This window comes from Cupressus sempervirens, chromosome 9 (genome assembly GCF_028749045.1).
Source record: "Cupressus sempervirens isolate cs-2001-9-10 chromosome 9, ASM2874904v1, whole genome shotgun sequence".
Lineage (NCBI taxonomy): Eukaryota > Viridiplantae > Streptophyta > Pinopsida > Cupressales > Cupressaceae > Cupressus > Cupressus sempervirens.
In genome coordinates this window covers 583,792,082-584,080,439 of record NC_143126.1, presented here as the reverse complement: position 1 = coordinate 584,080,439, position 288,358 = coordinate 583,792,082, and the positions used below count along the sequence as shown (strand labels likewise).

The following is a 288,358-nucleotide window of genomic DNA, read 5'->3' as shown; positions in this document are numbered from 1 at the left end:
TTACCAAATACAATGTTATGGTGTTGTTACTTTCTTGCTTTATGATTCTTGCATGCAATTAGATTATACAACACAACAAAGTGGATTAAGTGATTAAAGTTTAAGTGGTTCTTGATTCACCCCCCTCTCAATCACCTAGATTGCATTACATTTCCAACACATACAACTCAATGCAAACACAACAAGTTAGAGGCAAAGTATGAAGAAGACAAAATCACAAATAGATGAACTCGAAAAATTGGATGAGGGAATTTTATGGGAGTGTAGATTTTCTCATGAATTTGAAACCCGCAAAGTAAAAGCATGGAAATTAGTGTAAAAATGAAGGACAATCCATCCAACACACAAGACATGACAAATAAATCACTAGAGCAATCTGGATGTCACACATAATAATGCAAATAAAAAAAGCCCAAAAATCAAACTTCTTGGAGTTTGGTGAATTTAAAATCCTTTTTGCATTTCATGCTCAAACTCCCAAAAATATAATAAAATATAAATTTTAGGCATGTATTCAGAATCCAACATGATAATAGGGAGAAAACTTCAAACGCAACATGGAAAACATAAAAACACTTATTCATGTCCAAGTGGGGAATGAAATCAAATGAAATTACGGGAATGCTTATTGTCATCCCATGAATCTAATATGATTTTTTTCTCAAAGAGACAAAGTGAAAAAAAAGATCAATAATGCCCTACCTCAAGCATATGAACAAAAGCCTAGAAAATGAAGATCAAAGTAGAGACTACCTCAAATGGAATGAAACCTCCAACAAAGATGAGAAATCATGCCCCAAATCCAATGTGACATTACTCATGGAGATTCAACATATATCTCCAAGAGATATCTGGAGCCAAAATTCTCAAATTTCACATAAGCATAAAAGATAAAGTGAGAATAAATGTCAAATTTTCCCATATAAGCACTTTTAAAAAAGTGGCTTATAAATTAGAACACCACTTAAATAATCTATTTGTCCTTTAACCCAAATAAAATAACTATTTCTAGGCATTTGTAATCCAATTATGAAAGATAAGTTAGAAAACTAAATCATGAATTAAAATCCCCATGTGCATTAATATAAAAATTTCAATTAAAACCTTCCATGACAACTATAAAACTATAAATCTTAGACATGTTCATGGGTCAAATCACATAATACATCATTGTATGTTGGGCATTCGATAAGAAGATGTCATTGTTAATCTCATTGCAAGATATAGTGTCAAAACACTCAGTCATAATGGAAAGATAGTACTAATCAAGTTTTGAGTTTGTAGTGTTAATTGAGTTCACAAATGGATCACGCAAACAAAGTTAACTATGCAGAAAGTAAGTAGTGTCATTGGAGTTACTATGTCAATCAAGTTGACAATTCACACCAAGTTGTAGTGTCAACTGAGTTGATAGTGTCTACCAAGATCTAATGTGAACCAAGTCAACAAAGCCATTTTGTTCCAAGGTGATAATCAAGCTAGCAGTACAGTGTGAACTAGGTCAGAAGTGTCTATCGAGTGATCAACATGAACCGAGCATCTAGTATTAGTCGAGTGCTAGAGTTAGCCAAGGTGACAATGTTGCCCATATATCTTCAACATCGCCCGAGTAAGCCATTGGACCCGAGTTACAACAATGAGCTGACTTGGTAAATGTTTTTGGAATTAGTTATGTTGTAGCTGACTTATGAATGAACTATTTGATGGATATAAGTATGAAGTATTTTGTTTATCCAAATATGAAATGATATTTAAGTATTGTGATTGAAGAACATTAGAGAATATGTAAGAGAGGATTGTTTGAAGACTACAAGCATTCCAAAGAAAGGAAGAGACTCATCTATCATAGTCAAGCGATCAGTTTACTTCAAAGGATCTTCATTAGCAATTAGAGTTGCATTTCAGAGATCAATTTACTGATTCATCATAACAGGTGCATCAATCCCAAATCCTTTAACTGAGTGGACCTAACTGTCCTTTGTAGAAACTCGTACCAGAGTACACACTTAACTATATTGTATAAATCCTTTCACAAGGTGGACCTAACAATCCTTATTTCTCTTAATCGAGTAAGATCACTAGAAGTGATCATTTGTAAGCCTTAGTAAGCCAACTTTATCATTGCAGAAGTGATGCATTGTGGGTGTCATCCCCACCCCAGTTTACCTTCTACTTGGAGGGTTTCTAGGATACCAAATATTGTGTTATGGTGTTGTTACTTTATTGTTTTATGTTTCATACATGCAAGTAAATTAGACAACTTAACAAAGTGGTTTAGTAGTAAGAAGTTTAAGTGGTTCCTCATTCACCCCCCCTCCCCCTCAGTTACCTAGCTTGCATTACATTTCCAACAATTGGTATCAGAGCAAGGTTCTCATAATAGGAATTTTAGCAGCTTGAGAGCAAGGATCAGAGATGATGGAAGTACACAAACTAGAGAAAGCCATTGAGAATGAAAAGTTGGATCTACATGTGGCCATGGAACAAATGAAGAAATTGAAGGCACAACTCTCTTAGTATCTAAAAAAAAAAAAGAATTAGCAGAAAATATGAAAGACAATCTCTACATAGAAGAAAGAATTAAAGATATTTGTAAAGAGAGAAGTTCAGATGAAGCAGATGCAACTATAGAAGATCTACTTGGAAGAAACCTTATTCTACAAGAAGAAGTCATAAAATTGAAAAGAGAACATGAGATTCATTCAGTCAGGGTATGTGAAGTCATGGAACAAAAGAACCAAGCTAAAAATGACAAAAATATGGCAGAAGAAGATTGAAGACTACTCAACACTAGGATAGAAGAAAAGGATAGTTAAATCCACCAGCTTTCACTACATCAGGAAGATATGGAAAATCAATTGAACAATGCAAATCAAGAAGTCATTAATCTAAGGATAGAAAATGAAAGATTTAGGAATGATCTTAGACCAAAAAGAGAAACTAGTGAAAGAATGATGATATCACAAGCAAGCATGGATCAGTTAGATGAGATATCTTAGAATAGGCATAAAGGAAAAGTAGGATTGGGCTATATTGAACAAGGAGAGTCATCACAACAAGTAGCTCAAAATAATAAAAAACCTACATGAAATCATTGTGGAAAAAATTGAATAGTTCAAATAAATGTTGGAGTAATGAAAAGTCAAAATTTAATGGCAAATATTACAGTTGTGACAAATATGGACATAGAGAAAGTGAATTCATAGAGAAAACTAAGTTTGAAGTAAAATGTTTGACATGAAACAAACAAGGCCATAAATCTTCAAAGTGCAGAACCAAGAATTGGAATCCTACTGAACAACTTGCTAAAGCAATCTTTGGCGACTATAACGCTTGGTACAGATGTTATCTATAAGGAGAGTTTGGAGATATTGGAGCTAATTGCATGAAGACTCGCCTTAGAAAGAGAAATCCTACCAAAAGATGTAATGTATGCAAAAAAAACTTGGTCATCTAGCAAAGAACTACATGAATAGAGGTAAAATTGAAGATGAAAAGAAATTAAAAGCATGGCAATATCATGACTCAAATAAAGCAGCAATGGATGAGAAAATATCCATATAATTCAAGTGAAAGAAGTGAAGTTATTGACAACCAAGATAATGGATTGGGTGATTCAATTATCTCTACTTGAAAAGGCAAGGAGACCATTGGATCTGTGACAAAACTCATTTTATACATTAGTTCTAGTCATCCAATCATGAAAGCCCAAATTAGCATATCAGATGCACTTGGATAGAAGTAAAGTCTTAGACCAAACCGAGCTATTAGTTCTAACTAAGTCACTTCTTTGGCCTAACCAAGCTATTAGACCAAATTGAGTCACTCTTTAGACCTAACTAAGCATGGGTAAACTCGATCAATTCACTAACTCAACCAAGCATGGCTAGTTAGTGATAGCTGAGCATTCAAGGGTTGAAGACCAAACCAAGCTTCTACCCAAGTACAAAGCATTTAATGAAAACCTAAAATCAAAAAATTGATAAAAAGAAGAAATTGCAATTTCATTTTCACTACGAGTTTAGAGTTTTTCTACAGAGTACAACATTCCTCTAGCTCCCAAAGTGATTAGGCACAACTTTGTTGAAGGAAATTCTCAGCCAAAGACAATAGCTTCAAATCCTTCATCAACCGAGCATCATGGCGTCATCTTCCAGTTCAAAGGTCAAGAACTATTTAGAAATGTTGGTAAAAAGTTCAAACTATATTTCTCCAAAATTCTAGCATTATCCAACAATTGCTGAGGAGAAGGATACTTAAGGAGCTCACTATCGATCCCTCCAAAGGTGCTTCTCATTCATGACATAAGGTCACTTTATCATTTCTCTATTTAAGAACTAGAAAATTTTGAGCTAAATCAGGCATATGGTGCATTATGTGATAATGATGTGCCAAAGCAAGAGCGCAAACATCTAGAGGTCAAGGGTTTGACCCACATCATCTACATGTTGAAGAACTTTCAAGTTAAATAGATCGGGCTTGTACTAAGATGACTTCATGATATGTCATTCAAGTCAGAAATAGGGTATCTAATGATAGAGAAATTGAATACTACTAAAACCCTAGGTTAGGCAGAATTGAAAAAGCTAACCATGGTTGAATGGGATGGTAGAGGCATGAAGCTGAACAATGTGACAAACATGGAAATCAAGATTGGTATCCATGTCATTACACACAAAATCTACAATTCAATTCATGCAAACAATGTGTCATGTGAGGTAGTAGACATCGCATACAAGGTTGTCAAGAAGAATCTACCCTTTGACCTTATTGAGCTTCGACGCACCCAGCTAAGGAAGAACATGTAGAGAATTCACACTCAAAGAACAACACATGTAAGTTTGGTTCACTCTTAGTTTTTTTGTTCTTTTATGTACATAAATTATTTCCTTCAAAAGGAAATATCATTTGGAAGAAAGACACCACAATTCTGTATCAGATAAATGAATTCATAAATGAGATGGGTGAGAACTTTGAAAGCATCATGGATGCATACTTTGATAATTTCAAAAAATGGATGCAAAGAATGCTTAGGATCCCTAAGCAACTTGTATATGATTATGAGCAGGATACATGCTTCATAGTTAACTATGGAAAAGTTCACATAGAGGCAATCAGACCTAGGATTGCATGGATAAAACCTCTGGCATATGAGGTGAATATTGATGAGACAAGAGACATTGTTGAGGCTATCATTAATGAGCCAACAAACCCCAAGGATACTTATTTTGTAGCATATGGTGAAGCTAAGACAAGAATCTCACTTGAGATTCAGATCCCTAAAATTCAAAAGAGAGGGAAGAAGAGGCTAGAAATCATTGGAAAGAAACTTGCCAAATTAGATTCTCCTCTCAAACTCACTGAAGGCAAGGGTGATGGTGTAGAAGAGGAAGAGCATGAGGAAGAGGAAGAGGAAAGTGAAGAAGAAGAAGAAGAAGAGGTAGAGGAACCACCTAAGAAGAAGGTGAAGACCCCATCCAAGCCTCCACCAAGGAGATCTACAAAATCTACTCTTGTGATTACTACCTCTAAGCCAAGAAAACCAAGGAAGACACTAAAGCTATAGGATGAGGATGAAGATGATGAAGATGAAGATAATACCCTAATTATATCTTTGAAGAAGGCACCCCCTACCTTTGAACAAAAACTATAAAATAGAAGGGAAGGAAGGGGTATGACAGTTTTTAAATACTTCAAGTATGACTCCAAAAGAAAAGAGGAGCAGAAATAGATTGAGGAAGCATCAGTTGTGAAAATGGCAAGATGGAAATATGACCCTTCTGAGCTTAAAGGGCATGCTCCTGAAAATATACTAAAGATTGTTTCATACCATTGGGATAATGTAACAAAAATAGAGAATTATATTAGAGATCGGACCCTAAGGAGTCTCATGCCTAATCTCTTTGATAAAGAAATCGAGGAAATGTTCAATAATGAAACCAAACAAACTCCAAGATTAATTTTTTTTAAAGTTTTGTCAAATAATATAGAAAATGTTGTGTAGTCCATAACAACGACATGGAAGAACATTTTCAACATCAAGGAAGAAGGATCTCTTCCAAAGATTTAGACAATTGAGGATTTTGATGCTAAGAAGATTGTAGCAGAGGTCATGGCATCACTTCCCTCCACTCCACCTAAGACAACATTTGAGCAACAACGCATTGAGTTGAACCAAGATCAACTGAGCTATGAAGTGAAGTTTATTTTACCTTCACTAAGTTCTATCACAAAAGTTACCAAGAAACATGTCCCCACATCTTCAAACAAGCAGTAGGTTCCCATAGACTCACACAGTCTCAACTGAGTGACAACAACAGAAGGACTCGGTTGAAAAAGGCAAAGAAATAATTCCTTCTTTAACTATCAAGAGCATGAACAAAGGCAAAGGGATGATAGTTGATGACATTTATCTTGATGAGGAGATTCTAATCTCGAATTGGGCTCAATCAAATCTATCAGCTAAGGAAATGGACATTTTGGGAGAGTTGTGGAAGAAAAGAGCAAAGCAACGAATGCTAAGAGGTAAAAGAGATAGGAGAAAAGTCTTGGAAGACATAAATATTTGTAGATGCTCTATCTATGGAGTTAAATGAGAAAGTCCCTATCATTGATCAATTAATTAATATTATGCATAAATTTAATGAGGACACTGATGGGCAGGACAAACTCCTTATGAAAGTTGAAAGGAAGTTTGAGAATAATGTGCTAGAAAATGTAGCATAGAAGATAGCAATAGATCAAGTAAAACTATATACTTTAATTTTTGCATTAGAAATTGATCTAAATAATGTTGTATCTTATTTTGTAAAGTTAAGTGATTCCACTAACTTTATCAAGGAAATAAAAGAGAAATTGGCCAAAGTTGACATGGACTTGAAGGAAAGTGCAAATCAGTTGGCACTCAATCCTAGCTCCAATTCCATTCATTTGAAAAAACCAGATTCTTGACAGATCTTCAGTTAGAACTACTAAGGGAAGAGGCCATAAAAGAGCAAAATTGATTGATATCCAAGGTATGATACTTCCCGACATGGACATTATGCATAAGAGAATGGATCATGCAAGGGCATTGGTCAAAGACACAAATCTATCAATTGCAGATCATATGTATGAGTTATCAACAAAACTTTAGATTGATCTACACATCTTGAAGGTGCTACAAGATAACCAAGATAAGCCTTTGTCTATAATTTTAAAGGTACAAAATGATTTTCTTTCTCATTTTTGCATAACCTTGTAAGTATTTTAGCATTTGTAACAAAAACAAGGGGGAAAGAAGATGCAAAAGGGGTAAAGAAGGTGTACAAAGGGGGAAAGTATATAGAGAAAGTATATGTAAATATTTATATACATATAAAGGGAAATATGTACAAAAAGTAAGATATGTAAAAAGCAGAAAAACAAAAACAATTTTGAAAAACCAAAAATAGAGTTTTTAAAGCAAACCGAGTTGCAGAGTCTTCAATGCAAACCAAGCTTCAGAATAAAGCATACTCAAAGGGGGAGTTTGACCTAAGAAGTTTTTAAGATCTTGTGTATGATAAGTTTTGTTGTCACTAATTCCAAAGGGGGAGATTATTAATCTCATTGCAAGATATATTGTCAATTAGTGTCAACACTCTTAGTCATAATGGAAAGACAATAGTAGCCGAGTTTCCAATCTACAAGGTTAACTAAGCTCACAAAAGGACCATGTAAACAAATTCAATTGTGTAGGAAGTAAGCAATGTCATTTGGGTTGATGTGTCAACTAAGTTGACAATTCACACTGAGTTGTAGTATCAACTGAGTTGACAGTGTCTATCGAGCTCTAGTGTGAATTGAGTCAACAAAACAATTTTGTTCCAAGATGATAATCAAGTTGGCAGTATAGTGTGAACTGAGTCAGAAGTGTCTATCGAGTGATCAACATGAACTGAGCATCCAATATCAACCATGTGCCAAAGTTAGTCAAGGTGATAGTGTTGCCCGTGTATCTTCAACATCGCCCAAGTAAGCCATTCGACCCGAGTTACAACAATGAGCCGACTTGGTAATTGTTTTTGGAATTAGTTATGTTGTAGCTGACTTATGAATGAACTATCTGAATAGAGATAAGTATGAAGTATTTTATTTATCCATGAAATGATATTGAAGTATTGTAATTGAAGAACATTAGCGAATATGGAAGAGTAGATTGTTTGAAAGCTACAAGCATTCCAAGGAAAGGAAGAGACTCATCTATGACAATCAGGTGATCAATTTACTTCAAAGGATCTTCATCAACAATCAAAGTTGTATTTCAGAGATCAATCCACTGATTCATCTTAACAGGTGCATTAGTCCCAAATCCTTTAACTGTGTGGACCTAACAATAATTTGCAGAAACTCCTAACAAAGTACATACTTAATTGTATTGTATAAATCCTTTCGCAAGTTGGACCTAATAGTCCTTATTTATTTGAACCAAGTAAGATCACCAGAAGTGGTCATTTGTAAGCCTTGCCAACTTTATTATTGCAGTAGTGAAATATTGTAGGTGTCATCCCCACCTAAGTCTTACCTTCTACTTGGAGGGTTTTTGGGTTACCAAATATTGTGTTATGGTGTTGTTACTTTACTACTTTATGTTACATGCATACAAGTATATTAAATAACTTAGCAAAGTAGTTTAGTAGAAAGAAGTTTAAGTGGTTCTTGATTCACCCCCCCTCTTAGTTACCTAGCTTGCATTATATTTCCAATAGTCACTCAGTCTCCACCAATCCCATGTTACAAAAAAAACCATATTTTCTCCTTCCAGTCTTCCTTCGGTATTGCCCCTCTACCTTTTTCACACCTCAAACGATGAGAACTTAATCTTAAGTTATGCTATGAGAATTTTAGCTCTCCATTTGATATTCTATCCTATGTATTCTTTCTCCTCATGGTCTCTTGTTGGGTTAATTTTTTTGATATAAAAGTCTTTTTTGTGCCCATTTTATTTTGAGCATATGAGACTATGGAGTTTTTCATTCACAATTTTTTGTATTCCACCACTATTATCTGGACATTCATGTATACTAACATTCCATTTGATATTTTACTTCATCTACGTGTTTTTTTCTTATGCCAAGCCTTTCCTCTAAGATCAATTTAGGCGAACATTGATTTTACTTTAGAAAACATAATAACCAAACCGTTGTTAAGGCCTCTAAAGGGAATATGCTTGTTTCTTCCAATAGGATCTCATAGGAAACTGTAGTTTTAATTTTGAGATTGTTGGTGATTAAATGCTTTTGGATTCTCTCTACTTGTATCCATTTATGATATGAGATGTTGCTAACTCAAATCTCACATCCATAAAGGATCACTAGGGTAACCAAAAAATTGGAGAGTCTCTTTTTGGTTTTCCAATCCCATAATTTTGCATTCATATATCTATTTTGTAAAGAATGAAGTGCTTTCTAGCCTCCTTGAATTCTTTTTTCTCTTCATATTTCCCAACTATGTTTGTTGTGGAAGTTGATTCTAAGACACTTGTAATCATTCACAGTCTCTAAAGGGCTACCATAGAATAGGAAAGTGTTTTGTTTCTTCTTATTTATTTACAAAAAGAAAACCATCATTGTCATTTTGCTAGTGTTCACCTGCATCTTGACCATGTGACAAAATAATGCAAGGACTTTCAAGGGTCATAACTTTTGACTCGGATATGAATTTTTGCTCAATTTTTTAAGGTGCTCATTAGGAGGAATTATGTGGTTTTCTAATTTAATTATGTGGTTTTCTATTTAACTCTACTATACTGGTGGCCGAAATTTTTTATTTTTGAGAGAGAAAAAATCCATTTAGACACCTCAAATTAGCTTTTTGTAATTTTTTAATTTTTTCTAGTTTTCATTCTTGTAATAACTTCGAAGGGGTGTTTCCAAATTTGAAAATTAGCGGGCAGTTTTAATTATTATTTTTTAAATAAGAAATAGGTATAAGTCATTGATTCATCATCAGAAATATTACAGCCCAACTCGAGCGACAGTAAGACGATGAAGTTCGGTAGAAGTCCTTCAATATTTCCATCAAACACAAAGAAAGAAACATTCCAAAAGAAGAATCGTAAACCTTTCTCAACTATTCTCCTGTGATTTTGATTGACCTTCTATCAATTTGATTTGAAACAACACAAACACAACCATGAGAAAAAAATTCCTACGTTACTAGTTAGATTGTTAGTGAAGAAAAATAAACTAACTCATTATATGAACACTTATAACCATTATCATTAGCATATTGCATAGGGAAACAAAAGGAAAAATGATATAGAGAAAGTTGACATAATTCAATTTTTTGTTAAAAGGAAAATGAGAATTTTTTTAGAAGATAAAAGTTTGCATAATCATTGAACTTTCATTGTTAAGCACATAACCTATCAACATATTTCAATCTACTGGCATAAATGATGAGGATAGAGGCTCCTCCTATACTTGTCTATCCTTACTTTTAGCTCCAATGGGTTCCAAATATTCCATACTAACTTCAGTGAAATTTTTCCAAGATTCTATTCTATCCTCTGTGACATATCTTTCAATCCAATCTTGGAATCTAGGTCTTTGTACACGCATTAAATTTAGGAGAAAATTAATATTACATTGAATAATGAAGAGCCACTCTATAATCTGAGCCATATCAAAGGAAGATATAATTGGATATAACAAGACTACTTGTCTACCATATTAGGGAATATCATAACAAAAGTGTCTACAGATTAAGAAATTTCATCTCATGTTTGCAAGTACTTTTTCTAGATTTCCTAATAACTCTAGTTTAAACAAGTGCCTACATAATGTATTAATACAACTTTTGTCTATTTCCACCAAACAAGCCATTCAAACATTGATATTATATCACTGCTGACCCAATACCAATCCATGTTTGTGATGAATTCTTTACCTAAGTGGCTGAATATTGAGCAAACCACTAAAAAGTGAGTATTGAGAAGAAACTCTTTGAGATGGGCTCGTCAAAGGCCACTTGTGAAGTTGGTCATTTGCATTTATGATTGTCTTCATGTTGAGAGCCCTACTAATATTATTGTTGTGGCTCCTATTTAAGGATTAGGAAGAAAGTGTCCCTTGTGTGTCTTTCGATGGTACATATTCAATGACCAACAAATGACTCTTCATCTCAATTAACTATTATCAACCTTTCAACTCCTAAATAATTCATATCAACCTTTCAAAACCCATGATATGTTATTTTTAGAAATGAATAGATAAATTTATGATCAGATCTCCTAGCATCTCATCATGTCTAAAAACTTGCATAGACTCATTAAGATTATAAGCTTAGAAGCGAAAGAAAAAGATAAAGCTATTCTAAAGAGACCACAAGTATATTGAATACTAAACATTCCATAATTTTTTTGATCTAATACACTACATAATGAATAATATAAAGAAACTTGTGATAGATAAACATAGAAACTAATACAAAATAGGAAGGCATACAAAATGCTAATAAGGATATCAAAATTGTATTAATAATATATACTTGAGAATATTCCTATATAAGTATCCATCTAGATAGTCCTTATCATCATATACTTTGCTTAAAACATTAAATTTGTCTACAAATACTTTATACTATCCACTAACCCATATACATCACTACAACTATCAAATATATAGAAGTGTTTTACTATATAATTATATAATTGATAATTTTAGAGTTACAAAAATACAATCCTAAAATCCCTACTCCTTAAAACTTAAGAGCAAAAGACACTATGAAACCTATTTGTAAGCAATTACAAGACTCTTTATTTTTGGGTGCATCTTCCTTGATCTCGGGCCTACTCCATTGTTCTTCATTTTATCCTTAGCCCTCAGGCTTCCTAGACTTCATCTTCCTCAATTTCCTCTACTTTTTCATCTAACTCCAAAATAGTAACGTTTAGTTCATTATCTCATCATATCCCTTAATCCCTTCCTCTTTTAAGTACTTCACAAACCAGTTGGGTTCCTCAAGCCACTTGACTTGGAATAGTCCTAAGGGGAAATTCAGAGCCTACATCATTACCTCTACCTTATCTCCAAAGGCATCCTAGTCCTCAACCCATAGTGTAGAGTATTTTGTTACAAGTTTTTTGCCCAATTCTAGTTTGTCATAATTTCTTGCTTTTGAGGTCGTGAGATTATTTTCAATAGTACGTAGAACCGCCTCCATATTAACTAGACAATGAAGAACAAACTTTCACACAAATTCTTGGTTGTCCCTATCCCATTTTAAAAACTATGTCAAACCAATGACCATAGATGTAATATCCAAATACACCCTAGTTCTATCTTCATATTCTAAATATGTTTCTCCTAGAAATCTTATCACAACATCCAACAATAGAGAATATGGGTAATGTACACACCAGAATGTGCACTTTTCTAAATCCTTCTATTTGAGAGATCTCATTAGTTGATAGTCCTAAATGGTGACTTAGAGCTCCGAAATGAAGTATGTATTTTGTTAAGAGATTTTACAAAAGACTGCTAGGTCCACCTTGTTAGAGGATTTATTTGATGCAACTGTCAGGATACAATTAGTAGGATGATCCTTGTTTGCAACTTGATTTGTTGATATAGATCCTTTGAAGATTGTCATCACCTGATTATGATAGATTTGTCTTTGCTCTGCCCTTTATACTACTTGGTAACCTTCTAATTAATCTATTTTATCTTCTTCTTGCATTCTATATTTTCTTGCTCCATATTCTTTTCTTCACTATCTCATATTCTAATTTTCATTCCCATTCTTCTTAGACAAACCAATTTACCTTTCTTATATAGCCATCAAACAATAATTTTATTCCAAGTCGGCTTCAAAATAAGAGGGGCCTTTACAATAATCAAATTAAATCTTCAGGTTAGTTGAATGCTACTGCTTAGGTCACCCTGTGCATTTAGGTGTTATGCTAATGCTTGGGCAGTTCAGTGAACTCGGGTGATACTTTGGCACTCGAGTAACATTGTATGCTCGGGTGATACCATGTACTTGGGTGACATTGTGATGCCTTGCTTGTATTGAGAACTCAGTGACTACTGCTAGCTCGGTTCATATTGATGACTCAGTTTATATTGTGATGCATGTTCCACATGATAGTGCTCAGTTAACATTGGATACTTTCAATCTTCTTAGGCTACACTAACTAAAAGAAAGCTTGGTTGCAGTATAAATTGACCTTCTTGAATGAATTAAGTGTTTTTTCACTAGTTGATAATATGTCTCTCCATAGGGCCAAAATTCTCTCCCTTTGGCATTAGTGACAAAAAAACTTATCGTGTGCAATTTTGTCATCAATCCAAAAACTCTTAATCAAAATTTTTGTCAAATTCTCTCTTTCCATATGCTCGAGTCTACAACTCGATTTGAACTAAAGAACTGTGACTCAATCACAACTAAATGATTTTTGGTTTTTCAAATTTATTTTTGTTCATCTCTACATTTTCTTTTTCATTCCATAGACATATGTTTCCATTTGTACATATTCCTCTACATATACATAGATGTTTCCCTTATGCATTTTCCTCTATAATTTCCCCCTTTTTTTTGTTATAAATGCCATAAACATATCTTTACAAGGTTATACAAAAATGATTGAGGAGATCATGATGCACTTCAACAATTAAAGATATAGTTTTATCTCAAATTTCTTTTAATACCTTCAAGATGTGTAGTTTAGTCTAAAGTTCAGCTGATAACTCCATCATGAGATCTGCAACTGAGAAATTTTTATCATGAACTAGTGTCTTTGAATGTGCAAGATGTTTCTACATTACATCCATGCGGGGAAGCATCATACTTTGAATATCTATTAATGTTTCCCTAATCTTGGCTTCTTCCCTTAGTAGTTCAACCTATAAATCTATAAAAAAAATTGACCTTCACAAAATGATTTGAGCTCATACTTGGGTCAAATGCCAACTGACTAGCACTATTCTTCAAGTCTTCATCTATCTTGGCCAATTTCCAATTTTTTCTTTATTTCCTTGGTGAAATTTGATGTATCACACAATTTTGTAAATAAAGAGACATCATTATTTACAACTCCTTCTAATGTATCAATATGCGTGGATAGTTCCATTTGATCAATGTCAATCTTTTGGGCTACATTTTCCAAAACTTTATTCTCAAATTTTCTTCCTACCCTTTGCAGAATTTTTTTCTAACCATTTAAATATTTATTGAATTTATATACAATGTCAATCGATTGTTTAATGATAGGGGATTTATCATTTACCTCAACTTGTATCGCATCCAAAAATATGTCCTCAATATGTTCAAGAACCTTCCCCCTTTCCATTTCTACCTTGAGTTTCCTATGTTGAGCCCTTTTTCCTCCATAGTTCACTCAATATCTCCATCTATTCAGCAGAGAGATTAGATTGATCCCAATTTGGAATCACAATATCTTTATCAAGGTCAATCTCTTATGTTTCTTTTTCTTTTCCCTTGGCACTTGGAGAAAGTATAATTTCTTTGCCTTTGTTTTCATCCTTCTTCTCTTCTCCACTCAGTTAATTCTTGCTTTCTTCTTTCTTTCCTTTGTTAACTGTGTCCTCATCCTTGTCTAATTTTTTCTTGGTTATGCTTGGCCTAGAGGTAGTTAGAGTTTGTTGCTTAGTTGCTACTTGGGTGGATGAAGGACTTTCTTTATCCTTCTCTTTAATCTTCAACTTCTCTGTATTTGATGGAACAATTACTTGGCTCAAAGAAGTGGGTAGAGAGACTATCACCACAGGTGCCACCATTTCTAAATCTAATTCTTCAATGGTTTTTACATCTGGTGATGCATCATTATCTACCTTATTCTCTTCATCAAAAATAGTTTTCCATAACTTTGTTATGGACTAAACAACCTCTTCTATATTATTTGACAAATTTTGAAAAAAATTGAATCTAGGAGTTTTCCTATTTTCATGCTTGGTCATGGCCTCCTTGATTTCTTCTTTAGTGAAGTGTGGCATGACACTTTTCAGTGTTTGTTCTCTGATGTCTCTCTCTATCTTTACAGAATTTGTCCATCTTTGAGTTATTGCCTTAAGTAAGATTTCTGGAGCTTGGCTCTTCAACTCATTAGGATCATATTTCCATCTTTCCATCTTCTCAACTAAAGCATCTTATATTTTTTGTTGCTCCTTCTTGCTCCTGGATTCATATATGATATATTTGAATCCAACCATGCCACTTCCTTCCTTCAATCTCTTCAATTGTTGCTCAAGGGATAGTGGGGGCTTCTTCTATTGGATGATAGGTTTATTTTCTTCTTCCTCTTCATCATCATCTTCTTGAAGATTCAATATCCTCCTTGACTTTCAGGCAGTTGTGATCAAAGGAGTAGATACTTTCTTTGGTATAGCTTTGTTTGGTGTAGTCTTGATCACTTTTCCCTTCTTCTTTGGAGGTTCTTCTTCTTGATCTTCCTCCTCTTCTACTTCATCATCCCCTTTTCCCTTGGTGAGCATAAGAGGGTCATCCTTCTTGTCAAATTTCTTCTGAATATCTTCCATTATTTTCTCTCCTCTCTTCAAAATTTTAGGAATCTCTATTTATAGAGATACTCTAGTTCTGGCCTCTTCATAGGTGCCAAAATTAGTAACCTTAGGGTCAATTGGCTCATTTAGTAGAGACTCAATGATGTCCTTGGTATCATCAAGGGTTTACTTCATAGCCCAAAGGTTTTACCCATGCCATCCTAGGTATGATTTCTTGAATATGAGTGTTATCATAGTCAACTAGGAAACAAATATCTTGTTCATACTAGTCAACCAACTATTGAGGAATCCTATATTTGTTCTACATCTTTTCCTTAAAATTCTCAAAATATGCATCGATAATTCCATCATAATTTTTTGCTAAATCATTGATGAAATCATTGATCTGGTATATGATAGGTCTATTCTTCTTTGATGCTCGAATGTTCTCCATGTTCTTGCCTAATTGACTCAGCTACAACTCGATTATGTCAAAAGACATATTGTTCTTCACAACCTTGTATGCTAGGTCAACTGCCTCATAGGGTAGAGAACCAAGAAAATATCAAGTAGAGCAAAAAAGAGAAGGAAAACATTACAAGTAATTGAATCAGATGAGTCTTAAGAGGAAGAATCAGAGGACATGCTAGTAGAGAAGGTAGAAACAAAGGTGAAGAAGTCTTCTAGTAAGAAATCTTGGAAGCCAAAGGTTGAGAATTTGAATGTTTAAATTATTGAAAATATTTTTTTTGTTCAATTGGACAAATACTATCTGTTAGGTCTACTCGATTTGTAGATCTTGTGGGCAATTACATGGATCCCAAACTTGAATTTCATGTTTGTGACATTGTTCAGCTTTATTACTCTATCATCCCATTCAACTAGGGTTTGCTTTACAAGCTTGCCTCGAGCTAGGGTTTTGTGGTTTTAGGTCTATCTAGCATAGGGTGACCTGTGACTCAATGGATCATCTTCTTCATGATCTTAAATGGTTTCTCAAGCCACAATGACATATCCTAAACCCTACTAAAAACATATCTGATCCACTTAATTTGAAAATTTTGTTGCATATGTAATGCATGAGTCAAACCTTTGACTTCCAAATGTCTATGTTCAGGTTTCAACACACCATTCTCACACATTGCACCAAATGCTTCATTTAACTTGAAAGAACCCAATTCCTGAACTATGCAATGGTAAAATGATCTTATATTATGAATTAATAGTATCTTCAGAGGGATGATTGAGTGAGCTCCCATGGGGTCCTTATACTAAGAAATTGTAGGATAAAGCTCAAAGGTGCCTTGTAGATTGCATTCTTCACCAACATATCAAAACCGTTCTTTGTCTTTGCACTAGAGTTGGATACCATTTCACTCAGTGAATGAAGAATTATATTGACAGATAACCTTCCCAAAATGTACTTCAACAAATTCTCTCGACAACACAACAGTTCCCTCTTGATCACTTGGGGGTTCGAAAATCACTCTGCTCAAACTGATCTCTGAATTCAAAGTGAAAGAATAAACTTTTAATTTTGTCTTTTATTAAAATTTCAACTTTTAGGGCCAAATAATTGCTTCATACTTGGTAAGTGAGAAGACTCGACAAGGTCTTCAAACTTGAGCTCGACATGAACTGTTCACCGTGAAGCTTGGTTAAAACTAGTTTCTAACTTGACTTGACTCAATGATGCTTGACAACTTGGTTATAACTAAAATCCAACCTGGTTAAACTTAGTTTCCTCCACTTATCCTAGTGCATTTTAGTATGTAGATTTGGACTGATCCTTCTTGCTTATCTAGAATTGATGTAGGATCTTCTTTAGATTCATAGTTCTAGCCATCTCCTTTAATGCTTAGTTAGGTCTGGATGCTTCACCCAACTCATTGGTTTGGATGATAATAACTTCATTATCTTGCCTTGTGTTTTCCTTTGATTTCCTTACCCATTTCTGATTCATCTAAGTTTTGATCTCTTCAACCTTTGTTTTCCCTATGTTTCCTTCTGCAAAATTTTTTGTAGCTCGATTAATACAATTTCTTTCCTAATGACCCATCTTATTGTATACATAACATCTCACATTAATATGTCTTTTCCTAAAGTAAGTTTTTACACAATTTACTCCAATGTGGTCATATTCTCCACATAGATGACATCTTCCCCATGTGTTGTAGTCCCAACCAATAAATGCTCTTTTTTGGTTCTGTAAGAATTTGCCTGAGGGCAAAATTCACCCAAGAACTAAGAACTCAAACACAAGCACACAATAAACCAAAGTAGACAGAGTATGATCAGAACGACAATATTCATTCAATAACTGGTTCTAAGAGTACACTAGGAGTGCCTGTATATAAAGGCCTCTGAGATACATCTAGAATGTCTCGTAATCAGCACCATGATGTGTCATACAAGCAAGCACATGTCCACTAGATATGGGTTATCCTCCATTAAGCACGAAAGTAAGTGTTGTGATGAGAGGATAAGCCTACAAAGGTGTGACACACAAAACAGTGTTGTAGACACCATGTGCTTAAATAGAGTTGCATACTCCTGTGTTGTCTACATGACAACTCAAAAAGGTGCGCAAACTCCTAAGTGTCTTACAAATAAAAATAATAAAATAATGCAAAATAATTAAATAATGTATTAACCTAAGTAAACTTAAGTAAGTGTAATAAGTAAATACTTATTTACACCAACACCCACCCTTAAGTGCAACTTAGGGGAATGCCCTTAAGCTTATGAACTAGGATGAAGATGCATAATTGGTCCCGACTTCTAGGCCATATGAGGTACCCATGTACATAATGAAGATGCAATCTCCCATAAAGCGAGGAAAGAGGGAAAACCTCATGGGAAAAACTCTCCCCCAAAAAGAGAGATAAATAAGGATGCATCGATGGGTGGAGTAATCAAGACGCCCCCATTATGACATACATCCAATATATACATAAGAGAATGAAGGAAGGAAGAGAGACAGAATAGGCTCCCCCCCCAAAAGAAGAATACCAACAAGTGAAAGCTGCTCCGATGAAGAAGCTAGTCCAAGAATGCAAAATGATGTTCCTCCCCTTAGGAAGAAACAGAGGCAAAGGTACACTCCTAAAGATGTATGTTGGCCCTGAAACTTGCTCAAGTATCCCTATGCTGATGCTGAAGTTTGCCCCTTCCAACTGTGCTAAAAAGAATGAATGCAGATCTTGCAAGGATGTCTGTTGAACCTGTTCCACTAAACCATCTATCTCCTCAACTGACAAAGAGACCTCCACTAATTGTTTTTCATAAGGATCCATAATTATGCCAACCTTTGAAGATTTATCATGTAGAGAATGGACATGAGGGTCAAAGTGAGCCCTTGCAACAACTATAGAAGAATCATCATCAATGAGAAGATGTAAGTCCTCAAGTCTATCTCCCAAGTCAACTGAAGCTGGAGCTGGAAGACGAGATGTACCATGCTGTGATGGACCTTTCACTATGGAAATACAAGCACATGGACTAGACTGATGTGACCACTCACTGCAACTGCCGACAGAACCCCACATATCTGAACTTGTTGAAGCACTATCACTAGTGTCACTATCAGTTTCCACTATGTATGATGTGCAGAGAGGAGTAGAGGATAAGTTGGGAGAACTTTCCTCAAAGTGAACATCCTTCTCCACAAAAATCTTGTGTGTCTTTGGATCCAAAAGTTTGTAAGCCTTCACATTGTCTTCATAGCCGATGAAACTACAAGGCCTAGGTGTCGGTGCCTTGCAACTCTTGGAAGAAAGGTTTTCCCATGCTAGACAACCGAAGACTCTAAGGTGACTCATAATCAGTTTTCTATCGCACCATGCCTCAAAAGGAGTCTTGTCATCTAAGGCTAGATGAGGAGACTTAGAAGACTTCCCTTTATCATACTTCTCCTTGAGATTCATATCCATTAAACAAGATGAACATTCTCCCTTAGAAAAGCTGATGTTGGGTAGACCTTTGACCATGTGTTTTGAGCAAAGTTGCTAAAGAGAGCGGAGGTCAAGGTGACCAAACCGCTCATGCCAAAGGTTGATTTGTGAAGTAGAGTGAGTTAACAAGGCTTGAGAAGGACTCTTAGGCACAAAGTGGGAGAAGGAGTATAACCTCTTGTCATCATTGACTTTCCCCACTGCAACCAATGAATCATCTTTTAGACTTCGCACCATCACTGAATCTGGAAGGAACTCAACCTTATGACCATCTCCAAGGTGAGTGATTTGGTAAACTGATAGGAGATTGGAGCTTAGATTTGGAAAGTAGAGAACATCTTTGAATTCCCCATCTTCCATTTCAACATGTCCTTTCCCTTCAACTTCTATTTTAGTCTCATCTCCCACGAAGATGTGAGGCACCTTTGACTACTTCAATGAAGAAAAGTCTTCTCTTGAAGAACCCATATGGTAAGAGGCACCTAAGTCAAGTATCCATTCCAAAGAAGAACTTGAGTTTGCGATAAGTGCTTGACCTTTACCCTTCAAAGAGGTTGGAGTAGAATCCTTGGAAGCACCTGACACTTGAATCTTGTTCTTCTTGAGTAGATTTTCGAACTCATCGATTCTTTTTGTCTTGCAATGATGCTCATCATGATTTGGCTTTTAACAGTATGCACAAAAGAGTTTGTCCTTCTTTTCATTACTTCCCTTCTTGTTTGAAGAAAAATTGCCTTATTGAGAGGAGTCATGTTGTGTCTCAGATTGTGTTTTCTGCTTCCACTACTTCTTGTTGTTGTTGCTTTTTCCCCCTTTACTATATTTGTGATCATCACTAGCCACTAAGGCTTTGGTCTTAGATGACTCGAGAAGTCCAAAATCCACCAAGTGAGATTGTTCAACAATCAACATGTCTACAAATCCATCAAAGGAAGGCTTCTGGTAAGAAGATCCCATGGTTAACCTATGAGTATTAAAACTTGAAACAAAGTTGGCATACTCAAAAGGTAGCTGCTTTAAGATGTGATGAATCAACTTGTCATCCTTCATGGGATTCCCACAATCTTTAAGAAGTGCCCTATACTCATTGACTTTAATGATGTAATCCTAAATTGTGTCATAATTATTAGGATCCAAGAGAAGTAAATCATCCTCAATCTGAAATCCCTTTTCTTCATCCACTTTACCATACAACTGTTCAAGTTTATCCAAAGCTTCTTTAGATTCTGAACAATTTTTAATGTAAAAAAGAAGATCCCCATGTACACAACTCCTAATAACACCTAAATCCTGTCGGTCTTGATTTTACCAAGCAATGAGTTCTTTAGCATCAGTAGGTTTGGCAATTGTACCATCAACATAAAGACTAAATCCTTTTACCATTAATCTACTCCATGCAATATCTTTCCATGTAGAATAGTTGCATGAAGTTAAAGGAGGAAATTTAAAACCCATGATGCAAAAATGAAAAGAGCACAAAATAAAGAGACACAAGAAACACAGTACACCCCCCCCCTTTTTCAGTCAATCAAAAGACCCCCCAAACGAGACGTTGTTGGCACTTTATAAGTAGTGCATTTACAATGGGCCACTTGTCAAAATGAACAAAGTGGATGTTTTGATTTTGCTTTTACAACTGCCTTATGAGGTTGAATTCTGTCACTTAAGCAGTGTAGCTCAGATTTACAACAATTCTGAAAAAGAATGAAAGCTTTACAATGCTGAAAAAGGACTGATTCTAAAAGTGAGAAATTGGTCTAGACAACCCTATAATTTGACTTCAGATCTAGAAAGTAGACGAAAAAATATGCACTTTCAAAAAAAATGAAACCTAAAAAAGTGACCAGATGTGCCTGTACGGAGCTTATGAAGTTGCAAAACGCAGGATTATGCAGGTACAATCACCAAAAGATGCAAATTCTATTAAATTTGTGTACCAAAACCAAAAAAAAACACCACCACTAGAAAACTCAAGAAATTCTACCTAATTTTAAAAAAAATTGCACCTGAATCGGAGTCCGGATGTCCAAGTTATGAGCTCACAAACTCAGGCTGCCAAATTGAAATGCAATTTGGAGAGGGGTCAGACAAAAAAACTGTGAGTATAAATTTGATGGTCAAATGGCTGTCACTGCAGTTGTAAAATGTCTTGAAATGATGGTCAATCGGGCGTCAATTTTAAGATAGTGTTTGATGACATCAGCAAAAATACAGCGCATGGGCTGACGTGGCAGGACTGTACTACTTTCGTATTATATGGACTCACACATGTCGATCCATACGATGACATGTTCAGAATGCCAGATGTCCTATGGATTACATGGCAGTACCGATTGTGTGTCATAGTGGCTAACGTGGCACAGACCTGTGTCCGCGTGTCCAGCGCTGACAGGTCTGCAAAGAGCTGCGTGGCAGCTCATCGTGCTTTCGTGTGGTGAGGAGTTGGAGATCCTGTAGGGTGATAGCTAGTGGGCGGGAAAGTTTTTTTCGAGATTGGGTATAGCAAACCTCCACTAGAATATCTTACGCCATTGCCGAGAAGTCAGCAGTCGCGATGCCGGATCAATGGCATTAGTCCCACATGCAATGGGATTTGAGTCTGCACACTTTTTAAAAGGAAGGAGTTGCGCCATTTAAAACAAAAAGCTCATGACTGTATTGAGCTCTATCACCGGTTGGGGAGAGGTTCGTCCAAGAAGTATTGACGCCAGTTTTTGGAGGTAGGGTCATCGGTTGGAAATTATGTTGTATGATCGTTGCTCTGTGATTGTGGTACCGCCAGTAGGTGGTCTAAAACTCGCAAAGATATATGCGGGTGCAATACTGCCTGATTAATGCAAAATATTATCTACAATTAAAAAAATATTGCCCCTGCTACAAATAAAAAATCTGCAGGGCCGGGAGCTTACAGCCCGGTACTGCACAAATATTTTCCTCTACTACTAGCCCGTAGGGCTAAAAAAAAATTCCAAAAATTTGCAAGAAAAATATGACGAAAATACAGGTAATACAGAGAAAATAAATTCAGATCCAAAAAATTAAATTATAGATCTGAAAATAAGATCATACCCATACTACAAATCGGGACCTCTGGGTTTCGATTTGCAAATTTTTTTTTTCCTCATGGTCAACTTTGGGCCAAGGTAGCCGAGTTTATAGTCGATTTTCATCGGTTCAGCATTTTGAATGCAATGGCGAGGTCAAATCTGACACTGGACACTCCCAATTTCTGCAGTACTCTGGATTTGGGCTGAGGTGATGAAGCAAGTGTGGTCTTGAATGGCTATGTGATGAGAAAATCTCCAACTTGCTCTGATACCATGTAAGAATTTGCCTAAGGGAAAAATTCACCCAGGAACTAAGAACTCAAACACAAGCACACAGTAGACCAAAGTAGACAAAGTATGATCATAATGACAATATTCATTCAATAACTGGTTCTAAGAGTACACTAGGAGTGTCTGTATATAAAGGCCTCTGAGATACATCTAGAATGTCTCATAATTAGCACGATGATGTGTCATACAACCAAGCGCATGTCCACTAGATATGAGTTATCCTCCATTAAGCATGGAAGTAAGTATGGTGATGAGAGGATAAGCCTACAAAGGTGTGACATGCAAAACAATGTTGTAGACACCATGTGCTAAAATTGAGTTGCGTACTCATGTGTTGTCTACATGAAAACTCAAAAAGGTGCACAAACTCCTAAGTGTCTCACAAATAAAAATAATAAAATAATGCAAAATAATTAAATAATGCATTAACCTAAGTAAACTTAAGTAAGTGTAATAAGTAAATACTTATTTACACCAATAGGCTCCATTGTGCTAATTATCTAGATTCTATTGATTTGATCCATATGTAGAAGATTTATGACCATGCTTGTGACATGTGAAACACTTTCCTTCAAACTTTGATCTAGTTATTCATTCATTTTCCTTGTATCCATACTTGTTACAATTATAGCAATAACCTTTGAACTTGGGTTTCATAGTATTACTCCAACAAATGTTTGATGTATGACCTATTTTCCACAATTATTGCATGTAGGCCTTTTGTTCTTCTATGCTCCTTGTTGTGATGATCCTCCTTGATCAGTATACCCTAAGCCAATAGTGCCTTTAGGTCTATTTAAAGTTTGTTCACACAATTGATTCACACTTTCTTGTGATCTCAACCTTCTTTCATTTAGTTCCTTTTCAGCTCTTAGATCATTTTGGAGTCTGTCATTCTCTATTCTTAGATTAGTGATTTCATGATTTGCATTATCTAGTTGATTATTCATGTCTACCTGATGTTGTGATAGCTATTGGATTTTATTAGTCATTTCTTCTAATCTTGTTGCAAGTAATATTTTATCTTCATCTGTCATTTCTTTGTCATTCACTACTTTGTTCTTTTGTTCCAAGACTTCACATAGCCTAATTGATTGACTTTTTTGCTATCTTTTCAATTTCCTTACTTCTTGTAGAATGGTATTCCTTCCTAGTAGATCTTCTATGGCTGCATCTACTTCTTTTGAACTTCTTTCTCTATAGAGGTCTTCTATTCTTTCTTTTATGTATAGATTGTCATTCGTCTACATAGTTATCTCTTTTCTTCTTTTCAGAGAGTGAGTGAGTTACTTCTTGAGTTTCTTGACTTGTTCCATAGCCATAAGTAGATCTAGTTTGGAGTTCTCAATAGCTTTATATAACTTATACACTTCCATTTCCTTAGATCTTTACTCTCAAGTTGTTAGCTTCTGATAGGAGAACCTTTCTCTGATACCAGTTGTTGGAAATGTAATGATAGATAGGTGACTGAGAGGGGGGCGGGGTGTGTGAATCAAGAACCACTTAAACTTTTGACTTAGATTTCTTTAGCCTTACTTTATTAGATTGTTTAATCTATTGTTATGCATGGAACATAAAGTAATAATGAAATCAACACCATAACACTTTGACACAATATTTGGTAACCCAAAAAGCCTCCAAGAATAAGGTAAAAATAGACTAGGGATGACACCCGCAATGCTTCAATACTGGAGTAATAAAGTTGGCCTGTTAGGACTTACAATTGATCACTTATGGTGATCTACTCTATTAGGAGTATGAAGGACTATTAGGTCCACCTTGGGAAAGGATTTTACAATACAATGAAGTATGTACTCTATTAAGAGATTTTACAAAGGATTGCTAGGTCCACATTGTTAGAGGATTTACGTGATGCAACTGTTAGGATGAAATCAATAGGATGATCCTTGTTTGCAACTTGATTTGTTGATATAGATCCTTTGAAGATTATAATCATTTGACTGTGATAGATTTTTCTTTGCTCTACCCTTTATATTGCTTGGTAGCCTACTAATTGATTTGTTATATCTTCTTCTTGTATTACATATTTGCTTGCTCCATATTCTTTTCTTCACTATCTCATATTCTAATTTCTATTCCCATTCTTCTTACACAAATCAATTTACCTTTCTTATATAGCCATCAAACAATATTTTTATTCCAAGTCAGCTTCAAAATAAGAGGTGCCTTTACAATAATCAAATTACATCTTCAAGTCAACTGAATGCTAATGCTCGGGACACACCATGCACTTAGGTGTTATGTTGATGCTCGGGCAGTTTAGTAAACTTAGGTGATACTCTGGCACTCAGGTAACACTGGATGTTCGGTGATACCATGTACTTGGGTGACATTGTTATGCCTTGCTTGTATTGAGAACTCGATGAACACGACTAACTTAGTTCATATTGCTAACTCAGTTTACATTATGATGCATATCCCATATGGTAGTGCTCGGTTAACACTAGAAAATTTCAATGTACTTGGGCTACACTAACTTAAGGAAAGCTCAGTTGTAGTATTAATCGACCTTCCTAAATGACTTCAGTGTTTTGTCACTAATTGACAATATGACTTGCCATAGAGTCAACACTAACTTCTTGTTGTTTCTCTTCAAGTTCATCTTGTAGATTCACTTATGGTATGGGCTAATATTTTATTTCATAAATAATTAAATAGCTCTAACCCCCTTTCCATGTTCCAAACTAGAAATCCTCCAAAAGAAACTAGAAACTAGAACTTTATGATGAAATATCACCCTTTAATAGAAAATAACCTAACTTGGGATATTGGGCTAGGTCAAAAAAAATTGTTGTGGGAGGATCCATGGGATGGATTTCCTTCTCAAGATAGCTTTAATTTACCAACCAATATCAAGAATTTCCTAAACATTATCTAGGGACATCAAGTTAGTGATTATAAAATCAAGGTAAATGATAACTCATATGGAGGATGGAAATGGAAAACCATAGAAGACACACCTCTATCACCAGAGGAAAAAATCATGTTCAGTTAATTTCTAAACAAAAGACAAGTCAATCACAAAGAAAGGGATGATAAATTAATATGGGGAGCTTCAAAAGAAGGAAACTACAAAGTTAAAATAGGCTATGAAGATATTTTAAACTCCCAACAATGGGAAAAGATATATATTCCGCTTAACTTGTGTTGGGATTCAACATGTCTTCCGAACGCAAGAATCTTTCTCTGGGCTTCCATACAAAAAAGAATTCCAATTGTAGATATATTTAAAAAGATGGATTTTAAGGGCCCATCAAGATGCTTTTTATGTGAAAACAATTCTGAAATAGCTGAGCATTTGTTCTATCATTGTCAATATGCTAGGAATAGTTGGCAATGGTTATGTTACAAACTAAATTGGCAAACAACATTTCTTAAAAATCTATCTAATCTTCTTAGGAGTTGGCCTAATTATATGGAAGCCATGGTTTATAATAACCTATGGAAAATATCCCCCTCCATTATCCTATGGGAATTATGGAAAGAAAGGAACAAAATAAAGTTTTTCAAAAAAAAAGATGGATCAAACAACCTCCCTTAATAAGGTGGAGGCTAGTATCATAGAAGCAACTTACAATAATTTCTAGAATATATATAAGGAGGAAGGGACTTCTACTGAATGAGATGTTGAGATGTGTAAGAACTAGTTCAACTTAATCAATCCACCAATAACTTATCCAAAATTACACAAATTAGCAAGGGCATAATGCAAATGGGAACCTTCTCTAATTGGATGGGCAAAGTTAAATTTTGATGAGGCTTCTAGGGGTAACTCAAGTTCCATTGGTTTAGGGTGTATTATCCACTCAAATAAAGGTTATTGTTTAATAAAATGTGCTAAGTCTTTAGGGGTAATGTCTAATAATGTAGCGGAGCTAGAGGCTTTGATCAAAGGTTTAAATATCAACAAAGAATTGGACATTAATAAACTAGTTATAGATGGTGACTCACAAATTATCTCAAATGCATTAAGGAATAAGAAAAATCCTAATTGGATTCTCAACTCTAAACTAGAATATGCATTAATCATGTTTGATAAACTTGAGTAAGTAATCATAAAATATATTTACCGAGAAGGAAATAAAGAAGCAAACAACCTTTAAAACAAAGGTATAGATGGAGAGGACTTTTTGCTTAGATTATCTAGTTGAAACACTGATCTTAGATTTCATATATAGTTTTAATTTATAGTCAATAGCTATTATATTGTAAACCTAGCCAAACTTGATATAACACTAACATTATGAAAATGAATAATATAATTACAACTAGGCTCAATACAAATTAACTGATTAAGATAGTCAAACAATATCAAGATACTAATATTCTTAATTGTATTGACTAGAAAAACTTCATCGTCATAAGGTAGAAAGAAATTATATTAATATTCATGAGAATTTAAAATTAAGAGAATTAATTAGTAATGATAGTATATTCTTATAGTAATGATGGGTTTATTAATTATAGTACAACTTAAACAACCCAATTAAGAGAACAAAGTAAAGATTAAAAACTTATTCATCATGATAGAGGTCATAGGGAGCATCCCCTCATAAGCAATATAAGGTTAATTGATTGCCTTTTATCATCCTAAATATACACATGAATTGTAAAGATAAATAATTTATACTCAATTCAGACAAAATACTCATTGATTATTACTAAAAATGATCTTGGTAAAAAAAGGCGAGTGTGTCTAGGATAAATAAAGTGGGCAAGCTAATCGGAAGTCAAAGCAGCAAAAAGAATGCCTACTAAAAATGAAATCATAGAGATATTTAAATTAAAAATGTTTTAATTGTGTAAATGAGGAAAAAACCTCATAATCTCATTATTTCTATAAATAGAGGAATGCCCCTATATTTTTTTATATCTCTAGTGGATGTAAGTCCCCAAGCAAGACTAGAGGTTTCTTGACTCTATTCTTTTCTACTAGTGTGTAGTGCCTCCCATGTTTGCATTATGTACCTTGTTATATTTTAATTTTGAGAAATACTTTGACACTCATGTCAGATGACATTCGAGATGACCTGATGGTCAGTTACTATATTTTGATTGCCAATATCATAGATGCTAGATGCTATGTTGTTCAATTTGATCATATCTGCATGATGATGCATATTGATGTGACATGATGCCTTATGATGATATCTGGTTATTTGTATTCAGACATATACTTTGTTTATGTTTATATGATGGACTTATTGGATTCTGGATACTTGGATTTAATGCTATGGTTATTTACTTCATTCTTGCCTTGTGATATTTTATACAAAAGTGAGTGATGTAAATGGATTATTTTAGTGCAATTAAATAAATGGTTATTTAATGTGATTTAATGCATTATCACTTTGGTTATATTACTATATGATATTTCACTTGATCATGTTGTTCAATGTGTAGGATTTATATCCCCGGTAGTAGCACATGGAATTAGTGATTCGGTTGTATTTACCTATGTGTTCTTCTTCACAGGAATGCATTTCCATGGGCTTAGACTAGGGTGTCAGTGTTGGTCAATATAGAGTCGTGGGGGGGTTTGACCAAGTTGCAAGGGGATTAGAGAATGTATTCCCATGAGAACAAAAATGCAAGCAAGTTAGGGGATCATTGGATTGCGATCCCTGGTCAGTGGGATAGTGAGAAGAGGGTAAATGTTTGAGGTTAGGGGTTGGGAAAGGGTATGCAACTAATTGGGATGGGTTGGGGGGGGGGGGGGGGGGGGGGGGGGGGGTTTAGAGTTTGGAATATAAGGGTTAGGGGTAGCTAGTTAGGTGATTTTATAGCATAGAAAAATACTAAAATTATTTAATTTGTGGGTGTAGTAATCTATTGACATGCTTATCTCTTGGGAGAGGCGCGCAGTAGTTTTGACAACAGTAGAGTGATTCAAATGTGTGAAGTTGGTCTAGATTCATACTATCAAGGTAGGGTATCTTGCAAGGATGCCCCATAAGTGGACATACATGGCGATGGTGACAACACTTTGTGAGTAGTGGCACTCGGAGATGGCCATATTTCATCTCCTTAAAAGGGAGATGATTGTGTATTTAGAGGATATTTATAGGATCTTTCACCTGCCTGTTTGAGGGGAATAGATTTTAGCTACAAGAGATATGGTAATAGATCAGGTGGTGCAGTTGTCAGTGGATCTTGGTGTTTAATTCAGGATCCGACAAGGCCAATTTGCACTTGACCAACACCTGGATGTAGTGCCTTAAAGGTGGGTGTACTTTTATGTTTGTGGAATGGTGTATGGATACCTTGCCCCAAACATAGGTGGGACAAGTGTTACATTGGACCTGATTCTCACCATAGTATAGATTATGGATTTGGGCATTTTAGTAGCATGGGGTGCCCTTATGTTGTTGATTTATATTGAGATATTCATCATGTCATATATCATGGCCAAGAAGCATAGGGGCAGAGCATTAATTTTGCCACACTCTTGCAAGTTTGGGCCTAGGAGCACATTGTAGTGCTCTGGGAAGTTGGTTGACAAGATAGACAAGTAGATTATCTCATGGTATATAGCTAGGTAGAGCCCTTGACATACCACCATATTGATGACTTGGACCACTGGAGGGTTTCCTTTGATTATATTAGAGCATTGACGTGGAGGCCTTACATGAGACTACATCATTAAGCAATATTGCCTAGATAGGGTTATGAGGTAGCTTGGATGGCCTCAAGATATGCCAGTGGATCATGTTTGGTACTAGAGACTGACATAATAGATGACTATATTATTTGGCCCCAGACTATAGAGGGATGAACTGTTCGTGGAGTGGAATAATATGTAGCCAGTGGTATGGGATTGATTTTGAGGGTTGGTAGATGCGGATGCTACCTAGGGATATATGGATCAGTGGAAAAGATCTTGAGCAGGTTGGAGGTCACATAAACCTTGGCCAATATTCTCATATAGAGAGGCCACACATGTAGCAAGATGGGGTTGATATTTGGCTTGTGTTGTGAGGAAGGAAGAGGCTTTGTTCCTGGAGCAATCGAGGCAGAGGAGGTAGTGAGCTACATGGGATGAGGAGGAGTGGATATGAGAGGATTCTAGCCTACAATAGATGGATGTGGATGGGGGCGAGTATCCACAGACACCACTTGACACACAGGTACCAACGAGGAGATCTAGTGGAGGAGGGTCTTTCGTTGGAGGTGAGGATAGTGGGGCTAAAGCACTAATAGATTTGTTACAATAGATACATGATACAACAAGTTAGCTCCTGTAGATATATAGGCTAGGGTGTTTTCTAGTGGTGAATATTCATAATTTTGTGAATTTTATAAATATTTTGCTAGTAATTTGCCTAATAATTTAAGATTTACTACAACCTAAATCCCCACATTTTTATTAAATTTAGTTATAAAATATTTAAAATCGCTTGATAATTTATTTTATTATTAAACTCAAAGATTCACCACAATATTTGATACATGATTAGATTTGATTCACCTAAATATTATATATTATCGAAGAAATTAAATTAATTCACCACTAATTATCATAATTATTAGTTATTTTAGGGATATATTACCAATATTTAGTTTTCACTATTGATTTAAAATATAATGTAATTATCCTCATAATTTCCATGAGATAAAACGTGTTAAATTTTGATTTGTAATATTCTATGACACTTAGTGAGCTTCCTATTATTACTGAGATTCACCAATATTTTATACTCAAAAAATATGATTCCAAAACAATCACCAATGTAAATAATATTTAAAATTAAAAAATTGAGAGTTTGACTGATAAAAATAATTTGGTTTTTCAAAATAATGAAAGATTCACCAATAATTTATATCTTTTTTTGGATGGGGGGTTTCTTAAAGTTTACCTTGACATAGGCAAACCTAGATCAGTTGAGAGTAGAGAGATACTAGTTTCTAATTGAGCGAGATAATTTATATGGTTAGCAACTGGAGCTAGAGAGGGATGGGCTTTGAATAGAGAGGAAAATACTGTAGGAGAGGTTAGAGGTAGTGCATTCTAAGAGAGACAAGTTTTAGGTAGATAGAGGTAGGATGCTGGTAGAGGTGGATACACTGAGGGCTCAAGCAATGATGGGTGAAGGGAGAGCTTGGGAAGATATTGATGAGATCTGAGACCTACAATGGGAGGTATTGAATTTTTGGGAGAGGGTGGGCTTCTATTGAGGTCAATGTCTTGTATTAGTTCCTATAGAGAAAATAGGACATTATTGACATCTACGTGATCTGATAGAGCCGAGACAACCACAAGGATGGAGGTTGTGAGTAGCAACATTTTTGGGTGAGGGTCTCATAAAGGGTAGGTCAGAGTCAAAGGAGAGGAGGTGGATTAATGCGTAGGAATGAGGCATAGAACTTAGGTATTGGGTATGAGGCTCATAGTTTAGGGGTAAGGGGAGGAGAGGTAGAAGCAACTCAAGGAGAAGAAGAGCAAAGGGGAGCCTTCTAGGTTGGAGAGGCAATTATATGCACAGGGCCATGGGGTCATGCAATTTTGGAGCAAATACAAGTGAGGGTTACAGGGATACAGGTGCGACCACCAACACCACACCCCATACAGGCTGCCCCAAGGATGGACCTAGTTGTAGCACCTGCACCACCTATAGGGCCTGGTCAACTAGCGCCTAGAGAGATAGATGGGAAATGATATACTATATTTTGTGGATTGATGTCTTATATGTATGATGTATACATGATGTATTTTTATAATTTTGAGGGCACGGGCCTTAATGTACTATATGATGGACATTTGATGGGCTTTTATTCTTTCATGGGTGGGATGTATTCTTCGATTCTTTCACAAGAGATTTATTTATAGGAGTAGCATTGATTGGGTGGGATATATGTGTTTATGGATTATGTGCCACTTTACTTTTATGAGATGTGTATGATGTTTTATATGATTTCACCGACGTGTGTGATTGCATGATGTGATGTTTTCTATATGCTTTATGAGATATATTATGTGTTTAATGTGTTCTTACAAGATATAATGTAGTAAGGATCAAGGTGATTTATACAATTGTGTGTGATGTGTAAATTTAGATCTATGCAATTTGATATTTGTGTACCTATCAAGGATATGTTCTACATGATGCATATGTGATGCCTATGATGAGTTATGTTAATGTATGATATTTTATTTCTATATGTATGAGATGCATATGTGCTATGTGTTTATGGTTATATGAGATGCATATAATGATGCAAATGAGATGAAATGATCTACTGTAACTATTGTAATAAATAATGTATTAATGCAAAATGTAATAAGATGAATTATAATGCAATTGAATGATAATACCTAATGTAAGTTAAATGATCACGAACAAATACGATCATGTGATAGTAAAACTAACGTATTTAAATAATAACACAATTAATGATAATGAGACTAATGCACTTAAATGATAATGAAGTGAATGCAATGAAATGATAATGAAAACTAATCCACTTGAAACAATAATGCAACTATTGATGATGAGATTAATGTAATGAAATGAGAATGATAGTAATGCACTTGAAATGACAATGTAACTAATGATAATGTGATTAATGTAATGAAATGATATTGATAATTAATGCACTTGAAATGATAAAGAAAACTAACAAATGACAATTGAAATGATAATGATAACTAGTGTACTTGAAATGATAAAGAAAACTAAAAATGACAATGGAAAGGACAAAAAAATGCACTTGAAATGATAAGGCAACTAATGATAATGAGATTAACATAATGAAATGATAAAGAAAACTAAAAAATTACAAACAAATGCACTCGAAAATGATAAAGAAAACTAAAAAAGACAATGAAAATGACCAACAAATGCAACTAAATGCATATTTAAATGGTAAGTCGTGTAAGTGTAATACATAATGAAAGGGAATAAAAATGAAAAGCATTCTAAAATTAATAATGATTGCAATTTAAATGTATCTAAACGAATGATGAACGAATCTAAGATACAATGTAATTGTGATGAAAGATATTTAAGATGAATAATGCAAAGTGAAAGTGGAATGCAATGAGTGGAAAACTGGGAAAATGAATATATCGCTGATTGACTACACCTCAAGTGTATGGGAGGACTCACTTACACAATTGTAAATATGAACTAAGATATGAGGGATTCACTGGGGCATGGGATTTTAAATTGAACCCTTAAGGTGGTGAGTGTTGGATGAAGGGGAATTGGAAACTTTTGGATTTTTTTGGGATTGGATTTTGTAGGATCACAATTGTAGGGCTGATATTGAGAGGATGATTTGATAGGATGTTCAAATTAATGGAATATTTGGGACTTGTTTGGGAATGACTACTCCTTTTTATGTTTCCTTTTTAATGGGAGATGAGAGAGAATTGTTTGAAGCATAAGCATAGGCTATCCCGATGTTAGTCAATAGATATGTCTTCATGCTAATGTTTTCTAATTAACTCTATTACCTTCCTTTCTTTGAAGCCAACATAAGTTCATAATAGTTGGGCAGGTTCAATAACTACCTTCTCTATGAATTATGTGAGGTACAACTCTCCCATTGGATGTTCAATGAATCCCTAAATTAAAACATACATGCTTGTTTTTTACTAGAAAACATGAAAGACAACACATCTCATTCTTGGATGAAAGGTTAATAATAAATGATTATAGGAAATAGTAACTGAAACAAGAAGATACAAGTTTCTTCAAGTGCTTAGTCATTTGGAATTTTATTAGAAGACAACAATAATATCAAAATTAACTAATTCGTCAATCAACAAAGATCAAGTATTTCAAAGGAAACATTTGCAAAGAAACATTTCTCAATTCAATCTTTAGATAACAAAGATCAACATTAATTCCATAAATCCATTCATGTTGTATTGATTCCCAATTCAATAGCAAAAGATCTATCATATCAAATATCTATTTAGTTCTACTATTACTATAACAGAGATAACATTTCGCATATGCTAACACAAAGCAAAAACCATCATGTTCTTTCTTCCTTAATCTTCTAACCCTGTAAAAGTCTTTCTAATGTACCTTAAATAGTTTCAATGTCAAAGAGGGTTTGCCTGAAAACCCAAACCCTAGATAGTTAACAAAAGTAGTTAAAATAAAATAAAAAGAGTTTAAAAGGACACGTCATACGAGTTCAAAGCAAAAATGTAAACATAAAGAAATTGTTTATCTGGGTAGATTGTGGCTTTCATTTTTGGCTTGATCCTCATTATCATCTGTACCACATGCTAATTTCCATCGGTAGTATGTACCTATGAAATTCTAAAGTGCATTTGAACTCATCTTCCTTAAACTCAATAGCCACATTTTCCACATGTCCCTATCCCACTTCATTATGTTAAGTTCTCATGTGTGTTTTGGCAAGTGTTCTAGGTAAAGAGTCAGCATGGCTTCGATATGTGCTACCTTCAAGAAGTTTGTGGCTGTAGGATTAGATAATTCTTTGGTCACCTCCAAATCTCCTTCAAAGTATTTAAGAAAAGGTTCAATGTCAAAGTTCCCTTCATCAACCTAGACCATACTATTAGGACTTATAATCTACACGTCTTTCAAAAAACTAGTGTACATGTGCTTAATTTCTATTTTTATGCTTTGAGCATTAATAATGATAGACCTATAGATTGAGCATCTCCAACTCATGCTCCTTTTGATTACATACAATACACCAAGATCCACTATTTTGAGAGGATTCTCAATTAAGATTCTCTCTACACCATATTGTTCTACATCTGAGATTCACACTGCAATCACCCAAAAATGGTCATCTAGACTATTAGCCCCCTTTCTAGCATTTTTTCTTAGTTTATTAATTTCTTATCTTTGATCAAATCATCAAAAATCAATTTATTTGATTATAACCTATGGTTTGACCGCTTTATCCTAAGTCTTTTATTTAGTTGAAAGAACATACTCCCTTTTGATTAAATAAAAAACCCCACTTCCCACTTATCCTAAGTGTGCACACATAAAGCATTATTCTTATTTTAAAAATAAAATAAAAGACATTTTTGTCTACACATGAATGTACAATTTTCTACATGAGAGTAATCTTTTATTTTTAAAATAACTTTAATTATCCTCCACATATTTCAAACCCTCTCAAAATTCAACCATTGTTTCTCATTGGTTGAGATGATTGTGCACATGGATCACTCAAGATGCATTCTCCTCCCTTGATTATGCCTCTTTTGCCTCTAAATCTCTACCGACCATTTTTCTTTAAAAGGGAGGGCTCTCCCCTCATTCTAAAATCTTAGTCTTTCATCTAACATTGCACTACAAGATTTTTAGGTGCTTTTGGAGCTTTGAAGACTTGGACCATTTGCATTATCATACTAGTTTCCTCATACTTGAATCTTGGTTCACTTGAATTGTAGCTTCATGGCTTTCTTATTAGCTTAGTTTTCTTTATAGTTTAGCTTAGTTCTTTTTATTAGATCTTGCATTTCATTTAGTTTAGATCCTTCATCTTGCATTGCATTTTATTGTGATTCTTAGATCCTAGCATTCTTGCTACCATATTTGAATTTCTTATTCTATGGTGCAGCTTGCAAGGGTTGCATAGATTGGTTTATTTGAGAGCCACCATCTCATAGCCTTTGCATGTCATAGATAGAGAGCTATAAGCTTCCTCTTGAGATGCCCTTCATCATAGGTATTCTTGAGTATAATGGTTTATAGAAGTGTGACACATTTTTTTACACACACGCATGACTACAGTCAACCACTTGCCTTCCTTTATTTCCCATGCATGCCTTTGTATTTGAACTTCTCTTAGTAAACTGTCAACATCAGTAAAAACCATAGTACATCATTAGAGGAACTCTTTGCCTTTCTTGATCACAATGTCTATCCATTCATCCAAGCTATCACCATAGCTTTAGCATGTTGAATTGGTTCAACGATATTTTATTTTCAGACATTGCAGTGTCAAAAATCTAAGGAGCTTGAACTAGGGATAAAACACCACAACCATCCAGGGAGTCAATATATTCAGCCATCATGTTGACTACTTGATCCAGTTTCCTTTTCTCCTTTGCATGCTTATGTGATTGAACCAACATATGTTTTGCAAATTCACTTAACCTAATGCTCCTTGGTCTCTCTATTCAATACACCTAGGCCCACTTTTGTAATTTCAATGTTTTTGATTTTTAAGCCTACAAAAGTATTTTTGGTTTGTATAAGGAAACTTCTACCGTAACTTCCCTAGTTTTAGCATATGTGACTAAGCAAGCATAATTCTTCATCCTTTTAGGCTTTGAGGATTTGGTACTATATTTTTTGACCATGTCTCTTATAGATACAAAGACTAGTACTAAGCTCCTATTCCTGTTTATTCAACTTGTGAGACAATTTGGTACTGATGGGGAAGGTTTGGTCCTTATTGAGTCTTTTATAGGCATGTTCAATGAATCAAGAACCTGTGAAACACTATCCAAAGTGACCTGAACCTATTGTTCACTTTCTATAGAATATTTGTCCTATTCTTTCTCAACATCAATGCCTATATAGAATCGTTCTTTAGGTGATGTCATGTTGTCATGTTTTTGGAACCTAGTTTTCAACCTTGTCCTTTGTACAACAGGCTGATTTTGGACTGGTTCAACGACCAATGACTTTGAATTCTTTTTATCACCTACACGGCTAGTGGAAAAGATAGTGTTAGTGCTAGAGGAAGAAGGGGTTTGAGTTGTATCTTCATTTTGAGGCCAAGATGTGCCCTTTTCTCTCTTATGTTGAAGCTAAACTTTAGTATGTTCAATAATATCATTTTTCCTTTAAATTATATCATCCATCTCTGGTTCAAACCCATCAATGAGAGACAATGGGATGTCCTATTTTTTGAGGCATTCAAGTTCAATGATCTTTTAACCATCTTCTTCAACTCCCTTGTTGTTCATTTTCAATTGAAAGGCATAGACCTGTGACAATACCATTATGGAATTGTCCTACCTTTGAACTTCTCTTTCACTTAGATAATCCTCCCAGTAGTCTTCCAAATGAAGTATGAGCGAGAAATGATATCCTAGTTCAAGAACTCTCCTAGCAAAATATTTATTGTTAAAGCTTGGTCTGGCATGGTAAGATTTGAAATTAAAGGTACACAGATCACTTCCAATATTCATAGAGTCCTCTAGAATTTGAAATAAAATATTTTTGATCCTTACAAAAAACAAACTATCCCACTTATCTTTAGCAAAATACTTAATGGTTATAACAACAAGTTGATGACAAACTTTCACCAGAATAAAGCAATCCAAAGAAAACTTGGGAAATACTAAGGGTTCTTCATCAAAGCCTCCTATCTTTAGGTACACAAACCTAGGAAATTGGGTGAAGAAACTCCCATATTATTTTATGAACTATAAGGCTTCTAATGAGACCCTTTGATCTGACTTGTCTACTAATTCAAATCATAATCTACCTAGGCAAACATCATGAACCTTTCTATAATCAAACATAATTTGACTCCTTTATAGGGAAGGGCAATAATTATTTATGAAAATATTATTATTCCAAGATTCATGTGGTAGAGAGGTAAGGCCTTGGGTAGAAGCCAAACAATAAATGGGGCAAGAAGGCATGAAGAAATCCTTTTTGATGGTTTGAGTTAACTTCAATTGCTCCCTCATTAAACCTGCTATGATTTCAGCCCAATCTAGATATTGCTTTCCATCTAATATGATGTCAATGAAATAATACATCCAATCCTCAAACATAAATGCTTCTAGTGAACCCTTGACTTTATGTAACATAACCACCAGATTGTGAATATGGGATTTCATGTGATCTTTGTTCAAACTCTTTAGAAGTTGTGAACTACCCTTGTAAATTTTTTTGGTCCAATGACGAGCTATAACAAAATGGTTCTTGTTAAGGTTTTCACCAAACTTAGTGAAATAGAGAATTATATTAGAGAGCAGACCCTAAGGAGTCTCATGCCTAATCTCTTTGATAAAGAAATTGAGGAGGAAATGTCCAATAATGAAACCAAACAAACTCCATGATTTAAAAATTTTCAGGTTTTGTCAAATAATATAGAAGATGTTGTGTAGTTCACAACAAAGACATTGAAGAACATTTTTGACATCAAGGAAGAAGTAGCTCTTCCAAAGATTTAGACAATTGAGGATTTTGATGCTGAGAAGATTGTAGTAGAGGTCATGGCATCACTTCCCTCCACTCCACCTAAAGCAACATTTGAGCAACAACCCATTGAGTTGAACCCAGTTCAATCGAGCTATGAAGTGAAGTCTATTTTACCTTCACCAAGTTCTCTTATAAAGGCTACCAAGAAATAGGCCCCCATAGCTTCAACTGAGTAGTAGGCTCCCATAGTCTCAACCAAGCAACAAGTCCTGACAACTTCAACCAAGCAGTAGGCTCCCATAGTCTTGACCAAGCAATAGGCTCACACAGTCTCAACCAAGCTACAACAACAAAAGGAGTTGGTGTAAAAAGGAAAAGAAATAATTCCTTCTTCAACTATCAAGAGAAAGAGAAAAGGCAAAGGGATGATAGTTGATGGCATTGATCTTGATGAGGAGATTGTAATCCTGAATTGGGACCAATCAAATCTATCAGGTGAGGAAAGGGACATTTTGGGAGAGCTATGGAAGAAAAGAGAAAATCAATGAATGCTAAGAGCTGAAAGAGATAGGAGAAAAGTTTTGGAAGACATCAAAGAAATATTTTTAGATGCTCTATTTATAAAGGTAAATGATAAGGTCCCTATCATTGATCAATTAATCGATATTATGCATAAATTCAATGAGGACACTGTTGGATAGGATTAACTCCTTATGAAAGCTGAAAGGAAGTTTGAGAATAAAGTGCAAGATAATGTAGCACAAAAAAGATAGCAATAGATCAAGTAAAACTATCTACTTTAATTTCTACATTAGAAATTGATGTAAATAATGTTGTATCTTTATTTGTAAAGTTAAGTGATTCCACTAACTTTATCAAGGAAATAAAAGATAAACTGGCTAAAGTTGACATGGACTTGAAGGATAGTGCAAATCAGCTGGCACTCAATCCTAGTTTCGATTCCATTTCATTTTGCAAAAACCAGATTCTTAATAGATCTTCAGGGAGAACTGCTAAGGGAAGAGGCCATAATAAGAGAAACATTGATTGATATACAAGGTATGATACTTCCCCACATGGAAATTATGTAGAAGAGAATGGATCATGCAAGGACATTGGTCAAAGACACGAATCTATCAGTTGCAGATTGTATGTATAAGTTATCAACAAAGCTTCAGATTGGTCTACACATCTTGAAGGTGCTACAAGATAACTAGGATAAGCCTTTGTCTATAATTTTAAAGGTACACAATGAATTTCTTTCTCATTTTGGCATAACCTTGTAAATATTTTGGCATTTGCAACAAAAACAAGGGGGAAAGAAGGTGTCAAATACTATATTTTGATTGCTAGTATTATAGATGTTAGAAGCTATCTTATTCAATTTGATCATATCTGCTTGATGATGTGTATTGATGTGACATGATGCTTTATGATGATATCTTATTATTTGTATTCAGACATATATTCCATTTATGTTTATATGATGGACTTATTGGATTATGGATACTTGGATTTGATGCTATGGTTATTTACTTCATTCTTGCCTTTTGATATTTTATGTAAAAGTGAGTGATGTAAATGGATTATTTTAGTGCAATTAAATAAATCATTATTTGATTTAATGTATTATCGCTTCGACTATATTATTATATGATATTGCACTTGATCATGTTGTTTAGTGTGTAGGATTTATATCCCCTATAGTGGCACATGGAGTTAGTGATTCAACTGCATTTACTTAGCCAATGTTGTCCTTGTATGGTCAACATATCTTATTTAATTGATTAATTAAACCCTCTGGTGATTTAATAAATCCAAACTCTTTTGCATTATGTGATTAGATTCGTGAGTGTGTCTGTGCATTTAGAGGTTCACATTTGTCGCAAAAGTTATTAAGGAATTTTGTGATTTAATAGTTTAAGGAAATTTTGGGCTTTATCTTATTTAATTTAATTCCTAACAACTTTGTCATAGTTGAATCCCAATTGCTTGGAATGATTTATTTTTGTTTGGGTTGATTAGGGGTTTAACTAGGTGGTCTCGTCAATTACCCTAATCCTTTTATTCACTTGAAAAGTGAATATATATCCAAAAAGGAATTGTATTCCTCACTTCTCAATTTTTGAAATAGAAAATAGAGAGCAAATTTCAAATCCTCTTTGAGAGGAAATATGGTTTTTTTCCCTATAGGAGCTATGGGCGTGGGATCCTCGCAAGGTTTGTCTCGTTGAATCTAGCTTGGGGAGACCTTGGATTGTTGTGACTTTTGACAGTTTCTGTGGGGTTTTTATTTTACTATTCAGGTTCCCGTATTTTCCATTTTGGTTATTAGGTAGGGCTCTCCTATTTTATTATTTCAGCTTCATTTCTACTTCTATTTTTGGTAGTCATTTATTAGGAGGTTGAGAACTAGTGTTCCCCTCCATTTTTGAGTGCTAGCTCTACTTAGTTGGGTGGGTATGAGCATTTTCCTATTTTCGGGATGGGGGTTTGGGGTTTTATACCATTATGTTGGTCATTTTTGCATACAAGGTTCAAACTTGATTTTTATTAGATTTTTATGGCTCATTTACCCGAGGGTAGAATGGGTTTTATTTTCGTTGATTTTTGTCAATGTTGGGTTTTCGAGGTTTTCATCTCTATTTGCATGTTGCTTAGTTTTCTCAAGTTTTCTTGGCATCTTCTTGGTTGTGGATTTGGATTATCTAAAGGATTTCAATCCAACCACTAATGCATTCTTATGCATAGGGATGTGTATCACATCTGCACTCTTGATCTTGTATTTGGTTGAGTGTTGTTTTACTTGTGTTCTCATCTGGCCCTTGATTGTATGATCATCGTGTGGTTGGTGTCCCATACACGAGCACATGTGCATGCATTTGTTCTAGTTGTCATCGATGGAGTTATGTTCATTGCGGTTGGGTCATGAATATGCATTGCCTACAGGAACTCATCATGTGATGTGCATGGGTATGTAGGGTAGATAGTGGAGGGGTTTCTCTTGCAACCTTGGTGTCCTTGTCCCAGTGGGTTGGCATGAAGAAGTTTCTAAATAAGTGATAACTAAATAAATTACTGGGTAATAAATCTAAGATAATTAAAATGTGAGTATTCGACGATGATCTGAGGGTACGAGCCTAATGGTATATCTGAGGGAATGTGTCTATACGATGTTTGTTCGAGGGCACGGTATGATGGCCTCCATGGGAATTGTTTCTACATGATATTTAGCTTGGGCTTCATGATGCTAAGTGACTTACTCTCCACTAGAGTCCCTACATAGTAGACCCATAAAGTATCTAACCAGGACCTTTTGTATTGCATTGTCTCATTATATTGGGTTTAGTTCTCTATATTATTTGGCATGAGTGTTAGCCTTCAATGATCATCTTGCATGTGTTTTACATCAGATCACTATCTCCATTAGCACGACAGGAGTAGACCTACGAGTTCCATGTGATTGGGAGGTGTATCTACCTTTACCACTATTGGGGACTGACGTACGAAGTTGGCCTTTCTCCTTGTTCAGTTCTAGAGCTAGATGCTCACTTAGTTCTCTATATCTTTTAGAGTATGTTTCGATGTGATTTATGTTATTACAGTTCATAGAGATAGTTGATTTATACTCATGTATGTTATTGTGATGTTACTTTTCTGCATGGTTACTAGATGCTATGGATTAGGTGATTAGATGTTTGATTCATCCCTTTCAACATGCTTAGTTGTTTTACATTTGTTCAAGTGTTCGAGCCTCAATTATTGTGGATCTAGTACTCCCTAGTGTGGAGTTTCTAACTCTTTTTCCCTTCTTCTTCTTTTTGGGTTGTTTTTTTGCAATCATGGGCGAAATAAGCTTAGCATTGGGTGATACTAGAAAAGTATTGCATGCCTTAAGGAGAAATATCATACGATACTGGAAAGTATCATATGCTAGTTATAAGTTCTATCATGTGACACTAGTAAAGTATCACACAATAGTAGTAAAGTCTATCATGTGGTCCCTAAAAGTGTCACCTGATACTTATAAGAAGTATCACACGATACTGGAAAAGTATCACCTGGTAGTGTTGTGAAATATCGTATGATACTGGAAAAGTATCACCTGATATCTTTGCAAAAACCTACTCGAGAAAATAACAAGTATCTTCGAACTTGTTGGTCAAGAGTCAAAGGGTGTTTTGGGCACCCTCTTGGGATGCGCCCCTTCTTAGGTCTCAATAGGTCAGAGATCTTTGGTTTATTGTTTGCATAAACTTTCATAGTTGGTTTTGGACACGTTAGTAAGTAGTGATGCTTGGAGATACATTGGTTGCCTAGATTGGTTAGTTAAGTCTTCTTTTACGATCTTATGATTGATTGCATGTTGATGTTGTTTAATTCCATGCTTGTTCCAAAAAAAAAGTGCATTGGCTTTTATTTCTCCTTGCTCCAAGGATCTCTAGGCGGGGCATTACACAGTGCCCACTTGAACAGAGGAATCATGTATAAATTTTATTAACTAATAATAAAAAATTGGCCTCTGCCTTTCACCAATAAAAAATATTTAATTTTATCAAAATATTATATTATTATTTTAAGAAAAAAATTAAATCATTTGCTAATTAAAACAAACCACAAAACCCACATGACTACAAAACAAGAAAAAATAGACCAAATCTAAATTTAACAAAATGCATCAAGATAGGCTTATGGATTTGGATGGGTAGTCAGTTGGATACTTGTCCTCCTTCTTAGGACAATAATTAGGTTGGGATTCAAACTTGAAAATTATCTCCCCTCTCTTACCCTTGAGATATTAAAATAGGATATACTCATCCAAACAATTGAAAGAAGTAGATGCTTGGTACCTACAAACTTGCATAAAATATGAGCATATACAAATTATATCTAGGTAAATAGGCAATGGTGGGGAGTTGTACATCATGCAGATCCCAACTTGTAGGTTCTACAATTCCCTCCCTTAACCACATCAAGAAAACTATAAAACACACACACACACACACACACACACACGAAAGTATGGGACTAGTACAACTAATAATCCAAAAATATGAATAACATCATTTCTCAACATGTGAAGTCCATCATCATGAAGATGGTTGTAATCATCAACTATAATCACATAACATAACGTCATCATGAACATAACTCTAATCATTAACCAAGAGCATGTAAAATATCATTATTGTAAGTAAGTAATCATCATTATCTGATATAACCAATTACTCTACATATCAAAGTATTTAATTTTAGAGATCGCTAAGAGCCTAGTATCATTTAGCAAAAAAATCTACAATGATGAAAAAATGTAGGTATTGCATCGCCCTCCCTTAAAATAGGCTTATTCCTAAAGTTGACTACTACGACTATGATATCTAAAAATCAAAATATATTCTCTGCAATGACACACAAAATGGTCATACAAGAAACCAATACAAACAAGTTGACTAAGTTTACACCTTTAGACACTAAGAGAAATATGATTATCATTTAAGCATAAATTTAAAAACATATTAATCTAACATTCATCTCTTTAACAATTCCTTGCCTAGATCAAGATTCATATTCCAAGAACATCCAAATTTTATTTTTACATTAAATAATAAGTTAAAGATTTCATGCAATTCTAGTTGATACAACAACCACACAAATGAATGATGTCTCACAATCCATAAAAAAACATAAGCACATAATGCATAGTCATAAAAGTAAGAGTCTAAAACACAATTAATATGATTCCAACTTTCATCTTCAAAAGTTCTATTGTGTATAGTTTTGTTGTCCAAACTTGTTTTTGATAAAAAAAAGTAGCCAAAAACTAGTTGGTCGGCACTTTACAACAGTGGTGGAATGACCATCAAAAACCTGTTGGCAACCAACACATAACCAAACAATCCCCCTAAGAGTTCATATCAAAACATCATAAACATTATAACAAAAAATAGAGTTACTAGTATTCCTACTTTTAAAACTAGCAGAGTTTAAGTTAACAGACTACATGTAGGTTGTCATTGCATCGTACCACCTACAACCCATAAACAAGTTCAACATAAAAAAACAAAACCATCAAGAGCAGATGGGGATAGACTAGAAGAGTACCAAAAAATAACAAAAATCAGAAGACCATTAACTAGCCTCCTTTTTATTTCCCTTCCCAGCCATGAAAACCTTGGCCTAGTCATAAACAAGGAAGCTATAAAGGAGCTTTTTGTCCTCCTTTCCAAGGTTCTCCTCCTCTGAGTTATTAGCCAACAGCTAAAGAGTGGTAGCCATTACGTGTGTCACTTTGAGAGTGAACTTGGAGAAAAGGTTGAATCCCTCTTCCATCACCATGCACCTATCCATTAGCTCCTTGTGTTTCTTGTGGGTAACAGGTTCATTCTCCTTGGTTTCTAGCTTTAGGGTCCTGCTATTCTCCAGGGGGTTTCGCTTAACCTGCACATCAAAAAATTTAGCATGGCCCTTCAGACTCTCCTGACCCTCTTTACTAACCGAGGAGGAAATAGTGTTGGGGGAGGCATTGGTAATACTTGGGTGCTTCTGGCTGACAGTGGAAGGCAGGGTGATGGTGGCAAAGACATGTGTGGTGTCAAGGGAGGGGTCCTTAGTAGTGTTGTCTGCCTCAAAGTCACATGTACCAGCAAGGGTATCATCCCATATCTCAACATATTTATTTGTCTCCTGTTTCCCCTTATCCATACCATCCCCCAAATTCTTGTCACTCTCCTCAAAGTTGGTATCCTCCTCCTCCTCTTCTCGAGAGTGACTAGTCATTTGTTTGTACTGATCTTGGGTCTTGGAAATTCTTCCCAACCTTTTTCTACCCCCACAAATTTCCTCATTAGAGTCACCAATTTCAACCTCCACCCTCTTGTCCATTTTAATTATTTTACTGGGCTTCGGCTCAAGGGTCAGAATTTTGTTTTTCCTTCCCTTAGCAGGTGTTTGGCTAGGTGAGGGCTAAGGAGTGGGGCCCTAGCTACCACTAGTAAATTCCAAATGTAGGGGGGCCCTAGAGGGAAGGATGTTATCAATAGAAATCACAAGAGGAGGGTAGAGGGCCAGATGAAATTGGAAGAGGTAGAACATGAGCCCTTGGTGGAGAATGCTGAAATTTTCCCCTTTTTTCTTCTTTTTCTCTAATATCAATGATAGTGTCCTCAAGGGCATGCAAAAAAAAGAAATGAATACTAACAAATTCCCTATTATGAAAATGGTTAAGCAGAGGGAAATGATAAAATTAATACACACCGTGCCTACCCTCCAGTGTCAAATACTTCATTATCATCAAACAAATGTCATCCCAGGGCTTTGGAAGTTTGTCTCTCCTAAATTCTTCCCAATACTGGTTAGGCACCTCATTCTCTCTGAAGAAATTGGATGGGCTCACCTCATCCACCACCTTCGTGATTTTCTACCATTTCCTTCCCTTCATCTCTAAACTCATTGCCATAGAAATAGATTCTTCATTCACCTAAAAAGAAATGGCATTAATGGTCACCCACCTATCCTTCTAGGTAGCAACAAACTGTTGCAAACAATTTTCATCGTACCTTGCCATGGCCTGCATGTAGGGGGTAAACCCTCCTTCCTTAAGCATAATCCAAGTGGCCTACCTCTTTGAGAAGTCCTCCAATTTTGTAGGCTCCAACCTATTTAGGTCCCCACCCATGGTAGCTTTCTCCTCAACGAAATCTTCTTCCACAATCTCAATAATTCTCATTTGCACCCAAAAAATCACCAAGGCAGGCCTAAAAATAGAACAACCAGTGGATAAAAGCTTTCATTTTTTGTTCTTCATGAGCCTATGAATGCAATGTACAAGCTAGTTAGTGGTATCATTACGGGGAATGTGGGGATTTCACACGTAATACCATAATGATCTGGCCCTGGTATTAATGTGAACTTTTTCCTTAATCATGCCATAACACCACAAAATAATGGCGTTAATTTTAAAGCCCATATCGTTTGTTAATTCACATTTTTCATGCCTTTTCATGATGTAATTGATATTATTTCCCTTTGCGAGCCATCTTGTCAACATTATGACAACCTTAGCTATCATAATAATAGCAATCCCACCAAAATTGTCCATTTTCCAAAGTTGGAGACTCATCCAACCTGATTTAGCTAGGTCTTTTCCTTGCAAACGAGGGAATGCACATTCTTGGGTAGTGATTTTGTACCCCTCCAGCTTTTAATGTTCACAAAATCAAAACTACACCCAGCCAAGGCATTTGCCATTGCATTGCCTTCCCTATAAGTGTGTTTTAAATCATAATGATCAAGTTTCATAAGATAATGCCATATTCCCATAGGATGTGTTTTGATGTCCATCTAGGCTGAGCTCGACCCTGAATTAAATCAATGATGAGTTTAGAGTCCCCCTCAACGGAAAGTCTTTTGACTATCATTTCCACCACAATTTTTAACCCCCATAGTAATGCGATGGCTTCCACCACATTATTGGTTCCTTGACCCAAACTTCTTGAGTAGGCAACCAACACATCACCTTTTTTGTCCCGCAACACACTGCTCACTGCTGCAAGCCTCTTATGTGCTGCTCCATTGAAATTTAGTTTGACAGTGGGGGTAATGGGGGCGTTCCAACACATATTTCTTCTGGAAAGAATCTTTGAGTTGTCAAAATTATGGAAATTGGGAAGAATATTCCATCTCTCAGCAATTTCCTCCTCTTTCCTGCTTAAGGGTTCCTTTGGCAATCTGACTTTAGCTACCATAACATTCTTAGTTATGAACATTCCCAAAATTTCTCCCACAATCTCCTCACCCCTCTCCTCCTCATGAAAGACCCTATTGTTTCTCTCCTTCCAAATGCCCCAACAAACATGCGGGGGGAGGAGAAACCAAAGGATTCTGAGGCAAGGATGGTAGAATGGGTAGCTCCATTTCTCCACAAATTGCCCCATTCCTCTATTCACAAACCAATAAATCAAAAAAAAAATTCTAGACATAGGACCAAACCTTAAGGGTATAGGGACATTCCAAAAAGAGGTGGGTTATGCATTCCTCTGCCTTCTTCCATAGGTAAAATACATTGGTGATTGCTAAGCCTCACCTTTGAAGGTTATTAGTTGTGAGGATTTCACCATGCATCACTGTCCACCAAAAGAAGTTCACTTTTGGTAGTAACTAACTAATCCAAATCTTTCTCTAGCTTATCGTAGTCTGATCATTTTCAAAGATGAGATGGTAGGCAGACTTGACTGAGAATCGACCATTCGTCTGCTTGTCCCACACCACCTCATCCTTTTAATAATGCATAGGAAGTGCATAGTGGTAGATTAGATCCTCTAGCTCTTTGATCAAGGAGTTCTCACTATTTGGTATATCCAAAGTGGATAGTTCTTTCCATTTCCCACGATCATGAATATTGTCCACCACCCTCATCCCCAACATTCTTTTTAGAGGTTCTTGAAGGCCACTTAATTTGTTGTAATTGAGAGGTTTCCCCCCTACCTAGTTATCCTCCCAGAATTTGATTCTTTTCCCATTCCCAACCAGCCATCTCACACCTTTTCTTAGAAGGGCCCTATTTTTGAGGATCTTATTCCAGATTTTAGACCCACTAGGCAGATCATTATTGAGGAGGTTATATCTAAAGTGAGTGTTAGCAAGGTATTTAGCCTTCGTAATTCTCCCCCAACTGGTTTCATTTTTCACCAGTCTCCACCCACTTTTGTGAGTAGAGCCTTATTCATATCAGTCATTCTTCTTATACCCAACCCCCCTTTATCCTTCAGTTTGCACACAGTCTCCCAATTCACCAGACTCCATTTATTATTCTCCTCCATACCAAACCAAAGGAAGTTCCTTTACACTCTTTCTAGTTTGTTTGCCATGTGCTGGCTGATCTTGAAAATTGAGAGAAAGTAGATGGGAATTCCCTAGAGCACCGCACTTAAGAGTTGCATTTTTCTTGCATTGCTAAGCAACTTTCCTTTCCACTCAGCAAGCTTCTTTTGCATTCTCTCCAAGACATTGTTCCAATAGTTGGTTGAGACCTCTTTCATGGTTAGAGGGAGCCCGAGGTATGTGCCTAGGAGGTTCTCCAAGTGAAAACCAAGGATATGTTTGATCTTCACTTGCAAAACCTTAGGGGTATTAAAAAAATACATCTCGCTTTTAGCTAGATTAATTTTCTCACTTGAGCAATTCCCATAGTTGGAGAGGAGGTTCCTCCATGCTTTAGCTTCTTATATAAAGGACTCACTGAAGAGGAAGGTATCATTCACAAATTTTTGGATAACCTCCAACATTAGTATGGTAGCTGGTTGAATACCTTTCAAGTCACCCGACACGACCAATCTATATATCGCTCTCCCTAACACTTCAGCCACCATGATGAAGAGGTAGGGGGAAAGAGGGTCCCCCTATCTTAAACCTCTATCTACCTCAAAGTTTCCCTAGGGGGTCCCACTGAGTAGAACCTCAAACTGAGTGGTTTCACCATAGTTTTTCTTAGGTTCACAATATCCCTTCTGAACCTAACTTGTTCCAAAACTTCATAAAGGAAGTTCTAATTGACTCTGTCATACACTTTAGATATGTCCAGTTTTAGAGCCATGCCTGACATTTTACTTTTCTCCATGGAGTGGATGATCTCATTGGTCGAAATCACAACATCCAAAATTTGTCGACCTGGAACAAACCCCTTCTGGGGGTTGCCAATAACCTTATCTAGAAAGGGTTTAATCTTGTTGACAACCACCTTCGAAAACACTTTATAAATGGTGTTGCATAGGCTGATTAGCCTAAAACCACTTATAAGTTTTGGGAGATTGAATTTTAGGCACAAGAACTAAGAAGGTTTTATTGATCCTTCTTAGCAATTTCCTAGTTCTAATGATGTCTCTAGTGGCCCAAATTAGCTAATTTTTTATCACTTCCCAAATATGTTGGAAGAAGGCTAGCAAGAATCCATCTGAGCTTGGGGCCTTGAAGGCTTTCATAGATAAAATAATATTCTCACTTCCTCTTCTGATACTTTCTCCATTAACTTATCATTTTCCTCCACCCCCAACACTTTTGAGATGTTATTAAGCATACTTCTCCTTATTATGTTGTTGCACCTTCTATCCTCTTTTTTATAAGCATTCATGAAGAAGTCCATAGCATGCCTACCCATTTCCTCCTGCTCTGACAAAGTCCTTCCACCATCCTCCATCAAGGAGGTGATAGTGTTGCATTTTTTATGCTTCGAAGCTGATCTATGGAAAAGAGAGGTGTTTTTGTTGCCTTCAATCAACCAAGTAATATAGGACCTTTGTTTCCAGAAAATATCCTCCTTTAGATTAGTTTCCTTCCACTTCCTCCTACAGATCTCCTCCTCCAATGTAGTTTCTTCAGTGTCATTCCCTACAACCATTGTAGTTTGCAGCCTTTTGAGCTCCTCCTCAACATCCTGTTTTATTTTAAACACATCCCTAAAGGATCTTTTAGTCCATTCCCTAGCATTCTTTCTTATATTATCTAGTTTTTGCATCAAATGTAACATAGTCGTCCCTTCCACTCTTATAGTCCACCATTCTTGCAGTTTATTTTTCAAGTTGAGGTGAGATTGCCACATAATTTCACACCTAAAGGGTTTAGGTCCACTCACTAGATTATTCACCTAGTTGAACAAGATTAGGGAGTGGTTTGAAATAGTCCCTGAGAGATTCACCAGGGAGGAGGGGATGATGTGGGGCCAGTCTCCTAAGACATAGGCAATCCAGCCTAACCTGAATCAAGTCTTGACCTTTCCTATTGTTAGAACAAGTAAAAGGATTTCCCTATAGGTCTACATCCAAGAGGTCATTAGCATTTATGAACTCCAAGAAGTCCTGCACACTTTCTGAGAAGTCAGTTATCCCCCCTAGCTTTTCCAAGGGGTATAAGGGGGTGCTAAAGTCTCCCATATACATAAAACTCTTGTCCTTCAAGACTCCCACCTCTCTTCCAATCTTGTCCCATAGTTCACTTGTTCCCACCCTAGTATTTGGGGCATAAATGTTAACCAGATTCCACACCATTCTATCATTACTAAACTCAGAAACCATGAAGTTCTTCTCTTTAAGGACTTCCCTACTCATTAGGACACTGGGGTTGCACATGGTGGCAAGGCCCCCCGAGGCCCCGTCAGCTTCTAAATGGAAGAAAGCCACCCCAAGCCAGAGCTTCTTAGCCACCTTAATAAAAAATTTGTCTAACATCTGTGTTTCCTAGATGAGGATACAGTCAATCTTTTCCACCAAAATACATTGTCTAAGAGCATATTATTTTTGGGCATTATTCAACCCCCTAACAATCCATGAGAGGAATTTCATTTTTTTACCTTTCTTGATTGTCTCTAATGTAAGTTGTCTTCCACTGGCCACTTCCCTTGCTGGATGTTTGGTCCTAGTTATTCTATTGTTTGGGCATCCTATGATAGTTGTCACCCCCACATTCGATTTCCTACCCCTCTGGTTTTCCTCTTGGGGTACTTCCATTCCCCTATAACACTCATTTGGGGGGAGGATGGGGCTGAGAGGGCCAAACTTCCCCCATTCTCCTCAAAACTTCTCATGGCCTTAGCCACAACCTCCTCTGGAGACCCAAATTTTTAGCCTCTTTGGGGTAAACATCCCCCATTAGCTCAACTTATCAGTTTTCTCTATTTTAGAATATTCCCCTACCCCCATATATGGTATTGGGTTCTTTACAAGTGTTACCAACACCATGGTTTGTCTCCCAGTGGTTGAGCCTGAGGATACCAGCGATATCATTGCTAAAATCACTTGGCCTCTTGAGTGATCTTTACCAAAAGGTTCACACCTTGGGTGGCCATCTTAAGGGAACCAATTTCACCCTCCTCCAACACCTGGTTAGAATTAAATTCTCTCACTATTGGGGATTTTAAAAAGTCATCAATCTCTCTCCTAAATGAATATTCCTCCATCTCTACTCCTTCCTTAGCTTTTACTATCGTCACCTCAAGCATCTTAACAGTCTCTTCCACCTTACCTTCCCTCTTGTCCTCCTCAAATTTCTTGCTACTAGGATAGTCTTCCATAATTTCTATTTCAACTTTCTCAGGGGAGGATGAAGGTTCCTCGACCAAGACTGAGTCCTCAACAATGACTGGTGAATCCACCTTCTTTTTTTCCTTCATAGAGATAAAGGAGCAAGATGACAACACATGTCTAAAGCAACCATAATTTTGGCAATACAATCTTGCATTCTCATATTCTATTGGCCAGACCCTTTTCCCCCATTTAGTGGACAACGTGATCGTGGTCAGGAGAGTTCGATTAATGGTGACGTTTGCACAGAATCTAGCAAAAAGAAATCTAGATTTAAGTAGAGTTACCTGGTTAGTAGTGACCAAATGTCCAAAAGTGTTTCCAATGTATCTTAGGATCTTTTCATCCCAAAACTCTAGCAGTAGTTTAGGCAGGCGGACCCAAATTGGGGCCAGGCTCTAAAGCTCCTGAGTGACATCAAAGCCAGGGTGCCATTTTGCTTGTGTCAAAAAATGTTTACCATAGTATTAGGGCCCAAATAAGATGACTGCCAAGTCCTCCACTGAAGTGAAACAGAAGTAGAAGAGACCATTGGGCATTGTTGAAACACTAATGCTTCCCTTCATCTTCCATTTCTAAACAACCCATTTCCTTGTCATCTCAATCGAAGGCCTAAAGGAAATAAACCTACCCATAATACAACATTTGAGGGAGGTAGGGGCGTTGTCCACAACATTGTCCGAGAAAGTGATTTCTTGTCTTGTAGCTCCATGGGTGACCTTGGGAGTTTCAAGCTTGGTGTTTCCCTCTTGTTCCCCCATGAGGAAATTCTTCCACCCATCTTTCTTTCTTTTTTTTTTGGGGGGGGGGGGGGGGAATAGACTTTATGGGCCCAAAATCAATATGATTCGAGTCAACTTTAGAACATGACAAGGGGGTTTAGAGGTGCATGCTTGATCCAACACTACAGATAATGCAGGGGAATCTTCTCTGCAAAGGTACAACAACATGTGCAAGTCTAGGCACACTGAGGCATCGAGCATGCCTGGGCCCTCCATGGCCATGGTAGTTCAAAATTCAAATCGAGAGGGGAGCAAGAAAGTTGCAGAGTGATCAATGAGTATCAACACTTTTGCTTTCATTGTCCAAACTTGTTGTCTATGTTTCTTGTTGCTAAATTTGGTTTCTCAAAACTTGTCACAAGTTTGACTACTTGTTAACTAGTAAGTACACAATATTCTCAAATTTCTCAGTATAGAAAATCAAGCTTTTATACCATATGTGACACCCCACTAGGGAACCTAGGAGAAATTGACCTATTATGCTACAATGTCTACTAAGCATTATTTTCTTAAAAGTTTATGCAACATCAGAAGAAAATAAATCACACATAGATATCAAATACACAAACAATAAAATAACTATTTATACTTTTAAGGGTTCCTTAACATTGAACTAAATTTATGAAAGTTTTATTAATTAGATTTAATCGTAAATACAATGCCCACAACTATAATGAAATATCAGATACATGATCCCATAATGAATGCATAAGTACAACTAATACAATGAAGTACATTCAATACACCACATCCACTGCACATGCAACAGGGTATGTAAGGATAAACCAAATATAATACATCATCCCATAAGGACCTCAAGATACAAATACAAAGTATATGAATACATAAATACACCAATTAATTATAGAGAAAGTCTCAAGAGATAAGAACACAAATGGTGCAACTCGAATTATAAAACATCCAATGTTGGTGCCAATCTATGGGGGACCCCAATGGTAAGAGAATCACTACTTCCTAACCTCATGGTGACCTAATCAGGCTGACCCCTAGTGTTTTGGAGTGATGATATACAATCCACACATGGATATCAAATTACAAAAGAAAATCCTAGGTAAGGAATCTTGAAAGTTCTCTTTATCTCAAGGGCACCGCAAACTTCTGATAAAGAAAAGATAACATATGTCAAAATAATAATTGACCAAAACCAAAACCAAAACCACATACCAAATTCAACAACCAAATACCAAATCCAAAACAAGTACAAATACCAATCAAGAATACTTATTGAAAGAATACCAACTTCCAAGTCAAATAATAATGACCAAAAGAATAATAATCATCAAATAAATAACAACCACCAATAAGTACTAATCATCAACAATAAATAACACCCTCTAGAGGAAAATATAAAATCTACGGAGGGGACATAGTTTACATATTGGGGAGTGTCATCACATGGTCAAACTACATGAGTTACTCTGGACTAGTCTTTCACTAGACCTCAAACCATCAAGCATTGAGTTACCCTAGATTGATCACTCTTGCCTCTAGATCCACAACGCGACCCATGAGAAACCAGAATACCCTCTCATAAAGATGAGAAATATTAGCCATACCTCTCACTAGGTATCATCCCATTTCCTTGCTTATCCTATGAAAGCACTCAAAGCATGGGCGAGGCAACATCTCTATTTATCTATTTAATGTTTGTCTAAATATTTTAATTACTATGTTATTACTTGTTGCATAGTTTACAATAAGTTAACCTGACACTGACCACTTTGGGTCATCGACTCCTATTATCAGCCACTCCCATAGGATGTACCTAGATAACCTCCCCTAAGCTCATAAATCATAATAGATCTCAAAAATACAAAATGGGTGATAATCAAATTTAGTTCCATAAAATGATAATTGGAATTCATATTGGTCCTCAAACTAAATCTCATAAATACATATTGGTTCTCAACCCATAACATCATAAACCACACTCTCTTAAGGAGTTCACATAATAACAAACTTAAGAAATCTCGATGGGATAAATAATTGTGACCAAGTCAACATCACAAAAATACTAAATATACACATGTCAAATAGACAACAAAACTCAAAGCCTCTAGTGTACCACTTCTAAAGCCGACATAATTCCCATATGAACAACACCAAATAGAACAAGAAATACATCCAACCAAACAAAATACAAAATAAATCTCAAATGTATAAAACAAATCAAGTGTTTATTAACGTCCAATTTGACTATAGATAAGTTTATATAAAATTTTAGGCTAATATACTTATTTAAATGAAAAGGTATTTAAATCTTAAATCTCCTTGTATATATAAAGTGTCATATAATATTATCATGTTATTAATTTAAATTACCTTAAATCATATATTACTTAATTAATAACATAAATATATATTGTTAGATTAACTATTAATATCAATTTGATTTTTAGAATATTACTTTGACTTTCATTTAAGTCCAATATTAATATTTGCTTTAAAAAAAATTCATAATGCAATTATAAATAACTCAAACTTAAAATTATAATTATAATTAAATTATTTACAACTTCACACATACTATCAAATAATCAACTAAATGATTATATACTAGACTCTACTATAACTTTTGTCAAAATGTGACTAAATCACAAATATATATTTACTAACTTATAACCATACTGATATTAATAATATATAATAAATCATATCCAACTAAGAGTTTACCTAGTTTTATTTATAAAAATAAAAATATTAATATTAAAATCCACTTATAAGAAAAATAAACAATATTTATTTAATTTTTGAAATAAATAATTTTTTTTTAGCTTTTGAAATTAATTGTTAAATAATATTTTTTATAATTTTAGAGATTAAAATATATTTAAAAAATAAAAATAAACATGTAAATATTTTCTTAGTAATAAGTTTGATTTTGTTGAAATAATAAGAACATTACACAAAGTAAGTACATCAAAAAAGACTTGAAAGACCCACAATGGAGTCCATGAGATGAACTATCCATCCAAAACAAACCCTAACCCTTAATCATCCTTACATACTCAACTACAAAGGTATGTTATTCTCATTAGAAAATCTTTACAGAGATTACATAATTACAATTGTTATGACATGAAACAAAGAAAACTGTTCCAATATGCATTAACACTTTGACACAAACAAGAATGAGCCAAGATAGATTTTTCATTTATTTTTTAATGTAACTTAACCAAAATGTTAGCCTTGGATCACCATCATTACTGCCAATCCCTTTTGATAATCAAATCACCATTAAGGATACACAAAAGTTATGCCAGGTTGTCTTAGCCTTTGGCCATTATGTCATGTTATTCACAATTGATCTTCAATCTTTCTTTAACCTATTCTTCAACCAAGTCATTTTAAACACCATCATAAAGCTAATTTTGGCATTGTAAAGATCACCAAGAAAGGTCGTCTTAAAAAAAAGGCCCTCTTACTACTTACTTGCAGAAATATGTACATCCTCAAAAATACTCTTTGAGCTACAATGCTTTCTATCCCCAGTGATAGGAATCATTCAAGGACATGTCCAAGTGATAGACAAGTTGCAATCGACTGGCCTCACATATACCATTGAAAAAATGGAGAATATATTGCCAGAGATCACAAGCCTTGCATTAGAACTTAGGGATCTACCCAAGTCATGTCAAATAAACTTGAATGCGACAAAGATTAAATACCCCAACATACTATGACCCTTTATCATTGATGAAAAAAGGGGGAGAAAATATTGTTAATAAAAGTGGGAGATATAGCATAAAGATAGGGGGGTGATAACATTAATAATAGGGGAAGATACAACAAGAAAGAGGAGATGAAGTTTCAAATAGAAAAAGGAGAAGAAGAATCAATAGAAGGAAAGCAAATGGACATAGACCAAAGGGGGAAGTTATGCACAAGGGGAATCACCAAAGAAAGTGGCAAAGAAAATGGTTAAGTCCATTTACTAGTGAGATTCTACCAATAGTAACCCCAAAAAGTTGAAGCACGAAGGCCATTAAGTCAAGAAGGATCATAAGTTTTTCCATCAATGTCGAAGGGGGAGATTGTTGACCCTACTAGTCTCATTGACATTATGAAGGGTAGTTGGTTTTGTAAATTCTTTACACACCAAAGTGTTGTCATTGATTGGAAATTAGTCAAGAGGAGTATACCATCTTGTAAATTGGTAGAAATCTTCACTGGTGTGCATTGGAGATGAAGACAAGATGAATATTGTTGCAGTCAACATGAAGAGTCATCACTGTGACATGGCATATGAGGACATGAAAAATCTTCAAATGGGATTAACATTTTGATAGAACAACTAAAAGTAGAAAGGACAAAGGACTTAAAGCTAGAGATAGTATAGACTGGAGAGCTACCAATCTAGACCCTATGACGTATATGTTACGGGTCATTCATGAACCACTGAGTGGTAAAATTCACAATTTGAATTCATCAACTTGAGGGGGGTAATTTTCTAGGGTTTTGACACCTAAAAATAAAAAGGACCTCACACATCTAAAACAAAAGTTGTTGAGGAAGAGCAAGAGCTAGTCTTATGAAAATTAGTGTATGTGTGTAGTTGTGTGAATAATTAAGAAGATAAAATAGAAGCTTAAGGCATGTGCTAAACTATTTTGAAGATAAAATAAAATGAAAAATACGAGTTGTTGAACAAAGGATTGAGATGAAAGGCTACATCAACCAAAAATTAGAGTCGTGTATAATAGGCAAGGCAAGCAAATAAAGAGTGGAAGAGTGATACAAAGTATATCATTGAGTTTGCCCAAGCGACAACTGCAAGATCACGTAATCTTCTAAAGGTATTTATTGGAGATCTATCAGAAAAGATGTGCTAAAAATTTTAGATCATATTTGATTACTCTCTAACCATTGTAATAATTTTGTAAGCTCTTAACTGAGCATGCTTTAATAATAAGCAGGTGATAAATCCTTTAATCAAGTGCCTCTCAGAAGGAGTGCTAAAATCCTTTAACAAGGTAGCCTTAATAGGTTGATTATAATCCTAATAGGTTGCATACATTATAACTTGATGTGTTCCCAAAAGGAACAAGTTGTAGCTCCTAATTGAGAAATCTTTTGTTTGCAATAAAAGGCTAGTGGGTATATTATCCCCACTGTGGTTTTCATCCACTTGTCAAGGGTTTCCACATACAAATCTGTGCATTCCTTTATGAACTCTTTTGTGCTTGATTTCATATGCTTTTACTTCACCGCATGTATAATTGCATTGGTATTTAAGTGGTTTTGGTTTAGTGTGTTTGAAACAATAAAGAGAATAATCAATTTTGGAGTCAGTACTGATTTACCCCCCCTCTCGGTACCGGTTGGGACCAACACCACCTTTACTCACAGATTGGATATCTGTGATGAGTTGTTACCTTATTACTTTGAAGGCTCATTTTATATTAACCTAGGAAACATATTCTTGAAATGGGCCATCAAAGTACATGCACTAGAGATTCATTTGTAGTCATACTATATATAGTGAAAATGATATGATAGTGAAATAAAAGTGCATAGAAAGGAAATAAATAGATTACTCAACAACAACTACCATCTAAAATGAGTTCACATGATTACAAAATTTGAAATTCATGACAAAAAAATAGAAATTACTTTGTTTTCTTTAGATAGAAGAACAATCAAATGTCACAATAATAACTAACTATTACATGAAAAAAACTATTGAGTACTAAAGATGGAATTATCGCTAAGGCCTTTGGTGATTCTTCTCAAAATCAACTTTATATTGTGAGCTAGAATAACACATGTATTAATTCAAAATATTGTTGCATACTGGTGGCTAAAAATTGTCTTTCAATAGATTAAAAACTGGAATTACAATAATTGAAGTTCTATCCATCCCCCCTCAAGAAGGAGCATTGAAACCTTATTTATAGAAAGGAAGCTCCTAACAAATCCACTCCCATGCTAATAGGAGGATCCTACTTAAAACAACATGAAATAAGGAGTTGGAGTTATGCTCTGAATGAGAATTAGTCAAAATTATTTCTATTAGAGAAGAAATTGAGCATATAAAATATCCCTAAATCCATTTCACTTGAGATATGATCATTAAAGTTCCATTACGTCTTTTTATGAGTTATAGGTGAATGGTTGCTAACTTCTTCAAGATATATCATGTGGACTTTGTCTACAACCGCTTGGCTATTATAAATTTTCTCATTACAAGTTTTTGATTGTTGCTCTATGTTCTTACACTATTACATTTGAGTGCACAAAAGCATTGAAATATCCGTTTTCAATTCAAAATAAACATTTACTTATTCACATGAAGTTTTAACATAAAGTGCCACACATTAGGTTTCATCATTTAACAAAAAGAAGAACCATAAGGATGAGTTTATAATTATCATGATAGTTTTAGAAGGTCAATCAAGAAGTCAACATAAAACATCATAGACAAGATGTTTTATCCATTATAATGTCTAAAAACTCTCAACAAAACCTCTAAAAATATAAAACACATAACATAACACAACCATTGACTAGGCTCATAAAATTCTACAAGCCTTGATGGTCTAAGCAGCTGATGTTGTAGAATATTTATAGGTCTTTTACAAGTAGGACAAATGTGTCTTAATATTGGAGTCTTAACATTGGGTATTTAATTTTAATTAATCCTTTGGTGTACATAATTTATTTATATCCCAAATTATTAACTTCTAGTTAATTCATCTTTCTCTCTGTGGTGAGGTGGCATCTTAGATGGAAGTTGATGAGATAACATAATTTTAAGGTAGACACTTGAACAAATACATCTTTTGTCTAAAAAATCTTAAATAAGGAATTATCCATCCTTGTCATTTGGTACTTTCATGTAAGTGTTTAATAACAAGTCTTCCCCTTCCCCTTTGTTAACATACCTCTAGTCTTAGGTGTTAGTGCTAGTCTATGGGATAAGTGGAGTCACATGTCTAGTTATCACCCCAACACTAATAAAATATAACATAACGTTAAAGTAAAATTTAAAAATTAAGGTTATTTTTCCCCTATTAATACTAGTTATTTAAAATTGCCCTATTTCTACAAGGAAAAAGAAACAAGCATTGTTTACTATCTATTTAGAATCTTACTCAAATTTTAAAATATTGCGTACTATGTCCAAAGGGTTTAACTTGGTTGAAGCAATGAGTTCTCATTGTGGAGACCCTGGTTCAAATCCCAAGAGGGACACCTTTGTGGAATTCTAAGTTTTGACTCTTGGTCTTCTATTGGTTGTATTTGTTTCATTGTAAAAGGTGGATTCTAAGTTGTGACTCTTGGTCTTCCAATTGTTGTTTCTAGTGTGGTTGCTTGTAAGGAGCTTGAATAAGATTCTAAGTCTCATGTTGTTGCTCGAATAAGCACAAGATTTGCAAATGATTTCAATATAAAATATTGCGTACTATCTATTTAGAATCTTACTTAAAATTTAAGTACTCTTTTAATTGACACTTTTCAAATGCATGCATGAATACATTTGGTTAGATTGTGGGAAGAAGAGATGCAAATGGTTTTTATTATATAACAAGATTCTCTATACTTTTTCCTATTTGTTTAAGTATTATTATTTGTGGTATACAGTTTTTCAAGTAGAATCAATTTAGTCTTCCACTTTGCAATGAATAGTGAGTTGCTTGTAGAACAAGTCATAGTGGAGTTTTTGCATTGATCAACTTCCCTATTCTCATCTTTACTTTTTTTATGAAATCTTTCACACATTCCCATATATTTGACTATGCATCTTTGGTAACTACATAAGTTGCCACATTTTAAACTCATATATTAGTCCCACTCTTACATATCCATTCCAATCTCAAGATATTACTTTTCTTATTCTAAGACCGTTTTTGAGATGTAGGGTTAATATGATAAAAAAACACTTTTGATTTAAATTTAAATTACATTCATTATTTATTGTGGTTTATATTTCATTATTTATAATCATTGAAAAATCGTATACATTGAAGATAAAAACCAATCTAAGAACACCTCATTTAAGACTATTATAAAGAACATCAGTTGCACGAGAGTCATTGACTCTAGAATACTTATTATTGTTTAGCAACACTCAAAAAGGTCATAAATATAATAATAAAAATAAGATTGATAAAAAAATTATGAATCCTTATAATTCAACATTCAACATTAAGTATTTATAGATACCAACTATCATTTATAAAATATCAATGGACAATAGATATTAGAGTGAATTAGATAATAAAATTATATATTTTCATATTATAGATAATTTATTTGACACTAAATTTTATTAAAAAACTCAAAATAAATTTAAATAAAATTCTAAATTTACGATAATTATCACATCAAAACATCTATTTTTCTATACCTAAAAATAATTAAATATTGCTTATTATTAACTTCACTTTTCACCATCAATACACATAAATACACCCTCCTTCTAATTTGATTTCCTAAATTAACATTTCATTTTTCTGAAATTCTAATTTTATAAAAACCCATATATATCATCCTTTAAATTTAATCTCCTAAATTAACTTTTTATTTTTCTGAAATTCTAAATTAAAAAAAACCTAAATAACGCCGTAGTCAAAACGAGGTTTAAGACATTCTCCTTTACAAAAGAGGTTTAAGACTCCGGAAGGGACGAAATTTGTCCAAATTGTTCTCCGCGTCTCAAGTATTTAGACACCTAATTTGCAGTAGTTCCATTCGAGCTCTGAACTTGCATACTTGAAACATTCTCTGTTGAAAGCCTGAACAGAATGGAAGATGGGAGAAACAATGGGGATTCAGCAATGGGGGACACACTGGAATGGAGCGAGGAGGACGTGGAGGAGGAGACGGATGAGGAGGAGGATGAGGTGGTGGATGCGTTGGAGTGGGCGGAATTACGAGAGGCAAGAGGGAACGACGGAGGCTCGTACACTGTTTCAGCCAGGCGCCCTAATGCCCACGGTGGCGTACATGCCAACGTTACCAGTTCATTGCAGCCGCGTACCAATCAGCAGCAGAAGCTCTTTACTCACGTCCATGCTGGACCCCTCGAGGTAACTTGATTGAGCTTTTAGCTTTCGGTCTACTAGAGAAAATAGAGCAAAAAATACCATCAGATTTCTATTTCGGATTTTTTGATATTTTTTTGGTTAATTGTTAGTTTTCAGAATTGGTCCATAACAATTTCTCGAAATTCAGCCTCCAACTGCTATTTGCTGGCATTTATCTCAGGTCTGACATCCCAGCCATTGATATTATGTTGATCCGTATCCCACTTTAGGGGGAGTTTTATTTGGCAGTTGTGGCAAATATTAAAAGAATTGATGTACCAAGCACAGACTCTACAAATTTAAAGAATCTAAAGACCTTTTATTTTCCATTGTTGTGTTTCGTATGCCTCAATAATTGTTATATCAACAAAACATCTTCAATAAAATGCTATATTAAGACACTCTTTATTCACCCAATAATTACATAAACCCTATCTTTATGTTGACAAAATTTACTATATTAATACCTGTAACATCCCTTTCTTTAATTGTTATATATGATTCTGACTTTCTCAACTAATAAGGATTGATCGACAAGAGGATACCATAGTTTTGAGCACCCTCTAAAAACTACAGTATTGTACACTTGAATAGACGAGGCCTTTCTGTTGGCTATCATCAGATACATCAGTTAGTTCTTCTAGGTGTCTTCCTTTGGTTTCTCTATTCTTGCCTTCAAATTTAAAATATTTAACATATTGAAAATACACAAAATTACAAATGTAACATGTCTCGTACTGTATGCCTTTCATATAAACATTTCTTAGTCGTAAAGGAACAATGTTTACCCCAAAATTCTTGTATGAGTGCTTAGGGTGAATATTTTTTAGTTGCTAGTGTCAATCTATTTCCTTTGAGTATTAGGAGAAGCTTTTGTGGTATTTAATCAGGTTTGTCTGCAGGATTAAGTGTTACAAAATGCCATCTTGCATATAGACCTCAAAAAGTTGTACACAATTTTGAAGCTTAGGAAAATGCATATCTAAACATATAACATCAAATATACTTGCACCCAAAATTCAACTGTTTTGGAAAACAGAGCATTTGGAAAACAGAGCATTCCCATACTCAAAGATCAATGACAATAGAATCTTTGTATGTCAGATCACCATATTGGTTATCAGAAACGGTGTTTAGGGACTGTTTTTCTATGTTGATATGTAAGGATCTTATTCCTGTATTTATCATTGTTTGTTACTAGGAAAAAATAGAGGGGTCCATGTGATTTTCCAAGCTATGGTAGGCTATTTTTGTTGAACTTTGACTTAAATAGAATCAATAATGGTGATTATCGACAGTTTTAAAATGTCTTAAATAATCTACAGAGAAATTAATTTAGAATCAGCATTCTGAATTAGCTTCTAAAGCCCTAAACTCTTCTCTCATTGGAGATACCAGGGATTTAGTTTCTTGACCCATCTTTTGTGTTTCAGTTCTTAAATGCATCCAAAAGTTGGAAAGAAAACTTCAACATGTTCATACTGTTAAAAGAGAAAAATTTATAAGAAAAATATCAATTTCAAAATTCTTTCTTTGGTTTAACAAATTCTTTTGAAGATATTTTCAATTTATGTTACATGTTAGATTGCAGATGTTTGAGATTTGGATAGACCATTTAAATACACATTTTGTATACAGCATCATTTTGATATTGCATTTCATGCTGATGTTTTGAGTTCATATAATTGCTAACATCATTACGTGTTTGAAATATTCATCATCTTATGAGCATTCTGGGTAATGATTTCTCTTGGCATTTATTAAGGGGTACATAGTGATATATTCTGATGAATTGAAGTAGTCCTTTTTTTCCTCTATTTACTACATTTGATAACTGTTCTAGATCTTGTATTTTTTGTCACTTAAAAATATTGGTATGTTGGCTGTAGGAATGGGAAGGCAGGACAAATTTTGGTATGTCAAACTCTGTTACAAAGGAAATTCGTGAAAGTGTTCTCAAGCTTTCAGTGGGTCGTGTTCGAAACAATGAGAGAGCAGATAGGGCTACTGTTGAACAGGTTAGTTTCCTATAATGAAATGTAAACCGGATTTTTTAAATTGAGGAGCTTATTTATTTCCCATGGATTAAATTTATAATGCTTCATTGGTTTGAATGTTGACTCAGCTTGCAACATGCCTTTATATTTATCAGTTAGTTAACACTACTAATTTTTTTTGCCATTATTTAATTTAATTTTGAACTGCAAGATATGTAGTCCATAGATTCATTCTTCTTCACATCTCACTTGAGTAGTCATATACTTGAATTGCGTTCCTTTAATTAGGCTAAGTTGGTATAATGAAATCACCACAACAAATTGTTATGTTATAATCTAGATCATTTATTGCCAGTCTTCCAAATTGATTAGAGTGACTACTGGATGGGTCCCTTGTCTTTGTAGTTCAGGTTAGATTCCTCATCTGGGCTGATATTTGCATGCCTCAAAATTTCCGTAGACTGATAGAGTCAATTAGAACATGATTGCATGAACTAGTCCTGGATTAGGGCCTCAAATTTCTGATCTATATAGAGAAGCAGACTTAATGATTTTGTTGAAACGATGCTTTTTATGAAGGAATTTTCTAGATGTGCCTTTCAAATATAACCACTATAATAATAAAGGAAGGGACACAAATTATGAAATAGCAATTGATTTCACCAAGTCTTGGGTTAGTTCTCTATTCCCTCATTGAGCTGAAAGTTTTCAGACAAAAATTCAGACACAGTTGGCTGGGAGCATGAAAACAAAGTTTTATTAAAGGGTCAACAAATAGGTATAGGATAATCTAAAGTGTGATTTTTTCACATATTTCAATTGCTCTTAAAAAGTTATGCAATTTCAAAACAAAAAGTTGCTTCGTTTTTGAATCCATATGCTGGAAGTATGTACTATGACCTCTGGGAAATGCAGCATCATGTATCTGTGACAGGTTCCGCTGTGGCTGAATTCATCTTGTAGACTCAATCACTTTTGAATTTGTATTTGATGGAACTTAACTTTGATGCTACAGTCCAACCACTGTCAAATTTGTGTCATAGATCAATCCTCTATTCCCTCACTGATCTGAAAGTTTTCAGACAAACATTCAGATGCAGTTAGCTGGGAGCATGTAAATGAAGTTTTGTTGAAGGGTCGACAAATACATAAGGGATAATCTGAAGTCTGATTTTTTCACATATTTCAATTGCTCTTAAAAAGTTATGCCATTTTAAAATAAAAAGTTAATCTTGAGTCCATATGCAGGAAGTATGACCTCTGAAAATTGCAGGACCGTGTATCATTGACAGGTTTCACTGGGGCTGAATTTTTATAGGTTCAACCGCTGTTGAATTTGTATTTGATGGAAGTCATCTTTGATTCTACAGTCAAACCGCTATTGAACTTGTGTCATACAAGACAATAAGAAATCCAAAGAGTTGTTGGAGAAGGTAAATGATATTTCTTGCTGTCTCGTCACATGGGATTTTCTTACCTCTTGGTCAATTCATCTATCCTTCCTCTCTTATAAATACATCCCTTAGGGTATGCTTTGGTGGATATGGGTATGCAGGTGGAGATTAAGAGATTTTTGGAGGATGTAACACCTTAGATTAGCTCAATGTTCTTTGTCATGGATTCACAGGATAACTGACTATGTTTAGTCAACATCTTACTAGGTGAATGTAAATTGTATAACAAGAAGAGTTACTAGAGGCCCTAATAAAGGGATCAAGCTTATACAGCTGATTTTGCGAGTGGATTCTTGTTGCAATTTTCTTCCCACATTAAGCTTCTCTAGGGTAATTCACTTGTATTGATCCACTCCAATTTGATATTTTTTTCACTTGTTTATGCTATTTGCTTTTAAGTTTTCCAACAATTCATGGTACAAATAGATAGAAAGGAAGTTGTATTTGAGGACAATAAATTAGAATTTCTTTAACAAACATAGTTCTTATTTCACGTAATACCTGTTTTGGTGGAAGTAACCCCACACAAGCATTCTCTTATTGGCACAAAGGTTTGTCGATTGTTCAGGCAATCACATATGTGTGGCACAATGTTTTCTAGCACGAATTGGAGGATAAATTTGATGTAGGCATGTTAACATTTGCATAATGATTTTTAGATGTTAGAAAGTACCAATATTTGATTTATTTGTATCTTAATTTGAAGCCTTTAATTTTGTTCAAATAAGCATAAAACTTGTGAGCAATAGGGCTTTCCAAAGAAATTTGTGTTCATATGGGGCTTTGAATGAAACATCACAAGGTTTACGATTCATTCATTCTTAAGGAATATTTTTTTAAAAAGTGAAGTATGTAGCTCCCCTTTACAACATTAGGAAATTTAAAGACATATTCATCTAATATTAAAATTGGCTTATGAGACATAATGTAAATTTATAAAAAGGTCAAAATTTAATATTATAAAGTGAGATAAAAAGCGACAAAGGAGGAATAAAATGGAAAGAGAGGATCTCAAAACCGCATGGTCTCCTGGAGGCAGAGGGCCAAACACTGTTGATCGGTGTATTTGGAAAATGAAGAAAGGGACCAACAATCTCTAAATAAGTAGTGAAATCTTCCCTTGATCTCATAGTAGATAGGGCACTGGAAAACAAAATGGAACTCAAATCCCACCTCCCCAAGGGGGTAGAGGCGACAAATCCTATCTTGTCTGTCAATCTGGTGGTCAATTTGGATACATAACTGATGGGATCCCACTATAAACGACCCCAAAGAGATGCAAAGGGCATGAGTCCAATGACGAGTGAGGTATTAAGGGCACACAATGACCTCATTCTAGATATCAAGATAGTGTTTGACATAGAAAGCAATCCTCGAGCAGAGCCCGCTACCCCCCACCCCCACCCCCTCCATAGGGTCACTCCAAGTCGTGGCAATATACCAACGGTAGATGTCAAGCATGATGTGCTCATTTAGCTCCTGTTGAGAGGGAAGGAGGTGAGTTGGGCCTCCAAGATAGAACTAAGAGGGTGAAGACGATCCATTGCAATCCCAACCGAACCAAGAAGAGCAAGGGCTTGAGCTAACCTACCGTGAGCCCTTCTTGTGTGGTTGGAGCTCATCACCACCTTGAAAGAGGAATAGGCTTCGTAGGAGTATCTGGGACAACCCGTAGACGAGTTTGCGAAACTCTGAAGTTGATGTAGTAACCAAACCAAGTCAAAGATGGTCTTGAACTTGAAAGGATGAGCCCTAAACTCAGGCAAGATGATATTGAGGGGAGTGGACTAATGACACATGATAAATCACTAAAGAAGGAGAGTCTAGACTCTCTCCATTGAAGCCCAACTAGAATCCAGGAGGGAGCGACCTTGCACAATAGAGCTGTACAACACGGTCGACTTGGCCAAAGATTCCAAGAGGGACATCTTGGTTGTGGTTTCCTGGAATTAATGTTTGAAGCATTGTCTCTCAAGTATAGCTAGGGAACCGAACCCTTTGTTAACCTAGGGCTACATGGCAGGTCTCTCAAACTTGGTGCCTTGCAAATATAAATGGAGATGTGATGTCTTCAAGCAATTGAAGATCGTAACTTCGGTTTTGTCCAAGTTCACAACAATATGTTGCAAGTCACAGAAGGAGGCCTACCCATCCAAAAGCTGCTGGAGCCCTTTTGGCAAAGAAGTCGAAAGGATCACATCATCAACAAAGAGTAAAATGGAGATCAAAACCTGGTATAAGTAGCAACCATCATCAGGGAGAGTGAAATCACAGAGGAAGCCCTCAAGCCCATCAATATAAATGCTGAAAAGAGTGGGGGAGAGAGGAGAACCCTACTTCACCCCAATGGTGCTCTAAATAGAATCTGAAAGTTCCTATGGAAACCACCCTCACACATAATCTCATAATAACGCTCAAGCGAGTCTTAGAGACCCCAATGTCCCTAAGTCTCTAGAAGAGAGCTGCCCGAGGAACAAAGTCCAAAGCCTTGTACAAGTATACAAAGCAACAATAGACTTTTGCGGAATGATAGGGAGCCTCCTCAATAATAGTTCGCAAAGTTAGAATATGATCTATGTCTAGAAATTAGTTTGTAAATCGGCTTGTCCCCTAGCTTGGCAGAGTCGCCTGTTGAGCTCCTTGGAAAGAATATTGTTCAACACAATGGAGTAAAGTTTGATAAAGGTATGTCCAACCATGATGGTTTTGTAGTTGTTGGGGGTTGAGTTCGATACAGTCTTATGGATCCGATAGATAATATGCTGTGACCAAGAGTTGGGAAAACTAGTGCAAACCACTTTGTTAAAGAGTATAGTGAGAAAGGAGCCCAAAGCTATAGTACCAAGCTTTACGAGTTCTTCTTGGAATCCTTCCTTATCCACTGTCCTGCTATTGTTCATGCATCTATTAGCCTCATAGATGTTGGAAAAGATAAAGAGGTGGCAACAGAGTAGGGGGGGTGAGGTGCAGAGAGGATTGGCAAGGGATATCATAGAGAGTGGAGGTGTGGGAAATGAGGGAGCCATGACCTAGAGCTAGGGGGAGGGTGGCACGGAAAGAGGATGTGCCTAAAGATCTTTGGGGATTGTAGGAGAGAAGCATAAAGGGATCTACATTGCACCAGAAAGAAAATGCACTTCTTATGGTGAAGAAAGTGAGGGCAGGCAAGTTTCAAATGGATGAACGTGGGGGAAAGGGTGGAAAAACCCAAGCTAATTGAGTGGTGAAAGGACTTGTAGTCCTTGTCAAACGAGTGATTCATGGGGCAAATGTTCTTGTGCTTGGGGCTATGAGAGGGGATGGAGAGGTGAAGGGGGATGGAGAGGAGGGCAGGCTCCCACAATGCAGCCTGTTATAACCCCTATTGTTCACTAAAGAATCGTGCTATGTTTCTTTAGATGCTTATGTTCTTGGGCGGGTGTATTCAAGGACCATATCTTGCAAACTATTACTACAAGAAGTTACAATAGACACATAATTCTGTTCTGCCATTTATTGTAGAATATTACTTCAATTGCTACCCAAGAGAGCATGGACAATTTAGAGAGAAAAGAGTTTTTTGATGAATTTAAATATATTTAACAACATAGTTCAGTAACTAGAGACTTGATTATGTACATCAATCTTAAAGACAATCTTATAAATACAACATCTGACCTATACAGTCTACTCGTGCTTGTCCCAGTTTAAGAATTTTTTTTGATCTTATCCCCCAACCGAACTATTGATAACAAATAACACTTAAAGGGAACTGACATCCTATTGGGAAAAAGACCTGATAGCAGTCTCGAGACTCCAATGATTTCACTGATAAAACAAAACGAATTGTAGTTATCACTTAAAAAATTGGAATGGTATACAGTTGGAAATGTGAATGATAACCATACAATCGCTCTTCTCTTGTGATGGTCAACGCTAGCAATGACTGTGCAACACGCTGACTATTCCACAAAACACATTGTAAATACTTCTTTAGAAATCGTGATCAACTTTAACTGCCATCACTGTTTTCTCACAATCTTGTCCCTTAAACAGAGCAATGTAACAATAATAAAAAAAAGATTTGGGAGGCTATTAAAGATACAGGGTGAATGGGGTTTACGTCCTAGCCACAAATGAAGGATTGTTGTCCTTCACAGAGCGATGAAAGAAGGTTTATGTTGACAATGTTGTCTCTTCGTGAATGTGATTTCCAGTAAGCCTTGACTTCAACCTGCCAGGATGTCCATTATAGAGCGAAGGTTGAGGAGTGTTTGGAATTAAATGTGCAAGAGCAACACTAGAAAGTAAGCATGGTGGAGAAGGCATTACATAGGTGGCCTCCCGTCAAAAGGCAGGAGCATTACGAAATCAAAATGCCGCCCAAAAGAAGCAAAGTACTAACCAATGAGGTGGAAAACTAATTGAACCGCAAGCCATGATTAGTAGAATAATAAAAATTGTAATTGCAACATCATTGGGGATGTTCACGATATTTAAACATTAAATCTTAACCTCCCCTCTATTGCCATCCCATTGAAATGCGCTAGCCTATCGAAATGGAGTAATAAACTAGCGATGGCGCGAAGTATCAAGGGAATCGTGGGGACATGATAGTTCTCCCTTCTCGAGATTGTTGGCCCTCCAACAATCTCAGGGTTGGATGCTGAAGAATGTGCTGCCCTTCCTAGGTGGCATCTTCAATGGTTAGCCCCTTCCAGCAAACTAAGTACTCTTTAATGGTCCTGCTTCGCAGATCGTTCTTCCTGGTCTGTAGCACCTCAATAGGTATCAGTTCTAATCTTCCTTCTTCATTGAGTGGGGGAAGCCCCAGTGAGCTCACATTATGTTGTCCAATGGCCTTCTTGAGGCAGGAGACATGGAAGACATAATGTATTCTGCTGTCATGTGGCAATTCCAGCTTGTAGGCAACCTCCCCAATTCTTCTCAGTAGTCTATAGGGTCCATAAAATTTTGGTTGGGGCTTCTCTGTATTGCTTTACTCTATGGAACTTTGTTCATAGGGCTGGAGGTGTAGGAATACTAAGTCCCCAACCTCAAAAGAGCTCTTAGTCCTGTAATGATCAACATATATCCTGTTGCTCTTGTAACCAATCCTTAGCCAAGGGTGCTTTGCTACCCGTCAAGGCTAAATTAGTGAAAGACAACAGTTCATAACTGCAGAGTGCTTTAAAAGGGGACACGACAATAAACATATAATAAGTTGAATTGTAATGGTATTCACCCAAGTAGAGCCATTTGAGCCAAGATCGCCGCTGTCTTGAAATATAATCGCGAAGGTAACTATCTCTGTCTACCATCCATTTGAGGATAGTAACTAGTGTTGGGTGTCAGCTAAGTCCTAGCCAATCTGAATAATTCCAGCCAAAAGGTGCTAAGGAATTTGCTGTCCCTATCACTAATTATGGCTTTAGGAAGACCATGCAGCCTAAAAATCTCTCCAAAGAATAATGCAGCCACTTGAGAGGCTGTCCAATTAGTTGTGACTGCAAAGAAGTGGGCATATTACCTTGCACCTTTGGAAGCCCTGTGATGAAATCCATGGTTATGCTAACCCATTTATGGTCAGGAACTCATAGGGGCTGCAAAAAACCACCTGGAAAAACATGCTGACTTATTTTGTTGATAGGTTATACATTCTTGCATGTGCTGTAAAACATCATCCTTGAGGCCCTTCCACGAGGTATTTCATGAGGTATCCTGGGTGACCTGCTATTGGATTATTATGAATGACCTACATAATTTGTTCCTTAAGTTTGGAGTCAGGGACCAAATAAATCCTACTTTTGTAATAGATAACATCATCAATAACTCTGTACATGTCATTTGGAATCTACCCATCCATGACCTCACAAGCAAAATTGTTCTAGGAATATTCAACCAATAGTTGAGACTTCCAATCAGCTGAAATCTCTGACATAGCACAACAAAAAACACCAGTCGGGTTCTGGATAATGCATCTGCAATTACGTTGTTCTTTCCCTTGATGTACTCAATGTCAAAGTCGTAAGCTTGGATCTTGCTGATCCACTTTTGTTGTCTTTCATTCGGCTCCTTCTGTGCCAAGAAAAAATGCAAGCTGTTATGACCAATCCTTACCACAAAGCGTCCACCCACCAAATACTGTTTGAATTTAGCTAGAGCATGCATGATAGGTAACATCTTCTTATCATAGGTGGAATACAACTTCTCACGATCTTTTCAGTTTCCTGCTCTCATATGCAATTGGATGTCTGTCCTGCATAAGTATTGCTCCAATCCCATCGCTTGAAGCGTCTATTACAAGGTAATTGGTAAATACTTTCTTATTAATAATAGAGACCGAAAGGTCAATTTATACAAAAGGAAGAGACGATGTTTCCTTAGGAAACGATCGTAAAGAATAGAAACATTCTATTCCAGAAAAGCAAAAAACGAAAGCAAACTAAAGCTAAAGATATTTACAAGATAACCATTAACTAATAATAGACGTCTTATCTATTATTGTAATACCCTCCCTTAATGGTTAATCTATCTAACACACCAAGCTGTCCTCTGAATTTGACAAACTTATCAGGACCAAGAGGCTTGGTGAGAATGTCTGCAGTCTGATCTGAGGTAGGAACATACTGCAGATCTATAGTCCCGTCTTCAACCAGCTGTCGTATGTAATGACAATGAACATCCACATGCTTGGTTCGTTCATGGAAGAATGGATTCCGTGCTAACTTGATAACGCCTTCGTTATCAACAAAAAGAATAGTCGGTCCTGCTGGTGACATCTGCATATCCCCAAGCATCCGACGAAGCCAGACAGCTTCACATCCTGCCTTAACAGTCCCTCTGTATTCAGCCTCTGTAGAAGAGAGAGAAACTGCCTGCTGCTTCTTGCTGGTCCATGTGACTGCACCGGATCCCAAACTGAACACATATCCAGATGTTGACTTTTTATCATCAACAGAGCCTGCCCAATCTGAATCTGTGAACCCACTGAGTTTAGGATTAGAACTCCGAGAATACAGAAGTCCATAATCAGAAGTGCCCTTCACATAACGAAGCACACGCTTTGCTGCCATCCAATGATCAGCCTTAGGAGTTGTCATAAAGCGTGAAATATAGCTGACTGCGAAGCTGATATCAGGCCTAATAGCAGATAGGTAGATGAGGCTGCCTACTAGTTGCCTATACGTAGTATCATCAACGGAAGGAGAATCAGACTTGGCTGATAACTTGAGACCTTTCTCCATAGGTGTAGATGCAGGTTTGCAATCCTGCATTCGGAATTTGTCTAACAAGGCTCTGGCATATTTGGACTGAGAGATGAATGTACCAGAAGACTGTTGCCAAACTTCAACACCTAAGCAATAATGCATGAGCTCAAGGTTAGTCATATCAAAAGACTGGCATAAGTGTTGTTTGATTCCCTGAATCAAAGATGCCGAACTGCCAGTGATGATCAGATCATCCACATAGATAACCAGAAGGATAATGTCACTGTCAGTAGTCTTGATGTACAGATTTGAGTCTGAAGAACTCCTCTTGAAGCCTTGATCACTGAGGTACGTATCAATCTTGATGTACCATGCCCGAGGGGCCTGCTTCAAACCATAGAGAGCTTTTACCAATCTGAGAACCTGATGGTCTTTACTAGTAACCTTGAAACCAGGAGGCTGCGTCATGTAGACCTCTTCATGGAGATCACCATTCAGGAAAGCACTCTTTACGTCCATCTGATGGACCTTCCAGCCAAATTGTGCTGCCATGGCTAGGACTAATCTGATGGTGCTCATCTTTGCAGTAGGAGCAAAGGTCTCCTCATAATCAATGCCCTGACGCTGAGAAAAGCCCTTTGCCACTAAACGAGCTTTGTACTTATCTAAAGTACCATCTGATTTGTATTTGATTTTGTAGACCCATTTGCAGCTAATGGGTTTCTTCCCTGGGGGAAGATCAGAAAGGACCCAAGTGTTGTTCTTCAGCAGGCTCTGGTGTTCAGATTGCATGGCCTGTTCCCACTCTGGAATTCCTTTAGCCTCGGAATATGTTTGAGGTTCAAACACACTGTGAATGTTGGCCATAAGAGCAAAGTTAACAGAATCTATAGTTTTTCTCTTTTTTCGAGTAGTTCTCCCATCAATGAGCTCATCATCATGAAGATCAGCAAGTGTCTTAGCCCACCACTTAGGCCAGAGAGGAGAATGACCAACAGTAGTACTAGGAGATGCTTGATCAGCAGGATCCTGATCAGAAGAATCTGGATCAAACTCAGGTGAAGCATCTTCAAAACGAGGTGATCCTGCAGGAGAAGCTGGAGGTGGCTGTACAGGTATCACTGGCAGGACTGGAGCTGTAGGAGCTACTGGAGCCCTCCCATCAGGTGGACCTAATGGAAGTCGAACTCCCAAATCATGAACCTGCATAGGCTGGACCGTTGGATCAGGAACAGGAGAAACAAGCATGAATGGTCCTCGCTGCTCATCAAAGACTACATCGCAGCTGTATATGAGACGAGATGTCTCAACATCAATAAGGCGGTAGGCTTTGTGAAGACTGCTATATCCAGCAAGCATCAGTTTCTGACTCTTGGCATCCAACTTGGTGCGTGAAGCATCAGGGATCCAAACAAAAGCAAGAGAGCCAAAAACCTTCAGGTGGCTGATTCTGGGCTTGTGACCTGAACAGGCCTCTTCCGGAGTTTTACCTTTGACCGCCACTGTGGGTGACCGGTTCAACAGATAAACTGCAGTGTTAACTGCTTCTGCCCAAAAACGCTTCGGAACATGTCTGTGTTCGAGCATGGAACGAGCCATCTCGGTGATTGTCCTGTTCCGACGTTCAACTACACTGTTCTGTTGTGGCATGTGGGGTGTGGTGAACTGGCGTTGGATGCCATGTGTATACAAGAAGCTGGAGAAAACATTAGAACAAAATTCCCCCCCATTGTCTGATCTAAGAGTAATAATAGATTTCCCAGACTCTTTTTCAACTAAGGGTTTAAACTTCTGAAATACAATAAATGCATCGGATTTCTTTTTAAGGAAATACACCCACATTTTTCTACTGAAATCATCTACAAACAACAGAAAATACCTGTATCCAAGAACAGAAGGAGTGGCCATAGGGCCGCAGATATCAGCATGAACAAGCTGAAGTACTTGAGAAGCTCGCCAAGAATCGCCACTGGGGAAAGGTGTGCGATGTTGCTTCCCAGCCTGACATGCGTCACAAACTCCAAGGTGTTGGGTTTGAATCTCTGGCAAACCAAGAACAAGCTCATCCCGAGCAAGTTGTGAGAGATAATGCACATTTAAGTGCCCATATCGCTGATGCCAAAGTGTGCTGATGGAAGATCGCCGAGCAGCCATAGCTAAGTCCTGAGAATCACCAGAATCAGTAAGTTTGAAAAGACCATGATCCTCAAGACCAACTGCAACAGTATACTTAGTCGCCCGATTAGTGATGGTGCACTGATGTGAACTGAAGGTGACTGCCAAGTGTGGAGAATGTCGCAGCAACTGACTGACCGAGAGTAGATTTAGTTCCATCCCTGGAACGTAGTACACATCAAGGAATATGAGCTTCCTCCCAACGGACTGAATTTGAATGTTGCCTTTACCAACAACCGTGTACTCTTCTCCACCACCAAAGATAACAGAATTTGAATAAGGCTGGTAGTCAGTAAACCAGTCTCTGCGGTGAGTGAAATGTCGAGAGGCGCCTGAATCAATGTACCAGGCAGATGATTGTACATGATCTGCGGGTCTTTTAGCCATGAAGGCGTAAAAGGCAGATTCCACCTGCTCAGTGTGCTTTGCACTGTTCGCTTTGGGTTGCGAACCTGATTGCTTAGACTGGACAGCTAAGCGTTTCCGACATGCAACCTTCATGTGACCATACTTGTGGCAATAGTTGCATTGAATGTTCTTCTTTTTGGTACCATCGGATGCTGGAGCAGAAGACTTCTGCTGAGATGGTTGCTGAAACTTGCCCTTATCCTTCTGAAAGGATTTCGCAGCAAAGGCTTGCTCAGTGGAGGTGGAACTGGAGCTGCTACCAAACTGTTGTTTCCACCGATCTTGCTGAAGTAGCAGGGTGCAGAGATCAGTGAACTTTAGATCAACACCAAGAGATGTGATGTTGAGAGTCTCGATAAAATGCTCATAGGAATTTGGTAAACTCCGAAGAGTGATTACCACAATATCCTCTTCCTCCATCTTGCGACCGATGGCAAGTAACTGATCACGGATTTCCTGAATCCGATTCAGGTGTGCTTGGAGCGAGGTGCGCTCATCCATGACAATAGAAAACAGAGTGTTTTCCAGAAAGAAGGCTTTGCTCTTGTCGGAAGTCTCATGAAGACCTTTTAGATGTGTCCAGATTTCGGCCGCTGTCTTGCCGGATGGAATCTGAGAAAGCTGGTCATCAGCTACGGAGAGTTTGAGAAGCATTACTGCCTCTCGATTGTTCAAATCCCATGTATCTTGATCAGGACCCGGAGAAGTCGGACGCTGCTTAACACCCAGAACAAGTTGATCGGTGTTTCGATATTCGAAGATTGCGATGATGCGCTGCTTCCAGGTTCCATAATTGCGACCATTGAATTTGGAATTATGCTCGAGCAGAATATTTGTCAGAGATGCCATGGCAGGTTTTTCAATGAAAAATTGTGAAAATCTGTGAAGGCACATTCTTCGAGGCAAAAATACGGAAGACCCAGAAGAATCAGAGAATGACCCAAAAGAGAGCTCGAAAAACTCAGAAGGAATTTGTTGTCGTTTTTTGAATTCGCTGGCTCGAAAATCGAGGTACAAAAATCGAGGCACCCAAAAAAAACGGATGACAACCCAGTTGAGCTCTCGAAAAACCCACCAAGAATCTGCAAACAAAAAAAATTTTCGACCCCAAAAATTAGGGTTTCGAAAAAAAAAAAAAATGGCCCTAGCTGAAAAAAGCTTGAAAAAACTTCAGATTTCTTGATGAAAAATGGTCGAATCTGCTTCCCAGAGCACGATGACAGACTGAGACGGCTAAGAGCATGAAGATTTGATATAGAAACATGCAGATTTTCACCCCAAAAATGCGAGTCTCCAAAAAATGGCCACGATTTCCATGCAATTTGCAGACCTGTAATTCGAGAATTTCTCCAAGCAGAAAAACCCTAGGTGGGTTTTGGAGAAATTAGCTGAAATAATTTTGGAAAAATTTAAACAAATAATTTCAAGAAGAAATTATAAATTTTTCCGAAAAAATTTAAGTATTTAGCTCTGATACCATATTACAAGGTAATTGGTAAATACTTGCTTATTAATAACAGAGACCGAAAGGTCAATTTATACAAAAGGAAGAGACGATGTTTCCTTAGGAAACGATCGTAAAGAATAGAAACATTCTATTCCAGAAAAGCAAAAAACGAAAGCAAACTAAAGCTAAAGATATTTACAAGATAACCATTAACTAATAATAGACGTCTTATCTATTATTGTAATAGCGTCACACTCCAAGATGAATATCTAGTGAAACCTAGTAATGCTAGCACAAGGTATGTACTCACCACTCTCTCAAATATCACCTCCATATCTGTGGACCACCTGAAAGCACTTGACTTTGTGATATCAGTATGTGGTGTTGCAAGCTGAGAGAACCCCTTCACAAACCTCCTGTAATAGGAACACAATCCAAGGAATCCTCTCAAATCTGAAACATTCTTCGATGGCGGCCAATTTGGAGAGCATGTATCTTTTCTTGATGAACGTTTATCCCATTAGCTCCAATCACATGTCCCAAGTACAAGATCTCTATCAAACCAAACTCGTATTTGAATTTTGTAGTGAATAGTGAGTGTTGCTCCATGATACTTAGAGCTTCATCCAAACATTGCAAATGTTCCTCCCATGTCCTGCTGAAAATCAGAATGTCATCAAAGAATACCAATACAAACTTATGCAACTTTTTATTAAATATAAGGTTCATGCATGACTGAAATGTAGCATTTGTGTTGATGAGTCCAAAGGACATCACCAAAAACTCATAGTGCCCATAATGACATTTGATGCAGTCTTATGTACATCTTTCTCATGGGCCTTAATCTAATTGTACTTGGAACGAAGATCAATCTTCGAAAAGTAGACAATCCCATGTGATTCATCCAACAACTCATCAATATGGGGTATAGGATAACTGAAAATCAGAATGTCATCAAAGAATACCAATACAAACTTAAGCAACTATTTATTAAATATATGGTTCATGCATGACTAAAATGTAATATTTTGTGTTGGTGAGTACAAAGGGCATCACCAAAAACTCATAGTGCTCATAATGACATTTGATGCAAGTCTTATGTACATCTTTCTCATGGACCTTTATCTGATTGTGCTTGGAATGAAGATCTGATGTAGGAGCATCTTGGGTTCGCTTGCAATCCTGCGTATTTGAGAGAGATTTTGGTTAATGGTTATGGAGCTTGGTGAACACTGGGAGCTCGGCATGGTCTATGGAGCTCGGCATGGCTTGGGAGCTCGGCATGGTCTTGGGGGTTGGCATGGTCTTTGGAGCTCGGCATGGTCTATGATTGCTCGGCATGGTCTTGGGACTCGACATGGTCTTTAGTCACTTGGCATGGTCTTTGGTTGCTTGGCATGGTCTGGGAATTTGGTGTCTGTTTCATGCTGTATAACTAATTTTCCACAATGAGTTAGAGGATGAAAATTTCAGGGATTGAAGAGGGCCTAGATTTCTACCTACGGTTCAAAGCATGAATTCTAATTCATTCGGAGCTAGGAGATATCGCGATTTTGCTAAGACATCAATTTTGGGAATTTAATTGTTGTTGTTGGCTGACTTGTGGCATTTAATTTATGTATTTGTATTTAATTTGTGTTCTTGGCCGACTTGTGGCTTAGATTGGTATAAGTAGGGGTTGGGGGGGAAGTCTTTAGTCATTATTCATCCATCGTAGAGAAGAAGAGGAGCTTGGAAGAGCGAATTTTGAGAAGGGCTAGTAGCTGCGGCTTGGAAAACAAGGAGATTGCTTGGTGGGCTTGTGAGCACAAGTTGAGATCTTCCTTGGAGGTTTCTACTAGAGTGTGGATCTGGACTAGCTAGGGTTTGGATTGGATCTTGAGGGATCTTGCAGAACTATTATTGTAATTGCTATTGTATTTGGCTGTAACCGGGAAGGCCTTACAGCCCGGCACATTGCATGTAATCAGTTATATTTTATGAATATATTATTGTGATTTGGTATCAGATCTTGCATTGTTGCTTCTTGTGGTTGTGTTTCCACTGCATGGTTGTATAGTTGGGGGCTAGGAAATCTCCTTTGGGGATACTCTTGCCTTGCACTGTGTCAAGATCAATCTTCGAAAAATAGACAATCCCATGTCATTCATCCAATAACTCATTAATATGGGATATAGGATACCTGTTCTTAATAGTTCTCTTATTCAGGGCTCTATAGTCAATGCACGTTCATAGAGTCCCATCCTTCTTCTTAACCAAAACCACCGATGATGCAAATGGACTTGAGCTTGGTCTGATGTGCCCCATATCATGCAACTCTCGAATGGTCCTCTCTATCTCCTCCTTATAGTGCTTGGGGTGGCGATAAGACATCCTAATAACTGACTTGGCACCCTCTTCCAACTCTATCACATGCTCAAATCCACGGTTTGGTGGTATAGCAAGAGGGATATCACCGAAAACCCCCTTATGCTTGTCTGATACTGATTGAACATCGATATGATGCTGCTGTCTTAAATCTGAAACAGACTTAGTGGAGATAAAACAATGTGCTGCCCACTCTGTATCATCATGTCTCAAAATGGATTCCATCCTATGAGCTGAAATGATCTTCGGACCTCTACCAGTTATAGCTTTGAGAATGATTTGCTGATCCCCTCTCATAAACTCAATCTGTTTCTAATCACGATCAATGGTATACCTGCCAAGAGTCTGGAGCCATTGTAGACCGGAATTAGCATCCATCCCTCCTAACTCAATCACTTGAAAATCTACAGTAATTGTGTAACTACCCAACTTAACCTTGAGTTGGGAAACCATCCTTAAACAATTAAAAGAAGATCTCCACCACCAACCTTAACATCAAAGTATGGAACCAGATCCACCTGTAACTTCCTTCTTGCGGTTATAGAAGTGCTAATGAAGTCATGTGTGACCCTTTTATCCACCAAGCAAACCATTTGCTGCCCTTTAACTTCTCCCTTAAGATGGATAAGACTACCAGTAGGAACTTGTAAGAGGGTGGCAATTGTAGGTGGCTGATCTGAAACCTCTCTCCTTTTCTTCTTGGGCCTGCTCATAAGTACCACCCTCATTGCTGTCATCATCCGAGACCACTTCAATATAGTGAACTTTACCCTTCCTAAGGCATCTATGATCTGGTTGCCAAGGTTCCTTGCATATGAAGCATAAATTTCTCCTCAGTTCATTCCTTGACTCAATCTGCCTTCGGTGGAGTACCCTTATTCTGATTTGAAGATTTCAGATTGGTCTTGGGCCCCTTAAAAGGCTTTTTGGGGAGGCTGAATCGTTGAAGATGAGCTAACCAAATCAAGTGCCATCTTGATTGCATCATAAGGAGTAGTTGGTTTCAACACTTTGACAAATCCCTTGAGTCTCTCACTCAACTGTAGGTGTCCAAAGCACCAATATGCTTGAGCTGAGATAATTCCCTGTGGTAAACTTCTATATCCTTATCAAATCTGCTTATCAGTTTGTTACTAAACTCATAAGAATTAATCACACCATGGTCTTGAGTGACTAAGCCATGGTGTCACCAATCATAAGCTGGCCCATCTAAGTGCATAGTAGCAAACTTAATTGCTTCAGTTTCAGACATGAGTCTTAGTGTAAGAAACATATCTAGCTTATGTATTTATGCTCTAGCTGTAGTTTTTCTGCTGCCCTCAAATGTTAGTAAAGTAAGCTTGTTCATATCCGTTGCAATTCATCAATATAGATGTCCAAAGCACCACTATGCTTGAGCTGAGATAATTCCCTGTGGTAAACTTCTATATCCTTGTCAAATCTGCTTATCAGTTTGTTCCTAAACTCATAAGAATTATTCACACCATGGTCTTGAGTGAGTAAACCATGGTGCCACCAATCATAAGCTGGCCCATCTAAATGCATAGTAGCAAACTTAATTGCTTCAGTTTCAGATATGGGTTTTAGTGTAAGAAACATATCTAGCTTATGCATCCATGCTTGGCTGTAGTTTTTCCGCTGCCATCAAATATTAGTAAGGTAAGCTTGTTCATAGCATGTTTTAAATCCCTGTTTGGGGCCCTTGGCCTACTATCCTATCTTGCCCTCATTAATTCCCTTCACCCTCCCTTATACTGAACAAAGCTTCAGATTGCCTTAACATTGTTCGGAAAAAAATCCCATTCAGCATACGTAGCTAAGACATCATCCAAAATGTCTCTTGCAGTTCCAACATTGACAACTTCGATCTCATCATTATGTTCAACAAATATGGGCATTAAAGGCCTGTCCGTGGTATGATTGGGGGCAACCATGCCTCGAGGTGTTTCTGCAGCACTACCTCCCTCACCATGATGGCTCTGTGGTCTTCTAGGCCTAGTGTTCATTTGCTGTATTGCCTGTGTAAGTTGCTGCAATACATCAACAACATGACATTGCCCTTCTCGAAGAGCTCTCAAGGTTTCCATTGCTTCCCTTGATAGCAATGTCGAGACTACAGTGATTTCACCAGTAAAACAAAATGAATTGTAGTTGTCACCTAAAATTGGACTGCTGTATATAGTAAGGAAATGTGAATGATAGCCATCTGCCAGTCGATTCCTAAATGTCTAGTGGATGTGCATGCTGGAAATGACCACTCTCCTCTTGTGATTGTCAACACTAGCAATGACTGTGCAACTCGTTGACTATTCTGCTCCACATACTGTAAAGACTTCTCTAGAAATTGTGATCACCTTCAATTGCCATCATCGTTTTCTCACATTCTAGTCCCGTAAGCAGAGCAACGTAACAATCAAAAATAAAGATTTGGGCGACGATTAAAGATGCGGGGTGAATGGGGTTTACGTCCTAGCTATAAACGAAGGATTGTCCTCCTTCACAGAGCAATGAAAGAAGGTTTACCTTGACAATGTTTTCTCTTTGTGAATGTGATTTCTAGCAAGCTCCACTCGACTTCAATCTACTAGGCTGTCCATTACAGAGCGAAGGGTGAGGAGTGTTAGGAATTAAATGTGCAGGAGGAGCACCAAAAAGTAAGCATGCTAGAGAAGGTGTTGCATAGGCGGCCTCCTGTCAGAAGGCAGGAGGTTACAAAACTTAAATGCCGCTCAAAAGAAGCAAAGTGCTAACCGAAAAGGAGAAAAACTGACTCTGCAAGCCATGATTAGGAGAATAATAAAAAATTTAACTGCAACAGCATTGGGGAAGTTTATGATAGCTAAATATTAAATTTTAATCTCCCCTCTATTGCCATCCCATTGAAATACACTAGCCTATTGGAATGGAGTAATAAGCTAGCGATGGCGTGAATTGTCAAGGGAATTGGGGGGACATGACACAACCGCAAGCAAGATAAACATGGAGGAGGCATCTCTAAGATCAGAGAAGAATCCTAGAGTTGCCGAAGATGGTGGACAAAGAGGTTGCAGTCACGCCCAGTGAAGCAAAAAGAGGTATAGATTTTGGGGGGGGGGGGGGGGGGGAGGGGGCCACACCAAGAGGGGGTGAGGTGCCCCGGGGGGGGGGGGGGGTGAGATGAAGGAGGAACTCTGGAGGTAAGGTTAAGAGTAAGAAGGGTGAGATTGGCCAAGAGGAGGTGAGAGTTGGTGAAGTGGCTGATGGAGTGAATGAAGGAGGCATTTGAGAGAGCATACTCAACAACGCTCGCGCTGCCACAATAAGTCCAACAAGTGAAAAGACCAAAACCTGGAAAGCAGTAGAGCCCATTCAGAATCACCAAGTTTGAGGACTCACAAAGTTGTAGTAGAAAATGACTGTACCTACTGAAGGGTCCCTAATTGTCCTTAAGAGAAGCATTGTAAGCCTAGAATTTCTGGATCTGACTCGACTGTATGCATTGGATTCAACCCATGGTTGTGGAGGGGAGTCTGAAAGTCTTTGGTTCGTGCATTAAAATCCCTCCTAAATAATGATGTCACCCATGGTTGAAAACCTGAAAATGTGCTCATGAAGGTCCCCAAAGGCCCAAAGGGGCCACCATCCTCCGTGTTGTGAACAACGTAGTACGAGGAAGTCGGCAGGAAATAACAAACCGCGATGAAAATGTCCCTGTAGTGTAAGGTTGTCTGACCAATGCAGATCCTCAAGACTCTAGCTAAATTGTCAGAATGAATCATTGAATTTGTGTTGAAAAGGTAGTCACAGATCAAGTAGGCTACCCTACTTGAGCCTTTGACCCCACCCGAGCACCTGACCTCGTCCTCGAAAGCAAATGACCACTAGTAATCAGATATAGGACAAATGAGGCTCTAATGGGTCTCAGTAACAAGAAGAATGTTTAGAGAACCAAGATATCCTCTGAGAGATCCGACAAGGACCATAAGGTTACTTTTGCTGTTCAGACAATTGACATGTAGGGAACCACTGTGAGGCACTGTTATGTCTAATTGCTGCTGTGACCATCATGTGGCCTTGGCGGCCAACCTCGGTTCACACCAGATGGATGAGAGTCTCTAATGACATTCCTGAGATTCCTAATAACAACCCGCTTCCCTCACCGCCTAGCCTCCACAACGAGACCCCCAAAATGCTTCAATCCTGCCACCTTAGATTTAGAGAGATCTCCATGAAGAAAAATTCTAGTGGGAAGAGGGAAAAGTTTCCTCCTTGCCCTAAGAGCTTGAAGATGGTCAACCAAAGAGAGAAAGTAGAGGAAAAGGGTGCCATTGTGGCCAACCCAAGCTCTATCAAGTGTGATGTCTGTATGGTTTAGTTGGTTGCTGTGAAAGGAGTGACCTGCTGAAATGGGGTCGGTAGAGGAGGGAGGAAGACCCCGAACTCTCAGGTTGAGCTCATGAGCCCACCTAATTCGCTCATCTGACAATTTGGCCTGAACTAACTCGACACTGGAGAGGGGTGCAGAGGAAGTACTACAAACTGAGGCTGAGGATTGCAATTTCTTGTTAGTTTCAGCAATGAGGTTGTCATGATAGGAACGAAGTTTGGATTGTTTAGCTTCTAAATCAGAGATGGTGGATTCTTTGGCCATGGTGAGTGATTTCAGCCGATTTTGAAGCTCTGTGTCCTCAGAAACCTGTTTCGAGACTGAGGTGTTGAGGTCAGCGACGAAATTTTTCAAGGCAACGCTGTCTAGTTCAAGTTGCAGAAGTCAATCAAGCACTTCACATAGAGAGGTATTAGTGAGTTTAGACCGTTGTTAATTAATAAGTGGAGTTGGATAGGCTGCTGCCACCAGTGCAGGGGTTTCAAAGTCATGTTTCGCCATTGCAGCAGAGTACAACTGCAGAAGGTCTCCCAAATGGAATGACAAATAGACAATAGAAAGGAAAACATGCTTCTGTCACTTGGCAGGCTTGACCACCCTGGAAGTTAACACAACAGATACTGTACTGGAACTGACAAATGACAAAAGACCACCCTGGACCAGCATACAGAAGTCCTCAGACATATAGCCCGAGCAAGAGACAATTGCACTTGTTCGAGAAAATGGCAACAGATGGAGAAAACAACAGTTCCATGAAGCGCTTGATCACTTGGAGTGCAAAAATGATAGACAAAACTATTGGAGAGAAGGGCAGAGAAGCCGTGCATGGCAGCTACAGTCGGAACAGAACCCAACACATAACTGCGGGAAGCAAAGGGCACAATCAACAACATCAAAGGAAAGGAAAATGATGCCCCAACTAAGTTCAGAATAGAAGAACAAGCAAGTGCCTGCAACTCATGCCAGAAAAGGCAACTTGAAGGAGGCCCACACCACAGGAGAGAACATTGCGGCCGGCCAAGGAGGAGAGAAAAACGTAGCGATGATGTGAGTATACTCAGGATTCTTTAATCCTCTAATTGATGACTAACATTATTTTGCACTAAGCAAAGTACTTTTCTGCATCAAAATGCCTAGAAACATATAGATAGTGCTGAACTCTTCAAATAGTTTTTTAGATTTTTAATATTAAACCTCATATCACCTGTAGTAAAATCTTGCGAACATTTCTCTACTTATTTATGTGCTTCATATCTTGACACCAACAGGGCAATTTCTTGCATCACACATTTTCTTTTTAGCAGAGCCTCATATGACCATGGTTAAGATTTGTACAGTAATAAAGCACTTAAATAAATTAGCCCCGCCTCCTTTTACCTAATTTTAAGCCTCCTTCACGAAAGTACCAATGCAAGGAATGACAGTAAATTGGTGGTTCTGTTAAAGTTTCATTAATTTTTCTGAAATATTTAAAAAAGTTGCATTTTTTTGGTTGATTATAATACAAAAAATTAATCAAAATTAGTTTTCTCATGGTGTGTGAATTTTCTGAGAGGACAAGCAAGCTTATGAATATGAAACATAGAGTTTGGAGCTGCTGGACAACAAGGTTAAAAATAGACACAGGTTGCTATGGAGGTTAATAATTTGGTGTTGGTAAAATATATAGCTTAATGAATTTATTAAATATTTACTATCAGTAGCTCTTGTGAATATTTTTTTATCAACATAAGATGAGAGTTTATAGTACGAATGATACTGGATATGTAGATTGACAATAAGCTGCACCACACCGAATCACTAAAAATCTTAAGAGGGAATTATAATACAGCTTGATAGGTTAGGTTTATTACAACATTATTTGCTGTAATTTAAGACATAAAATGGCAACACAGTATTGGAAGTGCATGTTTTGTTGGTAATCGAAGAAATCATAAGTGAATTTTTACTTTTTGACAAATAATCAAAGAAAATCTGTATTTGAGCATCCTCTTAGATCTCAATTGGAAGTTCAATTCCTAGCAGCTAATATGTTTTAAGGGAGGGATTTTTTTAATTTAGTAATCCAATTAAATCTGCAATTATTATGAGTGCAGTCTAGCAGAGGGACTGTTAAGCTATATATTCAAAATCTGAATGAGTGCAAGGGCTATTCAATTGTTTTTTAAATTTTAATCAGACAAGTTGTTGGCGATCAATCATCCATCTCCAGTGTAGTGTCAAATGATGCAATTCACGAGGAATATGAGAAGACTGTTGGAGATAAGTTTGAGAGATACAAATTTAGAACTAGGTCTTTGCTTCTCTGTGTAGACTTGGTATCTGGAGATTATAAATTTATATGCTTAGACAGAAGATGCATTACTGGAAAGCTTCTTCCCATTTCAAGGCATCTTGTTGAATTGTTATCATGCATCTGCTATTGGTTGTTGCTGCTGCTTGAAAAAGCTGACAGCTCACGTATTAATTATGACTTGTTCTATGTTGGGTGAAAAGTTGGAATTTGTTGATTGATAATTATTTTTCAGGTGCTGGATCCTAGGACACGTATGGTTCTGTTCAAAATGCTTAATCGAGGTGTCTTTCAGGATATAAATGGCTGCATTTCTACGGGTAAAGAGGTATGCTTCTAAACTTGATTTTCCTGACCTGAACTAGTCTATGAAGAAAATTAAATTTCTGAAACACAATAAGTGATTAGTTCTTCTCATTAAAAAACCCACCTATATAACAATCAAAAAGATAAAAACAGACCTAGATTTTTTCCATTTTCTATTAAAATGGTATTCTTTACAAAGTATTCATGATCTCTTTTTGAAAAAATCATTTGAATGTGAATGTAGTAAACGTCTTTGCAATGTATAAACTTTAAATAACCTCAAAAGTGTTTCTACACAGGTGGCTTCTTCTGACAATTTTTTTGGGAAGTCCTGTAACTATGTGCAACCTTTTTGTGACTTTTAAGTATTTAAAGTTCAAATGAAGATCTTATTAAAATATAATACAAGCATCTCCTGAAAAATTGTTGGAGCTTATAATTGTTTTTTTCCTTCTTTAAATAGGATCACATTAAAATACAACATAGGGAAAGGAAAATGTGTTTCTACCATTAGTAATAGACATTTAACATTTCAGAAATACAAAATTTTTGTTATGATCTGAATATCCAAGTTTGTATTGGTCTCAAATTGCCCAACAGCCTACAGTGTACAGTACCTGGATCTATTGATTAACTAGAAAAATCTTTATTAACGTCAAAGCTGGAAAATATAATATCCATTACAATCCTAGCAATCTAGTAGTTATACAATCAAATATCACAGGAGAAGAGAAGTGGGATTAGAAAGCAAAGGTGTCTTCCAGCATCTGTAAGGATAATGAATATTGGTTATTTTCTTATAAAACAGTTTAATGTAAATATACTTTCATATTAAGGTTTGCAATAAAGTGGATAACATATACATTACATTAATACCAGTCTATCCTTTGTTTAAGTAGTTGCAGATAAATTTTCCCATATTCCGTTTGCCTTGGCTCAAATCACTTACAGCCTATATATCATACATTGTAGACTTAAAGTTTTGCATCATCCCTTGGCATTTGAAACTGATTATCATATCAAGAACTAAAAAAAATGATATGTTAGCCATTTTATGGGGCACATTAGAATTCTGAAGAAGGCAGTTGTACAGATTATTCAAGCTTATTGTGTTCTGGATTCAACATCTGAGAATTCCACCAAATTTCTTTGTAGGATTAAGTGTTTTGGTAGCCTTTAGTTTATTTTTTGCATTCTTTCTGCAAGCTTGTCATTTTTTTCTCATTCTACCTTTCGAGCAATACTTTGTGGTGGGTTAGCTTTGAAGTGAATCCAATCTAGTTTAGGGACCATTGTCCAAAGAAAAGTGTCCTTTTCTGTAAGACTATTTTTGCATGGTGGCTACTCAACATTGAAAAGGTTTGTTTCTTTGTAATTCTTTTCTCATCTAAAAATGGAGGTATACTCGGGGTCATGGAAATCTTTGATTTAATATCTTTGTCAGTTCAATAGGTTGTGAAGGAGGCTTTGTTGAGATTCTAGAAATTTAAAATATGTTTAAAGGTAGTACTCTCTTACAACAGTCAAACTTAAGTTATGGTCTCTTATACATATATCCCCTACAAGATAAAAAAATGGACTTTCTTTGCATGTTTAACTCTCTTGAGTTCCTCCTAAACAAAAAAGTAATATATATTCAAAGGGTTGTAAATACTTTTGAAGACAATGTTTGCATAGCTTTTGACTTTGATGACTTTGGTCCTCTAATAGTGATTGGTAGAATGCTTTGAATGAGTCATGTCATTAATTGGCAAATGAAGTCTCAAAGGTCTACTAGATAAAAGTACCTTGGAATATTATCACCTTAATTCTGACTGTTTGTGAAATGTTTTGGATGAATCATGTCATTAGTTGGGCAAGGGAGAGCTCAAAGACGTCCAATGAACTATTTGATTTTAACTGATTGCTAACTGACATTTGTGTAGGAGGGAGGGCATTAACAATAGTCTAGAAGTTCAAAATATGGTCAAACATAATATTCCCTTCTGATAATCAAAGTTAAGGTCTGATCTTGAGCGATTTTCCAAATTGATATGAAGCGAATCTTTATGAGTCACATTAGTGTTTTGCACCTTGGTAAAATTTCCTTAGCATGTATTGAGGGCACATGTTTGACTTTAGCTTCCCATATACTAGTGTATGCCTCACTAACACTAATGCAGAGTTGACTGATGTAGTTTTGGACAACTCATTAGGTAACACTGAACGATTTGGTGCTGCTGATGCTAGACTTAGGCATTGATAGAGTTGGTAGGGAATTTATCATGTGCCATAATTGGTAGATTGTGGGCTCTCTCCTAAGACCTAATTGAGACTCGAGAGTGTTGATCTAGGAGATGACAAGTGGGGGGTTTGAGGAAATGGGAGAACATACTAGCTTATTTGTCTAGTTATGAAACTATGATGACCTTGATGCCATGGGATGACTGTGGCTTATTTTATGAATGTTCCCAAGATCAAACACAAGTAGAAGAAAGATGAGTTAGAATCAACATCTATTACATTGTTATTCAATTTTGTAACAATTGATAGTTGATGGTTCATCTTCCTTGTGTTAGCACAATTTTCTTAATGTTCGTTTAGGGTGGAAATGATGGTTCAAACTCCAATGTATTGCTGTGTGCATCACATGCACTTGTTTGGTTTGAACGATGTAGCTTGCCCAACCAATGAAGTGTTGAGTTTGTTTATATAGTGTTGGATTGACATTTTGATAGAGTAGGCAATGAGTTTATGATTTGTTTGGAAGAACAAATTGAGAAAGCTTTCATATGTTAGAGTAAAACATAGTAGCATCTTTTATGTTCGTCGAAATGTCTCTTTTCTAGATGAGTGAATGATGAGATGGTGTGCTCATATGAAGTTGATCGATTAGGAATGACATCTACCATAGAAGCATGGATCGGTAGGATGGTTTTGTACAAGTTGCTTAGTCTACAAAGACTACAAGACATTGTGTTCACACATATCCTTGGCAACCCTAATAGTTGCACAAGACTAGGGTACGAGAAATTCTTTTGTTTGCAACCTCATTGTGTTTAGTGTATTTTAGACATGGCCAATTCATAGATTTGTGGATAGGTAGTGGTGTATCCAAGATGTGTTTGCTCAATGGTAGTCTTGGTTGGAGAGAGGCTAGGAGTTTGTTGCTCTTTTTGAAGTTGCACATAAGGTGGAGAGTAGTTGAAATGCTTTTCCACTTCGGTAAGCATTGCCAAAAATTGGTGATCTTTTGTGATAGAGTATTGTTTTATAACATGTTTACCACTTTCAAAAGGGGATTGTCTTTTTTAAATTATGATTTTTTTTGGTTGTCAAAGATTTCGATATTTGTTCATTTAATTTTTGGGCTGAGCAATTACTACACTTTGAGTGATTAATATTATGAATTATTAATCGACAATCAAGGGAGGTAATCATTTGTTTCAATGCATTTGGGTTTTGTGGACAAGATTTCAATGTCGTGAAGTGTAAAAGAAGAGTATGTTGATGATTATGATGTCTTAATGCTGAAAAAAGCATTGATCGAGGAAATGCTAATGAGATAGCACAAACAATGTTGAAATTTGAGATTAATATAGATGACATTGAGTCTAACATGCACTAAATCTTTAGAACTTAGGTTCCTTTGTAGACAAAAAGCACAAACTTGTTAGATAGCCAACTAGAGTGTTTCATTCTAAGGAGAGCTAGTAAGAATAACATTGCTCTATGTGATCAAATAATGTGGTGTTGGTTTGGAGTTAATTAATTGGAGTGGTGTTGGTATTGAGATGACCAATTGGGATGGTAGCGTCGATAGAGATGGTGCCAATTTGTGGAGAATTTATTAAAATATTTTTTCGTATCTTAGGTTCTTGCTATATTTAGCTCGTTATTTTAGAAACTTAGTTTATGGTCATTTAGGCTTTATTATTAATCTTAATTTGGTCTTTTTTAGGCGGTGTCTTTATTTGTACAGCTGACTTTTCAGTTAACACTATCCAAGAGTGCATTGTTAATTAAATTCATATTTCTGTTTTCTAAAATTTATGTTGTTAGAGTGGGAGCTTCTCTGGTATGACTCCCATATGGGAGGGTTTCAATAAAATTTTCCTTATAAATTATTTGTTGAGTTTAAATTAATTTTCCTCAAAAATCATCTGTTTTGTATTCTCTAATCCAGGTTTGTTTGGTTTTGATAAAATTTTCTCCTTGAAAATTGTGTTTTGGTTTTGGTCAATTTTTGGCCTCAAAAGTCACTTTGGTCTTTGTAATTTGCAAAGTTCGCACGGGATTTTCTGTCAGGTGTTCCCATTTAGGGTTGTATTACCCTTTTTTGATACTATGTACTCTTCAAATCATGGTTTTTTGCAGTCTGTTTGGAGCATTTTGTTCATTTGTAATAGTTTGGAGGTTTTAGTAGTTGCTCTTAGTGTGTCTTTGTCTGCAAGGAAGGACAACTCAGTTATCCAACATTAGGTTAAATGTTTTATGTGATGATTCCTGGTCAACAATTTTGTAGATCTTGGGAAGGTCATTGGAAGAGTTTGTGACATGCTCTTCGCTTTTTGCAAACCAGTTTGAAGAAGGGGACCCACCTTTTATATTTTTTTCTAAGCTACCTTGGCCATTAACATACTATAGATCCAAGGAGGGTCTCAACAACAACACAATGTGCTGTTGTATTTGTGACTACAAGACATATATTCTCTTCTACAGGGTAGTTGATAGAATGACCATTGAGCGAGGGCATTAGAATAGTTTTAGTATCTTAGGATCTTGCTATATTTAACTTGTCATTCTAGAGCCTTAGTTAATCGTCATTTATGCTTTATATTAGTTATCTTAAGTTGGTCTATGTTTAGACACCTTTATTTAGACAGCTTGCTTTTGAGTTAACACTATAATTTGCATCTATAAGCTCCATTTAAGAGTGCATTGTTAATATAATTCATAATTCCATTTTTTAAAGTTTTAGAATTGGGTGTCTTGTTAATTGTGTGAGTTCTAATTAGGTGGAGTACCGATTGGAGGTGATCTTTTGAAATGTAGTGCTACTTTATAAAATGCTTGGTGCTTGTTCTTGCTTTGAGTAGGTTCAGTGCTACGAAATTTTTTCATGTCGAAGACTTTTTGCATGCATAGGATGTTGTAACATCTAAATGATAACAAGACTACCACCAAATGGTAGTGATCTTGAGTCACTTATTCTTTGCTTAAATCAAATGTTGTGAACTATAAAGCATGTTTCGACCTCTTCTAGTTGTTGTCATCAAATTGATAAAGGAGGAGTAATCACCTTGAAATCTTCAAGAATGCAATTTGCTCATCAAAAGGTGAATGGTTAGGAGTTAGGCCCAACTTAACAAAAAATGGTCTTAGTCAATGAAAAAATGTGGCGTCTAACCGTTAAGAGGCTTGCTTATTGATACAAATTTACCAAATGTGACTATTTATGGCATCCAAAGGTTTCAAACGAGGATCATTCAATATAGGTGGTTAAGCATAATGACTATATATGGGAGGCATTTTGAAGGATTGATATGGTAAATTGTTTGTTGGCAGCAAAAGGAGGTTGTCATCTGTTCTTGTCTATGCTATCAAGCCGAAGGGCATTTGTGATGGGGCTAGAATTTGTTATTTTGAAAGAATTGGCATTGAGTTTGATATCCACTAGAATCCTTATATTGTGGCTGTCATGGGGAGAATCAAGTGAGAGAACACCAATCCACAAGACAACCAATTGGTATAGTGTTGTTTTTGGGTGAGTCATTTGGAAGTGCTTTTGTGTAGATGATCGGATGTTGTGTTATTGTATAGACATGAATTAGTTGAAGTAGTGCCAATCTGGAGATGCTAAATCAAGACTTGAGTATTGATGGGGAATGCTTGAATTGGTGTCTTATTAACCATGCCTTTATTTGAGTTCCATTCATGTAGAGTACCAATTGAAGGTACTCTTTGTGATGGGACCCTAGTTGTATAATATTGTTTGGCTTTGGTCTTGCATAGGTTTCACACTATCTACAAACTTCCTATGAAGACATTCCACATAAGTAGGATATTGCAACATCAAGAGCATAATAAGACTGCCAATATTTAGTAGTGACCTCGAGTAACCTCTTTTGTGCACCTATCAATTATTGTGTTTAGTTTAGTCTTTATTTATTTTTGGATCAAATTGTTGACAAACAAATGTTTTAATTTTCTTTAATGGAATTTGCTTATTGCAACGTGAATAGTTGGAGTTAGGGAGAAGTCAACAACTTCTGCCATATTGAGTGAAATACAACAACTTGCTATTGAGAGGCCTCAGTGAGAAGACAATTCAGCAACTCAGGCACCAAACATTATGATATAAAGAGCCTGCCCGATGAGAAAAAAATTCTGTGTTGTTATTTTTCAAAATGTCAATTGTCATTTGAAATTATGGTTTTTGACGACCCAAGGTTTTAATGGAGGATCATGTAATTTAAATGATAAAGCATAGTGACTATATTATTTTAGGGAGGCATTAAGAATAATTTATATGATGAGTTAGTCATATGCAGTTGAGGGAGATTGTTGTCTGTTCCATTGAATCTGAGCTTTTGTCAAAAGACTTTAGAGCCAAATTATTATTATACTAAGCTACTAGGTGTGTCACTTTTACTCAGCTGATTTACTAGGTCCAGAATATTTAAATTTGGTAGCTGCAGGAGATATCTGTGTATCTCTGATATCATTGGCATTATATATTATATTTTAGATATTTGCTATGCAATTCTCTTCTGTATTATCTAATCCTTTACCATCTACTGTCTGCGAAGACTCTTCATTTATGAATGATCTTTAATATGAAGAGACACGCCTTTTGAAGATCATGAAGAGTCTTCAGCATTGGCTAATGAAGAGATTGTGTGTGGATATTGAAGAGGCCATTGAAGAATCATGGGAATGAAAGGTCAAGACAATGAAGGGGTCTTCACTTTGTAACAACAAGATGAAGGGTCAAGAAAATTCTATATATTCTTCAGGAGGAATTCATATGGGATTCTTATTGATATCTTGTGTTTTTGAATATTACCTCAGTTTGAGCCTTGTATTTGGGCATATTGCATTTCCAATGTCTTATTCATCAATAAAGAAATTTTATTGTGTGGCTGGGTTTTTCTGCCTCAAGTTGGAGGGTTTTCCTAAGATAAATTGTTGTCTTAGTGTTCATTATTTTGTTTTTTCTGTTTATCTCATTTCTGGTCAAAACATTAATATGGTATTAGAGTGGTTTGGACAACAAGAAGGTTGGTACAGATCAGGTGGAGCATTTTATAATGGGAAGAGTTAATGGTGAATTTGAGAGATAAGTACTCTTGAAGTATATATATTTCCTCTTGATTTAGTTTCCTAATTCACATCTTCTAATCTAAAGTATTACTTTTTAAAATTATGTCTTTTGGAGCTTGTATTATTTGCGCCTAGATTAAATTAGTTGAATATGAGTAACTTATAATAAATATATTCTTCTTCAATAATATGATAAAGCTGGCAATGTTTTCTTGTATTCTGTTGTAGCCATCCCAAGAAGATAAAATATTGGGGCCGACACAAAGAATATAGTTGGTACTTGACATCAAGTTTTTATCGCAGTTCAGTCTCATTTGTCGGTGCTGTCTATGTGATTTGGACGAATACATTAAAGTTTGGGTATAATAAGACTGCGAAGTGTCTCTTATGCTCATAGCCTTTAAGAGTCATGTCTTTTGGTGACGATCATTGAGGATTTAAAGAGCCTTCCATATGAAGATGAATGATTCAAGAATTTTGAAGAGTCACTGCAGGTTATTCGTATGTGTTGGCATTCTAAAGCTTTTTCTTGTTTATTGGCAGTCCATTCAAAGCTTCAGGGCATAAATATGTCTATTGACCACTGTAGGGTACTGGCATCTTGCCATTTGCATTCACTTGACGTTTTAGTAGTTTTCTTGATTGTTTTTTTAGTATCTGTGATATTATGTATTCTTGACAGCTGAACATAGTAACACGGAGACACATCCCCCCTCTTTTTGCCCCATGTCTCGGAAATGGGGATGTGCCAAAGACTTGGGGACTTCGTCCCCCAATCCCTAGTGGTGCCACCGAATTCTGCCACCTCCGCCAAGCATGGGGGGATGTCCCAGTGTTGACTATTTGCTGATTTGATTATTTATGTTCAATATTCTAATTCAATATAATGTTCAAGTATTTACTCTTTGCATCTTAATACCTTATATTGCTATACATCTTTTTATAACTAGCATTTTAAGTACCATATGTATAGTTTATTAAGATAATATCTTATACTTTCTATAATAGTCAACTACTTGTCTATAGTCCGTCTTTCAGTCTAGATAGGAATGTTTCCTATCCTGTCTCTTTTGTCTTCAGTTCAGATAGGAATGTTTCCTATCCTGTCTCTAGTTTTGTTTCTAATTTCGTCTTCGGTCTACGTTGTTTCTAAAAAGAAACAACGTCCTTGTAATTCTTTATAAGGAACACATTTGTTCCTCTGTTAATTAATCAATCATCCGAAAATCCGTTAATCTGCCAATTATTGAATCTTGTAACATGGAATCAGAGCTAACACTTAAATTTTTCTTGGAAAAATTTATAATTTCTTCTTGAAATTATTTGTTTAAATTTGTTCAAAATTTTTTTCAGTTAATTTCTCTGAAACCCGCCTAGGGTTTTCTACCTAGAGAAAATTTGAAAATCTCAAACTAGGGTTTTACGGATTCGTGACTAGTACAAATCGCGATTTTTTGGCTGAACTCCTTTGCAAATCGCGTCCGACCTCGTGCCCACATTCGTTTTGGCTTTCTCTGCTGCAAATCGTGGTCCTTTTTTCAAGTATTTGCAAGGAGCTCGCAGATATTCCTTGGCGTTTGTTTCCTTGAAAAATCACAGACGTTCTTGGCTGCCGTTTTCAGACGGCTCTGCTCTTGCTGAATTTGCATTATTTGAGATTCGGCCTCGACGGCCACCGCCTGAATTTTCGCTCGAAACCCTTACTTTTGGGGTTGGAAAAATATTTTGTTTGTAGATTCTTGGTGGGTTTTTCGAGAGCTCAACTGGGTTGTCGTCCGTTTTTTCTGGGTGCCTCGATTTTCGAGCCAGTGGATCAAGAAAATGACAGAAGATTCCTTTTGGGTTTTTCGAGCTCTCTTCTGGGTCATTCTCTGATTCTTTTGGGTCTTTCGTATTTTTGCCTCGAAGAACGTGCCTTCACAGATTTTCACAGTTTTCATTGAAAAATGTGCCATGGCATCTCTGACAAATATTCTGCTCGAACATAATTCCAAATTCAACGGTCGCAATTATGGAACCTGGAAGCAGTGCATCATCGCAATCTTCGAATATCGAAACATCGATCAACTTGTTCTGGGTGTTACGCAGCGTCCGACTTCTCTAAGTCCTGATCAAGGCGAAGCTGCATTTTTCGCCTTCTGAATTTGTTTATGTTTTTTTATGGGTTTGTTGATTTTCTCCTCAAAAATCATTTCAAGTTGTCTGTAATACGCAAGGTTGCGTGAGATTCTAGGTTTTACCGTTTTTTCCACAAAAACGAAGTTTTGTAATTGCAACTTATTTTGAGTCATAGCACTCTTCTGGCAAAGCTTCTTGGTTTCAGCATTCTGTAGATCCAGGGAGGGTCTCAGTTATCACAGAATGTTCCAACATCCATATGTTGACCATTAAGGGAGGGTATTAAGATAATATCTTATACTTTCTATAATAGTCAACTACTTGTCTATAGTCCGTCTTTCAGTCTAGATAGAAATGTTTCCTATCCTGTCTCTTTTGTCTTCAGTCCAGATAGGAATGTTTCCTATCCTGTCTCTAGTTTTGTTTCTAATTTCGTCTTCAGTTTATGTTGTTTCTAAAAAGAAACAACGTCCTTGTAATTCTTTATAAGGAACACATTTGTTCCTCTGTTAATTAATCAATCATCCGGAAATCCGTTAATCTGCCAATTATTGAATCTTGTAACATAGTATATATAACCCCCCAGTCCCTTGCCATCATACCCCCACCATCCCCAACTTAAGGCCTTTGTGTCCCAGAAACTTGTCACCTCGTTCCGCCGTCACCTCGTCCCCCAGGGCGGTGTAATTATGCAGCTGATTAATCTTGTTTTTTACGGGAGGTTCTGTATGATACTATTGGTGGGTGTATTGCTATCATGAGCATCCATGGTGTTCTTGATTTTTTATTAATTTTTCTTTTCTGAGATCATTGTGAGAATCTGAAGCTGAAGAAAGTATTGTGCTATGGAGGTGATGTCGCTAGACTAATGAGAAGTCTCTTCTTGTCGAGCCTTTGGTATTATTTGGAGTAAGTCATTTAGTCTTTAGACAGGTACTAATGAAGCAGTGCGTGTATCAATAACTATATTGTTGAAGGTGTTCGGAGAAGATGAGCATTTAGTGCATGCTGTGCATGTCTGTTGGAGACCAAACAACACTGCTGAGATAAGCCATGACCTTATGGGAGTTACCACCTTATGCAAGTCAATACGTACCTTCTGCTGGCATTTCCTGGTCCAAACAAAAACTGTGAAGATTTTTATCTCAGGTTCCATGAGTAGACTCCGCATAACCATAGAGGTTCAGGTGTGAGGAGCTTGCGAATGTGAATATCTGAAAATGACTTCTGTAGTTCCTTGAGTAATGCTGGGCATTGCTGCAAAATATAGAGGGGCCTGCAAATGTTAGGGAAGACATATGTTTGATTGTTGTTGGCTGACATAACTATAAACATTTCTAGTATACGAAATTTAATGTTTGTTGGCAAATGACAGTTTTTTGGGAGGGAGAATTTGTTACCATATGGAGTCAGTAGTTTGTCAAATTTTGAGCATGATGAATGAAGTTATGACTGGTTTCTTTTCTGTCAGTGGTTTGATTATTTGTAATTCTTATTTTAGCTGCTGGAAAGGATTCTTCAATTCTATGTCCTGAGCATTGGAATGAGAGGTAACATACTCTAAATGAGCTTAAGGAATTCTTAAACTGAAGTCATTGGAAGGTGCATAGTGGTCCTGTGGGAGGCATTACTTGTGATGCTTCTGGAAGATTGCTTTCTTTTGCTAGTGTTGATAGCAAGGAAAGATATGAAGATTTGTGTTGATGCAAGTGATTGGAGCTTCAGAGGAAGTCACTAAACCATGAAGATTTCTTGTAATGCATTTTTCCCGAGAGGAGGAAATTTGAGGTGAAAGCCTTTGTAATGTATTTATCTCCAAGAGAGAAATTTTGGGTGAATGCCCTTGTAATGCATCTTACTTTGAGAGGGAGAAATTTGACATGAAAGTCCTTGTAATGTGTTTTTCTTTGAGAGGGAGAAATTTGAGGTGAAAGCCTTCCTAATGCATTTTTTTCACTAAGAGGGAGAAATTTGAGGTTAAAGCCCTTTTAATGCATTTTTCTTTGAGACAAAGAAATTTGAGGTGAAATCCCTTGTAATGCATTCATTAGACCAAGAGACTCCATGACAACATCACGTTGATTGACTCCATGATGGGAGCTTTTGTGTATTTCACACATGGAAGTAGTCATGGTGAACATCATGTTGATTGACTCCATGAGACTCTCATGTTGAGAGATTCCATGATAAAGTTTTGGTTCCTTTACAATGGGTGTAGCCATTGTGATTGTCATGTTGAGAGACAACATGACATGAGAAATTGAGAATGATAGCTACTTTGCTATGAGGGAGTGTGTCCTAGCTTGGTAGCTGTAGGAGATATTTGCATACTTGTGATTGCATCAACATTATATTTGAGACATGACTACTCCTAGAGGGTGGAACATGGGTTTTCACCTCAAACTTCTCTCACAGAGAAGAATGAATTAATTAGAGCTTGCACCTTAAACTTCTCTCGTAGAGAAGAATGCATTAACAAGGGCTTGTACCTCAAACTTCCCTTGAAGAGAAGTATGCATTAACAAGGGCTTTCACCTCAAACTTCCCCTAAGGAGAAGAATGCATTAACAAGGGCTTTCACCTCAAATTTCTTAGTCTCAAAGAAAAATACATTGCAAGGAAGTATCATTGATGTTGAAAATGTTTACCACTTTGAGTAACAAGTTTAAGACATACAAAACAAATAGCAAAGGAAGTAATATATTGCAACACAACGAAGTATCAGAGAACTTGCCAAGTTCTTTATTAATCTCAAGAAATGCTAACATTCATATATTCAGACTCAGAATGACAACATCACTTCTTTATTCAAAATCATGATGATGTGGATACAAGTACATAGAATATATAGTGTTGAAGGGTTGCAACTATGAACCATTGTGACCAACCAACTACTTGAACTGCCTACCCCTTCAAACACACTAATCACATGTTAACAACTAGTCTTATTGGCGCCATCATCACCCACAAAAAGAAAGTCGTCTCCAAACAACACAAAAGAAAATTTTGACGCGACCATGTATACAAGAAAGACATCAAAAAGGGCTGAGGACGTGTCCTCGAAGAATGAGACAGCAGTGTGGAAGCTGCTAGCTGCACTCTGAGCTTATACACCTACTTTGTCCTGTATTTCAGATTGCACTTAGCTACAATTTGACGCTCCCTAGCTGACTTCACCATATACGTCGCATCCAGAATCTCCTTGTCCTTATCTACCAACTCCATACCCATGGCGAGACGAGCTTCCAACAATGCTGGTTGGACTCTCCTTCACCAGCCGAGCCTCTCTCTCTGCCAACTTGGCCTCCCTCTCCGCAAGCTAATCTCTACATTGCCCTAACTCATCCTCTACCTCTTGTATCTGTCTAGCTAGCTCCTCCTGAGCTATGATTGTAGCTAGTTGTTGGGCTTCGACCCTTGAGGCTACATGCTGAGTCCACCTCCAGTGGTAGTACCCCTCGCGAAATATCTTCTCAACTCTCTGTAAGAAAGCCTGGGTGTGACTCTCTCCCATAGGCTCATGCAGGCCCCAATCCTCCAACATCTTGAGGGTCTTAATGGTAGGCCACCCTCGAGACTGGAAACCCGTAGTAAACTCCTCTACACAACCTCTTCTAACAAATGCCAGGAGATGCTCCACTTGCTAGTCTATCCCCTTACGAATGTGTAGCCGCATTGAAGCCACCACCCTTTGGGCACCTGTGACCATGTTTGCTAAGTACTGATTCACATTTAGGTTATCAAACTCTCCTTGATCCTCTTGCTGAAAAGATATCTGCGGAAATAGCGTCTTGCCTACATCCACTCCTCTTGCCTCTCTATCCACAACACCAAGAACCCTTTCCAGCTCAAGCTCTCTCATAGGCGAAGATCTAACCTCCAAATCTACACTTTTAGTGGGTGGGATCAACTATCATCATGGTGAATGTATCGTAGGCCTCCCACATCTGATGGGAACAAGCTAGAACAGATTGGGCCAATTATCCATGTTTGCCTTTGATGCAATCCCCACGCTAATCAACAGATCCACCACCTTGTCCCTAGGCATGTCCTTACTCGCACGCTAGGGCATAGAAGCCACCTCCATCTCCACTGCGTCATCATCCTGTGACAACTCACATGCCTCATCACCCATCGACAACTCACCTACTTGCTCACCACCAGTACTTCCAACTCACTATGCACCTCCAACTACTTTTGGCATTGCCTTTGCTACCATGGGTAGTGGCTCAGGTGCTGGTACCAGAGTGTGTTCACCTAACCAAATGCTGGCATAGGCAACATGGTCTCAATCCTGTAGTGGTGGTCGTGGAAGGAGAGAAGTGGGCCTTAGAAAGTAGTGGTGGAGTATAAAGAACCAGGCCACTGCCAAACTCCATTGCCAACCAAGTGGTGTAGATGTGGTTTCCGATCTTGCTACCTCCACCACTGTGGCCTGTCAAGAAGGAGATCTGCGAGATTTCGGGGAAGTTAGATGATAACAAGGGGGTGGAGTTAGAGATAGTGGAGCTGACTATTATATCCGTCCGATTCCTTTTGCTCCATTCCTACATTTGGAAGGCTATTTGACTCCTTCTGCGATAACCACTACTACATGATTCATGACCAAGTTGCCCATGCCAACATTTGGTCAGTTGAGGATGCCAGTGAGCTTGAGCACATCTATACATGTACCAACACTTGAGCCACTATGCGTGGTGATAGAGGCAGTGCTAGAAACAATCGGAGGTCAGAGTCAATTAGAGGTATTAGTGGTGAGAAGGTAGGCGAGTTGCTGCAAGGTGATGAGGCAATAAGGATGGAAGTGACTACTGTGCCAAAGCGTGTAGATAATGACATGCCTACGGACAAGATGGTGGATGTGTTGCTTAGTGTGGAGTTTGCGTTGGAGCCAAACATGGATAATTGGCTCACTTAGTTCTCCCTTGTTCCCATCGAATGTGTGAGGCCTATGGTATGTTCACCACGACGATAGTTAACTCCACCCAGTAACATTGTACAATTGGAGGATGGATTTTTTCCTGTGAGAAAGATTGAGTTAGAGGGAGTTCCTCATGTTGTGGATAGAGATGTTGGAGGTGTGGATGGAGGCTAGACGACCCTCCCACAAATATCTTTTCAAGAAGAGGCTGAGGGAGAGTTTGATGATCTAGATCTAGAACAATGCTTGGCAGACATGGTCGTAGATGCCCAAAGAGTGGTGGCTTCAATGGTTGGTGCTCATGAGGGTATAGCCAGTAGTTGGAGCATCTCTTGGCATTTGTTAGAAGAGGTTGTGTAGAGGAGTTTACTAGGTTTTTCGAGTCTTGGGGGTGGCTTAATGCTAAGACCCTTAAGATGTTGGAGGATTGGGGCCTGCATTAGCCTATGGGTTTTGCGAGGGGCACTACTAGTGGATGCACACTTAAGATATCGCCTCAGGGGTTGAACTCCAACAGTTGGCCGCTGTCACAACTTGAGAGGAGTTAGCTAGACAATTGTAGGAGGTAGAGGATGAGTTGGGGCAATGCAAAGATCAACTTGTAGATAGGGAGACTAGGTTGGCAAAGAGAGGCTTTGTTGACCGAGGAGGGAGCTGAGCGAGCATCATTATAAGCTTGTCTCGCCACGAGTAAGGAGTTGGTAGATAAGAAGGACAAGGAGATTCTAGAGGCGGCCTATATCGTGAAGTCAGGCATAGAGCATCAGATTGTAGCTGAGAGTAATCCGAAATACAAGACAATGGTGTAGCTGGCGACTTCCACACCACCGATTCCTTCTTTAGGTATGCATCCTTAGCCCTTTTAATGTCTTCCTTGTATATATGGTTGTGTCAAAATTTTGTCTTCTGTTGTTCGGAGACGACTTTCTTTTTTGAGGGGATGATGTTGTCGATAAAACTAGTAGTTGGCATGTGATTAGTGTGTCTAAATGAGTAGAAAATTCAATTAGTTGGTTGATCATGACGGTTTGTAGTCCTAACCCTTGAACACTATGTATTCTATGTACTTGTATCCGATCATCATCATGATTGTGAATGAAGTGATGTTGTCATTGTGAGTTTGAATATATGAATGTAAGCATTTCCTGAGAGTAATAAAGAATTTGGTGAGTTCTTTGATAGTGAGTTGTGTTGCATTATATTACTTCCATTTCTATTGATCTTGTATGTGTTAAACTTGTCATCCGAAGTGGTAAACAATAGCTCCCTTTTAGTAGGGATTCCTTCTCAGCGAGGGCAACACTCTCACAACTTGATTGTCACAATTAATTACAGATGATTTCAATGTTTGACCAAACAAGGATCTTTTGCAGTCACACTGCTACATGAGCTTGCTGATCCTCTGCAAAGGACTTGGCATTCTACATCTACCATTCAAGCTCCTTTTGAATCTGATTTCTGCATCTAAATAGTCTCCCTCTGAATGTCATTTCTTTCTTTGAAGAAACTAATTGCAATGACAATCTTTATAGATTATTCCTCTTTAATTAAGTTATGTGTGTTCAATTCAGTCCCATGGCTGCAAGCAGCATCCCCATGCTCGTTTCTATAGTCTGCATGACTTTGCATGTAATCTCTGTTATGATCTTGATGTGTGGCCTTCACTAGTACCTCGGGGTTTTGGTGCAATGGTTTGTACCATGTGGTATCAGAGCCTCCACCCAGATTCGAGTCTCAAAGCGGGTGGCAACGTTGTCATTGCAGTGTTCGTCTGGGGCTCATACGGCCAAGGGAGGGCCCACCATATGGGCGCACATCCAGCGCAGAGTCTGGACCGCGGAGCGTGGTGGGATGTTATGATCCTGGTGGGCAGCCTTCACTAGCACCTCGGGGTTTTGGTGCAGTGGTTCGTACCAATCTCTCATCATCCTGTTGCTTCTCGATCCGTCTTCAAAACGTTTTTTGAGAGATTAGCATCATTTCATAGGAAACAAAACCACCCTGAAGAGAAGCATACATGATTCACTATTCCCAGTAAATTCATGATCATTATTCAAAGATGTAAATAAAAAATACACCTCTTAATTGTATAATCTTCCTCACGATTCACCAATTTTTCTTCCTGATCTTTGCATCTGAATCTTTACATACGCCTCTACACTAATTACATGCAACCCAATACCATGATAGTGATATGACAGTGTGTAAAACATGTAATCCAAGGCTGTTGCCTTTTCTTCACAGTCAGCCCGCCAATATGTCAAGTACAAATGCAATCCATGAATCATTAACTGGATTTCGTGACTATAAAAACAAATCAATGAACATGATTATGAGAAATGCTAGCAGAGCATGAACATTAAGATGACTATCCTCAAATGGACATCACAGAGCAGATGGATTCCTCAAGCAATCTGAAATAACATTGCAGGTTTCTACAGTACTGAAGCTGCTGATTGGCAGCTTGGTATCGATAGCCTACAGAAGATGGATTTTTGAAATCTGATGGATCCCGCTTATGTAGAGATGACAACTCAGTGTCTCTCCAATATGCAATCTGAGATCATAACACTGAATATGACTGGGAACACAATACAATCCTTAATGAACCCCCTTGAATGTACTAAGACACGGTCACTTCTGAAGCACAATGTTCTGCAAATACTGCCGTAGAGGAAACACACAATCACTCTTGAAACAAATTTCATAAACCTTTGAGACCAAAAGACAGAATTGATGATGGACTCTTCAAGGTAAAATCAAATCCTAACTGAAATTTTCAATTGTGATATTGTTATCAGTATTTAACTGTGTAGTTTTTGAGTCAAACTCATTGACCCATATTTCATGAGTACCTCTCATGACAGCGAATTGATTACTTATCACTCATTGGATCTAGGTGATGCTCACAGAGGTGAAGCACTAGGACTTCTGGGGAGGTCACCCATCCCAGTACTACTCCAGCTTGAGCGTGCTTAACTACGGAGTTTTCTTCATGGTTAAATCCACTGTGCTTGCAATCCCATTTTCAAAACCATCACCAAATGTTGTGCCTTATGAACCATTCATTAGAAAGCCCCTTAAGCTCATCAATTGATAAGTGGGAGATATTTTCCTTAACAAGTCAAATTGTGATATTGCTATCATTACTTAACTGTGTAGTTTTTGAGTCGAACTCATTGGCCTATATTTCATGAGTAGTGATTTACACAAACCCATCTCTAATGACAATGAATTGAACAATAAACCCTCATTTACTGTTATCTGACCTGCTCTGATCTATAATAATGTTTTAAGCCAAGAATCAAGATAAGCAATGAACGAAGAACAAATGGACATGGAAAATTTAATCTGGAAAAACCCTTCACCTGAGGGTGAAATACCCAGTCACACCAAGAATAATCTCTTTACTGAATAAAATAGGAGTATGAGTACAGTCTGAATCAAATGAAAAATCCTAATCTTAGATCAAACCCTTAATCCCTTAAAAGTACAGACCATCCTCTCTGCAATAATATAAGACATTAGTAAAAGATTTATCTTGATTGCCGTAACATACACGAACCAGTCGTCTCCGTACAGGATACTCTTCAGCTGTCCACAAGGAAAATTATCTATCTTCCCTTTAAGGGAACACTCTTCATGACTCCAAAAGTGGGTCTCTTCAATTCCCAATTAGATGTCTCTACATATATCCCAGTGAGACTCTCTTAATATAACTACTGACGCTATACCATCAACATTTTGGGTATCTGTTCTTATGCAGGTGACAATGTCAGGGGTCGAGGAAGTTGTTCCATGAATTTTACATTCAAATAGAAAAATCGGGCAGCTCATCATGGTTGCTGTGGCTTCCCCATGCTGGAGCTGGAGAGGATTTTGGATCCAATGTTCTGCTTCCCTCATTTTTTTCGCCGTTTTTAACCTGATTTTTTTCCAGATTGGGGCACATTTTGAAACATAAAATGGTTTGCAAGTCGTGGGTCAATAGTTTCCACAATTTAATGAGGGAAAAAGGTAAAACAAAAAGATTTATGTTTTTTGTGATTACTTTGTGATTGTTTTTGCAATTTCTGTTTTCCGACAGCTTATCAATCTGTAAAACCACAAAACACAAACCGAACCAAGGCTGGACCCTGGTCCAGCCATAAACCTGGGGAGCCCGGTAACATGGGTAAAAAACAAAACTTCAAAAAATCTTTAAAAAGCTGTAAACAGAAATTTGGAGGCCAAACCAGTCTGCATATTGTGCAGGAACGGGTACATTGTTTGCAGAACAAGAAACCATGGAGTATGTGAAAGAGAACATTTTGCAGGTCCTTCAAATGCCAGCTCAAAATGCCGGTGCGACTAAAACAATCTTGGGTTGTCTTAAAGTTCAAATTTTGTTAACGAAAAATTAAATAACTGTAGATGTAAATTTTGGAACTATGTTTGTCTTTGTCATGAAGGGAATCCTTGTGAAGCCCCTGCATTTGCTAAGCAATCAATCAATACAGTAGTTTCCAACAAGCGACTAAACCTTAACTTGTCAAAATGATGATATAAAAACTCGGCTTCTAAAATACTAATAAATCCTCAATCCTTGAATGAATTTTATTGGAGGCCATTAATCGTCACAAGTGAATGCCCCTTACACGACCATATTTTTGAAACTAGATGGCACAACTATGCGAGACCTTCACAGACTGAAAAATATTCTGTTTCGTTATTTGTTTTGCTACTTAAAAAAGAAAGAAGCACCATCAACAAAGTGTCACTAGAAGATTGAAACACCATTCCAGCTCCTGCTACCCATGGCTTACATTTTGAAGCACTATTTAAATTCATTTTCATAAGAATCAGTTTTTGGCAGGGTCTAAATGTAAAGTTTCTAGTTTGAAACTTTATTAGTTACCTCATTATTTGGACAAATTTGGGTTTTGAGTTGATGGCTGATGTTTTTGTGATTGTGCTTGGTTTGAATCTAAAGATTCTCTAATTGGTTGATTATTACCTAAGTTACCGGTTCAGGTTCTGTTCCAAGTTCGAAGTTCGAGAACCGGTTTGCAAGTTCGTCAAAATTTTGGAAAGGGGTTTGGATTCGTTTGGGTTCGTTAGTGCAAAAACATGATATATATATATATATATATATATATATATATATATATATATATATATATATATATATATATATATATATATATATATATATATATATTTATGAAGTATGAGTTAAAATTAGAATGTAGCATAGTAGCCTAAACACATTAAAACAATAAATACACCATAAACTTGTAATTATAGTGATCATACCATCATATAGTTCAACATCAAAGATTCAAAACATTAAAAATAAATCATAGCATCAAGTTCAACTATAATTGTTTCACGTTCATTGTTCAACTATGTAATAAAAATCTATTAATATTCTAAGTTCTTCAATCTTAAACTTCTTTATATTCATATTCTTCATCTTCTTCTTCTACTTCTTTTTCTTCTTCTCTGGCATTAGTTGACTCGGCAATAGTGCTAAGGCCAATGGGATCAGCAACAACACTTTTTAAAGCGTAGCTTCACACTCATCAAAATTTGGCCCTAAATCATGAAGCATCAAACTCAAATGAAATATGGCATAGAAGACTAGGTCACCTTCACTTCTGTGCCTTATCATCTATATGAAAAATAGTAATAGGGTTACCTAGTTTTAAACTTGATCATTTAGGCATTTGCAAAGGATGTGCCGTAGGTAAAAATACTAAAGGATCCTTTCCCAAAAGTGAACACAAATCTAATTCTGTACTTGAACTCATTCATACTGATCTTTGTGGTCCTATGTTTGTACCTTCTCTAAATGGATGTCTCTACTATGTGGTCTTTTATAGATGATTATTCTAAGAGTGTTCAGCCCGTAGTTGAACAGGAAAGAAACATATAATCAATGCAAAATACGATTCATTTATCAAATGCTTTCCATACAAAACAATGATATTTCATACAACAATAATGATGCCAAAATACATAAGTATTCATGACATTTGTAATGTCTGAAACGGTGCCAATGAAATGACACAACCGTGTCTGCACCGATAATTGTCTAACTACCCAATTTGTTGGACAACATCATCCCCCCAAAAAAGAAAAGTTGTCTCCTGGAGACTAAAAAAACTAACAAAATTAGGGGACAACATACAAACATAGAAACAAAATAGGCTAAGGAGGACATTGCATCGTTGAAGTGTTTTGCTGTCGGCGCAACTCATAAACTTGATTAGTGCGGATGTGTAAATCCTTCTGCGTCCATGTGTTAACTTTCATTGCCTCCTTCAGTAGAAGTGCTGTGTCCATGGCCTGGGCCTTAGCTATCTGCAATTCTTGTTCGGCCGCTTGTAATCTTTGTTTAGCCTTCTCCTTATCTTGCAAGAGTGCTACGCGCTCGGCTGCCCATGCTGTCTGCTAGTTAACCAATTCAACAACTAACTTCTCTCTAGTTTACCTCTCAACTATCGTAGACCTTTCAGCTGCAATCCTCTTTGCTGCCCTATCCGCCTCTACATGCCTAGTAAACGCCTTTATATGCCCCCACTATTTCGTGTGCTAGCTTCTCCATAGGCATGTTGCACGGTCCCAACTCAAGCTCTGTAGCCCAATCAGCCAACATCTCCAATGTTTCTATTGTTGCCCATCCTCTAGCCTCAAAGCAGGAGTGAAAACGCTTAGGACAGACCCCTCGAATATAGGCTCGGATCAAATGTAACTCCTTCCTATGAGTTAAAGCCTGATATGCCATGATGCATCCTCTCTTCATCACAATCTTTATAGCTTCGATGTATGCCTTGCATCTATCCTCATCTGACCCATAATCCTCTTTTCCCACATCGCCGATATTCCACTCATATCGGTATCCATCTCTGCCCCTCCTATGGTAGCCACGTCCACATCCGGTGCTGTCTCCTCTCCGGGCGCATCCTTGGATTGTGGTACTCCCACCTCCTGTGGCTCTAATATAGCAGTTGCTCCTGGGGATACCTCTCCATGCCTCGAGGACTAAATGGAGGGATCGACCTCTGTAGGAATGAGTCAGAACTGCAATCGCAAGAATGCACTGGCTATGTCCATCACCTCAACCTTCTCGGGTTGTGCTACCTATGTTGCCTCAATGCTCTCGATTGGTTGTGCTGGTTGGGCTAGTTGGGCCTTGGCTAACAAAGATGAAGATATGGTGACCACAGCGTCAGAAGCCAATCACATCTAGTCGAACTTGAGGTTTGAGCTCTAGCGCGTGCATCTCTCTTATCTCTATTGCTGGTGCTGCTGGTGCAACTGGATTTGGTGAAACATTCTATGAAGTCATAACATCTGTTGTGGCCATCAGTGGAGTCATAATAACTGGCGCATGCCTTGGCCAAACGGAGGAATAAGCGAGGTAGTGGTTGTCAAGTGTGCCGAGGTTGGCAACTGGGGAGGGGTGAAAAATGTGGACCGTCCGACTACCGCATCGCTTCCAACTTCTGCTGAGGTACTCTCTTCCTCAGAGTCGACCCCATTGCTCTTTGTGGTTTCCTCCCTTCCGTTGTTTGTGTCCTTGTATGCCTCCAACCCTTGCAATACCCTCTTTTGGCTAGTCGCGGTTCCACCCGTATCTAAATGCCTCCAGTAGAATATTGGGGGTTCTCTTGGCGCCAATTTCTCCCTTGGTGGAACTTCAAAGTTGTCTACTGGAACTTGATTAAGGGCTGCTTCCAAAAACAAGCTGATGTCATGATGTGGCATAAAAAATGTTTGATGCTATAATGTCATAAACTCCTCCATCTTGTCGGCGAGGACCGTGGCCCAATCATACACGGTACCATTCATGATGCCGTTCATGAATTTAATCTGAGGCAAGGCAATATCTGAGGCCCTACTTGCCCTCATCAACTTGTTTTTAATTACGTCCATAATACATCTCCAATGGCCCTCTTGAATGAAATCTCTCCGTAGTCCTCGACTTTTGGCACATTTCACCACAGACTCCATTTCCTCTAATGTGAGATCACGACCCATCAATTTTACCTAATATTCCTTGCATTCTTGCGGCAACTTGTGATTCTTGGTCACCACTTTGTGACCTCCTTGGCCAGGAATGCCAAAAACCCTACTAAACTCTTGCGGTTTGAAAGAGACTGCGATACGTTGCTTCTTGTACAAAAATGTACTTGTTCTGTTATTCTTGTTGTACATTTCTATCATAGTTCTTAGGATCGGATCGACTCAAACAACCGAATGGAGAATACAGGGAGTTGTATTGCCCAATGGAGTTGCGCCCGTATCAAAATTTGTTTGATTAAATCTGTATCTGCAGTCTCTTGCCACCATCTCCAGCACTCATTTCCATTCAACCCTTCAAACTAAACTATCAGGTGTGATAGATTAGCCTTCACCTTCTATTTCTTGCTGCTGGAAGTTGTTGCCTTGCAACTCGGACTCCAGAAGCCAACACTCTGGCATTCTTTTCCATATTTGCCTTCAACTGATTTTTCTACTATTTTCTTTTCCTTGCGGACTCCATAGTAATAGTCTCTTGTTTTGTCTTTTAATGCAACCAAAAGAAACAGTTAAGGTTTGCTCTATCTTTTTGTCTTCTGTGGCAATGCTTCTTCGACGGCAATGGTTCCCACACTGAATGCCTTTGCTGTCCTTTACTTCCTTGCGGATATTTTTTTGTTTCCCCCGGACTCTATGCTTTGAAATATGTTTTCGCTCCCCCGGAACATGGCTTCTTTCTCCTTCAATGGCAGAATTGTCGGGCAGTGTGGTGGGACTCTAAATTTTGGCAAAATTTAAGACATCCATTTATGAAATAATGCTGGAGACTTGATAAAAACTTGACAGCAATGTTGGTTTGCTGAAGAAAGGAAAATTTAAAGATGCAGTAGTAGTGATGATTCTTACTATGCCATTTGTATCGTTCAATATAAGTCTACAAAACATGGATCAGTGTTTAGTGTGATGTGCAGCATAGAGATATTAATCCACAAAACATCTACTATGCAGCTAGAGAGGATAATCATGGTAGCAGGAACAATCAAAGCACATGAACATCTTTCACCTCAGCAATATTAATGACATCTTTGACACATGGCCAGGATTACAAAGTGTTTTGTCAATTTCATTTGGCCTCCTATTCTGCCATAGAAAATACCCACCTCCAAATAAAATGCCAGACTTGCAGTCACATATTGTATATGCGTTAAGACATCTTGCATATGAAGCTTCTACCTAAATTTTTTTATAATATGCACATATGTCAATGAATTAAAAACTGTATGTATCACACTAACATGAAGATTTTCTCGAATCCATTTATCTGCCCATATAGGTCCAGTCACAAGAAGTGTTATGAAGATTAAATAATTTCAGATAATTTGCATGGAGCTGCTCAGCACTAAATTTGCTTGGTTGAGGATTATGAAAGTGATCACATCTATTATTGAAAACTGTTTTGTCAGAAAGATGGCAGGAGCTAGCCAAACAAAGGCTCACATTTAAAGTATCTATATTCAAGCCTTGTCCTCCACACTACTACATACAGGGAATCTCAGACAGCTGGTTGCAAGCGAATGTCTTTAATATTGTCTTCTCTCAGCAATTGTACATACTCCACATACTAAACTTCTTGAAGCCCCTTGGCAACCATAACTATGAGGAAATATACATCTTCTCACATTTCAATCATTTTGAAGCTCAGGCATTTCATATCATATACCACAAGACTGTCCTTCTCCAAATGGGAGAATGATATCTACAGGATTGATGATGCTTCACCTTTTCAACACTCAACCAGACATTGAGGTTATTGCACCAGTTAAGACTTGACTGTTCGCCCGTGTTGATGTAATATTGTCATCAAAAAAGCAGTCAGAGATTCATTGAACTCACGTCCCAGACCACACGCAGATGATGTCAGGGCTGTTGATGTAGGAAAGAGACTTGCAGGTCAAGAGGACGATACCAGAGGTGAAGGCCCTAAATAATTATCCATTGTGGAGGCTCGAAGAACGCCCAGGCTCAATGCTTAATGCCTCGGAGGAAATTGAGATGAGACCATCGTCTAGTCACTTTACGTCATTGGAAAACAGAGAAGAACAAAGAACAAGCATAGCACCAAATACATTACGCAGTGGTCATAGTTTCATTGCCGCGGGTGTTGGAAAGGACAAAAGAGTTCGTGAACATGATGAGGAACAATCCCTACGCATCGAGACGAGTTACGCAACCAAATGCTATACCGAAACAAGGGTCAAAAATGATGCCGCTGGACATCCTTGGTGCCGCTTGGATGGAAGACAAAAGTCACAGGAGGTGCTTGCAATCTTATTCATCTAGATGCGATAGTTCTAGTTACACGATATTCAGATAATAAAGTTAAAAAGTATTATGTTAAATTAAAAATAGGGATACGATTAGTTTATAACTTTTCATTTGAAAAGTCATGACTTTAGAGCAAGATAAGATATAAATATGAGTTTATTAGGAATTCAAGATGGAGGGAATATATCCGAACATTCAGATTGAGCAGAGGCATTTCATATTTATATTTTATTGTAAGGAGGAATAAGGGTTCAATATGATTTTATAATAAAATTCCATTATTCTATTATTATAAAATTATTTTATTTTAATAATAAAATAAAAATGTTCTTTGTTTATCATTAATGGCATGGAGATTTAAAACTACACGCGAATCGTCCTTCATAATTATATTTTAAAATTTTGTATATGATTTTGTTATCAGATAAGTGGACATGGTCAGTTAGCATTTTAAATTTGATTATCATAGGTGTTGTGAAATATTTAATTGTTTCTGCAACTGTGTCCAATTTGTTTTAGTGGAGTTAAAATTCAATTTGGACTAATTTAAAGATTGCGTTATAATTGGTTTGTCGCATCTGGATTATCAAAATTATTGGTAGTACAAGTGCATTGAACATTATGAAGTTGTATGTAAAAGTTCACCGAAGTAGACTCTATCGCCCGGATGAGCAAAGGCACTGGTCTTTTTATTGAAGTCAGAAAATCTATATATTCCTCCTGCAAGCATCAAATTTATTATTATTATTATTCAATTGTTCAAAACATTTAACCATTATCCAACATTTTAGTTTCATTCTAATCGAGTTCAAGGACCTTGCCAGTTGAGGAACTCGCAAAGTTTAAATTCGCTATAGAAAACCCTTCAATTGAGTAGTCAGTGTTCAAGGTGAAGGTTTACCCGCCTAGGTGTAGCGGAGCCTGAAGTGTAGGGGAATCTAAGTGATTTCCATTCGTTGGCCAAAATTTGATTGAGAGATCCAACCAGAGAAGTGGCAGGCTCTTGGATTTCCAATTTGCGGTTTTGGGAACCAACACAGTGCTCGTGCCTTTACCCACTTTGTTAAATACTCCATAGCCAGCACTATGTATTGGCAACGTCGGGCCCTACTCGCCTTTAGTGGACCCACGAAGTCTAGCCCCCAACGTTCAAACAACACCTAGGCGTGGGACGGGTTTAATGGCATGAAGTCCCTCTTGAGTGGTTTGCCGGCTCTCTAGTATGTATTGCAGCTCAACACCCATTCCCGTGCATTGTTGTAAAGTGTGGGCCACCATAACCCAGCAAGCAGAACCTTCTGTGCTGTTGTGTTAGGTCCCATGTGGCCATTTGCTGGACCTTCATGTGCTTCCTTAGAACACTTTGCATTTCTTCTTCCATTACACATGCCCGTAGTACTTGATCAGGACCCATCTTGTAAAGAAGACTGTTTATTAGTTGAAAAGTCCGGCTCCTTAAAACTAGTTTCTACTGTTCGCTTGGCGGCATCTTTCTCGGAATTTGAGATGTTGATAGATACTCCCCGATAGGCTTGTACCATCCTGGAAGAATGGCATTTTTCAATAAGTGTACATCCGAAAAATCATCATTGAACCCTTATGGCAACTCCTTGGACCTGATTCGAGAGTGCTGGTCTACAATGACATGACTTTTCCTTGGTCACACAATTATGCTGAAGGTGAATTCTTGCAGTAGCAACAACCATTTGCTAATTCTGCCTTGGATGATTGGTTTGTTCACCAGGTAAATCAACGCTTGGTGATCTACGTAAAAGGTAAATGGTGTAGCCAATAGGTAATGTCTGAACTTTTGTACCGAGTACACCATCCCAAGAGTATCCCTTTAAGTGGTGCTATAATTCCTCTCAGCTTTTGATAGTAGTTGACTTGCGAAATACATTGGGTGATCGAGGCCATGGTCACCAGTCTGCTGGGCCAATGTTGTACCTATGGCAAAGTTTGACGCGTCCACATGGATGTGGAACTCCCTGTCCCAGTTTGGATACGCCAATATGGACTGCCCCAACAATCTATTCCTCAGTTCTATGAAGGTGGTCTCTTGCTGGGAAGTTCAGATGTATGGTTCTTTTCATGTCAACTTGTCCAAGGGCAGAACAATTTGGGCGTAGTTCTTTATAAATTGTCTATAGTACCCAATGTGCCCGAGAAAAGTCTTCCAGATACCTCTGTTGGGGCTTCCATTTCCACTATTACCCTTACTTTATTGGGGTTGGTCTTTAATCCTGTCTTGCAAACAATGTGCCCAAGTAGTTTTCCTTGAGGAACCATGAATCGACATTTTTTTTGGATTCAATGCCAGCCTTGCCCGTTGACACCTCTTCATACATTCTTGGAGTGCCTTCAAGTGGTTGTCTTGTCCACTGAAAATGGACCAATCATTAAAAAATGCTCGGAAGTTGCCTACTGACATTTTGTCGAATATGTACAAAATGATCCTCTGAAATGTGGGAGGTGCGTTACACAATCCAAAGGGCATTTGGTTGTATGCATACACTCCATCCTCCACCGCAAAAGTAGTTTTCAATTTGTCTTCTTCAGCAGTGGAGATTTGGTTATAGCCAGAGAATCAATCCATGAAGGAATACATCTCCTATCTCGCCACTTCTTCCTGAATTGTGTAGGTGAACAGAATTGGGAAGGGATCTTTTATTGTGATTGCATTGAGGCACTGGAAGTCCATGCATATCCGGATTTGGATCTCGTCCTTCTTCATCGATATCACAATTAGTGACACCCACTCACTTGTTTGAACTTTGAATATTATGTCGGCTTCTAGCATTCGTTGTATTTCCTCATCTACGCGGGCTGTGTAGTTCTCGTTCATTCTATACGGGCACTTCTGCACAGGTCGGGTACCAACTATATGTGGTGGACATACATTTCCGGTGGGACTCCTTTTAAATCCTTGTAAGTCCACGCAAATACATCTTTGTGCACCAAAAAGGTTTTGAATGCCGTAGCCTTTAGTACTGGGTCCTAGTCGTCTCCCACGAGTATGTTCCTCGAATTCTCTGTGCTGCCAAGATTAGTAGTCTCTATGGACGGCTCTTCGTATTTTATCTCTTCCTTAAAAGAAATGGGCTAGACTCTCATTGATCTCTACGTTTCCTTCTCTGTATTCCACAAACTCTGTTGGGAATACCTCCTCATCTTTTGGCTCCTCGATGTCAAGCATGTACGTATGGAAGAGTTCATAGTCATCCATCTGCCAATGGAAAAGCCTATTCAGTGAACTGGTCTCGTCTCCTGAACACTCCAATTCTAAAACGCCTTCATTGTTCAAATCCATTCTTCCCGCTCTCCGTCTGACTCGGACTCCGACGACAATGCCATTTCTTCACTTACCATTTGAGTTCGGAGATCAATAGCAAACTTCTGACCTCCACTTTCCATTGATAAGATATTCTTCTTCCAGTTTGATTTACTTTCGCGGCCACTAACCATCCTCTTCCAAGAATGGCGTCATATCCCTTTTTCTTCAAGGGAATCACTACGAAATCCAATGCAAATGGCTGCGTCCCGACAATTACTGGTTGAGCCACCAAGGTCCCTAGGGGCTTTATCCCCTGCTGGTTGACATCGAGCAAGTTGAATGTGGGCGACCACAGGGTAGGCTTGCCCAATTTCCTCCACATTTCCTCAAGAAGAACATTCACTCCGGACCTACCATCCATGATGGTGGCCGTCAAGATGGTTCCGAGGATTCCCATCTTGACCATCGTCGGATGACGACCGTTGCTTACTGTTAGCAACATGGGATTTGCCGCCGATCCTCTTGGTATTGTTGGTTGTTCCTTCATCTTTGATGGGGTTTGTGTGGGCATTCAATAATGCCGTCCTTAGTTGCGGTACCATTTGTAATAAGTCTTGAACTTTAACGGGCACCTCCATTTGTAGAATCTGATTGACCAAGTTGTTCTCTCCCTCCGATTGTCCAGGAATAGTATCTTTCATAGCTTTCGTAGCCTTCATTGCCCTTTCTACATCTTCCCGCGCCTCCTGTAGCCTTTGCTTCTCCGTTTGGGGGTTAGGATAGGTGGCCTGCTTAGCCTGGTTGCGAATGACAACCATAACTTTTTCCTCGTCAATGTTAATGAGGTTTACTTGTTTCGGGCAGTTAGCATCTTCGTGATCTCTTGGACCACACCATTGACATAATTCTTGAGTAGTGTCGTTCTTCGAACATTCTCTGGCCAAGTGGCCCCATTGATTACATGCCCGACATTGGATGATGAGCCTTCCCTTGGAATCATATTGTATCCGATTCCTGTTGTCATTCTTGCCTCGTCCTCCTCGGCATTTGTTCCGGTAGCAGCCGGATGTAGCATTATTGTTGCCCTAGGTCTCATTGTTAGTGCCAAAAGTGGATGGTTGTTCCTGTGTGAACAATATCTATTGGTTTCTAGTCTTCATGTTCAACAGGCATTCCTTTGTAGAATGACCTAGGACCTGACAGATATCACACATTGCCTTTTTGGGCACGCTCCCTTTGAATGACCTTTCTCATTGCAATCCGTACACCAAATTTCTCCTTCATCCATGCAACCACTGGTTCCGATCATGGATTTGAATTCCTTTCTCATTCGCTCTAAGTCTTTTGGAGTGCTTTTACTTTCTTGCTGGGCTCCTCCTCGTTGTCTGCATTGCTTCCTTCGTTAGAGGATTCATCACTCTCAGAGGAGGACAAGGATTTGCTTCTCTTCTTTTTCTTTGTTGTTTTGCTCTCACTTTCTAGATTTAGTGCCTGGTCGTAGGCATCTGTGTAGGATGTGGGTGGAACTATCTTCATTTTCCTTCTCAATGCCCCATGGAGGCCTTCTACAAACCAACGTTTCTTTAGTTCATCTGCAGGTTGAGTACCCATCCAGCTAAGAAGATCTTTTTGCCTTCGATTGTAGGCTTGAATAGTATCCTTCCCTTGTTTACAATTGTAGATTTCCGACACAATCTTGTTGTCGTCCCGTAGCAGTCGGAATACTGCTTGGAATTCTTTCTTTAGATCATTCCATGTAGAGATTTTTGCCTTGTCCATGTCAGAGAACCAATCCACCACTACTCCCCGTAGGCTGGTTGGAAACTAGTTCAACCATTCATCTGCATCCGTGACCGAGTTGGCGGTCAATATCGTTTCACATGTACGGCAATGTTATACGAGGTCTTCCTTCCCTTTGCTTGTGAACTTCGGGAGTTTTTGCTTTTGAGACATTGTGCTTCTTGCCCTTTGATTACCACTAGATCGTGTCGCTAAACTCTTAGAAGTTGGTCCTGGCAGGTTACTCTGACCAGTGTGTAGTGTCACTCCAACACTCCCTTGTGGCCCGGTGTCTTCTGTTGGCCTTGCCTCCTCTCCTACTTTTTCACAGGTTCCCTCTCGTAGTGGTGTACAGGATGAATGTAAAAATTGCTCCTTTGTCTCAAGCACTGTTAATCTATGCCGTTTTTCCTCAAGCAACTCTTCGTTGCCTCGTCCTCACCATTCTAGCGAACTGTGGCACCCTTCAATGGTTCCTGTGAACCCCACTACGACCACCACAATAGTTGATTCCTCTGGCTGCCCCTCAGTCCGTTCTCCAACAAGTTGTCTTATTCTCTATCGTCGTTCGGCTTCGCCATGCATAGTTTGTAATTCGTCAATTTCTTCCCTCAAATTCCTATTCTTATTTAAAAGATTGGGCATTTGACATATACCATTATAAAACAAACAAAACAAAACACTGTTTTATTTATTTACTCTATATACATCATGTGTCGACTTATGCAACAATTACAAATTTTTTAGTGCCCTTGACACCACAGCGCAACAACTCATGGTTCAATTTTCTAACGCCGTGCGTCTCTCTTATAGAATTTCTTGAGGGTCTCCTAATGGCATCCCTTGCGTTCTACTTCCTCCCTGCGTCTCTTCTGCGCCACATAGGTTTGTGCGATTAGACGGGGGAGTTGTTCCAAAAATTTGTTCGTGGTTGGGCTTGCGTGCATAGCATCCCACACATCATCTGGCATAACCCTGTTCTCTGTGCCTTCTCTTTGAATGAAAGTTTCAAGGCCTACGCGGTACAGAATGTGAAAGTTCTGTGCTGCCTCGTGCTTTCCTTCAAAAATTTCTATTTCGCCATCGTCATTCGTCTTTTGGTTGTCTTGTATTGTTATTCCCATTTATCTTCATCCTTCCATACTACTAATTCGAACTAGCAACGATGCCAAATGTTTAGCCCGTAGGTGATCAGGAAAGAAACATATAATCAATACAAATACTATTCATTTTTCAAATACTTTCTGTACACAACAATGGTATTTCATACAATGACAATGATGCCAAAATACATAAGTGTTTACGACATTTATAATGTCCGAAATGGTGCCAATGAAACGACACAATTGTGTTTGCATCTGTAACTAACTACCCATTTTGCTGGACAACAAGGAGAACATTGATTTACTTCCTTAAACAAAAGGAATCAATCAAAGTGTTATCCAAATTCAAAGAATTCAAAGCCCTAGTTGAAAGCCGGTCTGGATAAAAAATCAAATCCCTAAAGATCAGATAATGGAGGTCAATATATATCAGAAAATTTTAAAGACTCGCATTTCTGTTGGAATTAAGAGGGAGTTTTCTGTACCATATAATCCTCAATAGAGTGGAGTTACAGAATGGAAAAACATGTCCATTATTGAATCAGCTAGAGCTATGGTGCATGATCAAAATCTTTATACCTCCTTTTAGGTTGAAGCTTGTAATAGTGTAGTTTATATTCAAAATAGATGTACTCGCTCAATATTGGAAAATACAACTCCCAAAGTAGTATTTACAGGTAACAAACCAGACTTAAGTCACCTAAGAATATTTGGGTGTCTTGTTTATATCCCTATTCCTAAAGAAAAGCGAACCAAATTAGAACCATTTGGAAAGAAGAGTATACTCATCTAATACAATGAATCAACCAAAGGCTACAGGATCTATGTCCCTAGACAAAGAACCATTGAAATTAGTAGAGATGTAAAATTTGAAGAAGACATTGCCTTTAATCTTTCTAAGAACATTGATGAATCATACTCCAAACCTACTACTGAACTAGATGAGAATTCTTCAGTAGAGAATGAGAGGGAGAATGATATAGATCATATTACACCTATCTCAAATTCAGAAAATATTGAAAATCCTAAGAATAAAAAGAGACCACTTTGGGTGAGAAAAATGATAGAAGAAAATCATATAGAACCTGATGATGTAGTCAGAGAAAACAAGAGAACAAGGAAACATTCATGCTATGTAGCACTACTCTCTGAACTCATCAAAACAGAGCCTATAAATGTCAAAGAAGCTTTATCAAGCAAATCTTGGAAAGATGCAATGATTGAAGAATATCAATCTATACTAAAAAATGATGTGTGGGATGTTGTACCTAGACCCAAAAATAAATTAGTTGTCTCTTCTAAATGACTATTCAAAATCAAGCATGCACCTAATGGTAGCATTGAAAAATACAAAGCCAGATTTGTAGCTCGCGGATTCTCACAAAAGGAAGGAATAGATTATGAAGAAACATTTGCGCCAGTGGCTCCTTACACTTTTGTCTGAACCATTATAGCTATTGCAGCATCCAAAGGTTGGAAGATACATCAAATGGATGTTAAAACGACATTCCTAAACGGTGAAATTGAAGAAGTATATATTGAGCAACCAGAAGGATTTATCACTCATGAAAAAAATTCTCATGTATGCAAACTCAAGAAAGCACCATATGGTCTTAAACAAGCACCCAGAGCATGGTATGAAAGAATAGACAACTATCTCTCAAAATTAGGGTATTCCAAGAATGAACCTGATCCTAACCTATACTTTAAATTAAATGGAGATGATATCATTATTATTATGCTATATGTTGATGATTTACTAATAACAGGTGAAGAATATCTTATAGCTAAATGCAAAGAAGAACTAATAGTGGAATTCGACATGAAAGAACCAGGACCTCTTCATTACTCCCTAGGTCTAGAAGTCTGGCAAAAGGAGAACTACATCTTCTTAAATCAAGGAAAATATACTATTGATATTTTAAGTAAGTTTGGAATGATGGATTGTAAACTAGTAACTATTCTTATGGAAGCTAATTTACATAAACTGAAAAGTGATGGATTTGAATTTGAACCTACTGATCCTACTTGCTACAGGCAGATCATCGGGTCACTAATGTACTTGGTTAACGCTTGTCCTGATATTTGTTATGTAACTAATACTTTAAGTCAATTCATGTGTGAACCAAAGAAGATACAACTTATGGCAGCTAAGCACATCTTACAATACCTCAGAGGTTCAGTTGGTATAGGACTCAAATATGATCGAGTTGAAATCAATCTTTATGGATATTCAAATTCTGATTGGGTAGGCAACTCTACTGATTGTAAGAGTACCACAGGATGTTTTAATCTTGGGTCAGTGATAATTTCTTGGTTCAGCAAAAAGCAATCTTTAGTTGCCTTAAGCTCCACTAAAGCAGAATAAATAGCCTCGTCCATGGGAGCCAGAGAAGCAGTATGGTTGTGAAAGTTACTAGTTGGGTTGTTCAAGAAACCTTGAAGCCAACTATCATTCACTGCAATAATCAAAGTTGTATCAAACTTTCAGCAAATCCAATTTTCAACAATGAATCTAAGCATATTGAGATAGCTTATCGTTACATTAGGGATATGGTAGATTGAGATGTTATCAAACTAAATTACATAAGTACAAATGAGCAAACAACAGATGCTCTTACCAAACCTCTTGCCAAGCTCAAATTGGAATATTTCAGAGGAAAACTTCGTATGATCAAATTGTAATTATGAATATTGAATTTAAGTTTCAATTTAATGTATGTGTGTTTATGCTTCTAATTCAGTAGTTGATTCAGATATGTAATGAAAGGTGACGATCTTTCATAGACATATATATTCAGAAGGTAATCATTGTAAGATGACGATCTTACAAATGATAGGTCTATTACCATGATAGATTATGTTGTTCCAGATAAGCCGGAAGTCATTGATAACAAATGTATTATGATCAATTTAGTTGTTGATCCAAAATGGTGGAGATCATAATACTTGTTATGATAGAGTTCATAAGATTATGGTTACAGTTATTTGACAAGTCACTATTTCAGAGTTTTAAAGTCAGATAATCTGATAGGTATCATTAAATTGATACTAGTTTGTTTATCTAGAGTACTTGAGAAATTTGATATCTCACTTCTCCCTCCTAAGAGGAAGTGTTAAAGTGTAGCTTCAGTAGAAGTGAAGTACACAATATTTTAAGTGTTTTTAAATCTGTGATTTCATCATACACAATATATATATATATTTAAAATTATTGTTATACTAATTGTCATATACTTACATTGCAATATTGTGTTGCAAACGATTGTGTTGATTATTGGTTTAACAAACCATCAGCACTCATATTGAGTTCACGGGCCCGTAGGGCCATGACTCTCCATGTTTATACATATTACCGATTGCTGGTGGTTGAGTAATATTAATTTACGGCAGTGCATTATTCACCATCAGTGATACAAACACTCTTCGGAATATAATACAGTCCTCACATATACAGTTCAGTTTGGTAGTAGGAAATAATATAAAATACCTGGAATCACAAGAATATATATTCAAGGTCATGTTGTAGAACTGTAATCTAAATCAGATTCAGTAGCATATATATTATACTGATAATTTTATATCAATATATTGCAATTACTAACCAGAAGTTTATTAAAATAACCTTCATGTTTCTTTTTAATGCTCGCTATTGTATCTTATTATATCTCTGTAAATATGAGAATGTTTCTAATATTTAGGTGTAGTCTAGAATAGAATGTTTCTATTCTATTCGACTCTCCTCTTTGTATGTATAGATCAGTTTGATCTCTGATTAATTCATTCAAGTATTCCGCCATTTACATTTGTAACAATTTAAAGGAAGATATACGTATTTCTTTATCAGAGATCCTACATTCTTTTACAACACCAACAGTATTGACATCAAATTCTTCAAAAAATGACATTGACAATGAGAGGCCACTAAAAGTATTTCATAACAACCTTTTAGGGTTGTGGACGCCAGAAACTTATGAAATTTTGCAAAAAAAAAAAACACTCTATTGCTGTCTGCAGGGCCCAGAAGGTACATGGTTTGATTTTTTTGGCTTGGTTCACCAGGGTTCGAACCTGGTTCCAACCAGATCGGACCAGCAAGCAAAAATTGAAACCCTGCCCGAACCGGACTGCAAACCGGACGCAAACTTCGAACCAGTTCGAACTTCTGCAGGTCCGGGGGGTCCAGGGTCAAACCATGGTAACTTAGATTATTACAAAGAGGCTCATCTTCTTGTATGGAGAGAATTACACCACCTGAATGAATAAACATTACATGACTCACTTAAAGCTAGAAACCAAACTAAAAAATTGAAAGAAAATGCTTGCCACCAAGGCAGCTTTATTACAACTATAAGCCTTTTATCTTTTAATAATTTAATATTATTCTAATAGGCCCTTTGAGGCTTACTTCATTAAACATAAAACATAACAAATTAAAAACACCATGAACCCTGAATAAGCCATTTGTTAGAGACTTTTTTTAGAAAACATACCATACACTAGTTATAATTCTATCAAGTTGCTTCAAACCTTTGTAAAGATGTAGCTTTCGAGCCGAATTCCCATGTTCCCAGATTACCACTTCGAACACCCAAATTACAGATTTCCCAAATTATTGGACAACAATTCATGTTGAGCTATTTCTTTGAGCTTCATCAAGCTGTCTCCTAACCCTCGTAAGTAATGATTCCCAAGATCATAAATTCCCATGCTAACCAGGCAACTATCCATCTTTATTTGTCTACATTGGCTTCTTCTATGCCTTTAAAGAACTATAATTCTTTAAAATGCATAAGAAGCAACTTCTCCTTCACCATTGTCAACATTAAGAGGATCTTCAATAATGGCCACATTAGCTCCTTTGAGAATGTTATTTTCTTGAAGTCTACAGTTCCAAGTTCTGCAGCTCATTTTCTTGCAATAATAACATTCTGTCCCTCTTTTGTCCTTATTATATCTTCTACTATGAAGCATAATGCTATCTTAGGTTCAGGATCATTCATTGCATCTCTTTCAACGGTTATCTTTTCTTCAGCTAGGAGAGTTGAAATCATGTCTTCCAAACTTTTAGAAGAAAGTTGACTAAGAGAAAAAATTACATTACATAAATGTGAAGGCAAGCTGTTTAGTTAGATATCTTTAGCATCTTCATAATCTACTACGATATTGAAGAAGAGACCTCAAATTGTTCAGATGGCTTGACATAGTGATTTTGTCATCCATCTTGAACTTGAACAGTTGAAGCTTTAAATAGGATTTTGCATTAACTGACATTGCTTCAAATCATGTATTCAAATTCTCCTGAATTTCCTTAGACGATTTTGCTACTGCTACATGATCTAACTCAAAATATGAGAGGGAAAGAGCAATATTGACTCAGGTTTTGTCATCTCTGTATTTTCATTCCTATACTTTACTAGCATTAGTCGGTAGTGTCTCATTCCTGTTAACTAATCCCCATAGATTCTTTTGTATTAATTGAATTAGTTTGTTACATTCCATGTATGAAATTTGAAATTAGAGTATTTATCCATTAGAACTTTTGTTTTGGAAAAAGAAAAGCGAATATTCTCAAACCGTAGCACAAACGTCCAACAAGTTACCTTGAAATCCATGCCCAATATGAACATTGCCACAAACTCTAGTTGTGACTTATAGAAACAAAAAACACTGATTTAATCTTCTTAAAAATATTTGATAGAATACTTTTCACAAAATGCTGGTATGTTGGAACTTCATGTTTTTGTAACATCATGCTTTGGTTGTCATCTGCCAACTCTTGTTGCAGTTGATAAAATTCTTGTGCCCTAGGCGCAAGTTTTGAAAGCCATAGTTGTGGAAATCTACCTTGGTCACCAATTTTTAATTAAAAAAAATGGTGTTGGCCCCTGCACAGATGCCTCAGCTGCAGGCTTCAAAACATTGCTGTGATTTTCGGACCAGACAAATGGTCTTCAAAAACCCTATATCCAGCTTGCAAACCAAAAAATTTCCGGTGATTTTTAGTAGATTGGGGCATGATTTCATTCAGACATGTGTTATTTAATCTGTGCATGACACGATTTGCAGTAAAATATTGACACAATTTCACATTTTTTGTTCTCGCAATTTTCTACAATAACAGGCACACGATTTTCCCACAGAAAAAAACAAACTTGTAACTCCTCATTCCTGTGCCCTAGCTGCAATTTTTGAAAGCCCTAGTTGTGGCCATCTAAATAACCTTGGTCCCCAGTTCTTATTTAAAAAAAATGGTGTGGGCCCACACAGATGCCCCAGCTGCAAGCTTCAAAACATTGCCATGATTTTCAGACCAGAAAGATGGTCTTCAAAAACCCTGGCAGATTCAGGCATGATTTTCATTCAAACATGTGTTGCTTTAGGCAAAGTCAAATAGCACAACTTCAATCTGCACATGCCATGATTTGCAGAAAAATATTGACACAGTTTTACATTTAATATTTTTTCATTCTTGCAATTTTCTACAATAACAGGTGCATGATTTTTCCACATTTATTTGATGGTACCTTTCATTTATTTGACTTTGATACGAGTTTGTGTCTTTCACAGTACCTTTCTTTTACTTCTATGCGTTGCATCTGATGTTCTTCCATTTACATGTTCATTGCCTTGCTTTACTGCAAGCTTTAACTCTATTCTCTCTAATACCCTGTGATTTTCATCGTTTTCTTATCAACTCCTATGCTGTTCTTTTATTAATAGTAGAGCGGAGGTGGTATGCGATCAGTTTTCAAATTGCCTATGCTGCCACCATGAAAATGTTCACAGCAGAAGCTACCTTTTGTTTTGATTCTTAGCCAGAGTTTACATTTGATCTACATATTATCCAGGACGACCCTTTTAAAAATATTATAAAAAAGCAATATGTGTTTTTTATATTAATTGCAATATTTTGAATTTTTAACTCTGTGATGTTTCAATTGTTTGCTACAGGCAAATGTGTACCATGCAACAAAAGACAATGGAGAGGAGCTGGCTATCAAGGTTTACAAAACTTCTATTCTTGTTTTTAAGTAAGTGTCTCCATGATCAACAGCCAAAAATTTTAATTGATGAGATGTCCCCTTTTTGTATTTTAATGAATTAATTACTCTATTTTTGTATTTCCTGAATTTTGATGACCAAAATGAACTGGAGAATCAGATTGAAATTGAAACCTAATAGCTGGAAATGCATGATCAAACCCTCAAATACTGAGAAACTATTTCGGATGATGAATCTGAATCAAATAGTAACAATTATAATTCCTGGTACATCTGGTATAACCCCCAATTTTCAATATAAACTCATATCTGATTTGTTTCAATGATCAGGAACATCAATATAAACTCAATTCCACCAACCCAGCTTATGGATAATAACTATTAATAAGAAATACAAGTGACTGCAGTAAATATAACAATTTGGAATATTTTCATATTACAGTATTCATGTTTGACATCGTTAACATATTGATAATCAATGTTCTTATTTATATGATAGCAACTGAGGTGACAAACCTCTGATTTCCTATAAAGCATGATTTGAAAAATTACATTTTTTGGTTGTGCTATTAAGAATCACAGCTGATATTTTTGGAATCCAAGACAGAATGTTAGACAATTTCTACAGCAGCTGCTAACCTGTGATCTAAGTGGAACACTGGAAAATGAAGTTGCCACTCCAATGTTTTGTTGATGTCCCCACTTTGGACATGATACAATTCAACAGATCCCAAAATTAATATCCCTGCAACATGGGCATATTGTGGTGCAACCAGCAGGGTATGGATGCTGCAGACGGTATACAAGCTTTTAATTTTCTACTTGAACAGCTGTGTATAACCCAATTATGTGACTGAGATCATGAATGAAGTAGCTCGTTTGACTGGTAAAGTGCCCTAAATGTCTGAATATTACTTCTTCAATTTGGCCCTCAGCAAGGGTAACTCAGATCCAGCACCAAATGATGTCTGAAACCCAACTAAAACCTGAAACTTATTATATAAGCCTTCAGATACGCTTTGGTGATGAAATTATGATAATTGCTTGCAAATACAATTCACCCATATTTGGTTTCTTACTTGAATCCTCCAAAAAACAGCAGCAGTGCAGCAGCATGTAGTGACGTTATCACACATCGCCCCCTTGCAAATGGGGACCCCCAGATTTTAGCTTTTGAGGGTTTTGTTTAGGTATTTGTATTTTTATTTTATGATCAAATGAGTATTTTGAAACCACATAGGTGTTCAGAAGGGCCAAGGATGAAGTTAGACATTGCTTAAGGTCAATTCTGACAACTCCTATATTTTAGGGAAAGTTGCCTTTTCACTTATTGTTTTTTGAATTTTCAGAAGTTCTAGTTTTTGCATTTTGGGGCCAACTCGGGAACCTGCTTTTTTGTTGCTTGTTTTAAAGTTTAGAAAGTTTCTTTCACTTTTTTGAAATTTCTCTTTTAGGAAGGCCAAAAGTTGCATTTGCAACTGAGGAAAGTGAGAAATTACCCAATTATATAATTTCTGTTTTCAATTTCAAGTTCATCTAGAGGATTTCATGAAAAAGCATGAAAAGTGGTGAAAACTTTTGGATTTCAAAGCTAGGAAAAGCATTCAAAATTGTGAAAATTCTTAGAAAATCTGAATTCTTTCATCAAATTTATCTTGGAGAAGTGAGGAAAAGCTATGGAAAAGAACACTGATGGAAGCATGCTGACTACTGAAATTTGGCTGAATCTGAAATTTTTAACATCTTCCAAAATCCAAAATCTCCATTATATCTCCTAGAGATCTGAAACCATTCTCATTCACCCTAACAGTATTTATATAAAATATAACTTATACTTAAATGTTATATTTTTAAATTAAAAAATTTGCCTGCCAAGCTTGAAAGTCCTCGTCAAGATCCCAACTCCACCCAAGAATTCATGGAAATCCCGAAATCATGGCAAAGTCTGACTTCTCTAACATGAGGAATCCCTGACACCATGGAAAATCCTCATGCAGTAAACTCCACTTAAGATGAGAAGGTTTAAAAGTTGTTTAAGGTATGGATATTTTCAAAATCCACATAAGTTTGACTCAAAGGAATTCCATAAACTCACATCAAGTCCAACCCCTTAAAGAAACGAAGAATGCTCAAAACACATGTGCACTCTGCCATGGCAAAGGATTTTTGTGAACTCACATCAAGTCTGACTTTTTTAAGAAGATAAAAAGTTTTCAAATTCTTGCAAAGTCTTCCCAAGAAAGCAAAGGTGAAGAAATCAAATTGGAAGGAACTTCTAGAAGAAATAAAGGGAAAATAGCAAATATTAACTGTAGTTGGAATAAGGTAACTATTATGTTTAGTACTTGTTAAAGCTAGTCGGGCTAGGTAGTTAGGTGGTGAGGAAATGCGTCAGTTGGTTTCCAACTAACCAACCCTTCTATAAGTACTTGGAATATTGTCAATGTACACAGTTTGCTTTTGGGGTATTAATAAAGAAATCATTCCTTTGCCTGCTGGTATTGTGGTATTATTGGTACATTCTATGTTTAACGCATGTGTATATCGATTGTGTTATTTTGTATCTGTGAACTTGAGTGATATTCCCACTCTACATTTTTGGCACTGTTGCCTAAGTCCGAACCTGGAGGTCGGCAGGATGGAGTAATGGGAAGGGCCTTTGCACCAAGTAATAAATAGTGACGAGACAAGGAGGAAATAACTAGGGAAGATTAGTTGACACGTGATCTGGTGTTGGCCTGGGAAATTGTGGTCGATAAGTACGTATGAAGGGAAGCTTGAGAGAACGGTCCCTGAAGGTACGGTACGCGACAAACTTCCAGTGCCACCAGCGGTGTACAATCTCCTGGGAGAGATTCCTCCCCTGTTAGCAAGCAATTTGTTACGAGTAAAAGAGAAACACAATAAAATTGATTCATGCCCCTGATTCCAAATATATATCCCAGGTGGGTACAAGGAGAAGAAATCAAGGAAGAAGTTGCCTTGAGGGTACTACGTCTCCAGTAGCAACAAGAGAGACATTGCAACTTGAAGGGAGGAGAAGGGGATTCCACGAGAATCCAAGAAGGGCTGATCGAGCATACAATTGAAGGTATAGCAAATTTGGTCATCTCAAGAGACACCAGCAAGGAAGTTGGGATATAGAAATCTAGAGACGCTCGTAGGGAAAGATCTCTGGCAGGAGCAAAGTCAAGAAGAAGAGGATACTTTCAGTAGTTCCTCCTTGAGGGCAAACTTCCAGATGGGAGGAAGTGTTCCATGAGGATTTCCCTTTGGAGGAAGTTTTCCAGTGGGAGGAATTGTTCCATCGGGAAGTGTGCCATTGGGAAGTAGTGTTCCATCAGGAAGTGTTCCAATTAGAAGTATTCCATCGGGAGGAAGTATTGGAAGAAGTGTTCCCACAAGAGGGAAAAAACCTCACATAATGGCTATAGAGAAACAAAAATTGCCAAGGTTCATAGGGGACGGCTCAAAGGATCCTACTCGGCATTGTAAAACCTGCATAACAATATGGTAAGCGAATGTAGAAAATGACCTAGTAGAATGGTTAAAAGCCTTTTCGGCCACACTAAGGGGTATTGCCATTGATTGGTATACTAACTTGGACGCGGCAAAGAAAAACACTTGGAATAATATCAGTACAACTTTTGAAGAGGAATTCAAACTGCTGAGAGACGATGATGAAATTGTAACAGAGATTTATAACACAAGACAAGGGAAGAGTGAATTTGTCAAAACTTATACTAGATGATTGAAAGAGCTCATAGGGAAACTGGACAAGAAGCTGGCAGATGGATTGAAGAAACAATGGTTCATTGAAGGACTAACACCGTCCCTTAGAAAAAAAATGAAGATAGTTCCACCATCAACCTTTGGGGATGCATGTACCCACGCCATGGACATAGAAAGTGAGAGTAAAACTTCTAAGGCGAGGAGGCATGGAAGCTTTAGTGAAAGTTCGGAAGAGAGCGAAGAAGAATCCAAAACTATTCAAGCCTTTTGAAAAGATTTGAGATGATTGATGAAGGAAGTGGCAGGGAGTAAGGAAGAAAAGAAAGAAGGGAGAGAACTCTAGTGTACCGACTGTGAAAAGGAAGGCCATACAAAAGGATCTTGCCTGAAGAAAGCATTTTGCGAGATTTTTTTAGGTAATGGGGCACACAATTAAAGATTGTCCTTACAATTTAAAAACACTGAGCGCTCAAGTATTCCTGATCCAAGGGGAACAATCCACACCACCCTCCACTCCTTAGAAGAATACAAATACAGAAGCCTCACTAGGAGGATACAAAAACAACAGGAGAGGAAGTAAAAATAATTGCAAGGACAATAGCAATAACAACACACCCCGGCGTTCACTACAGTATGATTCCAAAGGGAGACCAATGATCCAGTGTAGGAGATGCAATGAATGGGGACACTTTGCACGAGATTGCTAAAGCGGAGGAGGACAAAATGGAGGGATGCTCTATAAATGGTGTTGGCCAAGCAATCATGAAGATGCAAATTGCTCGAGACAGAAGGGAGTAAATATGCTAGACAGTGAAGATGTAGAAGATGAAATTTGTACAGTCACCAGGATGCAAGCTAGAAAATTAACCTACCCAAATGCTAGCAAGGAGACAAAAATATTCCAGGAAGCAAAGAAAGACATTCAAGATAGCATGGGGGAGGGAGAAAAGACAACGTTGAGAAAACCTACTTCCAGTAGGGCTGTAACGAATATTGTGAGGCAAGTATTGGAAACTGCTATCCTAGTAAAATTAGGTGATTTATTAGAAACATTACCCCAATTGCGGGTAGCACTATCATATGGGGCAAACCTGAAAGGGACAACCTCAAAGAAAGAAAAGTAAGGAGAAGTACATACAGAAGACAATACATTGTTCACCATAGGGATGGGGAGAACACCAACGGTAGTAGAGATGGAGATACTAGGGTGCAAACACTCAAATACTATTGTGGATGGAGGCTCCAGTGTAAATGTCTTATTAGAAGAAACATGGAAGGAATTAGGGGAACCTACACTCTGGGCCCTGACATTTCGACTAGTAGGAGCGGACCGACATGGAATCAAGAGTATAGGAATGTTGATGGGACAAAAAATCATCTTTGGTACACAACAACTCTTTATTGATTTTGTGGTTATCCCCTTTAGAAAAGAAAGGGTACGATGCTGTATTAGGCAGGGGATGGTTGGTCACAGACAAAGCTAGCCATAACTGGAAACGGAACACACTATCTATTGAGACTTGTTGCTTGACTTTAAGTCACCCAATTTTTTTGACAATATTGGTCATATCAAGTCAGTCTAGTTAGTCTTGAGTCTAGGTCTAAGTCATTATAGGTAGGCAATCTTTGTCGGGTTCCCCTTCAAATTGCTTTCTTCTTTTCAAGCCAGGTGGGTTAATTGGAAGTCCTGTCATGATGGGTAGGTGATAGATCCCAACCCTGCTAAGATAATATGCTCCTATTGATGATCTTTTTTAGTAGAAGAATGATGATTGTGAATCATGATCTCCAAGCATTTGCAAGGAATCAGAGGAAAGTTTTCAGAATTGAAATGCTACAACTACTTAGTTGAAAAATGGAAGATGAAAGAGTGCATGGGCGTTGCAAAATTCTATTTGCGATTGCAGAACATGGAATGTAGAAGCAAGAAATTTTAGTGCATTGGATTTTGATTTGCAGAGGAATTCATTGGTAAAGCTTCAAGCATTTCATAGGCAAAGTGTCTTAGCATCTCATGTACCAAGACGCTATAATCATGATTCGGAGGAGTGTAGTTTTAACCATGCATGATATAGACAATTTTATAAGGGATTTGAATTCAGGGAGCATAGCGACACAAGGTGCAGGGTTACGCCGTTTGCGAGAAGGGATAGCACATGATGATGAGACGGGAGGAGAAAATGCAATATATTTAGTGGGCAGACTTCTTGAGCTTTTTCGAAGTCCAAACAAGTCTTTGCGATCTATATCGACAATGGTCATTTGTGATCTATGCAATCCGATTCATGATAAAGTCCTCGTAGGAGTGGTTAAAAGAGGAGGAGTCGAAGGTCTACTTAGCGCAATAGATATGGATGTAGAAGTTTTTGTTAAAGAGCAAGTTCTCAATTTGCTGGTCACTCTGGCTAGCTGTGGTGGTACTCCTAGTGAGTGAATCATGGAAGCGAGAGGCTTCAAAACGATTCGGAGATTTGCATTTAGTTCAACGTGTTCGTGCCGCTTAAAGCAGATATGTTGCATTCTAGTATCAAATCTTTGTTGCTCAAGACCTGTAATTGCATTTGAATACGTTGGCGAAGCTTTTTCTGCACTCCTCCACTTCCTTCATGTTGATGATTCGAATATAGTCTCTTCTGCCATAAGAGGTATAATTGCTATGCTCCAGAGTGCAAAATATATTCAAAAATTAATTGACTTGCAGCAGAACTATCAGACAAATGTAATTAAGCGGTTAATGACATTGATTTCCCAAGAATTCATTGATCCTCCTGATATTTTAAGGGCATTGGGTAAGATGCTTGAAGGTGATGATGAACAACGTGAGTGGGTGATGTGAAACGAAGACATCATTCCTTATATCTTAACAAAATTGAATGATGCCAAGGGAGATGCTAGAGTGTTAGAAGGAGCAGTAACACTGATCTTGAACTTAAGCGACAGAGGAAGTCACTTTATTGGCCATCTTATAGATGAAGGAATTGTGGGGGCTCTTATTGCCTTGACAGGCAAAGAGGGCAATAAAAATGCACTTGCCCAAGCTAGTAAATGTATTGCTGAAATTGTCAGCAATAGCTCAAATGAACAGATTGATCGACTCGTACAATTGCGATGTGCAAAATGTCTCTCCCACCATCTGGTAATATCTAATGCAAATGAATATCTAACAGCACTTACCAAAATATTGCTCTCCAAAATGGACTACGTTCCAGACAATGCAACTAATGAGTATATCAAGGAGCTCAAGGAAAATTGCAAAAAGTGGACTGGAGATTAGTGAAAGAAAATCTCATTTAATAAATATGTTATGGACTGTATATCATAATTACTAATTGGAGTGAGTTTTGAAAGCCTTTTAACATACGGTAGCGTTACTATTTTGTTACTTGCAATACTATTGTGTACATTCAAGATTAGACTCCTACAATGCAATACTTAGTAACAGTGGTTGCGAATTTAGATTGAGAGGCAAGCATAGATAGTTTTGAGGGATCTTTTTCAACGAAAGGCAAAAAATTCTTAAGAAACCAGGAAACAGAGTAAGGGGTGCTCATAATCAGTCAAATTAGGCACATGCCAATCCTTGATCTTATCAACGCATGAATTATTGCTTAGTGATTTTAAAAGACGGCAGGAGTTAGAACTTTATTTGCCAATTTAAATGCCAGTGTTTGTTTGAACTAAAAACTATTCGAGAGAATGAAACAGTAATCGGCAGCTTCCTCTGAAGTCATTTGATGGGCTTTCTGGAAAGTGGCTGAAATTTGAAGACTTCAACTTGTCATCCTTATTGAGCATGCTATATTGATATGGCATTTCCTGCAGATAAGAGATATTATAGATGCTGAAGCCTTTCCATACAATTTTCAATCTCCTGTTCCAAAAGATACCAAGATTAGTACATGGAGATATCATCAGATCAACACATTCTTTTATAACTTTGTACCAAATATCCTTGTATTTTGGAGAATGTATAGAGGCAAATTTAAGACTTCAGGTTGGCCCTTTGAACCAAATCAGAAATTGATGGTTTTGACAGTGAGTTTAGTTCATGAACACTATCTTGAAGATGTGGCTTGCCTTGCCTTCTGGAGTTCAGGGTCGGTGGACACAACTCAGTAGTAGCTTTTGCTACATTTAAATCCCTGAAACTGGTTTTAGGATCAGGACCAGTTTTAGGATCAGGATTTTGATTTACATGCCTTTTCTAGCATTTACATTTGGTTGATTTGGGTCCAAAATCGTGGGTATTCTAATCGTGATTCATAGGGTCCCACATATTGGCTTACAAAAGAGTTCAAGAATATTAGTCTAACATTGAAGTTGAGAAAGATTAAATTTAAAAGATTTAGAAAGAGAATCTGAAAAGGCAAAAGAAAGGAAATGGAGAATTAGAAAGAAGCGGTCATGAGATTAAAAGTCATCATGCGAAAACTGAAAGGTCACCGGAGGGAAACCAAACAGTGGTTGAAGGAGATTATTTATTGCAAATCTTTTCCTAAGGAAGGGGTTCTGCTTTTTCTACATTTTAGAGAGCTGGAGTAGGGAGAGGAGCACATTTAATTTCTGTAATTTTCGTTTCTTGCATTTGGGGGGGTTTTCTATTTCATTTTTGTAATAGATTTGATACTGAGTTGTAAGTAATAATGATCAAAGCATCATTATTTGCTATGTTCATAATAAAGAGAGATCTTTTGTTAAATCAGATAGTTTAAAAGGGGTTTTTCTGATTATTCGCAATCAGAGAGTTGTATTAATCAATTTTGGGCATTATCTTACAACTTAGAATTGGATAACAAATGTGTTGTGGATAAGAAGTGTTTGCAGCCATTTCTGTTACAGGAACCAAAATAGATGACCTCTGTTTTAATTTCATTTACATTGAATTTGCATTTGCATTTATTGAATTCATATTGCATCGCCAATGCCGAGGAGTCATAAGATGTGTGAGTTCTCGAAGTTGGCTAGGTTTAGGATCCAAATTTTGCCTGAGTTAATCTTGCCTAGGATTGACTTGGTTTTCCTCTTTTGTTCTCAGGTTAAGAATGCACCCAGTTAGTTTAGGCAATAAAACAGAATTCTTTGAATATCATTCATATAGGGAGCTGTACCTACCAATTCAGAGAAAAGCCGGTAACCATAAAATGACTTTTCAATTGTTGTGAATAGTTATTGTTCATAATTTGCATTTGCATTTGCATTTATTGAATTCATATTGCATCACCAATGCCGAGGAGTCATAAGATGTGTGAGTTCTCGAAGTTGGCTAGGTTTAGGATCTAAATTTTGCCTGAGTTAATCTTGCCTAGGATTGACTTGGTTTTCCTCTTTCGTTCTCAGGTTAAGAACACACCCAGTTAGTTTAGGCAATAAAACAGAATTCTTTGAATATCATTTATATAGGGCGCTGTACCTACCAATTCAGAAAAAGCCGGTAACCATAAAATGGCTTTTCAATTGTTGTGAATAGATATTGTTCATAATCTGGGCATTAAGAGTCATAATTTCACGGAAGATAAAAAGAACAAATTTGTTTACCAACAAGACTGAAGGAAGAAAGTACTTCATAGATCTCAGGAACCAATCAGTAAATCAGGACTTGGCATCAGACTCTAAAGGAGAGAACTATGAAGGGATGGAACCAGATGAGGAAGGGGTACTTAGACTAATTCTCAGACGACGACACAAATTCTCTTAATGGATTATTCCACTGGCAAATGGTAGACTATAAAGTTTTCCACGCAGAATGTAATATGTTACAAATACCAAGGTCACTGGGAGACGAGGAGACTTCAAGGTCTCCGATACTGGTACTGGTACCCATACGACAATTTTTCAAATAGGAGACGGGGGTACTTGGAGACGGCAATTTTTTTATTTTTATTTTTTTAATAGTTTAAAGAGTCTAATACTAAAAGTAAATACAAAATTTGAAAATAGTAATACTGTAAGACTAAAAGACTAAAGTAAATAATAATAGTAATGTCACATTAAAAATTAAAATAGTAGGAGGTATAATAATACTTTCTCACAAACATAAATATCTTGGAAGTTCAATCGGATATTTGTAAACATAATTATCTATAGAAATATCACAACATAAATATCTACATTTTTAATTTAAAATTTTTTGGTTGTTCTTAGTGGTTTTAATTATTTCTCAAATATTTCTAATTATTGTTGGTTCACTTGGAATTTAGAATAAAAAATAATTTTTAAAAAGTGTTTCTAATGTTTTTAAAGTTATTCATTTATTAAATAAAATATTTTAAATGATTTAATCATTTAAATTGTCGAATAAAAATATTTTTTAAAAACTGCTTCTAATGTTTTTAAAGTTATTAATTTATTAAATAAAATATTTTAAATGATTTAATCATTTAAATTGTCGGTGGTCTTAATTTTTGCATTAAAAACATTAAAATGAGGGCTAAAATATATAAAATTATTTAATATTATATTTTACATTTATATTTTATTAGGAGACTTCGAGGAGACTTCACTTTTTGGATTAGGAGACGGGGAGACTTCGTCATGAAGTCTCCGAAAACGCAAAAAGTCTCCGAGACGCGACTTTTAGGGGGGAGACGGGTCTCCCCGTAACCATGACAAATACAAGACTCTCAGCTAGAAGGAAGGTACTCGGAGGAGTACACGGAGTATAAAGAGAATGGGGTAGTAAATTTATCTACTTGGGATAACAAACCTATCAGAGACCTTGTAAATGGGTCTAAGTTAAAAGCGTATGAGAGACGGAAAAAATTGGCAAGTACCTATTTTATAAATATAGAAGACGAAAAAGACAAAAAACAAAATTGAAAGTGACCAAAAAAGAAAAAACACACTAAGTCTTTATAAAGAGACGGATTTAAAAAGCATCCCTATAATTGCCAAAGACGGAGACAAAATTGCTAAAGAAGGACAAGAAGAGGCGACTGAAGTGGCTATACTGACTGCCGTACAACAAGAGAGAAGGAGAGCAGTAGCCGTACGGACATTAGAGGGATAGACAAATTTTTACGGACGACTGTACAACAAGCGGGAAGGGTGGATGGAGCAGAAGCCATACGACCATCAAAAAGGGCAGAAGAAAAACTGTTAAGGCTGAACAAGATAGAGAAGCCCACCGTACGACATACCACTGTACGATAGACCACCGTACGACAACCTTGCGTACAAAAGATCAGAAGGCAACTTCTTGTATGACATCACCATCCTGTATGGCAGCAGCATCCCGTACGACAACTTCTAGTGAGGAAAAATCCCGTATGACAGCCCGTACGACAACACTCTGTATGGAAACATCACTTCCAGCAACAGGCTTCCATACTGTGGCATCATTCCAGGCGAGAGATCGTACGACATAATTTTGTATGACAACAATCTTTAGGAAGGGATTTCGTATGACAACAGTCTTCAAGAGAGGAGTCTATGCGGCATGAGCAGTCTTGGAGCTCCGTACAACATGAGCAATCTGTACAGCATGGGCAGTCATTGATATCCGTACAACAGGCATTTGTACGACAGACAACGGTACGACGGGCAACAATACGAGGGACACAAGGAAGTACGTACAACTTCCGTACGAGAGGCAAAGGAGGAAAGGGCAGTACGACAAGGAGAAGCATCCGTACACATACGACAACAACAACTGGCCGTACAAGAGGCATTGACAAGAAGAACAACTGTACTTATCAGTTCCAAGCCAGGAGGAAGCTCAGGGTCGTACGATGGCTTTCTAGATACACGCCTGGTTCGTACTACATTGCCATACATGGAAGAAGTCTATTACAAGCAGTTACATCACAGGAACGATTGATACATACAAGCAGTTAACGAAAAAGAGATAAGGGAGATGGAAAAGGGCAGCGGAAGCATTGGCAAGTTATGGCTGCCACCTCTCATCAGTGGGAAGCAGAAAAAGTGGCCATGGAGGAAGCCTGGAAGATAGAGAAAGCAGATCTACGCATAGGGATGTCCTCCCACCCCTCTTCTTGAAGTCAAAGTTTGTTTTTGTTGGTTTCATGTTCCACAGTCGTCTTTTTTTTTTTGAGGGGGGATAGATGTAGTTGGAATAAAGTAACTATCTTGTTTAGTACTTGTTAAAGCTAGTCGGGCTGGGTAGTTAGGTGGTGAGGAAATGCGTTGGTTGGTTTCCAACTAACCGACCCTTCTATAAGTACTTGGAATATTGTCAATGTACTCACATTGTTTTTGGGGTATTAATAAAGAAATCATTTCCTTGCCTACTGGTAATGTGGTATTACTAGTACATTCTATGTTTTACGCATGTGTATATCAATTGTGTTATTTTGTATCTTTGAACTTGAGTGACATTCCCACTCTACATTAACTTTTGAAGAAGGAAAAGAAATTGCTAAAATTAGAAAAAGAAAGCAATTCTTTTGATCCAAGCATGAAATCAAAATAGAAAGGAAGGAGAAAAATAGGTTTATATTAAAAAACTTCATGATCCAAGCATGACGTTGGTTGGTTTCCAACTAACTGAGCCTTCTGTAAGTACTTGGAATATTGTCAATGTACTCACATTGTTTTTGGGGTATTAATAAAGAAATCATTTCCTTGCCTACTGGCATTGTGGTATTATTGGTACATTCTATGTTTTACGCATGTGTATATCAATTGTGTTATTTTGTATTTGTGAACTTGAGTGATATTCCCACTCTACATTAACTTTTGAAGAAGGAAAAGAAATTCCTAAAATTAGAAAAAGAAAGCAATTCTTTTGATCCAAGCATGAAATCAAAATAGAAAGGAAGGAGAAAAATAAGTTTATATTGAAATCAAAATAGAAAGGAAGGAAAAGAATAAGTTTATATTAATAAACTTCTCCATGAAGAAATTTGATTCAACGCAAGGCTAAAAATTGATAGAAGTAGAGAACTCATAAAATAGAAAAAGATGAAAAAACGTGCTTATCGATTTCTTATTCACAACTTCTATAAATTTAAGTTTCTTCTTCTGATTTCAGAGCAAGGTTGGGAAGTGGAATGACTTTCAGATTATCAAAGAGGACAATATTATTGTTTTTATTGAGGACAGTTTCTTGACAGATTCAGAGGTTTTTTCTTTTGAAATTCCAAATTTTCTTTCAAGTTTGAAGGTGATATTTTTGAAAGATATCAAGGGTTTTATAATATGGTTGTAGGTTCAAGATGATTTCTTGCAGATTTGAAAGGAGTATTGATTCCAAATTCGTGATTTCATTCTGCAAAATTCCACGGTTGGTGCAAAATTTACGAATTTAGGGCAGATCTTGACATGTTTTGATGCAAGTTAATATGTGCTCTTTTATATTAGTCCTAATTCTTGGTATACAATTCAAGTTTCATGCTTATAAATACAAATTAAAATATTACACTAAGCATGAAATGAAATCTAATGCTAGAAATAAAAAGTTTACTACCTCTTTTCTAACTAGACTATTTTCACGGGAGCTAGATGACAGCTCGAGGATTTTCAAGGAAATGGCAGATGTAGTTTCAAAACAATAGAGCACAGGAAATGGAGAAAGGTTGGAGAAATCAAATGTGGTCATTTGGACCTCTGGGTTTTAGAACAAAGTGTATGGTCTTGACATATTCCTACACATGTAACTCAAAGAACGATGAATGGATTTGTCCAAGGAGCTGGATTTCCACCAGCAGTACAATGTAATGAATTGGTTGTGGAATGTGCCAAAAATTACAGTGTCCTAGAAAGGCAAATCATATCATTACAATGTAATGAATTGGTTGTTGGAGGAGTGGTAATCAAGGAGGCATTTAATATTGCAGAATACAATTCCATATTATACAAGACCAAAGAGGGGGCCATGAAAATCTTTCAAGCACAGCCTGATCTCTGCAGAGAAACAATTTGCAAGGTGTGGTTAGAAAAGCCAAGAGCCCACCATTGCAAAATGCCTAAGAAACTTTTTCAAATAGATTTCAAGAAGTATGGATAACTTGTTTTCTTGCTCAACAAAGTCATGGGCAGCCCTCAAGCCTCCCCATCTGAACCATGGATGTTCTATTTTATCGAGGAAATCAATACTGGAGTTAAAGTGATCAACTATGCCAGGATTATAAGTGATAATCTGGATGAGTGGCTGAGTGGGCTGGAGCACACAGAGGCTTTCAGTACGAGTTTCTATCTCATTTACATGTTAGCAGGATGTTACAAGAATCTGGGATCGGATTGCATAGGCTTTGTTGGAAGTAGAAAAGAACAAATAAAAGGATATGATTATTACTAGCAATTGCATTTAGAGAAGTCCCACTCAAAAGAGTAAATGATGCATTCTTGATGCATATTACTAGGAAATTGCAAGGAGGCTCTCATCAAGTGTTATCGCAGGAATCTAAGCATTCGCTAAGCGGATTTCAGTCTTGGTATATCCAATCCCACAGGTTTACCTATTTGGGGATTCAAGGATTTGCAGGATGTCCTTATAGATTGGAAATCTATCATACGAACAAGATATTAAAGCTTAAAGAAATAAGACAATTAGAAACATTTGATAAAATTCAGAAGGCCAAGAGAAAGGCTAGAATTTCTTTTCCACTTTTTATAGGGAAAATGCTGGAATCACTTTCATCAGTACAAGGAACAGAGAGCAGATATGGAACTACAATTGTTGTTAATGTTATTGTAGCTATGGTTGGATTCCTTCAGGCTGATATAGATAACATAAAGGTTGTGTAATATAACTATTGTGATACGATAATATATTGATAATATAGTAAATATATTGATAATATAATAAATATATTGATAATGTAACTAATAATATAATAATTATATTCTTAATATAATAATTATATTCTTAATATAATAATTATATTAATATTGTGATAATATAATTATATAATTAATTATATGAGATATATAATTAATTATTGGGCCATCTTCGAAGAGTGGTGACCCTTGATGAAGAGGCACCACCAATAGATATAAAGGAAGAGTAAATCTTCCTTTCTTGAAAATGGATCACACAAAAAATTAGAAAAATAACATTGTGTCAGAGCCAGGTTGGATCAAGTATCTGGATCAAGGAAAATAGTAAAATTCAATAAAAGTATTGACAAATCTCTTGAAATCCAGAGATGAGTCATAAATGTAAATATCAATTCATTGGAACAATCAATCTCATAGACTCTACAGTCACCAAGTCCAATTATCACATTCAACGGAGGATGACTGGATGATGCTATGATCATGATTATCAAAATAGATATCAGAATATTGTAGTGCAGACAACTATACTTGCCTATGTTTGCCCAATCTAGTATTGTCAAAGGATCTTCGATGACAGTCTGTTGCCAAGGATCAGATATATGTACACAATCTCCATATGTCACTGTACTCCAAATGGTGAATGATATGCAGTCAGAAGGTATTGCTGTGAGTAATATTGTAGAGTGTGTCTTTGATGATATGCGCGACCAAGTGATATTGATGTTTGAAAGTTGGCGCCAAAGTGAATTAGGATGAAGCTGTTAGATAGTGTCGCAGTAATGCCAAAGATGATTATTTTTATCAGAAATTTTAGATGATGGTATCAGGGAGTACTTTTGATAGCAAGGAATAGATTCTTTAAGATCGCAACAAGTCTAGTCCAAGTCCAAGTCCAAGTGGGATGCAGAGCTGTGAGACATATTTCAATCACAGGAGGTATTAGGAACAATAAAGCAACAAGACAAAGAAAATATCACAATGTTAATATTTAATGGTAGCCTTAGTATTGGTTGTTCCATTGTATACCAACAATAAGGAAACATGAAGGGTTTATTATTTTCGGGCTCATCATCATAAAATTTGGGAGGCTTGAAATTATCATTGCTCCTCATGGGATGGGATTTCCGATTAAGTACATGTTAGTGAATTATTATTCGCATTTTAGTTTGCCCCTATTGATTTAATTGGTAACGGGTTATGTACATGTGGAAGATCCCTCTTGCATTGAGTTGGAGTTTTTGTTCCAACGTGGAGATTACTTCCTCCTTTGCAGAGAGACTTCTCCTATGATGGGAGAAATGGAAGGGGACTGATTTGGGTCTCATCTTTGATATTGTCGTGTGGTGTAGGAGCACCTAGGTAGGCTAAAGGGTAGACCTAGGGCTTCTTTGGTGTTTTTGGCTTCTAGTGATGCTAGCCACATCACTAGAGTAATAATAGGATCAACTTGGTCCTAAGGTGAGGTTAAATAGGTTTGAAGAGTCCCACAATGCAGCATTGCTCCTAAGTGCTCAAAAAGTTCTTATTTGGCTCCATAGAGAATTTTTGGCTTTTGAGGGCGAAATAGGGTAATCAAGTGTTTTAGGGTCCTTATTAGATGTTTTGGATCCATCTTAGGCCTTTTGGAAAGTTTGGTAGCAAGTAGAGCAAGTTTGGGTAGAAAATTTGCAAAATTGCTCACTTCTTGCAAAGTTGTCATTGACAACTTTTGCAACTTTTATGCAAAAAGAGAAACTTCTTCATGGGAGCCTTTCAACCACTCAAAGTAGTTGGAAACGTACATTCCAAGCCTATATAAGGTCGAACTCAACCTTTTCAAGAGGTTGGAAGAAGGAGAAATGATATTGTACAGAATGTAATAAGCATTTTTCATTATTACAGCAGTTTATTGTTTTGAGTGTTTTTTCATGCTTTGTACGGATCAGACTTGGGGTTTTTGAGTTGGAAGTGTTAGTGGAGGTTGTATTTCATTTCTGTTTTTAGTTTGTGTTGTTTCAGAGAGTTTTGTGTGTTCAAATAAATTATCTTGTAAGTTAGCAGGTTGCTGTTCTGAACTGGGCAGCCAGCACAAAGTGGAGTCTTAGGGCCATTTCCCACCATATGAAATGTACGACCTCTTGGGATTTGGAACTAGACTCCTTGTACATTATGTACAGCAAAGGAGAGCCCATGGGAAGCATGGAAAGCATTTTTAGTGTGATGCCCTAGGCAAGCAAACCATGTTTAGTTAGGGATCACAAATCTGAAAAGAGCATTTGGAGTGGATTGAAAGGTCTGATTCTTCAATCCAAGAACGTGGTGAGTAAGTAGATGGTGAGGGCTAACTCCAATCCAGAGGAGGAGTCTTGGTCAGGATTATTAGGAGGTTTAAAACCCGAACAACACCAAAATCCTTGAAACCCTCAAATTAAGCCTAAAATTGTGCTTGGGTTGTACGGACAAGTTGGGGACTTAAGAGTTACAAGATCTTCAAGTACTCTAAAAAGGGTATCCAGAAAGGTGATTTGTTTTGGCTGTTGTTAAGGGATTTTTCAAATATCTCAGTTTTAGTGCGTTTGGAGGGCTAATTCTTGTACCCTTTTTCCAACCAACTGAGTACAAATTGACTTGTAGATTGCAATTCAAATAGGGTTTTGCACTTTTTTTGGGTGTAGTATGTTGATGAGTAACCTAAGGCATGCCTAAGTATTCATTTGTCCAAATGGAAAGGTCTAAGGAGCATTGGGGTTATTTGTGTGTTTGTGGAAGTTTGAGCAATCTTGTACTAACCTGTTGATGTGCACCAGTTGAAGAAGTGAGATCTCTTTGATAGAATCCTTAGAGGCATAGGGTGTGAAAGAAGCCCTATTTGATTAGGTGGAAGACCTAAGAAGACCCTAGAGAGCTTAGGGTTTGTGAGCAAGATTGGTTGTCACATCATCGTGGGGCTGGAAATTGATGAATATTAGTGATAAACACAAAATAGAAAGTCTCCAAGCTGATGGAACTCATATGGGGAGATACGAGAGCTGAAGGTCAAAGCTCCTCGCGATGGTTCCTTAATTGAAAATCCAACTGAGCATCTATGAAAAGAGTGGATGTCTATGTTCTAGTAGACCATATTTGAGTAGTAGAGTAAGATGATGTGAATGGTTGTAGAACGTTAATTATTCTTGGTTCAAGATAACAGATAATAACAACTTTAAACAAAGTCATACATTACACTATATGCTTCATAAGACTAGCTGATCAATATGTTTATTATACATTCCTCATGAAAGATAGATCTCATCCACATGCAAAAGAGATTTATGCGAAGTTGAAGTAATTGACTTTGTTTTTGAAAAGTGTAGGCTATGTATCTGACATAAATTTTTTATTGCATGATGTGTAAAAGGAGCAAAAGGAAACCCTTTTGTAACTTGCTGTTACTTTTTTATTAACACCTCATCATGGGTCTTGCTGGCCACATTAACATTATAATTGAGGTTTCTTGTAATCAATTCGTGGAGAGCTGAGAAACTTGAGAAGAGGATTCAATTTGGGTATGCAAAGAAAGATTGCATTCAAACAATAATTGATATATCTTGTGGCATGAATGACTCTTTTTTTCTTCGGTGTATGTTAATGCTGTAAGATGATTTTTGTCAAAGTCTTTCTTGGAGTCGTTCATACATGTATGGGAAAATGATTTGGGTCTCATTATTGGTGCTTGTGATTCCCTATACCAAGGCCTTTGGAGAAAGTGAGCTTGTTTCTTTGCTCATGCACACAGTTGATGAGCAACATTGTAGTTAATCTCAATCATCTAATGCTAATAAGACAGATCGAGAAGCATAAGAATGATGAGAAATTGCATTCATAGGGAATTGAAATAATAACATCAGCAAGCTCATGAAGCAAGGTGACTTTGAAAGCTTCTTGTTGGTCATTGGAGTAAATTATAACTTATTATAATAATCAAATTTGTGGGAATGTTGTTGAGGCATTTGTGTAAGTGATAATTGTATCTAGGATTATAAAGCAAAGTTGAGACAAGAGGGCTCTCCTAGTGAGAGGGAGTGGACTGCAAGGGGATTTTTGTTTTAATCTCAAGATGGTCTAGGACTCGATCTTAGGATTACCAAGGCCTTTGGAGAAAGTGAGCTCATTTCTTTGCTCATGCACAAAGTTGGTGAGCAACATTGTAGTTAATCAAAACCATCTAATGCTAATAAGACAAATCGAGAAGCATAAGAATGATGAGAGATTGCATTCATAGGGAATTGAAATAATGACATCAGCAAGCTCGTGAAGCAAGGTGACTTCAAAAGCTTCTTGTTGGTTATTAGAGTAAATTGTAACTTATTATAATAATCAAAGTTGTGGGAATGTTGTCGAGGCATTTGTATAGGTGATAGTAGCATCTAGGATTATAAAGAAAAGTTGAGACAAGAGGGCTCTCCTAGTGAGAGGGAGTGGATTGCAAAGGGATTTTTGTTTTAATCTTAGGATGGTCTAGGATTCGATCTTATGATGGTAGGTCCAAGGTGGTCTTGGATCTAGCACTTTCATTCATATATGGATCATGCTAGATGATGAGAGTCTCTTGGAGAAATATATCTTCTATTATTGGGACCATGTGAGCAGGGTATGCTTCCGTGACAAGGGAGCAACTAGAGGATGTTCTTCAGTCGACTTTTGAGGATCATAGTCATATTGATTTAGAGGGAGTAGACCATGTTGAGATGGTTTTCCTAGTGATCAAGAAACTGTCACAATCCGAGGACTATGATGTATGGAATGGAGTTCCATTTGTGAGGTTGGAGGGCCTTTACGCTGACACCTAGATCATGATATTCCTAATAGATGGATACTTGGTGAGCTTTAGGATTCATCAAGAGTGATGCAGGCTTGAACCTTGTGTTTCATGACAAACCAAAAGATGTTGAAATTAAATTTTCACATATTAGAGATATGGTGCAAAGGAGTGCTATTCAGTTGAGGTACATTAGCACTAATGATTAGATGACCGATGTACTCACCAAGCCCCTTGCTAGAGTAAAGTTTGGGCATTGTTGAGGCAAGCTTGGATTTGTGGAGAATGAAGCACTTGCTGAGAGGGAGTCTCAACTTAAATGATTTCTTGAGATGTACTTTAATGCATTCTTCTTCGTGAGGGAGAAGTGAGGTGCAATCCCTTTTTAATGAATTCTTCTCTGTGAGGGAGAAGTTTGAGGTGCAATCCCTTGTATGCATTTTTCTTTGAGATAGAGAAATTTGAGGTATCATCCCTTGAATGCATTTTTCTCTGACATATAAATTTGAGGTATTAGCCCTTGCAATGCATTTTTTCTAAGATGAAGAAATTTGAGGTGAAACCCCTTGTTCCATCCTCTAGGAGTAGCTATGGTGGATATCATGTGAGAGAATACATGACTTAGCACTTGTGTTTATTCACCCTCCTAGGGTACCCATGGTGAACGCCATGATGAAATGATGACATCAAGATGAGTGATTTTGTGAGGGGCACTTGTGCTCATTTACATTTCCATTAATGGGAGTAGCCATGATGGACCCATCTTTTGGGAGTAGCCATGGTGGACATCATGTGAGAGATTCTATGATTCAACACTTATGTTGATTTACGGTAGCTGTAGTGATTGTCATGATGAGATGACGATATCATGTTGAGTAATGTTGTGATGAGCACTTGTGTTTCATTTGTTTTTCCATGCGTTGGAGTAGTGATGATGGACCCACCCTTTGGGAGTTGTCATGATGGATATTACTACAGAACTCGGATATCGAGAAGGATTCCTCCTTAGCTAAGAGGGAGTGTTAATGTTACTGTAGCTGTGGTTGGATTCCATTAGGCCAACATAGATAAGAAAAAGATTGTGATAATATAATAATTGTAATATAATTAATATATTGATAACATAATAATTATATTAATAATATAATAATTATATTTATTGTGATAATATAATTATTTATTGGGCCATCTTGGAAGAGCAGTGACCCTTGTTGAAGGGGCACCGCCAATAGATATATTGGAAGAGTAAATCTTCCTTTCTTGAAAATGAATCACACAAACAATTGTAAAAATAACAAGTGTATCCACTTAAATCATACAAGTCCATGACCAACTTTGAACCCTATCATTATATGGGGATGGTAAATGGAAAGGGTCAACAAAGCAAAGAAAGACATTACTCTTGAGGAGCATGACCATGAACATAACTTTAGACACAGGTCAAACCAACAAAGCACAGGATGTTCAAGACTTGGACGATTTAGTAAGGTTAATCAAGGAATGATTGAGGAAAGAAGAAGAAAAGAAAGATAAAATAGAAAATGTGCAGTTGAGAAAATATATTTAACAGTTGGTAAATACTTCCACCCGACTTCTAGCTCTTCTACAGGTATCGGTTGAAACAAGGAAATGGATTGCAAACAACACTAATAAGGCTATTAGATTTGTAGAAGAATTGTCATCGGTATATGATTAAATTTCCTTATTCTTGAATAGGATTCAAGGCATAACAAAGTTCTGGGAGAATTTTCAAATTGTCCAAAATAAACCAATCCCACGCTTGAAAGCATTAAGGGAATTTGTAAACAAGAATTGGTGAATGGAAAGGGAAAGCTAATAGAGTCTAGAGGTGCATATGATTTCAATAGGTGCTATAGAGCATTAATGGCTAAGGTTAAGGTCTTGGAAAAAGTAAAAGGTGTATGCAATAAGATAGAAGAAGCAATACAAGAAATTCTAGACAAAGCACTTATTGTAGTCAAAGATGTGCTCAAACAATATGAAATTAGGTAAAGTGATATGAGAATGTAAAATATGAAGGTCAGTGAATTTCTTCATTCTCATAGGTCCAATCCTTGGGTAGTGTTTGAGCAAGGTTTCCACCTTCCTATCTATTGAAGATGATTTTCAAAAACAAGGATAAAATTTGATAAATTTGTTTGCCACAGATGCTCACGAGTTGGATGTGATGGAGTACAAGATATACTTCATGCCAAGTGTCACAATGAATAAGCATAATCTTGTAATGTCCAGGTTCATCAAATTTGCTAAGGAAAAGAGATGAGAGACACATTCTTCTAGAAGAAAGCTCCATGTGACACATGTTCATTTTTTCATTGGTATGTTTTGGATAATCAATGTAAACCCTAATTAGGGTATACTTGTTTAAATCTTTGTCGAGAGTCTTAAATTGATCTAGACCCTTCAATTGTTTTAGAACTACAATATAAACTCGACTCTCATTTGTAAGGGAGATTCAATGAAGTTGTTGCATAAAACACTTTTTATTAAATTCATTGTTTAATCGTTGGTGAATTTGATATCTTTTGCAAGTTGCATGGTTTCTTATTTCTCACTTAGAGTAGATTTTATTTCCAAAGTTGTTAAAGTGAATGAAGGATTTGATAGGAATGTTCATTGAGGAACCATTGAGTTTGTACTTTTGATAGTTGGATGATTTTCAACTATTGTGCAAAGCTTGTTTGAATTTGCAATATAATAACTTAACTTCCATGACTGTCGTCATTGTTTAAATGTTGGTGAATATCCATAATGTGAAAATCCTTAGAATACCTTAGAAGATTACACCATCCTTGTGGAGTTTGTTGAATTTGGCAAAACAAGGAAGGGTCTTCGATTCCACTTTTGCAACATTGTCTCCAGATTTCATAGGATTAGTTCTTGGGGTTAGAATTGTCTTCTCAAACCCTCCTTTTTTGCACTCTGTTTAAGAAACCTTCATGAGTGTTAAACCCAGAAAGTCCAATAAAAGAAAAATAAAATAGGAAATGAATGTCATCCAAAAGTTGACTAAGTCTTGAGTATCATCACAAGTTCCCTAGGAGGTTTTCAACAATTCATCCTTCATTATCAGAGTCTATCTTGAACAACAAAAACCACACGCTTTTGGAACCTTGAAGTGGTCTTCGTGATCACATAGTTTGTTTGTTTAGCACATTGAAGATTTTGATCAAGAGAGGGTAAAGTACCTTGGGTAATTAATTTGAGTTGTCTAAGTCATAAAACACACACCAACACAACATTCCAACAAACTTAGAAAATCTTCAAAATCTCAATTAATTAGCACAATTTTGATCCTTGGATGGAATCATCTAATATTGGAAACAAGGGGTTTTGTCCTTAATCCCAAGATTTGAAATCCAAGTCCAAGAGGGTTTGCGCCTTGTAGATCACGAACAAATGAAGGGGTTTTATCCTTGGATGCTTTAGATTGAACAAATTGCCCAACTTCGAAAATTAGATACAAAAAGAATAAATTGAATGATGATCAAATGAAATAGGTACCTCCTTAATATACTTTATCAAATTGGACTGTTGGATCCTTAATTTCTTGCAAGTATTTAAAAATACTTTTTAAAAAATTATATGTATTTTAAAAGATTTTTATTTTGTTCCAGTGTTTTAAACACCTTTTGTTTCAATTATTATAATATTATTAAGTTGCCCTTAAAATTAGAAACCATGGACACAAGTCAAATAACATTATTAAGTATATTTCATCTGACAAGGGGGACATGACAACTAACTACATTCTACATTCTGGCTATAAGACCCTTTTGTAGCTAACTATTAAGTTTGAGTTCTGAACATACACTTTCTTAATTTGAACATGATTTGCTGCATGTTTGTTTTCCTCGATTCACTTCTTTTTATTTATGTGTACTTATGATTGCTCTAAATATTATTTGTTGGATTTTCTTTCCATCCTTAGACTTATGCTTGAAACGTTCCCTTATATCTTGAAGCCTATGTAGGGCGTAATAATAGAATAATGTAATTAAAGATAGTTAGTTTGGGGTTGGATAGTTGTTAGCAAGGGATGTGTCAGTTGGTCTTCCTAACCAACTGACCTCTATTTAAGTACTTTGAATCATTGAATGATGTACATGTGTGTTTTGTTAATCAATAAAATATACTGGTTTCCCTTGCCAACCTTGGCACTTATAACATTGGTGTTAAATGCTTTGTTGATTCTAGTGCATTTGAATGTATACTTTATTATTTTGTTTGATAACCATTCTACATTTTGGCACCATTGCCTGAGTTTGATCCTTGAGGTCATATATGAGACATAATGGAGTAATGGATAGACCACTCCTTCCATGGATACAAGTAATGAATGGTGATGGAGAAGAGGAGGAAATCTCAAGGGAGGATCAAGTGATATGAGATCTGGTTGTAGCCTAGGAAGTCTCTGTCAATCAGTATGTGCAAAGGGAAGCCTGAGAGAGAGCGGTTCTAGAAAGCACGGTATGGGATGAACTTTTGGTGCCACTAATGGTGTTCGACCTTCTTAGACAAATTTGTCAGTTACTAGCAAGAAACTAGGTATTGTGGTGGAAGAAAGAGTTGAAGTACAAAGAGAGCGGAGAAGGCAACAAGTACTCCAAAAATTGATTGAAAGAAGTACACAAAAACTTCAGGAGAGAGAAAATCCAAGGAAGACAAATATACAATAAAATAACACCCCTACTTCCAAAAAAGGACCTAAGGCGAGTACGAAAAGAAGTTGCGGGGGAAACTGCCTTGCGGTGACTCCTTCAAAATAGGGATGTAGAAGAAGGATGTTGCCACTTAAGAGAACTTGTTAATCGATCCCTGGAGCAAAATCAACTCGAAGAGAATTTAATTGAAGATACAATAAAGGGCATTGCCAATTTGGCAATCTCAGAAGGACGAGGAAGGAAAGAGGGGTGGACAAATCTTGAGACCCTGATGCATAGGGACCACCGTTATACTCAAGAACAAAGCTCTAGTCACGGAGAGGAGGAACTAGGGGGAGAAGGAGAAGTCTCTAGAACAAGCACCCAAGAAACCCTCCCGGCAGGAGGGAACACAATCCTGACAGGAGGGAACAATCAAAGGAGGAGCAGGAAAAGATGGCCATAGAAAATCTAAAACTTCCAAGGTTCTCAAGAGACAGGACGAAAGACTCTACAAGGCATTGGAAAACTTGCATAATTGTATTGTAGGCGAATGGAGAAAATGACATGAATGAATGGCTAAAGGCATTTCCTGCCACTTGAAGGGGTGTGGTTATTGATTGGTACACAAACTTGGAGGCTGAGAAGAAGGCCACATGGAGGGATCTATGCACAACCTTTAAGGAAGAATTCCAATTGTTACGAGATGAGGAGATTGTAATAGAGATATATAACACAAGACAAGGTAAAAACGAATCTATAAGAGCATATAGTAGGAGACTGAAGAAGTTGATAGGGAAACTAGATAACAAACCAACAAATGGGCTAAAGAAAAGGTGGTTTATTGAAGGATCAACCTCGTCCCTACGAAGGAAAATGAAAATTGTCCCACCATCATCATTTGCTGAGGCATGTACTTCTAAAATAAGAAGGCACGGAAGTGGAAGCGAGGGTTCCGAAGAAAGTGGGGATGAATCTAAAACTATACAAGTATGGCACAAAGACATGATGAGGATGATGAAGGAAAGAACATGAAGCAAGGTGGAGAAAAGGGAAGGAAAAGAACTATGGTGTACAAATTGTGAAAAGGAGGGACACACGAAGAACACTTGCTCCAGGAAGGCATTTTGCGACATATTTTAGGTAATGGGGCATTCCATCAAGGATTGTTCCTACAACTTGACAGCACACAATGCCCAAGTATTTTTCGCTCAAGGAGAATCATCCACACCTCCCTCTACTCCCTCACGCAACACAAACACAAAAGCATCACCTGGAGGGTACCGAAACAATAGGAGGGGCAGCAACAATAATACTAATAACAACACAACAAGGAGCCAAATTCAGTACGACTCGAGAGATCGACCCATGATACAATGTAGGAGATGTAATGAATGAGGACACTTTTCCTGTGAGTGTCAAAGTGGAGGATAAAGTAGGGGGATGCTTTGTAATTGGTTTAGACCCGGTAGTCATGAGGATGCCAATGGCCCCAAATAGAAGAGTGTGAACATGCTGGAGGTGGCAGAATTAGAAGAGGAAGTCTTAGCTATCACTCAGTAGCAGGCTAGGAAACTCACATATCCGGATGTAAGTATGTAAAATGAGAGGTTCGATGAAGCCAGGAGGGAAATCCAAGAGATATGGATAAGGAAGGGAAGCTAAGTACTCCTAAAGCCTCCATCTAGTTCATCCTGGAAACTAACATCATGAAGCAAGCCTTGGAGACCACGGTACTAGTAAAGATTGGGGATATGTTGGAGACCCTACTATAATTAAGGATGGCAATAGCACATGAAAATAGTACTAAGGAAGAAAAAATGGGTAAAGACAATAGTTTTGTATTTACCATAGGAATGGGATGGACACCAACAGAGGTGGAGATGGAAATAATGGGATGCAAATTGACCAATACTACTGTAGATGGAGGCTCAAGTGTTAATAGGAGCGGATCAACATGGGATTAAGCCCATTGGAACCTTAAAGGGACAAAAAGTAGTGATTGGGGACTCAATAGTTCCTCCTCAATTTTGTAGTGATTGCCCTAGAGAAGAAGGGGTACAATGCATTATAGGGGAGAGGATGGTTAGTCTCAGCAAAGGCAAATCACAATGGGAAGAAAAAGACTCTTTGTATTGAATTTGACAGTTGGAAATACACAATTGACTTAAGGAGCTAGTCTATAAGTTATGAGCTTGCTTCCAATTCAAAAGCCAAGTGAGAGGATGACAATGGAATTGAGCTAGAGGAAGAAGGCATTCTATGGCTAGGAGAATGTTCAGAAGATGAAACAAGCTCCCTTAATGACCTGTTTCACTAGCAAATGGGGGATTGTGAACTAGAGTGTAATATGTTGCAGATTTAGGAGATGGAAACGGAGAACGGTTATCTGGGGCGCTACAAGGAGCACATTGAAGGTATGACCTCAATTGATGATACCCCAACACACACATTCCATAAGGAGAAATGAATAGAGTATGAGGACACTAAGCTGGAGAAGTTGAATTTAGGCAAAGGGACCAACCTAAGGAATTTTTTATAGGAGATGACTGGGATCCTTTTTTGAAAGCAATGACATTCATAATATATCTTGAGTATAAGATGCGTTTGCTTGGATGTATAAGGACTTGAAAGGAGCACTGGCACTTGAATTGTGCATCGATCGGATCCCCTTAATACTGGGAGCAAGACCAGCACGTAGGAGATCTTATTGAATGATTAAAAACTATGCAACTAAGGTTTAGGAGAAGATTACTAAGGTGCTCGAGGCGGGTATAATATTCAAACTACAAACCAACGAGTGGGTGTCGCCAATAGTTATATCCTTGATAAAAGATGGAAATCAAATCCGGATTTGTGTAGAGTTCAGGTACCTAAATGCAGTAACTATAAAAGACCCCTTTTCCAATTCCCTTTACGGATAGTATCTTGGAAGAAGTGAGCGGACAAATGTACTTCTTCATGGACGGGTTTTTGAGGTATAACCAAATCAGCATTGCTGAGGAGGATGAACTGAAAACTACCGCCATAGTGGAAGATGGAGTACGTGCTTACTACAGGATGCCATTTGGGTTGCGTAATGCACCGACCACATTTTTCAAAGAATTATTTTTCACATATTTGATGGGAAGTCAATAGGCAATTTCAAGGGCTTTTTGGATGACTAGTCTATCTACAATAAAAACAAATAGCACCTGAAGGTCATATGAGAATGCATGAAACGATGCAAAAGGGCTAGGCTGACATTAAACCCAAAGAAATGTTGATTCATGGTCCCCCAAAGTAGGCTACTTGAACATGTAGTGTGCAAAGAAGGGTTGAAAATGGATCTTGACAAAGTTAGTCATTGTTAATATGGAGGCTCCCACGGATGTGACTGGTGTCAAGTCATTTTTAGGGCATGTGGGATACTATAGGAGATTTATAAAGGGGTTTGCAAAAGTTTCCCTACCCTTGGAGAAATTAATTAGAAAAGAGGAGAAAATTGTATGAGAAAAGGACCAAGAGAAGGTCTTTCAAGAATTGAAGAGAATGGTGGGACCTCCAATCGTCATATACCCTAACTGGAACAAGGAATTTCACGTCCATGTGGACACATCTAACAATGCAACTGGTGCCACTTTAGCACAAACAGGAAAGGAGGGGCTGGATCACTTGGTATACTTTGCTAGCAGGTTACTTTCAAAAGCGGAACAAAATTACAGTACCACAGAGAGACAAGCACTAGGTATGGTCTGTATAGTTAAAAAGTTTAGACATTACTTATTAGCAACTCCTTTTACATTTATTGTAGATCATCAAGCTCTTATGTTTTTGGTTAGCAAACCTATTATCCAAGGAAGAATAAGTAGGTGGTTAGTCCTTGTCCAAGAGTTTACCTTTAAAATCATAGTCCGGCTAGGGAAAAGTCATGTGATTGCAGATCAGCTATCCAGAATAAAGTCAGGAGACCTTGCAGGGAATGGAGTAAATGAGGACTTTTTAGATGGTACGAAGGTATTGGCCAATACCTATCTACTACTACCTTTTTGAGAGAAATGCTAGTGGCTGAAAGGAGAAAGATTTTATTGAAAAGCAAGATATTCAAACTGATTAATGGGTTATTGTATAAGATGAGGCCAGATGAGGTGTTAAGGAGATGTGTGATGGAGGAAGAGATCCCTGGGGTCCTCAAAGAGTCCCATGAAGGCCTTGCTGGAGGACATATGGGACTGGATGCTATAGCTTGTAAGGTACTCTTGGCAGGGCTTTGGTGGCCTACACTTCATGCAGATGCTCGAGAATGGGTCCTCAACTGTGATACATATCAGAAGGCAGGGAAACCACTCAAAAGAGACTTCATGCCACTATTTCCCTCGCAACCACAGGAGCTATTTGAGCTTGGGGTTTAGACTTTTTGGGCCCTTTGCTTACCAACAACACTCACAAACGCACATATATAGTGGTTGTGACAGAGTATCTTACAAAATGGGTCGAGGCAAGGGCGCTCCCAGACAACACGACGATAAGTACGGCTAAATTCCTCTATGAATAGATAGTGACTTGATTTTACATACCCCTACCGTTAACAAGTGATAGAGGAGTGTACTTTGTCAACTAGGCAATCCAGACAATGACAAGTGAGTACAAATTTTTCCATTATTTTTCCAGCTCGTACTACTCCAAGGCCAACAATCAAGTAGAGGCCTCAAATAAGCTTTTGGTAACCATTTTGTATAAGACACATGGAGTGGAAAAAGGAGATTGGGTGGAAAGGCTTCTAGCAGTCTTATGGGGCGTATAGGACTACATACAAGACTACCACCGAACAAACCCTGTTTCTCTTATTGTATAGACAGGAGGTTCTAATGCTAGTATAATATGCAATACCCAATCTAAGAATAGTAATTGAACACAAATTAGGGGATATGGAGAAAGAAGAATAATGGCTCAATGGGCTTCGGAAGTGGCACAATAGAGACGTAAGACTTGGCATGATAAACATTTGAGGAAGATGAATTTTAATAAAGGGCAACTAGTACTCAAGTATAATGGCATGAATGAAATAAAACCAGGTAAGTTCAAAGTAAGATGGTTGGGACCATATAGGAAAATGAAAGTAAGGGAAAATGGAGCAATAAAGTTGACAACGCTAGACAATAATCCCTTAAAAAACTTATTCAACGAGTCTAAATTAAAACCTTATATGAGAAGAAAGGAGTCCTTTTCTACCTATTGAATAAACAAAAAAGGGGAAAGTGACAACGAGGAATTAAAAGAGAAAAGAATGGAAAAGGAAGGGAAGATAAAGGAAAATATGAGAAGAAGGATAATTAAATCAAACCTCAATATTTGTAAATGAATTGCAATACGTAGTTGGGTTGGAGTATGTGTGGATAAAGAGTGGAGGGTTGGAGTCCCTCTAGTGCAAGAAATAAGCGATGTTAGGCAAGTATGAGAAAATGACATCCAAGGAAGTCGAGTACGAGAAGGCATTGGAGAAGGCAGAAGTCCAATATAGGGTGAAGTACGCAATTGAGCACGAAAGAATAGGATTGGAGAACAAGCACATGTTGCCGTACGAGTTGGCAAAAGTGGAAAACAAGTATGGGTTGGTAGAAGAAGAAACAAATTACAAACCATTGAGGTTGTTGGACGAGTCATAACAAAGTACGATGTATCCTTCGTACGAGCAATTAATTCGTGTGGCAGAATTTATGTACGACCAAGATGAGTATGAACAAGAATACAAATTAGAGGGGTATAAGGCACAAGTGAGGCTTGCGTACGCAGGCAAGAGTTGGTTACAAATACAGAGCAGGTAATCGTGTGTGTGAAGTATGAACAACATATCATTAAAAAGAAGTCGTACGAAGAAGGAATCAAACAAAGCCACATAGAGAGAAAAAACAGTTGTAGCACAAACAAAATTAAAGCCACCTGGAGACTTGCTCAGTGCCATAAAATGGTGAAGACTAGCATTGGCAACCCAAGCAGAGGAACAACCATTGATTCAAGAAAGAAGGCGTTGCAAGTGAGAAAAATAGCTGCAGAGAAGAGTAAGGGGAAGAATGCAGAAGACATCGCAGTTGCCGACATCACATTTGAAAGTGTAGTAGGGTGCGAGTGCCAAACATGGTGGGAGAATGTAGAGGCGAACCATGTATACAAGGAGGCATTACAAAAAGTAGAGTTAGATAAAATAATTTTTATACCCATTTTTTATTTAAAGGAATTTGAGCCTGTGTTGCAAACCATGGTTGTTGGATACAACAAGAAGGGGCATAAGTCTGTAATTCAATACTTTCAGCAAACCCTCACTATCTCACACTCTCCAAAAGTGATAATTTGGGTATTTGGGTTTCCTAACAAGGGCAGGATGCAACAAAAACCCCAAATATGACGATGGAAGAAAAAGAGAAATGGCTCCAACTGATGTGTAGGAATGATCTTTCAAGACAAGAATGGGACAATATTTTGAGTAAGAATAACAACCGCGGGCTGAAGAAAATGTTCATAGTCAATGGTGACTAGAGGTGCATTGTAGACCTAGTAAAGAGCAAGCTCACTGGTGAAAGTTGCACATTTGATATTGCCATTTGGATGCTACCCATAGTAATTGGACTGACTATGGGAAAGGTTTACAATTGGGTGCAAGTTCTTTCAGAAGGGCTGAAATTTTTTTTGCAGTTAAAACATAAAGCATTCTACATGCTCCATTATGCCATAGCATTGTTCTTGGAAGTAGTTCGAACGCAGGTAGCCCCAGAGCATAGGACGTTTGTGCCAAAAAGCAGAGTGGAACCTTATAAACCAGCCATGGCATACTGGTTCCATCTTGATATCTTTTGAATGGGACTTGGAGTGGGAGAGCCAAGGAAAAAGAAACTAAGGCACATGAGGGTTCCTAAGACTTCTATTCAAACACAAGTTTTAGACGGAGAAGATGGGAGTCCAATAGATGAAGGAACAAGTACAGGATCCTCCTATTTAGATGAATCAAATAAGGAGGAATTTTGGCTAAGTCATCTTAAGGGTGCATTGGGAGATGTTATGTTTTCACCCATTGGAGGAGAGGGATCACTGCCAAGAGGAGTACTTGGGTATGTGGAGATATAGGTACATGAAGATGTAGCAAACGTGGGGAAGAGAGAAAGTATCAGTATGGAAGGAGATGATTGTACAGTTGAAATGGAGACACACCAAGAGTTGCTTGGGCCACATGTAGTGACAACAACCCGTACAAAAGTCACGGGAGATATTATATTTTTAGCCACTAGAGGAGAGGGACCACTACCAAGAGGAGTACCTGAGTATGCGGAGATACAAGTACAAGAAGATGTAGCAAAGGTGGGAAAGAGAGAGTATTGGTATAGAAGGAGATGACCAAAAAGTTGAAATGGAGACACATCGGGAGTTGCCTACACCACATGCAGCGACAACAACCCATATGGAAGTCTGTATGCAAGAATCGTAGGAGGCCCGTACGGAAGATGCAATGACAAGTACGGTCTGTACAACAAGCAATAACCGCACCTTGCAAGAAGCAGGGGGAGTAGGCACTAGTATGTTGGAGAAAGAAGGGAAATGCCATAAACAACTTCTTGAATGGGGTGCAAAAAGCCTCTCCATGCCAGCGGTAGCAAGTTTAGTCGCCCCAGAGCAACGACCTCATACTACGGTGACAGATCTTTGACGCCACAAGAAGGCGTCACATAATGTTAGACATGAGACACTGGAGGGTATACAAGTGGCTCAACCAATTTCTTTAATGGTTCAATCTACAGGGAAGAAGAATGTCTAGAAGGAAACACCCATGGAGGTAGTAGGTATTGACAAGGAAGCACCACAACTGATGGAGGTAGCAGGTATTGACAAGAAAGCACCACAAGCTAGGGATAGTATTGGAGTAGGTAGATAGATTGCTTGGTAAGTTTGAAATTATAGCCCCACTTTCATCACCTCCCTTGGAGATGGAAGTTGAAAACATAAGGGAGGCACAAAGCGAGCAAGCATAGAGTGAACCCTTGGAGCCATTAGCTATAGAAATAACACGACTGTCACTGGAGGGCAAAACGAAGATGCTTCTTAGGGAGTTGCAAGGGATGGAGAAAATCACCAAGGTGATTCTGAAAGAAGCCAAGATGTAGAACTTGGATACCATAGTGCGAGGAATGGAGTACCTAGTGGCATTCATGAAGACAGACTGGAGACTGATGTAGAGTGGAGGCAAGCATGAGGAGGTCATTGGCATATGGTAGACATGACATACCATACCTACTACACCAAGGTAGCCCCCACTTATGCGGTCACTTGCTCAGATGGAGGAAGTGTTCAGAGGAACGTTCATGAAGCTTCAATAGGAAAAGGAATTTGACAAGTAGGATTAAAGTAGAATGGGAAGTAGAAAAAGCACTTTGGGAAATAGAGAAAGTAGTTGTGGAAGTGGAAAAAACAACTCAAGGTGAGAAATTGGCATCAACTGAAAAGCATCAGAGGGATGCCTTGCACCTACTGGAGGGCGTTCGAGCTAAGCTGATGGCTGTGGAGCGCAATATACGGCGCCTTTGCACGCAGGCATCTAGTCCACAAATGTCCTCCCACCCTACTTGTTGAAATTTAGTTTTTCTTTGGTTTTGTTGGGTAGTCATCTAGAAGACGACTTCTTTTTTTGGGGGGGACAGGTATAGGGCGTAGTAATACAATGGTGTAATTAAAGATAGTTAGTTTGGGGTTGGGTAGTTGTTAGCGAGGAATTGTGTTGGTTGGTCTTCCTAACCTACCGACCTCTATTTAAGGACTTTGAATCATGAATGTTGTACGTGTGTTTTTTGGTAATCAATAAAATATACTAGTTTGGCACTAATGACATTGGTGTTCAATGCTTTATTGATACTAGTGCATTTGAATGTATACTTTATTATTCTGGTTGATAACTATTCTACAACCTACTTCCATTTTGACATGAGCTATATGCATCCTGATTTCTATACTAGTGAAGTTCACATTAAATATTAGTTACTAGGAAGTGCATTCTTTGTGTTTTTTGAGGTGGCAAGTATTCCTTCCCTTGGTATCAGGATTCCACAATTCAACTTGGGAAAGTTTTACTCAGCTGGATAGCTCACTGGATTGGCCAAAAGACGAGATGCAACAATTTGACACCTGGTGCATTGCAAGTTGTATAGTTGTTGAGGCTTAGGATTGCTAAGAGATCTTCTTCTGCATTTAATGCATATGCTGAAATCCATTTTGGTGAAGCTATGTCATATGCCATCAAAACTCTGTTCATTCTTTTCTAATTTGAGTAGGCGCTGCATTTAGAGGGAAATAAGCTCAGGGACATGGTATCAGGTTCCGTTATCCACCTTCAGCACTCTAGCTTCTGGCTGAAGTTGGTCACATTTTTAGATTTGCCAAAAGATGAGATGCAAATAAATATATATCCCGAGCATTACAAGTGGTAAGGAAATTAATGTGTTTGATTGCTAAGGAATATGCTTGTACTCCATATCATATGCCGAGTCAATGTTTAAGCATTTGGCAGTCAATAATACTAGGAACCTGCATTCCTTTTGAGTTGGAGTAATTATTGTACTTAGAGGGAAAGAACCAGTGGGATTCCATGCTTCACTTTGCTTTGCCAAAATATTTCAATATGAAATGTGACAAATTGACAACCCATGCATTAGTAGTGGCATGGTGGATTAGGTATACAATTGCTAAGTATCTCACAGTAATACCATTTTAAAACTATCTTTCCCAGCCTTGATGATTGTCTTTGCACATTCTTATATTTGCAGTCTGCTTGATTACTCTTATAGTGTTTTATATTCTCAATGTGTAATTTTAAGAACACTCCAGATGCAATCCTTTTGTGTTGGAATAATATTTGTATTTAGAGGGAAAGAATCACCAAGACTTCTTTATAGCATTCCACGTTTCACCTTGCTTTGTCAAAATATGAAATGTGACAAATTGACATCTCATGCATTAGTAGTGTTATGGTGGATGAGTTATACAATTGCTCCATATCTTGCATTAATACCCTAAGTTATCGGTTTGGGTTCGAGGATGGGATTGGGTACAAGACCCTAGTTTTTGGGTTTGTGATTTTTTTTTAATCATAATGGTTTTTTGGGTTCGTGTGTATATATACATATTAAAAAAAAATGCATTATATATACAAAAGAATAAGAGAAATATACATAATTGTATAACTAAATCATTTCGTAGTATAAATCTATGATGCTCGATCGTTGATCAATGCCAAATGTCGAAAACAAATATTAAAAATTCAAATACTTAATCATTGATCTATGTTCACAATTCTAAAGGAAATGATGACATTGAATTACTGAATTACAAAATGAGAGCAAATATGAAAAAAATGTGTGTTTGGGATTGCTTCATAATGGTCTGTTTTAGGGTTCTAACGAAAATAATAATAATGAATAACTGTTTTTTATTTGATTGTGGACCCACTTTTTGGGCTGGACGCCATGGGTTCTCATCGCTCACTAGTCCTTGCTCGGTTTGTTCTGGTCCGAGCAAGGTCCGTGCCCAGCCTTGTGGGTCCTCATGGCTTCATGATGGACCTTGTCTAGACTCGTGAGGACCCACAAGGTTGGGCGTGGATCTTGCTTGGACCATTCTACGAACCCGGTCCCAGTTCAAGGCTCTAGGGTGCGAACCTAGTAACAAATGTAATACCATTTTAAAAATGTCTTTTCCACCCTTGTTGATTGTTTTTGCACATTTTGATATTTGCAATCTGCTTTACTATTCTTACAATTTAAGTTACTATTCAGGTGCGGATGTGGATGCATGCATACATACATACATATATATCATAGTAACATGGAGACTTGTCCGCCCTCTTTTTGCCCCATGTTTCCAAAATAGGGGTGCACCGGGGACTTTGATCCCCAGAGGCACAACCAGATTCCACCACGTCCACCAAGGATGGGGGACTTCCCGGTGTTGACTATTTGCTGATTCGACCATATATGTTCAATGTTCCAATTCAATCCAATGTTCAAGTATTTACTCTTTTACATCTTTATATCTTATTTTGTAATATTGTAATACATCTTTTCATAACTAGCATTTTAAGTACCATATGTATAGTATATACAATGCCCCTTTGTCCCCTGCCACCGTCCCCCCGCCATCCCAAAATTAAGACCCCTCTGCCCCTTTGTCCCAGAAATTTGTCCCCACGTTTCGCTGTCCCCCCGCCCCTCAGGGCGGTGCAACTATAATATATATATCCTCAACGTCCTGCTGCTCATGTTGTTTCATGATCAGTATTGGAAATGGACAGAGAAGTGGTGGAATGTGCGGAACCGCAGCTCTTTTCTTGCCCAGATCTCTAGATAGGGGGTGGGAGACGTAGACTCTGCACGCACCTGGTGTATGCCATAGAATAGTAGGGAACCCCGACCCCAATCCCATACATCTAAATCAATGGCAGATCCACCTACCAATCTGCCTCAAATTTTATATATATATATATATATATGCAAGAAATGTGCAGAATAAAATAAGTTGACGGTATCTTTGCCTTTGCACATTCCCATCCTAGTCACTTAAAGTGAGTACATTTGATGCCAACATAGCTAGTCAAGTTATGGAAATTTCTGCACATTTTTATCTTTCAACGGGCTTTATACATTCTCCTTTATAACTGTAATGTTTGTCTCAGGGATCCAAGTTGCCCATTCTTTATATAAAAACACATTTTCTCTATATAAAAATGCATACAGGGACAAATACCATGCAGCACTGAAGATTCTGTGACATTCCAGATGTATTTGCAAAGATGCTTGATCCGATTGAGAAAAAAAACTATATTGAAATTTGACATTCTTGATGACCTAACTTTTTACTGAGTGATGCCAGATTTAGCTTTTCTTAAGTAATTTTATTGACAGTATGATGGTTGCAATTGTTTCTGTAACATTTGTCATTATGAAATTAGAATTCACTAGTCAAGTTTGATGGATCTATTTTCTTATTAAAAATTGGATGGGTAAATCTGAAATAGTTGCTTGCATGAATTCTAGTGGCAAGGGTTAGGTTTGTTGCATTATTCAGAATAGAGTTTGGAGGTTGTGGGGAATGGGGATGAAGCCAGATACGTCTTAAATGCTGGTATGTGTTTTTGGTATACTCCTCACTTATGCAGCTTTAGGAATGTACCATATTAATTTAAAGATGCAGTGAAGATTGTTTATGCATTGTCTGTGTACAGGTGGCCAAACACTAATTCTTGAATCGACCCTTAGCCTTACAGGATTAGGTTCCAAAAGTGGGATGAATGCTCAATGGAGGCTTACTGTGGACTCAACTAAGATTTCTTTGATTTCAAATTAGAGAGAAGACTGTCATGAGTCATGACAGAGCTTGTGGATATTAATGCACGTCTGCTAACATTTTGGGGAGGGCCTTTTGACATACCAGGTCGCTACAATTGGAGCACTTGCTTTGAAATGATGGCAAAGCAGGGGGTGCTCTAGCTGTTTTTGATTCTTGCATTTTACTTTTCTACCTCTATGTATTCATTTGGAAATCATTGAATATATAGAGCCAAGTGGCAACAGTAAATGCAACAAAGATCTAAACAACATCTGGGGCTGCCTTAAAGTGTATATTTGCCCCTGCTTGAAGTTGGGTGATATGACTTAAGCCTGGTGCTGTCATGAGGTTTTTATTATCTGCAATCAACCAGGCAAGAGATTTTAGTCTCTTTGTAGATGAGAAGTAATAACAGTATCTCATTTTTCTCAACCAATATATAGGCCCTAGTCCAGAGTGAAAATTATAGTTGATGTGGGCTTCCTATCCACCAGAATTACCAACCTAGATAAAATCTATGTATTCTAGTATGTATCATGAATTTCTACTAGTATAACCAAATGAGCTCGTTCCCGCTATATAATTTAGTATATGTTTGCTAGTTTTGTAATAAAGCTCATGAGGTTATTCATTAAATAGAGAAACCATACCAACATCATAACAAATATCAATACGAGTGTGTGTGACATGTATGAGAATCCCCCCAAGTTGTTGATACAAGGTACCGTTGACAAGAGAAGTTGAATAATGAGTCTCCAATTTATCTGACTAACAATCAATCAGGCAAGAATACTTGCAATCTGGAAGTTCTAAGTTGACAGTGTGGACCAAGTTACCATAGACTTGTGGACTCCGTGAGTAATGGTAATATTGAAATCCTATTTGTATCAATATTCAGCGGTCTGATGTTTCTGTACACTTCTCTGTGCTGACCATATTTGTAAAATGATCATTTTGTTTTGTGTTGAGAGAATTTTAATTTTCTGATCACATATTTGTTTTCTCTATTATTCTGGAATAGACTTGTCTTTGAGCACAATTTGCAAGTGCATGCGTGTGAGAAACGGATTGACAATTTAAGGGACTGATTGAGATGAGGTGAAGGCCACACACTGACATTTTTGCCGACACAATCCTCTGATGTGTACCAAAAGGTGATTTTTTAATCGATCTATTAGAGTATGGTCTTTTGATTTGCATGAGCGGCTGGAAGAGCTGCACGTAGTTGGCAGAAGATATGATTTATAATTATAGCCTTTTACTGATGTAGGAATGCTAAAATATGGTTTTCTAGTATTGTTTTGATTTATTTGATCTATTAGGAAAAATGTAGGTAAAATATGTTACATTGTTGACGGATGAAAGGGGGTTGTATTGGTGAATGGTGCAAAGCGGAATTATTTAAAAAGAGTCGTATGGGTTGGTGAAGTTCACACACTGAACTTTTGGTGGACACAATCCTCTGATGTGTACAATAGGTGATTTTTGAATCAATCTATTAGAATATGGTCTTACTGGTGGAGGAATGTTAAAATATGATTTTCTAGTATTGTTTTGATTTATTTGATCTATTAGGAAAAATGTAGGTAAAATATGTTAAATTGTTGACAGATGAAAGGGGTTTGTATTTGTAAGAATTTGGCTTAAGCTAGGATTCACCCAAGAACTAAAGAACTCAACACAAACACACAGTAGACCAAAATAGACAGAGTATGATCAGAATGACGATATTCATTCAATATGACCACTTGAGAGTACACTAGGAGTGCCTGTATATAAAGGCCTCAGGAGAGCTTCTAGAATGCATAGAAGTCAGCATCATGATATGTCATACAACCAGGCACATGTCCACCAGATATGGGTTATCCTCCATTGAGCACGGGATTAAGTGCGATGATGTGAGGATAAGCCTACAATGGTGTAGCACGCAAATCAGTGGTGTAGACAACATGTGCTAAATGAGGAGTGCAGATAACTGTGTTGTCAACATGACAACTTAGTGAATGATGCATACTCCTATGTTGTAGACACCATGTGCATAATTAGAGTTGCGTAACTCAATGAGAGTACACAAACTCCTAAGTGTCTCACCTAAAATAATAATTAAATAATGCAAAATAATTAAATAATGCATTAACTTAAGTAAACTTAAGTAAGTGTAATAAGTAAATACTTATTTACACCAACAGTATTGGTGAATGATGCAAAGGGGAATTATTTAAAAAGAGTAGTATGGGTTGGTAACAATTAAAAGAAAATTGTAAAAAATGCAAGAATTTCTATAAATTGTTGAAGACACATGTTGCTCATGTCATACAGCAATCCTGTGAAACACTTAATAAATGGAAGGGAAAGGCAAATAAGAAGTATTTAGTGAAGAATATACATGTAAAAGTAAAAATTTATCCTGATTTCTATTGAAGAAAAGGCACACATGATTCAGATGGTAGTAGTACTATAATGTAGGAAAAATGTAGATGGTACACAATCAAGATTTGAGAATGATGTAGAGTTGAGAACAAAGAGGTGGGGTAATGAAAATGCAAGTAGGCAGACTCCCACATCACCCATGAATATTGTGCTTCATTCAGGGATTACAATTTGACAATCAATCCCACTTGCTAGGTATAATTTTATGATTATTATTTATTAAACATTGTCACACAAATGCCAGGATGGTTTAGGATAAAAGCAGGAAAAAGCAAAGGCTACATATATATAACCTACAATAATTAGATAGTTATAGGCTATTCGCCTGAATTTTCGCGTTGTGCTTGACACTATCTTTTGGAAATGATTGCTTCTCTAAAGTGCTGCTCATTGCATCAGTGTTGCAGCCTTAGGGAACATCCTGAGCCAGCCCCAGAATGTCTCTCTTGCGGGTATGGTCTTGAGTGTAAAAACCCATCAGTAAAGGCTGTTTCTCATTGCAGATTGGTTGTGGGCTTGAATAACACGAAGCAGGCCCTTTTGTATTTTTTTGCAACACAGGCTCAGGACTATGAATGTTATTGCTAGGTGATGAGCTTGAAATACTATAATGAAATGTATCTTATAGCAGTCTTAATGTTTTACCTCTAAAATCTAGCTAAAATGAGCGATGTATAAATGTTTCTTAATTTGGGACTGTAGGCCAAAACCTTTCAGTAAGAGGTTATCAACAGCAGCAAATTCACTAGAAGTTAGCTTAGCAGATTTGCAGTTCAGAAATAATCTGTATTGTTCACAAACTTAAAAAGCATATTTTGGATGAAGAATAACCCTTATAAGTTTGTTACTTCTAAACTATTTTTATGATTAAATGTTGATTTTTTATGCATCAATTTTATTGAGGGATTTTGTTTTTGTAGTGATTTTCTGGTTAGGGTTATTGGACAGCCAGAAATTAGATGGTGGAAAGAGAGAAATGCATCCTGGTCCAGATGACCTTTTGGGTCACTGTAATTGTGTAGATGCTGGATTTCTTTCAAGTGCCTGATATTTGAACCATAAGTTATAGAGATGGATACTAGAAGTTTGATATAATTTGTAACAGTTGATGCTCTTGTAGTGCTTCTGTTTATTGACATTATAAGATATCTTGAGCACTGAGGTTTCTAGGAAAGGGAGGTTTTCATATGAGGGGAAGTATAGATATGTTAATATTTTCATATCAATATTGAATTTCTAGTCAATGAAATTTGCAGGATTTCTTTACTATGTTAGGTATCATGTCTGGCCTTCAAAAGAAAATATTTTCACTTACCTTGGGAGAGTGTTTGTTCTCATAACATTTGGAATCATACATCACATATTACTGCTAGTTTTAATTTGCAATAGTGATTTGTTAATTAAATGTTTTGGAATGTATCATTTACGAGTGTATACAAGCAATTCAGTTTCCTTTGTGTGGTGGACCACATTTAAGTGAAGGAAAAATAAAAAGTTAATGGTTTGTATGTAAGCTTCTAGAGAAGGATTTGATCAGTCATATTGTAAAGGAATGATATAGTATTTAGAATAGTGCCCGTCCTTTATATGACATATCACTATCTGATTGATCAAATTGTGAATGAAGTTCAAGATTGGAAGGCCTGAGAGTCAGTTATGGGCTGTTTAATTTCACCCTTGTACATCTATGAAACTGCTAATACATTCATTTGGGATATGATACCTTTGCAGGGATTGCACAAGATTTGCATACAATCAGATCACTAGACATTAATCACGATGTTAATGCATTAAAAATTTAAAAAAGATGAATCAAGAAGATGGTATATTGGACATTTATCATCGCAAGACATGATTGTAGATTGAATGGGTTATTGACTTGCTGAGATTATAAAAAAACTGTGCAGTCTTGTTGACTAACCTCAGGCAACCTGTATTCCTTTGACCACTGCTCTTATGCGTGGTTAATTTAATATGGCATCCGTTGGGATGCCACTTATCCCCCCTACTGCCAATGGATGTAGTAATGTCTCAGATGTTGAAGAAAAACCTATTTTTTCTGCCAACATTACTGGTTGTGCTGTGTGAAGTTATTAACTATATTGAAATTTGAAATTATAGAAATGAAGTCATTCTAATGTTATTGATTAGAAATATGTTGTAATTCTTGCTGAGTTATATTTTGGTATTCCAGAGATAGAGAAAGATATGTTCAAGGAGACTTTCGTTTCAGGCATGGGTATTGCAAGCATAATCCAAGGAAAATGGTGAAAACATGGGCAGAAAAAGAAATGAGGAATCTATCGAGGTATTTTAATTTTGTATTCAACAAATGCACCTGTATGGGCTTTTTTATGTTGATTTATGATTTATCTATACCTCAGCACAAGGGAAACACTAATGTGCTGTTCTATTCCCAATTGATCTCTTCTTTTTAACTAGATCAAAAGATTTGGGATAATTGCCTGTTTTGTATGATCTTATTGCCATAGAGTACAATTTTGTTTCCTGCTTACTCGCTTGTTATACATCCCGTTTTGTTTCTGATGTCAACTTGTAAAGAAAGAAGTTCATACTCAAGTGAGAAACATGTTTTCTGATTGCTGTATAGAATAAATGGAAAATAGTCAGAGATGCAGAATATTCAAATATAATATGGCATTGTACTTATAAGCTAGTATCATATTAACTGAATTGCATCAACTGAGGTTGAATTCTGTGAGTTAGGGCAAATGAGTGAAATGTTGGCCTGCCTTAAGTGCAGTGAGCTGCAGTCTGATATTCACAGCTCCCATTTTATGAAAATCTTCGTATAAGTGTTAAGCGGATATTTCGCAACTGACAGTTCAAAGGATCAATAGCAAAACAATGGTTCAAACCACAGTATGTGAGGCATGGTCTCTCCTAATTAAGGTAAGGCTTCCCTATCTTATCGCTACTTGAATCAACAAGTCAATTAACTACTTTTATTTGCACTAAGCTAATATAGAGCATTACATTCATCCTGTTCTCTTATTTCAGAATAGATGTTACCTTCACAACATAATCCTTAATTGACGTAATTTACTTGCAAAGTATCAGTTGGAGCAATAAACCTGATAAACTTAAGATTAGATGAAAGAATAACCTTCAGTATACCGACAATTTTTAGTAACATAAGAGTGGTCCTAATGTCGCTAGATTACTAGTGCTTGAAATCTTCAAATCAGTACATGGGTGAGAACATCTGCAAAAAATAACATTTTGACCTCTGTATTCTAACCCATGACTGAATATTGTTCATGATCCCGCTTATTGATGCGCTACCACCTGCTTGGAATCATTCTTGAAAGCATTCTAGTATTTATGAAACTTGAATTTCATCTTTTTCTCAGGCGTGGTGGTTGACTGTGCTGACATTGGTTGAGCATCCGTAGCCGTGAGATAAGACCAAAACATTTTTAAGGTCAAAATGTTTTGATGTTAGTTCCATGTCGTTCTCCATGAAATTCATACTTTGATTTTGAAACTTGGTAGATCGTGTGTGTAAACAAGGCTGAAGTGAAAAAGTTTCTTTTTGTTGGCTATACATATAATTTGAGGAGTTTGGAGTGCACTGCAGGTGAAGGTGCAAGTGTAGTTCAACTTGGAAAAGTTTATGCAATTGGGAAAAAAAAGTTCCTTGTAATGTCCCTGATTTGGAATTTACACGATTTACCCCAAAATTCCCAATTAGGATTTGGATTGCATTTGGTAATGATAACTTGTAATGTTCCCTCGTAAAAGAATGCCAATTCCAAATGATTAGCAGAAGACGTTATGCATTTAAATCAAATTATATGAAGAACATTATATATATATAAAATTCTGATTTTATTTTTACTATTAGATATATGTAATTTATAACTACTAGTAATTAGAAATATTAGATCTTTTAGAATATTATAGAACATTCGAATGTATATGTCAACTATATACTACAGATTTACAATATATATATATATATATATATATATATATATATAGTTAACTAAATATATTTATACAATTAGAAATTCTGATTAACCACTATTTATATAATTAACTTGTAATTATGTATGAATGTATATAACTTTTCTATGTATAATAAAAATGATTCTTAACAGATGCCCTTATACTTCCCTTTCATATCATGTCTTATTCCAGAATTTTGGATTACAAAAGCTAACTGTACATCCATTTTAATGTTGATTGTGTCCTCTTCTTCTGGTTTTCTTTCAAGATCGATATTGGCTGCTCACGAAAGGTTGACTGGCTGCGTATGAATGGAGGACTGGGAATATACATAATGAGTCATATCCATAGCTGATTAAATATTGTTTATATATATGCTATGCTGGTCCTTTATCTATATCTTGTCTCCTATCTGTTCTCCAACTAAAGCTCACTATCCTATTCAATGTAATTTCTGACTGTATATATCATTATCGCTGAAGTCTGCCTATTATAAACTGTTTGGATGTATAATTGATTGTATTTCTCCCTGTTCAGTCTATTTAATTTTCTGTGTCTGTCATATACTATTCGCTGCACACAATAGAATTTTGGAATTTCCTCTATGCCCTTTTCAATTCGAATGCCCATCCTAAAATATGCATCACGCTATGCCATAAATCGTCGCACCCCTTAGTTTTCTGTATTGATCCAATATAATCTCATCTATATTATTCTTTGTAAAATGAATGTTAATATCTTTTATATGGAGATTATTAGTTGGTTTATCGGTATATGTATAATAGTGACTATCACTATTTTTTTAATAATCCATTTATTTATAATTGTCTTAAAATATTAAGACTAGTAATTGTTTATTAAATTGATCAAATATTGTATTGTTAACATTAGTATTTAATTTGTTTAATTACACACACATATACATATACATATATATAGATATTTGATAGGTAATGGGCTGAAGCCTAGATTATTTATTATTATTTGTTGACATTAATTATTAGTATGTTTTAAGCTTGAGCAGATTTGAACCCAAGACCTCCCACATGAAAGGCTCACAATTTACCATTGTGTTGTTATCTTTGTAATTATTATAATACAAAATTATTATTATATTTCAATTTAATTACTATTAATTGTTTATTTTGCAATTATAATCTTATTAATTAATTACTAAATCTTCATTTAGGTTAGGAAACATCACTGTCTGCCCTCCCTCAAATTGCTTGTCCTCAAGCAATTAGGTCCTTTGACGTAACTTTGATCCTGAAATGACAATTAAACTATAATACATTCATAAATATAAACTCATCAACTTAGAAATATTTTATCATACTATTCAATTTAAGAAAAACTTAAAAAAGAGAACTTTCTTGTAGCATTTTTTGGTTCTTGCTATGCATTGTCTTGACCCCATGACAAATCTTGATCACTAATCCTTATAATATTGGTAGGGATTTTATCTCTTCCCAAATCTTATGGATAGTCTTTTGCATGCATCTATAATTCTTAGGGAAAGCCTTTATCTCACCCAAGGCCTCTATAGATATCCCTTTAGAACTATTCCTCTTTATAATCCTTAGGAGAGACTTTTTTCTTATCCTAGGCCTTTATGGATATCGCTTTAGGATTATCCATCTCTATTTAATCCTTAGGAGAGACTTTATCTCATTCTAAGGACACTGCTATGTAGTAGGGTGCCCTAGTAGTTCTCCCATAACCACAGTGTAGTAGGCTGCCCTACTAGCAGTTCTCCCTTAACTAGCACCGCAATAGGGTGGTCTTGGCAGTTCTATCTCAACTACTTTTGCAATAGGGCGCCCTTAGCATTTCTCCCTCACTTATGTCATAGTAGGGTGCATCCTTACATGGTTCTCCTTTAACTATTGCTATAATGGGACACCCTTCACATTTCTCCCTTAATTGTAGCTTGAATCTCTTCTGCAATAGGGTGCTCTAGCGGTTCTCCCTTGATCACACAGCAATAGGGTGCCCTTGTAGTGGTTCTCCCTAACATGCCATTGTAATAGGGTGCTCTCACCGATTCTCCCTTAATTGCAGCCTAGGTCTCTTCTGCAATAGGGTGCCCTTGTTGCAGTTCTTTGTAATGTACTACTGTAATAGGGTGCACTCGCTATTCTCCCTCAATTGTAGCCTTGGAAAGGTGCTAGCAATAGGGTGCCCTTAGCGGTTCTCCCTTAATTGCCACTCTTTCCCTGTATTAATAATAATCAAAATAAATTTATAAGGTATACACATCTATACATTACCGATTTTCTAGATTGTTGGCGTGGCTATGGTGAACATCTTCAAAGCTCTATTGACTGCCCACTACTATGGTAATATTTGTATGCTTCTTGATCGTAACATGAACTCATCATACACTAGCGTGTCCTTAATAAGGCTAGGCATATTTCTTGACATTTGTAATAGCATACATTGATACTTCAATTTCAAAGGAAGACTTCGCATCTCCTTGTTTTGAAATTTTTGCCATAGGATGACAAGATCATGCTCTGATACCACTGTAATGTCCCTGATTCAGAATTTACATTAGTTACCCTGAAATTCCCAATTAGGATTTGGATTGCACTTGGTAATGATAACTTGTAATTTTCCCTCCTAAAAGAATGCCAATTCCAAATGATTACCATAAGACATTATGCATTAAAATCAAATTATATTAAGAACATTATATATATAAAATTCTGATTTTATTGTTACTAATAGATAGATGTAATTTATAACTACTAGTAATTAGATATGTTAGATCTTTTAGAAATATATTATAAAACATTTGAATGTATATTTCAAATACATACAACAGATTTAAAATATTATTCTTATATATATATATATATATGTTAACAAATATATTTATACAATTAGAAATTCTGATTAACCACTATTCATATATATAAATTGTAATTACATATGAATGTATATAGCTTTTCTATGTATAATAAAAATGATTCTTAACAGATGCCCTTATACTTCCCTTTTATCATGTCTTATTCCAGAATTTTGGATTATGAAAGATAACTGTATATCTTTTTAAATGTTGACTGTGTCCTCTTCTTCTGATTTGGTTTCAAGATCGATACTGACTGCTCACGAAAGGTTGACTGGCTGCGTATGAATGGAGGAATGGGAATATTTATAATGAGTTTATCCATATCTGATTAAATATTGTTTTTATATATGCTATGCTGTTCCTTTATCTATATCTCGTCTCCTATTCAATGTAATTTCTGACTGTATATATCATTATTGCTGAAGTTTTCCTCTTATAAACTGTTTGGATATATAATTGATTGTATTTCTCCCTGTTCGATATATTCAATTTCTCTGTCTACCATATACTATTCGCTGCACATAATAGAGTTGTGGAATTTCCTCTATGCCCTTTTCAATTCCAACGCTCATCCTAAAATATGCGACACACTACACATTAAATCGTTACATCCGTTCGTTGTCTGTATTGATCCAATATAATCTCATGTATATTATTCTTTGTAATATGAATGTTAATATCTTTTTATATGGTGATTATTAGTTGGTTTACAGGTATATGTATAATAGTGACTATCACTATCTTCTTAATAATCCATTTATTTATAATTGTCTAATAATATTAAGGCTAGTAATTGTTTATTAAATTGATCAAATATTGTATTGTTAACGTTAGTATTTAATTTGTTCAATATTATATTGTTGATATCAGTCTTTATTTATATTATTTATCATCATAATTTACTAATATAATATTTTTTGTTATCTTTGTAATTATTATAATAATAAATTATTATTATTATATTTCAATTTAATTACTATTAACTATTCATTTTGTAATTATAATCTTATTAATTAATTACTAAATCTTCATCCAGGATAGGGCAAATCACATTCCTATTACAAAGGAAAAACAAAAGATTTTAAGTGAAATCAGGGTTTGTGAACTAACAACACTTAAGGTTGCATGTGTAGTTCAACTTGTAATCATGACAAAATTCCCTGATTGATCTTGTAATTGCACTTTCGAAGAGTAAACTTGGTTACCATCAAGGTTTTCAAATGCGATTATGCATGGGACTATATGTAACAAAACATGCAGTGGATGTGAAAATTCCCAAAATGCATATTATGGGTATGGAGATTTTAGAGGTACTTGCACAATATTACATGTACCAGTACATATAAAAAAAGTATTAAAAATCCTGATTTGGGGACAAGGTATGTCTGAAACAAATGCAGTCTGGTTTTTATGCAATGATTTCATATTATGGCATGTAATGGTATATGCAATGGGTATAAAACTCGTGAAATGCATAATGTACAAATATACAAATGGGATTTTCAACCATGATTGCACTGCACTTTACATGTAATGGAAGTAGGTAGTTTTTATTTTTGGACAAAAGTTATATTTTTGTTTACAAATATCGTAACAATTGGGAAAAATACTATGGACTGTAAGTATATTTGTATTCCTTTTGCAAATGAAAGTGTATTTGAGGATGTGGTCGGCAAAGAATCAACATTGAGAAGAAATTCGTTTGTGTTTTCACAGAAATTTGGATATCTCATTTGCCATAAACATGACTGCATTGTAAATATGGAAATCTTCAATGCATGAAATATTGATCACATTGAAACTTTGTAAATATTTTGATAATTTTTTTGGAGGATTGGGATAGGCAGAAAGCCCTCAAATATACTTAAAAAACGCACAAACGAAGAAACAAAAACTAATTTAATAAGCTGACACCTAAAATTCTAATGTACAGAAAAAATGAAGTATTATTGAAATGACCAACGAAGCAAAAATGACCATAAATTTACAAAAATGACCACGATTTATTAAAAAACGACCACTAATCTCTAATTCAGAATGATAAGAAACAGATAAAGGAGAAAAACAGTATGCCTGGACTTTGAAACTCGAAAGAAAAAAATGTGGACTCACGGATAAATGAAGGAAAAGAAAGGCCAAACAGAATATTCGAAACCATAAAATTGGCTTTTATAAGTTCGTGACTTTAATGCCCAACATTCTATATTCCAACATTTTCGAGTTTAACTTGACATTTTCAAGCTCAGTGATTTTGAGGTTGAGGATTTCCTTTTTTGTTTCTATTTTACATTACATGCGAAGTAATGTATAATGTTATTTAAAACATTCGATGATTAAATCATCGGGGAGTTGGGAATTGCATACTTTATACAAGTAACAACATATGAATATGCTTCAAAAGGTTTGCTTTTTATATATTTTGGGGCTTTTTCAATGTTTAATACTATAAATCATATATAATGAAACATGTAACAATGCAAAAAGGTCCCACAAGTTGCATTTGGGGGCTTCAACTTCTAATCACAATTATATTTCATACTACTGATATGCATTAACATCTAAAAACTTCAATTTAATGTATTCCAAGGCTTTATAATAGTATATTGCACGATATATTAATTATAAGACATGTAATGACCCTTAAAGCCCCAACTTAAAATTTATAATTGAGCTCAAAAATATTTGATTTCCAAAGGAAATAATAGAAGTTAAATAAAAACCTTTAAAACCTAAAGAAGTGAAAATGGGAAAACACTAATTTAATGTTCAAAAAGTTGTCATTAATTTCTCTAAAACAAAATTAATGGCAGCGAAAACAATAAGTAAATTATCCAAGATGCATTTGTCATGAAGATTATAAAAGGTTGTCTTTGGAAATACTATTGAAAACTTTTTCTTATAATAGTTGAGTTACATGTGCCACTCGGTAACTTCCAATATGCTTTCCAATATGCTTTTATATTAAAGAAAAATCTTATATTTGAAGCCTGAATACATGAATAAAATGTTTATTTAACAAATGAATACTAATGTTAAATATCAAATTGGTTGAAATTCCCAAAAACAAATTAACACTTGCTTATGTGCTTCAGACTCTGTAAAAAGCAAATTCAGAAAAATGGTGTATTTTGGCACGAAAAGTTTCAAAATTCCTTCCAATGTTTGTTCTGCACAACTTTCAATCTTAAGGAAGATAAATTAGGATTCTTAGGCGCGTGTCCTTTCTTTAATGAAGTAATGACTTATTTACAGTTATCACTCAAAATTGTTGTGTTTATCCTTCGGCCAAGATTTCGAAAAATCAAATTTGTCTACATTCCAATAGGATTTGAGTGGTCCAAGTGCCTAATTCCATGTGTTTTGCCTATAGTTTGGCATGCTTATAAATTCCATCTAGCATTCTCATTATTGGTTGTGATTGTGGATTTACAAGCAATGGCTGATCTCCATATCAATATCTGTTTAGAGCCTCTTGTTAAAATAGGCTTTTGCTAATTGCATTTGCCAGAGTTCAAAATGTTGTTTTTGACAACTTATTGTCAAGGGCAAAAGGAAAAAATATTGGAAGTATTGAAGATGAGTAGGAAACTTATCAAGAACATAAAAAATTGCTTAAATTTAATTAGAAGTTCCTTTTTTTTTTGTCGCAAAATTCAATAAGGAGATGCATCTATGAGTCACTAAATGAATAAACAAACCAAACAAGCTGGTCTATATATATACATATATAAAAATGCAAATTGGACACAAAATCACTTTTATTTTTCATCAGCAAGAGGCATAAGCCAAGTTTAATTATTATTATGTGTTGTAATTAATTATGTGATTATTTATTATTATAATTTACTAACTCAAGACCTCCTAGATAAGAGGCTCACAATTTACCGTTGTGTTGTAGGCTCTTGCCTATACGAAATCACATATAATTAATATAATAATAATCAATGTAATAATATATGATTAGTAATTTAGTTTAATATAAAAATAAGAATAAATTAAATATAAAATTAATATAATAATAATTGCCAATCTCATATATATTAAAATATAATTAATATAATAATAATTAATGTAATAATATATAATCTACATAATGAGTACAATATTGAAGTATATATTTACACTAAATATGTGAATAACATAATACAAATGTATATAATTTAAAGCAAAAAAAAAAAATATAACATATAGATAAATATAAAATATCAAATGACAATCTAAATCAATTGCAAATACCATGTAAAAGAGTCTATTAACTCTTGCCGACGTTATCATTAACCCCCAAGGAACAGAGGGCGACCATGTCCTAAAAGAAATTGACACAAACATCAATCAACGGCCAGCAATGAAAATCAACGAATCCCTTGCGACTTCTCAACAATAATATCACAAGTTTGATATTGATAATTCTTTTTATCATGTTAAACAAAGAGAGTAGTAAATGCTATGAGGCATCTTAATGAATTCCAGTTAGTTAGGGACGTATCAAGAAACATAAGAATAATTGTTATGGAAAATGTCGGTTACGGCTAGGCACACGGCTAATTGTATGTGGGTCAAGAGCAATTACGAGAAGGATAAATCAAAAACTTTATGTTTTGCCTGTTTCTAGGCCTTCATTGGAAATAGCAGGCCGTAGGCGATAAGTTTCAAAGTTATTTCAACAGTACAATGATTTATTGCTAATAAGTACCCAAAATATCTACAATATTTTTTGAAGTTCTTTGCGATAAGTTTTGGCACGAAAATGATTTAACTTCTCACCTTGCAAAAGTTATCACGATAAGTTGATGTATTGCAGATATTGTGATAATTTGATCCATGGCATTAATGTTAGCTTGATAAGTTCCAAAAATTGCTTATCTCTAATGTCGTAAATTACAACTCGTGAAATTCTTAGTTACATAATGCCTAATAATTAGCCAAAAAATGAAATTCTACCTAAGCCTCTATCTTATCTTGCTTGCCCTGTAATCTCCCTTGTTTGAATTCCTGACCACATGTGGCCTATTTGGATCAAGATGTGTGTGTGCTATGGAGATGTCTGTGCGACAATACATTTGTCTACCAATCTGCAGATTGAAGGTGGCTATTAGGACATTACAGCTATTTTTGGCAATGTAGTGCCTTCCTAGACCTTCGACTGATGTCAAGAATCATTTAGCCATGTTTAAATTCCATTGTTTGATTCATAGATTAAAATCTCTCTGAGAAGTGGCATATATCTCTACTTCTCGCGAGAACTATTGGTAAACGAGAAAACTTAAGGTTTTTTGGCGAGAAATCCAGATCGAGAAGACCTTAAATTCTTGTCGATAAGTTAGCAACTTCTCTGCGATAAATCATGAACTTATCACAATAACTTAACCACTCTTGGGTGACAACAGTAAAATTGGGACACCTAACGAATTGCCCATTCATTGTTTATTTTGCAATATCAAGTGTTTGGAGAAGAGGAGAAGGGTTTTGGTGGAGAGAAATAGTTTTTGGCAGAGTTGTAGATCGATCACAAGTGGATTTGAAGTAGATTTGAAAAGATTTTTCAAGCAAATCCGATTCATAGGTAATTTTCTAAATCCTTTTTCTTTTTAGTGAGAAGGGGAAGAGGAAGATGTAGATTAGTTTCATATTATACTTGACATTTGTATTTGCTTATTTTTTTACAAAGGCAACTTTCTATTTCTAGTTTTCTTTAGAGTTCATAGTCTCTGAATATGGTTACCAACCATTGACATGCCACATGAGGATGCAATTTTGTTACATATTGCATTTTTATATATCTAGATCAGCTCATTTGGTTTCTTTACTCATTTACAGACTCATTAGATACATATCCTTATTGAATTTTGCAAAAAATGTATTTCTAATTAAATTTAAGTCGATTTTAAAATTCCTGATATTTTCCCGAGAAGTTGCTGATTTATCTCTGATATTTGCCAAGAACTTTATATGTTGGCTCGCCGATAAGTTGCAAACAACGAGATTTTGAACTATGGTTTGATTCATTATTCCTTCTCTTGATACAAACATGGTCATTTGAATTGCTCTCTCATATTCTCTCAGTATTTTAGGTCACTCTCTTGATTTCTTTCTCCACCAGTATTGGATAGTTTTCATAGCTTGTTGCTATTAGAATATTGTAATTTTTCTTTAATGGTAATCTTAGTTACTCTTTAGTTTACAGGTAGTTTCTATTTTTCGTCTTTAACATTGTCTTTGTAAATCTATATAAAAAGCTTTCATCTCCTTTGTTTAATACAACATCGATAGACCATAGCAAGGTGTTTGAGCAGGTCAATGAGATTTCATAAGCGTTGGTGAATTTTTAAAGAAAAAATTGAGCCTCTTTTGATTTGAATTTTTTTTTCCAAAAATTTGTTTTTTCAAATTTCTAAAATAAAAATCGTTGAAGAAATTTAATGAAATATTTGTGGTTCATATTTGAAGGTTTTTACTGAAAATCACAAACCTAGTTGATGGTTTTTATCAAAGTAATGAGAATCAGAATCGTATTGGAATTGACAAGGCCGAATCGAATCGTGAATCGGCAATGAATTTCCCATGAATCGGCGATGAATTGTCAAATTTGAAAAAACCCTTCAAATTTAGAGATTTTAACAATTTAAAACTTATTTCATGCACCCTTTATTGAATATAAGTTAAACACAGTATAACATCATCAAATAGAAGTTAAAACTTAACATACATAAACAAGGAAGTTTGTGTTTACCACATGGGGTAAAGAGTTTTTATAAGACAATTGCCTTAGTTATTATAAGACAGCTTCACGTCCAACACCTACTCCAAGTGCTTCAAAGCGTATCACCCCTCTCAAAAGGCTTGCTCTATTGTTCTCTCCACTATAGACACTCCATGCCTGCAGCAGCTTCAGGTCTTATCAACTGGTCAGACTTCCCACGACTGATAACCGTAGCGACTGGGGGTCTAGGGGCAAGGTCGAGGGGTAGCGCCCTCACCGCCAAGACCAAATTAACACTTTGAAACCCACACAAAACTGCATGGAACACAGTATTTTTGTGATTTTCTTCTGATCCCACACTCTTTCTGGCAACCAGTGATGTTTTACTACCTGATTATGTCTTTCCCTTCCCTTGGTCATCGTCCATTATGCATTTTGAACATTTTTTATTTGTTGTCGTTTTTTTTTTTTACTCCTGCTTCATCAATATCTTTCTGCTCTATAGATACAACATTTCCTTGCTGAATTACTACGTCACCAAGATGATGCAAGTCAACTTCAAGTCAAATTCCTAGCTGCCGCGGCCGATTCACGGTATTGATTCTGGTGATTAATAATTTTCTAGTCAACTTCCTAGCTGCCGCGGTCGATTCATGGCAAAAATTTTGGCGATTTTTACCATGAATCGCCTGAATCGGCGATTCACCCAAAAAAATCGGCTCTAGCGATTCACGATTCAGAAAAAATCGCCAGGCATGAATCTTATCGCGATTTGGGCGATTGTTAGGCAATTCTGGGAACTATGGTTTTGATTGCGTGATTTCCTAGTTTGAGCAAAAGTCTCTGATTTTTTAGGGTTGTATGCTCTTGCATGTGCTTTTTGTAAGTTTCATGTTGTTCACATGTGCTTTTTACTACTTGAAGTCTAGTGTTGCTGCATGATGGTTTCTTTTCTAGGTTTTCAAAATTTTGTCCCTTTTAAAATTTTTGATTAGTTTTCATAACTTATTTCCTTATAATTTTGTTATGGGTTTTCCTTATTTTTTTAGTGTTTTATTTTTTTGATGGGTTTTCATTCTTTTTTCCATTAAAAAAATTCTAATGGGGTTTCATACTTTTTTCGCTTTCAAACAAACTCTAGTAGGTTTTAATAATTTTATAGTTTAAATTTTTTATATTTTGGGTTTATTATTTTTTTCCTAAAAATTGAAGGGTTTTCTCGTAAGTTGTCGGTTCGAGTTTGGGTATGGATTCGGATTTGGGCTCGTAGGTTTAGGCAATTTTTTTCCCATTCAGGTTCGTGAGTGTATCAAAGTAGCGAGACTAATGTGGCTCAGACTCGGTAAGGGTAACTTGACTCGTGACCGGACTCGAATTTGGCAAAGTGACAAAACCCTTGAAATTTAGAGATTTTTTAGGATTTAAAGAACATTCCATGCACCCATTATTGAATGAAGCTTAAAGACACAATAACAACATGAAATTTCAGCTAATTTGATCACATACATAAACATACATTGATTACGTAAGTACAAAGGTAAATTACTAAATAGTAGTTGAAGGAAATAGAAAACATAGATATATAAAATCCATGAGACCAATCAAAATGTATATCAAATCCATGAAATCCATCACATCAATAGTCATCATCAAACGTTCCAATCGTATGTTAAGTTAAACAAAAAGTTAAAACAAGACTATAGCTATGGCTTCTAGTCCTCATCCTCATCCTCGTCCTCGTCCTCATCCTCATCCTCAGTATAATCTAGAATATGGTGCTTAGTAAGGCATCTCAGGTAGGTCTTGGATGATTGATTAGCCATAGCCTCTTCCTGTGAGGTGCCTCTAGGATCAACTCTAGTCTCTGCTAGTGCCTATGAGGTGCCACTAGGATCAACTGTAGCTCTCTGTGTTAGGATTAAACCACGGACAGAAATAACAATTACATGCAAATATAATCAATATCATAAAATAATAGATCTCTCAGAAAGGAACACAAGACACCAAGATTTAACGTGGTTCACCCAATCCCAGGGCTACGTCCACCAAACAAGAAGTCCAATATTATTACGATCCACTGATTACAACCTGATTACAATCTGTAATCCCTTATAGCTCAATACCACAGCAAGAACCAATTTTCGCATCACCACTCTAAAACGATCCCTAACCCTAAGCCCTTTTATACAAGTATTTTTACCGCTTTAGGGTTATAATTAATAATTACATGTTGGCTGAGGAATTATGGAGTATGTACAATACTTCTATGATCAGTCACCACAATCTAACAATCTCCCACTTGGAGACTGATCAAGCTCTACACTAAACAATAATCTCCCACTTGGAGACTGATCTTGTAGCTATGCCGCTAGTCCATGAGGCTCCCACTGGATCAAACCACCTTGGACTCTTGTTCTTTTATTCATGTTCAGTCTAGAAGACCAATCGAAACTAAAGAGGAGTTCAACTTCTCCCTTGTTACCACCTTTGTAAACATATCTACGGGATTGTCATCTGTATGTATCTTGTCCAGCTTTAACTGTCCATCATCCAAAACTGACCGAATGAAATGGTACCACAACTGTATATGTTTGGTCTTTGAATGCAAAGCTGAATTCTTTGCAAGATGAATGACACTCTGATTATCTGTAAACAAATAATTATCTTTTTGAGGGTGTCCCAATTCTTCCAAGAAGAACTGAAGCCATATCATCTCCTTAGTGCATACGAACAACTTTAGCATCCTCCATAGAGAAATGTTGCAACACCTTCTCAATATAATCAGCCTGAGATAGCGTCAATTTCCTATTCTTCCTATCTCTGCAAATCTTCATACCAAGAATTTGTTTTGCTGCCCCCAAATCCTTCATAGCAAATGCATGTGCTAACTGCCATTTCAACCCCTTAATCTGATCTATGTTAGACCCAGCTACAAGCATATCATCAACATATAAACATAAAATAATGTAGCTCTCATCATCCAACCTCTTAAAATAAACACAATGATTTGAATGTCATCTATTGTATCCATGCTCATGCATAAAATTGTCAAATTTCAGATACCATTGCCGAGGTGCTTGCTTCAAGCCATATAAACTTTTCTTGAATTTGCACACTAAGTTCTCCTTATCTTTGACCTCAAATCCTTATGGCTGAGCTATATATATCTCTTCATCCAAATCACCATGAAGGAAGGCTGTTTTAACATCAAGCTGCTCTAAATGCAAATCTTCAGTAGCCACAGTACTTAAAACAGTATGGATAGAAGTCATCTTAACAATAGGAGACAATATCTCATCAAAATCAATGCCCTTTTTTTGTGCAAATCCTTTTACAACTAACCTAACTTTAAATTTTTTCTTACCTCCATCCTCTTCTTTTTGGGTATCATCCAACACTAAATAATCATCTTCTTTCTTCTCATGTTGCTGCAACAGATCTTTGTACAACACTTTCTCATTGAATATGGCATCCCTACTTCTTACAATTTTATGATTTTCAAAATCCCAAAGCCTATAACCAAATTCATTAATGCCATATCCAACAAATACACATTTCTTTGACTTAGCTTCTAGCTTGGTTCTATTTTCAGAATCTATATGAGCAAATGCTTCACAACCGAAGGTTTTGAGAAAAGAATAACTTGCCTTCTAACTAGTTCATGCTTCCTCTGGAATACCACAACCCAAAGGAGTAGAGGGACCTCTATTAATCAAATATACAATAGTATTGACAACCTCCGCCCACATGTGTAAGGACAACCTAGCATGCAACCTCATGCTCCTTGTACGCTCCAAAATAGTCTTGTTAATGCATTCAACCACTCCATTTTCTTGTGGAGTCCTTGGAACAGTTGTCTGTCTACGTATACCATTAGTGGAGCAATAATCTTCAAATTCATGACTGCAATACTCACCACCATTAACAGATCTGAGACATTTTAATTTCTTACTAGTCTCATTTTCAACCAAGCGTTTCCATTGCTTAAAAGTTTGAACTACATCAAATTTCTGTTTAAGGAAATAAACCCATATTTTTCTAGTTGCATCATCAATAAATGTAACATAATAATGAGAGCCACCAAGGGAAGATACCTGAGCCGGTCCCCATACAACAGTATACACAAACTCTAATTTCTCCTTTTTATTTTCCTTCTTAGTCCTCACAAAACTCACTCTCTTTTGTTTTCCATACACACAACTTTCACAAAAATCCATATTAACACATTTCAAACCTCGTAAAACTTTCTTTGAATGAAGTACTTTCATACCTTTCTCACTCGTGCCGAAGTCTGTTGTGCCACAATGCTGTATCATAATCTACAATAGCTATTTGTTCTCCCTGCTCAACTACAACAACTGTTCCTAAACATTCATTTTTCTCTGGAATAATTAAAGTAGAAGGGACAATATGACCTGTACAAAGATACAAGGTGTCTACTTTCACACCTTTTGCTAATACAAGGGAACTTTTTGAAACCTTCCAATTTTTTCATTAAAAGTAACTACACAACTCTCATCACCGAGTTGCCCTGCTGAAATTAAATTCCTACTCAACCTTGGAACATGTCTTACATCATGTAGTAGCCAATGATTCACATTCTACAATTTAATCTTAACTTTTCCCTTTCAAACAATTTGATAGGGTTCATTATCCCCCAAATTAACAAGTCCAAAATCCCCTTGGACATAATCAATGAAATAACCTCTATGAGGTGTAGCATGAAATGAAGCACCAAAATCTAAAACCCATGAATCATCAACACTTTCTAAAAACAGAAGCAAAGCATCCTTTTCGGATTTGTTACTTACCACATTTGCCTCCTTGTCTCCATCTGGTTTATCTCCTTCATTTTTCTTTTGAGTCCAACAATCTTTCTTTTTATGCCTGGGTTTCCCACAGTACCAGCAGTTGTTGGGTCCTCTCGATTGAGACCTCCTCCCCTTTGACTTTCCTCTTGACTTCCCACGATTTTCGAAACTAATTCCTCTCTCAGTTGTGCTATCTCGACTTTGTGTGTTCAAAGCACTTCCTGATGTAGATCCACTTGAGGTTTTCCTACGAGTTTCCTCACTCAAAATAACACCAATCACATCATCATATTTTAGGGTACTAGATCTAGGAATAGAATTACTCACAGCCATTACCAAGCCATTCCAGCTTTCAGGCATAGAACACAAAATCAAGAGAGGCCTAATCTCTTCATCCAAATTGATACCCACAGAAAATAACTGACTAGTAATAGTATTAAACTCATTTAAATGATTTGCAACAGATCCTTTTGTCATTTTCATATTAAATAAATGCTTCATGAGAAATACCTTCTTTGAAGTGGAGGGCTTTTCATATAGTGTCGCTAGGGTTTGCATCAACTCTTCTGCTGTCTTCGCTTTTATAATATTAAATGCCACCGATGGTGCCAGGCATAATCAAATTCTTCCAAGTGACTTTCTGTCCAAAAGATCTCAGTCGTCATTTGAAGTAGATCCCTGATTCTTGGTTTTGCCTTTCAATGGCTTCGATAAATCCTTCTGATAAAGATAGTCCTCCATTTGCCCATTAAACTTGTCAACCCTCAGCTTACCCTCGTTTGCCATCGCTCCCACTCAACGACGAGACTTTCCTGCAGAGGATAACTGAAAAACAACCTCGCTCTGATACCACTTGTTAGGATTAAACCACAGACATAAATAACAATTATATGCAAATATAAACAATTTAAAAAAATAATAGATGTCACAGAAAAGAACACAAGACACCAAGATTTAACATGGTTCACCCAATCCCTGGGCTACATCCACCAAATAGCAAGTCCAATATTATTACAATCCAATGATTACAACTTGATTACAATTTGTAATCCCTTACAGCTCAATACCGCCGCAAGAACCAATTATGAAGTATGTATAGTACTTCGTTGATTAGTCACCACAATCTAACACTCTGCTCCTCTGCTGCCATAGCTACAATCTCAGCCTCTCTGTCTACCTCGTCAACCCACTCTAGATCCTCATCATCAAAGACAAGATCAGTAGCCTCAATGATCCACTTAGACTCTGGATCAACCTTCTCTAGAGTAATCGGAGATGTGTCACTATCCAAAATCTCTCTGCTCCTGATTGCGTAGGTTGTAATGCACAAATACTAGTTTATTAATTTTCACCATAGACAACCTGTTACGCCTCTTTGAGTGGGATGTGCTCAAACATGCTCCAGTTGCGCTCACATCCAGAAGTGCTACATGGTTGGCTCAAATGCGGATTACAATTTGTTGAAGGTTTTTGGTTGTAGGCCCAAACATTTGCCACCATCTAGCTGAATTTTGAATAAAGGAAAAGAAATAAATATTAGTCTCATTTCAACCTTTAAAGCTAGAAAGTTAGAAACTAGATAGTATATATGTGCATCATTGCATATTGTAAAAGGTTTAAGCTGCAATTTTGTATGACCTTTGCAAATTTGACCTGAAAAAATGTGCACTGTTGCATTATTATAGGCATCCATCTCAAGCAATATATCTGTGGAATTAGTGGCCATCTTTGATATCACAGTGTATAAGCCACTAAGAACCTCCTCATTTTCCTTGAAATCATCATGGAAATGGTATGCCGGATTGAGGTAATAGGCTGTTGCATGGATGGGTCTATGCAGCTGATTTTGCCACCTCCTATCAATTGTCCCAAATAGGACTATACTTGTCCTCAACTCCTACATATTTGGCTCTAATAGCCTCCTTGGCCCTATCCATGCCTTCATATATGTAGCCCATAGCGGGCTTCTCCTCGTTAGCAACTCGTGGGAGGGCTACATGGGGCTCAATGATCTACAAAGCAGTTAAACAAAAAAACAATTTAGTGAATGGTGAAACTTTGCAAAGTTGCACAATGAAAATAAAACAAAATATGTATGAGATAAATTAATTTATAAACTTTAAGACTTATTCTTTTAAAATTTAAATTACCTCCACAATCTCCTTACATGGCTCCCAAAAACCTTCTTCATCATAAATGCATTTTGTTGCATCTACTCCTGCAGGGGTGGTGGCAAAGGACGAGAAAGTCCATTGTGGACCAACAAACATGCACCTCAAAGGTAACCTTGAACTCAACAAGGATTTTAGTGTGATTAAATTAGAGGCAAATCTTGTGATATTGGGACAAGCTAACTCCTTTTCCTCCGTGTATTCCCTCATAATGCTGAGGACCAAGGCATGATTATAGATGAACTTGCAAAGATTTTGGCTTTATCAACACATGATTTCACCCATTCAATCTTACCAATATCTTCTAACACAAGGTCGAGGCAATGGGCCGTACATGGAGTCTAAAAGAGTCTTGGGTGTTTCTCCATCAAAAGTTTTCCTACAGCAATTTTAAATTAGTTAGTAAATAATTAAAAGTTTAGATGTGTTCAAAAACTTTTAATTCAAAATTTAATAAAAAACTAAAATAAAGAATTTAGAAACTTAAAAGTTAAAGTTTTACTTGCAACAACAAAATTAGTTGCATTACCAGTCACCACTCGGACAACATTCTCTTCCTCCACCTCCTTTATGACCTCCTCAATAGCCTCACATAAGTATTTTGCATTTTTGACATATGAGAAAGCATCTATATACTTCAAAAACATGGTGGATCCTAAAAGTGAAAATAAAACAAAATAATTATCATTGAACAATCGATAAAACAAAATTTTAGTTATTTAATAATACATTAAATTTTAGACTTTGAGAAGTAGAGGATGATGAATTACCTCTGCTAGAAACAAGAAAATTTAGGAGAGTCCTATTCCTCCTATCTGTCCATCCATCCATCCATCATAATGGTACACCCCCTTTGGCTCCAAATCTTTCTATGGTCTTCAACTCAAGTTTCATTTCCTCAACCATTTCTAGTAAGAGGGGGCCACTCAACTCATTTTCAGTGGGGACTTTAAATCCCACACCATAGATGGAAACCGCATCAATCATCCCCTGCCAATAAGGAGTCTTGTTACATTTATAAAAAACATTTAAATTAACATATTCCAACATCAAGTTAAAATTATAAAATTTTATTTTCAACGTCGAATTTAAAAAATTAAAAGTAAAACTTAAAACTTAAAACTTAAAATGATCAAATATAAATGAAGTTAAACTACTTGGCTGCTATAAATGGAATATTGCAGAAAAACCAAAACTTGCAAATTGCTCTTCTTCCAGCTTCACGGATCTCTCTATTCTAGCCCAAGCTCTCAAGTGAGTGTTGTGCATTAGGAGTGGAATGTGGTACATTTTGACACTAGGACGAAAGGTAATGCTAGTAGTATTATCAGGGGCAATGCCAAGAATAGATGTAGAAGCAGTAGCACTAGCAGAAGCATTAGGACGATAGTGGAGAAGGGAAGAACTTTCTCCAACACAACCTATTGAACCTAGGGGTGTAAAATTAGATACAAAAGCAGTTCCAGATGAGCATGGATGGGAAGTGGAACCAATCTGAGCTAATTCTGTTAATTGTTTTTGTCTTAATTCCTTTTCTTGTTCATATTTTTCTAAGGCAACATAAGCAAAACGTTTAGCCTCAACAGTTACAACTTTACAAGGCTCAATATCATGACCACGTATGCCAACAATATGGTATTTCAATCTATTTATCACTCCACTATTAATGAGCTTACAAAATAAGCATTTTGTTTGAGCTCTACCTCTACCTAGATAGTCTATGGTGTACTTCCAGCACTCATCTTTTTTATTGCCTTAGAGAGTTTGGGCTTTTTAGTTGGAGGAGCCATTATGAGTAAGGAAAAATGTCAAGGTTGGTGCAATAAGATATTTTAGACCAAAAATTACCATTTAAGCATTGTATTTTATGAATATCTAAAGTAAAACAAAACCCATAAACATACAAGAAAAAATTCATTCAAAAAATCCATAAGCATAGAGAAAAAAATCGTCGAAATCCAAAAAATCAACTTTTACGTCTTTGAAATGAGTTGACAAGTGTTGAGAAGAGCTCCTATAAACTCTTTGATGATTTAAATGCAAGCACATAGCTGCTCCAATGTCACAAATGCAAGCTTTCCTCCTCTTCCTTTCAGCTGGTTGCAAAACAATGGCATGCTATTTCCCTTTCTTCCTCTCTCTTTCCTTCTTTTTCTCACAATAGAGTGTTATACAAGCCCTTTTAGGGTTATAACGGTGAGAAAGACAATTTACTTTTTAAAAAAACACTCATTTTAAAATTTTTTTGTTGACCCAAAGTATTTGGCTGCGACCGGGTCACGAGAGTTGTGACCCGCGAGTCACTGACTTGACTTGCGAGTCAAGCGAGTCGCTTGATTTGACCCGCCGAGCCCGAGCCACGAGTCATTTTGACCTGCCGAGCCTTGCTTGACTCGCCGACTCGGGAGACTCACCCGACTCATGGTGAGTCTTGTTACTTTGATATAAATCATAGTTACACTACCCTACAGGACCAGGGGACGACAGAACAGAGGGACAAGTTTCCTGGATAGGGGGACAAAAGGGCCTTAATTTGGGGATGACAAGGGGACAGTGGTGGGGGACACGGGGGTTGTATATGCTATAAATATGGTACTTAAAATGCTACTAATGAAAAGATGTTTTGCAATATAAAATATAAAGTTGTAAAAGAGTAAATACTTGAACATTGCATTCAATTGGAACATCGAATATTGAACATAAATAGTTGAATCAACAAATAGTGAACACTGAGGCATCCTCCCATCCTTAATGAAGGTGGCAGAATGTGGTGTTGCTGCTGAGGTTAGGGTAACAAAGTCCCCCAAGTTATCGATGCATCCTTGCCTCCGAGAGGTTGGGCAAAAAGGGGCGGGTACATCTCCATGTTACTATGATACAAAAAAAAGAGAAACATAATTGCAAAACTAAGTCATTTCATAGCATGAATATATGTTGCTTGAGCATTGATCATTGCCAATTGTCAGAGATAAACATTAAATACTCACTCATTAATCTGTGTTCATGATTGTAAAGAAAATTATATTTTGAATTAGTAAATTGCAAAATGAAATTTCAAAACATAGACTAGTTCATCAAATAATAAAGTTTGAAACATAATGATAAATGAAATTAAAAATCATGATGACAAGTGTTTAATAGTTTAGCAATGATTATAGTATCAATGCCCTTCAAGGGTCCAATGGGTCATCAAAAAATGAGGGATCAATGGCTTCATCCCCGACTGCAACTCTATCTAGATCCTCATCATTGGAACCCAAACTGATTCCACTAGCCCTAGATGTTGCTATATCATCACCATCATCCTCAAAATCTACCAAGGTAACACTAGTTAGATCTTGGATGTCATATCCAAGCCAACCGACTCGGGTAATACATCACAGAACTTCTCTGGCTCACTCATGTATGTTGGATCCTTGCATGACAGGAGGCACAAGTTGTTGTGAATATATACGAAGTCCTCTACTTTCTTGGAACCTAATTGGTTATGCTTCACTGAGTGGATAAAGGAGTATGTACTCCAATTCCACTCAATAGCAGAAGAGGTCACAATCTAGAGAGACAACCAACAAAGTTTAAAAAAATTAGAAATTGTAATACAATAGAAATTTAAGAGTGCTAATTCTACAAGCTATGTGGCCATAAAAAAAAGTGAAAAGAAACTTAGAAACATACTTATGATAGGATCTTGATGGCAAAAGGATGGAGGTACATATAATCTTGCCCATGTAAGTACCGCTATCCAATGCTACCCATTCTACTTTGGTCATCAATCGCATCAAGGTCTGCATTTTTACCTGAGACAAAGTCTGCAAACTCTCTCCTAATATTTGATGCCACCTTAGGATTGCTAAAGAGCCTGCTCAATGCCTTCTTGTACCCACTAAAAACCTCGGGATCTCTATATAGTGGCATTCTACCATGAATAACAAGTATCTCACCACCATAATACCTGGGAGATATTGCACATGCTAAGAGGTGTATAGATGTAATCATCTTTTTCCAATGATGAAGAACAATTGACTCAACCTATTTGTGCAAGGTATCCTTAGGATCATGCTCTCTCTTATGAATGATTTGGGACGTCAAATGATGTTTATGTAAGTTATCTTCTTGTAGTGTTAATTAAAATTAAAAATTAAAATCTCTCAATAAACAAGGATAGAGTTTTGCATAAGAATTTAAACTAACCATTTTTCTCTCTTTAGCATGGAGTCCATGGCATCATAGATGCCCCCCCAAAAAAGGCTCATCAATGTCGGCAAACCGAAGCGTAGACATGATCAACTTAGTGAATTCTAATACATAGTCCACCCAAGCCCACCAATCATCATACAAAATCATTGCCTTTACCTTTTGGGCCCTTGTATTTGATTGCTTCCAAACACCCCATTGGTTGCTAATAATTATCATGAACAATGCATCTTTCACCCTCACAAGTCATCTAATGACGATTGTGTGTGAAGAAAACCGAGTTTCAGCCACCTAATAACAGGCTAATTGTAAGTTAATAACACATTCAAATATGTAAACAACACAACAAATATGTTATTCAATTATGTTAAGTATGGCACAAATTGACAAGTGAAACTAAATAAAGTTTAAACTAAATTTTAAAATTTACCTTCAGTAATTCCAAGTGGGAGAAAGTTTTGAAAATTGCTTTTGACATATGGTGGTTTGTCATAAACATTTGGATCTTCTCATCCTCATGTACTTTTTTCACCCATTCAATTTGGGTGCCAATTGCTTTCATTACCAAATTCATGGAGTGGATGGTGCATGGTGTCCAAAAGACATGATCATAAAGTTTTGAAAATTGCTTGTGACATATGGTGGTTTGTTACAAACATTTGGATATCCTCACCCTCATATACATTTTTCACTCATTAAATTTGGGTGCCAATTGTTTTCATTACCAAATTCAAGGAGTGGATGGTGCATGGTGTCCAAAAGATACGATCATATCGTGCTTCTACCAAAGCACCTGCAACCCTACAAACTTTAGCATTGTACTTTACTACTTGGACAACATTATCAACTCCCACAGATTTTATGGGTTCAGTGAGAATCCAGGCAATGAATTTTGCATCTTTTACCTCCCCTTCACAATTAATCGCCTTCAAAAACATTGTCCACTTGGGGGAGACAACAATCACATTTATTAATGGATGGTTTTTGCAATCTTTCCATCCATCAAAGGCGATAGCCAGCCTTGTTTAGACCCAGGAATCTCGTATTGGTTTGAGGAGGATGTCTACATTTTTTTCTCACTATGCAATAAAGTGGTTCTCATCTTTTCATATCTAGGACCTCGGTAACCACGAGGTGCTTCATTTATTGCTTCCAATATCTCTCTCCAATAAGGTGATCTCACTAGATTGAATGGAAGACCATTCACAAAGAGGCAACTCCCAACCTTTACATCAACAGTTTCTCTCAATTTATTTTGAAATGCCCTATGTAATGGGCCTCTCTTGCGGGTGGTGCTTTGGGGTGTTGTTACATCTTCATCAGTAGAAGGGATGATGTCTAGTGGTTGTTTGAGAGGGTGATGTTGGCAGTTTGTGGTTTGATTTTTCTTGTTCCCCCTTGACAAGAACCTCTTAGCATCTTGTTCTTAAAACATGGCTCTATTTGAGCAGTTGACAACCCCTTTGTCTCTGTATTTGAGCCCTCACACATACTGATCCCTTTACTCCTAGGGCTTATAAAATGATGTTTAACTCGGTAATAGGAGCTTCTCTATTGGGTTTTGCAAAAATTGCGTTTCCATATAATCTCCCCTAGGACATTGTTCAATTTTTGTTGTATGCTTTCACGAAGGAGAACTTATATCAATTTTAAATTTTTGTGATTCCTCCGCACCCACTGAGCTTTGACTACTCATTCTTGCAATGTAATAAACAAATTAAAAAAACATATTTCAAAACTTGATAAAATTTAGAACAATAAGAAAGCTTAAAACAAACTATGAAAGAACCAAAAAGGAAGGATCACATGCATACTTGGAAAACTCAACTATGATTATTAGAAGAATTTGAGACTCCACAAACAATCTCTACAACCTTCTCTTTAAACTTGTAGAATGGGCACACCAAAATGAGAGATTGAATGAATGAAATGTTTTTTATTAGGCTCCTTTAGGGTTACCAAAAAAGTAAAATAGAAAACTAATTGGTTTAAGTTTTTTTTTTGACTTTTTGGACTCCCTTGCTGTGGGTTTGTGCGGGTTCCCCATGGGTCTCTGCTCGGGTCCGCGGCAGGTTCCCATAGGGTTCATGTTTTGGCCTTTGAGTTTGTCTAGGTTCAAGTTGGCACGAATCCTAACAGACCCCCAAGCTGAAGCGTGGACTTGGGCAGACCCAAAGGCCAAAACACAAATCCTGAGGGGACTTGTGAACCCATGGCCAATCTAGACCTAGACCCAGATTTGTTTGGCAGGCTCTGAACTTGGTAACATAGGTTTTCTCTTGTTAGGGAGGGCTCTATGGTTTCTAGAAAGGTTTTGCTATTTCTCTTTAAAAATGATATTTTTTCAAGGTTGCATGGGTACTCGTACCCACACCCCTGGTACTCGTACCCACGTACCCAAGTACCGGGTACACGTATCCCACGTACCGGGTACTTGGTGGAGAGCATCATAGCTAAGGACATTGATTAAGATTCTGATTTTTTTTTTTTTGTTTTTTTTTTTTGTATTAGCTTGTTGTTTATCAAACTTAATTCAATACCAAATCAGTTTGAAACTTTGATACTCATTAACAATAAACTTTATCACTGTTCAAGTCAAAAGTTTATCATTTGCAATATGTCATATGGTTTAGGATCTTCTTGTTCATGTTTAAAGTCTGCCTTCTTTGTTATGCATCTAAGCATTTATCATGTATTATTATTTCAAACATATAGGAAATCTGAAACTGAAAACAGTACGTTACATTTGCAAACTTTATCACTGTTCTTGTTTTAAAAACCCATTGTCATGACTCATAAAATCAGATTTTTTATAAATATAAAAGTGTAATTTTAAAATAAGTTTGACATACCCAAGTACCTCCCTCCCCTATTATGAAAAATACTTTAAACATTCAGCAATAGCATATATATATATATTTGACTTATGGCTTATATTTTCAAATATCTTGTTTTGAATGCTCAATGTCATGACTCATGACAGATATTTTGATTTTTATATTTTCTATAAAATATTAATTATATAGAAAAAATTAGGCATACACACGTACCCCCGTCCCTTATTTTGAAAAATATGCGCTCCCGTACCCGCTCCCGTACCCGTTCCCGTTCCCGTACCCACGTACCCATGCAACCTTGTATTTTTTATGCTGATCCATGTCATCTCGGATTTTTGGCCAGCTATCTATTTGGTTTTTTGATTTTATCCTTAGAAATCAGTTTTGGATCCTATCATTCACAAAGTTTCCTAGGATTCCTTTGAGGGGTTCTACCTTTTTTCCGAAAAAATGATGATTTGTAATTTTGGTTTTGCAATTTTCTCTTAAAAAATCATGATCTTTTACAGTTTGTTCTAGGACATTGTGCTCTTTTGCAAAAGTTTGGAGGGTTTTTCAATGTTTCCTCAAATTGTGACAGATGCTCTCGATGTGTATCTTTGGCTACAGGAAGGGACAACTCTGTTATCCAACATCAGGTTGGAGGTTTTGAGAGGATTTTTGGTCATAAGTTTTGCAAATTCTGGAAGGGTTAGTGGTAGACTCATCTTAGTGACAAAGGTAGTGACAAAAGCCCATCTCTTGTTGTAGAGCATTTTGAAGAAGGGGGCAGCCTTTTCTATTTTTTTGGATGAATTTGGCTACTCTTATCCTTAACATATAACAAATCTAGAGAGGGTCTTAGCAACAAGAAAATGTATTGAAAAAATTATGACCATAAGACATGTACAATCTTATGTAGGGTAGTTAGGCAATGACAATGAAGGGAGGGTCTAAGAATATTGTAATGTTTCTTTAATGGTCATCTTAGTTAGTCTTTAGTTTATGAGGTAGTTTCTATATTCGTCTTTAATTTGCAATTGTTTCATAATAGAAACAACGGCTTTGTAAATCTATAGAAGGAGCTTCCATCTCCCTTGTTTAATACAACATTGATTTACCATAACAATTGCTCACATTGGATTGCTATTTTGACAATCTCTTGCCTTCAATCCGCCAAGTTCCAACTTCTTGGCTTCGATGGGGAGTTCTCTCATGTCCATCTACCTTTATTCGATTTGGCATGTCATAGTTCTTGATCACTTCTATCTTTGTTATCATTTTATCATTTATTGAGTTATCCATTATGATATCTATCTGTTATGGCTGTTTGTGTAGAGGAAACACCAACATAGGGGTCTGACTTTGGCAGGCCTCTAAACCAAACAGCCCAACACTTTTTCTTGTCTTAACATCTTGGGATTCTTCTACCTTCGAGTTGTAAGATCTTTGTTCTCTTCGTCATTTTAGAGTAGTTGTTTCATTTTATAGTTTATCTTTTTTTATATACGTTTACCCTACTTTCAGTTTTGTTAGCTTAGTTATTATTTTTGTACCTTTCTAGTCATAATGTACCTTATGCATACAAGACACATGCACAATGCATTGACATTTGGGACCGTGAGTTAGCGTATTTCAATAGTCAAACTCAATCAATAACTATTTTACTTCTAGTAAAATATTTTTTTTCAGTTCTATTTTACTTTTAATAAAATCTTTTTTTTTTCAGTTAGTATCATAAAGTATTTACTTATCAATACACACATGTATTCCAACTTTTAATTGTTGTGGAAGCATATTGACCTAATCTTGGGCTGAGCCATTTGAAATCCTCTGTAATTGAGAGGTAACAAAAGGTCCAAGTAAAGGTTTTTAGGATTTTATATCTTAACTTATGGACACCAATGTTTTTCAATATTGTATTGTTTCTCATAGAAGGCAAGTTGTATGTTCTACATGTTTTATCGACTAGATGCCAAGTGTCCAAGTAACAACCTCTATAAAATGATCAGTTTTATTTCATATCATGTATTGTTTTAGCATACACTTCTGATACTGATTCGTATAACATCATAGTAATATACATGTCATATTTAAACAGGATAAAGGCAGCTGGGATCCGATGTCCAACACCCATCCTCCTACGACTTCATATTCTTGTCATGGAGTTCATAGGTTCTACTTTGTTTCGTTATGTGATGTTCTATTCAAATAAGCTTCAGCATTCCTTATTTTAATATAAAAGCTACATGTTTTGATTATGGTTTTACACTATACAGGACAAAATGGTTGGGCTGCACCCCGTCTCAAAGATGCTGCCTTGTCAGAGGAAACTTTGCGTGAAGGTTATGTAGAGGTAGGAATTTCCTTATTTTGTTTGCAAAGTTAATGTGTTTTTTCCAGTGTTCTATGGGGACACTCCCCCCCGACCCCCAAATGCTTGGAGTTTTCAAGATGGGGACATTTTGGTGACTTGGGGACAAATTTTGACACTTGTAATTTGAGTACTACTACTGGAGTCTAGTTATTATGTTATACATCTTTATATTCTTATAGTATTTACTAATTTTTCAAGTGCTAATAGTAATATTATACGTATTATTATTATATGAGCATTGCCTCCTAATCACCCCCTTGACGCCGTCTCCCCACTATTCCCAAGCATAGGTCCCAAATACTCCATCCCCAAAACAAGTTTCTTTGTTCCCCCAAGGAATTGTCCCCAAATTCTGTGGAACACTAGTTTTTTCATATTTATTTGGTGAACTATTTGTCCTGATAAGAGGTAATGTTTTGTTCATTAGTTTGGCTAGATATTTTTATGGATATTTTTTCTCTAAATACATTTAAATGAAACTTTATCACTTAGCTCCGCAAGCGTACCTTGCAGTCACTCATACCTTAGTGCCATATCTCAGATCAGCTCATCACCGCCTTTTTCTCCCCCTTGTCTCCACCACGGGGCATGAAAAGGTCATTCAATATCACTCAATCCAGATCGGTGAGACATTGTACCAGTCTTTCCAGGCAACAACACTCTTCCAACGGTTCTCAGCAAGGATCTAGGACTCTGGATCATCCACAATTATACCCTTCTGTGATCGATTTCTTTGTACCAAGGAAGGATCCCTAGTTCTTGCCTTGGCTTTTCTGTTTTTGCTTCTTGTTTTGTTTCTTCTTAGACACCGTTTGGTGCTCCTGCTTTTGTCGGCTCTATTGTTTGTATGCTCAGTCCCATAAACCTTCGTGGTTTTTTGTTGGACATTAATATTATTATCTTATCTTATCAACAGTTTGATGGGATTATTTAATTTCTTCTATTGGTATCCATGTCACATGTGCATATTGAATTAGTATTTTCTGGAAAATCATTTTAAATGCCTTGTTTCAAAATGAAAATGCTTTTTGATAGCTCTATAAACCTCACTATGCAATCTTCAGCAACGGCCCATTTTGTTATTGATATATTATGTCAGCTAGAATCATAGAATGCTATTTGAGGATGCTATTACTTGTTAATTTTTTTCTAGGACATTATTCAACAGATATGTACTGGATTTTATTGCATTTCTAACCAAAGAGAAACTGATTGATGATATTCAAACTTTCCTGCTAGGATAATATGAGATGGATCAGCTGAAAATGATATTTTAACATTTAACAGTGGCATTAAGGTTTCACAGTCAATGAGATTATGAGACACTGTTTGAAAATCTTTGACTTTTAAAATGGTCTTTTAGGTCTTCCTGCTTTATCAGGTTGAAGTAGTTAAGTAATTTATCCAAATGCTTACAAGGTAGGCTTTTATGTATTGTTGTTGTTATTTTGTTTTGAGCTGACTTTTTAATTCTTGCATGACAGATCATTATAATGATGCGTACATTGTATCAGAAATGCAAACTTGTTCATGGAGATCTAAGTGAATACAATATTCTATACCATGAGGTACACAGTATCACGTTTCTTCATTAGATTCAAAATGCAAACCTTAACTTATTTGTTTCTAGTTTCTGTTCTTGTTTAATTGAAAAGCTAGTGAATGCTAATGAATTATTCTAATTTATTTCAATAGTTTTGAAGATGCGCTTAGCTTGGTAGTGTTTACTAAATTTCAGTGTCAATGTTACCTTTGTGCATCAGGGGCATCTTTACTGTATTGATGTTTCGCAGTCTGTAGATCTTGATCATCCACGGGCCTTAGATTTCTTACGAGAGGATTGTCTTCATATCTCGGTAAGCTTGGAGCAATTCATTTTAAAATTTAAAATTGATCTATTGCTTCATGGTTTGGGTATGTTTTGTGAAAAATTAATTAATTTTTTTTAACGATGCAAAAGAGTCTCAAAACGTCACATGCTTAAAGAGTCTCTGTTTAATGTGTCCCTTACTAACACTAATTTATTTTTAAACTAATTTGATATGACATACCTGGAAACCTTATAGTATACAAATAAGAATACCTAGAGGTAAAATAATTTAAGCAGGAAATGAGTATAAGACATATCCAAGGGTAGAAGTTGATTACAAGAATATCAAGTAGGAGCAAAATTTAGCTAAGCTTGAAGTTGTGTCTTTACTTCCTGAATAACTGTCCCCTGGTATTATTTTGATACTTTCTTATCTATTGATTTGCAAAATTTGTTGGATTAGAATCTTGAACTTTTGTGGGAGATTTGAAAGCAATAAAAATATTGTTGTCAGGTTTTATAATTACAAATTGCAAATATACAAGAGGGTTTGTTTATAATATTATATCGAAATTAATGATTCGGGTGCGGATGTGTGTGTGTGTGTGTGTGTGTATATTTAAAAACATATATATGCATATTATATATATGTAAAGAAATGCAAAAAATAGATATAATTTAGTATGATACTTTACCCATACATAATCAAATTGAAATTTAGATAAGTTATAGTTAATTATTGAATATTCAAAAAGATTGTAAGCCATATCATATACATCCATGTTCATGATTCCAGTGCAAATCAGAAAATCATCACAGTTACAAAACCAAAATATAGTTCATGGTTGAATGTTCATCAATCCGAATCAAAAGCATATGGATTTGCGAAAAAATCCTCATTATCTCCAACTCCAACTGCTGAAAGTTCAAGATTATTTGAACCGAAAACGGTTCCACTTGTGCTAAATGCACCATGTTTCAGGATGTTATCAGAATCATTATCCGTGATTGTAGTAAGATCTTGAATTGTTGCATCCAAGTTTGCACACTCAGATTCTACTTCTTCCTCTTCCACTCCTGGTACATTGACTTGCAAGGATGGATCTTTGGGGGATCCAATTGGCTTAGTGGGTAATGGGATTGTTTTCTTTGGGGATGGACGTTGAAAAAAACTTTTGTTTGATCATTTAACCAAATTATCTGCAGCTTCTTGTTCTTTTACATACGGAGCTATTTGTACATTAGACATCCACCTCCCATTTATGCCTTTGCACATTGTCAACAAGGCCCATAAATGAAGTTTGACCCAAAAATATGAGCTATTGAATGGTTTGCCTTTGTTACTTTGACAATAATTACACTTTCACAGATATGAGCCACCTGAAACCTGTGGGATTCATGTGGCATGTCTCCATAAACGAGATCCTACATCAATTTGAAACTATCAGCTCCTTCCCCTCTGATTGAACTTTTACTACAGGTGGCGACCATTCTTGCACAATACAATATAATTTCTTGCTGTAATAAAAAACTAAATAAGTTGAAATTAGCAAAAAACTATGAGCATCAAGCATACAAGTTCAAAAAAATGAATCAGAACTACTAAAATAGATAGTTGAACTTGTTTCTTTATTTCTCTTAGTTGCCGGATTCGTCCCTTGCTGCCTGGATTCGGGTTCGGGTTCATACGGGTCCGGGTTCGTCCCTGGGTTCGGTTCGGGTCCGGGCAGGGTCCTTAGTTTTGACTGTGGATTCGTCTGGGTCCTTGCTGAAGCGAACCTAGATGAACCCACAGCGAACCCAAGGCTAAAACAACATAAAAGAGTGTGTTTTTTTAATTGTTTTCTTATGCAACTCTCAAAGGAATTTAATAAAAAACATTTCACTCATCTAATCCCTTATGTCAAGGAGGAGGACGATGATATAGCAGCATATGGGACTAGCGGAACCAATTTGGGTTCCAATGATGAAGATCTAGATATAGTTGCAGTTGGGGATGAAGCCATTGATCCCTCATTTTGTGATGATCCATTTGAACCTTGAAGGGCATTTGATACTATGATTATTGATAAACTACTAAAAACTTGTCATCTATCATCATGTTTCAATCTTTATTACTTGATGAACTAGTCTTTCTTTTGCAATTTAGTAATTCAATGTATTATTTGATGAACTAGTCTATGTTTTGCAATTTAGTAATTCAATGTATAATTTTCTTTACAATCATGAAGATAGATTAATGAGCGAGTATTTAATGCTTTTAGATTCAGGTAAAAACAGGTTTTGAAGGGACTTGAAACCCTTTGGCATTTGGCATTGATCAATGATCAAGCAACAATTGTTCATATTGTGAAATGACTTTTTTTTGCAACTATGCATGTTTCTCTTGTGTGTGTGTTTATATATATATATATATATATATATATATACACACACACTCACGAACCCACCCACGAACCCAAATGGGAAAATAAAAAATTGCCCGAATCCACGAACCGAACCCCGAACCCGAACCCGTCCCCGAACCCGAATCGGCAACTTAGTTATTTCTTATTTAAAAAAATGAAAAAAAGGTTGAAAAATTCATCAAAATCTAAAATAAATTAGTTAAAAGACTAAAGAATAGGATCAAATGCTTATGATAGGCAAAGGGTAGTTATGTCAATTTGAGGAACTAGTTTTTGTTGATTGGTCTTTCTACTCGAGTTTTAGAACTCTGGAATATCTTAACTGTATTAATTTAGCTACAATGAACATATCTGTTAGACTAGTTATCCTTTAAATCAGTATAACAATCTAAGAATAAATACCAAGAATGCAACAAGTGCAAAACAAAAAATGGCACGGTTTTGATTAAGAGGTTTTAAACTAGAAACAATTAATATCATTTTCAGAAGACTTTTGACTCAACCTGGATGTATTTGGCTGACTTTTTTCTTGGACTTGGATTCAGACTCATCAAATTAAAAAATTAAAAACAATGTAATATAAGGATTTAAAGCTCTTATTTGTTTCTTTCCAGTTTGTATCCAAGGCGCGAGCAAGTTGTTATACGATAATTTGTCTTCTGCACTCAAGTTTTTAATACTCGGGCTGACCTAATCTATAATATTTACTGATGAATGCACCGATGCAGAGTAGACAGTAGATACAATACCAAATGTAGATGTAGTAAATAAAAGTAGGAAAAAATGTCAAAATAGGAGACAATTTTTATATACAATCAAAATAGGGCATTGAATTTGCACTGGTTTACTGTGTCAATAGGGCACAGGAGAAAGGGCATGTGAAAAATGTTCATGTTTGGCATGTCTGCATTGGAAGAACTTATTTCCAGCTATAGGCAAAAGGAATATTATTTTGCAGCCAATGTTTTAGGGTTTTCTTCAGTCATGATTAGAAGGACATCCATTTATGTGTTCAGGTCTCTGAGATTTGGCCATGCCTTTCCCCTTAAGATTCCCTGGGTTTGAGCAAGTTTATGCGAGCCCTTTGACTATAGTCACTATAGTTGCATAAAATACAAAACTCAAGAATATCATAAACATAATATTCAATATATGTAGTTATGATTTCACATTAATAGATATAAAATTCGGAACTTTATCAATAGAATTGCAGAACTGCACAAAAATGAAAATGACATGATGCAGATAAATGATGCCAAAAAACTATGGTCTAGCATGTCTCCTTAAAATTATTAGAAGATTGTAATGTTTCTTTAATGGTCCTCTTAGTTAGTCTTTAGTTTATTATGTTTGTTTTTATTTTCTTATTAGGATAATAGATAGTTTCTATTAACTTTGTTTACTATCTAATGATTATCTATTGTAATCTTTTGTAAATATTAGAATGTTTCTAATATTTAGTTTTCTGTTCTAGAATAGAATGTTTCTATTCTTTACGATTGTTTCTTAAGGAAACATCATTCAGTTTCATGTATAAAATTGATATCTTAATCACTATTAATAACAAACAAATATTTCCAATTACTTCGTCATATGGTATTAGAGCCGATACTCTAAATTTTTTCGAACATAATTATAATTTCTTGGTTGAAATTATTTGCATTTTATTTTCGAAATTATTTACATGCATATTTGCTTCCAACTCTCTCTATAATCCGTCTAGGGTTTTCGTTCTGAGGGATTTGAATCAGCTGACTTCTTGTTCAGTTCTGCAACCCATTTGTGTCCATATCCGTCTGTTATTTCAGCACATAGTCTTTCTAGGCTTTTTGAGCTCCCTTCTGGGTCATCCTTCAAATTTTTTGGGTCTTCCATTTTTTTGCCTCGAAGAACATGCCTTCATAGGTACTCATGGGTTTTTCATTGGAAAACATGCTATAACATCTTTGACTAATAGTTTGCTCGAGGAAAATCAAAAGTTCAATGGTTGCAATTATGGCACATGGAAACAATGGATGCTAACCATCTTCGAATATCGTGACAGCGATAAGGTGGTTGTAGTGCACATCAGTCTTCTAGCAGAGGTCCTCTGCTCTAGCTTCAGAAGGCTCCGAAAAAAAAGAACATTCAATGCAACTATTGCCAGAAGTTAGGGCACATGAAGGTTGAATGTTGGAAGTGCTTAGCTGTCCTATCTAAGCAATTTGGTTCACAACCCACAGTGAACACTGTGGAGCACCTTGAGCAGACAGAATCTGGCTTTTACGCTTTTTGACAGCTTCATGCTCTGGATAGATTAACCATTAACGGAGGGTATTACGATAATAGATAGTTTCTATTATCTTTGTTTAGTATCTAATGTTTATCTATTGTATCCTTACGATTGTTTCTTACGGAAACATTATTCAGTCTCATGTATAAATTGATCTCTTGATCACTGCAAATAACAAGCAAATATTTTCCAATTACTTCGTAATGCTTATTTAGTTCACAATTGTTTCTTTTAGAAACATTGTCTTTGTAAATCTTTATGAAGAGCTTTCATCTCCTCTGTTTAATACAATATTACAACAACACCGATTGACCATAAAATGGTATTAGAGTTGGTTGATGAGATTTCATAAAATTTGGCAAACATTTTAAGAAAATATTAAAGCCTCTTTCAATCTAGATTTTTTTTCCAAAAATGTGTTTTTTAGTTTTTTGACAAAAGAAATCATTAGAGGTACTATTTTATGAAACTAGAAAATTTTGTGGTTTGTCTTTGAAGATTTTTGCTGAAAATTGCAAGCTCGATTAAGGGTTTTGATTGCACAATCTCTTGGTTTGGGCAAAAGTATTTGCTTTTTGAAGGTTGCAACTTGCATGTTCTTGCATGTGCATTTTGTTACTTGCATGTACTTGCATGTGTTGTTTTACCATGCAAAGTCTCGTATTTTGCCACATAAAGGTTTCTCTAATGGGTTTTCATATTTGACAAAACAAATCGTTAGAGGTATTTTATGAAAATTTTGTCGTTTGTCTTCGAAGATTTTTGCTGAAAATTGCGAGCCCAGTAGAGGGTTTTGATTACACAATTTCTTAATTTTGGCAAAAGTCTTTGATTTTCGAAGGTTGCACATATTTGCATGTGAGTTGCATGTTCTCGCATGTGCATTTTGTTACTTGCATGCGCTGTTTTACCATGCAAAAGCTCATCTTTTTCTATATAAAGGTTTCTTTGATGGGTTTTCATAAATTTTCCCTTAATAAATTTTTGATGGGTTTTTATAATTTTGCCCTTAAATTTCTGGTGGGTTTTCATATTTTTTCTCTTAAAAGAACTTCTGATATTTTTTCATAATTATTTCCCTTAAAAATCTCTGATGTGTTTGCATAATTTTTCCATTTAAATGTTTTTGATGGGTTTCATAAAATTTTCCCTTAAAATATTTTTGAAAGGTTTTCATAATTTCTTCCCTTAAAATACTCTATATTGGGTTTATAATTTTTCTTCAAAAATTATTTGGTGGGTTTATAATTTTTTCCTCAAAAATTATCTATTGGGTTTTTCCTAAAAAGTGGATCCATGTCAACTATTCTATTGTTTGGTTTTGATCGGTCTTTCACCTCAAGCTTGTCTAGTTTTTCCAAATTTTCTTGTAAAAATTTGTGCTTTTTTTGTAGTCTATTTTGAGGCGTCATGCTCATCTTCAAAGTTTGGAGGGTTTATCAAATTTTCCAAATTGTTCTAGATGTTCTCAAATTTTGTTGCTGTCTCTAGGAGACAGTAGCCTTATTATCCAAAATTGGGTTGGAGTTTTGTGATAAAATCTAGTCAGATGTGTTGCTGATTTTGGGAGGGTTAGTGGCAAACTCATCTCAGTGGCAAAGTCAGTGACATGCTCTTGTCTCTTTTGCAAAGCTTTTTGAAGAAGGGGGCACCCTTTGTTTCTTTTCTAAGCAAATTTTGGCATCTCGGTCAACATTTTGTAGATATAGGGTGGGTCTCAACAGTATCAAAATGTTTTGAAGAATTTGTGACCAAAATACAATAGTTAGACAATGACCATTAAGGAAGGGTATTAGAAGATTGTAACGTATCTTTAGTGGTCATCTTAGTTAGTCCTAGTTTTCATTTTCTTCTTTAGTTTGCGGTTGTTTCTTTTAGAAACATCATCTTTGTAAATCTTTACAAGGAACTTTCATCTCCTCTTTTTAATACAACATTGCTTTACCATAACAAAGATAGCCTCTTCAAATCAATTGGTGGATGCCTTTTCTTAGAAGAATATCCTCGCATAGACAAAATAGATTAGTTCATGCAAAGGTAATATCTTGTCACAGTTGTTTCCAGACACTTACATTGTAATGTAATGGATTGTTAATTTCTTGTCTATAATTAAGCATTGGATGCTAATTAAATTGATTTCTATGCATGCAGGATTTTTTCAAGAAAAATGGAGTGGCAGTTATGGCTGTTCGGGAGCTTTTTGACTTTGTAGTTGATCCATCCATTGCAGATGAAGATGTTGATGAATACCTGGAAAAGGTTTCTCCTTTCTTTTGTTTGTTGATTTTCATCTATTTTCATGATTGCTTCTCAGGGTTTGACAATTTGATGTTGAATATGATCTTAGATGCAGCAAAAAATTCAAATCAGAGGGACACAATCGACAGAGGATGAAATTGCTGAAGCTGTTTTTGCACAGGTAAAAGCTTTTGTTTTGAGTTTGTAGGAGAAAAGCTTCATGTAATAAGGATTCAATTTCTCATTTAGATTGTTGTTGCTCTCTCTCTCTCTCTCTCTCTCTCTCTCTCTCTCTCTCTCTCTCTCTCTCTCTCTCTCTCTCTCTCTAACGTTGTAATGGTTTTAGAATAATCTGAAAGTAAAGAATACATGTTCTAGCAGTTCTCAATGTTGATTGGTCACCCCAAAAAGCTGTTGTGCAGATACTTCTAGCTACATGCATTAGTTGTCTCGTATTTGTTTTCATATTGATATAATTTGCATAGCATTCTATAAATTGTTTTTAATGTTTCTTTTAGTTAGTAAACCTTTCTGTATACATTGAAATCAAGATTCTTTTGAAAGATGAAAGTAATTTTAAGTGATACTTGTGCATGCCTCACTCTTTGTATGGTTCAATGCATTTTAGTTCAAAGGCATTCTGAAAAATAAAATTGAAGGTCAAAGAGAATGTTGAAACTTCTAGATTGGAGACAGTTAAAAAATTTGCGATTTGCAAAAATCTTAACTTAATTTTTATGTGGACTTGGTCATTTAACACCTAAATATTTAAAACATACTCAAACCCCCTAAAAGTAAAATAATATGAATTTCATGCAAAATACAGCTACACTATAATAATATATATCAAATTAGTCTATAAAATGTAGGAGAGTGTTTTCTATTACATTTGAATACACAAAAGAAGTACAGTATTGCATCAAAATTAAAATCTAATAGCTGGTAAATATGATGTGTCACAATGATTGAAAACCATCATAAAGTACTACATAGTTATGAAAGTTATATAACAATTCAAAATATTCATTTCCTCATATACATCCTAGTGATGTGTTTTATCCCAATCCTCATAGTTGGCTAGAACTTCCACTCAAACTAGAATGCAATGATTACTTGTTTGGCTCAGCATGGTCATTTTCCATGATGTCAACCAATTCAATGTTTGTTTCTTTTGCTGCACCGTCCATTGCTTATCTTTTTGACTTTTTCCATAATCAACAAACTTGTTTTCCATAAGCATAGTTGTTGGGTTCTCATCCAGTTCTGTCTTGTTGCTATATAGATCAATCTCATTCAAGTTAATCTACTTGTAGAAATTTGTGTCAAGTCTTTTTTGTGCAGAGGCAAATATTTTACTGGACAAAGATGAGGTCATTGAGGTACTTTTGTGTCAACTTGTCATGCTTCTTTGTGTGAATGGCCTCAAACAAACAAAGTTTCTCTCAGATCCAAAACTGCTACAAGAATGATACAAAACTTGTAAGGCTAGCTTTTGAAGATTTGCGATTTTGCCCCAATCTTCCCACTCAGCATCTGCAAAGAAGAAACTCGTTAGTTTTATGTAAAGACAGATGTTTTTCATTATCTAGTGTATGGCTGGTTCTCTCTTGAATAGTTAGTGCTAGTGGCAAATATAGAGTGTTCCCTTAACTGGTTCGAATGTATACAACTCAATAATCAGGTACACTGCTTCAATCTCAACGTCATTTTCATGATGAAGCTCTCCGTAACCTCCTCATTAACATCATTGAAGTCCTGTACATAGGAAAATTTGGGGTTGAAGTACTACCTTGTTATATTTATGGGTTGGTGGAGTTTATTGTTGTTAGTGAGTGTAAATTCTTTAGTTATCAGATTCGTGCCCTAGAGGCCGGATCCGGATCTGTGGCTGGATTTGTCCAGATTCTTCCAAAACAAATTTTTTTTTTTTTGAAATTTTTGAATTTTTTTCCCGATTATTTTCTTATAATTATAATGGATTTGATCTATAGATTCATACTATGAAATGATTTAGAATCATAGATTCATACTTTGAAATGCTTTAGTTTTAGAATTATGTATATTTCTCTCATTTTTAAGTATTTATAATGCATACGCGCACACACACACACGAATCATAATTGGTAAATTTTTTTTTACGAATCCACGGATCCGATTCACGTACCCGAATCGGATTCGTTTCACGGATCAGTAACTAAGGTAAATTCTTGACTAAAGGCCTTCACATGTACAAACAATTTAAAGTTGCAGTAAAAATAATAACATGAAAAAGTTGCACAATATTTTGTAGTTAGAAATTACAAACAAGTGAAGTTAATTGATACAATTTAATATTTAAATTGAAATTTGAATTTACCTTGATGATTTTTGTATCTCTCTTCACAAGGAAATCATCAAAAATTGTTATTGCAATTTTCTCTCCATCAACTTCCTTGGAAATGTATGAAGTCTAGTGCAATATTCTAGAACATGTAGATGAAGATATTACACAAGACAAATCATCAATCTTGAGGTGCCTTGGCTGAATAGTGGAGGAATGGAAAGTCTCTCCACGTTAACTATTGTAAATGCTGTTTTTATGGAAACAGCTGTTGATCCTTTAGACAATGGCAATGAAGCTTTAAGAATCCGGTGCTAACGATCAACAAGATGAAGGAAACTTGCTTTGATTGCATCTTTACTTGATTTAATGGAAGCTTGGACTTCTCCTTGTATAGGGTGTGCCTTCAGACCTTGGAGGTTTTTGGTATTTTGAAGTTCACTTTGTCATTGAAGTTACTTTCTCTCTCTGGTGCAACTTTGCTTGTGTTTTTCCTTGCATTATTGTCATCCAATCTCTAGGACGTGCTTGGGTCAATGCATTTTTCATTCTAGATGTTATCAATCACTTTTGACTTTCAAATCTTCTATGGTACACATGAGCATAAGTATACATTTTTTCTGTAAATTATGTTGAGATTTGCTCCAACCCGTGGTGGCACATTTTCTACACATAAAATAATAAAAACACTTTTGCATCTAATTCAACTATACGTTATGAGATTTAGATGACTAAGCGTGCTCTTGGAAGTTGGAATTACTCTTTTTGTATGCTTTTCTAGTGACATCTGGTCACTCCTCCCTCTCCCTCTTGGGATGCCCGAGGGAACTAGGATCAACTTTTTGATATTTTTTGAACTTGTAATGCCACTTAAATGACTTTGTGCATCCCAAGGAGTTGCTATGCACTTTTTCATATTTTCATTTTGAATTTGTAGATTTTAATGTTTTCACTTTGATTCCATATGTTTTTTCAATTGACATCATGTCACTCAAGTGACTTTGGGTGCTCTGAAAGACGTTGATCGCAGTTATGTCTACTTTCACTGTGACTTTATGTCAAGTGAGTTTGGGCAAATTTTGGTCTATTTTGATGTTTAATTTTACCACTAAGTGAGAAGTGTGTTTTTGTGTCATAAGTGATTTCACATTATAATTTGCCATGAACACTGTACTTTTCCCACTTAAGTGGCTTTTTGACTCAACCAAACCAAAGCATGACATTTCCCCTTTGTGGTGTGCACTATTTGCCATTTTAAGTTTTGTTAATTTCAAATATGGCATTCTCTCTCCTTGGCACACTATTTCACCCTTTCCCTATGTGATATCCTCAACCAATACCTCTGTTTTGCTAAGGTTTTATTCCTAAAACCCCTAGTGAGCTTTCCTTTGCTGTAGGATGCCTTTTCCATTTCTTCATTCCTCAGGTTCTCTGCTTACCCTGCTTGATTTGTTGGATATCTTCTTTCAGCAGGTCTTGCAAATGTGTTAGCTAAAGCCTAAAAATGATGACAGTTAAATTGAAACTTATTGCGAACAAGCACTGAAGCTAGACAAATAATAAGATCTTAGCTTGCAACTTGAAATAGAATAATTTTTTTGAGCATGTACAACAGATTGACAAAAGGCCATATCAGCTCTGTATGTGTCATCACTGATTGGAGTGAAGAACTGTTCAAGGTGGAAGTAGGCAAGTACTTCAGCTCACTAGAGGAATGTACAAATTGAAATCCAAAATATTGGCTTGTGCAAAGTTTTGCACCAATTCTTGAAAAATGCGTAGAAAATTCAGCTGATAGAAGGATCGGATTTCTCATTGAGATTCAATGTCTATAACTTATATCCTTTTCCTTAGCAAAATGATACATTTGAAGGATAAATGACACCACCCAATAACATTGATTGGAAGAATTAGATGCTTGAGAAGCAAGAAGATGAAATAGCACACATCTGGTAGAGCTAGGTAGAGCAAGTAGAATGAGATTTTTTCCATTGAAATTGTATAGTCATAAAGTGTTAGAAGAGATTTCATAGACTGGTAAAGCTGAAGTAAGCTGAATTGAATTACTGAACTAGTCTTCTTTCAAAGTCTTTTTGTGAGCACCAAGGTCACAAATTGTTTACTTAATGCAGGAGCATCCTAGGAGTTGAACAATCTTGAATAACTAGGAAGGATTCATTTTCTTTCCATCTTTGTGTTGGGAGTTTTGGTTTGCAGTTTTTTGTTTGTGTTTGAGCTTTGGGAGCTTTAAGAATCTAACATAGATATACGGGGACCAGCAGTGGGAAATTGGCACTGTATAGGCATACAAGCTGAATCAAATTCTTGCCTTTATTCATGGAGTACGAAGGTCATGTTTCTTGGGTGCCACTTGTTGCCCTGCAAGCTTGGTGACTACATCTAGGAGCTAGTCTAGGCTTTGGAGTGTGGATATGATAAGAAGCCATTTGGAGGCCAATGGGTGGCAGACGACATATCTTGTTTGTTATGTCAGATTGTGCAGGCTGACAGTAATGTTTGATGACATACAAAGGTATTCCAAAAATGGCCAAGGAAATTAATAGACACATGAATGGAGGTTGAATCATCATGAAATCTTGAAGCATCAATGATAGGCAAGAGGCATGGAAGAAACCTTTCATTTGGTGCACCTTTGGGATCTCGTATCAGTGTCAACATAAAAGGGATAATTCTCCTTTTAGGAAGGGCTGCTAGTCATTGCTGAAGCTGTACCTAGAGTTGTGGGTGAAGTCAAGGCCGAGAGTCATTGGTATAGCTTGGTTTAAACAAAGGGATATATAATAGATTGTAACACAGACTCTCTCCAAGTGGGCTGATTGATGGTTGAGTAGCATAGGTTGTTGGTTGGGTTCCATATATATATTATATTATATTGTTCTATAGAGGGTTTAATTTTTCTGCGTATAATATAAACACTGTTTTTTGTAGTCCTCATTGTTCTTCCGTGTTCTTGTACATAATTATGTATCCTAGGCTGTCCTTGGTTGTTCATTTGATCCACTACAGGTTTACATAGAGGGCACGTCGGAAAAAATTTACACTGCAGAGAATTATGAATGATGCATTTGGTAATCAGTTTTTGCAATGTTCTTGACAATAATCATGTGCGTTATTCATAGGAGCAGTGTTTATATTCTCAATAGTCACGTTATTCCTCAAAAATATGCTTTATGTCATTTGATTGAACAAGTGCTTACTAAAATTTTAGATGTACTTAATACTTTCTCATAATGGTACAATGAAATACAAAATTGAAGTGGCCTTTGAACTTAATGTCAGTGCATGATGTTTGTTTTGCAGTCTTTTATCCCAAGGACATTGGGTCAGGTAAAAGATTTTGAGAAGGATATAGATCAGATTACCAGTGGCAAAAACACTGAAGGTATATACTATCAAACAATCACTGGCCTGAAAGAGGACTTATCTGGTGTGCGCGTCATTCCTGCCATATTAGAAGACATGAGTGATCAGCTTGCAGAAGGAACTAAGGAATGTCATGCAGATCCAAAATCTGATAGTGAGGAGTTCAGAGGAGCTTCAGGAAAGGTTTCAAAAAGTGTCACAATAGATGGAGAAGGTACTGACAGTCAGCTGAGCTCTGTTGATTCTGAGGATGAAGATTCTGAAACTGAGGGCAATTGGTTATCACGTGACAAGGAAAATGTTGATAGAAGAGCAATTCGCAAGGAGCATAAAAAGGCAGTAAAGGCAGAAAAGAGGGAAGCTCGAAAAACTAAAATTCCCAAGGCTGTGAAGAAAAGAAAAAAGAAGACATCTAAGGAGAAGATGCGACACTGATTTTCTTTCTAAGCACACTCCATTGTTCATTTCTGTGTGGTGCACCATATAGATAAAATCATTTATTGTGATCTATAAGCTTGATTTATAATTTATTCTCTTTGTAGTTTTATTCTTGTGCAGTTCTGTTTCCAGTTGTTCCAATTATCCAAAAGTTTAATTTGTTTCATTTATCTTCAGTGGCATTTGGAAATGGTAGTGAATTTCAGGTTTATATGGATTACTATTTAACATAACCTTTTTTCTTTCAAGGGAATATTGTTGCGAACTTTACATAGTTTACTTATCGATGTTGTGTTGTTTGGTTGCATGAATTTGTGTAATATTGCAAAATTCAAATGGAATGTATAATCATGACATTCCAGGAAATCAGAGTCCAGTGGTTAGGTACATTAGTTTTTGCTGACCGTGAGCCAAAAACATTGCAAAAACCTTGCCAGGAATGTATACATTTATAGCTTATTCAAGAGACAATCATCATCGTAAACATACTGGTGAATCATATAGAAAACTTTGTCAAGCATTCATGGTTGGTATTGTTGTTAGGTTTCACACCATCGGTCCATTGCAAATGGGGACACCTGTGTTGGCAGTAGTAGTGGCCTTAGGGGGTGTCTTAGTTAATAGTAATTTTCAAGTCTCCAAGTCCAAGAGATGAGTTTAATTTTGCCCATTTTATAAAGTGGAGTCTAGTTTTGAGCAAGTCAGGTTTCAAAGTTGAAAATGAGAGGTACCATCAAAAGGTAACTAACACGAAAGTTTTGTTGAAGTACAAACCTGAATGACAATAATGTGAAAAGTAAGACTGAAATCAGATTTGGAGTCACGGTAACGACAAATGGATAAGGGAGATTGTGGATTTTGAAGTTTGAACAAGGCTTGAGAGTTGATGGGTAAAACTAAGTAAGGAAGAGGGAAATTGAAAGTTTCAACATTCAAAGTACAAGGGGGATATCCCAAGATTTCAATATTTTTGCCCCCTTGAAAACCCTGAGATTTGAAAATTTCCACCCGAGTTTGGAGACAACCTAAGGTGAGATTAGAATGCCAAGTTGATGGGGAATGTTAGAATTGAATGTGAAAAGATGAAATTGACTAAAATTTTGAAGGTAAGCAATGAAAGTTAAAGATGCAATTTGGATTGAAAATCATGAAGAGTAAGCCTTGAACACAATTTCATAAGATGAATTGAAACTTGAATTGACAAAAATGAAATATAGTAAAGCCATTAGGAGATTTTCAGAATCTCAAGATTTTCAATCTTGAGAATCTTAATATTTTCCCACCCCTTCATAGTAATAAGTCTTGGCAATATTAAAACCTTGTCCTAGCATAAGGGCTATTCAATGCAAGATTTCAAGTTGATGAAAATGATGAAAAATGAAGTTTGAGGCATAAAATGATGAAGAATGGAGAGGGGAAATCCCAAAATCTAATTATCTCCACCAAAGGGGAGTCTTGAAATCTCAACATTTCCATCCCTTGATAATCTCAACAATTCAAAATCTCTGCCCAAGCCTAGGATGGATTCAAGAAAAAGTTGCAACTCCAAGTTGATCAATAACATTAGAAATGAAGGATAAAGGCAAAGTTGATCAAATTATAAGTGGAAGATGAAAGTATTTTGAGCAAAATAGATTGAGAACAAAATGAAATAAATTTCAATCAAACTCCAAATGCAAGTTGCTACCCAAAGGATTATGGTCATTAATCATGAGATGGATTTTGAGCGAGCAAGATGGCAATTTGAAACTATTGAGAAAATCAAGCCTAAGATGGATTTTGAGCGAGCAAGATGGCAATTTGAAACTATTGAGAAAATCAAGCCTAATTATGACACTAGGTAGAACTTGCACTTTGTCGGAATTTCTAATATCATAATCCCCAAAATTCAGCCAAAGCCATGGGCATATGAAGAGTATTTGTTGAGGTTTAAAAATGTCAATTTTAACCTTGGGTAAAATCCTTTCAAGTTCGAGATTCCTAGTCTTGAAATCTCACGATTTCAACCAGGACTTCCAGTGTGATGGAGTTCTTTTTTAGGCAAAACAAAATCCTAGAGATCCCAAATCTTTACCATTGATATTGAGTTGGTTATAAGTTTGGAATGGTCACCTCTCCCTTTGAACACATCAAATAACATGAAGGTTGACGCAAGGGAGAATGCCAAATCTCCACTATTGGGCAAAATTCCCTAAAACTCGATATATTAATCTCAAAAACTTAAATTTTTTGCCATGGTTTTGGAGTGTGAAAATGATGGCATGGATCGAATGGAGCATGAAAATGTATGAAGCGACAAAGAAAAATCTCTAGTCTTGACATTGAATGAACCTTGCCCATTGTCAAGAATGATAATCTAGACTTTTCAACGATTTCACCCAAGGGATGATATGGTGCGCTTAAAGGTGAAGACAAATAGGAGTTTATAGAAAATCGACGACAGATGCTAAAGGCAAATCTATATAGCTTAAATTGATAATGGACAATAAATTCAAAAGAATCAAACCATAATTGTTGAATTCAAATTAAATTTTGGTAAAGGACAAGTCGACTTCCTTAAAGAATTCAAAAGTTCAATTTAAACAAATTAATTGACAAACAAAAGAGAAGTTGACCTAGACCAAGGGGCATCTCTTTTCAACCTAAGTGCCCATATAAGGGGAGAGGTCCATTTCACTTGCCATCATACCAATAGTAATCAAACTATTAATTAGAAGGTAGCAAACTCATCTTAAATGAGGAGTGATTTTATCTAAGTAAAAGTTGACTTTGAAGAGGATTTCAGAAGGACAAATCTCTAATTTTACACAAAATCGTATTTTGAAAATTCTACAAAAAAGAAATGTACATAAAAAACAAAGAGAAATCAGAATTGAAGATTTCTAAAAATGATAAATTTGGACAGAAACTAACAATCATACCTTGGAAAATTGGAATTCTCGATCAAGTTGGGTTAAATAGGAGAAAAGGTTGATTTAAATCAAATCTAGATGTAAATCATATCATGTAAGCTTTTAGATATCCTTGATATCGTTTATACTTATCATGTTGTCAGCTTTATGAAATTTCCTTTGTTTTGCAAGGTAACTATGACAAAGAGGGTTGAATTGAGATACACTTATTGGAGTAGTTTAGAAAATTAGGACATGAATGGTATGCAAATCCGCAATCGTTCCACCAACAAAAGATGGTGGTTAGGTCAAGCTCTTTAAAGAAAGAATCCACAAATGACTAGTCTTTCATTAGAGAAGAACAAACTTCATCACTTCAAGAAGATAAAGGTTAAGACATTGAAAGAGATATAGAGTTTGTGAGTACAAGCATGACCTAAATCATGACAATGAGGAAATTTTAAAAAGATGGGGAAATGTTGAGAAGATGAAACAATTTGGGATTATGTTCTAAAAAATGAAGGTTTGTTAATATTGAAAATATCAAAAGATATTTTTTCCATCACCAAAAGATACCTATCAAGTCAATGAGGCAAGAATGTTGAGTTAGTGCCCATTAAGAAGGCTCCAATTCTACATGTTTATGTACATTCAATCATATTATGCTAAGTGTACAATGGGAGTCCACATTGTGGCTTTACCTAACATTTTCTCATTGGCTCTCAAAATCATTGGAATCTTTTCATTTGCACATAAGGTGGTGACTTCATATAATTGGATAATAGTACAGGGTTTATTTTGGTGGTGAATATTCACCAATTGGCAAATTTTGCACATTGACGTATGTTAATTTGGCGAATGTTTTCCACATGTGGTAAGGCTGTCGCCCCAACATTACCAAAAATGGGTTGCATCGCTTGTCCCATCACCGCAGGATTTATACCATCGGCTCTCCTTTTCATGTGATATAGCCAATCAAAATTATTTTTTGGACAAGATAAATTAAACACATTCACCTATCATTTCTGAACGAAACTGTTTTCGCCTATGATTTCCGAAGGGAACTTTTTGGTTTTAAAAGGTTTTTTAGGAGAGGGACAACATTTGTCCCACAAATATGTAGACGCCTGTCCCACACTAATTCAATTTCGCCAACTATATTATGCATGGCCATATATTAGATGACCCATAATCGCCCTGCAAATTACACAAAGACATGTTTTTATTACGTGGGCTTCACCAAATATTTTGTATACACTATAATATTCCCACAAAATTTGCTAAAAAGGATTGGTATAGCATGTTATCTTTATTCCAATCGATAGTGAAGTCTCAATTTCTCAAAGTATCGAGAGCATTGGCAAGCGACGACTTCAATTTAGGCAAATATGAGTAACTTGTGCCCATATTTGTCTAGACTTTGCAATTTTAGTTCGTTCTTATTTAGTAGGTACAAGATAGACTATTAGTGGTTAGTTAAAGCTCTTTAAAGCAAGAATTCACAAATGACTAGTCTTTCATAAGAGAAGACCAAACTTCATCACTTTAAGAAGATAAAGGTTAAGACATTGAAAGAGATATAGAGTTTGTGAGCACAAGCATGAACTAAATCATGACAATGAGAAGATTTTAAAAAGATGGTGAAATGTTAAGAAGATGAAACAATTTGGGATTATGTGGTAAAAAAATGAAGGTTTGCTAATGTTGAATATCAAAAGATATTTTTTCCATCACCAAAAGATACGTATCAAGTCTATGAGACAAGCATGTTGAGGTAGTGACCATTAAGAAGGCTCTAATTTTACATGTCCATGTACATTCAATCATATTATAACAAATGTACAATGGGAGTCCACATTGTGCCTTTACCTAACATTTTCTCATTTGCTCTCAAAAGCATTGGAATCTTTTCATTTGCCCATAAGGTGGTGCCTTCATATAATTGGATAATAGTACATGGTTTACTTTAGTGGTGAATATTCACCAATTGGCGAATTATGCACATCGACTTGGCGAAATTTCCCACATATGTGGCAGGGTGTTGCCCCAACTTTACCAAAAATCGGTCGCACCGTTGGTCCCATCACCACAAGATTTATGCCATTGATTCTATTTTTCAAGCAATATAGCCAATCAAAATTATTTTTTGCTCACAACAAATTAGATACATTCACCTATGGTTGCTAAAGGGAACTTTTTGGATGACCTAAATTCACTCATGGTTTTAAAAGGCTTTTTTTTGGGAGAGGGACAACATTCACCCCACAAATATGCGGATGCGTGTCCCACACTAATTCAATTTCGCCAACTACATTATGCATGGCCATATATTGGAGAGACCATAATTGCCTTGCAAATTACATAAAATGTATTTTTTATTATGCAGGCTTCACCAAAAAAGATTGGTATAAATACATTCATAAATCAATAGGTTATCTCCATTCTAATAAATAGTAACGTCTCAATTTCTTAAAGTGTTGAGAGCACTGACAAGCGATGACTGCAATTTAGGCAAAGGTAACTTAGACCCCTATTTGTCTGGACTTTGTAATTTTAGTTCGTTCTTATTTAGTATTTGCAAGATAGATTGTTAGTCGTCAGTTATCATCTAGGACCAATGACTACTAAGTCATCTAGTAACCAGGGAGACCTAGGCCATCTATATTTTAGAGTGTAGGTTATACAACCAATGAATCCTATTTAGATAAATATATGCAATAGTCGATTGTCACTTTTTCAATAAGTTGATTTTTTAGGTAGCGTATATTTCTTTGGAGAATCAGATATGTTGAACGTGAACAAGGTAAGAGTCCTATATGTGGTGGAAGCCAAGAAAGGCCAACCAAACACACTTGCAAAACCTTGTCATCATATTATAGTGGCCAAAATCGGGAAGCTACAACATCACAAACACATTTACAAAATTCCCAACTACTGTGAGTGCCATTGGCACATATTGAAGAAGTTGGCAAACCTAATGTCTCTGATCTTGATGAACTTGAAGAAGATCTTGAAGTAAATACCTAGAGCAGCCAAGATCTTCATGTTAATACCCAATATAATTGACTTGGATGAGAATTCCAAAGATGGTGATGGTGCATGACCAAGAAAGGGAAAAAGGAAATTCAAAGCAAAAAATGATGGGAAATCTTTAAAAAAATGGAATTGGGATCTATTGATCATGAATTTTCAAATAGAACGAGCTTCAAAGTATCCATTCATTTAAGCTGTGTGCAATCCAATTAAAGGCGAGCCTCCAGTAGAATGTAGACGTATCATATGCACAAGGATAAATAAAAAGGAAAAGAGGTTGCAGCTAAAAATTGACACCATAGAAAAGCATATGGGTAAAGTTTATGAGAAGAAAATCTTAGATGGAGTTGAAAAATTTGTGATATGATGGGAAACCAGGGAGGCATGTCAACATGTTAAAAATGTAGAAATCTTTGAATTTCAAGAGAAACTACAAACAAAGCCTATTGAAGTAAAAGGCTCAATTGAATATCTTATTGGAAAAGCAATAGAAATTGAAGTAATGGGCAAAGCTCTTCAATTAAGTGTTGTAATTTATATTTTAAGCAAAGAGCGTGCCATGATAGACTACCCATCATTGAGTGCTTTATTACACTTTCCGAAAGTTTGTTATTATTCTAGGACTCACTAGTCAACAAAAATTGGATGGGAATGGGCAAGTTGCGTTGTTGAGGTTGAAAATGAAAATATTAGGGGAAAAATTAAAGAGTCAATTTTTTTTGTATTATCTTTAGATGAGGTGACAACAATAGACAATACTTCATGGGTATGCATGCATGCCTATGCTATACACAATTCAATCTGTCAATCCAATCTACTAACTATTTTTAAAATGTAGGATAATTCAACTGAAAAGATATTTGAACTAGTAAAGAGTTCTTTAATTCAATATGGAGGTATATATGAAATGGCGATTGCCCAAAAGTTGGTTTGTGTTGGAGCAGATGGAGCTTCAATAATGCAAGAGCACAAGAATGGTGTTGTCATAAAGTTAAATTTTTTTTCTTGCACATTATGTTTGGCATTCACTGCATGGCCCACATAATGAATCTAGCTTTTGCAATTTTCAGCAACTATTCACAAATATACAAAGTTGAAGTTTTAATCAAAGAAATCTATAGACACTTATGTCAAAGTCATAAAAGATTCAAGGAATCTCAACAATTTGTGGAAGGACTAACTAATGGGAGCAAGCTTCTTAATGACGATGATACCAAATGGATCTCTTTGGATGGACCACCTCATTGAGTTTTTTCTAAATATCCATTGTTGTTTGGTACAATGGAGTCAACTCGTAATGAGGGTGGCCAATGAAAATATGGTGAGCTACTTGAAAGGTTAAGTAATACAGAGACACTCTTAATGTTAGTAGCCATTCTCACCATGCTAGAGGAAATGAGGAATATAATAAAGAAGATCTAGCAAAGATTTATGTATATTGTAGAAAATAATACGTTGTGTAAAATGACATGTGTGACCCTTAATAATCTATATAGAATTCTAGATTCATTTTCTGTGGATAAAGCTTTTAGGGTGGATCAAAATCACAGATTTGGATAATCTTGATAATTTTTAAAGATTCATGCAAACATGGAGTTATGTGCCAATATATAGGGTGTTGAGATACCAATGCACTACTATGGAAGGCCTGTGCCCATGAGAAAAGGAAAGAAACCCATGCATCCCAAATTAACTATTACAAAGGAAATGCAAAGGACTTTTCTTATAAGCTTTCCTCCGAAATTAGAGAAAGATTGCCTTGACATGAATTACTTGAAGCAATGTGTATTGTGTTTCCTAATTATTGGAGTTTCAGAAGTTTGAAATATTTTAGAGATAAGGTAATGATTTTGATAGATAACTTTTGCAAAACCAAAGAAATCAATGGGGTAATTGTAGATGGAATTTTAGACGAATGCCATTTGAGAGAGCAATCACATCCTTTTGTAGAGACAATGAAGGAACAATATGATCTTATGCAGAACCCTAGAGAAGGAGGATCGGTAACCAAATTTTGGAGAAATATAACTCAAAGCGAAGTGTTGAGGGATTCAATATCAAAATATTTCAAGCTTGCTGAACTATGTTTGACCATGATATTGGGTTCTGTGGAGGATGAAAGAGTTTTCAATGCTTTTGGGTTCCTAAAGTCAGAAGTAAGAAATAAACTAGACAATAATTTAGAAAATTTCTTGAAGCTGTATCCATCCATAAATGAAGTCAATAATTTTCCTTACGAAAAGGCACTGAAATTGTGGAGGAAGAAATGCCAAAGAAGAGGGTTGAGAAACATTTCAAACAATGAGATTAGTAACTCAAGTAATGATATTGGTATTGTTGATGTTGAAGGCAAAGTTGAGGATCAGGCAAGTAGAGGTATGCAAACTAGAGAAAACGTGGAGCATAATTAAGGGACTATTTCAACTTAATGGTGATGAATTCGAAGATTTGGATGATGAGATGCATTGACAACTCTAACAGTTATGGTATGATGTGGCAACTTTGAATTTATTACTTATTAGTAATTACTATAGTTTAGATTTTGGATTATGGACACTATTCTCTATATCTCATCATCTATCATGCATAAAAAATTATATTATATTCTAAATGTAAAATGTCTAATGTCAAACAAACTACTTTTTTGATTCTCGACACTATTCTATGTATCTAATCATCGATCCTGCATAATAAGTTGTATCATTTTCTAAGTGTCTGCTATCAAACAAACATGTACATTGCATGTTAGATGATACCATCAACCATTCAACTTTTACCATTACTATTGATTTATTTGCATTATTATGCTTATATGATAGATTGTTATGGTACAACTTTTGTTAAATTCATATTGATTCTCATTATTTTATTTACACATGATAATTAATACAATTCAATGAAATAATTTTGTGAAAGTTAAATTACAATACTCAATTTCATAATCACAAGTATTAAGTTTACAACCATTAGATTTAGCAAATGACCCTCAATTCCCTTCTATAGAAATAAGGGAGAAATAAAAACTTCATGTCGATTTGCCTCATGAGAAGAGTAGCATCAAATTCAACATCAAAAATATTTTTTGGATTTGTATTTGACAGGCTTGTTCAAAAATATATCATTGTAGCATCTGGATTCTGCTATGTTTATCATGCTCAAGAAACAAAGTTCAAACTTAAAAGTCATATCAAAGCATTAGAAATAGAAATTAGATAAACACTATAAAGATGATTAAAAGTACTTTCCAAGTATAAATACATACTTTGATTGATGTCTTATGAGATGATTGAAGATTATGTCAATTTTTTTAGGATGTTGAAATCTGCTTCGTTTGGAATTTAACATTTGTTATATTATAGTAGATGACTTGCAATGCCGTTAGACATCCATATTTTGAAGACTTACTTGAAAGCGATGCTACATCCAATAGTACATTCAGATTTGCCAATGGCTTGATGCAATTAACAATGCCTTCAAGAGTTGTATCTTGAAGAAACTTAACTACTTCAGAACTCATTTCAGCCTCCAACTCATTTTGGTAAGCTTCCCTTCCAAGGAATTTTGTTGATGAGTTACTAAGGCAAGCATTAGGAAAACCAAAACTTATCATTAATTTTTCTTTTTCATTCATCTTGACGAGCTTTCTCCCAAATGAGTTCAAATGTTCCTCTCCTTCCCTTATATGCTGACATTTTTGAATGATAACTGATGTCTTTATTGATGTCTAAACGCGGTCATGAATTCCATTGCTTGTGAAATACTTGTCACTGTTTGTATTGATTATGTTTATAATATATCTTGTAGTCTTCTCAAGCTTAAAAAATGTCTTTGTTCTTCTCAACTTTCTCTTTGATACTCCCATAAACAACTCAAACACTTTGATGCGATTCAAACCAATCACATAACCTATCAACATTTATCATAATTCCCCCTGACATTTGTTTCTTTGATTTGCTTGACTAAATTTTCAATTTGGTTATTTGACTCTTTCAAGCTATTTTCGTAGGTCATGATTGTTTTACTTGCCTTATGTACCTCTTACACCATTTGTGACAACCGATTTTCACTTTGTTTCTTTATTTCCTTCCTTTTTCTTCCCATAATTTTTCTTTTCCCCTCTCATTCTCCAATTCCTTATTTAAATTACTGATTGTATGTCCACTAGACTCCAACTTTTTAAAAATTATCTAGTGAAGATGCTCTTTCATTCTCAAGTTGTTTATTGCTTTCTTAAAATTTTTCCCCAAGTTCTTGTGTAGTTGCTTCTTGAGAGGAAGCATTTGTTATCATTTTCTCTATTTCTTTGCACCTTTTATCTGTCACTTTCTCCTTGCCTTTGCATTTTTTAGGCCTTCTTATAACTTTTCAATTGCCTTCTCCAACCCTTTTTTTATCTCTCTCTATCTTGAACAGTGAACTATAGACCATAGAGTTGGTATTTTTTTCCACGTTGAATTTGTCCACATTTTTTTTACTTTTGATAAATCCATGGATAGGGTGCTAATATGAAAATATGGTGGACTTATCTCACTCTCTAGTGGATTATTATCTAGTTGTGGGGGCAAAATAATCATGAACTCCATCATTTATTTATTTGTGTTATATGTTGGAAATGTTCTACTCGATACAAGTTCTTGAAAACAAGCCACGTCAAGTACGTCCTTCTCGAATGCCTTATTATTTTTTGTATACAAAAAAATGAATTCAAAAATTGGGTCCGTTGACACAATATGATGTTTCAAAGGAGAATGAGCACTTGCAATGTTGTACTTGTCTCCACCAATGCTCAAGGTTGTAATAATTGCATTATGAGGATTAACAATGACCTCACCCCTACCTAATCCTACCCCACTTCCACTAACAAGTGGAGTTTGTGGACTATTTAGAGGGTTTTGTACTAAGGGAATTGTACCTAGCATTGTATTAGTATGAGTATTGATAACCTTTTTCTTCTTTGCAATGGTTTGTTGGTTACGTTCAGCTACAATATTTGCATCAAAGTATAGTCGTAATGTCCTTTTTGGACCACTAGTACTACCCATGTCAGTGGCATTTGGAATTGAAGTGGGGATGAACAAAGTTGCAAAGGGTTCACCTTTTTTTGAACTTGATGGGTCATCTCCAATGACTGGACAATGGCCATGTATTGGTGGTTCTGTTATAGGAATTGGATACCAAGGTCCTTGACCTGTTGGGCCAAGCCCACCATCACCTAAATAACCCATTTTTCTATAATCACTACCCCTCTACCATAAGTTTCCCTTGTCTGATGATTGAGTACAACATATGGTGAAGGATCTGGAAATGTACTAGCAGTAGTAGTTTGGGGAGTGGATTTAGTGGAATCTGTGCTGAAGGAAGTGGATGTAGGATCCTTAAAAACCTCATACTGATTATCTTGATCCTCAACATTATGTTATGTAGTTGTTGCATCTAGATGCTCATTATCCCATAATTTGTTAAATGTTTCATTCTTAGGCCAGTTTTCAAAATCTGTAGAGATCTTGGGGTTGCCGAGATTCTTTCTCATTTTCCAATAAATATTAAATTTTCCTCGAGGCCAATGTACAGCTTCACGGTCTTTATTAAGGCATCTAGAGTAGATATTTTACATGGATAATCCACTTTATGGTAGAAATTGTCAGATGGCATAGGTTGCACCTTTTCTTTCTATTTGTACAATTCTTTAATTTGTGTTGACAATTCCTCCATTGAAATATTGTTTTCACTAGCGCATGTCTTCGTCTCTTTTTTGACCACTTCCCAAGAGTCAATGTTTTTTAATTTTTTAGTCAATGGCATGCTTTCATGTTGAGATTTTCTTGCGGAGTTCCCATTCTATACAAGATTTGTACCAATTATGTTTAGTGGATCATACTGCTAGTGCCTGACAACATCAAATTTAAAAATTGTAAAAAAATCATATGCCACTTTGAATGCTTTTCTCTCAAATGTGAACCCTCTGCACGAGAAAGACAAGGAAGGAAATATGGTTTTCTTTTGTTGACTATGAAAGAGTACATCTGTGCTTTCCATCTGCTGTACATATCCCAATGCAAATACTTTATCTGTCACATGTATTGGAAATTTGTAGGGTTCTATTACTAGACCATAAAAACCTCAATACAATGTACTCTACCATAAAGTACTAGTCATCCAATTGAATTTGAGTTCCGAGTTGACTACATTGTTTACAAGACAAATAATCTAAGCATTGAAGTTCTTGTAATTTTATGATATAGAGGTGCCAAGAAGAAGTCTACAAAGTGGTTGTAGTCCGCTTTGTTATCACTCATCATTATCACATACATCCATTCATTTATTGCTTTACCAAAATCAAGTTGAAGCTTATTTGTTTCAAATATTTGAAATGCTTTGTTAACAAAAGGATAACACAAGTAAGTCGTGTATCTAAATGTCTTTTGTGAACCTCTTTTAATCATTGTTAATTGTTCTGGCATGCAATGAACAATGTGCTCAATAAAATCATCTTGCTGGTTGTTTTAGACAATGAATACTAAAAATCATTTCCAGAATGTTGGTAGCCACCTTTTCATTACTTTCCAAACCCAAACACATTAATAGCAGGGATATACTATCCTCAATCCATTGCGAACAAATATCAAATTCATAAGGTAGGTTATGATCACGAGGCAAGTTGAACCCGTTTGCTAATCCTCTGATATACTAATTTTTTTTATCTGGTGGCAAAGTTCTCATATGTTTCTGCTAGTTTTTTCAAGTTAATGTGGGTTGGGTTTTATGTCTCATACCTTAGGGCCAATAAACTAGCAAATTCACTCTGTGTTATTGACAAAATTACCTCCTGTGTATTGTTATTGATAATTGTCTTTCTATTTTCATCATAGTTTTTGGTATAAACCATCACAAATTATGGATAAGGGAATATTGGATGTAATGACAAGTGGCTCATTTCCACAATCAACTTATTTCCAATTGCATACCGAATTGCCTTCATACTCCTTCCATAGATAACACGATCACAAATATCGTAGAATTCATCAATGAAACCCAACATTTTAACTAGTTTGTGCAATTCTAAAATTGGTTTCCTGGTCCCTTGTATTTTATTTTGGGTTACAAATGCACTTTTATTGCTAGTGCCACTCTTCTTGTATGTTTTCATCATCGTTAAAAAATTTAACGAACTATACATAGTCACAAAGTTCAATTTACAAACGCGATTAAAATTAAACCTAAATTTAATTCTATTATTTTACTTCTCAAATTAGTTAGTTGCTAGAATTTAAACAATTTAGGCTTAGAATGCATGATTGATAAACCCTAAATTCTATAGTTGACTCTACAATTATAGTAATTAAATGTGGTAACAAAAATGTGTTCAGGATTTTACCCAAAAAGCTTAAACTCAAATTGATAAGTGTAGTATGTGAGTTGTCTTAGAAGAATGAGATTGTGTTGCAACTTGTAAATAATAACCCCTTTTCGATGAGTGATGCTGCAATGCTTTTACTAAATCTTTGTAGTTTGTGTAGCAATCCAAGATTGAACAATGAAAACAAAACCTTATGGGTCTAGACAAAAGAATTTTTATAAATTTTGAGAACTGCAAAGTCGAGACTGTGTTTGATATTTATTTTTGTTATGTACATTGTACAATTGGTATTATCGTTGTGACACATGTGACGTTACAATATAATTCATGATTAACTTTACTAATTCTTGCTAATTTATAAAGAGTTAGAGACTCAAAGACTTATTTTTTAGGGAAATTTTGAAAAAAAGATAAGTGTTATCAAAATTGGCCCGAAATACATCTCGAGTCGTTGATATTTGATGATCCAATAGTGGTTTGCACATCGATCGTTGCCTCTATAGATATCATGTCACCACACCACGTCATAAAAAAATTATGAATGATGATTTAACACTTGATACACGAACACCACACGTCTTCTTTCCATGGTTATTTGGGAAAACAAATTGATTGTTGCCAAAATTGGCTCAAAATACATCTATAGTTGTTGATTTTTTATGATCTAGTAGTGTTCGACGCATCAACCATCGCCTCTATAGATGTCACATCACTGCACGATGCAATAAAAGATTTATGGATATTGATTTCATACTTGATACATTTATGCCATGTATCTTCTTTCTGTGGGCATTTGGGAAAATAAATTGATTGTTTACGAAATCGGTTTGAAATACATCTATAGCCGTTGATCTTTGTTGATCAAATGGTGTTTGATGAGTCCTCTTTCTGGTATAATGTAAATGCTGTCGACGTCTTATTACTTCCCGTCACTATGATATTTACCATGTTTAAATGAATAGTGATTAGTCATACGTGATACGTGTATTACACGTGCCTTCTTTCTGAGGTTATTTGGGAAAATATATTGAGTGCTGCCCAAAAGGCCCGCAATACTTTCGAGCCATTGATCTTTGTTCATCTAATGGTATTTGGGGCATCCCCTTTATAATATTAACACTTGTGGCATAATAATAATAATGAAATATATTTCATAGAACTATAAATAATTAAAATTTAATTAGATCGTTTCATTGATTAGGAGTTCGATACTAAGTTATTGTTACTAATAATTCGATATATAAATAAACATCGCTTGTTGTACTTGTAGTTAGTAAGTTACAAGTAAAAGCATAATTAGTATTATTCATAAGAGAAAATCATAAATATTATTATAGATAGTTTTTGGTAGATTTAAGATATTTAATTATCATATTTTAAATCAAATTAATTAAAATAAAAAGTAACTCTTATAAATGTAAACATTTAATTTTTTTATAGATTAAGTGACAAGAACATGTTACATCTTCTTAGTTCTATGTTATTTTTAAAAATAACAATATAATATTATTATATTTATATAATAAAATAATAGAATAGTTCATAAATCTATTAGAATATTTCTAATTTTTAAAATAACATAGTTTTTCAATGATACTTTCAACACAAAAAAGAATTTGTAGAACTTTAATTAACATTTCAATGATTCATATTAAGCCCATCTAATGGAGAAAAATATTTGATTGTGCAATGTCATTCACATTTACACACTTGAATTTGTTGCACCAAAAAAATTCTAGGTTTTTACATATATAATTGTCATTAAAGTTTGAATATTATTACTAATAATTATTAATACACATAATAAGAGAGGTAACATAATGGAAAATCATGAATTCATATTTGAAACTTGTATGGTAGTATTTATATATTTTCATTCACTAGTCTTATTTTTGATAGTTCCCAAAAAATACAAATCAAATTTAAATTAATTAAAAATTTAATATATTAATAGATTATAAAAGTAAATATTGCTTTTGTTACACATAGTCTATACTAGTATATTCCCATTACATGGATTATATTGTTCTCTTACTGTCTTAATAAATAGTTCATAGATATATGTACTAACTTATATTGGAAGCACTATGATTTAATGAAGGTTTAGCGACTATTAATGTGAGATCATCAATCTCCCTCTCTTTCATCTCTTCTTCTCATTTCTATCTTTTTTCCTAGGTGGAATCTAGGTAAAACCTAACAGATCCTCTTTAAAGCTCCTATTTTCATGGTGATAAGCTCGAGGTTGTATCTGTTAGGAATAAGGTGTCTCAACCTTGTATAATTCCTATTCTTATTATTTGTTTTGTAAAATGTATTTCTTGCAAATAATGTTGATGTGTCGACATCCTGAATTGTGTGTAAGGAGATCATGGCTAAAACAGTTATGACAGATTCCTATGACATGTAAGAGCTATGTTAAGAAGATTCAATGACAGGTGAAGACATGTGGCAACTAAGATATTTGAGTACTGTACACTCTACCCCTATTTTCTCGGAGAATGGTAAAACCCTAATACGGTTTACCTTTGGGAGTAGCCCTAAAGTGAAGCGCATGTTATAAGCGTTTTTAGGGTTACGAAGGAAATCGATGTGAAAAGGGTGTATTGTCGGTACTGCGAGTAGCTACTGGAGTCTTCTGTTGTTGATGTTGAACTTGCATTGCAAGTGTATTGTAACCTTATGTTGAAGATAATACATTGTGCAAGTTCTGAAGGGGCGGGGTTGTTTTACCGAAAGGTTTTTCCCCACCGGAAAATCCTTGTGTTATGTGTTCCTTTTCTCTGTCTATTTTCTGTATGCATGGTTGGCTGCAATATTATTGTTTACATGATATTGAATCTGTAAGTGTAGAAGTTTTTAATAGGATTTGCATCATACTTTCCTTATGAGATTAGTGTAGGAAGCTATTTCCGCACCTGAGTTTCCTTATAGTATCTAGTTCCCTCAGGTCCTTCCTTTTCATCCACCTTTCCACTTGGAATATGCTCTTGGTACCGAAATAGGGTTTCCTCAGAGTCTCGACATGATTTTTAGATTTTGAGACTAGTTTTGGGGTCTTGAGATTATCCCGGGGGTTTGTGCACCCAACAAACAAGGGTGCAATGCACCAATGATGCTACAGGGAAACCTTGCACCCTTGATGGGCTAATAAGGGGTACAATATGCCCCTAATGTAACCCTATTTTGGCTCATCTCTTCAGGTCCTGTGTTCTAGGATGTCTAGGTGTTAAATTCTAGGTTGGTTAGCATGTGGGAGTTAATTCCAAGCCCTTTATAAACCATTCCATTTGCTTCATTTTACATATCCAAGCATCACAAGAAATTGCATCAATCAAGTTCAAGTTCAAGCACTCACACTCAAGCTCTCAAGTTCTTTTTGAGCATTCAATCCATCTTTCCATTGAAGATCAGTGATTCATGCATTCAAGTTATTAATTGAGTTTATGCAAGATCTATCATTCCAACATTCAATATCTTTCTTCATATGTTCAAGATCCTTTTTTGCATTTTCTCAAGATCTATATTCATCTACATTCATTCCTATGGCATATTTCAAACACATTCATTCATGAAGGTTTTGGTTTCACTTTGATTTCCTTTTTAGGGTTTTGAAGTTGAGTCAAAGTTATTACATACTTGATTACATTCCAATTTCAAGAGCATATTCATAGAGTTACATTGCTTTATGTTAGCTCTATCACTACTACTTGCTAGCATGCTATTTCAACAATTTCAATTCAAGGTTAATTCTTAAACTCGGGTTTCATTGACACAACCCCCTCCCAACAACCAATAAACAAATCCTTTGTTTTGCAGGTTTCAGATCTTAGATTGGTGAATTGGTTACAAATTTGGATACCCTTTTTGACTTTCTTAAAAATTGCAAAACCAAAATCAACATCATATACCTTTTATCAGGGGCTCATTGGAACCTCGATGCCCTATTTTGACCCTGATTGACGAGGTCACCTTTGATTGCTTGCTAAACAATTTTTGGATTTTGTCTAGACCATAAGTTTTCAACCTTTTTGGAGATTGATTAACAACCTATTTTAAGTTTATATCTCACAAGGTATATCACCTTCCTCTTTCATTTCTATATCATTTTGTCATATATGTATATCTCAGCTATGTATTACATATATCCTTGCTTAAACCCTCTTAAGGTGGAGGTGAGAGGTAACTAAATCCAAGTTATTTGTTCCTTTTGCATTGATACTTCCTTATATACCAAGATAACCTAATCCAAGGGGTGGGTCTTGGTCTTCACCATCCTAAATGTGTAGGGTGATTGATCCCATTTTACCCTTGTACAATACAACTGCACAAAAATTGTTGGATATACTTTTATACTATAAAGTCAATTACAATACTAGTTATTAGAGTTGACATGTGACATGTGTCTTCTTTCTGAGTGACATTTATAAAAATGGTTGAGCATTCCCCAAATTTTCCTGAAAGTCATCTTGGGTCCTTGATGTAAGTTGATCAAACAATGCTACTATTAGCATAAACTTAATTACAATGTGAATTAAATGATTTATTATTTAAAATTAAATGTTAAATGTTATCCTTTAATTTGTTAATTTTAATTCAATGTTAAAAGTTATAGTATGTTTCTTACAAATTTACAGAATTTTTTTTAAAATGTCAAAACATTGCAGAAGTTAGTAGAATAATTAAACACAAATTTATATGGAACTCAAAAATTTTCATTGATATTTCTTAAAAATTGTAATCTATAGGGGGAGGCATGTACAATGATTGTAATTTGATAAAAGAAAACATAAACTAGATTAAAAAAATGTTAACAAGGGAAAACCCTTAGTACTATTGTACTAGTATGTGTAAAAAACACAAGACCCAACTAAGTCTGTGAATTCTTCAAGCCATCTATTGTCCTTTGACAATTCATCTAGATTATAACATTTTACAGAGATATATAATCATTAGATTGTAGTCCATAGATGGATTTTATGTGCATGTTGGAGATGTGACATTTTATTTAAAAGATTTCGCAAAAATCCATCACTTCAAACATCAATTGAAGCACATGTGTACTGCGTACTAACTAGTAAAACTTACTAGAAAATTAAATTACGATTCACACAAGTTTGGAAAGTAATAATTAATACATCATTTGATTACTATATAATAAATAGAACTAAAAAGAAAATACCATGCCACTGAAATATCAACAAAAAAGGGGTTTACTTTGCATTATATTCTTTGTATCTACTTTACACACACACACACACACACACACACACACACACACACACACACACACACACACACACACACACACACACACACACACACACACACACACACACACACACACACACATAATACCAAAAATGGTTTTGGGAAGCATAAAGCTTCCAACTGTTATATTTTATAAACTTTTCGATAATATGTTTTACAAAATAAATGCTAACTAAACCGATGATTCTTCATGTAACACTTATTTTATCCATCAAACATCTCAAAAGTGTTGAAGTTACAGTTTTGTTGTTCCACCACATTTTCAATTTGTTCTTCAAAATTAGTAGGGTTGAGACCCATTTCAATGAACATTGCTCGGAGGTTTGCCTTTTCCTGATCCTTTTCCAGCTCTTTGATGATGCCATCGGGATTAGCAGAGAGAACCTATGAAGTTGCAATAAGCCCAGTAATAAGATCAGTTTGCTTCTCATCCTCCTCTAGAGTCAATTTTGGGTTGACAACATGGCTTGCATTTTTGTTCGACAATATCTCTACCACATGGAACCCAATTTTTGGCAATAAAATCCATTTTGATAATGACAAGGACTAAGCAGGATGTCTATAATTTAAAGAATGTTTTTTTCGACCAGATTCCAGTATACCATAAATGCAACAGGACATTCCACATATGTGTCATCCTTTAGATACCTCAGTTTCTTATCAATCTCTGATTTGATATTAATTGTAATCTACTGATAATTAGACAATTGATTTGGTAAACATATGATTGATTTCTAGTTGTTAATTCATTGAGTAATCAAGTCATTTGTAGATGATATGACCTTAGTTTCTGTCTGGAAGTGCACATTTGCCAACACCTTTTTTTTTTCATTAGATGAGAAAAATCACCTAAGCCAATATATATATTTTCTATTAAATAGGAAAAATTGCCTAATCCAATATATATATTTTCCAGTAAATGGGAAAAATCGCCCAATACACTATATATATTTTCAATTAAATGGAAAAATATGCCTAATACACTATATATATTTTCCATTAAATGCGATAAATTACCTCATATAATATATATTTTTTTCTATCACAAGGGACAAAATTGCCTCTTAAAAATATATATATTTTTCTATCACAAGGAAAGAAATTGTCTCAATTTTATGAAATTTTACTATGGTTGAAGAAAAATCGCATCTATAATTAAACTTTTCCTAACATCAAAAGAAGTCACCAATAGAAAATAATTTTTTCCCCTGAGACTAATGTTGGATTTGCCACAAATTTGGATGTTTTTCGAGGAGGGGTTTTCTTAAAGTTATCCCTGTAATAGTATGACATTTATAATTAGTGTTTGTAATGCATTAATTTGATTTATTGATCTTGAATCGATCTTTTCCCTTTGTTTTAATTGAGCAACTATAAAAGTTTAAGGCCTTTTAATTTGTAACTCATTAGAGAGGAGATTATATCTTAAAATAGAGTAGGGGAGGAGACTAATTGAAATTGTTTTCATAAAACTATCCAAGTGATTGCTAATTTATTGTTGATCTTCATGGTGGATTACTTGTGTTGGAGCATTGTATGGTTTCTTCACTTCCTTAGTTTGATTAGATCTCATGCATTTAATGATGTGTAGAAATAGAAGTAGATGGGTACACAATATTGTTGAATGACAATTAATAGTAGAGCTAGTGTCTATACCTTTGGGTACTTGTTAGTTGTAAGCAATAGTGCAAGGTTTCTCTAGGCTTAAATTATAGTTTTTAACTTTTATTGGAACTTTCCATATTGTAGCTTCACAATGTATTTGAATAAAATTTGACGAAGTGAAAACCATTCCTGCATCCATAGAAGATAACATGCTCTTGTCTCTAGTTAACATGAAAAAGAAAGGATTGGTTAGAGGTTCACTTGATTGTTAACATTTTCTTACATTGTAAGAGCTAACTTAGATTTTCTAAACCCTTGTGATTTACAAAATGTTTGGTTGGAAGAAGTTAAGTTGGTATCCATTGAACAAACAAAGTAAACTCCTTTGTGGTAATGAACATGTCACATTATAACTAAGTGAAAGTGCACTATTAAGAAAGAAGAGTGAGGTTGTCTCATTTGATCACACAATCTATGTACATTGTTCAACATATGATCATCTTTATTGGAAAGAGAGTTGGAGATTTGGTGTTCCATCTTGAAATGATAAGTATTCAATTATGGATGTTGTAGTGAAAAAAAGATCACATGCTCAAAGAACTTGAAAAATTTTCATTCATGGAACCCATGATAAGTATGAGCTTTCAAAGTTACGTTTAAGATATGATAAATCTGTTTTAAAGTGAACCCCCCCCCCCCCCCCACACACACACACACACACACAAAATCCAAACAAAAACAAAATATTTTATGTGAAAAAATCTATAAAAATAGAAAAATCTAAAAGTCCAATTAAATAAAAGGTTTCTCACTAGGTGGGCACCAATGCCACAAAAAATGATGTTCTTCCAATTTGATTTGATTTGAACAAGTAGTTACACCCACAAATATTATCTCAACTTGCATTATTAGGACAATGTAGAATACATGACACCACTGAACATGGGAAATTCATTGTTTGGTATTTCATTAGAAGGTGGAACTAGCATTGCAACACAAAATATCTCTTTTAGGTTTGCATAAATGGACAATACTTGCTAGATCAAATCCAAAGTTTTATGAGGTCAAAGAAAAGATCAAGAGGAGACCAATAAATCTATATGAAGGAATTATATGGCACCATGATTGATGTACCACACATAACCTTTCACATATTGAATCTACTTGTTGATCATGCCATGATACCATCAACCTAAAAAAGTTTCAAATGGGTTGGTATGGGAAATCACCAAAGGTAGGAAACATGGTAGTATGCACTCAAATTGGACATCAAAAGAGAAGTATGCTGTACTACCATCTGAGGAAAAAAATCTTACAAGGCAACATGGTTGCGCATAATGAACAAGACAATCAAGAGGAAGATAAACTTACACAAATTAGTCTACAATAGGAAGGTATTATAAAGAAGTTTAAGGAGATAATATAATTCATCCAAGAAAGAGAAAGGATAGAAAGAAAATATAAACTTTTGGAAACACTTCAAGAACTACAAATAGATCATCAAATATTTTAAGATGAGGAAATCCTTGGTAAAATTTCATTCATAATATAGAAGGAAGTTCTTGAGGATGAACTGCAAGAAGATTCCTTGAAGAAGAAGTTAGTCAAGTTGACATATTGAATGAAGAACTTCAAGTTCTCACTAATGAATTCAAATATGAAGAACAATTTGACGAGGCAATACAAATTGTCCTTACGACCACATTATTTTGGGGGGCTTTGAAATATCTCTATGAAGTAATACAAAAGGAATCATTGGAAAAAACAAGTTATTTCAAGTAACATGGTTTATTATCAACTTAGACCACCAAAGCCCTTATCATTTGAAGTTCTATTTAATGATCGACTTGTAAAAATATTTAAAGATCTTGAGGATCATACACATGAATAATTGCAAGATGTCCCTAAAGAGAAATTGATTGGAAATAACTTGCTAGACCAAAAGGCTTAAAGTACCTTCAGACATAATATGTAAGTCCTATTGTTACCACTAGAAGCAATATTCCATGAATATGACTTAGAGATTGATCTTTCTTTGGTTACTCGTGAGTTTGATACTGATGCTAGTCAGATGGTACATCACCAACTTCATCTTACTAAACTTTCCAAGGACAACCAATTTGGACAAGAACTTCCATTTGAAACACATAAGGTTGTTTCTTTCCTTAATTTTACTCTTGAAAGTTAATAAAGTTATTATTTCAATTATGGTAATTTAGGAAAGTTGACTTGCATTTGGATCGACTATGGCCTATACAAATTGCCTCAACTATTAATTTTACATGATAAGTTACCTAAGTTTGAATGCGAGGTGATTTTTTTTTTCGGAGTACAATGATAAAATTCCAAGATTGAGAACCATTACTCAAGCTCTACTACTCTTCATGAACAATTTGAGAAACCGTGTTAGATTATGTGTATATTTTGGCCTTTTGAGTATTATACCTTTGTAGTCTTGTACATAGTTAGGGTAAGTTTGTCTTAAACCATTTGGTCTAGGAGGTTAGGATAGGTTTTCCTTCCAGTCAGTTAGCTTAGTTGTCTTAGAAGCTAGGGGTTAATTTTCCTTGATTTAGTTGTGTTTAGAATCACTTAAGGGATCCATTAGTCTTTGGTTTAGTTTTCTTTAGAGATTCAATTTACAGGTCTTCCTTGAGTTGTTGGACCTAGGTGGCTTAGCTATTTAGTTATTTATTTTTCTTTAGTTTAGGTGTTCTCGGTTTGGTTAGTTTTATTTGGAGGGATCCCAATTCGCAAGAAAGGTGATGTATCATACAACATACTCTAGTTTTCTCCCAATAGATATATTCATATTGTTTCCTAGATATGTCTGTGAGGATCTCTTGAGTTGGAGATTATTCGTAATAACCTCATATGCGAAAATGATTTACCCTAAAATTGGAATGGAGTCACTCATTGTATTTTGAGAGCACGCAAGTCTTTTGTTTGCAAAATTTTAGTTAGTTAAATGCTCCAAGTTATTGGAGTCTTTTAAGAATAGTTAGTGAATTATTTTTATGCTTAATTAAGTGCCAATATGGTTTCTTCAAACCCATTATTAGCTTCACTCCTTGTAGACCAAAATGAAGTAGAAAAAGGAAAAAGGAACATCAAAAGAAATAATAAATCCATGATAGTAAAATGAGTTCATTTGGGCAGTGGGTATGCTCCTCATTGATTCTAAATTCAGCTCCTTGACCTTGTTATTTAAATTTGAGAAAATGAAATAAAGTCCAATGCATTTTATCTTTAGGTGTACACATATCTCTATTGCTACTATTCAATTCAAATTTTCCCAACGTAGAGAAGTGTTCATGGTGAAATTACAATGATAACCTTATTAGGCTAAGGATGCCTAATTGGCAATGCGGCCTTATCCAAGATGCTTTTAAAGTATGGATGTCAAAATAACTAGCTACAATGGAATTAGGATATTTTCAATGATCTTGTCAAACAAATAATTTATACACTTGCACACATGTGGGTAATTTAGGGTGAAGGCACTTAGCTCAATTCATGGTCTCTTCCATTTTGAGTGCATTTCCTAGTTTGTTGATAGGTGAAAAGGGGATTTAACAAAGATCCTAAGTTCTAAGAGAATGTTATCCTTAGGGACATTTCTTTAGGTGGGTGTTAGATGTTGTGAGGTTTACAAACCATCAACCCATTGCAAATGGAATTGCTTTTTTTTAATCTTTGGCACTAAGAATAGTTGTCTTAGTGGGTAGGAATTTTTGAGTCTCCAAGACCGAGAGATGAGTTTGAGAAACTTTACCCATTTAGAAGATTGAGGTGTAGTTTTGAGCTAGTAAGGTTTTAGAGTAAAAAATGAGAGACACCATCAAAGGGCCATGAGCATGAAAGTATTAGTGAAGTATGAACCCAAAGGGAATTATTGTGGAAAGTAAGATTCAATTAAGATTTGGAGTCAAGGTAAGCACAAATGAAAAAAAGGGGGAATATGAAGTTTAAAATTTGAACTAGGGTTGCCAATTGATGGGTAAAGTCAAGTATGGAGAAGGAAATTGAAAGTTTCAAAAATCAAAGTAGAAGGGAGATCTAAATATTTCAATATTTTTGCCACTTGAAAATCCTAAGATTTTAAAATTACTGCCCAAGTTTGGAAACAACCTAAGGTGAGATTCATATGCCAAGTTGATGGGGATATTATAGAATTTAAGGTGAAAAGATGTAATCGATTGAAATCTCAAAGGTAAACAATGAATAATAAAGATGAAAACCAAATTGAAAATCATAAAGAGTGAGCCTTGAAAACAATCTTGGAACATGAATTAAAACTTGAATTGACAAAAATGAAACACAAACAATCTATGGGGGACTCTCACACTATCAAATTATTTAATGGTGACAATATTATTAATTTTCCACCCTTTCATAATGGAAAGTCTTGATAATCCTTAATACCAATCCTAACATAAAGGCTAATCAATGAAAGACTTCAAGTTTGACTTGATCAAAATGAAAAAATATAAAATGTTGAGGGGAAAAAATGATGAAGATTAGAGGGGGAAATCTTGATGTCTCAATATTTTCATTGAATATTACCACACTGGGATAATCTTGACAATTCAAAATTTATGCACAAGCCCAAGAGGAATTCAAGAAAAGGTTTTAATTAAAGTAATTTGTGTCAAACAAATTAAGAACAAAATGAAATAAGCTTCAATCAACTCCAAATGGAGGTCACCACCCAAAGTATTATGTTGATCAATCATAAGATGAATTTTGAGCAAGCAAGATGGTAGTTTGAAACTTCCAAGAAAACAAGCCTACTCCTATTGGGAAGTGTATCACCTAGTTTAGTAGTGCAAAATGAAAACTAACTATTAAATGAAAGTTTTAACCATACTAAATATGGAAAACACTTATGAGTGGACCAAAGAGAACCATATGGAGGAAAGTAGACCAAGAATGGTAAACTCCTCAAGTGCTTCTCATGATGATGAAGCTATGTCCCTAATGAGAGGGGATATATGCTCACTTTGTGCTCAAGCTTCCAATGGATGAGGGTTTTTACCAAGTGTGTGCATGGGCGAGGGTTTCAACAAGGGAGTCTGTAATGACCCTACTCAAATCTGATTGAAAACTTCTGATTGAAGGCTCAAGAAATTTTGTCAAACACTTTGCATACAAGGGTCATATGACTGATATAACTTTTTTAGTTTGCTAAAATGACTTTTTTCTTCAATTTGCATTAATAGGAATGCTCGCAAGAAGACTCTAGCTTGTCTAAACAATGACCTAACATGAATGTGCAACTAATTTTGGCAATATTCAATGCATATATATGATCTAAGCATGAGAAATGAACACCTACAACCAACTTTTATTTTTACAAACAGTTGGTATGCAAACTAACTAGCTAATAATAAATGATATTGAACTACTCAAATGACACCAGGAACTATTATCTCCTTAATTGCAATGAAATTTCTAATACAATGCTCATGAAATATGGCCAAGAATCTTGGCATTTACATGGATTACAAAAATGATAATGTTGGTATAATGCACACCTACAGTTGAAACTTACACCTAAAATGCAATGCTAACAAAGGAACTTGGTTGTAGATGGTTGTAATAATTTTCACCAATGTTGCCTTTCCGCTTTTCTATTTTGGATCTGCTTTTTTGCTTTGCTTTTTCAAATTGCTTTTTTAGACTACTTTTTCAGATTTCTTTTTTGGACTACTTTTTTGGATTGCTTTTTCGGATTGCTTTTTCGAATTGCTTTTTTTGGTCTGCTTTTTTGGATTGCTTTTTTTTTGGATTGCTTTTTGTACTCAAATATTTTTCTCAATGTAGCACAAATAGAAGACTAAAATATCTTCCTCCCAGCTGCAATAATTCAAGTGATATTTCACACCCTCAAAATTGCATACCAATCGAGAGTTTTCGTTCTCAATGGCCAATTGTGACTACTGCAGAAACCCTAGGCTCCACAATGCACATCAACAAACATCAACATCAACAACAACAAATCTGCCTGGTGAGAATGAAGCCTAGGATGCCTATTTATTCTTTTTCCTCCACTTTCTCCAAAAACTTCTAGAACATTAATTTATTTATTAAGTGACTTTATAAAATATTTTATAATTCAAGTCACTTTATTAAATAAATTAAATATAAAGTTACCTTTTAATATTTGTTTATTTGATAAATTTATAAATAATTAACTTAATACCACTTATTTATTTAATTAAAATAATTAATTAGTCATCCTCATAAAATATTCATTATTTTGGTTAACTTAATTAATTAAATTAATTAAATCAAATTACCTCCAAAAAAGGGACATGACAGTCTGCCCCCTGAAATTGCTTGTCCCCAAGCAATGTCAGCAACAAGTACCATTCTCCTCCACCTGGATCCCAAGTGAAAACCTGTGTAATATCCCAATCCTCACCATACTCCTGTGAAGAAATTATCAGCATCAACAGTACAAAAATCAGCAACTGAGAAACTGCACTCAACACCCAAACAACTAACATCACTGACAAAATCATTTGAAGACCAACTGTAGATGCCGATAGAAGAAACCACTCTGCAAAACTCAAGCCAACTGAAACATCGACTCTATCAAAACTCAAATCCTTGTCTAATTGACACTCGCACCCAACTGCACTGTGAATATGACAACAACCATAGGTACTTGAGTCAGTGCCACCAAATCCAATCTTTGATAAACTATCCTAGGTGTGTCAATACTGTAGGCTGTGTAACTTGCAACTACCAATTCTATTTGCAAAAGATGGTGCCAATCCATCCCATAATGGATGGTAAGAAACTAGAGCCAATCTACACCTGTGTGAAATCAAATCTTCTATCTTTAGGTCAAAAGAAAAATGATGAGTGTACCCCACCGTATAATGCCAGTAGGAAACCCCAAACTCTGCTACTGGCTCACCATCACTAAACTGGGAATCAACAGATGGCTCCAATCTCTGACTTCGAGTGGTTGTAGGTTGGATAGGACCCTGTGCAATCCATTCAACAAACCCCACCTCAAAATCCCTGTGAGGTAGCATAGTAGAAAGGATAACTATAATCTCCCCAACCAATCTGCGAATAACACTAGTACCTCGGATGAGAACACCTTTTGACACTTTATGCAAGTCCAGATGAACACGTGCACTATCCAACAAATACTCCATGAATGGTTCAGTGCAGTAATAAATATACGAGGAAGCATCAACATACTCCCCTGCACACCATAATTGATCCCTCTGTAAAGGTGGCACGACTAATTGTACCACACTATCATCTATGTGAGAAGAATCAATCTGGAGACTTGACTCCACTGGTATCCCAAACTCATTAGGACTAGGTACTTCCAAATCCTGAACATGTGTGTCAGCCCCAACAACATGTTCCTCAGTAACAACCGTAGGGGTGTACTCACCACCAACCACCTCAATATACAAATGAACTGGGTCTGGGGCTAGTTTAGACCGCAAATGCTCCAACTCCATAGTCACCTCCTTTAACTAAAATTGCGACTCCTGTAGATCTCGCTGTGTGTCCTCCAAAGCCTTAGTAGTCACTATGACTCCTAGGTAAGCTCACTCACCTCCTCCTCATGATCCAAGAGTGCCTCATAGGCTGTACTCCCACACTAAACTAGGTGATCATGGTCAGCTACCAATTGTAAGTAATCTTGTCTCAAAACCCTGACAGCTTCACACAAGGCATGAATCTCTGCCAAAGAAAAGTAACCACCGCTGGACTCATCTGTCATAAAAGCACCCCAACTAGTAATGACCAACAACTGACAAGCAGTATCAAAATGCTCAAGAGAAGTAGTGAAATCTCTCTCGCCAACTCTCAACTGGCCGGTCACATGGTGACTTTGCACTATAGGCCTCCTATGAACCGTCTCGAATACACTGTCCACACTATGAGAGAAAGTTGAACCAAATGAACTTCCCTCAAGATCACCAATGCTTAGTGTACTTACATCTGAGTACACCTCCACACCCTGAAAGCAAGCATCAGACTCATCCTCATCTAGCTCCGAAGAAGCTGTTGCTGAAACTATCTCATTCATCATAATCTCTAGCTCCCTTGTCCTCTACAACTAACTGAGAGTCCAGATCCTGACAAATATCATCAAGGGTCATTGAAAAAGTAACTCCCTCAATGGAAAAAGTAGCCCTGGTTGAAAAAAACTCTTGCCACTTAGACTCTACCTCATCCTCATTCATCTTTAGCTGGTTCCTCAAACTATGTAAACCATGCAGAGTATCTCTAGCTTCATCCTTGAAGTCCTCCTGAAGTATTGTGTGCCCAACACCTTCCTCCAAGCTAGTCTGATTTTTGTCCTCCCTAGATTCGGCTATATGTTGGTCACCAACTGCTACAAACTCCTTGTAGAGGTTTCTAGATACCTCACTTGTAGAGACCTCTTGTTCCTCCTCCTCTTTGTTCTATGATGTAGTCCTCTTAAACATGGAAGCCATCAATTCATTCATCCTTTTCTGACTTTCATCCAACCTTTTCAAATTTTGTTTAAGCTTCTTCATATCCTTGTCCCACTGCTTTTGGGTACTTGAAGTAAACATGATTAACTAACTGATTCAATGTCCAATCTACCCAATAGGATGGCAGGTCAATAGCTCTGATACCACTGTAATGACCTTGCTCAAATCTGATTGAAAACTTCTGATTGAAGGCTCATGAAATTTTGTCAAACACTTTGCATACAAGGGTCATATGACTGATATAACTTTTCAGTTTGCTAAAATGACTTTTTTCTTCAATTTGCATCAATAAGAATGATCGCAAGAAGACTCCATATTGTCTAAACAATGAACTAACATGAATGTGCAACTAATTTTGGCAATATTCAATGCATATATATATGATCTAAGCATGAGAAATGAACACCTACAACCAACTTTTATTTTTACAAACAGTTGGTATGCAAACTAACTAGCTAATAATAAATGATATTGAATTGCTTAAATGACACCAACAACTATTATCTCCTTAATTGTAATGAAATTTCTAATACAATTCTCATGAAATATGGCCAAGAATCTTGGCATTTACATGGATTAAAAAAATGATAATGTTGGTATAATGCACACCTACAGCTGAAACTTACACCTAAAATGCAGTGCTAACAAAGGAACCTGGTTGTAGATGGCTGTAATAATTTTCACCAATGTTGCCTTTCCGCTTTGCTATTTCGGATCTGCTTTTTTGCTTTGCTTTTTCGGATTGCTTTTTCAGGCTACTTTTTCAAATTGCTTTTTCGAACTGCTTTTTTGGACTACTCTTTCGGACTACTTTTTTCGGTCTTCTTTTTCAGATTGCTTTTTTTTTGGATTGCTTTTTGTACTCAAATATTTTTCTCAATGTAGCACAAATAGAAGACTAAAATATCTTCCTCCCAGCTGCAATAATTCAAGTGATATTTCACACCCTCAAAATTGCATACCAATTGAGAGTTTTTGTTCTCAATGGCCAATTGTGACTACTGTAGAAACCCTAGGCTCCACAATGCACATCAACAAACATCAACATCAACAACAACAAATCTGCCTGGTGAGAATGAAGCCTAAGATGCCTATTTATTCTTTTTCCTCCACTTTCTCCAAAAACTTTTAGAACATTAATTAATTTATTAAGTGACTTTATAAAATATTTTATAATTCAAGTCACTTTATTAAATTAATTAAATATAAAGTTACCTTTTAATATTTGTTTATTTGATAACTTTATAAATAATTAACTTAATACCACTTATTTATTTAATTAAAATAATTAATTAGTCATCCTTGAATAAAATATTCATTATTTTGGACAACTTAATTAATTAAATTAATTAAATCAAATTACCTCCAAAAAAGGGATGGAGGTATTTCAGCATTATAATAATACTTTGGTAGTTTCTAAGCTCTCAAAATAGCATTATAACTTTGCATAAAAAGGTGGATCATTTTGTGAAGGGAGGAGGTTCAATTTATAGGCCAAGGGTTGAAGGAATGGATGGTTAAGATGTCAAGATGATGAGATGGTGAGGGAGGGTCAAGATGCACTCAACAAGGAACACAAGGATTGTGCTAGTTTAGCACCCATGGGGGAGGTGACAAGTGTCACAAGGAGAATTCATGTGAGAGGATAGGAAATGGGTTGGTGAAAGGCTTGATGAGGGTGGTTGAGTATGTAAGAGTCATGTAAGAGTTGTAAATGAGGATGGGAGAGGTGTAAGGGTCATTTATGTTGGAGGGTGAGGGGAGAAAATATTTTTTGACTTTGGCTTGGGTTAGCAAGTCTTAACCCATGTTTATGATTGTGCACATGATTAGAAGAGGATTTAGGATTAGCTTAGAAGGGGGGTTAAGGGTGAGTGATTTAGCTTTGATGGGATGGGTTAGTTAGGTGGTTAAATGAGTTTAGTATGGGTGAATGGGTTGGATTAGGGGTTAGTAGGGTTTAGGGAAGCTTTTAGGATTTTTAGATATTTTATTAAATGATTTATTCAATAAAATGGGAATATAGAATTAAATTGAATAGATTTGATGATTTATTTAATTAAATAGGGGAAGAGGGATTTAATTGATAAATTGATTTTGGGTGATTATTTGATTCTATCAATTGGACTATAGTTAATTAAATAAATAAATAAACTAGGGGATGACAATTAATTAATTAAATAGTAAATATTCAATCAATAATGTCTTAGGAGATGACTAAATACAATTATTTATTGATGTAATTAGATTTAGGTGTCTACATTTTGCCCCTCTTTGACATAGTGTTGAAGCAACATTATTTCAAAGAAGTTCGAATATAAATGATGTGAAGAAGACTTTTTGAAGCAACGCAGTTGCCCCAATCTCAAGTAGAAAGAGAGAATAGATTATATGATGCCCCCTCAAGAAGGCAGCAGGGAAAGACAAAGTGGCACGTGATGTCTTGAAAAAAATTAGGAAGCTAGCAAGGGCTTGAAAGGCACGGAAGAGGGAAAAATAGACAAAAGAAGATGAAAAAAAGGGAAAAAAGCTAGGGGCGGGGAAAAATTAGATTGTTGGATGACCTGGGGGGGGGGGGGGGGAACTGGGGCATCTGGGGGGGGGGGGGGGGGGGGGCTGCTATAAGTGGCTAAAAGGGGGCTAGAAGGGGTCATTTTCATTCATATTGAGGAGGAGATATTGCGGGCCAGGAGCTCTGCATTAGAGATTACGATGGCAGGTATTGGGTGACCAGATCACCGAGCAGACATAGTGTGATGAGTACGAGTACGAGGGACACCCGATCGATCGATAGTGTCTAAAACTTCCTTGTGATCTTTTTGAGTGTGTTTTTTAGTGCATTCCCGTGAAAGCAAAAATGCAATCCTACAGGCACAGGGTTGGCGGGACTGCGAGCAAGATCAACAAGATCATGATCCTACGAAAGTAGCGTCATCCATTTTTTTTGGGGGGTTAAAACAATTTTTTACAAGAGAACGAGCCCATGGTGGGAGTTGATGCAGGAACAGGGTTAAGTCGACGGGATCAAGTGGGAATTGGGGCAAGGTGTGAAAATGTGATCTCGCTAGATCAAGGATCAGTGAGATCGCCAGGTATAGCTACTGTAGGAACGCGCTAGCAAGGTCAAGGTCAAAAGGTTAAGGGGTTTGGCCAAAGTTAAATATCACGATCCCAATAGAAGATATATCCGTGGGAATACGAGATTTGTATGTTGCAGGAATGTTTGATGCAAGATTGCTAATCAGCTGTTAAATAGGCTAAGGTCCAAGCAGTGATCCTGTTGGAATATAATTCTGTGGGAATGCGATTTTGTAGGTTTTGCAGGAACACATTTTCGTGGGAATGAGGGGTTGGCTTTAAAAAGGCAGAAAAAACTAGGAGTTGATGAAAGGGAGGGTGTGAGGATAAAAAATTGAGATAGACAACTAACGTTGGGATTGGTTTTGGTGGTGTGTAATGGTCCTTGGATGTGTTAGTGTCATGGGAGCAATGAGCAGTAGTGTTGCACATTGGAGAGACATTGACGCCTGTTGACTGGGCATGGATCAAGGTGATCAGACTGGGCTACTTGGCAAGGTTGCCCAATACTCGGGCTTACATGGTGATGGTCACAACACTGTGTGAGAGATGGCACAGTGAGACAACGACTTTCCACTTATCGACTAGGGAGATGGCTGTGATGCTGGAGGATGTTTATTGCATATTTAGACTGTCGGTATGGGAGACGCCAGTCATGGTGACCAAAGAGATGATAGCAAAGGCAGTTGTACAAAGATTGATGGGGCCTGGAGTTGAGTACAAGATTCGACGGGGTCAATTTGCGCTAAAGGAGCATCTGGATCACGTGGCGATGAAGAGGCAGATTTATTTCTATGTGCTAGGGTTGGTTTCAGGGTATATTGCCCTAGATACAGGTGGTATAGTGGTTATGTTGGCATTGATTCCAATGGTGATGTAGATTGTGGATGTGGGACACCCAACTGCATGGGGTTCTTTGATGTTGGTTGAGCTGTACTGGGACCTTCATCAAATAGTGTACCTAGGTGGTGGCTGGTAGGGGAGGAGTATTGGGTTTCCTACACTATTACAGGTATGGGCTTGGGAGCATATTGTAGTGCTCAGGCCATTGGGGCACATAGATAAGTAGGCAGAGGAGCTAGTGGCGTACAGCTGGGCCGAGCCATTGACATACCATGACAGGAATTCAATAGACTACTGGAGAGTTTGCATTGATGAGATAGTGACAATGGTGTGGAGGCCATACATGGGCCTGGGACCATGGGTAGAGGAGGGAGAGTAGCTCCCATACACTATTTCCCCATGTTTTGTGTTTGGGAGGTGGGAGTACGTGGCAAAGAAGTACAGACTAGACAGGGTACTGCAACAATTCAGATGGCAGCAGGTGGCATTAGGGGATCCACACTAGTATCAACGGGTTACACGCGAACCAGTGTCGATGTACGGGCTAGCCCTACGCCAAGACGAATTGCTGAGGGCATGGCTAGAGCTGGAGCTGCAACAGTAGGATTGGTTTGGGGGGCTGGCAGATGGAGGCTTCACCAGGGAGTATTGTGACATGTGGGTACGACCAAGGCTGATGGGGAGAGCACAGGGTACGAGGTCAACGGTGGTGGTAGGCGAGCTAGCTCGAGCAACTCGGTAGGGGCGATATGTTGCTAGAGGGTTGTAGCAGCTGGAAATAGCTGTTGCACAAGAGGAGGAGCCTACCTGACAGAGGAGGAGGGATGGGGGGGGAGGAGAGGAGAGCTCGGCTAGAGAGGAGAGCAGAGGAGAGGGGAGTCCATCCAGAGAGAAGAGGAGAGGAGGGGGCAGAGGAGAGGAGAGGAGGCATAGGGGCCGTAGAGGGCAGCAGTGGGAGATGCAGGGGGATCGTTTGCTAGGGGAGGAGATGATAGATTGGTAGCCAGATATGCTTTGCTAGAGTAGGCACATGTAGTGATGAGCTAGCTGCTTCGTGATACACAACAAGAGAGAGATCAGCTCCATGTAGAGTGGGATCAGTTCAGATAGGAGCAAGATATAGCCCAGGGGTAGGAAGAAAGGGCAGGTGTGGAGGTGGGCCAAGTGGAGGGGAGGTTGGATGTCATGACTGTGGAGCGGTAAGTGGTGTAGGCAAGACTAAACACCCTCCAGCAGGAGCGAGATAGGCTGGTGGTGGAGGTGGCGACCTTACAGGTGCAGGTGGCAGTGGGAGGGGGTCTGGATGAGCTATGGAGACTCTGAAAAAAGATGGAGGATTTGCGGGAGAGGGCCAGATTCTACTAGGGGAGGTACCATGCTACAGTCACAACATCACAGATTGAGCACTACAGGCGACTGATTCGGTCAAGGACAATAAGTACCCACACAAGGATGCAAGGAGGAGGGGATAGTGGATGGAGCACTGGGGGGGAGAGTATAGGTAGGTCCTAGTGCAAAGGGCACAGTCAGAGGGCAAGGCTGAGCCAGTGGTGGGGAGGAAGGAGGAGGCAGAGAGCTCTAGAATAGGGGGAGGACTGATGATGCCACCACCTCCACCACTAGCAGCACCAGGGGTCGGTAGAGGGGCAAAGGAGGAGACCGATGATGTGGGGATGATGGATTGACCATCGATGAGCAGGTTATTTTTGGGATACTGAGTATTCTGTACATATCAACTTTTTGAGATACATGGAGATTTTGTGCTGGCTTAGACTTGTTTGTGTGATATGGACATTGTACACCGATGGACTGTTATTCTTTCATTGATATATAGATCTGATGATTCTAGTGAGATATGTGCTATGGACTGTTGATGTTATGAGCATTATTGATGTATGTTTAGACTGATATGTGTGATATGTAGGATGTGATTTACTTATGATGAGAGATATGGTTTTGTTGACAGTTTATGATGCAAGATGTGATACATGATGATAAATATGATGTTGTTGATAGTTTATGATGCAGGATGTGATTTACTTATGATGAGAGATATGGTTTTGCTGACAGTTTATGATGCAGGATGTGATTTACTTATGATGAGAGATATGGTTTTGCTGACAGTCTATGATGTGGATATGATGTGATGTGAGACATTTTGATGTGACCCGTGATGATCTGGTTTCTGGTATGATATGGTTTGATATGCTATTTGTATGATGATGTGAACATTTAAATAATACTCAAATGAACACAACTAGAAGATAAGTGACAAATATAAAATGAAGCACCAACTAATGACTAAACAGGAATTTGATGATGTTTAAAATGAACAGAATGTAAAATATAAACATGAGAGTTATGATATGTGAACACAAATTAAAACAAAATGAAAGATGAATAACAATTTTTCTGAAATGAACCACAAATGAATGATGAATTATAGGTTTAAAATGAATCACAAACTAAAGAATGAACTATCATGAAGCACAAACTAATGATGAACTATCTTACTAAGATGAAAAAGAAAAATTTATGATATGCTTTTTAAATTTTTTTAAAATTTAAAAAAAGAAAAGAAAAAGGAAACAAACTAATAATGAACTATCAAACTAAGATGAAAATGCAAAATTTATGATATGCTTAAAAATGGAAACAAACTAAAAGATATATCTGAGACTTATGATAGGCATGTGAGGGTATAAGAGAGATCTTGAGGTATGATAAAACGGTACAAGCTATGATAAGACAACATGCTGGATTTTAGGAGAAACATGACAAACCATGATGGTGGTATTAGGATAGTGATCTATGATAGGAGATACTGACTCTAAGGAGAAATATGTTGGAGCATGAGTGACCAAAAAACTCGCAGTCAGGAGGATAGTGATGATTAGGGCTAGGATAGTGATTTATGATAGGAATCACACCATGATGAGGATGAACAAGAATTGGTGTTCAAGGATTTGAATCAAATGATTCTGAGGGTGGAAAAAGTGAGAGTTCAAGGGAGAGAGGTGATGAAAAGGAGAAGGATACCAAGGGTTATGAGAATAAATGTGAAGCGTAGGGGAAGCTTGAGCATGAGGTACTTCGTGAGGAAGTACTACTATGTAGTGTGAGCACTTTATTTGATATAGGATTGTTAGGGATCTGCCAAGGTTACTAAGAACATCAAGGCCTTTTCTCCAAAATTCCATAGGACTGACTCAAACAGGCATGCAAGGATTGCCCCAACATCACACATGAGTCTTAGAGAGATTAGTGTTGGAATGGTGCTGGGTGATCCACAAGAAAATGATATTACCCAAGTGCACCATGTTTTATTGAGAAACACAAACATGTTTGAAATATGCAAGGATAATATCAGACTAACTCACAAGCAGAAAAAGACTATGATCAAAGCCATGCCCCTAAGTTGCCCCAGTCAAAACACACCATGATATGAAATGATCATGGCAATCTTGAGGAGGAAACAATGAAAGATACGTGGAAGTGATCAAACAAAATGTACAAAGACACCAAAGATTTTGCAAAGTGAAAAAGTAACCTTTTGCTAAAGAGATCAACTGATGAGCTATTGATGGGTCACAACAAGACCTGGATAGTATGTACAAGTATGACTATATAATGACATGGGAACTTTAGACCAAAAGAAATGGTAGTAGGTATGTACATGATGGGGGAAAGCTTAGGATGAGAAGATAGCATTGTTAGGATACAAGGGTTTGGTGTATAGGTGCGGTTCATGTAAAGTGCGATTTATGCACAAGGGTCAAGATACTCTTATATTTACATAGGTATGGTACATGGGAGACAAGGTTTAGTGTAGGGGTATGAGACACAAATTTGTATGGGCTGTATATGCTACATATGGTAAAGTAAAAGGATGAAAAGCACTTGATAAGGTACATGCGATAGAGTACAATGGTAGAGTACATCAGGTATGATACATGGGATGCTATAATATAGGAGTGAGGTGGGATGTTGCATAGTGCAAAGTGCTAGAGGATGATGCGACGAAGCATGGTAAAAAAGAAAAACTACGAGGAACACCTTGGAAAGATGTGGAGATGAGTGATGTGATACAGAGTGGCGATAATGGGGGGGTTGTCAATGATAGATAATGAAAAAGTTGTAGTACACTTGGTGCATATTTGCTAGGTTTTCACTAGGGACCTATCCAGGGTGCTTGAATTGCCAAGTTTTCACCATTGGACGCTTATTTTTCTTTGCCCATTTTTTATTTGAGAATTTTGTCTTCAGGCGTAGAATTTCTTGAGGTGAATAATGTTGGTAGGATCATTTAGGACTTCACCTTCAAGGGTAGATAGCTGATAGGCTCCTGAGCCAAAAAGATGCTGTGACTACATAAGGACCAAGTCATGTGGGCTCGAACTTGCCTTTCTTTTCTTTGTCAGCTTGAACTTTCATATTCTCTTTAAGGACCATGTCACCTTCCTAAAAACTCCGTGGATGGACTTTCCTGCTGAAACTGCACTTGAGGTGACTTTGATAGACCATGAGGTGGTCGTAGGCCTGTTGCCTTTTTTCATCAAGTAGATCAAGTTGAGTAAGTTGAGCCACTCTATATTCTTCATCAGATATTTGTCCTCATAGAGAAATGTAGAGTGATGGGAGCTAACCTCAATAGGTAGGACTCTTCAGCACCATAGACCAAGGAGCATGGAGTTGTGCCAGTGGTTGTACGATATGAAGTGCGATATTCCCATAGGGTGGGATTAATTTGCAAATGCCAATCACAGTTGGAGTCATTAACAAATTTCTTAAGGATTTCGAGTAGGGTTTTATTAGTTGCCTCCACCTAACCGTTACCTTGTGGGAAATATGGGCTAGAAAAGCGGTGATGGATGCGAAGGGAAGTGCATAATTCCTCCATATTTAGGTTTTCAAAATTTCCTCCGTGGTCTATGAAAATGGGAACTACTTCGACCCACTCAGTGAAATAATCAGAACTGGCGGTGATTATCCACTTGTGCCCTTCTGAAGAAAGTGCCACAATAAGACCAACGAGATCAAATCCCCAGTAGGAAAAAGGCCATGGTGGTGCAATGGGTTGCAAGTCTTGTGCTGGAGCCTAGATTAAATTAGCATGTTGTTGACAAGGTAAACATCATTTCACAAATTCACATGCATCATGTTCTAGAGTAGGCCAATAGTATCCAGCCTGAAGGATCTACTTTTCTAGCACCATCCCGCTCGTGTGAGCACCACAAAGTCCAGCATGTACCTCTTTGAGAGCCATCACAGCCTCATTTTGATCCAAACATCGAAAGAGAGTATCATGATAACCACAACGATATAGGGTTTGGGCGATGATAGTGTAACAGGAAGCTCTATGAATAAGGTTTTGGTATTGGGTTTGTGTGAGATGAGGAAATATGATACCATTTAGTAGGTAAGCGTGAATTTTGTGGTACCATAGAGTTTGGGAACCAACCAAGATACAAACCCATGTTGATTCATCATTCTCATATGCAAGTTCGTGTAGCTGCTCAACCAAGAATTCATATTGCATAGCTTCGCACGATATTTCCAAGAGAGAACCAATAGTAGCCATAGCATCAGTTGCCTTATTCTGGAGTCTAGGTACCTATATGAACTGGATTTGAGTATGATGCTCTTTTAATTGATCAACCAAATCTTTGTAAGGTAGTAGCTTTTCATCCTTGGTCTGATATTCACTCAATGCTTGTTTGATGATAAGCTGAGAATCACCATAGACCTGAAGCTCAATGATATTCCATTCAATGGCAATTTTCAATCTCGCAACAAGGGCCTCATACTCTGCAATGTTATTGGTACACCGAGATTGTAGCTTTAAAGATTTAGGAATATAATTGCCTTGAGGTGTAACCAAGAGTATGCCCATGCCAGAGCCATGACATTTATAGGAGCCATAAAAATATAACTTCCAGACTGATTGTTCTTCTATCAAACAGAGGTGTTCGTCTGGAAATTCCATGATGAGTGGGTGATCTGCAACTAAGGGCACATCGGCCAAGTGATCTACAATAGCTTGGCCTTTGATGGGCTTTATGTTAACATATTGAATGTCAAATTTACTGAGAAGCATAACCCATTTTGCCAGGCATCTGGTGAGTACTATGCAAGAGAACATATATTTGAATGGATCAATATTTGATATCAGTTGTACAGTATGACTCAACATGTAATGACATAGCTTCTAGGTGGCAAACACCACTGCCAAGCATGACTTTTCCATTGGCGTGTAGTTGAGTTCATAGCCCACTAATGTTCGGCTAATGTAATAAATAGCTCATTCCTTTCCTGCATCGTCAAGTTGTGCTAGAAGAGCACCTAATGCTGGGGGAGTAGCTGTGATGTACAATATGAGTGGGTGCCCTACAACTGGAGGAACCAAAATAGGCAGATTAGCCAAGTATTGTTTGATGAGCTCAAAGTTGCGCTGGCAAGCTAGGTCCCATCTAAAATGCTGATCCTTCTTAAGCAGGTGAGTGAAAGGTTGACACTTATCAACAAGTTGAGAAATGAACTACTGGACTGATTGGAGTTTTCCTTGCAAAGAATGAAGGTGTCTGAGTGTCTTAGGAGGAGCCATATCTGTGATGGCTTTGAACTTTTTAGGTTCAATCTCAATACCATGCTGTGACACATTGAAGCCTAGGAGCTTGCCTGAAATAACATTGAAGACACACTTCTTCAGATTCAACATGAGATGATATTCTGCCAGTCGATTGAACACTTCCTCGAGGTGAGGTAAGTGATCCAAAGCATTGAGAGACTTGAATAGAATATCATCCATGCAATCCTCAAGTATCTTATGGATTAGGTCATGGAGAATGACTATCATCATGCGGTGATAGGTTGCCCTAGCGCTCTTTAACCAAAATGGCATCATGGTGTAGCAGAATGTGCCCCAAGGTGTAGTGAATGTTGTTTTATGCTAATCTTCTTCTGCAATATGAATCTAATTATGTTAGGAGAAACCATCCATTAGTGACAAGATTTCATGACCTGCAGTGAGATCCACAATCATGTCGATATTTGGTAGTGGAAAGACATCTTTTGGACATGCTTTATTAAGATCCTTGAAATTGGTGCAAATCCTGATATCACCAAAGGACTTGGTAACAGGTACCATGTTAGAAATCCATTTAGAATAATCTATTGGCCGAATGATTTTGGCCTCTAGCAACTTTTTAAGCTCTGCTTTAACTAATAAAGCCACTTTGGGGTGCATTTTTTGAAGTTTTTGTTTGACGGGCTTGGTCCCCGAATCCACTGCCAGATGATGCACAACTAGTTTGGGGTGCAAACCTGACATGTCTTGATATTGTAGACACCTAAAAATCCTTTAGAAAATAAAGTATTTTTATTTTTTGAAAAAGTCCTGATGACATCATCATTTATTAATTAATTAATTAATTAATTTTTATGCCATTAAATCCCTTTATCTTAATTAAAAATATTTAATTAAGGAATCCCTCCCAAAAATGTTTAAATCTTATTTAAACATTATTTCCTTATTTATTAATTATTTAATTAATAAATTGACCAAAAATCCTTCAGAAAATAAAGTATTTTTATTTTCTGAAAAAGTCCTGATGACATCATCATTAATTAATTAATTAATTAATTTTTATGCCATTAAATCCCTTTATCTTAATTAAGGAATCCCTCCCAAAAATGTTTAAATCTTATTTAAACATTATTTCCTTATTTATTAATTATTTAATTAATAAATTGACCAAAAATCCCAAAATAAATAATTAATTTATTTTTTTCCCAAAAGTTGGCCAATTTCCTTAAGACCAATAACCTCTTCCAAAATCTTCTAATCCTTCTTTAATTTTGATTAAAGGCTAATCTCATCATTTCCTACCCCTAATCCCAACTCAAAATATTTAATCAAGATTAAATATTAATCCTCATGTTTATTAAAAATATTTTAATAAATATCTCCTCAACCCAAACCCTTGAAATAAATAAAACTTTATTTATTTCATAAAATCTTATCCTAGGAAGTTCTAGACTATTCTAGAAAGTCTTTATCCTTATCCAAAGTCTAGACTCTTCTAGAAGATGTCTTTAAACCTAATCCTAATCCCCTCCTAACCTTGTCACATTCTCTAAACATGGGTTAAAACTTACTAACCCAAGCCAAAGTTAACAAATATCTCCTCCTTCACCCACCCTCATTAAATGCCATCCACTTGCCTATCCCTAAGCTAATCCTAAACCATCCTAATCCATTCTCTAATCATTTGCACAAGACTAAACAAGCTTAAAACCTTCCTAATCAAGTCCAAGTCGAAATTTCTCTCATCACCCTCAAAATATCTCAACCATAAAACTTTATGAAGTCCACTAGGCCATAAATGACTCTTCCAAGCCCTTTTATTGCTCTTACAAGCCATTATGAGGGTCTTTATGAAGATTTTATCCCTTGAGCCTCCTTTGTTGACTCATCCTTCCCCTTTCCTCCATCCTCTCACCATGTGACATGTGTCAATCCTTGATTGGTTGTAAGGAAGCACAATCCATGTGCTCTCCTCTCATGCAATCTAAGCCCTCCATGAGCTTTTTCCCATCCTTGCATCTTAGCCCTCAATCCCTCAAGCCTCTTGCCTATAAATTGGATCCTTCCCCTTTGCAAAATAACACAATCCATGAAGTAAAGTTATAATGCTATTTTGAGAGCCAAATCCATACTAAAGCCATCTATCCACACCAAAAATCCACAATCATCCATTGAAGCCTTTGGAAGCATATTGAGCATACATCCTACCCATTTAGATAAAGCCACTCAACAAGAGAGCTTCTCATTGAGAGAGCCCATTAATGGCTCATATTTTCAATTGAGAGCTCATCTTAGTCTATCTTGAAGTTTATGAATTTTGTTTAGTTTGTAGAAGCTTTATTTAAATTTGGTTTCTATTAGCATACTAACATTGCTCATATACAGATATGACCATGCAAAATAACCCACATTCTCGCAAAGAACCTCAATGAGAAGATATGCCTGCTCAGGTGGTGGAGAGGCTGCAATGTATGTAATATGTGGTATCTCTGTCAAACAGATATTTATAGGCCGAGTTTCTTCTGTCAGCACTGAAGACATAGGAGGTCGATGCTCTTGTGGGGGGAGGATGAAATCTCCATCTTCAGGTGCCTTTGAGAGGTTTTCATCGTCGAATACGTCCTTTATTTTTGTTTCATTTTTTGACTCACCCAATGACGCTGCAGAGGAGTTTTCATTGTGAGATATTTTTCTTTTATCTTTTCCCTTTTTTGTTTCTTTTTGAATTTCACTTTTGTGACTAGAGATTTTCTCCTCCCTAAAGTAACCTGTAGGATCCAACTTGTAGACATATACCGATGGTGGTGGCAGCCGTTTATGTGGTGTTTCTGCCCCCATGAATTTAAAGAGCATGTGCTCGGTAGAGAACTCGTCAACATGAATGACACTTGGTTGGTCCCAATCTATGAGTTCGGGGTGAGCGAGGGGGAGGTCTATGAGATTCAAGGATAGTTGGTAGAGCATAGAGGCTCTGAGGATTATTTCATCAAGGAAAATATCATTGTAAGCTTTCTTTTCAACTTCCTCAAGGATATCTTCAACCTCAACGAGAGTGTTTTGGATGTTCATAAAGGTGTGGCCTTCCATTGTAGTGCCCCCAGTTGTGGGCAGTCCATAGCCCAAGCCTCTAGTTTTTTGTCCTTGGCGTGCTTCTATAGGCCGTCTCATACCTAATTCCTGGCAGCCTAAACCACCTCCTTGATAATCCCATTGCTCCGTGGCCAAGCGATGTGACCAAGGATATTTTTGTTTAAAGTGATCAAGAAGTGCTTCACTTTTAGGAGGTGGCTCTTTTTATAGCCATGTGTTAATGTCTGGTGCATTTTCTACTCCATCAAGGATATCTTTGGTGACAAATGTGGTAGGGCCCGGCTGGTGGAATCAAGAGGTGGTTTCCAGTATAGGTTCTTGATGTCTCAGGCATCCTTGAGTAAGTGGATCAAGTGGTAGAGCGCCAACAAAAAAAGCATCTGTGAGACTATACTTGCCACAACCTTGGTAGTAGATCCTAACTGTGGAAAGAGTGGAGGCTAAAATGGTGTCTGGATCATGACAGGTGCCAGAGGAACTAGCCATGGTGGTGCCAATTTCAATCCCAGGATAGTGATTGTTGTATGAAGCTTCAACTGCATTGCAATAAGAAAAGGGTTCAGGATCTGCGTGGATGGTTATCTTAGTGCCATTATGCAAAAATTTGATGCACTGATGATATGTGGATGGAACGGCCTTCATGGCATGAATCCATGGGTGACCGAGGAGGATGTTATATGGAAGGTTAAGATCAACTATGTGACAGAGTGCTTCTTGAGTGGTTGGGCTAACTCTAATATGGAGCAAGATGGTTCCTTTAGTAGTATGCTCCAAATTGTCATATGCCTTGATGGTGATCACCTCATTGATGATATCTGCTTCAGTATATTCTGCCTGTTTGATGAACTTTAGAGTACATAGGTTTAGAGCCGATCCATTATCTATCATGACATGTTTAACTACAAAGTCAGAAACCATGACAGCTATGCAAAGTGGGAGGATGTGACCGAGTTCAACTAATAGGATATCAGTGGTTTTGAAGGATAAGGCACATGAGGCTGAAAGATGGCCAACCAATTTTTGAAACTCAGTAGCGTTTATGTCAGAGGGGATTCATGACTCACGTAGAGTACTGTCAAGGATCTCTTGATAAAATGGGCTTGTCCGTAAGAAATCCAGGATGGAGATCTGGGCCGACGTGTTTCCAATGTGTTCCAAGATGTTATACTGCAGCCCTAGTGAAGGTGATTCTAATGGAGATGCTCAAGATGGAGGTGGTTGTGCAGATGGTGGTCTAATTTGTGTAGATACAGGTGGACCAACTATATTAAGTCACATCCGACACGTAGCAGCTACACACTGAGTGTCTAGGTCTTTGATATTTATGACATTGACAGATGGCTCAACTTGTGATAAGCAACCAATTAAGCTACCATAGTCTAAGTATGTTGAGGTATAATTCTGAGACATATCTCGGTTGTCACCTTATTTACCTGGAGCATTGTTAGGTTTGTTGATAGGAGGGTTTGCAAGTGCCTTTGCTAGGTTTGTGTTGTGAGGAGGGAAAGAATTTTGATACATTATTAATCTTGCATTGGGTGAGGGTTGTTCCCCCATTGTGATCTCCTTCCAGTCAATGAGGCCCTATACATAATCCTTAAGTTGCATTAATTCAAGGGTAGTGTGCCCTTTGACACGATGAAATTTGCAATATTCATTATCTTTGTACCAGGATGCTCTAGACTGATTGGGCTCCAAGGGTTGCATTTGTGGATACCGAACAAGGTTATCCTTGGCTAATTTTTTGAAGATTGCATCAAGATGTTCCCGCAATGGGGTGTATATGTGCGGTTGTCTCTGAACATGGGGTTTACTACCTGCCGATAGTGTGATAGCATTAGTTTGATTATGATGTGTAGGTAATTACTGTTGAGTTTGCACGAGTGGCTAGTGATACACAGAGGGTTGTTGCTGATAAGGTTGTTGTTGGAAAAATGTGGTGGGAACATTGGTAGCTACCCCAACAATATGAACCTGTCGAGCATCAGTGGCACCATCTGTCACCATATTCTTGTTTTTGTTCTAATATTGAGTTTTGTCATTGCTCGGACCTCGGTCCTGGGTGTTTTCTTTGTACACTCTGATGACACCATCCTTAATGAGGCCTTGCTTGAGGCCCATCCCTTTTTCTTTGATGTCCTTGTACGTTTGCAAATAGTTCATAACCATATGATGAGTGAGGCTAGGGTGTGCATTGTTTATGAACATTTTGACAAGATGACACTCAAGGATGGTACAAGAAATCCTCGTTGTGAGGATCTGCCAGTGTTGCAAGTATTCTGCAAGACTTTCTCCTCCTTTTTGTTTAGTGTGGACTAGGTCTACTATAGACAGTTTAGTTTCAATGAGATGGGTATACTGTGCAACAAAGACCTCAGAAAGTTCTACAAAAGTTTTAATAGTACCTTGAGGGATACGAAAAAACCATTCCAAGGCTGGTCCTACTAGGCTCTTGGGAAAGAGCCGCATGAGGAACACATCATTATAAGCTACCTCCTGACAATGCATATAGAATTCCTTAACGTGTGTGATTGGATCACTTTTCCTCCTAAATTTGTCAAACTTGGGGGTCTCAAAATGTTTAGGAAATGGAGTCATCGTGATAGTCCTATCAAAAGGGTATGGGCAATCATTTTCAAACTTGAAAGTTTTGGTGTCTATCCCATCCTTGAGGGCTTTGAGAGCATTTTTCATCTCTTTCCATTCAGAATTTATAGGTGGGGGAGTGGGTGCCCCCGATCCAGGTGCCCCCGGTGTAGGATACATGCCAGAATTTGAAGTGTGATATGGAGAACTCTGATGAAAATATGGCGTCTGCAAAAAATAATTTGCATAACTGGTAGAGTGGATGCTATGGGTTGCTAAAATGTGGGTTGCGCATACTGTTGTATCTGCTAAGGTTGGTGTGGTAGATAACTATGAGGTTGCTACCCTATGAGATAGTTCTGTGTGGGTGCTTGGGCATATTGCTAATGTGAAGACTATGATTGAAATGGTGGTAATGCTAGTAATGCTTGTGCCGTGCTCTGGGAATATATACCCTGGCCAACATATGTGGGTTCTGTACCTGCTTGAGAGTATGACTGATTTTGAATAGGCGCAAGGTAGTTAATCTATGGTGAAGTGTTTACTGTAGGGAACTATAGTGGCAATGGATCTGGGCTATTGCCTAGAGGTGGCATGGAGAAATAGTTGGTAAGGGGTGGGAGTGAATAGCTATGTGAAGTGGTAGATGACAATGCCTGAGGTACGAATATGACTATAGTGCTAGAGTGGATACTGGTGATAGGCCTTTGTGTTGTGGTAACATTCCAAGGTCCCAACGGAAATGCAATTGATTAACTTTGGCTAGTTGCAAATGGGATGATAGAGATATTAGGTGGGATGGAAGATGAAGTAGTGAACCCTAGTGGTATTATGTAAGTGGTAGATGGATTAGATGTGATTTGGGGTGGAAGTGAAAAGGTAGTGTTGCTGGTTGCAAGTGGAGGATTTGGTGGAGCGAAAAAGTGAGTGGTAGCAGCAGATGTAGATGGTATACTCGGTGTTGGTTGGGAAGTATTATGCACTAATGGTTGAGTGAGAGTGGGATGAGTGTTCTGTGGAATGAGAACTAGCACCTGGGTTGAGAGTATATTTGGGTCTGCTGGTTCTACTTGAGGTGGTTGCCATCCAAACAATGGGTGAGTAGGATCTGTTATGTCAATAGGTGGTGGACGTCCAAACTCAAAGACACCAACATTATCCTATAAGAAATTTTCCATGATGGTTTCCTTGTTGTGATCTATGATGGCATTTACAATGGTAGCATGACTAGGTTGGTTTATGAAAGCCTCAACATCTATGGATGAACCTGGATCCTTGGGGGTTTGTAGTAATGGCTCTGACGATGGCATGGATACTACGGGGTATGGTTGAGCTTGAGATGTGTTACCACTATGACTAGTATCCATATCTTTCTTTTTTCATGTGTTCCTACCAAAGTGTGAGGTGGGTGGTGATAGGCCAACACTGGGGAAAATAATAACAAAAGAATTAACAATTTTATGACAAAATTCAGCTGGTCTATATGTGTCAATCCGAGAGCGTAAGCTTGCGAAAGGTGTGCGAGCAGTATGCTATCAAGGGGTGTAGCTTGTGATATGAGCAATTATGAATGCAGCTAAAACACACGAAAATGAACCTATAAAGAACTGAAACAAAACTATGACAGGAACTATCACTTCCTGTGACAGGAACTTGACTGAAACCTACTAAAATGATTTGGAGAATAAAAACATCATAAACAAAAACATCTTTCTACTAGCAATAACAACATAATTATTTCTATTCACTGAATCAAAACTAGGATAAACATTAGTAATTATAAGAAAATAGTAATCATATTATATTAATGCAAATCAAATTACAAATTGTTACAGGAACAACAGGCATAGCATATTAATACGAATCAAATTACTAACTAATACAAAAACAATAATCAAACCAATTACCTGTTCAGACAAAACTTGATATTAATCAAATATAGACATACCACACTGAAATCAAAACTAGAAAACACACCAGACATTCTAAGAAGTGGGCCCCCTCCTCAGTCCGTCAGGTGGTGAGATAGAAGGCAGTGAGCACAAGGTTGATCAGCACAATATATAGTATTTTTATTTCTCAGAAAAATAGTACAGAATTAATACATATCCCTTTGATTATGAATTATGCTGTTTATATACATAGCCTACAATACATAATAGGAATAGCTTATAATGGACAACATAATAGATTACATACAACCTTAGTTACAGGCTGTGAGTAGTTGCAAATATAGCTTATTTATGCCAAACGAGTTTGTTTCATTTTCGGCCCATGGCTAAAAACTATAATATAATATTTGTACAGTCTTGGATTATAATAGATAGTAAATATAGGAATAAACTTCCCACGTGAGACTTGCAGATCTTTCTTCCTTATACTAGTCACGCAACTCGTTTGTTATTTGCAACTAAAAATAGGAAGAATGCTGGTCGATTTAGGTTCTCCATGTGGATCTATCTATGTATACCACTGATGTAATTCTTGGTAGTTTCAACAAACTAACTCCGAATAATATGAAACATTATTCCATACGCCCAAATGGAATCAAAGCACAATTTTTGTTAAACTGATCTTCTAGATTAAGATTGCAGTGACAGTTATTTGATCAATGGTGAAATGCAATGACCATGTTCTGTTGGAAGATTAATAGTTTACATCCAAAATGGGGCAGGAAGTTACAGTCCCAACTGGCAGGTGACAGGAAGTTCTGTTATGCATATCAACATGCTACAATATAAAAGATTAGTAAAACATAATCAATGATGAATTTTCTATATTTTAATCCCAAAACCTCATTAAATACCACTTATATATATTAAACCATATGCAATGTAAAATGGTAAAATTGGTGGTAATGGAATGGAAATGGAATATGGAAATGAGTAGGTAAGTGCATAAAATGGATTAAAATATGGTACTAAATGGGTCGTAAATGGCTCTCATCATTCCGCCCAACTTAGCTTATTGCACATCCTCGTGTAATGATTATGATCATGAGGTCTTTGATTTTAACTGAAAACACTTTAGGTTTATGGATTTTGGCTTTGTGTCCACCTCGAACCATGATAACTCATATATAAACACAAATCCCTTTATTTTATTTACATGACAAGCTTTGTTATTTTTTTTTTTTTTTCAATAGGGATATCACTTTCAACTTTTCATAAGTTGTTTCTCTTTTCTCTTTTCGCTTTTTCATTCCCATTCTTTTCAATTTTTTTCTTTTATAGTACCATGGTTCAAAAGGGTACATATAGGAGAAATTTATCATAATGTGCACAAGAGAGGTTTAAATGGGTGAAGTGGGAGAGATAAGAGACAAAACAAAGGCTAATGGATAGTATGATGGGTTTAGTAAGGGTGACAGATGGAAGATAATAGGGTGACATTCTTCCCCCCAACTTAAAAGTTGACCGTCCATAGGAAACAAGGAGAGGATAAAGAGGAGTGTTGTATAATGATCAATATAATAAGTAATACAAATAAAGTTAAGAGATAAAATAAGGAAAAACAAAATTGATTGTTTTACCAACATGCATGTGTAGAGAGACCAATGTTGGAACACAGAGCAACTTAGCAACTTGTGCCACCAACAGAAATGAATCATCAATAGGGAACAAACAAAGGCTTCCAAAACTGCACTGCAATAACACAAAAGACCACCATTTGAGTGAAAGCATTGAAGAGAAGACCACTGGAAGGAACCATAAAAACTAGGAGAGTGACTACAATTGGAGGGGCCACCAACATCAAATGAACTAGTATAGATCATATAGGAAGTAGAACATTCCACTGAAAACACCTCAACTAAACAGGCAACTCAGATGATGGGTGATCAAAGATTTGAGGACCACACTAAAGAGGAGTAGAGCTGCAGGAATGAGTGACAGGAGGTGCCAAAAAGGAAAGAACCACTGAAACCAATAAGTGTTCCTGAAAAGAATGATTAGCAGAAAAACTAGGAACACCAATTATTGCATTATTATTATTATTTTTGGATCAAATTTTGTAACGACAAGTGACCGTTGGCAAGCCAGTTTTCAATCACTCACCGTTTAATGGTGCTATAAGAATAGTTTTCACCACTAAGAATTTATTTTGCAGTTAACATCCACCAGAAACTAGTTTTTAGATATTAACTGGCACACAATGCTCGAAGGTTTTCATTGTTGGATCTTTTATTTATTTATTTATTTTTTCTTTCTTTCTTTTTTCGATTTTTTTTTCATTTTTTTCATTTTTTCAGTAATTGCATAAAATGACCAAGGAAATGAAATCCTGACATGGATGATGAAAAATGATACCATCATAAGCTCAATTTTTGTCCATGACCTCACAAAAGGCACTGTTGACACTTGATTGCATAATGAACTTGAAATGATCACCAAGAATAACCTCATTAGAACTGGAACCACAAACCACTGCACTTGAAACATTTTTGATCTATGTGTCTCTTCACCACTGAATCTACTTGGAGAACTTAGGAACATACTAACACACTTGAATGAAAGAACTACTCACAAGGATGATGATTCTCATATTTCTCTATGCTGACTGAATAAGAAGACATCTCTTGAAGATATGAAACCCTATTCTTGTGAAGCTTGTGAAATATCCATTGTAGGAAAATGTAAAGTTTTGAGTAGCACACCTTCATTATCCAATACATGAGTATGGAGTGAAAACCAATAGTAGTCACCAATGTGTCCATAGAACTTTAGAGAGACACAACTCAAGGAAGGAGTGTAGTAGCTGGCATTATATTCAAAGTATCTTCTGATGTGGTGTTGAATAATCATGAATCTCGTATACCATGCTGCATATTTTCCTCCATGTGATTAATCACCAAAGAAAGGAAATCTCGTCTCAAAGTGGTGAACACCCTTATGCCAAAATCTGCATGTGATCTTGAATAGTGAAGCACCAGTGAAATGGATATGCACCATATAGCTAGCAAACCCACATAATGTGAATAAAGCAACATAGTGTTTTATTCAATGCTTTTGTAGAGAAGCATCATCAACTAGTATTGATTCTAAGATTACCACACCACAACAAGGGACCTGTAACCATATTCTCAAAACCAAGCATATCAAGTATAGTAAATGAATATCATCCATTCAATAACTCTATCATTAAGTTGGTTATTTAGTATTACAAATGATAGATAGAGTTATTACTATGAATAGATACTTGATAGAATGGATAAATATATAATAGCAATGTGAATTAACACTACAAAACATACCTTGAATTGTAGAGACGTCACATGTGAAGATTTTCTAAAAAGGACCAATGAAATAATCAATTAAGCTAGATTTGAAATCATCCAAGAACCACAAGATTGGAGAGATTCCCCCCAACTTAACTTCATGCTACAAGGTCATGAAATCATTAGGATAACCAAAGAAATTAGGTAACCTGAAGAGAGTAACACATCTTTAGAATTTTGTGAGTCTTATGGAACCAAATATTTCAATAATTTGATGGATGAATTCCCAAATTAATTGTAGGTTATAAAAACATAGGGAATTTGAATCATCCAAGGAATCAAGAAATCAACACGTGTAGTCAATGAATGATCATCTGAAGATAAAAACCAAGAATGAAAAATATATGGATAGTAATACCTTGGTCTTTGCTAAATAAATGAATCATCCATAGTGTATTTGGTCATCTTGGGACAATGGAAAGATTTAACAATGACAAATAATACTCATCCAATTATAATAGTTGTTGTTTGGTCATTAATGCATAGAATCCCATATGGTCGTGCTTAATCAATTATTGGTCCTAAATCAACAAGTGTGTGAGGGATGCATATTTTAATCATAGGCCTCCAAATATCAATATGCATAAGTACAAAAATAAAATATAGATCTTGGAGGATCTGGTACCGTGTTTGTGAAATATGGAATGTATATGGCTTAATACTACTTAGTGAATGATTAACATAAACATGCATACTCATGAGTCCATTGATTAAAATTGATGCAATTTGATGCATGGGCTCATTTGTGGGTATGTTGAATTCACTAAGTAGAAAAGAAGAACAAAGTTGATTATATTTCAATAAATAATATTGTTCTTCTAATTTAAGTAAACCAAAATCACATCCCTTATATGTATCAATACATTCCAATGTTGATTTATCGATTTCAAGCACATCATTAGATTGTGGAGGGATCCTTGAAAGCTCAATATTATATGTATCATTAGCCACCTTATTATGAAGTGGTATATGAGACAATATAGTTGTCTTTGGTGGATATGGTGGAGTGGGTAGAATATGATGTGAATGACATAACAAATGTGGTAAGAAATGTGAAGGAGATAAAGTAGATGGTAATAAGTATGACTCGTGGAATAAAGATGGTAAGGATGGATATGGAGATTTTTGTGAGTATGCATGATTACATTCATTGTGCATGCAAGGTAGAGAAGTACATTTTGAAGAAATATGTTGGCTTTGTAATGAATTAGAGTGATAATATATGTCACCAACATAGTGCATACCTTGATCTTCTTGGGTTGGTATTTGACATGGAGTACTACGTATAAGGAAGAATTGTTCACTTTCATCCTTATCATGGTAAGGATCATAAAAAGCTTGTACCTCATTCGCCATTTGCTTTTGATTGTTAAGGCATATGCACTGGTCTTCTTTCCTATAGCAAAGAGACCAATAGGTGGTTAAATTTTCATCATCAAAATCACATTACTCTAAGAATTCACCAATGATTTGTTCGTGTTCAAACATAGGGATAGAATTCTTGCATACCTCTGATAAGGGAAGATCAAGATCAGAAAAGATGCATTCATTAGGTAGAGAGGGTATTAAAATATCACCTTTGATCGACACATTTTCCCCACCAAGTTCTTCTTTTGTTTTTAAATTTGAAGGCGGGGGTCTTGGGGCAGCAGCCACCAGTGGGGTCTTGGGGCAACGCCCAAGGTGCGCTCCCTGTCGCAGTACAGGGCAGGGTTGAGGGGCAGCGCCCGCGACGCCAAGCACATTTTGCCTCTTGTGTTTCCTTCAAATTTTGCATTTTTGAAGCAATTTTCAACCAAAATTGATGGACTTGAACAACCTTTAAAATGCATCATTTTAAACATTTTTCTTCAAAATAGCTTATAATAACTCACAACAACTAATGATAATGTAAAATGGAATCTAATTTCTAAGACAACTAGTGAATCAAATGTCTAATGCCTACTTGCAAACTCTAAAACAAACTTCTAAAGCAATGCATCTATATGATTTATGCAATGCAAATTGAGATTAATTACTTAAGCAAGGCTAGCAGTTGCAAAAGTGTTCATCCCAACGCATTGTTCCTAACTCAAATCAACAAACTAACATGCCTTTGACACCTTTCCCCAGCAACGATGCCAAAATGATAGGCCAACACTGGGGCAAATAATAACAAAAGAATTAACAATTTTATGACAAAATTCGGCTGGTCTATACGTGTCAATCCGAGAGTGTAAGCTTGCGAAAGGTGTTCGAGCAGTATGCTATCAAGGGGTGCAGCTTGTGATATGAGAAATTATGGATGCAACTAAAACACATGAAAAAGAACCTATAAAGAACTGAAATAAAATTGCGACAGGAACTCACTTCCTACGACAGGAACTTGACTGAAACCTACTAAAATGATTTGGAGAATAAAAACATCATAAAAAAAAACATCTTTCTACTAGCAATAACAACATAATTATTTCTATTCACTGAATCAAAACTAGGATAAACCATTAGTAATTATAAGAAAATAGTAATCATATTATATTAATGCAAATCAAATTACAAACTGTTACAGGAACAACAGGCATAGCATATTAATACAAATCAGATTACTAACTAATATAGAAACAATAATCAAACCAATTACCTATTCAAACAAAACTTGATATTAATCAAATACAAACATATCACACTAAAATCAAAACTAGAAAACACACCAGACATTCTAAGAAGTGGGCCCCCTTCTTAGTCCGTCAGGTGGTGAGATAGAAGGCAGTGAGCACGAGGTTGATCAGCACAATATATAGTCCTTTTATTTCTCAGAAGAATAGTACAGAATTAATACATATCCCTTTGATTATGAATTACGCTATTTATATACACAGCCTACAATACATAATAGGAATAGCTTATAATAGACAACATAACAGATATCATACAACCTTAGTTACAGGCTGTGAGTAGATGCAAATATAGCTTATTTATGCCAAACGAGTTTGTTTCATTTTTGGCCCATGGCTAAAAAATATAATATAATAGTTTGTACAGTCTTGGATTATAAAAAACAGTAAATATAGGAATAAACATCCCACATGAGACTTGCAGATCTTTCTTCCTTATACTAGTCATGCAACTTGTTTGTTATTTGCAACTAAAAATAGGAAGAATGCTGGTCGATTTAGGTCCTCCATGTGGATCTAGCTTTGTATATCATCGATGTAATGCTTGATAGTTTCAACAAACTAACTCTGAATAATATGAAACATTATTCCATACGCCCAAATGGAATCAAAGCATAATTTTTGTTAAACTGATCTTCTAGATTAAGATTGTAGTGATAGTTATTTGATCGATGGTGAAATGCAATGACCACATTCTGTTGGAAGATTAATAGTTTACATCCAAAATGCGACAGGAAGTTACAGTCCCAATTGGCAGGTGATAGGAAGTTCTGTTATGCATATCAACATGCTACAATATAAAAGATTAGTAAAACATAATCAATGATGAATTTTCTATATAATCCCAAAACCTCATTAAATACCACTTATATATATTAAACCATATGCAATGTAAAATGGTAAAATTGGTGGTAATGGAATGGAAATGGAATATGGAAATGAGTAGGTAAGTGCATAAAATGGATTAAAATATGGTACTAAATGGGTCGTAAATGGCTCTCATCAGGTGGCATGAAAGGATGCTTTTCGTAAAGATGCAAATGCAGCTAGGGATGATACTAAGGAAGTCTAAATAATATGGTGCTAAGTGCAAGAGACTTGTGTTTTCCTAAAATATGAATGTGGAAATGTGATGGTGATGTGAAAAGTGTGACCCTAACCTTCGACTCAAGGTGATGTTGGGTAGTAATGACAACTTATTTCTAGCAAATGTTGTGTTTCAAGGATACTCAAGATGATGAGAGATGTAATGCAAAATTTTTCTAAGTGAGTGAGGGAATAACACTAAGATTTTAACAATGCATGTGGAGGATTCTTCTTCAACAACCTAAGATGAGAGATGGTCTAGCTTCAAATGCTTGAATGGGATAGTGCAATTCCTAGATGAGAGACTAAACCTATAAGTGTGTAAGTGTGTGCGGAAAAAGAAAGGACCTAATCCGAATGAGTAACAGTAGAGTTGTTGATAATGCTCATATTAACACCACGTCGAAGGGTTAGGTTTTGTATTTTGTACTCCCATTCAGTTTGCAATGCTACCTCAGCTCCATCTTTCTCAATTTGATCCAATTTGGCAATCATAGGGTTAGGGGTATGCTTCTTATGCTCTACTTCAATTTCCTTATAAGCTGGTATTTGAGAAAGTTTAGCCTTCTTCAACTTAGTCTTGGGATGGCCTAACATGAGATACTTCCAAGGGATTTTGATCACAACTGTGGGGTTTTAGAGGTAGTGACTACGCTAAGTATACCTTTTGGACTTTGGGTTGGAACATGAACCAATTGAGAAATAACAGGTTTTAGACTTCAAAATTAATTTGGCTAACTATCTTCTAGGCAAGCACAATATGTGACATTTTCGGTCAAGTAGGTTGATAGAAAAAGGTATTTTGAAAAGAACAACTTTTGGATTTTGAAACAAAGGGTTTGTGGGTAACTAGACTTTGTGGGGTATGTTTGGGGATTTCTAGATAACAAGTATGGATAAGGGTAAAACCAAGATGAACAAACATTGTTGTGAGTGGGCTTGCTAACAACAGTTTTTCATGTGGGAAGGTGAGGTCTCTCAAAGATAAATTGTGATATTTTCGGTCAATTAGGTTGATAGAAAAAGGTATGTTTGAGAAAGAACAAGACTTTGGACCAAAAAGGGATTTTGTGACTAGGAGCTACTTAATGATTATTGGTTTGTTTTGAAAGAACAATTATAAATTTTGAGACAAATGGACAGATTGGACCAACGAGACAAACAGTTATTGCGAATGGACTTGCTAACAACTTTTGTTCGAGGTGACAAAGGTAAAACTTCTCTTTCTTCTAATACGGGGATAAATGAGCAAACAATTTCTCAAAGGACAAAGCAACTTTAAGAAATACAAACAATTGATCTCTTTAGAAAAAGGATTTTTTGATAGTAACCATTGAATTGTGTATATTCAACAAATGTTTTTCACAGGTCTTGAGCACAATTTAAGACAGTTCAAACACACTTTATCCCTATAGTCAAAATTTAATTGTCATATGCTATTCAATGGCCCACAACTTGATGTCTCCTAGTTCTAGTGCAATATTTCCCTCTAATTGAAGAGGTGAGTCGATACAAGAGTTGATCGAAAAAGGATACACATCAAAGAACCTTCAAGGCATGACAAATAGAAGTTACCCTTCTACGGGAACAACGACCCTTGGAGATGAAATCCAAGTGGCCTTATGCCTCTACGAAGGGTGTAATATGGTGAGTAATCTTGAGGTATGTTGTTTCCCTTGCATCGTGAATAACATACTATGAAAGAAAAGCGAGATACTTTAGACTAAGAGGGTTGTAAATGGGTCTATGGAGTCTCTGCAATGGTTTTTACTGGCTATGATCCACTTAAGGGTCTATTCCGGACATGTTGAAATCATGGGAAAGTTTTCCCACCTTAGGCTACCCCCAGAAACATGCCGCCCGAACTGAAGAGATTGAGTGAGAAGGTTTACCCTTCCCCTCATTTATATACCGGCTAGACTATTTACCAGTTTGAGCTTCTCACCAAAGGGAATGCACTTCCTAGATGTGGATGAACTTGCTAGAAGCACTCCTAGGTTGTTGTGAATGATCTTGCTAACAACTTTCGGTACATGTGTCATGTACTTTAATGGTCTTACTTTGCATGAAAAGAGAGAAGTCTAAGATGCACGAAAAATGCACAATCTCAAAACACGTTAGACATGGGGTTCATTGCTATTTGGACACTTTAATGCTCTATTCTATGACTTTTTAAAAACATGTGTTTAGCATATAAGATTTGTTCCAACTTCACAACATCGCCAACAAAAGTAAATCGAGTCAAAAAAAGAGAAATCATGCGCCAAAGCTTCAAAGAGAAGGGAATAAGAGCGTTTCAAACTTTTAGGGCACTCAAGATTTGATGAAATTTATTTTAAGCCCCAAATTTGAAGTGTTTGCACATAATGTTCTTTAACGCCTTAAAATGAAGTGTTCATCGCAATGGTTAATTATAATCACTAATCATTCATTCCATGAAAAAAGTGAGATTTGTTTAATTTTAAGCCATTCAAAAGATGATTATGATGATAAAACCTGCAGAAAACATGTCAGCATGAAACCTACAATGAAAAACTGTCAAAATTTTGAACAAAACAAATCATAGTTCGAACTTGCGAGTTTAGGAAGTGATCCCACCGATGTGGGAACGCAAAAATGGATCGCAGGAATGCAAGATGGAAATTGGTGAAAATAATGAAAATTTAGGTCGCAGCTAAAAACACAGTGCGATCCCACAGGGTAAACCAATGATCTTGCAAGTGCGAGAATGAGTAAAAGGTCAGTAGGAATGTAGGACAATAACTGGTGAAAACTAAAAATTTAGGCTACCGATTAAAAAATGTAGTGCGATCTTGGAGGTTAAGCCAACGATCTCGCAGGTGCGGGAATGAGTAAAAGGTCAGCGGGGACGCAAGACAACAATTGGTGAAAACTGAAAATTTAGGCCGCAGGTAAAAAAAATGCGGTGCGATCCCATGGTTATAATTCTAAGCATTCTCGCAGGAAATTTGTTCAGTGAGTTCGATAAGTCAACAGTAGGAATTGATTAGCAAGTTTTACTAGGCAACATATGTGTTTCCACAGGGAAATGGTAGTGATCCCGCAGGCATTTAAGGCATTCCTGCAGAAGGAAATACTAGCGGGGATGTAGAGAGGTTTTGCTAGCGTGGCACCTATTGGTTAGGATGAACTGTGAACTTGCAGTCGTGGGTTCACATTTCCATTGGCTAATAGCCATGTTCCTGTGATCGTGGGATCACGTTCTCGGGGTCACAGGATTGCGAACAAAAGGGGTTTTGAAGTGTTTAAAATTTAAAAATGTTCAGATGGCCAAGAGCACATTTCCCAAAGATTGACTTGTGTACTTGCAGCGATGTTAGCAAACCACCTGCAAAAATCCGCAAGCAAACAACGTTATTTTGGTTAGTTCATAAAAAAAAAAACTCAAAACAGATTAGATTGACCCAAATGCGGGGTCCCACCGGGCATGCCAAAATGTATCACCTAGTTTAGTAGTGCAAAATGAAAACTAACTATTAAATGAAAGCTTTAACCATACTAAACATGGAAAACACTTATGATAGAACCAAAGAGAGCCATATGGAGGAAAGTAGACCAATAATGGTAAACTCCTCAAGTGCTTCTGATGATGACGAAGCTATGTCCTTGATGAGAGGGGATGTATGCTCACTTTGTGCTCAAGCTTCCAATGGATGGGGGTTTTTACCAAATGTGTGCATGGGTGAGGGTTTCAACAAGGGAGTCATGGAGGTATTTCAGCATTATAATGGTATTTTGGTAGTTTCTAAGCTCTCAAAATAGCATTATAACTTTGCATAAAAAAGGTGGATCATTTTGTGAAGGGCGGAGGTTCAATTTAGAGGCCAAGGGTTGAAGGAATGGATGGTCAAGATGTCAAGATGATGAGATGGTGAGGGAGGGTCAGGATGCACTCAAAAGGGAGCACAAGGATTGTGTTAGTTTAGCACCAATGGGGAGGTGACAAGTGTCACAAGGAGAATGCATGTGAGAGGATAGGAAATGGGTTGGTGAAAGGCTTGATGAGGGTGGTTGAGTATGTAAGAGTCATGTAAGAGATGTAAATGGGGATGGGAGAGGTGTAAGAGATGTGTAAGGGTCATTTATGTTGGAGGGTGAGGGTAGAAGATATTTGTTGACTTTGGCTTGGGTTAGCAAGTCTTAACCCATGTTTATGATTGTGCATAGGATTAGAAGAGGATTTAGGATTAACTTAGAATGGGGGTTAAGGGTGAGTGATTTAGCTTTGATGGGATGGGTTAGTTAGGTGGTTAAATGAGTTTAGTATGGGTAAATGGGTTGGGTTAGGGGTTAGGATAGGGTTTATAGAGGGTTTTAGGATTTTAGATATTTTATTAAATGATTTATTCAATAAAATGGGAATATGGAATTAAATTGAATAGATTTGATGATTTATTCAATTAAATAGGGGAAGAGGGATTTAATTGATGAATTTATTTTGGGTGATCATTTGATTTTATCAATTGGACTATAGTTAATTAAATAAATAAATTAACTAGGGGATGATGATTAATTAATTAAATAGTAAATATTCAATCAATAATGTCTTGGGATATGACTAAATACAATTACTTATTGATGTAATCAGATTTAGGTGTCTACAGGAAGAACATGCCCATTAACAATATTTCTAATATCAAAGTCTCAAAACATATGTTATAGCCTAGGGATATGAAGAGTATTTGATGAGGTTTCAAAATGTCAATTTTAACCTTGGGTGGAATCCTTTAAAGTTTGAGATTTCTAGTCTCAAAATCTCAAGTTTTTTGCCATGACAAAAATAGTCTTTCTAGTATGAGCAAGTTCAAAATCATGGAAATGAGAAGATTTTCAATATATGGAGAAAAATTGAGAAGTTTCAAGAATTTGGGAATATGCTATCACAATTGTTTTTTCATCATTTAGAGATAATTATCAAGACTATAAAAGAATCATGTTGAGGTGGCACCCACTTGGCAGGCTCTAGTTAGACTTGTTCAAGCACATTCAATTATATTATGCTAATTGTATAGGTGGAATCCACATTGTCTCCACATAATATATTTTCTCATTGACTCTCAAAATAATTTTAGCTTTCTCATTGACCACAAGGTGGTGCCTTTATGTAAGTGGATGATAATATGGAAGCCCTAATTAGTGTTTGTATTGGATTAATTTTGACCCTTGATCTGTTGAATCAATTTGGCCTTTAATTATAATTAAACAACTATAAAAGGCCAAGGCCTTCACAATTGTAACTCATCAAAGAGAAGATTAAAGGTTAGAGTAGATTAGGGAGGAAACTTGTTGAAACTATTACCATGATACTATCAAGATGATTGCTAATTCATTGTTGGTTTTCATGGTGGATTACTTGTGTTTCTTTGGAGTATTGCATGGTTTGTTCACTTGTTCTCTTAGATTAGATTTCATTTCATGACATATAAAAGTAGATGGATGAAAAATATTGTTGAATGGTGATTAATGGAGGAGATAATGTCCATACTTTTTAGTAATTGTTGATTGTAAGTAAACCGCAAGGTTAGTCTGGGCTTGAATTTAGAGTTTTTAATTGCTATTGGAAATGTTCATTTATATTATGTTGTCATAGGGCATTTGAATAATATAATGTGGAAACCACTATTACATTTGAGAAGACAACACTCTCATATGCCTAGTGGACATGAAAAAGTAACGAGTGGTTAGAGGCTAACCACACCATCAACATTGTCTTATTCTTTGAGTCTTTTTAAATTCTCTAAACCCTTATCCTTTGCAAATTGTTTGGTTAGAAGAAGTTAAAGTTGAGTTGGTGTCCATTGATTGAACAATGTTGTTGAAAATAGATTGTTTTGAAGTGTAGAACGTGTAGTGGAACAATCATTATTTTTTCAATGATGTCAAACCTGCTACTTGCTAGTGAGCCAATTACTTTTTAGTCTAAATGCTATCATTTGGTTGATTGATGAAGATGAATTGATAAGAGGAGATAATAAGGGAACCTTGAGAAAGGTTGAGTTATTTGGTGTATAAAAGGAGCACTAACACCAAGTAAGACATTGATACTATAGTGTATTGTTTATCTACTTAAAGTCTATAAGGAAAGATTACTCAAGTGAAGAATGGAAAAAGATCAAGTAAAGAAAAGTATCCGCTAAGCCTTGTCAAGCAATCAGTGCAAGCCAAGCAGAAATTAGTAGAAGCTGAGTGAAAATCAATAGGTATCGAGCAAAGAAGACAAATAGTGGAAGCCGAGTGAAAGTTAATATATGTCAAGTAAAGTTTAGTTGATGTTGAGCATTAGTAAACTTTAGTGTTGTCGAGTGAAATAGTGTTAGCTGAGTGACAAAACAATATAGATGTAGAGTGACAAAAAACAGTGTTAAATTGAAGATTTGGTGAATCTAAGCTAACTAATTTGATTTCTTGAATTATATGAAGCATGTGGAAGATGACTAGGATGAGTTGGTGGCATAGAATTCAAGGTAAACCATTTCGAGGTGAATTCAGGGAAGATTGTAGAGCAAGTTTCTAGAGGAACTAAAATGGAAAAGTGGGTAGATTCATTGAATCTTACCTAACACTAAAATGGATGATTATGGTTAAGTGGAAAAAGATCTAAATTCTCTATTTATAGGGATAGTTGGCTAGAAGCAAAGGTTGTCACATGTGAGAACCTAAGGAAGATAAGAAGTCTAGGGTGTTGCTTCATCTACTGGCCTAACAAAAGAGACTCTAATTAGCATACGAAGAAAGAAGGCTTAAGGGGATGAATGCTTGAAGGATGAGCAAGCTATCAGAGATGAAGAGTATGAATGTAAGGCAAAATGGAGAACTAAACCAAAGATCTATAATCTACAAGTGAGTTGTAAGTTTTTATCAGATCAAGTCATATTGTTGCTTTCTAACAACTATACCAATGCAGATAAAATCCTTTGGATTAAGGTTGACCTAACAATCATTTGTAAATCTTTTAATTGGGAGAAATTATAATAGAATGTTCTAAAGTCCTCTAACAAGGCTCACTCCTAACAGGGTGATTAAAATCCTTTAACTAGGTCACATTTACAATGTGTATTGTAACCTTTGATAGGGTTGGTCTTTTACAGACATCACTTCAAAAGAGTGAAATTGGGTAGTATGCTACTGGTGGTTTTTCCCAGATTGGGTTTCCAAGTAAAATCCTTGTGTCAAATTGTGTGAATATGCTTATGGTATTTCATGTTTACATTTCTACAAAGTTATTTTGACCTACGATAGTAACCTACTAAGTTAAGGTATTGTATGATCTAATGGATGCATGTATGCTATGGTTTTATGGATATAAATGTATTAAGCACTGAAAAGTTTTATTTTTACATCTGAACCTTGGATAACTGATTCACCCCCCTCTCAGTTATTCTAAAGAATTCCAACATTTGTTATCATAGCATTGATGCTTGTGGGGAAATAGTTTGAAGGTACTAAAAGCTAAAGATCAAGATGTATAAAAAGGAGGTGCCAAATTGAACAAGGAAAAATTTCCTGCATGGAAAAGTTTTATGAAGCTATATCTAGGAGGTCTTCGAGACTATGCACAATCTACCATCACTACTAAGCATGTTGATCCTGATGGAGCCCTTTGATGATCTAAAAAAGAAGAAAAAACACAAATCGGGCAATGTTAGAGCTTGCTTTTGCCTTAAGATACTTAGAGATTGATGACATGAGAATGCAAGAAGGTGAGACCATTATAGAAGAATCAAAGATGTTGTGAATGCTATTAGAGGAGCTAATGGTATTATTGAAGATGAGATTGTAATCAACAAAGTACTGAGAACACTGTTGCCTATCTATGCTATTAAAGTCTCTATCTTACAAGAACTAAGGTGTGTTCCTAGTAGTAATATGACCCTTGAAGGACTGATGGTTAGAATCACTATCTTTGAACTCTCTAATTTTGATAATTTTAAAAATGAAAATGTTGAATCTACTTTCAAAGCTAAACTATCATTAAAGGAACCTAAATACAAAAGGAAGAAGGTCAAACATGTTTCTAGTGACAGTGATATAGTGAAGATGATGTAGAAGAGATTGAAGTATTACTGGCAAGGAGATTTCATAGAGGCAAAGGAAAATTCAAAGGTAAGCTGCCTATCATGTTCTTTAATTGTAATGAAGTTTCTCACATTACTGCTAGATGTCTAAAGAAGAAGAAGAACAATAGAAGTGGAGACAAATGTAGAATTAAAATGGATGAGGACAACAAAGATTTTAAAGACAAAGGAAATAAGTCTTTCTACATTGTTGAAGAGGAAACTAAGATAAATATGATGGCCATGATAATGAAGTTATACATGTTTCTATGAAGGATGATTCTAATGAGGATGAGGCAATCACACTGATATCTTATATGAACAAGAGTGACAAATGGATCATTGATAGTGAATGTTCACATCACATGACTGAAGATAAAAATAAGTTCATTACCCTTGATTATTACAATGGGAATTGTGTAATATTTGGTAATGATGCAACTTGTCTAATAAAAGATAAATGATCAATCAAATTGATAGAAAAGATCATGTGTGACAATGCTTATTATGTAGAAGGTCTTAACTATAACTTGTTGAGTGTGTCACAACTAATTAGTTCAAGTTGCAAAGTTAAATTTGAGAATGAGAAAGAAAAGATCTATGACACTAATGGAAAATTGATTGGAAATGGAGATCAGACTAGGAGTAATCTATTTTATCTTGACATGAATGATGCTACTTTTCTTGTCGTAGAATTTGATGATGTGTGGCTATGGAAGAAGAGGTCATGTTATATTAACTTTGACAACTTAGTTAGTATCAGTAACATGAAAAGAGTCATAAGTTTTCCCAAACTGAAGAAACCTGATAATGTAATTTGCAAACAATGCTACTTAGGAAAAATGAAAAAATCTAGTTTTAAAAGACTCACTCCTCTAAAGAAATTTTGGAATTAGTTCATACTAATTTGTGTGGACCAGTTGATGTGCAAAGTTACAAAGGTGAAAAGTACATTGTCCTATTTTTTGAGGATTAGTCTAGGATGATGACAACTATGTTTCTGAAACAAAAATATGATGCACTTCAAATGTTTAAGTGGTACTTGAAAAAAGTTGAAAAGGAGATTGGAAAAAAAACTTAAAATGTTTGAGATTTGAAAATGGTGGAGAATCTACATCAAATGAGTTTGAGATATTATGTAATGATAGAGGAATCAAGAGACAAACTTCTACACCTAGGACCCGTCCACAAAAAGGGATTGTTGAAAGGAGGAGCATATCTATAATGAAGTGTGCTAGAACATTGATGATGGAGAAAAATGTTTTTTTGAAATACTGGAGAGAAGTTGTAAGTACAATTGTCTATACCTTGAATTGATTAAAATTCAAGAAAGGTACTCATTCAACACGTTTTGAAATATGGTATGGAAACTCACCCAATGTAAAATATTTTAAGGTATTTGGAAGCAAGTGTTATATTATTCAAGACAACACGAATGGTAAATTTGATGCTAAAAGGGAAGAAGTTATATTCCTAGGATATTCCACAAGAAGTAAAACTTATAAGTGTTTAAATAATAACACTAACAAAGTTGTGGAAAGTGCAAATGTGAAGTTTAATGAATACACAGAGGTACATGAAGCAGAACCTAAAGAGTACAAATATTTTGTATACTTTTATGAAGGTATGCATGTTGATGAAGGTGTTGTAAACCAATTTGTAAATAAAAAGCAACAAGTATTAGTGATTGCCGAGTCACATACAATGTATGCCGAGTTGCATTTAGGAACCAAGTTGCATTCAACAGCCGAGTTGCAAACAAAAGTCAAACAAAATTATGATTCCAAGATAAGTGTACATGAAAGGAATTCCAATTTACCTAATAGAGAAGTACACAATGATTTTGAAGTTGACAGACCCATTGAAGAAAGCAGAGGAGAACCATGATTATCAAAGTATGTCAGAAGAAATCACCTTGCTATACAAATTATTGAAGATAAAGAAGCTAGACCAATGAAAAGGAATAAGTTGAGAAGTGATACATGTTTGTTGAGCATGCATGAGCCTAAGTCAGTGAAAGATGCATTAGAGAATGAAGATTGGAGTAAAGCCATAAAAGAAGAGATTGATCATATTGAGAAGAACAAAACATGGACTCTAGTACCCAAACCGAAAAATAAGAATGTGATTGGAACCGAGTGGGTGTATAGAAACAAGTTAGATGAGAGTGGTGCAGTCACAAGGAATAAGGAAAGATTAGTTTGCAAGGGGTATGCACAAGAAGAAGGAATTGACTATGGAGAAACATTTGCCCCAATTGCAAGATTGGAAGGAGTAAGAACTTTGATTGCTTACTCTACATACAAAGGTTTCAAAGTTTATCAAATGGATGTGAAATCAACATTTCTGAATGGTATACTAGAAGAAGAGTTTTACATAGAACAACTTGAAGGGTTTGTTGATGCAAAAAATAAGAACATGGTATGTAGACTACATAAAGCTTTATACAGTTTAAAGAGATCCCCAAGAGCATGGTATGAAAGGCTTCACAATTATCTTGTGAAGATTGGTTTTGAGAAGACTGATGATAACAACAATCTGTACTTGAACATAGAAGGAGGTAAAGGTATTTTACTAGCTGAAATTTTTGTTGATGATATCATATTTGGAGGTCAAAATGCATTATGTAAGATATTTGCAAATGAAATGAAGAAAGAATTTGAGATGTCTATGTTTGGAGAGATCAAGTTCTTTGTTGATTCACAAGTATATTAGATGAAATTTGGTATTTACATCACTTAGTCTAAGTATGTAAAGGAAATATTGAATTTTTTTGGTATGGAGGATTCAAAACCAGTTAGCACTCCTATGGTGATAGGACACAAACTCTCAATGACTGATGAATTTGTTGAAGTGAATCAAACATTATACAAGTTTGTGATTGGAAAATTGCAATATGTAGTACATAGTAGACCTAACATTGCATTAGTTGTTGGGATTGTTGCAAGAGATTCTGCAAATCCTAAGGAGAATCATTTGATGACTATTAAGATAATTATGAGATATCTGAAAGGAACAAAAGATTATGGTCTATACTACAAGAAAAATGATAAGTTTGAGTTAAGGCCTATACAAATGCTAATTGGGATGAAAACATTGATGACAGAAAGAGTACAAGTGGTGGATCATTTTTCTTAGGAAAGAGATTGGTCACATGGACCAATAAGAAACAAAATTGCATATCTCAATGTATTGTTGAAGCTGAATATGTGGCTGTTGTAGTAAATTGTACAAATTTGATACGGATCAAACAACTACTCAAAGACATGAATGAGGAAATTACTAAACCTGTGATACTTTATTGTGATAATATAAGTGCCATAAACATATCAAAGAACCTTGTGATGCTCACAAAGACAAAGCACATTGCAATCAAGTATCATTACTTGAGAGAATTGATTCAAGACAAAGAAGTGAGAATGAAATATGTGAATACAAAAGAACATATAACTGATATATTCGCAAAAGCTTTACCTAAGGTTGCACATGAATATTTTAGATGTCAAAGCTGCTTAAGAAGCATTAGTAGTGCCCTGCATCAACTGAGTTGAATATTGTATCTTACAACTTGTTGTAGTGGATCTTACTTTAGGATCTACCTAAAGTAATGGAGTAGATGAATCAAAATATTTATTGTCACATGCAAGGTGATAGAGGGAGAGCCTGAATTGATTATATCTGCATAAAAAGATGACAAGTCTTTTTCATTGTTGTCAAAGAGGGAGAAACAACCTAAAGAGGGATGAAACTATCTAAAGAGGGAGATATAAGAAAGATATAAAGAAAGAAGGATTGAAGGAGAATGAAAAAGCTTACATTACCCTATACAGAGGAAGGACATATACTGATTTAGGGAGAAATTTCAAATATATTATTTTCTTTTTGGTATTGTTGTTGGTATTGGTTTGCCATCAATTGCAAAGAGAAGGATTGTTGAAAAGAGATTGTTTTGAAGTGTAGAATTTGTAATGGATAAATCATTAATTTTCAATGATGTCAAACCTACTACTTTTTGGTGAGGCAATTGCTTTTTGGTTTGAAAGCTATCATTTGGTTGATTGATGAAGAGGATTTGAAAAGAGGAGATAACAAGAGACCCTAGAGAAAGGTTGAGTTATTTGGTGTATAAAAGGAGTACTAAGACTAAGTAAGACAATGATACTATAGTGTATTTTTTATCTACTTAAAGTCTGTAATGAAAGATTACTCAAGCAAAGACTGCAAGAAGATTAAGTAAATAAAAACTATTTGCCAAGCCTTGTCGAGCAGAAATCAGTAGAAGTTGAGTGAAAATCAATAGGTGTTGAGAAAAGAAGACAAATAATGGAAACCAAGTGAAAGCTAGTATATGTTGAGTAAAGTTTAGTTGGTGCCAAGCATGAGTAAACTTTAGTGTTTTCCGAGTGAACTAGTGCTAGTCGAGTGACAAAACAATATAGATGTCAAGTGAGAACAAATAGTGTTAAATCAAAGATTTGACAAACATTAGTTGACTAATTTGATTTTTTGAATTATGTGAAACATGTGAAAGATAAATATGATGAGCTGGTAGCACATAATTCAAGGTCAACCGTTTTGAGGCAAATTCAAGAAAGATTATAGAGGAAGTGTCTAGAAGAACTAAAATGGAAAAGCGGGTAGATTCATTGAATCTTACCTAACCCTAAAATGAACAATTGTAGTTAAGTGACAAAAGATCTAAATTCTTTATTTTTAGAGATAGCTAGCTAGAAACAACGGTTGTCATGTTTGAGAACCTAAGGAAGACAAGAAGTCTATGGTATTGCTTCATCTAGTGGTCGAACAAAAGAGACTATAGTTGGCATACAAAGAAAGAAGGCTTAAGGGGGTGAATGCTTGAAGAGTGAACAAACTATTAGAGCTAAAGAGTGTGAATGCCAAGAAAAATGGAGGATTGAACCAGAGATCTATAATTTTCAAGTGAGTTGTAAGTTTCTATCAGATCAGGTCCTCCTATTGCTTTCTAACAACTATACCAGTGTGGATAAAATCTTTTGGATAAGGTTGACCTAACAGTCATTTGTAAATCTTTTAACCTAGTGACATTCAAATGGAATATTCTAAAGTCCTCTAATAAGGCTCAATCCTAATAGGGTGATTGGAATCCTTTAACTAGGTCACATTTAATAGTGTGTATTGTAACTTTTAATAGGGTTGGTCTTTCATAGGGCATCACTTCAGAAGAGTGAAATTGGGTAGGATGTTACTGGTGGTTTTTCCCATATTGGGCTTCCATGTAAAATTCTTGTGTCAAATTGTGTGAATGTGGTTATAGTGTTTCATGTTTACATTTCTGCAAAGTTATTTTGACCTAGGACAATAACCTACTAAGTTAAGGTATTGTATGATCTAATGGATGCATACATGTTATGGTTTTATAGATATAAATCTGTTAAGCACTAGAAAGTTTTATTTGTACATCTGGACCTTGGATAATTGATTCACCCCCCTCTTAATTATTCTAAAGAATTTCGACAAATGTAATTCCCTTTTTGATAAATAACATATTATGTCTTTATACCTTAGTGAAGGTCCATGATTAAGAAGGAACCTTGAGGTTTTTCCCTTTGATTGCATATTCCATATACATTCTTTGATACCCTTCTCTTCGATATCATTGTAAATTGTGTTATTAAGCACTACCAAGCCCTTTTGTGAGCATGGTAGTTTTTAATTTATAATTGGCAATGCAATACCTTAATATATGGAGTATTTGATTTTACCATGTTAGTGGATAATGATGACTACTTGCTTATAATTTATATGATCTTGGTTAGTGATTATAGTCATTTACACGATGATGTCACACTATGCGCTTTTAGTTGATGATTACAATTATCTTCATGATGATGGAATTCATGAGTTAGGATATTATGTTATTTATATCCATATAATACTAATTGTAATAATCCCATTTTTGCATGTGTATGGTGATTATATCTGTTTTACATTTTTGTTTAATGTGCTTGATGTGATTGAGGGAAGGAGTTATAGTCACTTATGAGTTAGGATCTAGATGATGTACCACTCTCTACCATTGTTTGTTATATATATAATCTTTCATGTAGGTTTGAAGGTATCGAGCTTCAACTTTCCTAAATTGCTAGGATGAGCATGTCCTATCCAATATCTCAATGGTAAGATATGGCAGATAATGTTCAAGTCCAAGTCCCAAAATAAGCCATGATTGTCCTAAAACAAATGACAAGTATCCAACAAAATACCCATCCGAATTCATCAAGGTGACGTGAATTTGTGAACTTATCTCTTGTGTTTGGTTTGCATTTTGGATTTTGTCAGCTTTTCTTGTTCGTTGTAGGTCATGTGTTTTATTGTGGAATGTGGTATTAAATCGACTAAGAAAATTAGATAAGATTAATTATTTGACAAAATTATTGTACTTATTAGAATATAACAATATAAAAATATGAGGGAATTTAATTAATTTAGAGACTTAATTTAAAATTTGAGTTGGAAAAGTTGAAAATTTAGTTAAAGAATAAAAGTAAATTAGAATTTAATGCATAATCGATTTAATGATAATTAATTAAGAGTTTCATAAAATAAGCATGCTATCAAAATTAATTATCAAATTAAAATATTTATTTGTGCAATCTAAAAAAAGGAAATTAGAAAACAAATTAATAAAAGGTAAATTAGTGTGCACAAGAGAATTTAGTACATTAAAATATGTATTATGTGATTTTAAGTTGAGTTGCTTTATTTTAGAATAGGAAAATTAGAAAACCCTAGGGGAGCTAGGCTTGCTTTTATTAAAGTGTCCTTTGGTCATTTAACATAGATAGGTTTTGGGTGAATTGCAAGCCAAAGTATACTAATATGTTCCAAAGCTTATGAGTATTTTGGATCACACAATTATCTTGTTTGTCTCATATTTGAGCTGGAAGTTTTGAGATATGAATTGAGATCCCTTGCAATTCTCTCTTCAAAAAGATTGTTTGCTCCATATCTGCCGGGCAAGTTGAATTTGAGTATTGAAATCATGAATGACCTTTGTTTATGTATTTGGGAGAGAAATTTATGTGTTGTCTTTGAAATTTTAAGAGGAAATTTTGTTTTATTCTTGCATGAAAAGAAAACTCTATTAAATCATGAGATCCGATGAATTTTGGATTCGCAAGCAAATAAAATTGAGCTATATCAGATTTGGTAAAAACCCTAGGTTGATTAGAGGAAATTCTATAGAAGAAATTTTATCGAATGGAAAACAAGATCTGCTCTAGGGTTTGATCAAAAAACTCTATTGAAAAAAATGAGATTTTCAATTATTTTCTTAAATAAAGCATATGCTTTTATCAATTTTATTGGATTTGGTTTTAAAAATATATACTATTCACTAGCTTTCCTATTAGGCCACATAGAGGAACAATGTAACATATGTATGTATGTATGTATGCATCTATGTATGTATGTATGTGTACACACACACACATGTATACATAGCAATTTTATTTTAAAAAATTGTATTGAAAAAAAGTGAAGTTATTAATATTATTATTTTAATGTGGAGTGTGGTCACCCCACCTCTAACCTATGCCAATAACCTACAGGCTATAGCCACAACAAAGTTGTAGGTAACACGCTTGCTGTGAACCATAGGGAGTTGTAGTGTCGTGACCCCATAGGGCTCTCTCGCTCCCTTTAGAGGTTTATAATTCTTTTTAGCTATTTTTTTCTATAAATTTTTTTGAATTTTTAATTAAATTTAAATAGTGATTAATAACATAAAATAAGTTTAATATAATAAATTTTAATTGGTGTTAATAGATATCAAAGGATGTCTAATATTTATTCACTTGAAATTTATAACTTTATGTGGTTTTAATATCGATTATTTTATTAGTTCTATGATTTCTTTATAGAAAAAAACATTAAATGTAATTTTATATTGAATATTAGCTAATTCAATATATTTTATATGTAGAAGAGATATTTATATTTGTTAAAATACTTGTGATTATTATATAAACATTTTATAGTCAAACCAAAATTTAGTAAATACTTATATATCATTTTGTACATTTGACATTTATATTTCTTTGAATCTTGTTCATTGAGTGAATTTGATGCTTTGGTTGGTGTTGTTCATATGTGGATTATGTTGTCCTTTTATAAATGGGATACCAAAGGCTTGGGGATTTTACCTTTATGGTGATATGTGTGAATTAGATTATGTATTCACGATGTTGTTATTTTCTTTATTTTATGTAGTCAAGCTTTGTCCAATCTTAAGCTCATGTTTACAAGGTGTGTACTTTTGAGGGCATTTATGATATTTTGTTTGAAGACCAATGCGAGTTCCAGTTGCTTGTTATGTAACCAAATTTGATTTTCATTCTTTATGTGAGTTGTGGGATCTATTTGTGACTTGTTCTAGGGCAATCTATTGTGGGTTTGCCAATAACTTATAACTTAATAATTACAATTTACAACACATATTAAAAATATATATAATTAGTGATTTTTCTTTACTCATGCCTTGAGTGCTTGCATGGGCTAAGGATGAGAATGAGACAATACCTAGAGAGTAGGTATAATTAGTATTCCTCATCTTCATGAGAGGGTATTTTGGTTCTACATGGGTCACGTTGAGGATCCAAGGTCTAGAGTGACTAGCTTAAGGTAACTTGACACTTGAAGACCTAGGGTCTAGAGAGAGACAAGTCCAAGGTAACTCAAGTAGTTGACCATGTGATGACAATTCCTAATATGTAGCCTAAGTCTCCATATATTTTGTATTTGCCACTTATTGTTGTTACTTATTTGGTATTGATATTTATTTTGGTAATATATATTTTCTTCAAATGAAAAGAATGTACAAGAGAAAACATTAGTATGCAGAGGCATTTCCAAAAACCTTAAATTAATTCTCACATACCTTTTATACTCTATATTTACTTGAATTAAGTTGTTTATGAAACATCTTTTTAATTGTATTTTTGAATTGATTCGTTGACTAAAACTTCATATTTTTAAACGAAAGATAAAAAATGAGAATTCTTAGAAAGGGGAAAAAATATTTTTCTAAACTAAAACACAATTCAATACATCCTTTACAATATAAATCATTCAAAGAAAGAGCACCAGTTAACCTCCATGTTTTAAGTTATTGTTCACTTCTTGCTCCCCAACTCTAAAACACAAACTTTTAAAAAAGAAGACCATTAATAAATATGTCATGTATCAATACACACTCACTTTATAAGTAGTTAGTAGGTATAAACAACTAGGACATTTGTACATGAGTATTGACAATTTATGAGGTGGTGGTACGATAACTATAAGATATCTTTTTGAGTAAGTACTCAGAAACAATTTAAAACAATCACTTTTTAACGCTATCCTACAATACACATCATTACTACTCACAAGCACTCAAAATACAAAAGAAGACAATCAGCCTTGTCTTTTTCCATATATACACATACATAGAACAACTGTAAATAAATTATTTAAAAAAAGGCTAGCTGCCAGCTTAGTTACAACATCAATTCTCCATAGGAAAACAATTACAAAAGGCGTTGGGTAATCTCCAGATAAAATGAATCAAAGACAAAAATAAAATAAAATCAAACATGATTCTTTTTTAGATTCATGAAAACACAGTGAAATTTTCTCAAATTTTTTGTTGTTTTAGATCGCAAAATATACAGATCATGAAGATCAAATGCTGAAAATTTCAAAAAATTTCATTGTGTTTTCGTTTTTTTGAAATTTAGTCAATAGTGCAATTTATAAGGAGGATAGCCACGTCCATTACAAAATCTTATATGAAAATATTGAAATACTTGCAATATAGAACTTTGTAACATTCACCAATCTATTAAGAGTCTATAAAACATACAACATTAAGCAAAAAGGTGGTATAAGAATTTTGAAAGCTTGCTGAACATTTTCCTTTTATCTTTCAATAACAGAACTCCTGAATTATAACTTCAATTTCCTTCAAAATCTTCCTCCATTAGTTATAATCTCCAAGGACTAATTATCGATATGTACGATTTATATCAACTTTTTTTTATTAAAATGATGATGTTTGACTCATCAAATCAAGCACATCAAATCAACTAGTCAGGCAGAGTAAGAAAAAACAAAAGAAAAATTGAAAACATGCTTGTTTACGTGAAACACAAGAAGGTGGAACAGATATATACATATATGCAGGTACATTATATGGAAAGCTAGGTATATAATTACAATGGCTGAAGTGAAACACACGTCAAAAGAAAGCTATGAATTTGATGGCTCTCAGTTTCACTGACATGGCGTGCTGGTGTAGCAGTAATATGTCCTTTTCATCTTTTTATCTTTGGACAATTTCATTAATTTCCCCAGTTTTCATGCTCTCAAGGACATTCCTTTTAAGGTTTTCTATGATTTGGTGTTTAGAACTCAACAACCATACTTCTTGGAAAGTTTTCATCCATACAGTGATGAAGGTGGCCTAATAATGTCTATGGTATTAAAACTGGTTTAATGGATGAAGCTGTTCTAGAAAGAAACATATCTTGATTAAGTATTTTGACTTACAATTAGTTAATTGTCTATTTTCAAATTATTTGTAAGTTATTTACAGATGTTCTTATAATAAGTCTTGTATTCTATAATGAAGTAAATCTTGATTAAGTATTTTGGTTTTTTTACACAATTAGTTAACTGTCTATTTTCAAATTATTTGCGAGTTATTTACAGATGTTCTTATAGTAAGTAGTCTATTCTGTAATGAAGAAAATCTTGATCAAGTATTTTGGCTTTTTAAACAATTAGTTAATTGTCTATTTTCAAATTATTTGCAAGTTATTTACAGAAGTTCTTATAATAAGTCGTGTATTTTATAATGAAGTGTCATTAGATTTTAACCACCTCTTAAAATTATAAAAAACTCAAGCTCTTTTTTCCCACTCTTCCTTGACTTGATGAATAAGACTTACCATGACTTGATTTTCCCACTCTTCTTTGACACGATGAATGAATAAGACTTATTGTGACTTTATTTTCTTTCATAAGCTAAGTAGACAAGTGGACCATTTATATATAGCATGTTCTACTATGTAACAATCTTAAAAAGAAACCAACTTTATGCATCTTAGTAAGGGGGGCAAATTGCATAGTCTAATTCTAAAATATTTGATATTCTTAAATTTTTTGTATTTAAGGAGTTATATTTTTATATTCTAGAAAGAATAAAATAAGTTTTGTTCAATTAAAGACATAAAGTCGTGAGCATGTTTCTTATACTACAAGTTGAATAGTCCATTAATTTGGCCTTGTGGTCCTATTTGTTTAGATGTTAGGTCATATTTTGTTGTCTATGAGCTTATCCAACACATGCTACTTTCTCCAAGTTGAATTTTCTATTTAAAGAGCAGCAATTCAATCGATTGAGCACAAGATGTGGGATGATGGCATGAGATATATAAAATCATCCACCAAGATTCAAACCCCCAAAGGTGCATTTGGGTTGAATTCGACTAAACAAAAGTAGAAATATTTCTATTTAAAAAAGGTTTAACATATAGAAGAATCTAATTGTACTATCATGTTCAATTTGATTGGATTTATTTAAAGTATGTTAAATTTAATGTAAAACACCATTTAGACCTCGAAGGTAAATAGGGGGTCTCAATAGTTTTTTGCCTTATGTAATTGGAAAATAATTATAAATCTTAGTTGACCATATGACCTTAAAAAATTTATATAAATTTCATTCACATTTAAATGATATCTTAGCAAATTAAATAGAACATTTAAGTTGATGGTAATTTTTTGTTTTTTTTAAGTTTTTGTTTGAAGATGGCTCCTTATCAATTTCATTGGAGATTTCCACCCATTGTAGTGGTATTCATTTCCTTTTGTCTTCTCATCATCACTCAAAGTAAAAGAAAAATATTATTTAAATCTTATCTAATGGATATTTTCCATTTGTGATGGGGATCATATTGACCAAGAGATTTCTTATTGTGAGATTGTAACAAACCTAAGTAAATTAATTTTGGAAACAAAATTATGGGCCCTTGGTCTATTGGTGAAGTTGAAAGGTTCTTAAAGAGCATATTAAAGATCAAATCTAGGTGAGTGTAAGGCTTCCAAAACAAATCTTAAAATTATTTTTTTGAGGTTGTCAGTTACCCCCATGGTCTTGAATTTGAGACCACCCCAAGTTTGAATGGTGTGTGTGCCCCAAGGGAGATTAGTTTTGCCCCTCACTCCATAATGGAATGCTAGGCAAATAGTAGAGACACATACCCCCTTGATTACCAAAAAAAATGCAAACAAAATTTTGTTTACTTTTTTTGTCTAAATTTCTCTAGTGTCCACGTTTTATTCATTATTTTAACATCCACATTGATAACCTAGATTTTACAAATGAAACTGATAAATGAAGAAAAAATTGAGATGCCATGCTAAATTTCACAATAAACAACTATCAATTACATAAACTAGTAGTAAATATAATTTGCTACTCTGTCAACCTACCTTCAAATAAAAGTGTCATATAAAATCAAGGAGTTCTATCTTCCAATTCTTGAATCAAACTTTTTTAATCCTCCAAGATATTTAACAAACCAAAGAATCTTAGATATTATTTTATTTAACAGAAAAGCTTAGAATAATCTCTCACAATATTATGAATGTGAAAAATCAAAGCTAGCCCTGCATAAAAGCATCCATCTACTTAAGTATATGAAATCAATGGCTAATAATATATCGCAATTAGATTAGCTCAGAACATGCATGCATCAACCTAATTAATTGATGCTCTTTTTTTCATAATATTTAAAATTTCAATTATCTTATCATATATATCAAATATTTTGACCTTAGCACTTTGAAAGAGTTTGCAAAGTTACAAATGTTGTAACATTTAGAGTTTTTTCTCCTTTTTTCCTTTCTTCTTTATTATACATCCTCTCTTATAATGGCGACAACTAAATTTTAAACTAAAATGTAAGTGTTACCAAGGGGGACATGTCATTTAAAAAAATACTTTGTGTCCTCCCTTAATAACATTTATGTTTTAGTTTAGTATTCAACTAATACCTCCTATAATATCTTTAATATGTGACACATTCTCTCATTTCACAAACCTTATCACATCAAACTTTATAACATAGAAAAACTTGAAACTACTATAAATAAGGAACCTAACATAGGAAGAAAGAATTACTTTGAGGAAAGAGAAGTAGGAGTTTGAAGTGTCAAGGAGAATTGTTGGATTTAACATTGTACAAAATATTTCATCCTAGAGTTTGCACCCAATCTGCAATGCACATGCTCTATAAAGAGAAATGGTACAATTAAGGTTGCATAAAAAGGGTCCATGAAGAAGACACATACCTAGAGAATTTATGAATTTTCAATTAGCAAATTTATCTCGAAAAGATCACAGAAAATATCATTGTGGATGGCTTGTGTAGGAGGAAATACTTTCATATGAGACAACAATGGTGCATATCTAATCTTTGGTATGTTTTTATAGTTTGATATTGCAATACATTAGGGGTCCTAATAATGTTGAAGGTACATTTCTAAAGTCTTTTTATACCCTTTGGAGTTTCTTATGGTACCAACTGTTGGAATAATTTAGAATAATTGAGAGGGGAGTGAATTAGTTATCCTAGGTCCATATACTTTTCAGTACTTAGCAAATATACATGTATGCATTGATTAGATCATCCAATATCTCAAACATTTGTATATTACTGTCCTAGGTCAATGAACTTTGTAGAAATGTAAACATGAAATATCACAAATTCAATCACACAATTTGACACAAGGATTTAATGTGGAAACCCAATTTGAGAAAAACCACCACTAACATGCTACCAATTTTCACTCTTCTGAAGTAAGTCCAGTGAGGAGCAAACCCTATTAAAGGTTACATTGTACATTGTTAAATGTGACCTTGATTATATGATTTCAATCACCCTATTAAAAGTGAGCCTTGTCAGAGGACTTTAGAAAATTCCATTAGAATCTCACTCGGTTAAAGGATTTACTCATGACTTTTAGGTCAACCTTAATCCAAAGGATTTACCCAAGCTGATATAATTTCTAGAAAGTAATTGTAGGACTTGATTTGATAATAGAACAACTCACTTGTAAATTTTAGATCTCTCATTCAACTCTCTATTATGCTTGGCATTCATTCCCCTTCATCTGTGATTCCTTGTTCATCCTTCAAGCCTTCACCTCCTTATGCCTTCTTGCTTAGTATGCCAACTACAGGTTCATTGTTTCGATCACCATATAAAGCAACACCTTCAAAATCCTTCTCTTTCTCACTCACACTTTTCTTTTGGCCTTATATCTCCTTAAATAAAGAATTTTGATCTTTGGTTACTTAATCACAATCGTCCATCTTAGGGTTAGGTTAGATTTATTGAATCCTCCATTATTTCCATTATGTTCCCTTTAGAAAATTTTCTTGCAATCCTCATAAAAGCCATATTCAAATGGTTTATCTTGAATTATATGCCACTAGCTTATCAAGCTTATTGTCAACATGATTCACATAATTCAAGAAATCAACTTATGTAAGCTCAGATTCGTGAAAACTTCATTCAAACTCTTTATGTTACCACTCGACAATAATTGACTTCTGATGCTCGATCTACACTAGGTTACTCGACATAAACTAAATTGTGCTTGGTAAATACTACCATTTTCTGATGCTCGACACATACTAAATTTTTCTTTGCTTGATTATAACCATCTTTCTGCTTGACTTGAACTAGATGCTCAGCTTACACTATTTGTTTGGTCAGGCTTGGTAAACACATTCTTTTTGTATAGTCTCCTTCTTGTCTTTGCTCTAGTATCCTTTCATTGTAGCCTTAAGTATATAAATAATACAATATATCATCAAAGTCTTATTTGGTCTTAGTGCTCCTTTTATACACCATATAACTTATCCCTTCTCTAGGTACTCTTGTTATCCTTTCTTTTCAAATCCTCTTCATCAATCAATCAAATGATAGCATTCTGACCAAATTTGGCAATTGTCTTACCAGCAAGTAGCAAGTTTGACATCAGTGAAAAAATAATTATTGTTCCCATGATAGGTTTATATACTTCAACAATCTTTTTTTTTTTTTTTAACAATCTCCCCCTTCGGCATTGATGGTAAACCAATACCAACAATAATACCAAAAAGAAACTTAATACTGCTTACTGAAATCTCTCCCTCTATCAGTATCTGTCCTTCCTCTATATAGGTTACTATTTGTTTTAAAATCTCTCTTCTTCTTTAGATAAACTCTCTCCTCAAGATATTCAGTGTAAAATATTTCTCTTTTTCTAATAAAACTCTCCCTCATTGAAAACAATGCCAAAAAATCATCATCTACTCATGCAGATATCAACAATTCAATTTTTCTTGATAAGGTTCTCCCTCTCTTACCTTGCCTGTGACTGTAAATATTTTGTTTCAGTTCCTTCCCTACTTTAGGTAGTCCCTAAAGTAAGATCCACTGCATCAAGTTGTAAAGTATGCCATTCAACTCAGTTGATGCAGGGCACTACTATTACTCCTTTAAGTAGCTTGAGATAGGGGTATCACCCCTAGCTTACCTCTAAGATATTCATGTGCATCTTTAGGTAAATCCTTTATGAATATATCGACTACTTGTTCCTTTGTGTTCACATATACCATTCTCACTTCTTCATCCTAAGCAATTCTCTCAAATAATGATATTTGATTGTAATGTGCTTTGTCTTTGGGTGCATCATGAGATTCTTGGATATGTTTATAGCACTTGTATTGTCACAGAAGATTACCATAGGTTCAATGATTTCTTCCTTCATTCCTTTGAGTAATTGTTTGATCCATACCATACTTGTACAATTCACTACAACAACCACATATTTAGCTTTGGCAGTAGATTGTGAAATACTATTCTGTTTCTTGCTAGTCTAAGAAACTAATCTTTTCCTAATAAAAATTCTCCAACATCGTACAAGTCTATGATTGGAAAATTGCATTATGTAAGTACATAGTAGACCTGATATTGCATTATTTGTAGGGATAGTTGCAAGATTATCTGCTAATTCCAGGGAGAATCACTTAATGGTTGTGAAGAGGATAATGAGATACTTGAAAGGAACATAATAGTTTGGTCTATACTACAAGAAGAATGAAAGGTTTGACTTAAGAGCCTACACTGATGTTGATTGGGCTAGAAACATTGATGACAAAAAGAGCACCAGTGGAGGAGCATTTTTCTTAGGCAAGAGACTAGTTACATGGACAAGAAAGAAATAGAGTTGTACTTCACAATCTACTACTAAAGCAGAATATGTTGCTGCTGCTATAAATTACACAAACATTGTATGGATCAAACAACTACTCAAAGGAATTAAGGAAGAAATCACATAATTAGTGATATTTTATTGTAGTAATACAAGTTCTATCAATATATCAAAAATCTAGTGATGCACACAAAAACAAATCACATTGCAATCAAGTATTGTTATGTAAGAGAATTAGTTCAAGGCAAAGAGGTGAAGATGGAATATGTTAACTCAAAGGAGAAAATTGTTGATATCTTCACAAAACCATTACCTAAGGATGATCATGAGTATCTAAGAGGTAAACTGGGGGTGATATCCCTATTAAAGGCTATTTAAGAAACAAAAAAAGTGTTGTGCATTAAACAAGTTGATGTTCATATAATAAAAATTGATGCAGTGGGTCTTACTTTAGGAACTGCCTCAAGTAATCACAGAGCTAAAAATTCAAAATAGTCACAAGCACGGTGACACAGGGAGAAACTGAATAAACTATAAATGCTTATATCTGCATTTTCTTTAAGATGCCAAATTTTTGGTATATGTCTTTGGCATTGTTGTCAAAGAGGGATAAAGTACATTAAACTGATCATCATCAACAGAAGAATTTTACTGATCAAGTGCAAGATATAAGTGGAAGAAAGTCCTAAATTGATCTATTGATCAAAGAGGGAGAAAGACATCAAGAATTGAGTTAGAACAAAGAGGGAGACATTAATTAGAGAGCTAGAATGATCACATTAGAGGGAGTTTTAAGAAAGAGTTTTGTAACCTAATCAGAAGATAGAAGTTGTTGATAAAGGGAGGAATACAAGTTTTCTCATTGGTAGTGCCTTACTATTTTAACATACTCATTTTGGTTGAACAAGATGTTCTTCATTTGATTGACTTTCTTGATCAATTTGGTTTGCCATCAATGTCAAAAAGGGAGATTGTTGAAATCTGATTGAAAAGATCATTGAAAAAGAGATTGTTGAAGAAGATTATGTGTTTCAATCATTGTTTTGTCACTAAAGTCAAACTTACTATTTTTTGGTAAGATAATTGCTTATAAGATTCAAGTACTATCACTTAGTTGATTGATGAGGAGGATTTGATCAATAAGAAGTAACAAAAGCACCTAGAGAAAAGGTTGAGTTATGATTATGAAATAAAGTACAAGGATCAGTTAAGACAGTGATGACATGATGTATTGATGATCTACTTAAGGTTACAAAATGGTTGGCTCCACTTAGAAATTTTAGAAGAATAAGTTAAACAAAGTTTATCTACCAAGATTGACCGAGTAGATAGTAGGTGCTGAGCAAAGTTAGTGCAAGCCGAGTAGAAAGTCAGTTGGAGTTGAATAAAAGAAAAATCTAGTGGATTCCGAGCAATACAATTGATGCCAAGTAAAGTTTAGTTGATGCCTAACACCAAAAAATTTTAGTTGATGCTAAGTGATTTTACATTTGATGCCAAGAAATGCAGTATGTGTCAAGCATCAAAAGGTTGATAATGTCAAGCTACTGTATTATGATAAAGATCAAAGATTCACCGAATCTAAGCCAAAAATTTTATTTTCTTGAAACTTGTGAACTGGGAGGAATATAAGATAGATGAGCTAGTGGCACAGAATTTGATGTAAATTTTTTTTAGGAAAATTCAAATGGATTCTAGGAGAAGTTTCTAGAAAAAATAAGATATGGGGTAGATACATTATATCCTACCTAATCCATTCAAAACCCTGATGTATGGGGTTCTAGAACAGAGATCTGTAATCTACAAGTGAAGTTGTAAGTTGTATCAGATCAAAGCTCTACTATTACTCTCTAACAATTGTATCAATCTAGGGTAAATCCTTTAACAGGGTGACATTCCAAGTGAATGACCTAAATTCCTCTAACAAGGCTCACTTTTAACAAGGTGATTGAAATCTCTAATCGGGTCACACTTAACAGTGTGTATTGTAACCTTTAATAGGGTTGGCCTTTCACAGGGCATCACTTTAGAAGATTGAAAAAGGAGTAGCATGTTACTCGTGGTTTTTCCCAAATTGGGTTTTCATGTAAATCATTGTGTCAAGTGCGCTGATGAATGTGTTGTGTTTCATGCTTTACACTTCTGCAATTTGATTTGTGAATACACAATGAATGCATGCATGGGTATGAATCTTTTATGGGTTTACTAAATTGTGAAAATTTTTATTTATACATCTAGAACTTGAATAACTGATTCAACCCCCCCCAGTTATTCTAAAGTAATTCCAACAATTGGTATCAGAGCCATTTGCTTAAGAGGAGTAGTTTTAATGTACTAGAAGCACAAAGATCGAGATGTCTAAAAGAGAAGTACCCAAGCTCAAAAAATATAATTATCGTAGAACATGTTGATCCGGTTGGAACCCTAACTGCTAAAAATATTTAGAAGAAAAAGGAACACAATTAGGCGATGTTGGAGATTGCTTCTGCCCTAAGCTATGCTGAATTTGATGATATCAAAGGTTGTGAAACTACAAAGAAAATGTGGGGTGCCCTAAACAACATCTATGGAGGAGAAAAATGTTCAAAGAGCCAAATCTGAGAGTCTTAGAGGTAAGTTTGATGATATGAGAATGGAAAAAGGTGAAAATATTGCTCAATATGTTACTAGAATAAAAGAAGTTGTTAGTGCAATAAGAGGAGCTACTAACCATATAGATGATGATACAGTGTTAAGTAAAGTCTTGAGAACATTACTACCTATTTATGCTATTAGAGTTTCTACAATCCAATAATTGAGATGTATTGATGGAAATAATCTAATTCTTGAAGGTTTGGTAGGTAGACTCACTAATTTTGAGCTATCTAACTTTGACAATTACAAGCTAGAGAGTCTTGAGTCTGCTTTCAAAGCTAAGTTGTTATTGAAGGATTCTGATGAAGCAAAGTAGAAGAAGAAGAAAAGAAAGATAAAGTATGTATCCAATGACAGTGATATAGATGAGGAAGATGTCAAACAATTGGAAGTACTATTAGCAAGAAGATTTCACAAAGGTAAAGACAAGTTCAAAGGTAAGTTACCCATCATTTGTTTCAATTGCAATGAAGTTGGCCATATTGCTGCAAGATGTACATAGAAGAAGAACTATAGAAAAGGAAACAAGTATAACAACATAAGAGAAGATGATAATAGAGATTACAAAGACAAAGGAAATACGTCATGCTACATTGTTGAAGAAGAAAGAAGGGATGATTCTAATGAACATGATGATGAAGTGGTATATGTTGCAATGAAGGGTGAATCTGATGAAGATGAGGCAAATACACTTGTGACTTATGTGAACAAGAATGATAGATGGATCATTAATAGTGGATGCTCACATCACATGACTGGAGATAGAAGTAAGTTCATTACCTTAACTTGTTATGATGGAAATAGTGTAAGATTTGGTAATGATGCACCATGCTTGATAAAGGGAAAAGGCTCTATCAATCTCACAGACAAGATTTCATATGACAATGCCTACTATGTTGAAGGACTACATTATAACTTGTTAAGTGTGTCACAATTGAATAATATGGGATGTGAGGTTGAATTTGGAAACAAAATTGCCAAAATATATGACACAAATGGGAAACTAATTGGAAAACGTGATCAAACTAGAAGGAATCTATTCTATCTGGATATAGATGATTTTACTTGTTTTTTTGCAAAATTTGATGATGTATGGCTTTGGGACAAGAGATTATATCATGTTAATTTTGATAACTTGGTTAGTATCAATAACATGAAGAAAGTTAGAGGATTGCCTAAGTTGAAGAGACTTGATAATATATTGTGCAAACTATACCAGCTAGGCAAAATGTCAAAGTCAAGCTTTAAGAGTAAAGCTTATACCTCTAAAGAAATACTAGAGATTGTTCATACTGACTTATGTGGACCAATTGAAGTGCAAAGCTACAGAGGAGATAAGTACATAATGCTATTTGTTGATGATTAGTCTAGAACGACGACAATCATGTTTCTGAAACAAAAATCAAATGCT

General features: G+C 36.0%; 1 protein-coding gene across 1 annotated transcript; it reads left to right on the top strand.

Moving 5' to 3' along the window:
- Window positions 1-60,377: 60,377 nt before the first annotated feature.
- On the top strand, window positions 60,378-206,198 carry LOC149540025 (uncharacterized). The gene is made up of 12 exons (XM_089801208.1): window positions 60,378-60,809; window positions 62,696-62,824; window positions 84,739-84,831; window positions 122,596-122,675; window positions 163,519-163,632; window positions 190,944-191,017; window positions 191,122-191,198; window positions 192,704-192,787; window positions 192,983-193,075; window positions 199,861-199,968; window positions 200,057-200,128; window positions 205,589-206,198. Exons 1-12 carry the CDS (start codon window positions 60,525-60,527, stop codon window positions 206,084-206,086), a joined length of 1,707 nt encoding a protein of 568 aa, XP_089657334.1. The 5' UTR covers window positions 60,378-60,524; the 3' UTR covers window positions 206,087-206,198.
- The last annotated feature ends 82,160 nt before the right edge of the window (window positions 206,199-288,358 follow it).

Bases quoted from the DNA above. Each gene is read 5' to 3' on its own strand.
- LOC149540025 (XM_089801208.1), top strand. From the start codon at position 60,525: ATGGAAGATGGGAGAAACAATGGGGATTCAGCAATGGGGGACACACTG. The intron at 60,810-62,695 runs GTAACTTGATTG...TGTTGGCTGTAG, and splicing joins TCCATGCTGGACCCCTCGAG to GAATGGGAAGGCAGGACAAA. The intron at 199,969-200,056 runs GTTTCTCCTTTC...ATATGATCTTAG, and splicing joins TTGATGAATACCTGGAAAAG to ATGCAGCAAAAAATTCAAAT.